Below are 288,358 nucleotides of genomic sequence, written 5' to 3'. Positions count from 1 at the left end.
GTATCATCGCACGGGATAAACTCTTAAGTACTTAACTATACGAAGCTAAAAGCACAATGTTCGTCATTTTCATCATGGCCAATGACTAAATGTGCATCTACTGTTGTATGCTGTCAAAGTCAGCGAGGAATAGTGAAATTGGAAAACTAAACAACTGGTGAAGTTTCTGACCACTGCGAGCAGATATAATGAAAACTAAAACCGTTTGAGTAGGAAAACTATAAGAATGAAAACGAAAACCGTTTGAGTAGGAAAACTATAAGAATGAAAACGAAAACCGTTTGAGTAGGAACATTATAAGAATGAAAACGAAAACCGTTTGAGTAGGAAAACTATAAGAATGAAAACGAAAACCGTTTTAGTAGGAAAACTATAAGAATGAAAACGAAAACCGTTTGAGTAGGATAACTATAAGAATGAAAACGAAAACCGTTTGAGTAGGAAAACTATAAGAACTACAGATTTAATGCTCGTGAGTTTTACGATAGGTAATAGATACAGGTGTCTTGGTTTTCAATACCAAGCACAGCTGATCAGATCTGCACGAGCTGGGGCCCCGAGTGGCCGAGTGGTCTAAAGCGCTCTTCGTTACGGATCACTGCCATCTCACCTCTGTCTGCGGCGGTTCGAGTCTAAGATTCAGCCAATGTGGGCATGTGAGAAAGCTTGCCATTAGCTTCTCGTGGGTCGGTGGTCCTTTCCGGGGTTTTCCGGGTTCTTCCTCCACCATTAATACTGGCCGCCATGTATAGCCCATCGTGCTGAAAAATGGCGTTAAACCCCACAACAACAACAACAACAACATCTGCACGAGCTTCATGTTTTCAGACTTTTTTGATTTTAAAACTGGAACTTAAGATTAAACCAAGAAACTCGTTTGTAATTCTTTCAACACGTCTTTCTCGTGCAGTAATTCGAGATAATCATGCGAGGTTTCCAATATAACTTTCTAACTTTATTCTGAGTACACGAATATAATGTTGACAGTTTCGGACTTAGAGTCTCATTTATAGTCTTTCACTCTAGAAGAATTTAGAGATCATAGAACGATGTTTGGCAGTGACAGGACGAGGATTGACAGTGACAGGACGAGGATTGACAGTGACACAAGAATGTGTTGTTAATCGATTAATAATACTACTCAAAGATTTCAACCTGGCCAAAAATTATGTTGCAATCTGAGGCCTATATTCAACGTGAATGAGTATTAGACTAGATGTCAGATGCGTACGGGATAACCCGTACACGTTGACCCCATTACCTTTAGAAGGACATCTGTCAACTGCTAGGCCACAAAGGGTAGCTCTCTTTTAGTTGGGCAAAATTAACTCATTGGCGATTTATTCACTCCTCCCCTCGCTTCAGATTTCACTCCTATAAATTATAGCCTCTGTTTAGGCCCAACACAGAGTGTCTTTTATCCGCTCTCTTTTCAAATCAAACATAAATGTTACCTTTGTGGGATAGAAAAACACTAAGGAATCTGAATCATCCAGGACTCAAAGAACATCGTTAAATCTAATTTGAATCTACAGTACAGAAGTCGTGTTATGGGGAAAATTTAACTTTAGGAAAGCGGATGAGAAATTATTTGAGAAAGTGGATGTAGGCACATTTCTTATGCCAGGCAGTATCAGCTTATTTAAAATGAGTCCAAAAACACCGAGCGTGGGTCGCCATTGCATGAAAAATGTGCTTATGGCTTCAATAATGTATACTTTCTATTAGGGAATGTATACTTTATATTGCTAAAGATAAGCTTTCATTGGAACTGTATTGCAGACAACAAGCAAGAATTATATTTGCAAGAATCAAAGAGAGAGAGAAGGGATGAAAAATAAAACTATTTTCCGGTTACGCTTATGAAATATCGAGAATAAAGAAAATCCACTCGAGTGAGATGGAGACTTTATATTGCTAAAGATAAGCTTTCATTGGAACTTTATTGCAGACAACTAACAAGAATTATATTTGCAAGAATCAAAGAGAGAGAGAAGGGATGAAAAATAAAACTATTTTCCGGTTACGCTTATGAAATATCGAGAATAAAGAAAATCCACTCGAGTGAGATGGAGAAATTTATATATGTATCTTCTTATGGACCATCCCCACCCCCATCCCATGGCTTTAAACATTGGACGGAAAAAATAACATAAATTCTTCGGTCTAAGCAAATAAGAAATAGTGTAACATAGGTCGAGGGTCACTACAATAGCCTTCACTATAATGCAGGACTCGTGTGTCCTGTCTTCTTAAAATTTTATTTCTGTCTTGAGGGCAAATATATCAGACATTATTTCAGTACTTTTATGTTTTAAAACATGAATGAATATACTCACACTGATCTATCTGTTATACGATATATTCCTAGATGTTTTGGGTTCTTTGTAAATGTTTATGTTACTAGATAGACAAAAATATGCATTTCAGTTTAATACAAACGATGTTATCTATCAGGCACGAACAAAAACTAAAACAGAATCCATACTTTTACCACAACAAGGGCGTTTTACAATCACCTACAAAAAGTTGCCATATGCGACTCAACTTTTGAGTTTCTTTCTCTCAAAATTATCACATGAAGAAAAGAGAGACAGGTTCACGAAAAGTTGGTTTAATGCACTCAGGTAGTGCAAAGCAATTATATTGTATCATCATAATGGAATTCCTGTGGAATGGCACCAATGGTGTTTTGTTTCACTGCTTATTCATCATTTTGGGCAGAGGCATCTATCTACGAAAACATCCATCTTAACGGCGTGCAATGACCTGGCTCTAAGAGCATAATTACTTGGTATCTGGCATATATGTATTTATCTATCTAATTTGCAAAATAGATCCTTTCAATCAGGCTCGAGATTCTTTGGAACTGAATATTTGTCGTTTATTCATATTCCCAGCAAAGCATCTAGCCAACAATTGCCCATATCACCATATTTATATTTAAAAATAAAAACACATTTGCTTTGATAGACTCAAGAATGGTCACTGTCCGACGCACTCCTCACCCACCCACCTACAAATAATGGTACATTTCTCTTCTAGTTTGTTACATGCAAGTTCAAACACGACAAAATACTTTATTCAAGCTTCATACAATATTATTTTTAAACTTGATCAAATGCTGTATTCGAACTTGATAGGTTACTGCATTTGTATGGGAAAATATAAACGAGGTTTATTAAGAAATACTGGACGACCTTGGGAGTGAAGTATTTGTCCGAAATATTGTGTACCTCATATATTAGGTTGAGTCAGAGAATATAAGAATGATCCATTCTCTTGTTAGAAAACGCTATCGGAATTTCACGTACAAAATGTATTCTTTTTATACATGTATGAATATGTAATTTTTATGTGTATTTGTATGATTATATGTATGAGTGTCTGATTTGTATATGTAATTTTACATCTTGTTCTTTTCATTCTCGTGTTTGTACTAATTCTCTATGTTAGTAATCTCCGAATGGAGGAAATAAAGATAGAATGAAGGCTTAAGAATAGAAGAATACATTCCAAGAAACAAAGTAATTGAATTTATGCTGTATTCCAAAATAAAAACATAAATATAGATTCATCAATACACAGTAATAATATTAATGTGCACATAGCACCGCACAGGGAGTTTTGAACTTCGTCGCACGCTCGACATTAGTTTTAAAAATTCTCAGTTTGGTCTACTTAAAATTCACATCTTGAGTCATACTGTGAATGAATGCGCAATTGAAAAAATATTTTCCGGTTTGTCTGGAACGGATGGGTTTTCATTTTTCCGTCCATCCAACTCAATTCTGCTTATTTGCTTGTGATGGACTGGATTTATTAAATTCCATACGATGTACATGTGATCTGTGCGCTGGAGGAATAGCCTTGAATTAACTACACTCATGTCATTGATTGATTGGAATCATAATGTGTAGAAAATATTAATTCTTTTAATTTAAATTATCAAAAAGGCGTTGTCGAATATTACATTCATTTAGCTTTGAATACGGTATGGAGAATGTGATTTTCCTTGAAAATGTAGTCGAAATTACAGTACAATTCTGCAGTGTGTATCAAGTTTTGCAATCCATGACATGTAATTCGAATTTTGAGAACTGAGAAAGTACATTCTGAGGAAATTCAAGGTGTAAAAATGTAAGTGCATACATTGCCATTCTTATTACCAGCTAGAGAAGACGAATGTTTATGCCCTGTCACTTGCATGCTCTCTGTTGGAGGGAACTATGTACTTGACTTATATCTATCTTACTTCAAAAACATGCAACCAACAAAACTTTAACGGTGAAATTTGCAATGCAGTTGACAATCCGTTTAACAAGCAGAAAAAAACTTCTTCGTCGTCTTGGCTCTTAGGCTCTGAGTTTTCTTCAAAAACCTTCAGTTGCATTTCCCCCCCTCCCCGAATTTAGTGTTTTGACTGACTTGTAAAATGGTATATATCGATAGATATGCGATAACCTTAATATCCTATATGCGTATCAATGTTATTTTTATTGACCATAGAGAACACTGGTCATAGTCTGAATCATTCTATTTGAGAAAGTTTACGAGCATTTCTCCTATATAACTGCTTAAATGATCAGAATTATATTTTTCATAATGCGTCTTTCGCGTTTGTTTTGAACATTGCGAATATCACGTTCATTCGTTTGCTTGTTGGAAACTTTCACTTATGACAGTAAATCCGTCTACACCGTTAACTTTATCATCTCTGCTTTCAAATGGATGAAACGGCTTGGTTAGTTCACTCACCAGCAACTATACTAAACCAAAAGCTAAAGCCCCTGAGTACATTGTTTGTTTACAATGAAAGTAGTTCCTAACACACGTTATTGCTTTCAGACACACGTGTCGTGCATTATGGAAAAATACTGCACGATTCTGACAATGTAACGTTAACAGGAAAAATGAGCATATGATAAAATAGTATAGTCAGTCTTGATAAAATGCTATATTCAAACTTGATAAAAGACTATATTCAAACTTAATAAAATACTATAATCAAATTTGATAAAAGACTGTATTCAAACTTGATAAAGTGCTATATCCAAACTTGATAAAATACTGTATTCAAACTTGATAAAATACTGCATTCAAACATGATAAAATATTATATTCAATAACGATAAAATACTGTATTCAAATTTAAAATACTATATTCAAACATTATAAAAATAATATATTAAAACATGATACAATATTGTATTCAGACTTTATAGATAAAGCAGACAGGCTTTTATGATTTCATTTTTGTCAAATTATATTTTGTTTGCCCCGCTTCTGACTGTATTTCCATGTAAGAGTTCATGGGAGATATACGTAATGTAAAAATGAGCAAAAATCAAAGATAAAATGTGCTGTGAACTGCTTACAAATATATAAAGACTAAAAATATATATATTATCCTTTTTACCATTCACGCATAATAAAAAGACAAAATTTGATATATATTCGTTTCACCGTTCACGCATATTAAAAGACAAAATTTATTATATTTTAAAATGATTAAATTTGTTATGTTTCCACGTTCATCATTCACTCATATTAAAAGTAATACATTTTTTAAAATTAACTTTGTACTATTAATTGTCTAGTTCATCGGTCGCGTGTATTAAACAATTCATTTTGTTATCTTGTCCGTGCTATTGTAAACAAACGCATTCTTCAGTTATCATAAATATACAAAATTGTAAGCCAGACAGTATCTTAAAATCCGAAAAAGTAAAGATCATAACAATGTCCATTTTAATGTGAACGTGTTAACATCACTGGATATTCAGGTAACCTTCGATATATTATAAAACTCTTGGCAAAATGGCGGCGCAAAATTCGAACGAAGTTTTGGCCCCTACTTTTCCTTTAAGCGATGTTTCGTCAAAGCTATACACATATCGTACAAAAAGCAATGAAGTATAAGCTTTATATCTTAGCTGAGTTTCTTGAAACATTTCGAAAACTTATTGCGATTGGCTAGCACATACAGCATCTGACAAGAAGCCTAAGGAAACGTTTAAACTCGCTTATAGGGAGAGTCAAACTGAAAGAGCAAAGCTCCAGATCTGTCATAGCATAACGCACCTGTAGAATAGGGTCTAATGAGTTTGCTCTACTGACTAATTCAAACAAAATGCACAGATCAAGATCGGCCGACGCATTGTGCGACGGCAGATTTGGGTCTGTGCACTTTACAGTTGGACTTACTTATGAGCAAGTAAATACGATAAATCTGCATGTTTGTGACGTGGGCAGTGTTTATATCTGTAGAGCACCAGAACTTAAGAATTTTATACATCGCCTTTAAGCTATCTCACAATCCAAAATTCCCATCCCCACCACCAGATTATTTAGCTACTTCATTTGATATACTCACTTAGAGACTGTATAATCAGTGACTTTACGCGTTGTTAACATTACTTTTTTTAAAAAATCTTTCCGCATTAAAATAGAACATCCTATTTATGTGCAAAAATATGGCCGCTCCACTTATCTACATGGAAGTTTATGTCTAACTTGTTTCCATCTATATTTCTTATTCCTTCTCTCTTGCTTAGTTTTCTACTTTCTTTCTTCCCAAAACAGTCTGGGCAGTGGCAGATGTTTTATCTGCTCGGGAAATGGACGCACCCACCCATCCACGATTCTCCTGCTGCCTTGCAGGTCGGCTTTGGTTAGCCAAAGGCTAAGGGAGTAAACCCTAAAAGAAAATCCCGGAGTGGAGACCCTAAGGCAGCTGGACGATGTACTACATCCCCTTCTGGCAACTCCTTGGTCTGGAGAGGGATGGGCTCCGCCAGACGGCTTTTGCCCAAGACACACTGATAATGCTGGACAAATCTGAGCTTACAATACCGGATCGGTCGTCGCCCGGGTCAACAAGGACCGCGCCTGCCGTTGTCCATCAGGACGGAGGTGACAAGTGTGCTACTGGTACTATACATACAATCAGAGCGAGAGACAACATTGCCATCGCCACCTGGAACATTAGAACTCTGGCGCAAATAGGAAGACTCCAGGAGTTGACACATGAGCTGGAACACTACACATGGCACATTCTGGGACTCTGTGAAGTTAGATGGAAATCCCTAGGAGAACACCAAACCGAAGATGGGCATATATTATACTATAGTGGAGAGTGTGACAAGTCCATAAATGGAGTAGGCTTCCTTGTAAACAAGGCCATCAAGGGATCTGTGCTTGAATGCTGCCCCATATCTAGCAGAATCATTTCCATTCGATTGAAAGCATCTCCCTTTAACATCACAATTATCCAAGTCTATGCTCCAACTACCGATGATGATGATATAGAAATAGAGGAGTTTTACAACAAACTACAGGGTATTCTAAACATGGTCAGTAAGAAAGATATCCTTATTGTCCAAGGAGACTGGAATGCCAAAGTTGGCAAAGATGCTCTAAAAGACCAGGGAGTACATTGTGGACCTTCTTGCAATGAGCTTACCAATGAAAGAGGGAGACGGCTGCTCGAGTTCGCAAGCTACAACAACTTGGTACTAGCCAACACCCTGGGACAACATAAAGCTTCACGATGCTGGACATGGCACTCACCAAATGGAACCCATCACAACCAGATCGACTACATACTGGTTCAAAATCGTTACCGATCTGGCATCAGTAGAGCAAAAACAAGGACATTCCCAGGTGCTGATGTTGGGAGTGATCACGACCTCGCGATTATGAACTTCCGAGTGAGGATGAAGAAAATTAACAAGCCAAAGTACATCAGGCTCAAATTCAACCTTGAACAACTTAAGGACCCTAACATCTGCAAGTCATTCCAAGCCACAATTGGAGGAAAATTTGCTCCACTCCTTGTGATGGATGGTGATGTCAATGAGATGACAGACACCTTCAACACAGTCATAACAGCAACTGCCAAGGACATCATTGGCCTCCATCGACCGACGAAAAAACCCTGGGTTACAGAAGAGATTCTGAAGTTGTGTGATGCCCGAAGAGAACTAAAATGCACCAGACACACAACAGGGGCATTGAAGTACGGAGAAATAAACAAGAATATCAGAAAAAAACTTGAGCAAAGCAAAAGAAAATTGGATTGGACAAAAGTGCACAGAAATGGAGAACAGTCTGATAAAGAATAACAGCAAAAAGGCATTCCAAATTGTGAAAGACCTCACCAGACAGAAACAACCAAGAGTCAGTACCATTCAAGACAAAAATGGAAAATGCCTCACAGAAGCGAGTGACATTGCAGAAAGATGGACTGAGTATTGCAAAGAACTCTACAACCATCAGTCCACAGGAAACCCAGAGGTGCTTGAAGTTCCAAACTCCACAAATGATGATGACTTCCCCATTCTCAAAGAAGAGGTGGAGTCAGCAATAAGAGCACTGAAGAATGGGAAGGCAGCTGGAGTAGACAACATCCCAGCTGATCTTATCAAGAATGGGGGAGAATCAGTGAAAGAGCTACTAACAAATATCTGCAACAAGATCTGGCAGACAGGTGAATGGCCAACACAATGGACCCAGTCACTGATTATAACACTTCCCAAAAAAGGCAATCTCCAGCTATGCCAAAATTACAGAACTATCAGTTTGATCAGCCATGCTAGTAAGGTAATGCTGAAGATCATCTTGAATCGACTGAAACCACAAGCAGAAGAAATAATCGCTGAAGAACAGGCCGGGTTCCGGAGTGGAAGAAGCACAACAGAACAAATATTCAATCTCAGGGTTCTGTGCGAAAAGTACTCGCAACACCAACAAGACATCTATCATGTGTTCGTCGATTTCAAAAAGGCCTTTGACAGAGTGTGGCATGAGGCATTGTGGGCAACAATGAAGAAGTATAACATGGGTCAAAAGTTAATCAATACCATCAAGCAGCTGTACGCCAAGGCTACCAGGGTGCTGTGGGGGACTGGTTCCAGACAACAGTGGGAGTGCGTCAAGGCTGTCTCCTGTCACCCACGCTTTTCAACATCTACTTAGAGCGTATCATGAGCGAAGCCCTGGAAAACTACTGTGGGACAGTCAGCATTGGAGGGCGTAACATCACCAACCTCCGCTTTGCAGATGACATTGATGGACTGGCAGGCAGTGAAGACGAGCTAGCCACCTTAGTGTGGAACCTGGATGAAACATCTTCCAGATTTGACATGGAGATAAGCGCTGAGAAGACAAAACTGATGACAAATAGTGGCAAACAAATCGCAGCCAAGATCGAAGTCAGAGGACATGAATTGGAAACAGTGAGCCAGTTCAAATATCTTGGTTCCATAATCACTGAAGAGGGATCAAGAGCAGAAATTTTGTCAAGAGCAGCACAAACAATGGCAGCTATGTCAAAGCTAAGACCCATCTGGAGAGACAAGAATATCTGTCTTAAAACTAAAATCAGACTATTGCGATCTCTAGTCATCTCAGTCTTTTTTTACTCATGTGAGGCATGGACCCTGACAGCAGAATTACAACGAAGAATCCAGTCACTTTAAATGAGATGCTACAGAACCATCCTTGGCATCTCTTACATGGACCACGTCACAAATGAAGGAGTGCGTAACACCATCCGGTGCGAAGTGGGCCAATATGAGGACCTCCTCACCACCGTCAAAAAGAGAAAGCTGAAATGGTATGGCCATGTCACTAGAGCCAACAGTCTATGCACAACAGTCCTGCAGGGCAGCGTCCAGGGTGGCAGAAGGAGAGGTAGACAGAGAAAAAAGTGGACTGACAACATCACAGAATGGACCAGGAAAAGTTTTGCGGAGACACAGGTATTGGCACATGATCGAGACAAGTGGAGGGAACTGGTCAGATGTTCAGCAGCACAGTGCCTCAACGACCACACTAGGTCATGAGATTGATGATGATGATGATGATGATGATGATGATGATGATGATGAAAACAGTCAATTTACAGGACACACGGTACTAAATGTATGGAACAATGGGAACCAGTCTGGAACTGGGTGAACATAAAGTAGAGTATATATGGGTTTGGCTGGCCAGGATTGGTTAATAACGTAAGTTATTTTTTTAGGAAAAGGAATCTTTTGAGAGCTTATCCTTGTTGTAACTGGAGGAAAAAAAAGAGACATTGTTTTATTTGTGGAATTTCAGTCCTTTAACAGTATTGAGTTTGGAATACTCATTTCTGAAATTAGCACCTGACTCTTTGGTGCGGAATTGAAAACATGTGTTTCAAATACATTTAGGTCAAGAAAATGCCGCGGCTCATATCCTTTTCTCTACACAGAAGCTGTCATCCAGGTTTCATTTATACTGATAAATATAGGTTTGATCATGAGCACGCAGAAATTTAAAGTTATTGAATTTTTAAAATCAAGATTTACTATGGGAACTGAATTGGTACAGTGAGTCCTACAACGTACCGAATGAAGGTTGATGGAAGTTGATACAAATTATAACCCCATCCCCACCCAGAAAAACCACAACAAACATATTTGAAGATGCCCCAATGCAACACGACATGCTGAGAAATCAAATGGGGAGAAGAGAGATGTCTATGAACATTATTGTTTGGTACAAGACAGCTTCCGTTTTAATATAGCTCCCTACAGAATAGCATAAACAGCTGTGTGAACAGCGTTTACATGTCTTTAAAACAAATTCTTAACTGAGCAAGGCACCAGTCTCAATGTGTGTGTGTGTGTGTGTGTGTGCTTGCTGAAGGAAGGTACATTGGAAATCGTACCTTATGCGTCGAGATCAGGTCACTTGCTGCAGTATCAGAGGTGTTTCCCTTTGTTAACTTTGGAAGACTTTTATCTGTTCTATTAACTGTTACACAAATTATATATGTGTACCAACACTCTTTTTTTCGGCAAACCAAGTTGATATTGTACCTATTGCGTTCGAAACTTTTGATCAAGGTAGCTTTTACCAGTATTCAGTATCTCGAAAAACATGATGCGAAGCATCCTTTTCTGACTTCAGAAAGTTTGTGTTACCTTCAGTCAAGAAGTGCGTAGTTTATGTACTGGACATAGTATAAAACTATAATATTAACGCCGATTTTAGCAGTCTTCATTATAAATAATGTTATGTGACAGGTATACGTGTCTGTGCAATGTGTTAAAGGTCAAGACAATATTTTCTTTGATGTGATTATCGCTCTCTTTGTGTGTGTGTGTGTGTGTGTGAGCGCGCTCAAAATGCAGCAATTAAGGAACTAAGGACATTTGAAGTGTTAAACCCTTCTTCCCTGGCTGCTGTAATCAATTACCAAAGTAACGAATTAGGGGCAACATTGACTGGATGGATACCGGGGCCATTCATATAGTTTATTCCCAAATTTTATATAGAGACATCTTAATACTCTCTCTCTCTCTCTCTCTCTCTCTCTCTCATGTTATTTCAAGGCTCCCTGTCCTTCTTCATAGCTGAAGATCATAAAGTAAACAAAGTTAACTATCTCTGAATACTTTGCGTCGTGTGATCTTATTCGATATCCATTCAGTGATTTACACGGTTTATTTAATGTATACATAAACATCTAAAGTGATCTAATTGATTTACGCCGATAGCCTGTGGCGAATACCCTCGATTCACTGACCTCGTAAACGTTGTAGACTGCTTCTTTATAAACATTATAATCATTTGTCGAAAGAGAACTTGTGAAAAAGATAAGCTGTTTGACGTTAGCACTTCGGTGACAATTCCAATTCGCACTTCGGTGACAATTTGAATATTATCTCAGCAGGGGTTCTTTACGTGTTCAACACAAGGTGGCTTACCGGTACCATCATTCCTATCTTGATGCAAAAAATACAAGTGTTAGGTGGGAGAGTTTTGGAGAAAAATAGTCTCTAAGTTGAAATATTTTTCTATCAAGTGACACACGTATAACTATCCCAGATATGTTTGTGGAAAGGTAGAAACAAATGTGGGAGTATTCTTTCTTAAGCTTTCCTTTAAGTAGGCAAGGTATTAAGAAACATTCCAAACTAAAACCAATGAATATAAAATAAATTTAATATGAAAATAATTATTTGCAAGAGGGGAAACCTGTCTGTTTAAAATGGCTCACCCTGATTTCTATTTTGATTATGAATGATTAGATGAAATAATGCTTGACTTATTATATTCTTCCAGATCTGCGGGAATGCATGTTAAAATATTCAAGCCACGTTCAGACAGTTGGTTACGTGTGCATTTCAAAACAGATTATATTAGTGGTAAAGCTGTTGAAATGACTATAAGTCGTCTGCCAGTGTTGTGATATCGTAAGTGAGTCACACATTCCTTCTTCGCAGCAAATCACCGTTCGCTGTAGTAATGACTGCTACAGCTGTTATGTTTTAATTATGACCTAAAATCTACGTATTACTTTGGATCCTGAAAATTGTAAAATATCTTTATCGGATGATAATTATATAATGTATCCAATACAATATTAAAAATGCTTTCTTACACGATTCACAAATAAATACCCTCTTTTTAAATGGTAGTTAAAACTTGAGGTTTTTGTCAATGAAATTTCTCAGATTGAATAAACTTTCTGACTGCTTAATATCCGATTTCTGTTTACATTTAGGGGAAGAAGAGAAGTCTCCATATAAATCAGTAAGTATTAGTATTCTTATGTTAACTATATCTTTCTGTATTAGTATGCCATGTCCATGCAGTCTAGCTATGAATGGTCATATATCTTGTCACAGATCTACTATAGATAGGTAAAGATGATAAGTTATGTTTCTTATTATGGGGCATCATCAAATCATTTTAGATTATATGGGTGTTAATTATTTATTGTATGCTAAACGTGTTATCCTTGTGAAATAAAATCATTATTATTATTAGTAGTAGTAGTAGTAGTAGTAGTAGTAGTAGTAGCAGTAATCGCAGTAGTGGTAGTATTAGTAGTAGTAGCAGCAGCAGTAGTAATAGTATTAGTGGTGGTGTCAGCAACGTATTTAGGTTTTTGCCACCCCTATGCCCATTCAGACCCGCGCACAATAGCAAAACTGGTGGGCCAGCAAGAAAAGAATGGTCACTTGTCTAAGTTTCGACAACTGTTTATTAGTATTGTGTTCGAAACATAGTTTTATTCACTTCAGCGTTATTGTGTTGTTGTTTTTTTCTCCCCTAAATGTTGCCGGAATTTCGCTGCACCGTCAAATTTGCCGCCCTATGCCTTGGTTTAGTAGTTTTGTATGGATATATGCCACAGGTTGTTGTTATGGAAAAGCAGAAGACATTTTCATCTGACTGCTGGAAGACATACTGTTAAACATTAGTTAAGTTAATTACGGTTCAGTTTTCATTGCTCCAGGTTCAATTGTATTCGTATATTGTTAGCGACAAAGACTACACACATTTTTATACGTTGCAGGATTTTGTATGACTGGGACGTTATAAACTAGCCAGGTCAGCATATGTAAACAACTACTGATGCAAGGACTCTTATAATTCAACGAGAAAGCAAAATGAGGATTTTAAAATATTCTGAAATATTTGATTTAAATGAGTAAGATAACTACAATTACAATGTGTTAAACTCGCAGGAAGAAATATATAAATAAATAAATATACTGAAGACACACATCTAGGATTAGATGGTTTCAATTTGTCTTGTAAATCCAAAATGACCTGCAATATTTAACCATGCACCAAGTTAGCTGAGATTTAGAAGGTGAACAACGAGAGAAAGAAAGATTCGTCTCCTTTCTTTTCATGTACATTTATTTGACGGCCTTAAGTAAGAAGATTGTCAACTTACAGAACTTTCTGGATTAAATGATTCTGAACATTTTTGCAATGTATTGCAGTCACTTATGAAATGTGTGTACCGTATATACTTGCTTACATGTAGAGTCAAACTGCAGAGAACAAAGATATTGAACTGCCGTAATATAGTGCGACTGCAGTTCAGGATCTATGATGTTTGTTCTGCTGATTACTCCTAATAAACGAAACAGACCCCAGAGCTACCGGTGCATTATGCGACGGGAGATCTGGGTATGTGCAGTTTGCATTTGGTCTCGTCTTATAAGCGAGTTTTGACAGTGCCTTCCAAGAAGCCATAGTTTTTACTTTACGATTAAATTATCGTGGTTAGGTACTTATTTAAATGTAAATTTCCGATGCACTTCGATAACTACCAAACCATGATAATGGTATCCTTATAAATAAAATATATCATTTCTGTCATCAAAGCAGCGGATTCCATCAACAAATTTGATTTTAAACAGCACGCAGTTTTCTTTCGTTGGCCTCTTCACCTGACGCCAAACATTCTAGCTCCATCTTTGTTAGACAAGATCATCCATCTGCTTCGTTCATCAACTCACTTCGTCTATCGTTGATGAGGAACAGTGTATCAATGAGTTTTTGCTAGCTAAGACGAACCAGCCTGTTCAGGATCTTAATACATGTTTCGATGATGAAGACAGTGTGTGTGTGTGTGTGTGTGTGTGTGTGTGTGTGTGTGTGTGTGTGTTGGATTTTTAATGAAACTTCAAGAATTTTATTCATATCGCTACGATGTCTGCAGTTGACAGTTTATAGTGATGTCTATTACTGGAGCACCAAGCTGCAGAGTTTCAATTCAACAAATATACTTTACATGTTTAGCATCAGCTGTATTGGTCTTTTTATATATAAAAAAGTTTAAAAACGCATTTTGATCTTTCAAAAACAAAACAGTTGTCCATTTTTAATGAGCCTCTGCTCTTTAGGTCACATGACCATGCCATTTGGAACACAGTTGCTGAAGCCAAAATGCACTAATTTATGAACGGACAATTGCTGTTTGACCTCCTAATTTGAGATTTCATCTGGGGTTGCAAATTATTATCTTATTTCACCGGGGGATGGTGTTTGTTGTTGTTGTTGCTATTATTATTATTATTATTATTATTATTATTATGCTTTGGCGTTTATTGAGTTGGAAATGGTTGACCACGGTGTTATTGTCCAGATCGTGTAATCAATAAAATAAAATATGAAATTAATGGATGAATTAACATAGATCTGATCAGAGATATAGAATAATAGAACAACACGAGCCCCCGTATGTAAAATATACAAATTTAATCAATTACATGAACAAATGACATTTATGCGAAATTCAATTAGCAGTTCTGATAAACAACAATGCAAGAAATTGCATCATGTAATCGAATGACTGATCGAACTCCGGTCATTTCCAAATCACTTTTGGTGATAAGTCGGCTTTGCCGTATTTCTCTCTCTCTCTCTCTCTCTCTCTCTCTCTCTCTCTCTTCAGGTCATCAACCGCCTTGATTGTAGACTGCGTTCTTTTCCACTGTCAGTACCTGTATGGAGCTATTTTTTTCCTTTGTGCCTTCTCGAGCATTCGCTCGTTTTTCATCAAAGAATTCCTTACTTCTCTTCTCTGATTTTGGATCTCTCAGATTTCCAGACCCCTTTTCCCTTTGGACAATTAATTATACGAGAAAAGTATGTTTTACTGATCTCATCGCCAGCTTCCCCTTTGGGCAGAAAAACTCATTGATTGACTAATATCACTGGGGAGATTACTTTAGAATCACGAATTTTGTCTGGGAAGCACATCCCTTCGTTTAGCTTAGTCATTCAAGATTACTGTTTCTAACCGCCAAAAGTTTAACACTACCATCGAAGTCAGAACAATCCTCTCTAGTCTGCCTTTATTGACAATTATCCTGAAAAATATAATTTTATGAAACCTGTTTCAACTGTCCCAAAGTTCCCAACATTCTTTCTCTGGCTTGTCTCAACCTTGTTAATTTCTACACTTAACCCTACATTGACATATCTGTCGGACCGTAATCGAACATACTCTAATTAAAATTCAATTCACGTCCCAAGCCTATCTGATCCTGTCCTTCGCACTCAGTAATCGATTGCGAGTCTAGCCGTTACCTCAAAAATAATGGTTACACGTCACGCTTATCACGACAGAATGTACAGCAAAATTTTGCACTATTACTTTATTATTATTATTATTATTATTATTATTATAGATATCGATAATACAAAGCTTGACTTTAAATACACTGGAAGCCGAATGCAACCTCAAAACTAGACCCTAGAATTTAACGATGAGTAATAAATTCTAGAGCAGCGTCACGTGAGAGGGTACAGCTAGTCACATGGCTAAAAATCCAGAGAATTAAAAAATAATCGGAATTATGTGTCGTTGGATCAAAATTCGTATATGTTATTTCATTTCTTTCTTACAATGCTATTGGTGGAGGCGCTAGTCCGATAAATCAGCCCTAAACAAATCTGTCTATCAGTATCAACAAGGTGTGGCGGAAGATTTATCTTACCATAGTTCTAATAGTAGCAGTAATCCGGCTGCTGCTGATGATGATAATGTTGTTTTGTGTTCTGGTGGCGGTGATAAAGAAATAGAGGAAGGCTGAGGAAGAAGAATAGACATTAAATGCTAGCACACATGGATTTTGCTTGGTCAGAAGGACGACGGTGATATTAATAGTTTTATGCTTGGCTAAGGATCCTTTACTTAAAGACCTCATTGCACCTTTACAGGTGTAATATGAACTGAACGATTTAAAAGTGACATTCTCGAGACATCTGTATGAGGTTCTGGGCGTCAGTGCAAGTAGAGCCTGGAAAAAGGAGAAGAAAATGTACGAAATATTTATGAATGTCTTGAATGTAAAGGCCAGTGTAATACACACCTGAGAAATATTTAATAACGAGTTGATTGTATCTTTTAATGAGGGAGTAGTCTTACTTATGTTGCCCCGTCGGGTGAGGCCATCAAATCGAGCGAAATCATAATTGACACACGCTATAAATGGTGATGACCCAAACAAGCTGCACTCTCTTCTAAAGGTCGCAACGGACGACAAAACGATCGAGTATGTGTTTACCAGAAATCACTCTCAACAAAGTATTTAACAATACAAAGGGTTTTATTTTCATTTTAATAGCATTTGTAACAACAATCTGCGAAATTATATATGAAAAATGCAGACATTCGTAATCACGCCGACCTCAAAATTAAGCCTACCTTGAATACAAACTGTTTAATCACTACGGCGTTTTGACCTCAAAAACAAGTCTGGCTTGAAAATTGACCGCCAAATGTGTTGAAAACAAATCTTGGATGCAAAACATTTAACTCCTTTCTCTCTCTTGGATGCTGATCGTACATTACAGCCATTGTATGTATTACTTGTCTTACTGTGTTTACTAGCTTATAAGCCGTGTCTAACTGCAAATTGCACAGAGCCAGATCTGCCTTCAATAGAACAAACAACATAGACCTGTATCTGCAGCCGCATTACGCTATGGCAGATCAGGCTCTGTGTTGTTTGACAGTTGACTCGACTTATAAGTGAGTACCGACAGTAACTCTATGTTTAGTCTTTAAATTTGTAAGAAAGAACTTTGATTTTTAAATGGATCAATGACTTGTAATAATAAAGGCAACGTTATTGCTGTGGACACTTTACCAAGATGTATGCATGAGCTTTTCATCTAACACTTTTCGCTGATTGATAATCTTATTAACGCACCGAAATCATGCACCCCGAACCCTCATTACTGGATATTGTCTCGTCTAGTTTTCCATGTTAATTTCAGAATTACTACCATTGGATCAGCAATGTTATCGGACAGGTTACAACTAGTGTTTTCCATTAGATGATAGTGTGCAAGAAAAGCCGTGACACTACAGAGAAATAATCACAATACTAAACGATATTAGAGCCCAGTGTTACAAATGTCGACAGCTTTCAGATGCTGGAAAACCATATCTTTTTTTTTCTGATAATGTCGTGTTCTGTCAAGTTACCCACTTGTCAAATGGAGTTTGGTTTGGTTATCTTTATCACAGAGATATTCAACCTCGGTGTTATTGCCCAGATCGAATAAATAATAAATATGAAATTAATCACTTTCTCATCGAAATAAAATGACCAAATATATGAAATCCAGTCAACGTTCTGTTATAAAGATAAAACAAATTTCATCATGAAATCGAGCGAATGACCGAACTCGTTTGCTCAGCATGCCTGCACAAACTGATTGCTTCCGGTCTTCTCAAAATCAACGTTAGTGACAGGTCAGATTCGCCGTATTCATTTTCATCTTCTCTATTTCTCCAGCTCCTTCGAGGCATCAACTGTAACTTGGTTGTCTGCTCTTTTTTCCACTGTGTTGTGTACATATGCAGCTATTTATCCTTTAAATAAATACATAAATCGCAACCTAAATATTTGTCAGGCTTTCTTACTTCTGGTATCGAACAATAATCCCCATTCTTGTTCCTATCGTAATTCAACAGAGACAAAGGTTAATATGAGTCAGTTCGCAACTGACAGCTGATACACCCAATCCTATTATCATCAGATTAATGCATTTCGCTAGCTATTAGCCGCATTCCTAATTGGAACCATGACATAACTAGACATCTTAGTACATAGTACTACGTCCAGCGAACTATAAATCACTAACAGGACGTTGTGTCGGTCGGTAGGAATTCTAAGGCCAAATACCATTGACACTTAGGTTAAAATAACTGACATTTTCCTTTCACAGATGAATTAATGAACTTCACGTCTTGTCTTAACTACATTACTTGCTAACTAGCAATTCAAAGTTATAAAATTTCCGGACATTGTAAAATCAATTCCTAGCCAACATAATTCCTTATAATTCAAGACCGATAAATTCACACATCCTCGGCATGATATTCCTGTTAGATGCAAACGAGTAAGTTCGGACAAATTCATATCATGGAAATATTGTATGACTTCCTTAGAATACATGAGCCATATAATATTCAAGAAAAATAAATGCAAGCAATTACTTTCCGAACTCAGGACAATTGATGTATGAATATAAAACGAATAAATGCAGCAAATAGATGCAGAGTTATATAAAGGAACATATTGCATCGACAGAGACAAACCTTGTGCTTTCTTAGACTCGGTTTTCCTATCCAGCCGAATTTTTTTGTATCTTTAAGGTTCCGTTTCCCTCAGCATCCAGACACCCATCCCTTGGTCAATTTTTAACGAGAAATAATTGTTATATCAACTTCTTGCCTTCCGGCAGAAACTTAGCCTAACTAGTTTCGCGAGGGAAATTACTTAAAACCTCGTATTTCGCCTGGGAAAAACATACCCCTCATTTAGCTTATCCAATCAGGATTTACTTTTCTAACCGACAAATTTTGAACATGCATATCGAATTTAAAATAATTATTTCTATTTCGCCTTTATTAATAACTATTTCTGTAGAAAAGCTCATTTTATGACCCTTATTTCTAATGACCCAAAATTTTCACTGGATAGTCACACGTTGATATTTCCACGCTACTTAATCCCAAGTTAACATTGCACATCTATCTGGCTGACCGTTATCCCGGTGGTTTCTAATTAAAACTAAATCTTGCCCCAAACCAAGAAGGCCAAACCATCGCAGGCTAGCGACTTATTGCGGGCCTAGCTCAGACGTCAAAGTTAATTATTACGTGTCACGCTGACCGCAATAAGATTGACTCATGTATGTGTTGCAGTCACATTCTCCATTAAAATTCACTCTGTTACAGCACTGTTTACTATATTTTGAACAATGCCTTCAGATTTCCATGGTTTTACAAAATCGTTCGCGCCATTACTTGTGTTATATCGAAACCATTGTCATCGATAATTGCCAAGGCCGGCCAGACCATATCGCGAACCAGCGGGTCGCCTATGCTGCCAGGCTTTACGGGGCGCCACATTAGACGGAAGTTAATTATTTTATTGTCTGGGGTGGGGGAGCCGAAGTCATAATAGGCCTAGGGCGCCATAAACACTTGGGCTGGCACTGATAATTGCAATTATGAAGCCTGTTTAAATTAAAATTGCGGCCATGGTGACCGCTAAGTAAAGGTGACATTAGGGCAGATTTGACTGTATATACCTACAAGCGCATGTTAAAAGCTTGTAAAAGTGATTCGCCTCGGCCCACCACTTAGACATTTTCTGTCAGTCCGAATATGTGGGACATCAGTAGAAGCACTCGAGTTTCTACATACATACATACATACATACATACATACATACATACATGTATGCATGTGTATGGAATTGATGCATGCATGCATACATAGATACATATATACATAGATACATACATACATTCATACATACATACATACATACATACATACATACATACATACATACATACATGCATATGACCGAGAGACAACACTCGCTAGTGTCCATTAAATCAATTCCATACACATTTTCCATGACGGTCATAGTGGCATAAGTAACAATTGTTAGCGAAAAGTGAGAAAGTCCTTTTGTCTATGTCAAAGATAAAGGTGCTTGAATTTAATTTATTACTCGGTTTAAATACACACAGACTAAATCATACGCCGTCGATTGAAACAGTTTAAACACACACTGACTAATCATAGGCCGTCCATCGAAACAGTTTAAATATAATACACATTTTGTGAACTACTCTGAGTCTGTGCTTCGGGTGGTAAAATTTTTAAACAAAGGAGATGTTTTTAACTGAGATTCAAGTATGGAAAATATATAATTCATATTTCCAAACAGGCACAACATCGACAACAAAATGGATTTTTTGTTTTTGTTGTTGTTGTTCGATGGTAATAATTACAGGCTTTTAATTCTTTTTGACCGAAAATGTTCATTAATATTAGCGGTCCTAGCTATTGGAAACCTTGTCTGTAAGACCTTCACTTGTAATAGTTTGCCTTTCAAACTTATACATTTAATTCCTCCTCAAAAATGCTCGTGATCAGTCAGCAGTTTGATGTTTCCGCTACTTGCAATCAAATATTTGTCGCGATATCGATTTAGTAGCTATTTTTGCGACGATTTAGAAAATCAAATTCATTTAATTAGCAGACCAAGATTTGTTTAACTACCAATGTCCATTTCTGTAAAAAGACAATATGTAATTCAAAGATCTATCAAGGTAGTTGAAAGTAGGGATTAAGGATCGACACAATACACACCATCTCGGTATAATATAACTTAGAAAATACATTGAACATAAAAAGACAAGTTCATGAAAGTAATTGTGCCAATCGCTAAATGTGACACAGTGAATTTTAAATTTATTTATCTCAAGCAACTTTTTGGTCACAAATTGCTCTGAGTTTGCAAACGTTATGTATTATCAGCTAGTATACGTAATTCAGTTTGTTTGTTGTTTTACATGCGGCTCGATGAAGACCTGGCAACATTTTAATACCTTGAGGCTCAGATTTAGGGCAGGGTTGTTGTTCGTCCTTCGAGTTCGAAGATGACCATTACATCACTGAGTGGTTTGGTTGCTGTTTGCATGTTTGTGTCTAATCAGGCCAATTTGTGATCTGAACTGTCTGTGGCACGCTGGACAAAAGATGCCTTACAGGTCAATTTGTGATCTGAACTGTCTGTGGCACACTGGACAGAATATGCCTTACGGGTCAATTTGTGATATGAACTGTCTGTGGCACACTGGACAGAAGATGTCTTACAGGTCAATTTGTGATCTGAACTGTCTGTGGCAAGCTTGACAGAAGATGCCTTACAGGTCAATTTGTGATCTGAACTGTCTGTGGCACACTTGACAGAAGATGCCTTATGGGTCAATTTGTGATATGAACTGTCTGTGGCACACTGGACAGAAGATGTCTTACAGGTCAATTTGTGATCTGAACTGTCTGTGGCAAGCTTGACAGAAGATGCCTTACAGGTCAATTTGTGATCTGAACTGTCTATGGCAAGCTTGACAGAAGATGCCTTGCAGGTCAATTTGTGATCTGAACTGTGTGTGGCAAGCTTGACAGAAGATGCCTTACAGGTCAATTTGTGATCTGAACTGTCTCTGGCATGCTTGACAGAAGATGCCTCATCTCCTCATCAGTTTCCTCAGGAAGCAAGTGCGAAAATAGTTCAGCTGATTCGCATGGCATCTGTACATCGTCCAAGTTTCGCAAGCACGCAGCAGGGTCGGTTACACAGTGGCTTTGTACATCTTAAGCTCGATTTGAGGACAGATGCATATAAGCTCCCACACATTTGCATGTTGTTTGCCTGAGGCCACACTTGCTATCGCAATTCTTGCATTGGTTTCATCATAGATGAGGACTGAACGTGACAGTGTGCTACTGAGATAGGTGAACTTGTCCACTGCCACTAGGGTTTGGCCATTTATTGTGATGACAGGCTGTACATAAGGCTTTCCTGGTGCAGGCTGGTGGGTCACCTCTGTCTCCTTGATACCGATTGTGGACCGTATTGTCACAAGCTGATGAGAAATGGTCCATACTGCATGTATGTCAGACTCAGATTTTGCAATCAGAGTACAACTGTGAGCAGATCAGAAGACCAGGGTCACGCTGATACGAGTATGGTGGTTGATCATCGCTAAGAAATCATAGAATTTCAATTGAAGACCTCTTGTAGGCATACAAAAGAATCAACAGGTATGAACATATTAGGTACTTGATCAAACCCTATTTATTATTAGGTAATACCCAAGGATTAAAGATTAATATTTTTGAAGAATCTGTATACATGTTTGTTTGATGCGGGGTTTCCGCCATAAACGAACGATAGATGACTCAACCATATCTAGAAGTAGAGCAGTAAAGCACTGAATAAATTCAATTTCTTCATGAACTAATCACAGAAAATGCATGCATCAATAATTACAAATGTATCCCATATTACAGCAAGACTCTGAAATACACCCTAATCCAATATATATCGCTACGTAGACCTATTTCACCTTTCAAAAAGTCTACTTACTGCCATACGGTGACATTTGATAGGTTAGTCACTAGCAGTATACAAGAGAAGCAGATTTCCATTGCACAATCCACTGTATTTTATCATGTATCAGTAAATCGATTGAAATACAAGACACGCTTACGCTCGTTTGGACCGTTCTGGTGGCCTAATGGTTAGAACGTCCGCCTCAGTCGCAGGAGGTCGTGGGTTCGATCCACGGTCGAGTCATACCAAAGACTTACAAAAATGATACTAACAGCTGCCTCGCTTGGCGCTCAGCATTAAGAGGATAGTGTTAGCACTGGTCGGCCTGGGGTCAGGATAATGAATGGGTGGGACATCATGCTACTTGTCTGTGGCATGATGCCCCAGTGCTAGACATCACTATAAACTACCACACTGCAGACATCGTAGCGATATGACTGAAAAATTGTTAAAGCTACGTTAAAAATCCAAATCACTCACACACACACACACACACACACACACACACACTCGTTTGGTAAACTGAAGCTATAAGATGCAAAGATAAAACTTGAATTTATGCACGTGTTTTCATGATGGCAGCACAATGTATTGATGAAAAGACTGTTTATTGGACAGCGGCGATACAAAACCTTACAGCATGTAAATTTCAAATGGTCATGTAACATTTTGAAGAACGTTCAAAACAAAGTATAAGCGAAATAACAAAAACTATATGAATAAGAATGCAGGAGCAGACTGTAAGAGGTATTGACACCGGTAAAATTCGCAATGAGAGATACTCCGCCATTGTGTCCGGCGGAAACACGGAAAACCCCTGAACGTTTCGAATGAAATGTGACGTGATCTTTATCACATATAGAAATGTCATGTATCAAACAATCTGTGCCTATACTATCATTAAACGTGCAATTTTATTCAATCTAAGGACGGTGAGAACGTCATGTATCACTACACAGTTTTGCCTACAGCGGCTGTCTAAGCTGTACCCTCTCATGATTGAAGCCATCCAGTATCAAAATGAAGCTCCATTGTCATTATCACCGCTGAATTTTCAAGCTCAGAAACAGACGAAGTAAAAAGATTCGTGCAACAAATATTATCCTTCTTTGATTACCATCTTTATAGTCACAATAATCCCCCTTCCCTCAAAGCACGAAAATCCTTAAAACCAGCAATTTTCACCTAGTGAAAGAAAATATACTAAGCAAAGTCGGTCATATTTCTGATATAAGGCGGTGACAGTTGAGGTTCATATATCACCTTAGTGAAGCGGGAAGTGGATAATCAGCGGATCGATTCAAGCACTCGTTGAAAAGTTCGGTAAACACACAAAACAGAGCTATCTGAAAATTGGAAGCCCTTTTAAGCATAGAATATGGCAGCATGCATTCTTGACACCATTGTAAATAACTAAGGATAAACATTGAAATAAATTATGGCTTTCTATTCAATCAAACATCAACCCCATGACCGATTGTACGAAACTATTAATGCAACCTAAAATGTCGGCCCTGCGAAAGCCGTCTTCGTGGAAACATGGCAATAGCATGAAAGTGTCTTCCTCACAATATGTCATATGCCTGAAACATCTTGGTGTTTATAGTTACGAAAAGGATACCGTTGAGGACAGTTTTATCTTTAAATCTGAAGAACCTGCCTTCAGTTAGTGGTCTTATCAGTTATCTATTTCTATAGCTGAAATTATAGTTTTCACACACACACACACACACACACACACACACACACACGCACGCACGTACACATACACACATGCCTAAAAATAGCAGTCTTTCCATAAACGCAGGTTCAGAAAGATAGTGCTGATCAGGAAAATGGTTGCCATTTAAATGATAGATATGAAAGAGAAATTGACAGACAACATTGTCATTTCGGCCTTACGAGAATTTTATCAGTCTGAGTCTTACAAAGTAGCAACGTTTGATCAAGTTCAGCTTGCTCGTTTATTTATTATTTCATTGCATCATTTATGTATTCTTTATTATTTAACTGTATCCTTTATGAATTATTTATATATCATTGTATCATTTATGTATTATTTCTTATTTCATTGTATCATTTCTGTATTATTTATGTTTATTTACTATTTCATTGTGTCATTTATGTATTCTTTATTATTTCATTGTATCATTTATGTACATAGCTGCAGCAATTATCATGCAGTTTCTGAATTTCTTTTGGTATTGTGTTTTTGTTGCGTCTTCTGTGCCCATGAAAAAGGAATAGGTAGGATCCGAAACGAAGCCGCTTGGGCTAGTTTGTCATATTAATATAAAAATTCATGAAACTTTGATGCCTTTTAAAGGTCAAAAGACAGTAGTCGCAGTAGGAAACTATCGATCGACTTTTCTCATGACTCTTTATCCTCTTTCAACAAACACGTGTTTAGGAACGATATGTACTTGGTTAGTTATCCAAAGCATATCTTTACATTCTGACATTGCTTGCAAGCTAATGTGTTATTAAAGTGCTATCGACTCTGATGAAAGCTTAAAAGGTCCAACAAATAGGTGATGATATATTCAATACCATGTCGGTCACTAACACCACCGTAGTAACCCTGCTGTACGAAATTAGGGACGCACAATCAGACACAGTTTGATCATTAAATTAACACCACAGTAATAATCGTGCTGTTCAAAAGGATATGGGGATAATCAAATTAACAATCAGAAACAGCTTGATCATTAAATTAACACCACAGTAATAATCATGCCGTACAAAATGGGGAGGGGGATAAACGAAAAAACACTCGGAAATAGTTTAATCATTACATTAACACCACTGTAATTTACAAACCAGTGTGTGTGTGTGTGTGTGTTCAATCAGAAACAACTTGACCATCACGTTCATTGCACCTTAATAACCAAGCTTTGCACAGCTGGTGTGTGTGTGTGTGTGTGTGTGTGTGTGTGTGTGTGTTTGCCTTCGATTAGAACAGTTTGACCAATACATTATCACTACCTTAATAACACTGCTGTAAAATAATGCGTGTCTATATGTGTGTCTGTGTGTCTGGTGATTCTGTGTCTGTCTATGTGTTGGGGTGAGGTCTTCAACCGGGATAAGTTCGTTCATTAGCCTATGGCAGTCGACATCAATAAAAAAAATCTTCCACCTTTATCTTCTGACATCGGATGTTCTGGCAAATCTTAATTCTGACTTCGTACACTTCTTGAAAAGTCGTCTTGTGCAGGTGACCTGTCCGAAATCTTGCAAGTACTGCATTTATTTGCTTCAATTTATTACACTGTTCTACCGTGTCTCTTTGGTAATGATATTTTATTTTTGCATAATGATATTACCTGAGATATTATTCCTAACCTGTATTTGGTTTAAAATGTATTTCCATTTTCTGGCAGAGATACCTTTTATGTCGTTTATTTTTTTATTTTAGTCTGTTTGTCAGTTTAGGCAGCGGTTGTCCAATGTTCAGATAAGTTTTCGTTGATTCTTTCCATCTCGACCACATTTGCAAGTGATTTTACACATATATATGTGAAACTTATATTTTCAAAGAACTTTCCTAAGTTGTTACTAACACTATATTGAGATTTTTTACAGGATATCGTATCGCGCTGGTAGGGGAGCATAATTATACTGTGTTGCTTAGAAGCAGGCAGGTTGGTAACTGAGATTCGTGCACCGTCAAATTGGACAGTTTTTCGCAGTCAAAAACAGATTAGTGTTAACTATGCAATTTGTCTTTACCATTATGCATAATGCGTTCCTACTTAATGCAGAATGGCTCGTGGTCAAATCGGATGCAGTGAAAAATATTCGCAAAAATAAATGTAGTTTTAGACATTTTCTGGCGTATATTAATGTGTTACAGACTTGCTTTCCTTTCTAAGACTGCAAATCACCCATAGATTTTCAGGAAAGCAGGTGTTTTCTGTTTGATATTTACGTAATTCACTATTTTCTCATCGGCTGAGTGATTGTGTTTAATTTTTACTGCCAGGCTCTGATAAACATATTGCCCGGGTTTTGGCATCCCACCCAAAGTTTCCCTGCCAAACAAATAGTAGACTTCGATATCAACACTTCTTATTTTAATTAGAAACGTCTCTAATGTCAGCCTATCTTTTACAGGGTGTCAGCTATAGTGTAAGCTTAATCGACTCACTTTAGTTGCATTTTTTTTTATTACTGCTTACATAACAATTAACATAGACATAGAAACTTCATCTTCTATAATGTACAGATCATTTAAATGGGGGGGGGGGGGTACGATTTTGTTGAGCTGATATATTTTATTTTATTTTATTTTATCTCAAGATGATTATTTTACTTTCAATTAATGTAATGGATATGATATGGTGTTATTTTACTATCAATTAGAGCAAGATATATTTTCCGGCCAGAATGGAATATTTCTTTAAAAAAAGAGTCAGTCCCCTGCTTTAGAATATTAAATTGTAGTACGTATAGGGGTAAGTTGTTCTTGGTACCTATCTCTCTCTCTCTCTCTCTCTCTCTTTATATATATATATATATATATATATATATATATATATATATATATATATATATATATATATATATATATATATAATGCGAACTACTATATACATGCAGATGTATCTATTTACAAAAGGTATACAAATGGCTCATGTCCACAATTGTTTAACAGTTCATTCATATGACCTTGACATTGGACCTTCTGGTTCGTCGATAAAAATGGATATTTATTATTAACATTAAGTTTGTGTGACGTGCATTATGGCATTGCAGTGTAAAATGTATGAAGTCATTTTAACTTCATCTAAAATTTGAAAAAGTATATATCGGACACCGGACGGCAGACGGCAGACAAATGACAAGATTAGGCCTATTACACCGTGCCTTCTAGTTCATTAGTGTGATTGTTTGGAATCTGTTATTGGAATTAGGTGATGTTAATACGTTCATAAAAATATGGACACTGTCTAGATGTATACGTATTGATAAAAATGGATTGTGCCGAGCCTGATGGCATTGGACTGATGCAAAGTGTATAAAGTCACTTTAACTTCAGACAACTTCGAAAAACTTAGTCTACACTGACAGCAGATGATGGAAAAGGGACAACATTGCTCCTATTACGTCATGCCTTCAATATAATTCCTGCAAAGCTGGGCAAATATGTTGACAAACTGTTGAAATATATGACAAGATACGGCATGATTGTAGAAAACAATAATCCAATACGGCGGATCGTTTGTACTAATTGCACAAGTTGCCTTTCTTGGGTATAAAATGTTCCCCTTGCTTGCATTACACCCGATCCTTTTTGACTTACAGATAAACTGCAGTAGTTCAATTAAGTTTAACTTGGACAGTGTTTTTTCTCTGTAAACACTTACTCTTTGTTTGTAAGCATGGCGCGTAGCGTTGTTTGACAACGACAATTGTCAGAACCCTGTCGAAAGGTTTACAACATTAAATTATGACTCGCGAGCAAGTCTGAACGATTAACTAGTGCTAAATTAATAATGGCGAGCTGTCGAATCAACACAGTTTAGGCGGTTGTTGAAAGGATGGAATGCCATTACAATACGTTGGAAATGATAGCGATGAAACGTGAAAAGCAAACGAACTGTGATTCAACAGATAACACGTTTTGAACGGAAAACATAGTGTCCTGTAATTAAAGACGGAAAGAACGTTTATTTCTTAGCAATTACAAGGGAGAACCTTTGAAGGAAACGGTTCGATAGAATATCTCTCTCATTATTTGCTTCAAAACTACACGATGAATATGTGTCAAAAGGTCTATAATCATTTTGAAATTAGATCCTCCAAAAATTACGAATATTAGTGTGAAAGCTGGTCAAAAGCCATACTATTCTAAACAAATACATCTTGCATTTTAAACTTTCAATTGTGAAATCACATATTTTATAAATGACCTGTGTGTCCTAGCCTTGGTCAGTAATACAGTCAATGAAAACCGTTATCAGCTTGACTAACAACATGGCGACGGGAAATACAGTTATAGAAATCCTTTTGCTTTTGTACGCACTTAAACAAATGCATTAATATATGCAAGGAAAGAATGCACATTAATAAAAAATATACACACATGTCAGCTTAGAAATTAAAAGTGCATTTCCGGAGAACATCACAGGTAAATGTACATGTAGGCTTTCCCTATGCTTGTAGTATAAAAGATATAAATAATTTATTTAACAATTTGAGCCCACAAAAGTACAAAATGAAACAACAGAATTAGCTATAACAAAACAACAATAAAACAACGTATAATCAATGGTTATCTGCTACAGCATTAACCAACTACGTAAAAAGATATGGTTACATTAGTACAAACTACGTAAAAAGATATGGTTACATTATTACAAACTACGTAAAAAGATATGGTTATATTAGTACAACAGCATTTAATGGACAATTATACATGTGTATAAAAAATATTAGGGTAAATTATGTACATGTCATTCATTAATATTGCTGGATATCAATTTACCTAATAGGTAATGTTTTGATCTTAGGATTAAATAACAGCAAATTTTGGAATGTCATCCATGTTAAGTATTTTTTGGCTGACATATTTACAACATTTAATAACTGCTGTCTTCATGTAGAATATGTATCACTAACCAAGAAAAAATGATATTTTTTTTTTCTACAGCATTGCCTGAGCATCTTTTTTAAATAGATTTTTGTTCCTTTCTTGGTGTTTTGGCAAAACACCCAGTTTCAGTACGCAACTTTGTGATGGAATACGTTATTTTGTAATGGCAATACGGAATTCAGGATTATTTCGTAGTCTAAAATATGTTTCTATGCCAAATCTTTTCTTGTATGCATATACTGTTCTTCCGTTTTTCATTTACTTAAACTTTTCATATTTGATTCACAGCCATTCAGATACTTGATGCAAAATCTGATCCTCAATCACTCAGATACTTGATAAAATCTGCTTGCGAGTGCTATACTGAATCATTGTATGACTAGACTCTTGTTTGACATAAAACATAGTTGATAGATTTTGTATTTATGAGTACAAATACATTATTATTATTATTAGTATTAGTATTAGTAGTAGTAGTAGTAGTGGTGGTGCAAATTTTTAAAGAATAATTTCTATACACAGAGTAGCCTGTATGTAGTAAAAAAAATTACAGTAGATTCTTTAGTAGTGTATTTTGTTGGGGTCAGACACGTAAACATTAAGATTGATGGCGAATCTCGCAATAAATTGTTGACTGCAAGGGACAGAATCGGCTCTGCCTGGGGAATGAAATAAATTTTAATTAGGACCCACTAGTTAAAAGTTAGGAACAAACAGAGGGCGAAAAGAGAAAGAGAGGGAGGGGGAGGGAGGGCACTTCGTCGACCAATCACCAGCAGTGATTTAGGAAGGAGGACCGGAAGCACCATGTGATGCTGTCATGCCAGGCAATCTAAGTTCGATCTGTCACTTGATCATATGACGAAATTTGTTTAATTAATAACAGAAGGGCTACGTGAATTTCGCAAAATTTTGTAACTAATTCTGAGAGAAATCGAATCAGTCACATGCCATTTTTGTTTATTTAATTGATTAAATTGTTGTATTTTACATACGGGGGCTCGTGTTAGTATGTTCTATATCTCTGCTCAGTTCCCTGTTATTCCATCCCCTTATTTCATATTTTATGTTAAATTGTGACCGTTCTTTTGAGTCTAAAGTTATTTCTCAGCGCGCAAAATAGCGGCCAATGTAACTGGTGGAGAAAGAACCCGGGAAAACCACTGTAAGAACCACCGACTTACGCAAAGCTACTGGCAGCTTTCTCGCATGCCACATTGTCCGAACCTGATATTCGAACCAGGCGGACATAGGAGAGATGGCAGAGATCGGTAAAGACGGGCGCTTTAGACCACTCTTCCATCCGGTACCCCTGATAATTGTAGTTGTTGTTCTTGTTGTTGTCGAGTTTAACGCCATTTTTCAGCACACGATAGGGAAACTGATAACTGTAAACAGAGCTGGAAGTGATTGTTTCATGTCTTGTACCTATTTTGATTTGAAATGTGTTAGTCAGGACATCGCCAAGTTCGACAGATGATCAGCTTTTCTGGTACACTGCCTTAACAGTGTTGTAGAATATTTACCATTATTTAGATTTAAATGTTTTAGTTTTAATCCATTGTGATAATTCTGGTGAAAACGACCAAAGTGGATATGTGAGGAAACGTGCCAGTAGTTTCCCGTAGGTCCGTGGTCGTGATCGGAATTACTGGTGCTAAGAAGAAAGTGTGATCTAGCAATCATGATCGAATTACTGTGATACTTATATGCTTTTTAATTTTTAGACAATTTCATAAAATTCCAATACGTAACTGAAAACTCAAAGAAATTGCTTAACATTTCAACCATCTTAATACAAACTTCATCTAGATCATAAACATTCTGATCAGCTGATATGCGCATTAAATCGGTTTTATGATTGAAGCTTATCTTTTTCCTACTTCTAGAAAATGATGCTCACGTTCTGGCTCTTTCTTGAGTGACCGCTCCAGTGGCCTAGTGGTTAGAGCGTCCGCCTCGAATGTGGGAGGTCATGGGTTCGAACCCCGTCCGAGTTATACCAAAGACTTATAAAAATAGTACTTACAGCTGCGTCGCTAGGAGCTCAGCATTAAGAGATTAGTGTTAGAACTGGTCGGCGGGGTGTCAGGATAATGTGACTGGGTGAGACATCATGCTACATGTCTGCGGCATGATGCCCCAGTGCTAGACATCACTATAAATTGACACACTGCAGACATCGTAGCGATATGACTGAAAATATTTTAAAGCTACGTTAAAACTCCAAATCACACACACACACACACACACACACAGACACACACACACACACACACACACACACACACGCACACACACGCGCGCGCACACACACATACACATACACACACACACACACACACACATTTGTTAGTAAAACAAAGTATGATGAATTTATCAAGTTATTATCTGTTTATCACAGGCCCTAAAACCCCTTGTAGTTCCCTGTGCTGTTTTGCCGCTGATTATTTTTACACACGTGTGCATCTGTGATAGTAACCCACACGATGATGGTTTCCCCCGTGCGTGACGCGATCGTGTCCAGCTTGCAGACAAATACAAAGTTTACTTGATGGAGCTGGTTGTGTTTTTTCAAACTCGGTTCACCCGCTGCTTCCGGACGGATTATGGACATTCCAACTGTTGCTGAATTTGATAATGCGGTTGTTGAAGGTAAATCAATTAGAGAGATGCTATGTGTATACTATATGGATACGACCAGCGGCACTTTTACGTATGCATGCAGATAAATTTATTTGCAGTGATAAACACTATTCGGCCTAAGAAATTGTAGTTTTTCGGGGGAAAATATTCTAGTGTAGAGCACTTTTACGTATGCATGCAGATAAATTTATTTGCAGTGATAAACACTATTCGGACTAAGAAACTGTAGTTTTTCGGGGGAAAATATTCTAGTGTAGAGACACGGAGCCCATAAAGTCAGTACTCAGGAACGGCACTGTTTGTAGAGAATTTTAAGTTCAAAGAAAACTTTTGCAACATGTTTGAAAATCTTGGATGTAAAGTTACTTTGGATGGTCATTTACGAGTTGGTGTAATGTAATATCGTAATGATAAGTATACAGTGATTTCACCAAATAACTGCTTAAATTATATTTAATTAATCGTACATAAAAATGGCACTGATTTGATCTCCGCCATTGCCACCACCTTGAAACTTCTGCTTCTGTTAGTCCTCCCGAACAATTGGTCATATTAATATAGAATTTGACCGTAAAATACTCCTTTGATGATGCTGATGGTCCTATGTGAAGATGTAGCAGACCTGACATCAACTGTAGCTGCCATGGCAACCATCTTAAAGATCCTTTCTATATAGTTTCTTTTGATGTGCTCTTCTGTATAGATGGTGTTTCCACTGAAAGTGGGCTCTATTTTCAGAAGCACACCGCTCCGGTGGCCTAGTGGTTAGAGCATCCGCCTCGGATGCGGGAGGTCGTGGGTTTGATCCCCGACCGAGTCATACCAAAGACTTATAAAAATTGTACTAACAGCTACCTCGCTTGGCGCTCAGCAATAAGCGGTTAGTGCTAGGTCTGGTCGGCCTGGTGTCAGGATAATGTGACTGTGGGGGACATCATGCTACATGTCTGCGGCATGATGCTCTAGTGCTAGACATCACTATAAACTGCCACACTATAGACAACGTAGCGATATGACTGAAAAATTGTTAAAGCTAATGTCCTGTTTAAGCGATAAACATATAAATTCCAACACTGACAATTACGAGAAGCTACGAATACTGCCTTCTTTTATATTATTTTTATTCGTCCTAAATACATAGAGACTGACCGATGGACATGTCTATTTTACCTGGCTAGTTTTAAATCAGTATACATAGAATTTTATCAATTCACCTTTGGTCAAGATTACATCAAATATAAAAGGAATCATGTCTGTAGGATTTATAGATACAAATTTTCCGTCAAATAAAGATTGAAAATTTTTAAAAAATCAACCTCTTTTAAAATCGTTTTGACCTTGATAAAGCAAATGTATTATTAAATAACTCTGTACTAAGATTCGTGAGTCAACAGTGTGCAGGATAGTTTACGATTGTAATGATAATACTTTATCTGTCTGTACTTTAGAAGACCGGAAAGGTAATTAATTTTTCTAATGTGCCTTACATGTTGTATCTGTTCATGTACCTATTAAAACATGTGTGAATACCGGATCACAAGTGACATAGAGGCAAGGTAAAGCCAGTTTTTAACGTTTATGTAAAACGTATTGTGGTTACTAATTTCACGGATGCGTGTTCTTTTATACTGTCACCGCAAATGCATAATTGAAACGTATATCATGGCAAAGTATGAGTTGTACTGCAGTTCTCCAAATCAGATATCAGTAACAAGCAACACCACGAGTCATCATCCCATGGTGACCACGTGCAATTTAAGTACCAAGATCTTGTAAACACTATTCACCTTATGGATATACCATTAAGACGTCCAATTATTGATTGTTTCGTACAACTATAGAGTTCAAATACGGAAATTTTATTTTTTTGCTCTGTTGAATTTACATGTATGACGTAGTTGGTCACCAGAGTAATAAATCCTGTAATCAATTGACTGGTTTAGTAAATACATCGACTGAAGACATCCTACTGTACTCGCTTATAAGTCAAGTCCAAGGACGAACAACATACACCGTGATCTGCTGTGCATTTTGCAGTTGGACTCGACTTGTAAAATAGTGTTAGAGTATCCGCCTCGGATGCGGGAGGTCGTGTGTGTGTGTGTGTGTGTGTGTGTGTGTGTGTGTGTGATTTAGATTTTTAACGTAGCTTTAACAATTTTTCAGTCATATCGCTACGATGTCCGCAGTGTGACAGTTTATAGTGATGTCTAGCACTGGGGCATCATGCGGCAGACCTGTAGCATGATGTCCCCCCCCCACATTATCCTGACACCAGGCCGACCAGTCCTAACACTAACCTCTTAATGCTGAGCGTCAAGCGATGCAGGTGTTAGTACCATTTTTGTAAGTCTTTGGTATGACTCGACCGGGGTTCAAACCCGCGACCTCCCGCATCCAAGGCGGACGCTCGAACGAATAGGCCACCGGCGCGGTTGTAAGATAGTAAAGACGATAGATATGTGATAGATACATTCATTTAATGATTAAAAATGATCTGCATCTAAAGGATAAAGTGCCAATCAAAGCGAAAAAAAACCCACTGACACTGAAGGAACAAAAGAAATATATGGTTTTTATTTTTTTACAAATCTATATGGAAAAAGAAGTTTGGACCGGCGTTGCTCTTGCATTCAAAACATACTAGAATGAAGGTAACGATTGGTGGGACTTATTTAAAATAGTTGAGAAAACTAATCATACATAGATCTTAAAGCGGTAGAGGAAGCAAACCTTTTTCATTTCATTTGGAATGAAGGTGTTGGTTGTTGGGCGGTTCGTAACGCAGTAGAGAAAGGAAACCTTATTCAAGCCATATGGTATGAAGGTATTTGTTCGTGTGTTTGTCTTTCAGCAGGAGAGGAAGGAAACCTTATTCAAGCCATTTGGAATGAAGGTATTTTTTCGTGAGTTTGTCTTTCAGCCGTAAAGGAATGAAACCTTATTCCAGCCATTTGCAATGGAGGTATTTATTCTTGCGTTTGTCTTTAAGCTGTAGATGATGTAAACCTTTTATGCCATTTGGAACCGGGGTATTGGTTGATGGGCTTTCTTAAAGCATCAGAACTGGAAAATGCACAACCCATCCAAAAAATAAAATATGTGTTAACACCTTCCCATTTAATCAAACTTTCGGTTCCAAGTGTTAGTGGCTCATCATCGCCATTGCGGCTATTGACGTCCAGGTGACTGACGTTGTCATTATTACCATAAACTTAGTATTATCATCATCATCAACAGAAGCATTAATGATTGCACATTCTTTCTCAAAGGGAACGTCTGGACATTTCTATGAACAACTTTCCCGCAAAATGTTTGCCTTAGGTGTACAAGTTGTGATTGAATAAGATTTTCTTCCCAAAATAAATTAATTTTTATCGGTGTAGACCTCATGGAGAGTTCCGATGTAAATATGGGGCTTATAACATTACGATTTATCATACCTTAATTACGTGACATATCTAAAATATATTCAGCGCAAACACAAAAAAAAAATCCGAAATCAACGTGTGAATCACGACACGGTGACTGGAGACAATGATATTCAATAACTGAACTGACCAAAAATTATAAAAGGTATTTTTGTATTTGAGTCCAAAGTCGACTGATACCTTCATCCCTCGTACGTGATGTTATGTCAGATTAATACTCATCAGAATGTTTTTCAGATTTTGTTTGACTAAGATATTTAATATTCTTGCACTCGAGTCTTAAGTCGAATCCAACTGCAAACTTATACGACGGTACATCCGGGTCTATGCAGTTTTGTTAGGTATAATCAGTAGAGCCACAAAAAACTGCTGCAAAACCAAGATCATAACATCACTCCGAGTTTTTTTCTGAAACAGATTCGATTTTATTTTAATTTTAAAGACAAACCGGACGGGAAAGTTTGAAAGAGAAAGATAACTTACCGTTGCAGGAGATATGTGGAAAAAATGAAGACGGTATGTGCTGATTCATATGTTATAAGGGGATTGTAAGTGTGGTTACTTACGGTATGTGCTCGTTTATATGTTATCAGGGGATTGTAAGTGTGGTTACTTACGGCATGTGCTCGATTATATGTTATCAGGGGATTGTAAGTGTGGTTACTTTACAAGTATATAAAACATGAACATATCTGACTTGGAGATATATGGCAAAATATAAGATCCCATTTTCTTCCAATCTGCGTTAATTTGTAACACGTGTGTCGAATATATATATATATAATTCATATATATATATATATATATATATATATATATATATATATATATATATATATATATATATATATATATATATATATATATATATATGAATTAAGAACTCAAGAATTAAGAATCAGGGAATATTGACAAAATAATGCACAAAACATGAAAGAAAGAAACGCTCATAGCGCACGAGATTATGAGGAAAAAATTAAAGATGTAGGACCAGTTCACCGAATCATTCAGGCCATATGCTGGTAGGAATTTTCCCTGTTCTTGCTAATGAAGACATATTTAGAAGGTAAACTACTTTGGCAGCACATAATTTCAACACCTGGTCTTGAAGCTACCTTTACAGTGCATTCCCTACTAGTATGATCAAAGTTACTTTATATCTGGCATGTTTATAGGACATCTCATCTTTCGTATTTCACCCTCCGGTGTACCAGATACACCGTAATTGGTCTTCGTACATAATCAATTATTAAATTAATTAAAGCAAAGAGATGTGTATGCACTGAGAGTCAATTTTATCTGCTTCGAAAACCATGCTAATTTTTTGCATTTTTGCTAATCCTCAAAAGTGCAAACTGTGAGCCTTTTCTGCAATGAAATGCGGTTGAAAACCGAAATTTAGGAATGCAGGTAGGAATGCATTTAGTTTAATACAGGGCCCGAGTGGCCGAGTGGTCCAAAGCGCTCTCCGTTGCCATCTCACCTCTGTCTGCGCCGGTTCGAGTCTCACATTCAGCCAATGTGGGTATGTGAGAAAGCTTGCCAGTAGCTTCTGGTGGGTCGGTGGTTCCTTCAGGGGTTTTCCCGGGTTCTTCCTCCACCATTGATATTTGCCGCCAGTTTAATACAATACCCGTTACTCATTTAAAAACCGAACACGATGTTTGGAGGATGATCCTAAGAAATTAAAGTACTTGTTGCAAGCGACAAACAAGAAGCGCATTGCTGTAAGATCTTCATTATATCAAATCAGAAACCCTATGTAGCGGCCATTTTGGTCACACAACCAACAATGGAGTGTATATTTTATTATAAAATAAAACTAATACATAAGAATGTGTTCATATTTGTCTTCTCTTTGTTTCATAATTAAAATACACCAGAAGAAAAACTATCAACAGTATTCATTCAGTAATCTGTATCTCTTTCTCTGTTTCTGTCTCTGTCTGTCTGTCTGTCTCTCATATCTTCAAGTTTGTGAACTATATTTTGGAAGTAAAATGCATATAGAACAAAGTGACTTTGGGACAGCTGGTATTTAGGTTTGTCATTGTGATAATTGAATTTGGCTACCGAACGTACAACATAGAAGATCTTACTGATTGACCATCTGGCTGAAAGACGACTGATTGGAAATGAATGAAATTGTCATTCAAAGGCAACAATTTTACAGTTTGTTGGTATTGAGAAAAAGATGTAAGAGTTGTGTTCGGTAGCTTTATAGCTCTACATTGTGCGCGGAATAAAGTTTCATATTAAGCGTACATGTCACTGTCGATCAGTAACAATTCGTGATAGTAACCGGAACGATGCGTTTTACCTGAAACTGTTACAATGAATGAATTATCTGCTTAAAATTCGAGATTACACAGCGGCCATTTGATACCTGTATGACAAAATAGAAGTAGATCCTTTTCATTCAGCTCTGTAACCCTGTACAACAAGATCGCCTTCTGATTTCTCTTGCTTAAGGAATCAACGAAGTCTAACGGTCATCATGGGCTTTGTCTGGTCGTGATAGTTTTGTCATCTTGACATATTTTTAGCTAAAAGAAGTGTACAAAAATAAAAGCCGTATATATACACGTATATAACGCTCATACAACTGCCACAAACTCAAACCCACACCTACAATTGCATAAATCGCAGAGTAATCATGATCTACATTGCTCGATTTGAATGCTATAACAACACAACTAGTATAGACCCTGATCTGCCGGTGTATTATGAGACGCCAGACCTGAGTCGACATTGTTCGCATTTGGGTGTGTTGTGCACGATTTTAGATGGTATCTTAAAAACTAATGTATAAAAACAGGTAGCAACTGCAAATAACATAAACTCGAATAATTTCAGCATATCAGTCAGTAGTTGTGTGTGTGTGTGTGTGTGTGTGTTTCTACTTATAAGTCCTAACAACCTTCATAGTGTTTGCACGTCGTTTTATGCGTCGGCTCATCAGAAGTTTCCGTTTGCGCTTCGAACAGACAACAGACATACATGCGAGCATTCTCGGTAATCTTAACGCTGATCATTTGTGAAATGTTGAAATATTTACTTTTTGAAAACTATATATTATTTCACAGTTAAGGATTTAAGGAATGCAAAATCACTTAAAATGTAAAGGTTTGTTTGAATTCTATTGCGTTAATCTTATTGTAATATACATTGCCATGTAATTATGACATAGAAAAGAAAGGGGAAAAGGAGCAGTATGGAGCACTTGGGTGACCAACGAGAATTAGCATCATGCAGAGACTGAAAACAAATCAGGAAATTTTTTTAAAATGTCGGCCTAGACTAAAAGTAATAAAAGATTCCGAAACTCATACGGACTTTAGCGGAGACTAAAAATAAAATATCCGGAAATAATTTTTAAATATGACCGAGACTGAAAGTGATAGTGAAATTTGCAAACTAATACGAAGTTTGATTATGATTATAAATAAAATTCCTTTCAAAGATTTTGTAAAATTTTAAAAGAAGGTTTAACCAAAATTATACCGACTTTCGCAAAGACTGAAAAATGTCTAGACATATTAAATTAGTTTTTATATAATTTTTTTAGAGATATGTAAAAAATAAATTTACGCCGTTTCGAGTCACTAGCACCTCACACACACTAACCAACTTAAAGAGTAAAGAGACTAATACCAGTCATCTACTATCCAACACCTACATTTACCATCTAACAGCATGCACTTACTATCCAATAAGTTATTTTTTTCTGTAAAAGTTTCTTTGATTGTCTTATCCATACTAAAAGAACAAATAAAGATAAAGATTTACTTAAGTTTTTGTGTACTATTGTGGATAAGAAGCACAGTGAAATTTCATAACACATCACATCTCATTTTTTTAAATAATTTTTTTGTTACCGCTCCAGTGGCTTAAGTGGTTAGAACTTCCGCCTCAGATACGGGATGTCGCGGGTTCGAGAACCGGCCAAGTCATACCAAAGACGTAACAATGGTACTAGCAGTGCCTGTCTTGGTGCTTGGCATTAAGAGGTTAGTGTTAGGACTGGACGGCCTCGTGTCAGGATAATGTGACTTGGTGGGACATGATGTGACATCACTATAAACCGCCACACTGCAGACAGCGTAGCGATATGACTGAAAACTTGTTAAAGCTTTGTTAAACATTCAAAATCACACATACGTATCTGACATTGGTCAAACAAATCTTGTTATCCTCGATGAAAAGTTTCCAGAAGTAAAACGAAAGTAGCTGTAATTGGTCATTAAGGGCAAGACGATTCAGCGGATGTCTCTCAAAACTGGTATTTAAACAGAGAGGTCGGTATCCTGTACAATCTGAACCATGCTTTTTATGAAGAATTAAAAAAAAAACATATTCATTAACAAAAAACTAACATTGTAGAACATTTTCAAAGAATGTTGATAGCACGTAAGTGGAAATATTATACTCTGAAATACATTAACTTGTGACAGCGTCTAGACAAAACCTACAATTTCTCGTACCGTCGTAGCATCGGATGTGCTTCAGAAGAAGTGACACATCAAAATGATGTGATTGTGTTTGTCTGATTGTGAGGAGCGTCAAATGACCAGAATAAAGAAAGAAGCGTTCAACACCGGAGATTGTGTTCAATTTGGAAAAGCAAAGTGAACTTTTGACAAAATTATTTACCTATCTGGACGACATAATTGTTTCATGTCACAAGACAAGTGCATGAACGTTATCATCCTGGATTAGACGACATGAGCGGTGAAGTATAAAAGAACTTTTACTGGACGAATTACGACATGTGATTAAGAATGTAGACGACATGTAAGATATCAAAAACTTATCGATCGAAGAACACGTAAAGTTGAAAACATCTATTCCAAGAAGTAAAAGTTCGTTGGAAATGAGTTTCAGTTCATGGATCGCGGCTTCGTAAGTAATTTACTATGTAAAGAAGCAGAAGTTGCAAGCATTGCCTTAAAAAAACCTGCATATCTATCTCAGAGTACATCTTTCCAAAACTGCAAAAACAACCTATGTATGTGTCTTGTGGAGAACGTGTTCCTACATTTTAAATCGTCTTTTTCTTCCAGATCTTTATAGCGTATTGTGTCATTCAGATCAGCCATTGGAAAGTTTACTTTTACTACAAGGAGATAAACAGTTGTAAACGATTTTACTTAGCGGTTGTATTGGTTATATCCTCCCCAATCCCTCGTTGAAATATACGGACACTAATAACAACCGTAGCTGCGTCGAGAGCGACATCTTCTAGAACACTCCTTGAAAAATAATCCTTTGAGTTCGAGTGCCTCCTCGGAATGAAGAACTATCGAACTATGAATAATCAATTTTACTGAACGTAATTTAATGACAGTTCATGGAATGAATTTCCCAACAATACGTTATGCTGTTACACGGTCAAATTACCTCCGTCCATGCAATTAGATCTACTACACAGTCAAATTACCTCAGTCCATGCAATTAGATCTATTACACAAATTATCTCAGTCCATGCAATTAGATCTTATTACACAGTCAAATTACTTCACTCCATGCAGTTAGATCTACTAAACAGTCAAATTATCTCAGTCCATGCAATTAGATCTATTACACAGTCAAATTATCTCAGTCCATGTAATTAGATATATTACACAGTCAAGTTGCCTTATCCCATGCAATTAGATCTATTACACAGTCAAATTACCTCAATCCAGGCAATTAGATCTATTAAACAAATTATCTCAGTCCATGTAATTAGATCTATTACACAGTCAAGTTTCCTCATTCCATGTAATTAGATCTATTACACAATCAAATTACCTTAGTCCATGCAGTTAGATCTATTACACAGTCAAGTTACCTCAGTCCATGCAATTAGATCAAGAAACTCATTGCGATGTGGCTTTGGTAGAAATCATTTATCCCACACAAGCCAAGAATGTGGTTGGAGATCAAATCACTATAATCGTCAAAACATTCAAAGAACAAGTTTAAGAACATTTGGAGCCACCAAAACGATATTTTCATTTACGAATCCAAAACACCATCGTTACCGAATCCTCAGGTGAATATCGATACCATAATGATTCCTATGGAATATTATTTCAATGCTCAACATCTCGTCGATACGATTTCATCTATCTTTGACTATACGCATGGTAAAGCACTGTAGAAAACTTGCCGAAGTACACTGATCAAGTGCCTAAAAATTTCTCATCATCTAAAAATGGATTTTTCTGACGGTAAGAAACTTTCCCTCGTATTTTTTCCGATGTTGTCTTGTATTCTGGATGAAAACACGAACACAGAACCGCAGTCTAAAGACATTCACATCAATGATCGATTCTGCAAGTATTTTCGCAAACCTATGGAATTAAACGAAGGACTGAATTTGATGTTTGGGTACTCTGATGTCGTCGAGTACACAGCAGTTCCATTTGCTGAGTCATTCCTTTCAAAGTGGATTCTGACGTGGCTGCTGGCGATGAAAGAGGAAACACGTACGACTTTTAGTTAGAATCTGTATATTCCTGTCAGTAAATGTTATCTTTAAAGTATCAACATTATTATAAAAGGAGAACTTGGACAAAATATTGTATTTTCGAAAGGGGTAGTCACAGCAAAACTACAATTTCGAAGATGATTCTTCAGTGAACTGTAACAAATGTATCCATTTTACCTAGTAGGGTGGTTTAAGAGGCATGTTAAAATCAACTTTTCGTATGTTAGCATCCATCTTAAAGCCGATAGTGACACGCTTTAGACAATAAAGTCCTGAAGAAACCCTGATGAAACTAGAAAAATGGCGTTGTTTCAAACTGGAGGATACATCATATTCACACTTCTGCAGAAAGCATTAATTCCTCCTACACGCTACAGCGAGGACTATGCAGAAAGGGGTGTCGAAATCATTATTTTCTCACAGACGCAATCAGAATGAAAATAGGAAAAGAAGATGAAAAGCTGTCAGAGAATTGGACTTTTTTTTTAGAAATTAGAGAAACCAAAAATATTGAAAGAAGATTTTTGCTAATGTTTAAAATCAGAAATCAATCTGCCATGTCACCGACGAATAGGACGATGCAAGAATCCCAGTGTGCAAAATTTCGTCCCGTGTCGTCTTTGACCACTTCACCTCCAATAGAATTTGAAGCCAATGGAAAACAAGATTACGTCAGTCTAAATAACAGTTACTTGTACGTGATAGTCAAGTTCTCAAAACGGACAACAATCCCTGGGTCACGATGTCACAGTATCTCCTGTCAACAATGCCAAAGTAACTCCCGTAAAACAATTTCATGCATTCGTTATTCAGCGAAGTAGATTTACACTTGAACAATAAACTGATCAGCAGCAGCATGGAAGTTTACCGTACTGAGACGATCTAGAAAATCTTCTGACACGCCTAAAAGAAGTCAAGAAACATACACTGGACACGTTCAACGTGACAAAGTTGACCACGGATGATGCTCATCACATTGATGGATTAAAGAATATAAAACAAGTGCCAAATTTACAAATGACAGCTCATTTATATTTTTACATGTGGTTGCAAGACAAGTATTTGTTGAATGGTGTGGATGTACGTCATATACTAAATCGAATTAGTGCCGTGTTCCATTCCATGGCTAATGCTAACGAGTAGAAAACTTGCACCGAATAAGCCAGATTACCTAAGGTGGGAAACGACATCTGTGCAACTCTAAGCAGAATGACAGTCAAGTATCCTATACGATGAGTGGAAGTTCAAGCCATCATCACTGCATCTGACCTCCGAAGATCATGTTTACCAAGATCAACTGCCAAAATGTTTGCTCACTGTTATCGTCAGCATGCTGCCCTCAACTCTTTTCTACTTGCAGCACCCAAGACCTTTTGAACATAAACTTTTGACCCAAAAATTATTTGTGAATTGATGACTTATCATTGCATTTGAAAACACAAAAGAAAAAGAAAGGAAACCTAGGAGATTCGTTACCTTCTGATCCACAGCTATTTTCTTTAGCGCAAAAACGTAGTGTGTAACAATCGCAAAATGACAATATATTGGATCATTGATGTCTAGCCTGACTTTTCAACATTATTAGTCTTGCAATAAACGTTTACGTTTAATGTTTTTGGTATTTGTAAACGAAGAGGAAGGGACGTGTCATAATCCTGTCTCATCGAAGTTGATGGTCCAGGGACTATCTATCGTCGTTAAAATCTTAATAATCCAGGACGACATCCCAACGGCTCTTTTCGGAACATCCACGTTTCTTAGGAAAGAGATATGATTCAATCATTGCCAAGCTTTATGTTTTTGTATGTTTGTGTGTGTCTCTGCCTCACACAAACAAAAACTAAAACTTAAACCCATAAGGTTAAAGTGTAATTCTATGTGAAAAATATGACGAATAATTTCTTTTAGGTCCTCGCAATTTCTCTTAAATTGTAATGTGTACTACATTTCTTCATGCACATAAAGCGGTGCGTTACCAGTCCTGTTATTCATCGTCGATCATGCATGGACATAATAAGAAAAAAAGAAAAAAAAACTCAGCACTGCATATTAAGAGATGCCATCAGTTTCATGGAAAGAGTAGAACACATCCTGCGTCGGTTAATGGAGATGGAGTGTTACCAAATAAGCGCCATCTAAAGAGGGCGAAGACCTCATTGAAAATAGCAAAGGAGTTTGTCAGTGGAGTGATGATCAAAGACGTTGAGAAGTTCAAGGCAGCATTTGCAGAGAAGAGGGAAACTGATAACCAGAGGAGAAACACGGAATTCCCGATTCTCGGCTACCACTGAATGATGATCCAAGAAAATATGCTGAAAATGGATAAAAGATTGGATCGCTGACGAAGACAAGAAAGAGGATTTTGAAAAGGAAGTCACTCTCGTGTGTTATACTTCGTGAATACAGTGTCTATAAACACTACCTACCCTTCCGTCTTACCCTCTCTTGTATGATAGTATGTTTATTTGTTCGTAAGTATAATGTTTGTAAATCACCCCTACCCCTTTCGTTGGATAATCAAGGCAGCGTTTTGTTTCTAATAATAACAAACGTCAAAACGTCAGGTGTTGGATAATGTGAAGGGGCAAATTTAAGGCGATCTATGAAAAACACATTAACTGAGACCAGAGAACAATTAATTAGATTTATGGGGACAGGCGCGTATCAAATCGCCATACTGCCATGATCGGTAATGTCTTTTCGAGAGGAGAATTTCATTTTTAATTAAGCATTTGTTTATACAGCAGCCAGACGGACTATTGGGGACACGGTAAACTTTGATTTCATGGTAAAACTGTCACAAATTGAGAATTTCCAGTGACCAGTAGTCGCAAAGTAGAAGGTCAAATTGACCACAGATTTAGCGCCTCTGAAAAAAAGGCGGCAAATATACTTAATCCTGATTGGTTACGCTAAATAAGGGGCGTGTTTCCTCACGCTAAATTTCCTAGTTTTAATATATCACCACATCGAAAATGTTAATCAGTCTAAGCGTTTCTGCAAGAGAAAACAATCTTAATAAGACCCCGAGAAAATTTGGGAGAAATTCTCTCGTAAACTGTTGTCCAAGAAAATGTCGAGAAAAAAACCGACGAACAAATTTGGCGGTAGAAGCGAGGAACGCTGAAAGCTGAAAGGTATTTGTAACAATTCCATGTAATTTGTTGATGCCATATATAATGCTTTGCTGAATTTATTTGCTTATATTTGCATGAATTTAATTTCGACATTCGTATATCAGTTTCCTTTATGAAGTATAACTGTGTTGAGTTTATGCATAGTAAGTTGTACATTAATCTTCTTTAGATTAGTTTTGCCCGTCACCCCTGCCGGGATATAGGCCGCCCACAAAAGATTGCCAGAGGCTTCTGTCCTATGCCATCCCTTCAAGCTGACTCCAGGTGTGACCCATCTTCTTTAGATACGTTTGACCAATTGTTTGAATTTTCGTCTAGTTTGCATAAGAATTAGGTTCTAAGAATTTCATATATTACATTAGTTAATATGAGTTACGAGAATCCGTGTGAATTCACCAAATTTAGAAGATTTCATGTATGATTAAGGCTGAATGTGTATTCGCCGAACATGACGTAGAAGTTATGTAATGTATTTCATTTATTCACTTGTGTAAATTGAGGCTGGCTCGGAACCGTTATGCCTCGTGTGGTGTTAATGTGTGATGTTAATGTGTGATGAATTAGCCATTAAAGTAACTAGGGTCATTATATGACATGTGGAGCCGACTGATAGCCTTAGCGTCTGTTTAGCACCGATAGTAAGATCTGATAACGAGGGGGAATAATGCAAAAGCCCTTGTTATCATAAACAACAGAAAATTTAGGCTGTCTCTATATTTTTTTAAAAGGGAGAAAATAGCTGCTCCTACGTGTGGTGCGACGTATTAATTCTGCGACGTATGGTACGAGGTATTAATTCTGAGATGAATTCTGAGACGTATTTTGAGACGTATCCTGTGACGTATCTGTGAATCTACGTGCTACGCACAGAGTGAGTACCGAAAGAGGCAAGACCGACAAAAGTCGAAGGAACAGCTACAGTGGAAGTGGAGTGAACCGAAGGAACAGGTTATGCAATCGTACAAGGCATTGACTTCGATTGTTTACTCGATCCTATGATGAACTAAATCTATCAGTAAAACAGATCGGCTACTTTATTTAAATATATTTTGGTTTTTTTTTTCTTCTTCTGTAATTCGGTGAAAGTTTTCTATCTAAAAGCAGAGTATATTACTGATGTAATGAATTTGCACAGTTGTTTTTTGTAATTGATTAAATTGTTTGTTTACATGTACGGTGGCTCGTGTTGGTTTGTTCTATATATCTGCTCAGATCTCTATCTATTCCACCTATAAGTTTCACCACTTATATTTATACTTACTCGATCCGGGCAATAATATCGAGGGCGATCAACCTCTAGATAACGAAAACCGAATTAAGCGGACACCTTGAAAGAAGGTAGAATCCGCCAACCCACACCTCTTGCAAGAAGAGGGGACTTTGTGTAAGGTTTCTGCAAAGTGGACAAAGTGGGTAGCGTGACCCAAACAAGTGGAGCGTTGGAGAGTATCTAAATATTTTATTATTACATTTCCCACTTGACCGTAAATGTTTTTCATCATGAAAATGGTCTAAACGTCCCCCGCATGTTAAACTTATAAATAGTTTTAACACAGGATCTCCCGTACCTCTCCCAATTGTCTCCACATATAAAAGCTACGGCGTAATGTTAATTCCCGTTCGTCCCCTAAGTGCCCAATATTACTACTCGAATGTACCCTATCAACAAATGTACATGAAATAGTAGATGAACATATTTTCTAAAATTTGTAAAATATGCACAAATCAAAGATCATACACTCATTTGTCAAATTCGCAAAGACAGTGTATGCTGGTGAGTGATTTGTTTTCAGTAAAAACTAGCTTACTTCTCAAATGTATAATAGACAGATATTTTCATAATGACAGAAGAAAACTGTCTACTTGCTGGGCAGAGTTTAGCAAAAGTTATGATACCGAATCAAACTTAAATTACTAAAAGTCGAATTAATGCTCAGTTTTATAAAATTATATGAGATGTATTCCAATAATACTTTAATATACACAATTGGTAATACACTACGTGCCCAATTTCCGTCTAAAATTGGACTACGTCAAGGTGATATACGTAGCCCACATTAATGCAAGTTGTTTTCTAAACAATTATTCTGACTATTTTAACTGCTATAACAAAGTTAACCTGCTTAATATGACGTTGAAATCTTCTCCAATATAATAAATGACTTACAAGACTTAATTACCTTGATTCAAAGTGTCAAAGAGGGTGTTTGAACATATACATCGACAAAACAAATGTTATAATATTTTAACAATAATGGCAAACTTTTGCAAAGTCATATTTTATATGGCCAAATGGAAAAATGAGTTCAAAATTAAATATATATTGAGAAGTAATGTTCTCAAAGTCTGGGAGATTTCAAGAGGAGAAAACATCAATGAAAGCATAATTCAATATATAAGGACACCTGCAAATCCTCGAGTTCACACTTTCCTTCACTTATTCAACTATCACGCGATATGGCTGTGACATATGGGGAACACCTTATATTAAGTTTTAAAAAGTATCATCTGACAATACGGGCATTTTTAATAATTATGAAGATTGGGTAGCTCACAAATTAAACTTCAAATTCTGCTAATCTATCCAAGGTGTAAATAAGTACGGTTGTAATATTCCTTGACTATCTGATCATGGACGCTTCCCACTGTATTTTAGTCTTATCTTTTATAGCTTCATATGGTTGCAAAGACTTGAATATTGATAATTTACTTAGAGCCAACTAACCTCAGCAGCATGCAACTTTATACACAAGATAACAATTATTCATTATATTCATTTATAAAAGTGAACAAGTAAAAGTAAATGCAGATAAACTAAAGTTTAGTCCACAAATGTCATTCAATAATTCTTTTAAAAAAATCTGTTTTGAAATTCTACAACCTTTTCTGATAATGATATATATCTAAATACTGGAAAATTAAGTACTTACTTCAAACTTATAGATACTTTTAAATGAGAAATATTATTTTTTCTGCCATATCGCACTAGAAAATCATTACTAAAAGCACACCATCTATGAATATAAAATGGAATATATAATTTAAAAAAGTAATATAAAAAATGAGGAAGGCTATCTTATGGGGCAAAAAGAATTTGAACATTGTTAAAGTTTCCCAGACTTTAAGATAAAAGCCATTTTATTATTGAATACCCTCTTTACTCCAAAGAACGATCCAACTTTTTCAATATTTTTGATCTAGTTCTTTTCTTCAATGTATATATTTGAACTCATCTCCAAACATTGATAATAGGTAGGCAAGTCTTTATGTTTAATTTGTGTTGTTCTCACATTATATTTCTACTGAATGAATGTGTATTTTATTCTTACAGTACATTTCTTTTGAATGAATGTGTATTTTAGTACCAGTGGCCATAGATTATTGGAAAATTCTCATCTTTTATGATCATGATACCCGAAAGTGCCCTTACGTGGACATTAAACACATGTTCTCTTATGTCAGAGAGAGAAAGAAAAAAAAACGATTCGTTATAAGCTATCGTGTGAGCAGATGTCATAATACATCAATAACGTCACAATGCAAAACGTCTTAGCAACCATATGGCTCATTTACTCTTGTTCTTGATTGGATTTCAATGCATGTGTAGAAAACAATAATAAAAACCAGACAAATGTTTGTGTATTAATCCACTGGCAGGACCAGCTGCAAACAACATAGACTCCGAACTGCTTCGCATAATGTTCCGGCAAACCTGGGTCTATGCAGTTTTCTTGTTAGGACTAATCAGTAAAACAAATAACATAGACTCTAATCTGCCAGTGTATTTTGCTATGGCAAATCAGTCTATATGCTCTTTGTGTTTTGGCGAGTCTTTTACATGCATTTTAATGGGATACAAGTATGCTTCGAAATGTATACATGACTGACCCCGAAGTCTGCAATTTGGGTTTTGAATATAGATAAAATATAAAAGTTTAATATCTTCGTGAACGACAGCTAATCTTGATCAAAATTATCTTCGCGCGTAACAATACTGTCGTAAATATCAGAATGACTCCGTATCATCTGCACTTTTAAAATAATGCAAAATCAGTTAAGCCTTGATATAGCTATTGGATCCAAATTCAATGACATAAGGATTCAAACAAACTGGTAATGACAAGGAATATTTGATATTTTAACAAATGTCGCGTGTCCGTATCAGACACATGCGATAGAAGAAAAATTTATACAGATAAGACATAGAGGTATTAATTTACAGGTAACAAACCATGTTGTTCATACGGATGAGTCACTATTCCCAAAAATATTTGCATAAAACTAGCTTCCATGTTTATCATGTACTAATTATGTTTCTTTGTTTCGCCAATGTTTAATTAGGTATGGTGTTATTGTGTTTAAGGCTTTGCTGTAAAATAGTAAATATATTAGGCACTCGATCCTGTCAATGAGGACGAAGAAATATATATATTTTAAAATCATGAAGAGAAGATGGTGGGATGTTCCTTGTATTTTTGTCATTGACAAAATAACAAAAACAATTATCTATGCTAAAGAAACTGAAGAGAATTAATAATGTACTTGATACCGGATGACATTCCAGAAACCCTATAAATCAATCGTAATATCACATACCCTATACTATACCTTACCTTTAAAAGAAAAATTATCCCAACGTTATTGCTTGATCTGCCTTTTGGAAATTCTATTCCGGAGCTCATTTTGGCTTGGTTCTCTGGCAAGCTTGACTTAACTATTATCCATAAGGAAACATATGCAACAGAGTGAAGAGAAATTTGCAAGCAAAGCGATTTTTGTTTTTAACGAAACAAGAATATAGTTTTTGAAGAAGTAGTAATATGTCAGATAACCAAATTCCTCTATTATTTCATCAATTTTCGTATGTGTAACGATAGCGGTAACGATAGCATGTATTCCACACAATAGTGTTTCGCCTATTTGTGACATTTACTATGTTTTATATTTCAGTGGCAAAGTTGGTTAAGCTTCATTTTATTCAACATAAAAGGTTAATTTCCTCTACGTTCAAAAATAGAAAAAATGGTGTACATGCTGGATATTCATGTCATGATTATTTGTATGTGACAAGTTCACCATAATTGTCATACAATATAAGACTGGTGCTTGTTTCATTGCTAATATTGGCATATCACTTATTGTAATCAAGAATTCCTGTAAGTCCAAAATACCCGGGTCATATTGATCTCTTTGAGGATTACAGTATTGTACTGGCAAAGATTCGCTTCAAATAAGTTAAATCACTGTTATAATGAAGAAAAACTGGGTCACGGTGATCTATTTCGGAGATAATGGTATTATGCTTGCTTTAGACCTCATTTCTTACCAAGGGTATAACGATACAGTTGAGCCATGATAAAGTACGCGTCGCAATGCACAAGTCCCGATATAGTGTATATCACAATAGTCTGCTGCACTAAAAGTTACGGTTCAAGGATGAGAAGAAAATATATTTCGTAAACAAATCAACTTGCCAATAATATGAACAATTTTATATATATATATATAAATGAATGTTTAAATAGCGTTTAGTCTACTATTGTTTCGATACCCTGCAAGCCTTGTTGTATTTCACCAGCAGAACAAGGTAGTGTGGCAAACGTATTAGAGTAGTGTAAACAAATATCCCATTCCAGTTTGTTGGGAAAATCTACAAAATGATATGCATATATTAAAAGCTTTCAAATTCGATATATAACGTTCCTTTTTAAAGAATAACTTTTAAACAACAACATTATAGCCTACTTAGGCATTAAGGGAGGAGTCCCCAGGTCAATTTGCTGGAAATAGATTCCACACCGTACTGGGCTTTAAACTTGATAATTAATGTCATTACTGTGTAGGGTATTTCGGATTGTTATCAATATATATATATATATATATATATATATATATATATATATATATATATATATATATATATATATATATATATATATATATATATCCTCAGAAACTATCGATGGTCTGCTTTACGTGGGTGTACCTACAAAGATAAATCAGCTATTTACATTGCGGGTGAATTTCTGATGTTCGCATATCTCAGATTGGCTATTTAGGATTCATCAAATAAACTGGCAGTGCCATGACGTTATGGAAACTTTTTAAAATAAAAATACCAAGAAAACGTTTTACTTGACAGGATATTCCCATCAGGTGGCAATATGAATTGACCATGTGTTTACGGTTATACTTCAGTAGCATTCGAATGCGCTTTCATACAGTAGAGACATGAGACACCAAAAACAAGCTTGGAAACAGCGGCACCCAGCTGTGCTTGTATGAATGAGAAAAGGTTAACGGTGCTTGCCATTCTTTAAATTTAACCGTGAACGCTGAGACATGAAATCTAATTTTAGCACAAGCCTTCATCAGCGTACTACAGTTCTTTTCTTATGAATTATGGTTCAACGCAAATAATCCGCTGACAGATGGTACTGGAAATATGAATAGCGTAGTGTGACTATAAAGAAATAAAAAATTGGAAAATGAACTTTAAAATGTTTGCTTTATTGTTAGAAGTGTGTTGTACCGTGGCTAAAATGTCGTGATCATTGACAAATCGATGAATCTAAACGCCCTGAACCTTACGATATTTTCATAACTTGCGAGGGACGGTATAACATCAAATTAGACAAAAAAATATTAAATGTATTGTTTGCAGCATGATAAATACATATATAACTTCTCGAAGCACCAATGGTTTTACTATATGTGTAAAAACGAACTGATAAAATTGCAACAACACAAATTCTTTTGAGCAACTCCCAACCCAAAATAAAACAATTGACCCAAATTATTGGCAAGATATCATCGAGCATGCAAACCGATGCCGTTTTCTGCCAAACACAGATATTCAATTTGAAACCTTCGAGAGGATCTCTCGCTGAGGACGGCTTCTTTTCATCCCATAGAAGGTTGAATACTCAAGAAGCGTATGTTGTAATGAATCTTGAAACATTAGCTAATTTGAATACATTCAATATTCTGAGGAGGTCACTTCCTTGATTGAAAATATTAAATGCAAATGGAACAAAAAAAAAGTATTGTCTTTCTTCTAGACTATGGCCTTGTTCAAAACTGGCAGTTGTTCAAACATAATATAGAGCCGAGAATTCATTACATCGCTTTGTCTTTAGGAATAATTTTTAGATGTATCGTCTTTCTTCTTGATACTTTGCCACTTCTGTGCTAAAAGAAATAGCGACAGTTCCCGTGCTTTTGTAACCATGCTATTCAAACAATTTTTGGAACGATTACTAGCCAAATATGTTAAAAGCATATACGCTGGGGCATAAGATATAATAAAGTACGTTGGACAAGATTGGGTTAGTGTGTCTGATTGATAAGCACTTGCGCCATAGCCGCTAAATAAGCGACTCTGCTATCTTGCGCATTATTATCCGATTTTGGATATTATCCCTACGCCGACCAACTCGGAGGACACGTACGTATGTTAAGAGAAAGATTAGTTCCAAACACGTGGTACCATTTTTTTTTCTTAACTTTTGGTGTGGTGATTTTCATGACTTGCTAAGGTCATTCTAATATATATCTTGATTGCAATTTAAAGTAAGCACTATTCTTCGTAGAAAAAATAAAATGGCAAATCGTGTTTGTAAAGCGTGAAATTCTCCATGCTTATCTGAGCGCTTCTGTTGTCGAATATTTAGATTCGGAGGAGCGTCGTTAGGTTGAATCTTAAGCTCCTCACTTTCTTAAATAGGTAAATCTTGCATGTAGCCAGCAATCCCTTAATGCATAAACAGAATCATTGGTTCTAAAACACTGGAACTTATGAAGCTGGACATCGAAAATCATATTTTGTCACCGACACAGCAGAGGTGGTCCCAATGACCTGCATGGAACACCACCAGGTTATCTCAAACTCACGCTGATGTACGTTTTGCGCTTGTGCCAATTAATATGGTTAGACCCAAAATAAGATTTACATGTTTGTCTGATCTTTCTTCAGATCACTGTTGCTAGTCAAGGCTCGTCGATCCATTTCCTTCCACATTGACTATTGTTATGTAGCGAGCCCTGGCGGAGGAAAGAGTTACTGTCCCTAACATACCAAATCAATTGACGACTGCAAGAGATTGTTACACCCATTGCTTATGTAATATAACGATCTCCATGATGTCCACATTCATGCATTGGCTCAAAAGAACTTGTGTGAACGTTTTAGATAAGAAAAGAGCGGACATGCCACGTGTTCTTGTCCACGGAAGCAGTTAAGATTTTTTGCCAGCTGTCTTCCTGTGTAATCAGACGAACAATCTGACTGATCAGTTTCTTAGATATGCATTATTTAGATGGTGAAGCAGTAGATAATGTTTCAGTTAAGTACGTATGCAAGGATCGATGTGGAACGAAGCGGATGCACGACCCATAATTAGCGAAGATGGATTCCGTAGGATTCAAACATAAATTCCTTTTTTTTCCATCGCAACCTTGGTTACTAGCACATCCCAAAACAGTTTAATGCTTAATAAATTTTCTTCCTACGAGCAACTTATAATTATGCAGAAAAATGCCTCTAAAATAGAGGAAAATCCATCAAAAAGTGTTTGCAAATAGCATTAGCCAATATTCAGTATATTTAAAAGCTATGTAAAACCTATAGGCAATGCACAAGATTAGAAGTAAAACATTAAACATGCATCTGATTAAGGTAGCAGCAGAAACCGATTTAATATGGTGTATATATGAAGAATTGTACACAATATGCCCCAAGACCAGGTCTTTAATAGAGATTTTAAATTTTTCAAATCTGAGTTTGTTCGAGCATTATTAGGTTGAGTTTCGAGTTAGTAAACTGCATAACAAAGCATAGTTCATGCCTAGAAATTCCTTCATATGGAGTACCCGATGTGTTTGCATACCAAAACGAGTGTTGTCCTTACCTGGATGTTCTTACGTTTGGAATTTCCAAGGTGTTTACATACCAAACAGAAGGTAGTCCATACATGGATGTTCTTATCTCAAAGCTCTTTCATGGAGATTTCGAGTTTTTTTCACATTAGTGACTTGTGTGAAATACCAGGTTTGGGGACAGTAGTTAACTTTTGCCACTATGAAATAGTGGTACGACCCCAGTCTTCATTCAGTTGTGAGGTATTTTCTAATTCGTTTGAGCACATTTAATTGCTTAGACGCTGTTTGACAAATTTCATTGAGTTGCTGATAAACGTCCAAAGTCACTCCCAGTAATCTTCACAAGCTACGTTACTCCTGCATTAGGTGAACGTCCCAAGACCTTCATTAGTTTCCAAGTGCCATAGCTTGAAACAAATTATTGTTTTCTTTCATTTAATTGTCTGAAAACCACGTCATGAAAAGTGTGCACTCCGTTTCCCAAAGTAGATTTCATAATATTAAAGTTGTGCTTAGCGTGGGCAAACGGTTTGCCATCCTCATTGTTAATGAGATCAGAATAAAACAAATATTAAACAGTGTGGCTATTATATTTATCCCAGACGTACCACTTTACAGATTATATTCCATGAATTAGCTGAGTTTCCTGTTTTGACACATTGTCTTCTTTTTTAGGCTTTTACTGCTTAATCTTAAATGTTCTGTCAGTTCTGGAGGCGTATTTTGTGGGGAAACCGTCATATGCCTTTAATAAATCCATTATAATAGATGCAGAAAACTTTTGTTTTTCTAGAGCTAAGGGCAAGTCTTCTAGTAGTCAAAGTAAGGTTGTTTGACAGCTGAAATTCTTTCTGAAAAGAGAAAGGTATGGTTGTAAGATATTGTCAAAGTAATTTGTGATCTGGTCGCAGATATTTTGATCAACGAGTTTATATATCTTTGGCAAGAAACTAACATGACAGTCTATATATAGACAACCTGTGCGTTCTTTAATCTGGCTGGGAAATGGTCTGATCAAGGCTTTACTTCTTTAGTCTGTTTGGGGAAATGTTCTGGTCAACGCTGTAGTTTTTTTAGTTTGGTTGGGGAAATGTTCTGGTCAACGCTGTAGCTTTGGAGTTTGATTGGGGAAATATTCTGGTCAACGCTGCTGCTTTTGAGTTTGGATGGGGAAATGTTCTGGTCAACTCTTTAGCTTTTGAGCTTGTTTGGGGGAAATGTTCTGGTCAACATTTTAGCTTTTGAGTTTGGTCGGGGAAATGTTCTGGTCAGCGCTGTTGCATTTGAGTTTGGTTGGGGAAATATTCTAATCAAGGCTGTATCTTTGGAGTTTGGTTGGGGAAATGTTCTAGTCAACTCTGTAGCTTTTGAGTTTGGTTGGGGAAATCTTCTGGTCAGCTCTGTAGCTTTTGAGTTTGGTTTGGGAAATATTCTGGTCATGGCTGTAGCTTTTGAGTTTGGTTGGGGAAATGTTCTGGTCATGGCTGTAGCTTTTGAGTTTGGTTTGGGAAATGTTCTTGACAACGCTATAGCTGTTGAGCTTTGTTGGGGAAATATTTTTTCAATATTCTGGTCGACGATGTAGCTTTTGAGTCTGTTTTGGGGAAATGTTCTGGTCAACGCTGTAGCTTTTGAGTTCGGTTGGGGAAATATTCTGATCAAGGCTGCAGTTCATTTTGGTTTATATGAACAATCGATGATTTACTTGTCAGTTTTAATTGTTCGAGAGAAATGAGATGGATCCCAGTGTCAGTTTTAATGCTTTTATGGCTTTATTGGCATATGAACGTTCTCTTTCACAGATTTTGTTCTAGCGTGATCATCGTAATATATGCGGTTATTGCTTATGTCTAAACAACATTAATGAAACAAATCACCGAAGACCTATGCTTCACAAACCTCACATTAGGTGTAGGATGTGAATACCACCCTTGTTTATCAGCAAGGGTCTAATTGTCTTTAATGACTTCACGTCTAAATTTTGTCTTGTTCTTTGATTGTTTTGTTGTTATTTTTTGTTTGCTTGTTTGTTTGTTTGTATATGTATTATTTTTTTTAGGTTTTCTTTTTCGACTTATGGACTTTCTAGATCTGTGGTATGTATGAAGTACTACAAAAAGGACACGAACTTGTACTTACTTTTTCAAAAAAGATGCTTCACTTGCACTCACGAATGATGACGCAATTACACAACTTTTTTGTTCATTTATTCAAAATAGTTACTACCCCCATATTTCTCCAAACATGTCGAGAGACATGACATGCATGAGCAGCGAAAGTGTAGAATAAGCCAAAAATGTTTTGCAATGCCAGATTATAGAATAAGCCAATAGGTTTACACAGTCAAAGTGTAGAATAAGCCAAACATGATTTGCAATGCCAGATTATAGAATAAGCCAACACGTTTACACAGCCAAAGTGCAGATTGAGCCAAACATGTTTTGCAATGCCAGATTATAGAATAAGCCAATAGGTTTACACAGCCAAAGTGTAGAATAAGACAAATATGTTTTGCAATGCCAGATTATAGAATAAGCCAATACGTTTACACAGCCAAAGTGTAGAATAAGCCAAACATGTTTTGCAGTGCCAGATTATAGAATAAGCCAATAGGTTTACACAGCCAAAGTGTAGAATAAGCCAAACATGTTTTGCAATGCCAGATTATAGAATAAGCCAATAGATTTGCACAGCCAAAGTGCAGAATAAGCCAAACATGTTTTGCAGTGCCAGATTATAGAATAAGCCAACACGTTTACACAGCCAAAGTGCAGATTGAGCCAAACATGTTTTGCAATGCCAGATTATAGAATAAGCCAATAGGTTTACACAGCCAAAGTGTAGAATAAGACAAACATGTTTTGCAGTGCCAGATTATAGAATAAGCCAATAGGTTTACACAGCCAAAGTGTAGAATAAGACAAATATGTTTTGCAATGCCAGATTATAGAATAAGCCAATAGATTTGCACAGCCAAAGTGCAGAATAAGCCAAACATGTATTGTATATAGAATAAGCCAATACGTTTACACAGCCAAAGTGCATATTAAGCCAAACATGTTTTGCAATGCCAGATTATAGAATAAGCCAATACGTTTACACAGTCAACGTGTTGAATAAGCCAAACATGATTTGCAATGCCAGATTATAGAATAAGCCAATAAGTTTACATAGCCAATTGCCAGATTATAGAATAAGCCAATACGTTTACACAGCCAAAATGCAGAATAAGCCAAACATATTTTGTATGTAGAATATGCCAATACGTTTACACAGCCAAAGTGCAGAATAAGCCAAACATGTTTTGTATATAGAATAAGCCAATACGTTTACACAGCCAAAGTGCAGAATAAACCAAACATGTTTTGCAATGCCAGATTATAGAATAAGCCAATAGGTTTACATAGCCAAAGTGTAGAATAAGCCAAACATGTTTTGTATATAGAATAAGCCAATACGTTTACACAGCCAAAGTGCAGAATAAGCCAAACATGTTTTGCAATGCCAGATTATAGAATAAGCCAATAGGTTTACATAGCCAAAATGCAGAATAAGCCAAACATGTTTTGCAATGCCAGATTACAGAATACGCCAAAGGGTTGATTAAGCCAATCACGTTCAACAAAGTGTAGAAGAGTCAATCATTTTTCATCTTCAGAAGTATAATAAGCCAATTAAGCTATGCATGCCAGGTTGTATAAGAAGCCAATCAAGTTCAACAGCCAAAGTATGGACTAAGCCAATTAAGGTCCATATTCATAGTGCAGAAAAAAGCCAATAAAGTTAAAGAGCCAAAGTTTAGAATATGCTAAATCAAGTTCCACAGCCAGCTAGTAGAATAAGCTAATTAAGTTCAGCTGCGTCTACATTTAAATTCCTCCTCCATTACATCAATAATGTTACCATTGAAACTGTATAATATTTTATACATCTACCTTAGTTGAAAGGGTTTTGACAACTCTTCTACAATCACTCTTGTGTACTGCAGAATGTTATGATGAAAAAGCGGTGACAGGGACGGTTATGTTGGGCTTTAAGTGAAATATATTTATATCGTTGGGTTGGGCTTGGGATGGCCAAATAAATCGGAGAGGTATGTGGGACGGAACTTACCGGTTTAAGTCTACATGAGCTTCTGCATTTTAAACGTTTTGAGTGCATTATTTTAACCATATAGCAGTAAAGAAAACTTCCTCCCACCTTGCCCGATGTGTGAGAAGAATAAGGAATAGAGCTGGAACATATGGTTGTCAACTTAAAACGGGCATCTCTCATTGTATGTATCACGTGTGCAAAATCTTAAGAATGTAAACCGACCTCTATTTTTATCCGTCATTCGCTTTTATTTTGCTACCTTTGGAAGTTAAGACTGAAGTTTATGTGGTACTATTTCTTATAGAGTAATCGTATATTATAGAATATGCGTGATTGTAATTGCTCATGAATACATTCAGCTGGACTGTTTGTGGGGGACATCCTTAATTGTGGCAACTTAATAACATCGATGTATATATTACCTGGAAAATATACAAGTTTGATCCTTTAAAAAAAATGAACTTGTATAAATTGAAATATGATTCAACCTTTCAACCGTTACTTGATAATTTTACAATACAACGGGTAGCTGCTTGGATCAAGTAGCGCTCAAACGTTAAAGGTCAATTTAAAACAAATTTTAGCTAACGATGTCCTCCATGCACACAGCTGGGGGTAGCATTAATTAATCCCTTGTATATTGTCCGGAAAATATGCCACACATGTGGTTGGCAGCATGGTGTTCCAGAATGTCCAGATCCTTGGCAAATCTTCAAGCCTCGACATTACAGCACGCGTTGGATTGTGCCAATTCTTTTTAGTCCACTTCTAAATGGGGTTTTAACATGCTGCCCCGCCATCGATGTCATTCTGGGACAACTTGTACACACATTCCGGACAAATTTATTAATACGCTTGTCTCGCTTTCAAATGTTATACGATGTGTACGGAAGCTTATTAGTGATATGACTTTATGGTCTTAAACTAAGTAACAGAAAAAAAGACACGTTTAGTAAAATTCAAGAAATAATATATTTCCCTTAAACACAAAGTGAAAATTTAAAAGGAACTGACTGTATTACGAATTAAATCCCAAATGATCCTAAATAGTGAAATTAAATATGTTAAGTCAATTCACTTGCAGTATATTTTGTTACAAGATATATTCACTGTCAGTCTGCTGCCATCTAGCTTTCAATGTTTGATAATGAATTAAATCCCAAATGATCCTAAATAGTGAAATTAAATATGTTAAGTCAATTCACTTGCAGTATATTTTGTTACAAGAAATATGCACTGTCAGTCTGTTGCCATCTAGCTTTTCATGTTTGATAATGTTATAAGTATGATTGCCTGTATCAGATTCGAATTGTTAGTAGTGACAGTTGGCCAGAACATTAATCCCAGCATTATGGATATTTGATACCAGAGACTGTCAACAGGTTCTGTTCTGTTGTTTATCTTTCCATGACTAACTGAGCCTGAACTTCTTCATGTCCTTGGATAAGGCATACATTTTAAATTAATTAAGATCCCTTATCTCTAACCCTTATTAAAACAAGGGCAGAGTGGTACAGACAGTTTTGTAGCTGTGTCTTGGTACTGTAAGCAACACTGGTTTTTAGTTTTTGTAAAGATTTTAGCTTTATTTTACACAAAGTTGGAGGACCCTTACTTGGTGTTTGTGTGTCCTTTTGAGCCTGGATGTAACATATAAATATATTGACATAAATGTACATTGAAATGTTGGATCTTAATATGGTTGAGTGTCTGAGAGAGAGAGAGAGAGAGAGAGAGAGAGAGAGAGAGAGAGATGGGGGTAAATGCATAGATAGATTAGACATCCATGAAATAGGAGACATTTTTTTCTTCAACAGCTGGAATCGGTCTCTGACGTACTCTCGCTATAGTGTGTGCTCAGCCTTTAACGTAAAAATAGAGGCTTTGCACCTCCTTGCTCACATTCCACTGGTGCAAATTCTAGTAGCCGATTGCGTGTTTGTGCCTAAATGCGTTGTTTATTTTGTATTTGACATCATTAGTGTGTGTTCATACTTCATTATTTTATTTTATTCAAATTGGAATTTAAAAAATGCCGATCATAACTCAGTGACCAATACTTAACTGATCTCGGCAACGGCAATGAAGTATTAGATAATCGAAAGCATAGATGCGTAAATCATTCCGAAATTGATAACGGTGAAAGAGCTTGAGAGATTTAAAATATGATAAAATATCTCCAAACAGTCACAAAATATTGACTCCAGTGTAAAATAAAGATATTGAACAATGTGCGTGCTAGCACTATTTGTTACGTTATAGTTTTGTAAAGCATACCAATACGAATGTTCCAATATGTTTCTATTGAAGCTAGATGACTGCAAATTCAAAAACTGAATCTGATTATATTACCCGAATAATTGCTTTTGATCCCGGTGTCATTATCTTGTTCCACAAAAAAGAAATTGTCTCTGAAGAAAAGGACTGATATGAATCACCGTCAAATGAATAAGATAATTTGTAGGGTCTTAGATAACAGTATCGTAAGAAACTATACAACAGATAAACAGACATAACATACACCAATTTCATACTGGAAACAAAATTGCTCTGATTATTTTCCTTTATCATATTTATGTATTCCATATAAACAAAGCACACTTACAAGGCTAAATGACATTAAATCCTGCATAGGGCAAACTCATTTTCTGGTATTTATCTCATAATAACTTATCACATTGTCGTCTAAAGGTTTTGATTTTGTCTGCTCCCCAGAAATATGGTTCATTGGACCACCAGGTCAGGTCTTGGATCCTAAAATATTATACAGGCCATCCGAAGTACCACGGATATAACAAACAAACTCATACAGGGCATCCAATATCTCATCCATATAGCCAATCATACTGGAAGTATGCGAAGCTTAAAGTGTAAACGTTTTAGAGACTTCACCAGAAACTAATGTTATAAACTATTTCAAGAAATAAAAACAGCACACAAAAAAAAACAAAGAAGAAATAATTTAAGAAACTTGCACATTCATAGTGCGCATTATTAGAACATTCACCATACAAGATAAATAAATAAATATGAGGAAAAGAGCACTGTTTCCTATAAACGAAATTCTGTGGATTGTTTTCCAGATAGTTTGGACCTTCCAAAACAAAGCTATGTGTGTGTGTATGATTTTACTATCGGTTATTACATGTTCATTTTAATCGAGAGGGTGCACGCGCGGCATAAACACTAATTTGAAATGAATTGTTAATTGGGGATTTTATCTTAATTATTGCATAAATTTGAAACAAGCAGCGCTCAACAAAGAAGACAGACCTCAAAATAAATCACTCCAAAAACAACTTGACTTTTCGCACTTTCCGATGACAAGTGGACATACAGAAATGCAAATCAGCTAATCTTTTTACTGCAATTAGGAACTTAAGTGTAATTAAATGGCTTCCCATTTCTGTAATTACCACAGTTATATTGCTCATAGGGGTAACATGCTTACAAAACTAAATAGGCAGGAGCTATCTGAGGACGAAAACTGACAAAAACCAAAAAGCCTGAGGACAATGGTACTGCAACTAATGCAATTTATTTTACAAAAAGCATGTCATACGTTGTTTTGACAAGAAATAAGAAGGGCTACAATAGTGGTCCTTCTGCCCAGAGAATTTGACAAAATCAGCGGATACTCGGTATGCGCTGTAACATAGGTGTGGCAGTCATGGAGGGATATGCAGGGTCCATATAAATAAATTTAAAAAAATAAGAGGGCGACTTTAGAAAATCTTGACTAAAGGGGCAGTCGTGTATTTGTTTGTTTTGTTGAATGCAGTTTTTGACATAGACAAATTTGGCGTAGGTTGACTGTAGTTTTTATTTAATCTGTTAGTGTCTATATCTCTGAGGGCAATATCACACAAAAGGAGAGAGAGAGAGAATCTTTATTCACTAATACATCATTACGACAAGTTTCAACATTACCGATTTCAAAATGAGACTAATCCAGCTTTAATAGCATTCATGTGTAAACTTCGAAAACAAAGTTGTTTGCCAGGCTATATTTAATGTCAGCCAGGCTATATTTAAAGTTTGCTTGGTTGTATTTGACACTAGACGGTGAAGTTTTCATTATATATTACTATAACAGGTGAGAAAGCTCTAATTTTGGCTTAATCCAAAGGGTGGAGGAGAGTCGGAGTAAATATTTATAAAAAGGCAACTGTTACCTGGACTTGGTTGCTACAGCTGGTGTACATTCACTACTATTTACAGCTTTATTATGAATAGGCTGTCTTAGAAACCATAATGTTAATGTCTTTTCATAGTATGGTTCGTGATGGACATCGGTATGTTTGGTCTGACGAATGCACTGAGGTCGTCAAATATGTGAAAGATGACGCAATTTCTATTAATGGTAAAGTCCAGCATGCTACGCACATAAAAGTGGAGGAGATGGTAAGAGGAGGTTGGATTATTAGTTGTACTTTGGCAAATTTATTGGTGGTGATACTTTACCCATATCTAGGAGATGTCAAATTCATATGTTCTCTTCGCTGAGTTACAGAAAGTTGTTTTCGTACTTATTATCTTTATTCGTGATGACTTGAATAACATTTCACACACAGTCATCAAACCATATTTAAAAAATACTACAGAACATATATAATGTGTATAAAGTGCTTTATCCTAGAGAAATTCGGGCGTTATTTGCTGTTTGAGTCGATAACTGACAGTTTATACCATGATAAACTCAGAAAAAAAAAACAACGTTAAACTCTTAAATAATTGCAGTTGCATCAGTTGAGAAATGAATGGAAGATTTCCATTGGTCAGAACATAATCATGTGATTATACCCAGTTGCGTTTATTTCTGTATATGCTGTACGGAGAACTACTTTATATTAACTCCTATAAATAGAATCACGCGCAAAGTAACTAACGCGAACACTGAACCGGAAGGTGCACACACTGCAAGCCTTTAAAACCAAATAAAAACGGTGGGTTTATATTTTATTTAGAAAATTGAATAAATTGATTTGACAGAATCAAGTAACGCATCTTTGCTGTTTTTCTGAATATAAACACTTCTTTATTTGACAAGATTTGAAAAAGTAAAGCTGGGAAACTCAAAATCCATTTTCGTGTTGACTAACTGTTTAGGTTACCAACAGGGGCTACAGCACTTTCACTGCAGCTCGTTGCAGATGAATTTAAAACTATAGGTAAATGGATATAGGGATTGGGAAGATGGGGCCCAAAGACATTATTACAGTTGGATCACAGTCCTACAATGTAAGATGCCGACTTTGATAGCGAGGTGGGTGGAAGATCCGCTACACCCCCACTCCCACCCCATCGTAACTGTTATTGTCGATGTCTTGGCACTGTTTGACTATTGGACCCCATCACTATAACCATTTACCGATTGTCTTAATTTCATTTGTAAGTAGCCCCTGTTGGTAACCTAAACTGTTAGCTAACACGAAAATGGGTTGGTTACTCACGTGTCTGGACAAAACCGATAGCATCAAATCCAAGAGTCATTCGTGTGTCAAACAAAACAACACATACTTTGCTTTGAATATTGGACTTCTACTCAGATCACATATGCCAATTTAGCTACAAGATTAAGACAATGCTGTGGAATGTTCAAAACCTTATATCACCTACCATTGGTAGAATTTATTTTTGATACTGACGTAGCTATTACGTTGCAGATGGAGTATTCCTTGTTCAATAGATAGCTACGTAGCAGTCGCCTCAACAAGATTTCATACGCTTAAACAGATCTAAAACTGACAGGAAATATCTTTTTTTTTTAAACAAGATAACAATAATAAATAAATAAATTTATAAAGAATTGCAATGATAAGAGTTTAACGTTGTGTTTCTGAGTTTATCTTGGTATAAACTGTCAGTTGCCGACTCACACAGCTAACATAACGCCCTTCGCGCGTTATTTGCTGTGTGATTCGGCAACTGACAACTGACGGCAATATGAAATCTGATGTTGAAAAATGTTCACGTTCTTGAAGTCGAGTAAGATTACGTATTCTCTGGCTACAGCATGTGTTCAGTATTTTAGATGCTACGTTGCAACCGAGAAATTTTGCACCCATATTACTTTTGTGCAAATTCTAGTGGTCGATTGTATGCTGATACCGAAATGCATTATTTACTTTACGTTGGGAGTAATTTGCTAAAGGTTTCACAGTTTTTAAGAATAACAAGACTTGAAAATACTAACGACAGCAAATGCACGTAACGAAAAGGCTATGTTTTCTCTATTTAACTCGATTAATAAATGTATGAAAATATTTCATTATTTTATTTTATTATAAACGAAATTTAAAAATGTCGATCATAATTCATTGACCAATACATAACTGATGTCGGCAACGGCAATAAAGTATAAGATCGTCAGCACTGGTAGATAAATACACGTGTATCCTTTCTAGATTCATAACGGTAGAAGAGCCTGAGACATTTAAAATATTATAAAATATTTCGACCTGACACAAAATATTTACTCCAGTGTAAAATTAAGGTATTGAATAATGCGCTCGAAGCATCTGTTACGTTATAATTTTGTAAAGCACACCAACGCGATTTTGACAATATTTTTCTATCGGAGCAAGAAGACCGTAAAATCACAAATTTAACCTAATTATATTCCCTGAAAAAATTTATTTTGATCCTGGTGCTATTATCTTGATAAACACATTTAAAAACGTTGCCACCTAAGATAACATCTGATACGAATCACCGTCGAATGAATAACATAATTTGTAGGGTCTTGGATAAGAATCTTTTGAACAGGTAAACAGACACAATATATACACCGCAAAAGTCAAGTTCATACTGGGAACAAAATTGCTCTGATATATTTTCCTTTATCATATTTATGTATTCCATCTAAACCAAAGCACACTTACAAGGCTAACTGACATTAAATCCTGCATAGGGCTAACTCATTTTCTGGTATTTATCTCTAAAGAACTTCTGACACTAATATCGTGTCATCTTCTGACTTTGTCTGCACCCACAAAATATGGCTCACTAGACCAACATTTTTTAAATCCATAATAGTAGGGCATCCGAAGTACTATGGATATAACCAACGCAATCATACAGGGTATCCTATGGATATAACCAACGCAATCACACAGGGCATCCGAAGTATTATGGATTATACCACAAAAATCATACAGGGCATCCGATGTACTATGGATATGACCAATGAAATCATACAGGGCATCCGACGAAGAACCGAGAATAATGAAGGCTGCAAAGCTTCAAGTGCTAAACGTATTCGATAATTCACCAGAAATTCATGTTATAACTACAGTTACGAGACTATGTTCTTAAAATAAGTAACAGAAAAGAGTGAAGACAACAAGCTTTGTAAAATTTAACAAATAATATATTTCCCTAGAATACAAAGTGAAAAATGAAAAAAAAGAACTTAAGGTATTGCGAATTAAATCCAAAACTAATCCAAGAATTAAAGACACAAGTCCTAGTAATAAAAAGTCCTGAATGAAACTTAGTTCACGTCCAAAGGATCCAAAATTGAAGAAGATGACGTGTCTGTTCTAGCCTACAAAGTACTGATGTGTCAGCAGTTTCTTTCTGAATTATACAAATATTATTCCAGGTTTTAATTCACTATAAATTCCAGTGAATGTCTTTATCCAAGAATTTTATCAGAGCACGTTTGTATTTCCAGAGAAAATAATCACTTGAGTTCAATAATATGAAGAAAATAAACTTCAGCCTAAACTAGTCACAACATAATACAACTTAAAATGCTAAATGTTAAAGCACGGCTGGTAAAATCATCTCAGTCACAAGATAATACAGTTATCTGCTTGATCTTAGGTCACAATTAGCATTTTCTAAAAATAATCTTCTAGAATGATCTAATGAACCTTGTTTTTTTTTTTTACAACACAATAACCCACAACATTCACTTAGGAATCTCTAAAATCCTGACCCTGATCAACATATTTACTCCTTCTTTCTTTACCTGAATAATAATCCTGATAATAAGCTCATACACATAGAGAATAGTGAAGCTATTATTAGTTGTTTACATAAATGATGTGATGTGATGTGATTTTGATTTTTAACATAGCTTTAACAATTGTTTCAGTCATATCGCTACGTTGTCTGCAGTGTGGCAGTTTATAGTGATGTCTAGCACTGGGACATCATGCCGCAGACATGTAGCATGATGTCCCACCCAGTCACATTATCCTGACACCAGGCCGACCAGTCCTAACACTAACCTCTTAATGCTGAACGCTCTAACCACTAGGCTACCGGAGCGGTTTTACATAAATGAAATAAATAAAATAAATAAAAAAGACAAATCAGGTCAAGAAGAAATTAACTCAGTTATGGACAAGGTCAAGTCCAGCATACAATGTTACATTACAACAAAATGTAATGGAATTTTTATTTAAGAAATGTAAAACTAACAAACAAACAAACAATTAAATTAAATATACATAAAACTACTTACTGCTTAATTAAATTAAATATACATAACACTACTTAGATTTGTGTAGTCATGTGACTCGGAATGCAAATGGCGAGATCCAGGTCGAATTTCAGCAACGATGTACTTTCGTCTCTGCAGATTAAAGACATGACGAATGCTATGCTCGCGATTTTTGAGGGGGGAAAATCATATTCCGATCGATTTCATACAGGTATATTTTGATGAAAGGTCGTTCAAATTTGCTAAGCCGGCTAGTAAATGGCTACCCTATGCCGACACCAAATGGTGTCGGCAAATTCCAACTTTTCGACACGGAGTGGACTCTGACCCTACACCCCAACATCAATGTCCAAATATTAAAAATGGGGTGGCAGGGGTCAGAGGAAACTCGGACTACAAAGAAGACACGCCACAAAATGAATCACTCCAACAACAATTTGTCTTTTAACACTCTCCGATGACAAGTCGACATAAAGAACTTAAATCTGCTTATCGTTTTTTTTTCTTCTGCAATTAGGAATTTACACGTAATTAAATGGTTTCCCGTTCTGTAATTTACCAGTTATATTGCTAATAGTGATAATATGATTACAAAACTAAACAGATAAGAGCTATTTAGGACGGAAACTGACACAAACCTAGGTTATTGACGAAGATAATGGTACTGCAACTAATGCGATTTATTCTTACAGAAGCATGCCCTAAGTCGTTTTGATAGGAAATAAGAAGGGCCGCGTCAATGGCCGTTCCATCGAAAGAATTTAACAAATCAGGCAGATAGTCGGCAGTCGCTGTGGGATCCCACGATCATTCTATTGTTTCAGCCTGACAGCCTCAAATTTTTTAAATTGTTATGACCTTCAACATCATAAATTGTAAATGTGACAGGCATCTTGGATAGTCGGCAAGCGCCGTAATATAGATGTAACAGTTATGTTTGGATGTTTTGTAAGGACATCTTTAACACATTTTTGGCCATATCGTGCTAACAAAATGGGTGTTAAGTGCCTTCCCAAAGGACACGCCGAGGCTGATTTGGTGCTTTTGTGTTAATTTGTATGTTTTGGTTTTTGCTGTATATCGTTTGCAAAATTTTAATTCTACTGTTGTGATAACAACGACAGATAACAATGATATGACAGCAATGGTGAAATGATTATTATGTCAATGATGATAGCGATAGCTGATTATGTACATGGTGGTGGCGACAGATGACTATGTACATGATAATAGCGATGGTGAGGAGATGAGAAATTGGTTGTGATTATAGCAATCACAACGAAGACGATCAAAATTGTAATGTAGAAATGTCATAAATGTTGATTAGAATCGCATTAGTACTGATTTAGTGCGATTATTACGATGACAATGACGGCGAAGACTGTGACACTTGTAACGTGGAGAAGATAAATAGTGTTGCTTTAAATTGCAATGCCACAAAAATGTTATATAAAAATGAAACAATGAAGCTTGGCTTGGTTGCAAAAATTGAAATGCTATAACAATGAGTTTTGTGCAACTTACTTGAAATTAGTATGGCTCCAATTAAAGTCACATGAGTGGTCTCTCTTAACATTAACCGATTTTGTTTCAGAAAGATCTTGACCTCCGACTTCTGATGTGTATCATAAAAATCATAGCAAATCAGCGAGCTATTCACACAAATTACTGAAAAAGTACAGTAATTGATCACACATTAAAATGACATAACTCAAACAGACCCGAGATCAAGTTACTGGCACTGTAATGGCGAATTTATGAGGAACGAGATTTCTGTGAATTCACATCACTTAGCTAAAGTATTCTTGTAAATATCTGAACCATTTACAAGCGTAACAAGTATATCCATTGACTCTCTCTCTCTCTCTCTCTCTCTCTCTTAACGAAGGTTATAACAAGTTCACCCCTCCTTGCTATAGCTGGCCGTGAGAATGCATTGCCAGAAGGGGGTATGGGATTCTAAGTTACAGGGTCTATTGGTCTGCTACAGCTATTTAGAAAAATGTCTAGATTATTTTAACAGGTTAGTGATTTTCTTCGTGTCAGTTTAAGCAAATACTATCTACACACTAGGTCAAATTTCAATATTATTTTCAACACAATATCCAGTTTAAGAAGAAATGAAATGAATGTTTTGTTAACATCAGTTGAATTTTATAACATTGAATTGGTTTGATTTCGTAATGGGTACAAACTGAATGACTCTCTCAAAACAGAGAAAACAACGAAAGATAATAGCAAAACGATAATAAAGTTTTAACAGGACGGAAAAAAAACAATGCAAACTTTGAAAATATATTTGAGTGAACTCACAGGTGTCCGTAACTAGTTATTTTAGGTAGATATATCAGCATTATTTCAGAAAATCCATTTAGAGAAAAAGAAAAATAATACGCAAAAAGTATATGAATACTTTAAGATCCAAGTTTTATTATTTAAAATTATATTGTCTGGTGATTTTGTTAAAAATTCTTGTTTGCAAAACATGCCATACAAATTCTGATCTTCTTTTCGTCTGTATTTATCTCTTTCACATGTGTACTAGAATATAAAGTCATACAGATACGTCCTAAAATTTATATTTATTTTGATCAACGCCAGCTTCATCCTAAATTACTGTTTATTCGGCGATTATATACCGTCTACACCTGTGTACAAGAAAAATCAGACAATCAAACTCTGCAGGCCATGTTTAGAACTCTTCAGTTTCGCATGCACAGCGTTGCGTTCATGTTTAGTTGTGTAATTAATAGATTTCATTTACTTAAAGCTCAGTTTCAACGGTCTATAATACCTGATCTAACTATTAATTTGGACTGATTTCCTAATATTTAATCACGAAAGCACGTGTGTCAACAAGCAAATTTATATTCATGCAAATAGAGGAAGCAAAGTTAATTTCATTATTGAATATTTTATTTGATGTTATACAGAAACAGGCCATGTGCCATTTGAATTGAAACTGACCGACCGACCTAAATATGAAATGTCAAATATAATAGTGGGACATACTTGTTGTCCGTATTCAAATCCGAGACGATGGAGATGAAAGACGTCACCTTTAAAGACAATGTAGATGAAAGTAGGTCATTGTTACCAAATTGTATGGGTCAAATATTTGAAGAACGTTGACATAACAGCATCGACAATTTACAAATGAAGGAAAATGATCTCGAAAAGCAATGTTCATTGTTGGAATTCAGGAAAATTATCTCGAAAAGCAACGTTCTGTATTTGAATACACTAAGTTAGAATACAAGCTCCCTGTCTTTGTTAGTTCAAAGGGACACAATAACTTTGACTGATGAAATATCGAACTTAATTTTTCAGAAATCAGATTGTCATTGCCTTAACAGTTACCGATCTTACTCGCTTATAAGTAAAGGCAGACTGCGCCTGCATATTAGAGTCTCTGTTGTTTGTTCTACTGACTACTCCTAACAAACTGCAGAGACCCAGATCTGCCGGCGCATTATGCGACGGCAGATCTGGGTCTGCGCAATTTGAAGTTGGTCTCGACTTATAGGCGAGTGCAGGCGACATCTTAATATTATTCAAATGGTATCTTGCAAAATGAAATCGAGCTTGAAAAAAAACCGATACGAACAATGATGATGATGAACCTTTTAAATTCCATTTTTATTCCTGTGACTCAGATAAGTAAATGATACATTCTGTTGGAACAAGAATTATGTAATAAGATCGGCATGCTGGCCATATTAATAAACATTTACCATACATATCAAATACGAACTTCCTGTCTGTCTAAATAACAAATAAATATATTCACTTTTTCTTTTGCTTTGAGGCTGAAATCAGCACAGGCTTGGGATTACGGGTAGTGTTCTTTAGTCTGTTGAATCGCTAGACATCGGTAATCTTCATGTTCTTTTAACATGTATTGTTACGATCATGAAATGTCTATCAGAATTTCAAGATGGTTGCCGTTTCGGCCATGTTGAAATTATTATAAATATAACATCTGTGACTTAAATGAGACCAGAAACCAATGGAAATATAGAATAATAATAAAAGTACTATAGAAGAAAACCTTATTCTGAAGTATCATCTGCGACCGTAATGCCAATATTTATATATGGCATATCTTCTAGGAGCTGAATTTCCGTGACCTCGTATGCAAAATTTCCGCGCCTATTCGGTTACTTTCGGGATGTGACGTCATAGTAGCGACTCCAGCATCCCAAATGGGAGTTGCCAGAGTAAAAGACCATGCCCATTTTGCGTTGCTTACAGGTGTAATAGCACATTTAAAAAAGCCTGTGGACAACATTTTTTTCATTCCCAAAAGATAAAGACATAAAGAAAGTATGGACACATTATTGCAAGCGAGTCGATTTCAAAGCAACACCATACAGCACTCTGTGCTCATTACATTTCTCAAAAGAATGTTCCGAAAGGGATCCTGAAAAATATGGCAGCTCTTAGATATGCAAATGCTAGACCTAGACTAAAAGTTGGCGCTGTTCCAGACATACCATTGGATATTTTAAATCCTGGGAAAGGTGTTATACGTGTGAGTTACAAAAATAGGCAGAAGGCCGAGTAAGTGACCACAAAATGCAACAATCAATTCACAGATTTTTTTTTTTTTTTATCTACACCAGCAGTGCTAAATAAATATCTGATAACCCGAAACCCGGGACCCCTCTGATTTTAGTTCAGCCAATCATGCATCCAAAGTGAGGTGCCTATCGGGCTTGTCGAAACAAACATTGTTTGCTTGAGGAAGCTTTGATCGCGCTGGTGAAATGAGTAAATGTATTTTCAGTATGTTAACATACATGCCTTAACATGGCACAATCTAAATTAAGTCACCACTGTCCTAGGTGAAATTGAGATCTGATTTTAATCAAATAGAAGCTTTGCTTAAAAAAGAAAATAAGATTCTAAACCTGTCGTGTTTCGAGAAAACACAATTTTTAGTAATCTTATCTGTGATGACTGGAACTGATATTAAACTACCCTTGGGCAGATCAAATAGCAGTGATTAAAAGAAAAGAGATCATGTATAAAATCAAAGTTTCACATTAACTGGCTGATAATGGAAAATGGGGTGGGGGTGGGGAGGCGACTATTGACCCCACCCCCTTGTCCCAATCTGCGAGCGCCCACGGAACGCACCTTTTCTCCCTGTGATACGCCTTATTATCCCCCAGGACATGCCCCTTTTTCATATTCTAGTCAGATGTAGCTAAACTGCAAAATAGCTAAAGTTTTGATTTAAGTACACAATCAATAAAGCCAGTGTGACTAATTAACAGTTAATCCTTATCCTTGCATTTATCGTGTGAAAAGAACTGCCCTTCGGACATACTTCAAAGAAACCATGTTTGACAGAGTGTAGGTAAGTACCAGCAATTGATTGACAAATACACGATGCCATGAGGCGCCGTAGCAGACAAAAGCTGGTCCAATGAAAAAGTTGCAGTTGAAATTTCGATATCGTATATCGAGAAATCCAATATCACCTGTTGGATCAAATTGCATGTCCTTAAAGTTCCATTTTCAAGATCGAGATTTAATATTTTATATGTTGAATTATACAGTGGTGGTTCAAAGTTCTATTTCATATGTCGACGTTTTACAGTGTATATTTTGAATTACACAGCGGTGGTTGAAATTTCAATATCATGTGTAGAGAATCCTTATTTCACACGTTGTATGTAACTGATTGTGATGAAAGTTCTATTGCATATGGCGAGCATTTAGATTTCATCTGTTGAATTTCACAGCAACGATACGCAGCCTCCTTGTTTAAAAATAACGCGGTCCGTTCACGAGAGCGACCTCTAGCGATGAAATTCATAGTAATTCTCGACACGTAAATGGTAACTTTCAAATTGTAAATGCATGAAATTAATGGCGCTTCACAACTGAATACACGAATGATGTATCTTAATACTCGATATTATTTTGAATTGTTAAAGTGGGCATTGTGTAATGTTACTTTTAACACTAACACATCATTTCACCACATAAAGATAACAATTCTGACAAGAACAACAAAATGCCCAATCACCGCTGTGTAATTCAACAGATGTAATATGAAAAAACATACGAAACGGAAGTTTAAGCACAATCAATATGATTCAACGTGTTTTACTGAAACTCTCGACTTATGACATTAAAAGTTCAGCAACCGCCGTGTAATTCAGAAGATACAATCTAAAAACTCTACATTGGACATCGAATTTTCAACCAGCGCTGTGTAATTCAACGGATGAAATCTAAATACTCAACATATGACATGGAACTTTCAACGTAAACTCGTTGAACCAACACGTTAATTGGGAATTTCTCGACGTATGACGTTGGAAATTTTCAACCACCGCCGTGTAATTCAAACGACACAATCTAAAATCTTCACATAGAAAATATAACTTTCAACCACTACTGTTTAATTCAACAGATACAATCTAAAATCTCGACCTAGAAAATGGAACTTTAAGGACAATCGTTTCTGATAAAACAAGTGAAATTGGAATTCTGGACATATGACGTAAAATTTTAAAGGCAGCATTCTGATTGGACCAGCTTTTGTCCGCTACGGCGCCTCATACTATGCCCTATTTTGTTGTAATTTACGATGCCTAGGACTTCATTTTGACAGTTCAAATCTGCAGTCACAAGTTACCATACATGTTATAACTGTTTTTCCCACATTTTATATCCCACCCTATTTCCTTAGGTTTAACTCTTAAGGCATGTAACAATGTTTACTGAAAAAAATATTTATTCTGAATTAGTTCTTTGGGGGCACATATACTGCGTTGTATATTTTGTTTTATTCCTTCTTTTAATTTAATCATGGTAATTAAACTTTACATATACGGTAGAGAAATGTCAGGTGTTAACTGGCCGAGTTTCTTTGGCGGAAATGGAGATGCCATTTTGTTTGCCCAGAAAATTACACAGCATTCACAGTGATCATTCATGGATTTAAGCTAATTGCTGATAATTTTATTTCTTCTTTTTTCTTTTTTTTTTTACTACCGTATTGTTGTAGTGGTTTTAAAAAATGTGAAATTTACGTGAATAATGTTTAATCTTATCGTTATAATTACTGAAGAAGAAAAACTGTAGTATGATATTATTTGTCAGTTCAATATTCACATGTGATAAAATAGAATATGACATCTGTGGATTACATACGTTATATCTATTTACATATGCTTTGTTTGTTTACTGAGAAATGAAAATTGACAGACATAATGTAATAATCGGGAGTTCTCAGCGGAAAATCGGGAGATATCACGAGATCGGTAGGTAGGTAGGTGTGGAAATACCCCCCAAATCGGGAGGTTTTTCTCCCGGCTTGAGAGTTGACAGGTATGAACTGTCCAGGCTTGTGGAATTTCAGTCAGGGCTAGTGAGTTTATGTAAGTCACCAGCCCGGGGCCTGTGCCTAAAAAGAAATTTTCTTTGAGCACTGACCAATACAGTACATAAACTATTTATACCAGACATGTATATACTATCAGATTTGTCAATACGCTATCTGTAGCCTGCATGTAAAATACACTGTAATCGAATCATAAGAAGGAAGCTTCTTAATGTTTAAATCAATTACTGATGAGTTCTGCTTTGCAGATTTATTTGTGGGGAGGCGGGGTGTGTGGTGTGAAAAACTAATGCATAAGTTACGACCAATGAAAACCGTCCTCAGTGTCTTTTACACCTCTCCGGTAATAGATATTGTTTCACACACAAGTCGGTCCCCGTTCTAATTTCTTCGTCCAGAATTCAGTATTATCTCTCAGTGTTTCAGTTTTGGATGCATATTTTCAAAATGTTAGTCTTCACTGTGTGTGTGTGTGTGTGTGTGTGTGTGTGTGTGTGTGTGTGTTGGGGTAGGTAATGAATATATAATTTACATATAATACGATCGGACCTCATCCTTCTTAAATGAATTTATTGCATTGTGGTAAAAATTTTAATTTCTACATTGGGCACCATCACTTAATCCATATAACATTTTTGCACAGCACACAGTGTATAAGTATTTATTTTAAAATTACATTGGGTTTTTTAAATTCCAAAATATGAAATATGAGCACCTTCTAACTGTTGTACTTTTCCGCTTTCAGGTCTTAAACACATTGTTATCACACAGATATAGTTATGAGCATATGTCGAAAGCAGATTCAACTTTTGAATGTGCAACCTAAATTTGGTCTCCTCCTGTCTCTCTCGTTCGCCACGTTTCTGTTTGTATTTGAGGACTGGCTCGTATTGCGTCACGGGACCACGTGATATGTCGTCTCATCAAAACTCGGAAAAGGTCGGCAATTTACGGAATCGTGGTTAGTTATGCGCAATGTAATTACTACCCGCCTACAATATTTAATTTATAAACATTACAGTCTAATTAAAATTTGCACAGAATTACATAAATAAAAGGAAAAGTTTTATATCTAGTCTCCTTTAAATCTATATGTAGAAAAGTCAATTTGTAAAAAAAATGTTTATGTAAACTGCACACTTTTAAGAAGTCCAGGAATCTCTCAGACGGAACATCATCATGGGTCTCATCCTAGGGCAAAAAAAAGGAGGTTACTCCATTAGTAGCGGTGACATGATGGAGGGTGCATGTTTATTCTAAATCCCAGAGCCTGGTGGTGGTCATATATGGGGAAAGAATATAATTATAAAGGTCATATAATAATAGTTCCTTCCCAAGGAGTCTGTGAATGATTGTACCATCGCCATGTCTTCACGCACCAGCCCCCATGCCTTCTTTACTAATTACATATCCACAAAACAGGGTGGAACTTAACCCTGAAAATAGGCATTGGTACTTAGAGCAAACATGCTAGATTGTCCCCACCCCAACACACACGCACGCACGCGCACACACACACACACACACACACACACACACACACTTCTCCTCTTCTTCCACGGAGCCACGGTAGCTCAGCTGTTAACGTGCCAGACTCATGACGGAGAGGATGCTGGTTCGAGTCATACCATCGGACCAAACTTGTCCAAGCTCCTATGGTGTGTCCTTGGGCAAGGCACTTTATTCCAAATATCATTTTTAGCATAAGTTAGCTTTTGAAACACTTTCAATTTTCGTCTTTCTTGTCCGGTGTGTCTGAAATCACACGCAATTTGGACGACAATTCTCTTTGATGGGAACGCATTGAGAGATAATCACACCAAGTATAAATACAATTTGCGAGTTTTATTTATATTCTTAAGATACAGTTAGTTTTCTGTTACAACAAAACTCCCCTGACTTTGTGGGAAATGTAGTAGACTGGTATTCTGTCTATCCTCAAGGGTGTTTTTCGTCTGGTTGGCAAGGTACTGTAAAATAGGCAGACATTCACAGGCGAGTCCAGCAATTAAATACCCCCCCCCCCCGATCCAAGCCAGGACCCAAACCATTTCAATTTTACTAGAGCGATTGCGTGAACTTTTCCGCAACAGATTATGGATCATTTTATCAGAAAATTACTAGAAGTAGCATGTCATACGAAAAATGCATAAGCTTTCCTGAATCGAGCGGAAGCTAAACAAAAACTGATACATTGCCGCCATTTTGAGTGTCATTGGTTACTTGTGATTATGAGAAGATATGAAATGTGCTAAAAGCTTTTTAATACATGCTCATATCTTAAAGTGGCACTACATTATTCAATTATTTCACCCAGTGAAACGTGAAAATACGTCAACAACTCAACGTCCATAATAGCGAAGCGTACATGCAATTTTATGACTTTATTTTAAACGCGATCAAGTTTTTCTTTTTATTAATGCGATACTCTGTTAATAATTTGGTGCGACACTGTTACTTTTTACATGCGAAACTGATTTTTGCATCGCATGTTGTACTAGCTTTATATATAACATGCGATACATTGCCTTGGCATTACAAGCGATACTAAATGATTGTGTCATATGTGATTCAAAACCAGTAAATTGTCCTCGGCTTTTTTTCTTCTTCTTTTTCTGACAAGGCACCACCAGTAATGTCAGGAAAACAAAGGCGGAAAACAACTTGTTGGACTAACCTTTTTTTTTTTAATTACCGCCAAATACTTGCTTATTAGTCGAGTCCAACTGCAAACTGTACAAACCCAGATCTAGCGTCGCATAATGCGCCTGCAGATCTTGATCTGTTCAATGTGTTAAAAGTAATCAGCAGAACAAACAGTATAGACCCTGATCTTAAACGCATTATGTTACGGCAGATGAGGATCTTTGTTTTTGGCAGTTTTACTCGTCTTGTAAGTGGGTAGGACGGTACTTCATTTCTTCTGGGCAGCATAGAGGAGCACCACACACAGCAAAACCAGGCTATTTGAAAGGATCTTAACTTTTTATTTCTAGTTGTTGGTGAATGTTATTCCAGCATCAACTACCGAGTATACTCCGTTATCAGTCGAATCAAACAGCAAACAAAGATCATGATCCACATAATGCGCATGCAGATCAGGGTCTATGTTGTTTATTCTACTGATTACTCCTAACAAACTGCATAGACCCAGGTTTGCCGGCGCAGATCTTGGCGTTTGCCGTTAGCAACTGGACTCGTCTTATAAGCGAGTACACACGGTTGCTTGACCTGTATTGCAAAGGGAAAATGATAAATGAAAGTAACGGTGCCTGCAATGTACCCTCCTGCAGAGACTGGAATTAGGGCCCTGGTGCCCGTATCTCTGTAATGATGATAGATCACAGGCCTAATAAACATGGTGCTGTAATTTAGGATGATTGCTGCCATCATATCTCGGGAAAATCTGGGATTTTAGAGATAATTGTTTCACCTGTTAGAAACAATGGCCAGCAAAGGCATGAACTTTGATGACTTCATTTAGGAAATATTTTCATCCTTCTTAACAGTTGATAAGTGGAACACCTCTTCCTCTTAGTGCACATAGATACAGACACTATAAAAGAGTTGTTAAATAGAGCCTATTTTTAAATTAAAGAAATATAAAAATGAAGAAGTCAGTGAGCTTCTCTGATTGTCATTGCTTAGTCTGGTTATAATCTATCTTTCTCACATATAGATACCTAGGTAAATCAGACTTTCAGTTCCAACTAAAACCAAAGTAGACACTTTTCTATGGTTACAGCTAGACTAAGAATTCCATTATTCTCTTTTATGTGTCGACTATTTTGAGGTGTGATGCGTACTGCTTATGATACATTAGACATCAGTGCTATTTGAAATTATCTTGCTAATGATACATTAGATATCATTGCTTTTCGACATCATTTTGCCTACGATACATTATATATCATTGCTATTTGACATTATATTGCTTATGATACGTTATACATCATTGCTATTCGACATAATTTTGCTTATGATACATTATACATTGCTATTTGACATTATCTTGCTTATGGTACATTTTACATCATTGCTATTTGACATTATCTTGCTTATGACACATTATACATCATTGCTATTCGACAACATTTTGCTTATAATACATTTGACATCATTGCTATTTTATATTTTCCTGTTTATGAGATATCATTGCTATTTGACATTTTCCTGCTTATAATACATTTGACGTCATTGCTATTTTACATTATCTTACTAATGATACATTTGACATCATTGCTATTTATACAGATCCAAAGTTAATAGAAAAGACAAAACGTAAAGTTTAGTTTTAAAATTGTAAACGTGCGAAACTTGTTCTCGAAAACATTAAACTTGAGCAATTGTTAATGCTGAAGGAAATCCTCAACTTTTCCACAAAAGAATGTTCTTTTAGGTGATATTCGGAATAATTACTGTTTTGTAATCATCGACACGTGCTGAATGTTTACTCCTTGGCACGTAATGAATGCTGCTTAATCCTTGGCACGTGCTGAATACTTAATCCTTGATCTGCTGAAAGTTCAGTGGAAAATAAATTCATTATTTATTAGTTGCAAAGTATAAAGCAAAGAAAATGTTTCCAAATCTCACTTAGAGGAAGAAATATTGAGATATCTGGTAAAACTGGGAGCGGGTCCTGTTCACGAAACTCTTCAACTTCAAGCATTGTACACACAAATTCAAGCACTGCTTCTTTTCATTAAATGAATAACTGTATCTAGCAGTATGCAAAACTAGTTAAGATTCAGGTTTAAAATCTTGTTTATGTCAATAAGTACATGAATTTTTGAATATTTGATGTTGTAGGGTTTAACGCCATTTATACATGGCGGCCAGTATTAATGGTGGAGGAAGAACCCGGGTAAACCCCGGAGAGAACCACCGACCCACGAGAAGCTACTGGCAAGCTTTCTCACATACCCACATTGGCTGAATCCGAGACTCGAACCCACGCAGACAGAGGTGAAATGGCAGTGATCCATAACGGAGAGTGGTTGAATATTTGAAACAAAATAATTCAATTTGAGTGTATACATAATAGGAGGAGTTTCCTAAATTCGGGACCAAAGTATATTTCATGAAAAGATATATGTCAAAAATTGACATCGAGGTCAGTACATTCTCACAATTAAGACGAAGTATAGAATAGAGGGATTCAAACAAAGGATCGAGTGCATCCGAGAGCACAACTGCTGATCCACTCTACTCCACCCCCTTGGCCATGACAACCGATTGGCATTTGGAATATATTTCTCCCAAAATGTAAAGGTTAAAATGGAAAATATTGTTTTTACTCTGGCAGTGTATACACTCTGTTGACTGCCCTAGTTCAAAACGTACATCCACGCACGTTTTATATGACCAGTGTACAAATCTAGTATTTAAAGGGAGACAACATTAAAAGACAATGTGGAATGTGATTCAGTTACTTCCCGTTAACTCTTTAAATTGTCTATCAAGGTTGGCAGTGTGACAGTTATCTTGCAATTTTCATTTGGGATTCTTGAGTGTCCTTTCTAGATATTGTCATTGGTATGGAATCTGTTGGTGTCCTTTTTATGTGGCGTTCAGAAAGGAACGCGGAAAATTAATTCGTTTTGACCATATCACAAGAACGACATGGTGGCGAACATGAAAATTTCTTTAATAATAATAATAATAATAATAATAATAATAATAATTCAGACCACAGTCCATAGATATTTACAGCACATAAAAAGCAAACAAATCATATAAGAAATCAGCAAATTTTTCCAAATGTCAATAAGAGTTGAGCTATGACTAAATGAATACAAATATACAGCTTTCATGAGCATCTTCTCGATTTCGAAAAGAACAATCCCTTTTCTAACAATACATTTAGGTTATCAGCATTGTTACAGAGAAACATACGTTTGGAGCCTTTCACGCCATATATAAAAAACGGAACCCGTTGTTGTATTACTTCAAATATGTGTCAACAGAGAAAAAACCCATCTAAATTTACACAATATGATTTTTAAAAAACCAAACAAATGTATGAATATCTAGCCAGCATGATCTGACTGACCTTAAGAACATGTTGACCTTAACCATAGATAACGATAGTATCAATCCATATCAGATTAAACAGTATAACCTAGACACAAATGGTCGTTTATAAATAAAAGTTTCTCAGTGCAAAGTCCTTCTTGTGATATAGACATGCTCTTCAGATTGTATGGCTCAATACACATACTTTACCTACATTCTTTTAATAATTGTTCTCAAGATCGTTCTCAAATGGATTTTATGAAATATTTTAACCGTTTCTTCGGACCACCCTGAATCGGTTTCCCTCCTTCAGCTCGTCGTAGATACTCTTTGGCAGTCACTCTTCTAAAATCCTAGTGACGTAGCCTGTTAATCCCAGGTCTAATTTCATAAGCAGAGTGTGGATGTTTGGAATGTCTGTCCGTGTGATAATCTCAGTGTCTGGGACCATGTCTTGTCATTTATATACTCGTCAGTTTAATCTGGTCGCCCATGTGAAAATGGTTCAGTTTCTTGGCAAGGCGTGTGTACACTGTCCAGGTTTCGTAAGCATACAGCAGGGAATGAGGGCAACACAATGGGTTTGCAGACCTTCAGTTTCCTTTGTAGACTGATGTCTGTGCACTACCACACATTAGCACGTAATCTGCCAAAGGCCACACTTCCTTTAGCATTTCTGGCATTGGTTTCGTCCTCGATATAGACTGCACATGACAGTGTGCTGTCTAGATAGATGACATTTCTACTGTCAATAGAGTTTGGTCATTACCGTCATGGCAGGCTCTACCCAAGGTTTTACTGGTGCAAGTTGGTGAGTAGTTAAGTGGGCCACTTTACCGTCAATGGGAATTAGCATTACAAGACCCCTTGGGCAACTCTAGCGTCAAGGGAAATTTAACATGGAGAAAAATCGTGGGCAACTCTAGGGACAATGGGAATTTAACATAGAGTTTGGGTCTGTCTAGGGACAAGGGAAATTAACATGGGGAATAGAGTTTGGGCTATTGGGATTTTTTTTTTTTTTTTAAAAGTTTTTTTAAATTTAAATTTAAATTTAAATTTAAAAAAAGGGGTAGGCAATGGAAAGGCTATCTCTTTTCGAGAAATATGGCTGACCCTGAAAAGGGCCTTTGGGTTTATGTTAATGTATTCATTAACATAAATGGTACCGCATTGGTCTTCTTCTTGTCCTTAGGCTACGTCTCACTGTTGGTCCGTAAATCAGCACTCTTTTCAGGCATCCTTGTCTTTCTACGTAGATCCTACGTATCCACAGGCTGGTGTTTGTCCTGTGGACAACGGCCCACTTGGACCGGACATACATGGGTATGTCCGTCCGGAACATCATGGAAGACACAAGCGTAGAAGATTGCACATCGGTCCACATCTTGAAGCGACGAGAACAGGTGAATCAATGCACTGAACTGCGCTTATTTATAGGTAGAGGCAGGATTGAAACGGATTGAGTTCATTCACCAATCCAAACACGCGTTACAAAATTCAGTCAGCCCGCATCCAATCCGAAGAGAGTAGTCTGTGACGTCAGTTGGTCTATATAGATTCGCTAGCGCTTGTGTGCAGTCAATCTATGCGACAGTGATTCAACATGACGGAAACTCAGATTACGATCCTTTGGGGTGCACCAGCAGGGGAGACTGCCCAAGGGAACCAGGACTTACTTTCAGAAGAGGTACATTGGGATTTTGTGGATTTTCTTACCTCGCAAGAATTTGTTCCGGAACCTTCGTTACCTTCTTCATTACCGCAAGTGGAGAATTTTAGACAGAGACAGAAAGAAGAATTGGAGAAATTTATGCAACGACAAAAGGAAGCGGAACAAGCTTTTCTCCTACAGCAACAGCAACAGCAACAAGAAGAGGTAAGAAAAAAACAACAGCAACAACAGCAAGAAGAAGTAGCAGCAAAGAAACAAGAGGGTGAAAATCAAACGGCTACGGTACTGTTGGACATTTTAGCGGAGTTAAGAAGTCTGAAACAAATGTATCAGACTTCTTTATCACGACCGAAGAGAATACGACCTTCCCGAGCTAAACACGCCAACCCTATGACTAAGCCTGTCGTACCACCCTTAGTGATTTCAACCCAATCATCAGAAGTAGGCCTTGGCCGTGGCAAAGGCTTAAGGCAGTTAAAGTTGATTGGTTAAACTCACTCCTACACCATAAAGAAAAAGGCCCTTTTCAGGGCCAGCCATATTTCTCGAAAAGAAATACAATTTCAATTTGCCAATAACTCAAAAATAAACCCACCCATTTTACCCTTATAGTACGTGTCTGTGTATGAGTGCGTGAGTGTAGCTTCTTATTTTAAAATCAAAACTCAAAGACACTTACCTTATATCATTCATGTATTCTTTTATCCATTTTTTTACAATCCAATTCACAATTCACCACAGAACACTTTAAAAAGTTCGTACACTTCTTCTTTTTCATTATTTAGTCTCTCTGTTTTTTGAATTTCTTCACCGTTTTTTCCTCATTTTCTTCCCTTCTTCTTTTCTTCTCCTGTTTCTTTGCCTCTTTTAAATAGAATTGTCTTCTTTCTTCCTCTTCTTCCTCTGAAGAATCCCTCTTTTCTTCCGAAGAATCCCTCTCTTCTTTTGAAGAATCCTTCTTTTCTTCTGACTCCTCTTGTTTCTTTTTTGGGCAATCTGGAGACCAATGTCCTTTTTCTTTACAATAATAACAGGTATCTTGACTTTTGTCTTTTTTAGCCCCTATTTTTGTTCTTTTTTGACGGTCTGGACACTCTGAAGACCAATGCCCTTTCTTCTGACAGATATAGCAAGTATCTTGACTTTTATCTCGAAAGGAAGGAGAGTAGTCTGTCGGCTGGTCTGAAGAGAATTTTCTAATGACCCCTCGCAAAGCTCTGACGAAACGTTCCATCTGGGTAGTCTCTTCCATCGTTGTGCTCAGCTTGAGAGTGAAATGAATAGTGAAAGGACAAGACACACACCCTTTTTATATACGTTGGTTTGCCAAGACTATAAATTAGTCTACGGTGTTTAAACTTGAGTCATTTGACGTTTTGCACTCAAGATGAAACGATCTCATTCATTTGAGAAGAAAGAAGAAGAAGAAAGTAAGAGGCAGAAACGTGATCTATCGCCTCGTACCAGGGCTGAAATCTTGGCACAAATTCATGCCAGTGATTTTGAAGAGGACATGAGTGAACCAGAATCCGAACCCTCTAAACTAAGTTCACCACCCTTAGTCAACCCTGAAAAGTACTATTCCATTCGAGAGACGGAAAAGCGCTCCTCTAGAAAATTTAGAACCACGGCTTACACCTACACGGTGAAGTTTAAAGATTTCAAGGCCGACGTACCCTTGGAGAAAGCAGAAGGGTTTATCACCGAGATGTGGGATTCTTTGCTCACCGCACTCAAGCGACAATGTCAACCCAAAGAAGACGATCGCTTGACACTATCCATAGATCACGACGGTTTGAAATCCCCTGTTTGGATCGAGTTTAGCAGACCCGCAGAACTGACCCCTTCCAAAGTCATGGACAAGATACAACACGTACAACAATCTAATGACCAGTTTGACATCACCGATGGTAAAGCCACACTGAAAATGGCCCACGTCTCTCCTCCTCAAGGGACAGGACGCAAAAAGATGTTATTGGTGGACGACCTTCGCAACACCAAAAAGAGTCTCGTCCGAATTAACAACCCTCAAGACCAGATGTGTTTAGCCAGGGCCATCGTGGTGGGACGAACCTATGCCAACAAGAACGACACGGTAGAATGGAAAAGAACCTGGAACACTATTCAACAATCCGACCGAGCCAAACAACGAAATGAAGCAGAACTCCTGTTGCAACAAGCTGGCCTGTCCAAAGACACACCCTGTGGCATTCCTGAGATGCAAAAATTGCAAGATGCCCTAGCTCCACGCTACACCTTGAAAGTGCACCCTCAAGAAATGCGCGGGTCTCTGTTGTTTCGAGGCCAAGACTTTCAGGACGGAAAATACATTCATGTTTATCATCACGATGACCATTTCGATACCATTACCAGTATCACCGGATTCCTGGGATACAGATATTACTGTGAGAAATGTGACTATGGTTATAATAGTCGAGAGCAACACAAGCATTGTGGATGGAAATGCCCAGGATGTTTGGCCTCTCCACCCTGTCTGAGCGAAGAACCAGTGCCTTGTTCGACTTGTCTGCGCACGTTTGTCAGCCCTACCTGTTACCAACAACATTTGAAAACACAAGGTTCACAGAAGAAATGTGCTTGTCAACTCCTGAGATTGTGCCCTACGTGTAGACAAGGCATACGTACCAACAGTGCCAAGGCACACGTATGTCGAGGAAAGAAAAAATGTCACATTTGTCACCACATCGTGGACTTGGAACACCAATGCTACGTGCAAAAATACCAACCCCCACCAGAGAAAGAGGACGGTCACAAGAAGAAAGGCAATTTCATCTTTTTCGATTTCGAATGCATGCAAGAGACTGGCATTCACATTCCTAATTTCTGCGTGGCTCATCGAGCGTGCGAGAAGTGCATTCAAGAACCTATCTTCAGACATTGCCCTCACTGCAGCAAGATTCCTGGAGGACGTGAAAAAATCTTTCGGGGACCAAACACGTTAACCGATTTTGCCCAATGGGTCTTAGACCCCATCGACAAGACGTGGAGCCAAGAGGACATCGAACGTTACGGAGATTGTCATCGTCATGCCACGGTGATGGCTCACAATTTCTCCGGATACGATGGACAGTTTCTTTTGAGGTACTATACGGAACATGGCACCGAACGTCCTAAAGTGATTTTGAACGGAGCCAAAATCATTTTCATGCAAGTGGGACAAGTACAGTTTAAAGATTCGATGAGTTACTTGGCCATGCCTTTGAGCCGAATGCCTAAAACGTTTGGAATGACAGAAATGGCTAAAGGGTACTTTCCACACTTTTTCAATACGGAAGCTAATCAACATGCTGTTCTACCCCATTTGCCTGAGGCTCACTATTACGACCCCGACAACATGCGTACCGAACAACGAGAAGCTTTCTACGCTTCGCACCAAGCTCACGCCTCGGACCCTTTCGACTTTCAGGAAGAAATGTTAAAGTATTGTCGTTCCGACGTGGACATTTTACGGCGTTGCTGTGGAAAATTTCGAGAACTGTTCATGGAACACGGAGGAGTCGATCCTTTGAAAGAAGCTTGTACCATTGCCAAAGCGTGTTCCTTAGTGTACCGCCAACGATTCATGCCTGAAAACACCGTGGCTGTCATCAGTCCTCAAACGACCCACTATGTCAAGCGTCAATACTCGGTCAAAGCCCTACGTTGGTTACATTACTTGTGCGACAAGGAAGACAAATGGATTCAGCATGCCCGCAACGGAGGAGGCGAAAAGACCATCGGAACGTATTCGGTAGATGGCTGGGACTTAGAAAACCCCAAGATCGTGTACGAGTTTAACGGTTGCTTATTTCACGGATGTCCCGTCTGTTACCCTGACCGTGACACTAAAAATCAGTTTTTGCAACGAACCATGGAAGACTTGTACCAGGACACTTGTCAGCGACGCCTAAAGTTAGAACAGCAAGGATACCAAGTGGTGGAAATGTGGGAACACGAGTACGATCACCGTTTGAAAACCGATCCCGAGTTTAAACGCCTCGTGGAAAGTTACCAGTTCATGGACCCGCTGAACCCGAGGGATAGTTTGTACGGAGGAAGGACCAATGCCACCTGTTTGCTGTACCAAGCCGACGAAGAGAAAGGAGAAGAAATCAAATACTTGGACGTGTGTTCGCTGTATCCCTACGTGTGCAAATATTGTCGCTTTCCTGTAGGGCACCCGCAATTGTTCACGGAACACATCGACCTGAAAAACATTCGACAATACGAAGGCTTGATCAAGTGTAAAGTTTTGCCTCCCACGAACCTATACCATCCCGTCTTACCTCACCATTGTCAAGGCAAACTGATGTTTCCATTGTGCCGTACTTGTGCCGAAACGTGCAACCAGGACCAACCTTGCCATCACAGCCAGGAAGAACGTGCCTTGACGGGAACCTGGGTCAACGTGGAATTGTTCAAAGCTCTGGACATGGGATACCAACTGTTAGAAGTGTACGAAATTTGCCACTTTCCCAAGACACAACAGTACCACAAGGGTGACCCTACTCAGAAAGGCATTTTCGCCGACTACGTGGATGCCTTTTTGAAACTGAAACAAGAAGCCAGCGGCTATCCTTCCTGGTGTCACACTCCCGAAGACCAAATACAATTCAAAGAGAAATACTACGCACAAGAAGGCATCTCTTTAGACCACATCGAAAAAAACGAAGGCAGGCGATCGTTTGCCAAAGTGATGTTAAATTGCTTGTGGGGTAAAATGGCACAACGACCGTGTTTACCCAAGACGGAATATTTGACAGAACCTTCCCGCTACTTCCAGATGATTCACGACAAAACCAAATACATGAAACACGTGGACGTCGTTCGAGAGGATTTGATCTTGGTCAATTACGAAGAAGATCTGGACTTTGTACAAGACGACCCTTTTGGAAATGTCATCATTGCGGCTTACGTGACAGCTCATGCTCGCTTAAAATTGTACGAAGCTTTAGAACTGTTAGAAGAACGCGTCCTGTACTTTGACACGGACAGTTGCATTTACATCCATCACCCGATTCAACAGCACCCTGACATCGAAGGAGACCGTTTAGGAGCCTGGACAGACGAGCATCCCGACGACAAGATTCTAAGTTTCGTCAGTGGTGGTCCCAAAAATTACGGCTACGAATACCGGGACAAACAAGGAGAAGTGCACACGACGTGCAAAGTGAAAGGACTGACTCTGAATCATCGTACCAGTCGAGTGGTCAACTTTGGGGTATTGAAAGAAGCCTTGCAATCGGGAGAGGATGGAAACTTTAAAGTGACCACCTATCAACCGAACAAGATTGTACGTTTACCCACTGACCACATCGTCAGTCGACCCTTGGAAAAAGTCTATCAAATTGTATACCAGAAGCGAGTGCGACTTCCCAATCACTTCACCTTACCGTACGGTCACGTCGGTATTGGTCTGTATATGAAAAGGAACCCTAGGCAAGATCGATAGTTCATTGTTCATTGAAGTAACTTTACCATGTCGTTGACGAAGAAGAAACCAGATTGGTTAGGAGTCAAATGTTGGACATCACCGAGACCAGGGTTTTGAGGCTTGGACACAAGAGGTGGCCCAGTATGCACGAGAGTTATTCAAGGAAAAAAGTTACTTTTCAACCTGTGTTAGTGACGGTGCCAGAAGAACCCGTCACCCAGGACAGGACTGTCGTGGACAGGCCTGAAAGACCCTTTCGGGAGGACACTTGTGTGACCTTACCCCTACTATAGAACTGCTTAGAACTTTACCCAAAACATGTTGTACAGACACTTGTGTTTATTCCACGTTCATGGTTATCATGTGCCTTTTATTCTTGTACTTAAGCCTTTGGCTTTTATGCATTTTTGTCTTTCGTATTCATGTTTGAAACATTCAATAAACGTGTTCTGAAAAAGTATATAAACTCTTGTCTTGTTTGTTTTTTCGTGTCACAAGTGACATTTCTCACACCATGGCTACCTCTGCTGTCTCTGCTCCCTCTTCCTCTATTGTCAAAGTCATCGACGAACACTTAGATCGTGCCAGTTGGGAGGCTTTGTATCTTCGCCATCCCTTTAACATGCTCATTGCTGGACCTAGCGGTTCAGGCAAAACCGAATTCGTCAAACGTTTGATCGAACATAAACATCATTTGATCGATCGACCCCCTCAACGAATCGTGTGGTGTTACAAAGAGTGGCAATCGGCGTACAGCCTCTTGCGAGAAAGTCAAGGCGATTCCATCGTGTTTGTGGAAGGCATTCCTAAAGAAGACGACGGCATCGTCTCTGACTCCCGTCTAACCCATTTGGTCATTTTCGACGACATGTTAGGAGAAGACGAAGAAGAAATTAAACTGTGGTTCACGCGCAAAGGGCATCACCGTAATGCCAGTGTCGTTTACATCACCCAAAATTTGTTTCAACAAAGTAAAGCCCATCGCACCATCAGTCTCAATGCGCATTACGTGGTCTTGTTTAAAAGCCCTCGAGATAAATCGCAAGTGCAAGTCTTAGCCAAACAGTTAGGAGCGCCTTGGCTGACTCAGGCGTACGACGATGCCACTCAAACTCCACACGCCTATTTACTCGTCGATTTGAAACCTACGACTCCCGAGGATTTGCGATTTCGTACCCACTTGTTTCACCACTGGTGCCAAGACGGAGGGCCTGTCCTGTACACGTCTCCATCCTCGACTTCATTTCACTCCACATAAAAAAATCTATAAAAACCTCAGACCCTTTTTCGTCTGTCTCACTCTCAGTGCGAACATGACGTCCCTTCAGTCGCATCTTCCCGTCAAATTGATTCGTGCCTTGTATGGTATCAGTCGTGAAAAAGATCCACAAACACGAGCTCGTGTCTTAGAAGCTAGTCTCAAAGAAGTCTTACGATGGTTCACGGTGACGGCACGTCAATTACTCCAAGGAATCATTCAGATTCCTCATCAAACTAAACGCTTTTTCGATCGAAACAAAGTCGCTTTGGTCCAACTGGCCGATCCCCGCATCGACACTCAAACCAAAAAACAAATCATTTTGAAACCTGGAGGGAGCGGTACTCTAGGAGGGGTCATCATTCGCTCACTCTTAAGATGGGATCCTAATGCCCCCAAAGTTATACCCAAGACAAAAGTCCAACGAAGCCCCAAGAAGAGAAAGACCAGGTCCCCAAGGAGAACTTCTCCAGAGGCAGGACCCTCCTCTGACCAGACACCACCCCGGAAAAAGAAAAGAAGCCCCCAGAAAAAGAAAAGTCCACAGAAAACTAGTCGCAAGAGAGGCACTTCGGCCAGGACGCAACCTTACACTCGCAAACCACGACCTGCCACAGCGGTGACTGCGTCTCCGGCAGCTTCACGTTTGTCCACTTCTCCGTTAATGACACCCAGAACTGAAGAGTACTTGGAGACGTTGATCACACCAAGAACTTCTCCGTTGATGACCCCCAAAAGAACTTCCCCAGTGGCAGGACCTTCCAATTTAGTGGCAGTGGCTGCTGCTCACAAAGTACCTTCTCCCAAAATCAAAGTTCAAGAAAGATCGGGCATGTTACAAAGTTTACTGGATTTGTCCAAGCAAGAACTGGCTCGATTTAGTCCGTTGCGTACCCCTGCACGACGTGTCATGCCTGTCCTCAAACTGATACGACGTAAAGACAATCAGTGGCGACGCGTTCCAGATTAAAAAAGGCCTGTGACCAAGTCGGGTATCAGTGTTTTTTCGGTGCTCCTGAAGACTCAAAGATGTCACCCTCCAGAAAACCCCAAGGAAAGAAAAGGAAAGGACTGCCACCACGTTTAGCCAAACATGGGGACCTGTTATCTGTCCTGTCCAAAGCTTCTCCATCCCTACGAAAAAAACTCATTCAAACGGCCTCCAAAGAGGTCATCGATACCGTGTGCGAATGTTGTTTGAACGTTTTGAAAGGCACGATCCCTTTGTCCAAACACCAGAAACAATGCTTGAGCAAACATCGTCACGATCTTCGCCAAATGGTTCGAAAGAAAATTCCCATTCGTCAAAAAAAGAAGATGTTAGTGCAACGTGGAGGTATTTTACCTCTCTTGTTAGGCCCCATACTGAAAGGAGTCTTGGGAACCATGTTGGGAGGACTGGTGGGAGCAAGATAAAAAGGCCTTCGGAAGTCCCAAGATCTCAGAATCGACCCCTGACAACCCCATGGAAGGACGAAAACTAGCTTTAGTGCCTTACAAACGATGGATGGAATACCATCGGTGGCAAGAACAACGCACCCCGCATTTACCTCCCAATCCCCATATGAGCGAGATGTCCCAGTTACAACACGAATTGCAGTCCTTGATGGATCGCCAAGATTTGTCCGAAACAGAAAAATCGCAAAAGTACGGTCAACTCTTGCAACGACTGCAACTCTTTCACCAGAAAGCTTTAGACGAAACAGCTCTACCCACTCTGAAAGATTTTAAGACCTTGATGAAAAGTCCAGCACCATCACCAGTACCAGTACCAGTACCACCAGTACCCGTGACCGAGACAGAAAAAGGAGAAGAAGAGGAAGGGTTTCAAAACTCCACCAGAAAAAGTACGCAAGTTAACAACACCACCTACCTCCAGAATTGGATGGATTAAAAAGATGATGGCCACCCCTTCTTCCTCACAAGAGAAAAAGAAAGTGAAGACAGAAGTGAAGACAGAAGTGAAACAAGAACCGATATCCCCCGCTCAGACATCCTTCTCCTCTTCGACGCCTATTGCTGGCCGCACACGCAAAGCATTGCAATCCAAGAAAATACCCCAAGAGAAAAAGAGTAGCATCCTCCAAGAGTGGGTGTCTTATTAACACACCAACCAACACAAAAAAATGGAAAAAGTCTTAGCCAGCATTTACTACGATCCCTCGCATCCTGCAGGTTACGCAGGAGTTCAAAAATTGTATCGTGCTGCCAAAACTCGACTGAAAAGTCTCCGTTTACCTCAAGTGCAACGATGGTTACAAGAACAAGCTACCTACACTTTACACAAACCCATTCGACGCAAGTTTGCCAGAAGTCGCACCCGAGTGGAAGGCATCGATCATCAATGGCAAGCCGATTTAGCCGATGTCTCTCATTTGGCCAGCTACAATCGTGGCTACAAATATTTGTTTTGTGTCATCGACGTCTTTTCCAAATTTGCCTGGGTCGTGCCCTTGACTTCCAAATCGAGCAGCGAGTTAGTGCGAGCCCTGCAACGAGTGTTGAAACAAAGCGGTCGTCACCCTCTTCGATGGCAAACGGACAAAGGTACCGAATTTCTGAACCAAGCTTTCCAAAAAGAATTAAAGAAACGTGACATTCATTTTTTTACCACCGAGAATCCCGAAACCAAAGCCAGCATCGTGGAACGTTTTCAACGCACTTTGAAAGAACGCAAGTGGAAATATTTTACGCATCACCACACTCTGAAGTACATCGACATCTTACCGCACCTGGTGCAAGCGTACAACCAATCTTACCATCGACGCATCGGACGTGCCCCGCAAGACGTGAATCCCGAGAACGAAGTGTTGGTGTTTGAGCGCCTGTTTGGTACGTCCCCGACGAGGGCTGTCCCCAAGAAAAGTGGAGAGTTGGCCGTAGGAGATTGGGTGCGCATTGGCAAAACCAAGCGCACTTTCGACAAAGGTTACTTACCTAAATGGACGACCGAATTGTTTCGCGTCACTGGACGAGTGCATGGCCGTCATCCTGCCGTCTATAAATTGGAAGACATGAACGAAGAAGTGCTCAAAGGAACGTTTTATTTGCCCGAGTTACAACGTGTACGACATCGAAAGCATTCTCGAACGCAGAACCCGTAAAGTGGGCAAACGACGTGTCAAAGAAGTCAAAGTACGTTGGAAAGGATATCCGCCCAGTTTTGATTCTTGGATCGACGCTTCGCAAGTCATCGACTATAAAAAGAAGTGACCATCATGCCTTTTCACACAGCAGACGCAGCTACGTCGACCACTCCTCCTTCCCCTAGTTCTTCTGTGCAAGATTTACAAAAACAACCCTTGTGGGTGTGGTGTGGAGAACGTGTGCCTAAAACGCAAATCGTCTTTTTCTGCCAAATCTTCGTGGTGTATTGTGTCATCGGGGCAGCCATCGCCAATTTGAGTTTGCAACAAGGAGACAAACAATTGTGGACCATTTTATTGAGCAGTTGCATCGGTTACCTGCTTCCTAATCCCTCCCTGAAATTCACCTCGAACGGGAACCCCGGGAACCTTGTGTCCAGTGCCAGTGCCAGTCACCACTTCAATCACAACCAGAACCCCATTTTAGACGGAGACACGCCTCTGACGTCCAGTAACCCCTCGGACAGCCACAGAACTCTGGAATTATGAGTCACCAAAACCAATTTTACTTAACTTTACCAGTGACAGTTCCATGGAGGTGTTTCCCAAGAACACGTTGTGCTGTTACACGGCCAAATTACCTCAGGCCATCCAGTTAGATCACGAAGCCCATTGGGAAGTGGCTTTAGTAGAAATGATTCACCCGACCCAAGTCCTCAATGTCCTTCCCAATCAAAATTTTTTTGATGTGGAAGTTCATGACGAGCAAATGCAACAGTGGATGGATAGCAATGTCAAATATGACAAGAAAACCCGTACACAAAAGTACACCACCTATCACTTGTTCATTCCCCCAGGCTATTATTTTAGTGGTCAACATTTGGTCAGCACCATAACCTCCAGGTTTAATGTCGTGTTTCTGAAAGCTTTGGAGCATGTCAACAAAAGTGTCACCATGGAGTACCACAAAGCAGCTCGTCGCTTCTTGATGAAATTTGAACGGAGTAAAATCCTGTCCATTTTATTTTGTCCTGAATTGTTTGACATGTTGGGCGGAGACATGGACATGAGAAAGACCATGCTCAAGAAAAACGAATTACCCATCGTTTACGACAACGAGTCTTTTAGCAAGTTATTTCGTGCCCCGGTAGAACTGAACCAAGGACTGAATTTGATGTTCGTGTATTCCGATGTGGTGGAGTACAACGTGGTGAGACACACCTCCGTACCGTTACTGCGTGTCATTCCTTTCAAAGTAGATTCTGTCACGAACGCTGACGAGGAAGGTGGAAACACTTACCACGTCCACCGCGAATTTGTCTATCCTCACTATTTGCCTGTCAGCAAGTCGTATTTGGACACGGTCAACATTGCTATAAAAGGAGATCTGGGACAAAATATTCCATTCACCAAAGGAAAAGTCACGGTGAAACTCCATTTTCGAAAACGGTTCTCTCACGACTCGTAAGTAAGTCATGTATCCAGTGTACCGAGGGGTTGCTCGACAGCGAGGACACGGTTTAGGAGACATGTTAAAATCGGCCTTTCGTTCGGTGGCCCCAGTGTTGAAACCGATGGTGACACGCGGATTGCACGCCTTGAAAGATGCGGCACTGACGCAAGGCAAAGAATTTCTCCAAAATGTCATCATCGACAAACAAAACCCTAAAGAAGCCTTCATGAGGGCAGGCAAAAATGTCTTGCTGCAAACGGGCAAAGACATTTTAGGCCAACGAGAAACACCTATAAATGCCCTGCACGCTACCGAGTCAGGCATTCAGCAAGGACAAGGCAGAAAGAGACGACGAAGAAAACACCCTTTCACCAGACTTCAAGCGAGAAAGGCCAAGAAAAGAAGAACCGTTCGAGACTTAGACGTTTTCGATTATTGAGAAAAAAGAGACAAAAAAATGATGCACCGAGAATCTTGCGCTTGTTCCAAGACGGAACTGGATCTGTTTGCCATGCCCCCCACGATGATGACGATGCAAGAATCCCAGTGGGTGGAATTTCACCCCGTCTCCTCACTGACCGATTCCGCTCCCATCGAGTTTGAAATCAAAGGACAGCCCGAAGATTAAATCGATCTGAATAGCAGTTACTTGTACCTGAAAGTCAAAATTCTAGATAAGACTGGAGGTGCTATAGACGATGAAGCAGTAGCTCCCGTCAACAATTTCATGCATTCCTTGTTCAGTGGAGTGGACTTGTACTTGAATAACAAACTGGTCAGTAGCAGCATGGATACTTACCCTTATCGTGCCTACCTGGAAAATCTCTTGACGTACGGAATAGATGCCAAGAACACTCATCTCAATGCCTGTGTGGTATGGGAAGCTGACGAACCTACCAAGTTTGAAATATTGGAAACTGATGAAAAGAAAGACAACAATGATGGATTTGTAGAACGAAGAAAGAGAATCACGGGAGCCGACACAAGTTTAGAACTGATGAATCGTTTGCATTTGGACATGTGGTTGCAAGAAAAGTATTTGCTGAACGGGGTGGATGTCCGCCTGAGACTGAATCGTAGCAGTGTCGCTTTCCATTTGATGGCTGATAGTGACGGTTACAAAACCAAAATCCTAGAAGCCAGACTCTACGTACGCCGTGTGGAAGTGTTACCTAAAGTGGGAAACGACATCAGTCAGACGTTGAGTAGAACGACTGCCAAGTATCCCATACGACGCGTGGAAGTGAAAACCTTCACCATTCCCAAGGGACAGCGATCCATGATCGAAGATCATCTGTTCCAAGGACAGTTACCCAAACGTTTGATCGTTGGTATCGTCGAGAATACAGCCTTCAGCCGAAAAAAATCCTTTCTACTTTCAACACTTTGGCGTGTCCAAAATCGAAGTCAGTCGCGATGGCAAGACCTTGTGTACCCGACCTTTCGAACCTGACTTTACCAAGAAGAATTACTTGAGATCGTACTTGTCCCTGTACGAAGCCACCGGACAGTTAGGAACCAATACCAGTCACGGTATTACGTACGAGGATTATGCAGGAGGCTACGCTTTGTGGGCTTTCGATTTCACTCCAGACCAAGGCAGCGACGAGGGACATTTCCACCCTATAAAATCCGGCCAGATTCGTGTGGAAATTCAGTTTAAAGACCGAGACCCTGATGAAACGGTGAACGTCATCCTGTATGCAGAATTCGATAATACCATAGAAATCAACAGTTTGAGAGAAGTCATCCTAGATTACTAGAAACCATGGAAGACTGTTATCCCTCTTTACCTAGTGGAGAAACTTTTAGTGTTGGATTATTGTTAAAAAATGTTAGAGTTCTTGTTGTTTAGTGTTAAGTGATTTTTGAATAAAAAATGTTGTGTTTTGAAAAAAATTGTTTGATGTTATATTGTTGGATTATTGTTAAAAATGTTAGAGTTGTTGTTTAGTGTTAAGTGATTTTTGAATAAAAAATGTTGTGTTTTGAAAAAAATGCCTTTGTCTTTTGTTTAGCTATCAGAATGTTGGATTGATGCTCTTTCATTTCTTACTATCCCTCTCATGACACTCACTAAACGTTGCGACTCAAAAACCGTGTGGGGGATGTTTTCCTTCACGTCCGCGCTTTGACTTTAAGAACCGGGTTGTTTCCAGTCTAACCATCCATTGTCGACTCATCCTCCTAAGAAGATGTGCTCCAAACTAGCTAAACTCAACGAAGCCTACGTGAATTTGCATAGGGTCAGACACAGTCTGATACCGAAGCCAGAAGAAATAGAGAATGTGAGAATGTTAAAATTCACTGAAGACCTGATAGAAGAGCTCTTCAGAGAAGAAATGAACAGGGAAAAAGAAGAATGGACAGAGAAGTACAGACTTCAGAGACAGCAGCAACAACAACAACAACAAGAGCAGCAGCAGCAGCAACCTGAACCTGACAGAGGCTTTGTCGATTGCCGTATCGACACCAAAGAGTTCTTCTTTTCTTTTCGAAGAAGCAGACCTATCGCCAGAAAGTCTATCCTCAGAGGACATCGCATTCTTAGAAACTAAAAAAAGAATGCCATAGCAAACAAAAAAAACAGCCCTTTTCAGGGCTACCCCAATACTCTAGAAAAGAAATAACGATCGATTTGCCAATGTGTGTAGGTAGGGTAGTGTGAAAATAAACACTAACTCTTTTTTAAAAAATGTGAGGGTATGTGTTTGTGTGTTAGTAAGTGCTTAAGTAAGTTGGTATGAATAGTAGATTAAAATCATGGGGTTTTTTTTGGTGTTTGAGGTGTATATTTGGAGTTAGATTGGATTGCTTTGCGTATGTGGATAGTCTAATGAAGTGATTTATAAAAAATTTTAAAATAGTGATGGGTAGCATAAAAAAGTGAGTGAGTGTTTCTTTTAGGTCCACGCGTTGTTGTTTTTGGTCATGATGTAGGTAACATCAATTTTATGTTTTTTAGGGGGATGTTTTCCTTCACGTCCGCGCTTTCACTATAAATTGAAACTCGCTGGGCAGTCTAGCTACCCTTGTTGATTGATCAACACCAAAAATGAACACGAGACTGTCTAAACTGTTGAAACTTCATGTGCATCTGGAATATGTCAGGCGCCTGTTGAATGAACTGGCCGCGGAAGCCATTGTGGAGGAGGGAAGGATAAGAGAGGAGGAGGAAAGAAGAAAAAAAGAAGAGGAGGAGAGAAGATATAAAGAAGAAGAAGAAGAGGAAAGAAGATACAAAGAGGAGGAGAGAAGAAACAAAGAAGAGGAGGAGGAGAAGGAAAAGAAGAGAAGAATAAATTTCAGAATCCCAGAGAGCGAAAATTGGGATTCTGAAGCGACATATCCTGCCTCTGCTCTCTCCCCCAAAAAAGTAAAAAGTAACTGGGGGATAAGATGTGTATGTGGCGCCAGGCCTGGAAGGTGCCACCATTAACCAGGTGTCCATGAAGTTCCAAAAAAACAGCCCTTTTCAGGGCTACCCAATACTCTAGAAAAGAAATAACCATCAATTTGCCAATGTGTAGGTAGAGTAGTGTGAATATAAACACTAACTCTTTTCTAAGATAGTGTGAGGGTATGTGTTTGTGTGTTGGTGCTTGTAAGAGCTAAGGTATGTTTGTGTGAATAGTAGATTATGGGTTTCTTTATTGTTTCTTAGTGTATGTGGAGAGTATAGTTTGGGTTTTGTAACCGCTCACGTACGATTGTGTGGATAGTAGATTATGGATTTGTTTATTGTTTCTTAGCGTATGTGAAGAGTATAGTTTGGGTTTTGTAAGCGCTCACGTACGATTGTGTGGATAGTAGATTATGGATTTTGTTTATTGTTTCTTAGCGTATGTGTTTGTGTGTTTGTGTTTGTGTGTTTGTGTTTGTACCCGCTCACGTACGATTGTGTGGATAGTAGATTATGGATTTGTTTATTGTTTCTTAGCGTATGTGTTTATGTGTTTGTGTGTTTGTGTTTGTACCCGCTCACGTACGATTGTGTGGATAGTAGATTATGGATTTGTTTATTGTTTCTTAGCGTATGTGGAGAGTATAGTTTGGGTTTTGTAAGCGCTCACGTACGATTGTGAGGATAGTAGATTATGGATTTTGTTTATTGTTTCTTAGCGTATGTGTTTGTGTGTTTGTGTTTGTGTGTTTGTGTTTGTACCCGCTCACGTACGATTGTGTGGATAGTAGATTATGGATTTGTTTATTGTTTCTTAGCGTATGTGGAGAGTATAGTTTGGGTTTTACTATATGAAATGAAAAAGTAGGGGATGTTTTCCTTCACGTCCGCGCGTTGTTTGGTCATGATCTAGGTAAGATCAATTTTACGTTTTAGGGGGATGTTTTCCTTCACGTACGCGCTTTAAGTAGAAGAACCCACAGTATTCGTCGTTCAAACCATTCTGCAAAGAATAAAAAAAGAAGATGGCTTCTAACCAAATGGACAAAATACAAACATTACAAGACGTTTTAGACAACTTAGGAATGATGGAGCAGATGTTGATAAGACTGGTTGAAGACCATTATTCCTATAGTCCCCATCGTGTAAAGATGGAAATTAATAACTTAAAAAAGGTAAAGGACAAGATTAGTGGTGTCATGAAAGAGATAAAGGAGGAGAAGGAGGATGAAGAGGAAAGAATAAGAATAAGCAAATGGAACGAAAAGATTGAAAAAGAAGAAGAAAATGAGAAGAGGAAGAAAGAAGAGGAGGAAGAGAAGAAGAAAGAAGAGCAGGAGAAAAAAAAGAAAGAAAAGAAGAGAAAGAGTGTTGGAGATAAAATAAGAACTTGGTGGAGAAAAAGAAGAAACTAGAAGCAGAAGAAAACCCAAAGGCCCTTTTCAGGGCCAGCCATATTTCTCGAAAAGAGATAGCCTTTCCATTGCCTACCCCTTTTTTAAATTTAAATTTAAATTTAAATTTAAAAAACTTTTAAAAAAAAAAAAAAAATCCCAAAAGCCCAAACTCTATTCCCCATGTTAATTTCCCTTGTCCCTAGACAGACCCAAACTCTATGTTAAATTCCCATTGTCACTAGAGTTGCCCACGATTTTTCTCCATGTTAAATTTCCCTTGACGCTAGAGTTGCCCAAGGGGTCTTGTAATGCTAATTCCCATTGACGGTAAAGTGGCCCACTTAACTACTTTGGTTCATCACCTCTGTCTCCTTGATACTGATCGTGAGACAGACTCTGTCGCAAGCTGGAGAGAAACGGTTCATAACGCATTCCATGTCAAACAGATTTGGCATTCGGGAAACAGTCGTTAACAAACAGAAGATCACGAATAGTCACTTCCTGTAACTTCGTCTTCGTCTGTAGTTTCCTTAAATTGAAGAGATTACCTTCAGACCGGTATGGGATGTCGATCACAGTGTCATAGCAGTGGAGTGCACCAGTAAGCATGGCAAAGAACATAATAGTGAAGCGAGTTGAGGCCAACGCATGGTCTTGCTTTAATTCATTGCCGATTGGGAATGATTCAGATGGTTTCGCCGTCGTCCATGACACGAGCGGACATGCCATTATCGAATTGCCGAACCATCACGATGAATTAATCTGGGCATCCAAAGTGTTGGCCATGATCATCCAAAGGCCTCCACGGTTGACTGTGTCAAAGGCGGCTTTTGTCACTTCAAAGAACGTTGGAATACTGTTACTGGCATTCTTCCTTGAGTTAATGAGCTGCAGACACAATATATGTGGTCTCTCGTTCTTTCCTTAAACCACACTGACTCAAGCAGGCAAGAGACCTTGGTCAATGTGATGCACACGGCGATTTATGGCAATGATTTGACCACTATTGACAGCAAACAGATGCCCTGCTGGTTGTCACCTGATTGTCTGTTGCCTTTCCGCTTGTGCAACTGGACGATAGATGCATCCTTATACTCTTGGGCATAATTTCACATGGATTGTAAGAGTTCAGTCAGCTTCTGTACCACGTGCAAGCCCCAGGCTTTGTATAATTCTGCTGGTATTGCATATGCACCATGTGATTTCCCATTTCACAGCACGTCACTTATTTTCAGTTTCGTTCAGCGTTGGTGGATCAGCATGAACTATATTAATTTCCACGTGAAATAGTCGATCATTTGCCTCCTCGCTGATAGATGTCTTTTGATTGAGGATGCTGCTGAAGAGTTCTGCCATCTTTGACGTATCTTTTCTTTATCAGTGAGCAGTGTGTTGCTATTAGCAGTCGGTATTGGAGATGTTCCTGATGACTGTGGTCCGTAGACCGTCTTCAAAGCAACATGGAAGTTCTTCACATCATTCCTGTTAGCTTAGAACTGAATCTCGTCTGGCATATTCCTTAGTCATAAGTCTTGCACTTGTTTGAGTTTGCATTTAATAGTAACCTTGATGTTGTTGAATTTTGCCTTCTTCGATGACGAGGTGTTGTCTTCTAAACCTATAGCCCATGTGTCTCATTCAGAAGTCCCGTTATGGCAGTATCAATCTCATCAACACACTCTTGATATTTACTTGCAGCGGGACCGAGGGTCTTGGATGCAGTTGAGTGCACAGCGTCTCTGAAGGATGCCTCGTTTTCTTCGATATGCTCTGAGTTTATGTTGATTGTATCTAGTTAGCGCGCGCACGCGCGTGTGTGAGAGAGAGAGAGAGAGAGAGCGTACATAGATTTTGTACTTGTACGATCATGTTTTTCACTTTTAAATTATTCAGATGAAGTTTAATTACCTCACCACCCGTAAAATTTTGTTTTAACCGTTTTAAACCGATCTACTATAAGATGTTTGTTTATTTTATTTTATTTACAAAAGTACGGTGAATGCATGCAACTCCGTTGTCGGAGAGAGGGGACGGAACGTGATTACTTTCCTAATTTAGGTAAAACCCAGCGATGTTTACTTCCGGAATCTTTTAATACTGAACACGTGAACTTGATTTAGCTTCAAATCCGCTGATTATGGTTGATAATGTCCATATATCACGATGAGGTTGAGATCGAAGATATGGAATATGACGAAGAGACCGAGACATATTATTACCCTTGTCCATGTGGCGACCGATTTGAGATAACAAAGGTTAAGCATAAGACTATTTTGCCATCTTTCCTCTTCATGTTGAACATGATGTTTGGTATTTTACAGATAATAACGACAAAGTTCGCAAGTCTTAACGGGTATTACGCAGTACGTGTCGGTGGCGGTATGTTATAGTACAGTGAGTTAGTCCTACATGTAAGACCTCGACGCTGATATTTATGTTTTGGGCTGCTGGGTCTTGCTGGCTAGCTATCGGCGCTGTGTAGCGTGTTTTGATGTCGACTAACACGTAACAAAAGTAAAATTTTCAGGAATATCTCACACAACTGGCGACCAATAACTAATAATAATTGCTAGTGTCAGATTTTGATTCCACTGGATAAAAACAGCACAGTAGGTATATTAATTACGTATATCAATTTGTGGAAGAGTGTCGATATCGGCTGCAAAGTGTGCGAGATATTCCTGAAACTTTGACAGCTCGTTCCGATGTCAGCCAATATCGGAACACGCTATACAAGACTGTTTTTTGGGTAGTAAGACGTAGCACAAAAACATAAATAACATGTGATACGTCTTACATTGTAGGACTATACAAATAATACAGTGCGTGTGACCATCACGATAACGGATCATTTTTACATTTATCATTTCCTTTCTTGCCAGTTACTATAGTACAAGTCACGCAGGTCATGTAGGCATTCAACACCGACTATTTCAGTAATGGGTGTCATTTTTTAGAATTTCATGCTACATACTTTTAAGTGGCAAGTATTCACTTCATTTGGATTCATATACATCCATAGTCCTTTGGAAGGTCTTTATTTAGACGTCCTGAGAGGTACTTATGTCAAAATTAATGTTAAGTACATAATACATTTTTGGACGAAATGAACCTAAAGGTGTGATTCACTACAATCCTGAAATGAATGTGCACTGTGATGTCATAATGAGAGCAATCCATATTGATAAGCAAATTCGTACTACCCTTGATTCTGACGATTCCACTCAATGTACTCTTATATTGAACCAAGTTAAGTACATGGCCACCATTGCAAAAGTCCATAGTTGTAAATAATTTTCATCTGGAAGTTTCTTTGTGGCAATTAAGGTGCAGAGCATTCGATAATTGGGATTGAATAGACTTTGGAAGTTTGGTTAAAGAAAATTAGTGTTAAATTTGAATAGAGCAATTTATATTTAATTTAAAATTAGTAAATGCACATGCATGACCCATGTGACTTGCACTGTAATTTGTCTAAAATAATTATGTTGCAGTCATACAGTCAGTGTTGTACTGGTATACCATAAATATCAGCACACTCACTATCTTTAGTGAAAATTAGCTGTTTTGAGACAGCCTCCATGCTAGTCGTACAGTGGAAGATATCTGCCATGATACTTGGGTTTGCATCTTACTGCATAAATAACAGTGTTGTGTAGCGTGTTCCCATGTCAACCGACAGTGGAGTGAGAGGCCAAATTTTCAGGAATAACTTACACACTTGGCAGCCCATATTGACACTTTTTGGAATAAGGGTTCAAATTCAGAGACATGCAAATGTGTTTTCAAATTCTGGTGGTCTAAAGTGCTCACCGTTACGGATCACTGCCATCTCACCTCTGTCTGGGTGAGTTTGAGTCTCAGGCTCGGCTAATGTGGGTACGTGACAAAGCCTGCCAGTAGCTTCTCGTGGGTCGGTGGTTCTTCCTGGGGTTTTCCGGGGTTCTTCCTCCACCAATTATACTGGCCACCATGTATAGCCTATCTTGTGCTGAAAAATGGCGTTAAGCCCTACAACAACAACAACATTTCAGTTGGCTGGAATGCGATGCCAAAATCAGTTGAAGGAATGATAAGTATCTTAAATGAAACAAAGCCAGCTTTCCTCAGTATTTGTATATTTTTATTCCATTTGTTAAAGAAACATTTTTTAACTTAATCCAGTTTTGGCATTCCCAGCTTTCATCGCATTCCAGCCAAATGAAATGTAGGTCAACAGAACTCGAATACATGTCCATTTGTTTGTGTCATAATTTGAATCCATTAGGAAATGGCATTGGAGTAAGTAAAGTCCGACTAAAGGGATCAAATCATATGGCCTTTAACATATTTATTCTGAATTAGTTCTTTTTTTTGCACATATACGCTTGGTATATTTTTGTCATTTCTTTTGATTAATTATTTTAATTCACATTATATATGCAGTACATTGTAATGCATTGTGTTTACTTGTGTAAGATGTTTTTGGTGGGAATAGAGATGCTATTTTACTTTAGATCATTTGTGGCATTGAAACTAACAATTGATGATTTTATTCTTGTTTTTTTGTTTTTTTTTAAATATTGTATGGGTAAATATTTTTTTAATATATTGCATGTATAATTTTTATGCTTAACATTCTGTTTACTGAAAATGGTTTCTATGTAGTGTGATGTTATCAGTAGCTAAGAATTCAATCCTGATATTATTAAACTAACAAGTATGTTTTTTTATTTTACTTTCTAGCCCTTTGAAAGGGAGGGACTCTTCACTGTAGAATGAGTACTCCTGAGTTCATTGAGTGAAAACTCCATGACTCCTCCTTCAGAAATTATTTTCAGAGCCCTGGAAAGTATAGCTGTGATTGGTGCTGTTAATTGTGAAGAAAATGTTTAATCTTGTGTGAAATATACCGAATCAGCTGAGTTAATCGCTTGCTTATGCTCAGTCCATTCACTGCATATAAAGTAGTGCTGTGCTATAGGTGCTTGATAGTTCCATTATCATTAGTACCTTAATACCCATCCAGACATATATTGAATTTGTTTATAACAATGAGAACTGTTGTAGTTGTAGGATTTGTTCATGCTGGTGTGTGAGAAGGCACTTTCTGCATGGCAAGATGCTTGGTTCAAGTGCAAAAATTGTGATCTGATTAAAAATGTATGACAAATTTCATGCTTAAGAAAAAGTTTGTTCATCAGAAATGTTGGACATTATTAACATTACTAATTGTGAATTGTTTACTAAGTGTAGCATAACAATAGTTAGAACATTGAATTTGACATGTATACATGTGTATGTCTTCATGTTCTTATACGGTGGAATCTACTGTCAGATTGGCGATGTGTGGGGAAAGAGTCTAAACTTTATATTTCGATTTATTTTTTTATGCATCTTGTCTTCTAGTGACATTTCTTGCATTTGTGTTACATGTGCCTGCCTAGCTTTATTCAACTGTGTATGGAAACTTTGATATCCATTAGGTCAGTGTTAAAGGTATAATATGACAGTGTTATTGTTATAATATGACAGTGTTATGACAGTGTTATTGGTATAATATGACAGTGTTATAAGTATAATATGACAGTGTTATTGGTATAATATGACAGTGTTATAGGTATAATATGACAGTGTTATTGGTATAATATGACAGTGTTATAGGTATAATATGACAGTGTTATTGGTATAATATGACTGTTATAGGTATAATATGACATTGTTATAGGTATAATATGACCCTGAGTCCTAGGACTATATTGACTAGAAGAAGACTGATATGGCCGCCTCAGTTACAATGCATTAGAATGTTTTCCATAAGGCCCCATGTGCATGCAAAATGTAATGCTTACTGATAATTACAATACAGTCTCAATGCCATTATCTGCTTTGCATAATATGCATTATAAAATTGCCTAGATTAGTTCTTATACATACCTTTTCTGCAAAACAGATTGTACTTGCACATTCCATTGACTTCTTCAGTAAATGATGTAAAATATTTCCCTTTCGGATATGCCCCATTATATCGTACCTCCTTATAATGTGACTCCAGATGGTGCTTCTACATATCCAAAATTACACCAGTGAAGACTAAAATGGGTTACAAGAAAACAAGATTAAACTTGGTCTCAGGGGCTTCAATTTTCGTAAAAAGTGACTTCTCCTTTTGGACAGAACATGGAGAAGTGAGAGCTGAACAGGGTGAAGTGGGAGCAAGCAAGATATGCTACATATATATATCTATATATATATATATATAGAGAGAGAGAGAGAGAGAGATAGATATAGTGTGGGTGTTGTTTTCATTCACTTATTTGAATTATGCCCTCTATTTCCTAGTATGCATATTTGCATTTAACATTGGTTTTAAGCAATGATTTATTTTCAAGTAGAGTTCTATCCATAGTATAAACACATTTGGTAAATGTTTAAAATCTGTCATATTCATTTGCAGTGTATTTTGGCAATATGACTTGAAAAGAGAACAATAGATGTTATACATTGTAATTAATTCTAACTGATTAACTAGATTACAGTGTTGTAATTGCAAGTTAGTATAAATGCTTAATCAATTACTCTTAATGGGTGCATTTTGATGACATCACCAAATTTAAATATTCCTTCTTTATCAATCACTTGTGCATGGACGTTGAACATAAATTCAAAATTTAGCAATTCCTTGACAATTTGTAAAAAAAAAATTCCAAAATCCTTGTTAACTCATTAATACCTGGCACTGCGTATACGGGGCATGAGGTATTAGCCTACTGCTGAGCTCTGTAGCATCAAGGTCATGTATGATACACTAAAGTGGGTGTTATTATTGAAAGGTAGACATGTAGCTTTACATTGATACCAGATAATCTGGATGTTTTTAGTTGCACTACAAAATACAGAGGGAAAAACCTAATTTATTTACCTAGGTTTTTTTTCACCCAAAATTTGCCTGTTTCTGGATTCTAAACTGGTTGGCTTCAGCTCTAAGGCAGGCTTGTCTGAACTGCACACAGACAGGTGAACCTGTGCAAAAAGTAGGATAAGGTGGGCATTTGGAATAAAGAGTGGTCTCGATACAAAAATGATGCAACAAAAAAAAAGGAACTCCAACTTTTACCCTTCTACTCATGCACGAGTAAAGTAACCAATGGAAAACGATATTTCTAACACAACTAGGCATTAGACTAATGGAAAATCTCTTTGAAGTTGATGTATTAGGATTTATTCAGAAATAGCCCCCAAAATGTGTTTCCTACTCGCATTTCAGAAAACAACCATGACCTAATAGTCTCTTGAATTCCACAACATAGCATTTTCCTGTATGTTTCTGACATTCATAATAGCATTTAAAGCTAAATCTTCAATATTGTAATTTTAGACTCTGTTTTCTTTGAATTGTGTAATTTCCCGAATATATGTTCCTAATGGTTTATGCAAAAAAACAGTCTAATACAGCTGTACTTCCCAGTTTCAGCAATGTCCACCATTATTTACACATGACAGATTCTCTAATGGTTCCAAGCTGTTTTTTATGAAGAAAATAAAGTACATGCGGAAGTTAAAATATTCGTGTTACCTATTCTTTTCTTAAAATGCAAATTGTTATTTACATAAGTTTAAGTTTCAAACACAAGTTTGTATGTTTTTATCATCAAAGGATAACTTGTGGAAATCAGGCAGTAATGGCAGCTAACTTACTTGGGAAAGGTTTAATGGTCAGTCAGCTATCAAATCATGCCTGTGAATGCGCAAGAGTTTGTTTGCGGCACATTTGATATCAACGCCAACTATTTATGGCTTGAAGTCTCCATTTCAAATTGAGCTAAAACATAACACTGGAACTAGCCTGGCTAAGGCAAGGGAGTGACTCATAAAGGATGGTTATTCAGTGTTCCTCTAAAATCACAATGTTCCTAACAGAAGAAGGCAACGTTTACATATTGTAGGCAACTTGGTCATCCACTTTGCCTGGTAGAGTGACCCCTGGGTTTTATATCTTAATTTCCTTTTCAAAATACCATAATTTAGCAGAATTTGATAGTACTATACAACTGTTTGGTATATTAGGCAATACCAACAGCCTTTAATGGACATCTCAACTGCATACATCTTTCTCTTGATGTCATTAATTTGAGTTATATATTTTACCTTTATCTGCATGGCATGGGGACTTGAACCTCGTGCAAATTTTAGATTGGTCCTTGAGTTATATCAACAGTATATATTTAGAATCTGATATTTACTTTTACTATTTATAATGTTTCCCCTGATAATGAAAATGAACATTTCAGCATAAAAATGTAAATATTGAAAATTTGCAATATGAAGTCAATGGGGACTGAGTAAGATATGTTTCCCATGGCTGGTTGTACAGTAAGATGAATCGGGTCACCAGGCTTAGAGACCCAACTTTGCTTACTTAGGGTACAGGTTGAAATTAGTTGTAACGTAGACCAACATGTTATTGTCTGCCTCTTGTTTTTTTTTTTTCTTCTTTTTTTTTCTTCTTTCTATGACATGACTGTTGCTTAGGAAAGAATCCATGATGGATGGTCTTCTTGTTGGAAAACAGAATCTTTAGGACACTTGCCACTAATTGATGCATTTATTTTGAATGATCTTTGTATTCAGATGGCAAGTATAATCCCTCTTCTATTGATCCATTGCATTCAGTCCTTTTAAACGCTCACTTCTGAGTATTAAGCCCAGTTAGAACGGAACATCTGTGTATTCAGTGGCTGTTGATCTCTGAAAATCTGTTGCATTCTTGGATAGTGCCAACACCCCAATACCAGAGCAATACACCATAACTGTTTTAGTCTGACCTTCACAAGCAGTAGCATGGTACAGATTATAATTGATGACAGTGTGAGCTGTGTAACTGAGCACCTGTTATTGATTGAACCCCATGCCTGATCAGTGGGAACTGAAAAGTCCATCGTCTGGAGCTGAACACATAATCTTTGAAAAAATATACATGTAATGAAAATTTGTGGATTGTTTTTAAGAAAATTTTGATGCACTAGATGTATCCAGGTCCATTACTAAAAAATGCATAACTTTGTCCAACATTTCAGCCAATAAGCATATGAAAAGATTACTTCTACTGTTGAAACAGTTGCCAGTTATCCTCTGTAACTTAGTTTTCATGTTGTCTTTTCTATGTTGTGTGGTGAAACAGATCAGTATAGAAAAATCTGTTTCATAAAGTTTTAGTTGTATTTCATATATATTGTAATCTATACTCACTTCACCCAAGTTTCTATAATTTTGTCTGATCCTGGTGCATAGAGGTCATTTCACTCAGAATTTTAGTATAGCATGAACTCTGTCAGATATCAGATTATATAAAGATCAAGTTACATCCTAGCATTTTTTAAAATTTAAATGGAAAATTTGCAGCAACTTGTACCATATAAGACAGACAAAATTTACCCTGCTAATTTGTATTCATGCATAGATAACTTGATTAAATTTTCAGGGCATTACAGCAGTGGTTCAAATATTTACACACTGACATTTTGGATTCAACATTTTTCTTGGATGAAATACATGTTAGCACATTTATGGAAATACACTTTTTTGAACATCTTTTTAGCAGGATTTAGCAGAAATATGCTTGAAGTTGACAAATGAAATTTTTGTCAGCAGTAGAGGGTTTTACAGATATATGCATGCATATTAATCAGTATTTCTAGTGCAGCAATGAATTAAATTAATCCTATTTTAAAGTGTTTTCTGCAATGCATTTTGTTTCTACAATTTCAGGAGGACCTTCAGAATGGTGAAGATGTTGCAAAGTGTCCAAGTTGCTCTCTGATGCTCAAAGTTATTTATGATATTGTAAGCTTTCCTTTTTATCTTTTGATTCAAGTTGTAAAGGCTTGAAAAAATAATATAGAGGATATTGTAATATAGAGGATTTTGTAATATAGAGGATTTTGTAATATGCACTGGATATATATGCTTCTATCTGTCGATCCATTTAACTACCCATGTCATGGACACAATTATCGATGCCATTGTGTAGACTAAATTTACTTCTTTATTTGACCATTTAATAATGGGATATGAGGAGAATATTTTAATATTTGCTTATCTCTTAGGATTGCAGGGTGTCCTTAATTCAAGTGATTTTCAAAGTATTTTCAGACAGAAATTACTTGTTTGACTTTTGTTTATTTGAAATCAAATATTGTTCATGATTTTGTCATTTGTATATGCTCACCTTTTGGTGGAGTACATTATGCTATGACGTTGTCTGTTAGCTTTTTAGAAAAAATTTCCATGTGGTAATTTCAGTTCTACAGTATTTACAAATCATCAAACTTTGTGGGTAGCTTGAAATTTTGATGAGAAATCCTGTTGATTTGGGGGTCAGAAGGTAAAAATGTTACGGTCAGAGTGACCATTCAATAACATTAGTTCTACATCACAGACAAGGATTAAACTACATGGATAGCTTGCACTTGTGTAAGGAAGAACCTGTTAGTTTTGGAATCAACAGTCTTTGTGACTGCAAGAAGAAAATTGGAATATGCACAGACATCTCAGATCTCAACCATGTATTTTGCTATAGTTCATGCACATTAGGTTTAAAGCAGCTCAAAAGGTCAAGGTCACTGTCACTGAAAGAAGAAAAGTATATTTTGGCTTGTATTTATGGTATGCAAGTAACCTTTCCACATTAAGTTTTGGGGTCAAACAGTAAAAGGTCAAGGACATTCTGGCTCAATGAAAATAGGCTTTGCAGTATAACTTTATTTTAGTGCATGCACCTAGAGTGATAAAGAAACCTATTGTTTCTTGGGGTCAGAGGTCATGGTAAGTATAATAAAACATAGGTTTTCACATAGTAACTTACTTTAAGACTGCATACCTTAACCATAAGTCCAGGTCATTGATAGGGTAGGTATATAATGTGCCATTCATAGTACTCTTGTTAATATTTATCACATGTTCTTTTTAAAAAAACTTACCATCATACAGTTCTCTGAGTATTTCCAGTGAATCATAGTCCTTCAGATTGTTGTCTTGGATGCTCAATTATTCAGAATGTGAATCATTGATGTACATGTCTCCTTCAAATATGTTTCCCAATATTAATGTTATGAATATTTTTTTCCTGCTACCTCACGAATCCAGCCCTACTAATAGAGGAAAATTGTCTTTTCCTGTCTGACAAAGGGCATGGAAACAATGATGCAATTATTGACATCACATCAGATACAGTATTACCATTTTTTTCTTCTCTTGCTTCCTCACCTTTTTTCATCTCATTGTAGGTGGTCCTGCCAATTTTAGGCTACCCACTGGGCATATGTCCTCGCACATGTCTGAGTAATTGCCTTTGTGTCCATACACATAATGTTTGTATGGGATCCATTTCATAATACAGCCTCACCTTCACTGGCCATCCAGCCATCCCAGCATGGGGATCTCTTGGATCAAATGGTCCAGCCAACTAGGATTATGAGTATCTTAGTGACAGATCCGTCCATGAAACGTCTGTCCAAGCCAGGCCCTTGGAGCAGCCTACACTGGTGATAGTAGGATGTCGTCTATACTGCCAGCATCCAGGCCCACCATGTGCCAGGCAAACCAGCTGGCCAATCTAGCATTGTCGAGCTTCCATATATTCACCGCTTATCCATATTGGAGAGTGACATTTTCAAAAAGGACAAAATACCTCTTACTTTCAGTGAAAGCCAGGAAGCGGAATATCACCCTACAAGCCATTGCTTCGTGGCTGAAATGCTTTCTTCTTGCTAATCAGTACTAATAAACACTTGCAAGGGGGTGAACTGACTTGTCTCAGTTTGCAGTTACTTATGGCTGTTGTCAAAAGGGTCACAAAATAAGTTCCAGGAAGCAGCCTGTCACATGATCAAATTTAGATTGTCAGCATCATCAGCTGTTATATGTTTTTTTTGCATACTTAGTTGAGTAAGAGAATATTCACTGCAGAGACCCTCAGTTTCTGGAGAATTATGACCCAGGACACCTAGTGTATAATGCCAGCAGAGATTTGTATGTGATGGGCAAACATTGTACACCACTTCCTCAATAACTCACGCCCTAATAACTCACAAACCTGTTTATAATGCAGCGTCAGGAATGGATCCCATTTTTTAAACCAGAAAATACTCCAAAAATTCATCCCTATTTCTTGAACTTGAAGAAAATCATGATCAAAATTGGTAACTGAAACGCTGATATGTCACTTGTTTTATGGTCAAAAATGGTAGATAAGACCTGGAAATTTTAATCAACATTTTGAAATTATCAACTTTTAATTAGAAGTCATATAATTGGTTACATTTTCTTTCCAAACAACATTCTTAGTATCCCATAATTTAAGATATTCAATGAAATTTTGATCAATGAAAATGTCACTTATGCCTAGTGTATGCAGTACATTAATATTTAAATGCCAATTAAATAATTTTTATTAAGTGAAATATTGATTTAATTCTATCTTTTAGTTCCTCTTAAGTGTAATCATCATAAATGCAGCGTGTATTTAAACATAAAATGTGACAATCTTCCATAAACAACAATGTCCGCAAGTGTTTCTCTGAGAATCTAATTAAATGCCGACCATGTTTTGATAATTGACTTGTGGAAGTATTTGTCGTATTGTTGCACTGAATTAAAAGCTGGCCTCCTCTGTATTATCACATTAATTGTGACTTTTGAATCAGATAAAGGAGGTGGAATAAAAGAAAAGCTAAAACTAAAAGGCATGCAAATCCTACATACTTAAAATCTAGTGCCCATGGTCATATGTTGGGTGATCATTTGATCAGTTGAACACTGTTACAAATGTTATTGTGTATGTAACATAATTGAACTACCTTAAATTATCCAACTCATTTATAACTGTGATCAAAGATAGCAAGGCAACTAAGTGAAATGAATACTTAGTAAAATAAAGAGCTTGGTTTCACTGATACGGACCATTGTGGGCAAGTGAGTTTCAGACTATTCCTGAATTGGCAATTAGAGATATCCTCAAGGATGATAAGAAGTATCACTGTTCCAATGAAATCGTGATGTCACTATTGTACGAATTGAACAGTACAAAAATTGAGTTTTACGAAGACAATTGTCTCGCAACATAAATGTCACAAGTTTTTGAGGAAATAAAAGAATCTTGTTTGGCAGTATATCAACAGTTAGTCTAGTTTCTGCTGCTTTGACTCCCAACTTGGTACTGTGCGATTAAATACCACTCCAGGAATCAGACTAATCAACAAAACAAAAAGCAGTGATGTAATACACATGTTTTCTTGTACACATGATGGTTGTTGAAACCAGTAGAAATGATCTTTCACATGTTGGATATTTTGAAAATAAATGTTATTTATACAGAATAACAAACAACTTCTTTTATTAAAAAAGCACATTAACAATTATTATTGATAGGATTGTAAAATGAGGATTTAGTCATTAAATAGCCCAGGCCCGTCCCTAGTGTAAGGAAAATGAGGCAACCACCTTAGGCCCCACACTTTCAAGAAATCAACTCTGCAATGCAATTTTTTTGCTTGGGGCCTTGCGCTTATCACTTGCTGCTCTGAGCCATGCACATCCTAGGGCTGGGTCCAAAATAGCCCATTTCGCTACACACACACCTGCAGGTTCTCAATGTGAAGTGTTTTTTTCTTCAATTTTTAGAGGTCCCTTGGTAACTCGCTCTCATGCTTATAGTGTGGTCTATGTTGGTGAACCCTGTTGTGCGTGAGTTATTGAGGGAGAGGTGTATAAAGAAAAGTTACTTATTTTTGTACATATTAGTTGTCTAAGCGACTTAGGAAACACTCATTTTAACTGACTTTGTATGAAACACTAATTTTGAGCCACTCTTTTAACTGACATTATATAAAACACTGATTTTGGGCCAACCTTGTAATTGGCTTAATAGGAAACACTGATTTTGGGCTACTCTTTTAAATGAATTCATAGGAAACATTTGGGTCTACTCTTTAAATGAATTCATAGGAAACACTGATTTGGGGTTACTCTTTTAAACGACTTCATAAGAAACACTGATTTTGGGCTACTTTTTTAATCGACTTCATGGGAAACAAACACTGATTTGGGCCACTCTTTTAATTGACTTCATGGGAAACAAACACTGATTTTGGGCTACTCTTTCCGTTGCATTCATAGGAAACACTGATTTTGGGCTACTCTTTTAAATGACTTTATAGGAAACACTGATTTTGGGCTACTCTTTTAATTGACTTCATAGCAAACACTGATTTTGGGCTACTCTTTAAATGACTTCATAGGAAACAAACACTACTCTTTCAATTGCATTCATAGGAAATACTAACTTTGGGCCACTCTTTTAAGGGTTGATTGTTGTGGGTTTAATGCCATTTGTCAGCACCCAATAGGCTATACATGGCAGCCAGTATAACTGGTGGAGGAAGAGCCCAGGAAAACACCAGCTCACTGGCTCAAGGGAAGCTACTAGCAAATTCTCTAACATACCCAAGACTTGAACCCATACAGACAGGTGAGATGACAGTAATTGGTAAAGGTGAGCACTTTAGACCACTCTGCCACCTGGGGCTGAGGGACTTCCAAGGAAACACTTACTTGGGCCACTCTGACAGATGGGGGAGTGATATTAGATTCTTAGGAAAGATCTTTTCAAGTGAATCTTGTAATTAAAACTTTATATTTCTTATTTTCTTATTTTATTTTAGTTGTAAAATAATTCTTAATTAAATATACTTAACAGTTCATATGCTTGTATTGGATTTTCTCAGATGTAAAGGTTACCTAAAAATGCAGGGGCCCCGAGTGGCTGAGTGGTCTAAAGCGCTCATTGTTCCAGATCAATGCCATCTCACTTCTGTCTGTGTGGGTTCAAGTCCAAGGCTCAGCTACGTACATGGGAAAGCCTGCCAGTAGCTTCTCGTGGATCGATGGTTCTTCCCTGGGTTTTCCAGGGTTCTTCCTCCACCAGTTATATTGGCCGCCATGTATAGCCTATCTTGTGCTGAAAAATGTCATTAAACCCTAGAACAACAACAACCTAAAAATGCATGCTCTCAGATGTAAAGATAACCTAAAACTGCATTCTGTCTGATGCAAAGGTAACCTGAACTGCAGAGAAAACCTCGGACCATGCATGGCAGCCAGTTTTCTATTATGGCATTAGTGGTCACTAAAATCACCAGTGGCGATCAGAGTCCTCAGATAGTGATTCATGGTAATAAAAACGATGTTTTACTGTTGAAAATTTAGGAGCCTGTGCTGTTGTCTGCAGATATCTGCCGTAAAGTAACTGATGTAGTGTAACATATTTTTGGAAGTTGTGCAAATAGTATAATCAACAACCTTTCTTAGCAAAGGAATGATGTTGGAAAACAATTATTCAGCATTAAATTACAGGTTTTATTAGTATGAAAAAATTCAGAGAAAAAAATTGGAATTATGGAAAGTTTATATGGGAAAATGACTAAAGTTAAATAGGAATTCGATTCATAACTGAAATTTCATAGTACTATCCTTTTTCTGGTAGAGTAAACAATCATACTTGTCAGTATTTTTCATTGCAAAATTGGGCAGCTACATGGAAAATTCTAACGCCAAGCTAGATTTTGACTTGCCCTCACACTTGTTGGAGTCAGAGATTAAATCTAAAACTGCAGAGGTGTAAAATGTATTTTTTTATATTAAAAGAAAGCCTACCAACAATCTAATCAACAAATTGTCTGTGGCTTCTACCACATATATAAATACACATGTTCTGGCAGATACCTTATCTGTCAACACATGGTCTGGGTTCTGCCACTTCTGTCAATACACATGCTCTGGGTTCTGCCACTTCTGTCAATACACATGCTCTGGGTTCTGCCACTTCTGTCTTTACACATGGTCAGGGTTCTGCCACTTCTGTCAATACACATGGTCTGGGTTCTGCCACTTCTGTCAATACACATGGTCTGGGTTCTGCCACTTCTGTCAATACACATGGTCTGGGTTCTGCCACTTCTGTCAATACACATGGTCTGGGTTCTGCCACTTCTGTCAATACACATGCTCTGACTTTGACATCATCTATCAAAACTTACATGGTGGACATTAAACATGCAGTAAACTCATCTTAAGGGAAGAAAACTTCTTTCTACCAACAAAAAGTGGTCTCTCAAAAAAGTTGGTCTGTCATTAAAGGTCATTACATTATACAAAATGAAAACTCTGGTCTTTAATGACAGTTGATCTCCCAAAACTGATGTTCATGACAGGTTTTACTGCACCATATTTATCCAATATTAAGCCCACCCCATTTGATTAAACTTGTTTGGCTAAATAGTTTGTTTGTTAATAACGGTCTTTACATTACACAAAACTGTGGTCTGTGCTTGAAAACTCTGGTCTCTAATGACAGTTGGTCTTCCAAAACAGTGATCTTCATGTCCAGTTTTAATGCACCATATTTACCCAATGTTAAGCCCACCTCTATTGATCAAATTTGTTTGGCTAAATAGTTGCTACAGATATCTTTGATAGTAGGTCCACTTTTTACTTTTTATGAGAAATATGATATGTAAGAGTATCCCAGTGGACTCATTGCTGAAATCATCTCTCTTTGTCTCTTTCAGGAAGATTTCATGAAAGGAGAAGAAGTACCTGCAACTAAAAAAATTGAGCTTGAAAAAGCCTAGCTGTTTGTATGTGTCTTCTTATCCCATATACTGAAATGCATTTTTCTAACAGGTTTATAATACGTTCATAATAAGTTAACAGTGCTCCTTGTGTACATAGTCAGCTAAAACTCCGGTGACCTAAGTTATTAGAGCATCTACCTCTGATGCAACAGGTTGCTGAGTCATACCAAAGACTTATAAAAATGTTACTAACAACTCGGCATGAAGTTAGTGTTAAGACCAGCCAGCCTGGTTTCAGGATAATGTGACTTGGTGGGACATGATGCAGCATGTCTGCAGTATGATTCCCCAGTGCCAGACATCACTATAAACTGCCTCACTGCAGGCCATTGTAGAGATAAGACTGAATAATTGTTAAAGCTGCACTTAAAATCCAAATCACACACACACATAATCAGATTGCCTCATGTTTGTTGGAATTGTCTTTTATGCCACATCACCAGTGTACTGTATAGACCCTGATCTGCTGTTGAATAATCAGCTGGCATATCAGGGTTTGTGTTGTTTGTTTTACTGATACAACCAAATGCTATACATGTACTGTGATCTGTTACTCTAAGATTTGATACAACCAAATGCTATACATGTACTGTGATCTGTTACTCTAAGATATGATACAACCAGATGCTATACATTTACTGTGATCAGTTACTCTAAGATATCATACCACCAAATGATGTGCTGTGATCTGTTACTATAGGATATGATACAACCAAATGATGTACAAGTACTGTGATCTGTTACTTTAAGATATGATACAACCAAATGCTGTACATGTACTGTGATCTGTTGCTCTAAGATATGATACAACCAAATGCTATACATGTACTTTGATCTGTTAGTCTAAGATACGATACAGAATGTTAATAATAATAATAATAATACCATCTTCACTCTTTATGCATTATGTACACACATATTTACCTTTACCCTTGTTTGTGTATCAGATACCTCCAAATTTTTCATTTAACCCCAGTTATGACCCCAAGGTTTGTTTTTTATCCAATCTGATCCCCCAGTTCTGACACAAAGGGAATTTTTACTCTCAATCTTGAACCCCTAGCGGATACACTGTATAATACATATGTTAACAATCTTGAACCCCTAGCGGATAAACTGTATAATACATACATTCACAATCTTGAACCCCTAGCGAATACACTGTATAATACCTACATTCATAATCTTGAACCCCTAGCGGATACACTGTATAATACATACATTCACAATCTTGAACCCCTAGCGGATACACAGTATAATACATTCACAATCTTGAACCACTAGAGGATACACTGTATAATACCTACATTCACAATCTTGAACCCCTAGCGGATACACAGTATAATACATACATTCACAATCTTGAACCCCTAGCGGATACACAGTATAATACATTCACAATCTTGAACCACTAGAGGATACACTGTATAATACCTACATTCACAATCTTGAACTCCTAGCGGATACACAGTATAATACATACATTCACAATCTTGAACCCCTAGCGGATACACTGTATAATACATGCATGCACAATCTTGAACCCCTAGCGGATACACAGTATAATACATACATTCACAATCTTGAACCCCTAGCGGATACACGGTATAATACATTCACAATCTTGAACCACTAGAGGATACACTGTATAATACATACATTCACAATCTTGAACTCCTAGCAGATACACTGTATAATACATACATTCACAGTCTTGAACCCCTAGCAGATACACTGTATAATACATACGTTAACAATTTTGAACCCCTAGTGGATACACTGTGTAATACATACAATCATGCAAACTCTGTTTTCTTCCTCAGATATCTTATGGTTTTGCATCGGAGTCATTGTAAACTTCCAATACACAAGTTTTACACTTTATGTTTGAGTGATCCTGACAAATGGCCTAATTAGTACCAATTACTGCATAAGGTGGCGCTATACAGTTTCGCATTTTCCATAGGATTAAGATTTTAAAGAAAAAGAATTTCCCCGCCTTTCCTCAGTGGTTATACTGGCTATTTAAAAAAGACCTTGTATATCTTAGGTATAATTAAAAGAACCTTTAATTCCCTTTATTTTGATGTATGATTGATGAGTGTACTATGGGTTATAGAGTATACAGCTTGGCCTTACTTCAAATGTGAACCTTTCAAAAAAGTGCGAGCTCTACTTGGTCATTTTCACTTCCTGAACTTCAGAGGTAAATTGTATAAAAAAAAGAGCCGATAACTTTCTTTACATTTTACATATTTGGTAATTCATTCATTGCACTTTCAGAAGCTGGTATTGTCTAGTCTGGCAAAATTCATTTTCCCTATTTTAATAGCTGCTATGTATAGTGTACTTTAGACTAATTCAGGCTGATTTTTTAACACAAGGGAGCAGTCATTTTAGTTGGCAATGTGCTTAAATCATGTAAAATTTCCAAAAGTACAGTATCCAAAGAAATATAATCCACATTACATTACTGTAGCATATAGGTATGCCAACATTCTCTCCACTGTGCATGTTTGAAATGCAAACAGCTTCACCTTACATATATCACTCTCTCAAAAGTACATAATAACTGGTGAGCGCCCCCATAAGGGAATATAGGTATTATTATTGTATGATTTAATTAAGTTTATATGGCTGAAACATTTAAGTTGCAAGCATCAAAACAATCCTTTTGAATAATTCTCCTGCCTTTCCCCCCACAGAACAGTATTTATGAGTGTCAGAGTCTCTAACAAGTCCAGCCTCCCCCCATGATAAAAAGTGAGCTATTTTAAGAATGCACATTACATTTTGTAAACATAGCAACCAATGTTCTGCTGAATGACAGGAACATGAAACTAGCCAGAATTATTTCTGAGATATCAACAATGAATTTTACAATTTGAAAAGGGAGGTAACTCATCAGGTTCATAAAGGTCAAAGGTCAAAGTGTAAAATATTTGCCTATTGTTTAATATGGAAGAAGCGAATTCACTTTCTCATCATTTATTTTTTCATTTCATTACAAATAAATGAAAAGAAACATTTTCACCATATATTTCTGTCACTTATTGCAACAGTTTTAAATTTAAGTTGACTCTATTCCTATATTCCAAGTCTTCAAATTTCCCCATAATTAAGGTCACTACTCACACAAACATACCTCATGGCAAATTATGTAAGCAAGAGACAAATGATCATAATTAGCTTATTTTCATGCTTAACATCAATATGAATGTACCATTTTATTCAGAACATCATACATAATTATATGAAAATTAAAAAAAATAATTGCAAACATTTTTTTATTTTCTTTAAGGTGACGCTATACAGTTTCGCATTTTGCATAGGGTTAGGATTTTAAAGAAAAAGAATGTCCCTGGCTTTCCTCACTGGTTATACTGGCTATTTAAAAAAGACCTTGTATATCTTAGGTATAATGCAAAGAGCCTTTAATTCCCTTTATTTTGGTGTATGATTGATGAGTATAATATGGGTATAGAGTATATGACTTGGTCTTACTCCAGATGTGCACCGTTCAAAAAAGTGCTAGCTCCACTTGATCATTTTCACTTCCTGAACTAAAGAGGTAAATTGTATAAAAAAAGAGCCGATAACTTTCTTTACATTTTACATATTTGGTAATTCATTCATTGCACTTTCAGAAGCTGGTATTGTCTAGTCTGGCAAAATTCATTTTCCCTATTTTAATAGCTGCTATGTATAGTGTACTTTAGACTAATTCAGGCTGATTTTTTAACACAAGGGAGCAGTCATTTTAGTTAGCAGTGTGCTTAAATCATGTAAAATTTCCAAAAGTACAATATCCAAAGAAATATCATCCACATTACATTACTGTAGCATATAGGTATGCCAACATTCTCTCCATTGTGCATGTTTTAAATACAAACTACTTCACCTTACATATGTCACTCTCTTTAAAGTACATATTAATTGGTGAGCACCCCCTAAGGTTGTGGAGAATATGATAATTAAAGGTGGAATATATATATATATATATATATATATATATATATATATATATATATATACACCAAGAGTCTTGTTAATGGAGTATGGGAGCAGTGCTAAAAAAATCAGAGGGTCTGAAGCCTGGGGCCCTTCTGATTTTAGTTTGGGCCTGTCCTTTATTCTAAGTGAGGTGCTTGTCGGGCTTCTTTTTAAAAAATGAATTTTCCTGAGGAAACTTTGATTGCACTGATGAAATTTGTAAATATTTTTCAAGACATTGACATACCTTCCATGACATGGCGCAATCTAAATCGGATCACAACTGTCCTACATGTAATTGAGATCTCATTTGGTTGTAAAATTTCTTCTTAATTAAATGAATGGTGTGTCATGCTAAAAATATTATTTTGTACTCACAATCCCCCTGACACTGTTGTGATTCAAGAAAACACAATTTGCAATAATCTTTCAAAATATGCCACACAAAGAAACACTTTCAGTATATCCCCATTACATGTAGTATGCATAAATGGTAAACAATCATGGGTAGTTTAAATAGTGGCATTCAAAGACAAAGAGGTCAGGTATAAACCACCATATCACATATTCCTTAATTGGCTGACAATAGCTAGTGAGATGTGTTTGAAGGCTGCAGTAGCTGAGCCCATTGTGCTAATTTGCATAGGTAGGATTAGGAAGTGGAACAACCCATTATAAGTAAAGCAAAGAGATGCTAGATGCATGTACAATAAACAAAAGTTAGTACGTATCATTGCCTTGAAAGATTATGTTAAACCCATAGCAGTCATTTTTATTTGAAGCTGAAATTTGCTGCATGTTTAGAATGGAAAGCATGATCAGTTAACTTGCCAGAATAGTGTTCAGTGTATTTCATTTTTTAAGCCGATTTAGGAAGCAATCAGCAAAGCCAACAAAAATAAATTTGAGAACTTGTTTGACAGAGTTCTACCTTGTGAAGCTCGCCAGCAAAAAAAACAGAAATATAATGGGGGGTGGGGGGCTATTCTTTGCTCATATTGCAAGCAGCACATAAACTTACATCAACTCGGTTATGACCAGGATTCACTCAGAGAATCCATCAGATGAGTTTGAACAAAAGGACCATTGGGTCCCTAGTGAGTGTAATGATTAACACTAATGACAGTTGCATTTGTTTCAAATCCCTTTGAGCTCTGTAGAATTTATATTCAAATTGTAGCTATTGCAATGTTGTGTGACATATTGGAATAAGGGGAAATTTTGATCATGGGGAAATTGTAGTCCGGGCTCGTGGAATTTCAGTCAGGGCTTGTGAGATTATTCAAGTCACCAGCCCGGGGCCTGTGTCCCAAAAAAAAATTTCTTCAAGCACAGGGGAGATAATATATAACTCCATATAGTACCTATGCACAGATATATTTCTGTGTATTGAAGCTGTATGCTTTATATCTATTGGGTTTATTGTCATCATGATCTCGGATGACTTCATTTATGAGCAAGAGATTGTGCCTATTAACTACGCCTCCATGCTTAGAAATAATTTTTATCATGAAATAGTAAAATCAGTAAAAATTAACATGTTATAAAGTTTTCGAGAAAGTTTACATAGGCTGTTTTCCCTGACTGCTACATAAGGGCTGTTCCATTAAAACATATTTGGGACCCAGGCAAGGCACTTTTAAAGTGGGGTACTCACCCATAGATGCAATTTATAATTTTCTTATCATTTTAATATAAACTCTGTGAAATCAAAATACCCTGGCATATATTTTGTTTTTATAACTATCTTCTATGGATACCATGTATGTTTAAATGGAACAGCCCTAAACCCACTTTTTTGATGCAGTCAACTGTTAAGCAAGCTAGATGAATGGCATCAAGCCTACTTGGGCATCTTGTTTTTATTAATCATCTAATCCTTTGCTTTAATGAACTATACCAATACAATTGTAGAATGTTATGAATACACACATTTCAGATTGTATGTGTAATGTGAATATTTGTAGAATGCCTTATTGTAATGTTAGTGAGGAATTAGAATGGACCAGAAATCATTTAAGGGGGAAAAGTCCTGTCTTTGATGATATAAGTAAAGGCTTTGTTGTCACAGTTTTACCAGCGATGTGTTACCATATCTGGTAAAACATTTTTTACAGTAAAACCACCTTAAACATAACTCTAATAATTTGGTAAAAATCTTTGGAAAATAGTATGTGGCATTAGGACATAGAGAGAGTTGAGAATTGTATATTGTTCACAAAATTTCAACAGAATATCATTGCTATTCAGTTAGTGCATTATTTTTGCAGATTTGTTAGAAATTAGTCTTGTCTGCATTAGTAGATGGCAGGACAGATTTCCAGCAGCAGTAGATTCATAGTTGTTACTGGAAATAGTAGATTTTGTCAACAGATTTTGTTTTGGGTTAACATTTTTTGAATTAACATAAATACTTTGCTGTTTACTGGCAAGGTGTAGTAAACTTCTTGAATCTTGTTGATTGAAACCCGTTTATTTCATGTAGTTTGTCGAGTAGCAACTTTTCAGTACCTTTTGTACTTTGAGCATACTTTGCATGTTGTATTGAAATGGAACTAACCATGGCTCTTTTTTTCCAGGTTTTTTGTAAACTAACTTACATGATTCTGGATTTGCACTTCAGTAGAACAGGAACTGTCTGTCTTCATCAAGCATGATCATATATCCCTTTTCCAGACAGTAAATTAACATAATTTGACATCACTGATGACAGTATTAATGTTTTTAATGTCTTAAAAGAAGAATGTGCAGTTATGATTTTATTGTATGAAGTGTGATATTTTTTCTTTCGTGGAATATTTTCAAACAAAATGGCATCCAATCAGGATATCTCTTTTGATGAGACAGATGATTATACAAATCCAGACATTTATCTTGACAGTTCAGGATTTATTCTAGAACCAATTCCACATACTGACAGCATGGAATATTTTGTTCAGAATAGTTACATGGATAGTAGTGAGTCAACGAGTGTATCGGATTCTCATCCATCTCAAGAAGAGATGGTTGACTCCTCAGGACATTCTATAAATAGCATCTTAGAGGAAACAGATGACAGTTGGAAAAATGAAACTCTTAGTATTCAGCCAGGTGATGAATCAGTTACACAGAAAGTGTCACCTAAACCCAGACACCGTAAACAGAGGACTTCTTCAAGGGGAGATGACTCTTACAGCACAAACTCTGTAATTATCCTTGAATCATTTGGAAAATGAATTAATATTCTCAAGTTTGATTAGTGCAGCATTTGTTCATATGACCATTTTTTTCCCAAAAGAATTGCTTATGGATGATTAGTGTTAATTTAACAAAATGTAAGTTTCTTAATCCAACTGAACAACTGTTGTGCTAATGCAGTGTGTGTGTGTGTGTGTGTGTGTGTGCATTTCTGAGGGAACCAGCACTTTTACGTAATTTCTGCTTCTTACTCAGCCATACTCTTTTTCTCTATTGCCCTTTAAATGAAAAGAAAGTATGCATACAATATAGACTTTTTATGTTGAAAGATATTTTTTTAAGTAGATCTTTTTGATAGGCTTGTGAAAGGACAGTTTTTACATCTTGGATGCATTGTATAGACATTGAATACTTTGTCATCATAAGTTGAATGCAGGTTGAAAAAAATTCTCTCATGTTGTTTTAATCCAGCTCTTGCACAACAGGCAAACACTTTGAAAATTTCTCAGTTAAAGTTTTAAAATCACAACCAGTATGCTTGAAATCTGACACCAACCCTTTTCCATATTTTCTTAAAATATACTCAGTAATTCATTATATTCTCATGTACATGGGCCTGTTGACTTGGTTACCAAAGTACTGAGCATTATAGTTAGACACAGAACATAACCATTTGTTTTATAATCAAACTTGGCTACTATATTTTTTTTGCTGTGTCATCAGTTCAAAGCCATACTTGTCAACATTAATCCTGATTTTCTGTCATGTTTACTTTTCTCTGCCTTTTTGAAAATGACAAATGACTGACATATTTGTTTAAAATGACTAATTATCCATGAAATTGTCTACTCTCAGATCAGATTGAACAATAATGTAGAGACATTTCCCTGGTAGAGGTTACATTATTATGTTACTGAAGCCCATCAGCAATGTACATAATGCATTTAAGATTAGGCAAATTACCAGTATCAGAAAAAAAAAATTATTATATCAGGCATGAGTACGAGTTTCTCAGCAGACACTTACAGTGTCCAGTTTGAGCATTTTAATGTTGGTCAAAACGTGTCCTGTCAAACTTGTCTGGCATATATGACAAATTCCAGAGGTCTGGTATGTTTAGGGCTTTACAGTACTTCATCGCAATTCTGCTTGTATAGTGCCAGTTGAATGTTATTCAGATTTGATTATAAAAAGTTGCAGAATAACTTTAGGATGGTAAAACCCTCCAAATAAATGTAAAAATGTAATCCTATAATACCCCACCCACCCCAAAAAAATATGTTACAATTCCTTGAAAGGCATTAAGACAAGGATTATGTTATGATTCTAGGTCTTAAAATATGTAAGAAGAAAGAAGTGAAACCAGCAGTTTAAGTAAAATTCAACGAAGAGTTTTTTTTCCCCTGAATTCAGAGTGAAAATTCAGGCGACACTTAATAGTATTTTGAATTAAATTCCAAATACATGTAATCCTAAATGTCCTATCGCAAGTCCAAAAGTATAAAATGTTCCAATTGAATTACAATAGCTTTGACTGCCCTAATATATCACAATGATATAATTCAGAATGTCTTTGGATGTGTCCTCAGCAGTCCCAAAATAATGTCTTAATCCAGTCAATGAACTCCTAGTAATTCAAATGAATTATTTAAATGATTCTTCAAGACTGTTATATCTGAACACAGCTCTAAACTCTGATCATAGATTCCCAAAGACTGATGTGAAACAGAAATGAATAATTGTTTACCAAATCTTATATATATATTATATATATATATATATATATATATATATATATATATATATATATATATATATATATATATATATATATATATATATATATATAATTCTCATTGACCTAAGACACAAATGAATGTTATTGAATAACCTAGATATGAGTAATTTCTAATGGATATTTTTGACTCATAAACAAGCTCAGGTCTTAAACCTAAATTCAAATAAACATCTTGTTTACTTATTAGGATCATGAGACAATTTGGGAAGGAACAACCCTCAGTCATGACAAAAGCAGTGTACACAATATAGATAACAATAAAGGTGTACAAAATACAAGTATCAGTGATGCTAAGGTGAAGAAAAAGAATTTCCCTGGCTTTCCTCACTGGTTATACTGGCTATTTAAAAAAGACTTTGTATATCTTAGGTATAATTCAAAGAACCTTTAATTCCCTTTATTTTGGTGTATGATTGATGAGTGTAATATGGGTTATAGAGTATACGGCTTGGTCTTACTCCAGATGTGCACCGTTCAAAAAAGTGCTAGCTCCACTTGATCATTTTCACTTCCTGAACTAAAGAGGTAAATTGTATAAAAAAAAGAGCCGATAACTTTTTTTACATTTTATATATTCGGTAATTCATTCATTACGCTTTCAGAAGCTGGTATTGTCTAGTCTGGCAAAATTCATTTTCCCTATTTTAATAGCTGCTATGGATAGTGTACCTTAGTCTAATTCAGGCTGATTATTTTAGCACAAGGGAGCAGTCATTTTAGTTGGCAATGTCCTTAGATCATTAACAATTTCCAAAAGTACAGTATCCAAAGAAATATCATCCACATTACTTTAATGTAGCATAGAGGTATGCCAACATTCTCTCCATTGTGCATGTTTTAAATGCAAACAACTTCACCTTACATACGTCACTCTCTCAAAAGTACATAATAACTGGTGAGCACCCCCCTAATGATGGTCATGTGTTTCAGGGTACACAGGACATCTCAGGAACAAGTCCATCCCAAAACAGAGGAGAGCATGGTTACCATGGTGATGGCATCTCTGATAGCCTGGGTTTCAAACCATCCTTATTAGAGGAGGTTCTCACAGAAAAGAAATTGGTAACTTTCTCATCTTTAATTTGTTTTTTCTTTCTTGCTTTTAAGTGACCTTTTAAATTGGATAATATTCCTATTCTTGGAAAGACTAATTTCGACTTGAGAAAAATAGACTACCAAGGAGAAGATGTAAGAGTAAATGGTTTTCATCATTTCTTAATCAGCATCAAAAACATTCATAAGTGAAAACTTAAACTTTATTATTCTACTCTAAGTTGGCTTGTGTTGGGAAGTCTGAAGTCTGAACTAAAATGATATTGTTGCATAATGGAAATATGTGTGTGCGTGTCTCTGCATGCAACATAAAAATGTGTTTTCATCCTTGAATATGTGGATACCATTACTTGTGTGATAAATTTATCAAAAATGTCATGGGTTATATCCATTACTTGTGTGATAGATTTATCTAAAATGACTTGGGTTATATCCATTACTTGTGTGATAGATTTATCTAAAATGTCTTGGGTTATATCCATTACTTGTGTGATAGATTTATCTAAAATGTCTTGGGTTATATCCATTACTTGTGTGATAGATTTATCTAAAATGTCTTGGGTTATATCCATTACTTGTGTGATAGATTTATCTAAATTGTTTTTGGGTTATATCCATTACTTGTGTGATAGATTTATCTAAAATGTCTTGGGTTATATCCATTACTTGTGTGATAGATTTATCTAAAATGTTTTTGGGTTATATCCATTACTTGTGTGATAGATTTATCTAAATTGTTTTTGGGTTATATCCATTACTTGTGTGATAGATTTATCTAAAATGTCTTGGGTTATATCCATTACTTGTGTGATAGATTTATCTAAAATGTCTTGGGTTATATCCATTACTTGTGTGATAGATTTATCTAAAATGTCTTGGGTTATATCCATTACTTGTGTGGTAGATTTATTTAAAATGTCTTGGGTTATAACCATTACTTGTGTGGTAGATTTATCTAAAATGTCTTGGGTTATATCCATTACTTGTGTGATAGATTTATCTAAAATGTCTTGGGTTATATCCATTGCTTGTGTGATAGATTTATCTAAAATGTCTTGGGTTATAACCATTACTTGTGTGGTAGATTTATCTAAAATGTCTTGGGTTATATCCATTACTTTTGTGATAGATTTATCTAAAATGATTTTGGGTTATATCCATTACTTTTGTGATAGATTTATCTAAATTGTTTTTGGGTTATACCCGTTACTCATGTGATAGATTTATCTAAAATGTCTTGGGTTATATCCATTACTTGTGTGATAGATTTATCTAAAATGTCTTGGGTTATATCCATTACTTGTGTGATAGATTTATCTAAAATGTCTTGGGTTATAACCATTACTTGTGTGATAGATTTATCTAAAATGTTTTTGGGTTATATCCATTACTTGTGTGATAGATTTATTTAAAATGTCTTGGGTTATAACCATTACTTGTGTGATAGATTTATCTAAAATGTTTTTGGGTTATATCCATTACTTGTGTGATAGATTTATCTAAAATGTCTTGGGTTATATCCGTTACTTGTGTGATAGATTTATCTAAAATGACTTGGGTTATATCCATTACTTGTGTGATAGATTTATCTAAAATGACTTGGGTTATATCCATTACTTGTGTGATAGATTTATCTAAAATGACTTGGGTTATATCCATTACTTGTGTGATAGATTTATCTAAAATGTCTTGGGTTATATCCATTACTTGTGTGATAGATTTATCTAAAATGTCTTGGGTTATATCCATTACTTGTGTGATAGATTTATCTAAATTGTTTTTGGGTTATATCCATTACTTGTGTGATAGATTTATCTAAAATGTCTTGGGTTATATCCATTACTTGTGTGATAGATTTATCTAAAATGTTTTTGGGTTATATCCATTACTTGTGTGATAGATTTATCTAAATTGTTTTTGGGTTATATCCATTACTTGTGTGATAGATTTATCTAAAATGTCTTGGGTTATATCCATTACTTGTGTGATAGATTTATCTAAAATGTCTTGGGTTATATCCATTACTTGTGTGATAGATTTATCTAAAATGTCATGGGTTATATCCATTACTTGTGTGATAGATTTATTTAAAATGTCTTGGGTTATATCCATTACTTGTGTGGTAGATTTATCTAAAATGTTTTTGGGTTATATCCATTACTTGTGTGATAAATTTGTCTAAAATGTCATGGGTTATATCCATTACTTGTGTGATAGATTTATCTAAAATGTCTTGGGTTATATCCATTACTTGTGTGGTAGATTTATCTAAATTGTTTTTGGGTTATATCCATTACTTACGTGGTGCTCTTGGCAAGATGGAATTTCCAACCAGTTTTGTTCAATTTTGTGTTGAGCTAAAGGCATGATAAAACATGTACAGCTTACAGAAAAGGTTTTGTTGGCCCTATCAGGCCATTTTCAGAAAGATCTTCTTGTATTTATGTTAGACATAACATTATGACACTAATATGTTTTGTCTTTCACTTGTCACCATACTATTTGGCAGGTTATTTTAGTGGCAGAAGAATTTTAACAGTTTGGTGTCTCAGATTAAGATCCAGAAATTAGATGCTTTATCCACTGAAAATAACACCACCAGCTGTGTGGAACAAAAAACAATCATGTATTTAATCAGCTGATATTTTGGCATGCTTTGAAGACACTTGGTAATAATTACTTGATGACAGATAGCATCCAGGTCAATTATTCTTCCTTCCACTGGTGGGTGAGGGAAAAACAACTGCAGTGGATTAGTGGGACACCCTATCTTTCTATGTGGTATATACATTTTTAAAACTGGCTTTATGATCATAATGAATTCATGAATTGCCATCATTCGTACTATGAATAACTGTGCTCTCAATGCTGGCTTTATGATCATAACGAATTCATGAATTGCCATCTTTCGTACTATGAATAACTGTGCCCTCAATGCTGGCTTTATGATCATAACGAATTCATGAATTGCCATCTTTCGTACTATGAATAACTGTGCCCTCAATGCTGGCTTTATGATCATAACGAATTCATGAATTGCCATCATTCATACTATGAATAACTGTGCCCTCAATGCTGGCTTTATGATCATAAGGAATTCATGAATTGCCATCATTCGTACTGTGAATAACTGCCCTCAATGCTGGCTTTATGATCATAATGAATTCATGAATTGCCATCATTCGTACTATGAATAACTGTGCCCTCAATGCTGGCTTTATGATCATAATGAATTCATGAATTGCCATCATTCGTACTATGAATAACTGTGCCCTCAATGCTGGCTTTATGATCATAATGAATTCATGAATTGCCATCATTCGTACTGTGGATAACTGTGCCCTCAATGCTGGCTTTATGGTCATAACGAATTCATGAATTGCCATCTTTCGTACTATGAATAACTGTGCCCTCAATGCTGGCTTTATGATCATAAGGAATTCATGAATTGCCATCATTCGTACTGTGAATAACTGTGCCCTCAATGCTGGCTTTATGATCATAATGAATTCATGAATTGCCATCATTCGTACTATGAATAACTGTGCCCTCAATGCTGGCTTTATGATCATAATGAATTCATGAATTGCCATCATTCGTACTGTGAATAACTGTGCCCTCAATGCTGGCTTTATGATCATAACGAATTCATGAATTGCCATCATTCATACTGTGAATAACTGTGCCCTCAATGCTGGCTTTATGATCATAACGAATTCATGAATTGCCATCATTCGTACTATGAATAACTGTGCCCTCCATGCTGGCTTTATGATCATAGCGAATTCATGAATTGCCATCATTCCTACTGTGAATAACTGCCCTCAATGCTGGCTTTATGATCATAATGAATTCATGAATTGCCATCATTCGTACTATGAATAACTGTGCCCTCAATGCTGGCTTTATGATCATAATGAATTCATGAATTGCCATCATTCGTACTATGAATAACTGTGCCCTCAATGCTGGCTTTATGATCATAACGAATTCATGAATTGCCATCATTCGTACTATGAATAACTGTGCCCTCAATGCTGGCTTTATGATCATAACGAATTCATGAATTGCCATCATTCGTACTATGAATAACTGTGCCCTCAATGCTGGCTTTATGATCATAACGAATTCATGAATTGCCATAATTCGTACTGTGGATAACTGTGCCCTCAATGCTGGCTTTATGATCATAACGAATTCATGAATTGCCATCTTTCGTACTGTGAATAACTGTGCCCTCAATGCTGGCTTTATCATCATAACGAATTCATGAATTGCCATCATTCGTACTGTGAATAACTGTGCCCTCAATGCTGGCTTTATGATCATAACAAATTCATGAATTGCCATCATTCGTACTGTGAATAACTGTGCCATCATTCATACTGTGAATAACTGTGCCATCATTCATACTATGAATAACTGTGCCCTCAATGCTGGCTTTATGATCATAATGAATTCATGAATTGCCATCATTCGTACTATGAATAACTGTGCCCTCAATGCTGGCTTTATGATCATAATGAATTCATGAATTGCCATCATTCATACTGTGAATAACTGTGCCCTCAATGCTGGCTTTGACATGCAGCATCAACAAGTTCTCTGATGCTTACACAAATTTCAGCCTTACAATCAACACAAAGAAGACTGAAGTATCGGCCAGCCGCAGGAAAACTATGATGAGCCAAACATCACAGTCAACAGCCAAAGACTGAGCACAGTGAACAGGTTCACCCATTTCATCAATGGAGAGACAATACAATTAGTTAATTCAATTGTATGATTAGTTTTTTCTTTGTTTTCCCATAACTGAATTATAGATAAGTTGGCTGGCATATCGTTAGAGGTAATGGAAGCAAAATTTTCATCATATCTGCAATTGCTAAAATAAATGTCGCCAAAATTTTGAACCTTTCCTTAATACCAAACGACTACATTTTACTTCCCCTCAAAATAATCCACAATCTGTTATTTCTCCCAGACTGAATTTCAGTTACTGAATTCTCTTTTGCAGATACTTATGAGGTCCCCAGAGGTGATAAGATTTCTTCAAGAACAACAGATGAAGGTTTCTCAGGAAAAGAAAATGACCCACAGATACACATTAAATCAGGAGCAGAAATAATGGTGAAGATCACGTCATGGTGATTCCAAGATCTGATATTATTTTTGACATAACTAAGTATTTGGTTAGATAGCCGAATGTTGCATAGTTTGTGAATTCCATTCTTTTAATTATGAGTGTAATGTAATAATATTAGCCTTGGAAGTCATTACTGTAGCTAATTTAGACACGCTGAATTTTTCTTGACTATATTTTTGAAGATCATATGGTAATTCGGGTGAAAAAATAATATCCACAGACTTTATTTAAGAATGAGCAAAAGACATGAATTTGTGTCCCTTACAGAGCATTCTTGCCTTATAAGGTGTCGCTTGACTAGCCTATAATACTTTCCTCACAGTCTTTGTTTTTAATGGGAATTAAAAAAATATTATATAATAACTATATTGGTCATGGAGTTCTTTATTTTCAGGACACAGTGACAAGTGAATTGTTTTTAAATACAGTATTTATTGATGTATAGGTTTAAGTCCAGTTGCAAACTTCACAGACCTAGATCTACCTTCACTTGATGCTGTGGCAGATCTGGGTCTATGCAGTTTGTTAGGAGTAATCAGTAGAATTAAGAGCATCAACCCTGATCTGCTGGTGCATTATGTGATGGCAGATCAGGATCTGTGTTGTTTGCAGTTACTGATTCCTGTTGAGTTTTTCATGGTTGCTACAGCCTACAGATTTAAGGACCCAGTGAACAAAGTGGTCCTTTCTTGAAAACAACAGGACCCCTTCCCCATTGCATACACTTAAGTAATGATTCAAATTTAAATAATGTGGATACCATCTTTTGATAATAAAGTATGGGGAATCTTTAATAAGAAAAAATCTCGGGAAACCTTTGCCCTGTCCATGTGCTTATTTTTACAACTTATATACACAGTTTGAAACAATAGCTGCTTGATCCATATCAAGTTGTGCCTGCTTCACAAAGTTCCAAGTGTGATAAAATATCAGACTCTTTATATGTATGAATAAATTGCTTGTGTTCAAATGTAAGATGAATAAATTGCCTGTGTTCAAATGTAAGATGAATAAATTGCCTGTGTTTAAATGTAAGATGCATGAAGTGTTGCGCAGAGTTATGAAGCTCATTTGACTTGTGGTTTTTTCCCACTTACTGTCACAATTTACTTGCATAGCATTGGCAGTTACAAGTCCTAAATGCAGTGTTAGGCAGATTATAGCAGTTCTTGGTGATTTTTGATGTATTGTCTGTGTGAATGCATGTTATCTCTCCCTGTTCATCAGAATGATTCCTTAAATAAGACTTGGATTTTAACCAAAAGAGTGAGGAAATAATTGGATATAAACCTGAGGCTAATTGTCTGTTGCAGAATTATATATACACGTGGTGTTTCAAGTAAGTATGCTACAGTGCGGGAGACTATTGTGCAATTTATAATGCCAGTAGAGACAAGCATAATGTATCGTATTTTACAATGTACAATGTGCACATAAGCATAGAACATGCCTGATTTTTCTGATAAAGGGTACAAATAAATGTTCTGCCTTATAATGTGCATCTTATATTCTGAATTTCAGAATTTTTATGGAGTTTCAATTTCATGTTGCTGCTAGAAATGAGTCTACCATTTTGATTAATGAGCAGATTAGTTCAAAGCACTCTGTGTCTGTGTTGTTACCTATGCTTTTGGTGATTGTGTTTGCAAGTGCAATAAATTAAATTAAAAATTTGACTTTAAAATATGGTATATGAAAGTTGTTTTTCTTAAGTTTTAGCTCATTTGGCTGAGGTCCAGTGAACTTATGGCCTTTTGTCTTGCATCCTCTGTCGTGTCATCCATCAGCCATTCACATTTGCAATGTACATCATCTTTTCATAAACCGAATGACAGAATGTTACAAAATTTTACAGAAAGCATTGTAATAGGAAGTTCATATGATGCTGATCCGACATCAGCTATTGCCACAACTACTATAATAGAAAACTTTAAACATCTCTTCTCTAGAACTGCCGAACATAATTGTACCAAATTTTACCTTAAGCATTGAGTCACAAAAGATCTTTCAGAGTTTCTCTTCAATGATGCCAGTCTGCCATCAAATTTAATCACAATTATGAAAAATAGAAAAACCTCTAAACAAATTCTCTAAAACTGCTCAAAAGGATTTGACCAATATTTGGTGGAAAGCATCCTGGTATAAAAATTATTGTCATTTTCATTATTAAAAATAGAAAGCCTTCAAATGATTTCTCATTAACCTCAACAGAATTTGACCACATTTGACAGAAACCATCATAGAGTTGACATTAAAATCTTACAAATGATGCTGATTTATAATCAGATATGACTGGTTGCACATGTTATTGGCCATTGATTGGAAATGGATCACTTGAATGGGATATAGTTTGAGAAGATACACTGTTTCTGGGTCAGCTACTGTCACAAGTGTATAAAGTAGTCCAGGCTGATTTCCCCAATCACTTAAATCAAGTGTTTCTCAGCAGCTGAAATATTATGATTTTTTTCTGTCAAGGGAAGATGCCATATTCCGAAAAATGTTCCACCATACACACTGTCTCATAGGATGCACAACATTGCTATGTTTGCCTTCAGTCCCTCATGCTATATTCATTAGGGCTTAAGACATAATCAGCACCCAGGACTCGATAATGTTGAATATACAGTCAACATTCAAATGAGCATCAACTGCCTTTAGAGGCCTTGGTTGCAGTCCTATATCCAGTGTGATGATGATGTAGATATCAGGAGGACCATTCACATCCACTACCATGTGGCTTTCATCTTCTGGCATTTCTTTTTGTCAAGCAGAGGGGTTCTCTTCTCTAAACAAGAAACAAGATTTAGGAAGTTTCACACCACTCTCACTTGGATATGCATGGCTGCTGAGCGTAGCAGCTTTTGATTGTAATGTTTGGGTGAAGGGAAAGAATAAGAGGCTTCTCTAAACCCAGCATCATTGGTCTTCTCCCAGATGGCTTACTCTTTTTCCATCAGCTTCCCTGCATCCAAGTAATTCAGTATCTTGTCTGGTCCCATTCATTTCCTGTAAAGGTAATTCAGTATCTTGTCTGGTCCCATTCATTTCCTGTAAAGGTAATTCAGTATCTTGTCTGGTCTCATTCATTTCCTGTAAAGGTAATTCAGTATCTTGTCTGGTCCCATTACTTTCCTGTAAAGGTAATTCAGTATCTTGTCTGGTCCCATTACTTTCTTGTAAAGGTGATTCGGAGCTGGGAGAATTTGCATGACTGACTTTTGCCCAGTATGGCTGTCATGGAAGCAGTTTAGAAGGTACATGCACACGTGTTGATGTAGCTTGTGTGTCCTCATCCTGAATCCAACACCATACACAAGGGGCCTTGGTGGAATGTCCAAGTGTGACTCCTTCTTGAGTCTGCCATATCTTGTCTCCAGCACCTCAATTTGTGTTTGACCAGTCTCTCCAGGTTTTAACAAAAAAGGCTTAAAAAAACACCCACTCCAGCCATATAAAATCATAAACACAACAACAAAAATCAATCAGTTTGTACCAGTATCAATCTACTTGTTTGGAGATGCCTGCTCATCATCATTATTTAGTTGTTGCCACAACAAGCTGGGTAGATATATTCATCAATATCTCCTGCTTAATCTTCACTCCCCCCCCCCAGTAAATCAGACATCACATGCATTAATTTACCACCAATAGGTGTTCTGGTGATTGAAGGGAATATGTGCTTGAGATTTATTTGGTGATTTAAACTGGTATATCTCCATATTGGCATGGTTTGGTGATTGAGACTGGTATATCTCCATATTGGCATGGTTTTGTGATTTAGACTGGTATATCTCCATATTGGCATGGTTTAGTGATTTAGACTGGTATATCTCCATATTGGCATGGTTTGGTGTTTGAGACTGGTATATCTCCATATTGGCATGGGTTTTTTTTTTGAGACTGGTATATCTCCATATTGGCATGGTTTAGTGATTGAGACTGGTATATCTCCATATTGGCATGGTTTAGTGATTTAGACTGGTATATCTCCATATTGGCATTGTTTAGTGATTTAGACTGGTATATCTCCATATTGGCATGGTTTAAGCTGACTATGGTGTGATGATTTCATATCCCTTCCATAGGTTGTTTCAAGTTTCTGGCACTTTCCCACTACTGTCAGTGTATTACGACTATAAACATAAATGCCAGCCCTGTATAATGTGGGGTTTAATCCATGGGTCATAATCTCATCTCATTATCTTTGAGAGGATTGTTTCTGGCCATTTCATGGGTCTATTACATGGCATGTCATTACTTGAAGGTATATTTTGCTTCTTCCTGGCTAAAATCTGTGGACTGGGACACAAGATAAAAGATCTAATGAGGTGTTAACCTCATTTCCTTGTATCAGTTTATTAGTTATGAAGCATTTGCTGGTTGATGTAGTACCTTATGGCACCTGTCAACTACTGCTGGTGCTTATACCAAGTAGACAGGTGATCTGTTGCCAGGGTGTCATGATTCATTCTAATAAGTTATGTGGCAGTGTATCATTTGGAAGAGATCCTGGTTATACCACTCATCCTGGCAATTTGAGAATGTCATGGAATAATACATGATTAATTTAGTATTTGTATTATATTTTCGTATCTATACAGATTGATTTCTGTTCGATGTGGTTTAATAGTTGTACTCTATCAGGTGTACACATTGAGGGTGTTAATCTGTCTACCATCTGTTATTTGAAAATGCAATCTCCAGAACCCATTATCTGAATAGGAAATATTTGTTTCAGTGATTGTCCAATCTGAATAGGAAAGCATGTGTAAAATAAGCAGTTGTATCATGACAATGGAGGTGTTTCCTTTTACTCAGTCATACATTTAGTTGTATCATGACAATGGAAGTGTTTCCTTTTACTCAGTCATACATTTAGTTGCATGATGAAGACTTTGGCATATTCGTTGATAGTATAATATGTTTATATTCATTTAGTGCAGTTTATCCTAAGATTGTAGCAGGGAACAGTGACAATGTTGTGGATCAGGCATTGTCTCATCACCATTTGATTGGGCAATGCAGACACTCTGGCTGACATCTGTGCACATTTAAAGATAGCAATGGACTTTTCCTGCTCACCCCCCAACTTGAAAGTATATATGCACCTTAATTGCTGTGCCAATAGTCTCAACTTTCTGAAGACTCATGTCACAGTCTGTCATATTCGCCACGCAGATTTTTTTTGGCTGGATTTCCATCGGCACCTCAATGCGGGGCTTCAGACTTTATTAAAGATCAGGAAGAGTTAACAATATACTTACATAGGCTTTACGTTAACTTGCAGGGAGCCTGATCAACTTTGCTGGTACCACTATTCTCTTAGCTGCTGTTCATCTACACACGCTTGTTTGGACTGTAAAGATACCAGGCGAAGAACTCGACCTTTTAGCGGACCATTATATGTTCCAGGAGAGTGAAATAGAATGACATCTTGAATATACACCAAAGCAAATCACGATACTTCGACAAAGATGGTTTGGTTTCATTGGATTTAAACCATTTTCAACACCATTATTAATGGTGGCTACTATATTTGGTGGAGGAGAACCATCGACCCATGGGAAGCTAGTGGCAATCTTTTAAACATACCCACTTGGTCCAGCCGAGACTCGAACCCACGACTGCAGAGGTAAGATATGAGAGATATATAGAGAAGTGCCCTATACTACTCGGCCACCCACAAATGGAGACAAAGTCGGATTGTGATCATGACAAATCAATGCTATGGTCATTCTTGGTGTACCTGTATAATAATACCTCGGCAGATGAACTATGAGCCAATACATTCCGGTGGATAAACAAAAACAAAAAATCCAGTAGTCCTTCAAAGGAGTTGATGATCAACTCGCCAAAAAGAATTTCCAGGAATTCAATAAAAGACAATTTCTTCGTCGAAACTGATGTGTTGAAACTATTTGATATTCTTCAGCGATAACATGATTTCAAATTGGCTAATGTGGCGGACATATTATATATATGATTGGTATGACTTTTTCGGATCTTATGTCACGTGTTTAGGCTCGAATAAATAGTAACACAAGAAAAAGTGAAAACAACAAGCTTTGAAAAAATACAGTAATTTATTTCCCTTGAAAAATTCGTAAAAATAAAAAATATGAACTTACGGTTTTATAAAATCAAATCCAAAATAATTTGAGAATTATCGAAGAATAAATTTTTAAAAGTCCTAATAACAAAATGTTTTACTGATTTGAAGTTCGAATCCCAAAGAAGAATCAAGATGGAAGACGACGTATGCTGCAATCTGTAGTGTTGAAGTCTACAGTTCCATGTAGAAACAAGAATTATCACTCTAGTTTTGGAAATTTAAATAGATTTCTTATAAGAACTGCCTTTGATTAATAATCTCACATGAGCACATGTATTTTCCATAAAAATAACAGAATTAATCCTTTTGAATCCAAGTAATTTGAAATAACTTCAAACAGCACAACATACACCTTCCACTTTAACAGCCCAGCTTCAACTAAGAATAATTTTCCAAAATAGAGGTTTTATTTTATCCTAAAACGTAAACAGGGGGTCACGTGATCATCTTCTGGAAGCTTATAGAAAGTAAGTACTTGTTAAAGGTCACGTACACCCAGTGTGACCCTGACGAAAACCAATCATTTTACTCTAAGAAATAAAAAATAAATATCTCTACTGAATAAATTTACAATACAATATCATGTAATGGAAAAAAATAAAAATAAAACTGACAATTAAATTGAAATAAATATATATTAAATCAGATATAATTAAATAAAATATACATAACATGGATTTAAAACTGAAAAGACACACAAAGCTGTATTATTCTAACAACCGTTATTACAATTTTATATTGTTCTGAATACAGATTTGCACAAAATAAAATAGCAAAATATTTTGGAGAAAAAAATTAAACTAGTTTAAAACTGTTGCATTGGGTAAAATGATTGAAAATGTTAGATGGAGAATATGTGCCATTTAAAAAAAATTCAAGTGTCAGAAAATCTAATCGTTGCAAGCAGACGATGTTAGTGTGAATTGAAAATAATTAAACAAACCAATGTATGGTATATTCGTAGTTAACTGAATGATTAATGTATGAATTCTACTACAAGATGATAAATAAAACTATAGCATGACAACTCTAGACTGACACACATTTGATGTGTTTATTTTTTACAACAATATGAAGTATAACATTAAATTTTATTACGCTAGTCACAATTCAAAAGACATCATGTTTGGTAACCCACAAATGAATAAGAAAGTTCTTCGAATTTTAAAAGACCAGTTAAATCGTGATCCAGTGAGATAGTTTTGTCATTGAAATGGTGTTCAATGAACGAATTTTGTCATTTAAATGGTCTTCCAAGGAGGGTTTTGTAACATGAAGAGTGTTCCAATGACTAAGTTTTGTAATTTAAATGGTGTTCCAATGAGCGAATTTTGTGAGCTACAGTCCAAAACTTTAGTCATATTGCTATGATGTGGCAGTTTATAGTGATGTCTAGCACTTGGTTATCATACTGCAGACATGTAGGATGATGTCCCACCCAGTCACATTATCCTGACACAAGGCAGACAGACCAGTCCTAACACTAACCTCTTAATGCTGAGCGCCAGGCGAGGCAGCTGTTAGTACCATTTTTGTAAGTCTTTGGTATGACTCGGCCAGGGTTCGAACCCACGACCTCCCGCTTCCTAGGCGGACACTCTAACCACTAGGCCACCGGAGCATAACAAAGACAAAGAGAAAATCACAGGAATCAAAATGACTACCGTTTACTCGCTTATAAGATTATTCTGAAAACTGCACAGATCCAGATCTGCCGTCGCATAATATGAGTGTAGTTTGTTAGGACTAATCAGTAAAACGAACAACATGGACTCTGATCTACAAGCGCATTATGCTACGGCAAATCAGTATCTTTGTTGTTTCTAGTTTGACTGGACTTATAAGCGAGTAGAGAGGGTAATGATTTACTCTGGTTTTATAATCACGAAATGTATAGCATTGGAATTAACAATATGTCATTGTATATATATGACATGAAACGCTTTTTGGTTGACAACGCAAACATTACTTTACGTACACGTAGACGTACGCGTAAGCACTCTGTTGTAAAAGGGACATTCTATGCACACTGAATCCTTTGTTTTGTGTTCAAGTATCAACCAATTCTCCTTTCATTTCAAGTGAAATAACATAGTTTTCTTCAAAATACTTTGCCTATTCCTTTCTATTAAATACACCAAAATAACATCCGTTTTATATGTGTTGTACTCAGTGTATACAGCGGGGGGGGGGGGGGGGGCGAGCACCAGAGGTCTTGGGGCGCCAAAACCCCTTTGAGCTTTCATAGTCGCCCTGGGTGACATTTACCCTAAGTACGCCTCTGAGTGTACGATAATCCGCATAAACATTTGAAAATGGTCTGCACATAAACCCGATATGGTTAGTTTATTGCGTCTTAATTTTTTAATATTTTTTTTTATATATTTATTTTACATCGGCGACATCGCCACATACATCAGTCAAACAGAACTCGTCCCTTGGCAAACATAAACCATTGACCCGTACGTTATCTAAGCTTTACATTAAGATAATTTTTAACAAATAAAACTGATGTAATAGTTTTTCCTTGAATCTGAGGAAGAATATTTCATCGAGATATCTGAGGGCTGGAAAATGTTCTCTTTGTTCAGTATGTGATATTCGTTTTAAGTTGTAATGAATACTATGTCAGTAATTTTCTTCAAGTGATGATATTGTATCGAGCACTCGAGCATCACAGTATTCATTCCATCCCATCTCGTTAGTCACATTCCAAGTTTATGGTGTCAAAACCTTTATCAGGGTTATGTACATTAGAACGTTTCTTTCCCACAAACGTCATTCCATTAAGATATGTTCGAGTCATTTTAATTTAATCAGCAACTGCTCAAGTAATGTTCTGCTATTGGAATGATGTACTCCGAATGTACAGGCTGCCCAGTGCTATTTGGTTGCACTCCTAATATACAGGCTACCCAATGCTATTTGGTTGTACTCCTAATATACAGGCTGCCCAGTGCAATTTGGTTGTACTCCGAATATACAGGCTGCCCAATGCTATTTTATTGTACTCCTAATATACAGGCTGCCCAGTGCTATTTGGTTGTACTCCGAATATACAGGCTGCCCAGTGCTATTTGGTTGTACTCATAATATACAGGCTGTCCAGTGCTATTTGGTTCTACTCCTAATATACAGGCTGCCCAGTGCTATTTGGTTGTGCTACTAAAATACGGACTGCCCAATGTTATTTTGTTGTACTCCTAATATACAGGCTGCCCAGTGCTATTTGGTTGGTATAAAACGTGAGTAAACGAGAGAACAAACTATAGTCTGTTTCCAAATATTGTTCTCTCTTTCACTTGATTTTTAGGCATTGGTGAAAACTGTATATTGACATGTATATGTGCGATATGTTATCGTCTCCATGACATGTCCCTTAGTACTTCATGACCATTTCAAATATGAAATGTTTTGGATATTCCAATATGACATGTTTTGGAAATTCAAATGTGACATAATTATTAGTGCAAGCTTAACTATGTTCTTGTGTTTGTCTGAAATAGTAGGCAGTGCGCTAAGATACTGTGTGTAAATGACATTTATATTTATGGCAATGTTTGCCAAATTTGAAGGCATATTCGCATCATTTTTTGAAATCTGAATGGCCTCGATTCCATAACGTTTTTTAAAAATTAATGTTGGTTCAAATTCTGTTCAGCAGTTGCTAATAAGTTCGTTTTTTCTACCTTAGTAGCAACTGATATATTTGATGATGGTTGACATCAATTGTATAAACATGAAAGTCTGTCACGCCAGGATGATCTCTGACTAGTTAGGTTGAAATTGGTCAAGAAGTTTTAAAGGAGTTAAAAGTGGCAGTTGCTGACAGACAATTGTACAAAACGCGTTGTCTCCCCTCCGAATATCCTTAAGATGATACAGCTTTCTATCTGAGCAGACAAGACAGCAACACGTAGCATACCAGGGTACACCTTCAATGCATATAGTTACATTACACTAAAGTTTCAGTTGAATACAGTAGCCAGTCTAATTCAAATCAGATCTCTACAGCCATACGTGGAGATCGAACAAATACCGATACAAGTTCATGTTTCGGGTACCTTTGGAATTTCGTCCATTTATTTGAATATCCTGTCAGATAAAGCTTTGCAAATTCGTGTTAGGGAGATTTACCGTTAGTAGCGATATTATGTTTCTGAATGACATGTGTCACTTTCAGAAATTAGAAAGCTGTGATTTTATTCGTAAACCACAAGGTCTACAGAACATGACCTGTTATTGGTGTCCATCATATCTCCACATCGGACTGTGGAGATCTGAATTTAATCAGATTGATACAGCAACTGAACTAAGATATACATAACTTTCCAACACCTTAACACAGAATGTTAATATTAACACTACAAAAGCCACTTGCATATGCTAATATACAGGCCCGACCCTAGGGCAAGGCGAACGAGGCAACCGTTTTGGGCCCCGCACTTCCATGAAATCAACACTGCAATGCAATTTTTTGTTGCTTGGGAGCCCCGTTCATCGCTTGCTGCTTTGGACCCCGTTTGCAGCCTTGAGCCACGCACATCCTAGGGCCTGGCCTGCTAATATAGACTGAGGTATTAAATCACGTGGTTCCAAAATTTACAGGACGAATTTAATTTCCACTCAAGTACCCGAACATCTTATGAATTTCTCAACAGGTGATATATTATCCTACCTATCCAGTTGTATGGGTCACTTAGGAATAGATCTTTATTAATGCGCAAATAGGTTAACATACAGGGCCTATTTGGGGACAAAGGGAAATCCTACTTTACATAGATCCACAAGATTAACTTGTGAATTGTATTGTTTATGGGGATAAATGTGTTTATAGGGACAAACAGAAATGATAATGTTAAAATGGTGGAGGAAAAAAAGTGCTGACAGTTTAAGGAGACATGGGAAAATGTGATGTTGAAATTTTTATTTTCTAAAATCCAAACACACCACATATAGCATCCATCACCCAATTTGTAATTACTATCCAACACATCTATACGCTAACATATAAATATAGAAACGCAAGAAAAAGAGAGTTTAAGTTTGGTTGTCAACAGCATAGACATTACAAACAAATACATGCACACAACTTAAAGCACAAAATTGTATGTCCAAAAAAATTAGTACCTCTCTTTTCTCTCTCGTTGGAGTTGTTATGCAAAGAAGATAGTTAAAACATACAACACCGCTTCACTGTTCTTCTCCTCAGAATTCTTTGCACTGCCAGTCAATACACCAGGACCATTTTCAGACAAAGTTGCCTTTTAACCGACTCTCATTTTTCCAGATAGCCGTGTTCCTAATCTTGATGATGGCCAATGGTGCCTTCAAATATACTAGGTTAAACAGCATGTTCGAAACAAGCGTAAAATATTCCACAGTGATAATCATTGTATACATGTTGACTTTGTCTTGAGAATAGGTGAAACAATGGGACAGTGAAATTGCATATATAGCCAAAACCTGAACGAAATAGGTTGGAATATTCTACAGTAGTGAATAGGGATAGTATAGCGTCAATGGGACTTACCATTAAAAACACCCCTGGGACGATATAGCGTCTATGTAAATTTAACATTAACCACCCTGGGACGATATAGCGTCTATGTAAATTTAACATGGACGAAAACCCCTGGGACGATATAGCGTCAAGGGGAATTTAACATGGGAATATGGGACTGTTGAGCGTCAAGGGGAATTTAACATATGGAAATTGAACATGGTGGGTCTGTACAGCGTCAGGGGGAATTGAACATGGTGGGACTGTCTAGTGACAATGATGGTAGAGGGTCAAACACAATAGAGACAGAGACATACATACACTAGTACAAGCGTGAGATTTATATATAAAGCATTACCAAGACCTGAAATCTTGCTGGGGTGTTCAAAAATTTGCATAATTGTAATGATGCTATAAATAGCTATGATCAAGGAAATGCTCAACGACAAAATGGATGTGACTAAAAGTAACGCTAAAATGACGAAATTGTCCCAGAATTTAAAGGAAATAAACATATCCCTGAAAATTAAGTTACAATGGTTTAGACTAAAATGGATAAAATTAGTAACTACTTACAATATCAACTTGTGTGACCATCGTGGATAAACACCCATGTATCTATTTATAGCTATAATCAGCTAAAATTCCTATGAAATCTCACTATCTATTTATAGCTACAACTTGTGGGTTATTCCTTTGGAAAACCCCACTATCCTTTTATAGCCTCAGCTTGCGTGACGTTCCTGTTTATGAACTCTAGTACATATGTATAGCTACAACCTGTGGAAAACCCCAAGTCCATATTTATAGTCTCAAAATTTCCAGCGTCAGTGACGTCACTGTACTGGAAACTAGGGGATAAATGGCAACAGTGTTGCAAGTGGCTGACCTGAATACGCGTTACTGTAGGTAGGTAGGTAGAATGTATTTGATAGGGATAAAGGGAGTTTTATAGGGAAAAACAGAGACCAACACACACACACACACACACACACACACACACACACACACACACCACAGAGGGAAGAAGAAAAAACAAACCCAAAATATACTATTCACACAGGGAAGAGGAAAAAACCAACAAATATACTATCCAGACGTTCTTACACTAACACACACACACACACACAGATCGAAGAATAAAACCAAAATTAAAATATACTATGCATACAAACGTACGCTAACGCATACAAACCCCAAATATACTATCCATACAAACGTACGCTAACGCATGCAAACCCCAAATATACTATCCATACAAACGTACGCGAACGCATACAAACCCCAAATATACTATCCATACAAACGTACGCGAACGCATACAAACCCCAAATATACTATCCACACAACGTCGCTAACGCGTACAAACCCCAAATATACTATCCATACAAACATACGTCAACGCATACAAACCCCAAACATACTATCCATACAAACGTACGCTAACGCGTACAAACCCCAAATATACTATCCATACAAACGTACGCCAACACATACAAACCCCAAATATACTATCCATACAAACATACGCTAACGCATACAAACCCCAAATATACTATCCATACAAACGTACGCGAACGCATACAAACCCCAAATATACTATCCACACAATGTCGCTAACGCGTACAAACCCCAAATATACTATCCATACAAACGTCCGCTAACGCATGCAAACCCCAAATATACTATCGATACAAACGTACGCGAACGCATACAAACCCCAAATATACTATCCATACAAACGTACGCGAACGCATACAAACCCCAAATATACTATCCATACAAACATACGTCAACGCATACAAACCCCAAATATACTACCCATACAAACGTACGCTAACGCGTACAAACCCCAAATATACTATCCATACAAACGTACGCCAACACATACAAACCCCAAATATACTATCCATACAAACGTACGCTAACGCATACAAACCCCAAATATACTATCCATACAAACGTACGCGAACGCATACAAACCCCAAATATACTATCCACACAACGTCGCTAACGCGTACAAACCCCAAATATACTATCCATACAAACGTCCGCTAACGCATGCAAACCCCAAATATACTATCGATACAAACGTACGCGAACGCATACAAACCCAAAATATACTATCCACACAACGTCGCTAACGCGTACAAACTCCAAATATACTATCCACACAAAGTCGCTAACACATACAAACCCAAAATATACTATCCACACGGAAGGGAGGGAAAACGAAACCAAATATACTATCCATACAAGCGTACGCGAACGCATACAAACCCCAAATATACTATCCACACAACGTCGCTAACGCGTACAAACCCCAAATATACTATCCACACAACGTCGCTAACACATACAAACCCAAAATATACTATCCACACGGAAGGGAGGAAAAACAAAACCAAATATACTATCCATACAAGCGTACGCGAACGCATACAAACCCCAAATATACTATCCACACAACGTCGCTAACGCATAAAAACCCCAAATATACTATCCACACAACGTCGCTAACGCATACAAACCCCAAATATACTATGCACACTCGGGAGGAAGAAGAAATAAAACAACCAAATATACGATCTACACAACGTACGCGAACACACACACACACACGCACACCACAGAGGGAAGAAGAAAACCATTATACACTATCCACACGGAGTGAAGAAATAACCCTTTATATATACTATCAACACAGAGTGAAGAAGAAAAAGTTTTTGAAAGCACCTAAGCCCTCACCTGCAATGACCAACTCTGCCAAACACCTACACTCCACACCCCACCCCCAACACTACAAAACCCATTTAACCCGTTATTTTATGGCATCAGTGTGTGATTTAGGAAACATCAAGACACAAAATGATGGATGAATAGACTGACTATTGTTTACCGACTTGCATGCCTAAAGAGCGTGCGTGAAGGAAAACATCCTTCCATTTCAATTCTAACTAATACATGATCCAGAGGGATAGAGAGAGGTGAAAGAGCACAATTTCATAAAGTGTGAGTAAAAGCAAAACACGCCATCCTTATTATACAATGTCAAGACCAAGAGATACTTACGTTTTCTTTCTGGTCTATTCTCTTTTAGAAGGTAGTATGAAATTTCACATCAGGGCCAACGCATCGGCTCACATTGTCAATTTTTCCATTTCCATGTCTTCACTGGCACAAGTTCTTCCTCGTCTTCAATTTCTTCTTCTTCTGAATCCCTCTTCTCTTTTTCGTCTTGTTTCTGTTTCTTCTCTTTTCTCTTAGGGCACTCTGAATCCCAGTGTCCTTTCTCCTGACAACGATATTAGGTATCTTGACTTTTGTCTCTCTTTCTTAGACGAAGCAGGTATTCTGGAGACAAATACCCATTTACCTTTGCAGATATAGCAAGCTTCATCAGCACTGACACACTTTCGTATGACTCTCATCAAATCAACGACCAAAAGAGTAAGTTTTGTTGCCACTTTCGCCTGTGAATTATGCTTTCGTATGACTTTTAGCATATATTTGACCAGCAGGTCGATCTGTGCTGACTCTTCCATCTTCTTGATCGTTTGAGAGTGGAATGAATACTCTGACGCTAAGACACTCTCCCTATATACATGGACCTGCTGCGTATGAAACCTAGTCAAATGTAATTTTGCAATAAGATGAAACGATTTCATTGAGAAAGTAAAAGGCAATGAAGTGCCGTGTCGCCTCACACAAGACCTGAAGTGTTAGCTCAAATCCGTGTCAGCGATTTCGATGCTCTCCATTTATGCCACAAAACCGCGAGTCCTTATTCACGCCAAAAGAAATTTCGTTCGGTCCATAAAAAATAGTATCACATCTGAGAAACGCAAAAACGAACTTCCAGAAAACTGAGAACGAAGGCTTACACCTACAGCGTGAAATGTATGAGTTCAAGTAGTGCGTAAAACTTAGTCAAATTAAATTTTTATAGTCAAGACGAAACGATCTCTTTTCGAAGAAGAAAGCAGACACCAAGCGACAATGGCGATCCGTGTCACACAACACTTTTCAAAATGTGTATTATTAGAGGCTTGTTCTAGCGATCTGCACGGTTAAATTAAATGTTGATGTATTTTGCAATAAGACGGACACACTTTTGATGGGATCGCCCATGGTATCATTGTCCGTGCATTAGTTTAATTTTTTAAAATATTTTTTATATAAATCGCCTATAGGATAGACCCAGTAAAACATGGCCATTCTCGTCACTGTGTGAATAGCTACTCAAGTCAATTCGAAGTGAACGCGGTAAGAAAATAAGTATAGCCAATGAAATGGCTTACAACGGGTGATGCATTGTTTTGTTCTAGGACTGTGTGGCATAATAATCCCTACGCTCTTGCGTTGTTACCATTACAGTGCAGACAGACTGGAATGTGAACTTACAAGCCCTCTTTGTGTATTGTACCATTTCTTCTTACCACATCAAAATACTGAGCGTCACAGTATTGGTTCGCGTTTTCAAGCTGACCATTTTTTTATATCTTACTTAAGCATTTTAACATAAACACTCACACTCACATCGGTAGAGTCAGAACAGACGCGTTACAGTATTGAGGGGCATGTTATCTTTTTTTTTCTTCAAACTAATAAATTTGGGGTTTGTATGAAGTAAAGAACCGAAAGTACAGTGAACCTCAAGGATGATAACCCAATCTGTCTGTCTATTGATGCGTGTATTTACTTAAGAAGAAATATGACCTCTAAAACACAAAGAGATACGGCAAGTATGATTAGAATGAACACAACGATGTTTTCCTTCACGCCCGTGTAATTTAGAGTTTCAATCCTCTTTCAAGACAAACTTGGTCTCCTTTTGTAGGGCTTGAAATAAAAAAACTGAAAAATCTTAAGCACTTTGCTATAGATAATTTCATCAACAGACTAAACAACATAAATACCGTTACAACACCAGAAAGCCTTAAATCTTCTATCAAAAAGAAATGCATCAAAAAATTAAAGATTAACGATAACTAACCAATGAAACCGAATTTAACAAAGGCAATGACATGTGAAGAAATGTCTCTCACTTTGGAAAGGTAGGCGAATGTAATCTGTCATGTACCATCAACTTGAACAAATTATAAACAAAGAGAAATCTGAATTCAAAATTCATTTTTTTTAAAAAAAATTGTTTCGTTTCTTTTTTCTTTTCTGGAACAAATCTAAGCACTAATATAGAGTGGAAAAGGGAAAATGCACATAAAAGCTTTGATATTTCTGAAAAAATGAGGGGATATTCCTAACGTTCATAATTTTATTAAGCAGTTGCATCGGTTACCTGCTTCCCAATCCCTTCCTGAAATTCTCCTCGAACGGGAAGAACGGGAATCTTGCGTCCAGTGTCAGTCACCACTCTAACAACAACAACAACAACAACCCCATTTTGGGCGGAGACACTCCTCTGACTTCCAGTAACCCCTCGGACAGTCACATAACTCTGGAATTATGAACAATAACAACACATTTTACTTAACCTTACCCAGTGACAGTTCCATGGAGGTGTTTCCCAACAACACTTTGTGCTGTTACACGGTCAAACCATCCAATTAGATCACGAAGCCCATTGAAAAGTGCCTTTGGTGGAAATCATTCACCCAACACAAATCAAAAACATCACCGAAAAGCAAAACACTTTCCAGGTGGAAATCCTGAATGCCCAATTGGAAGAAGAAATCAATAAAATCGGGTTTTTAGGGGACACAAGACCAGCCAGCAATCCAGCCTTCATTATCTACACCTTGAAAATTCCTTCAGGTTATTATTTTAGTGGTGAACATTTGGTGGACACTATTGCGGACAGGTTCAACTTAGCCTTTGGCAAAGCACTGAACAGAGCCAAAAAAAAGTGTGAAGATTGAGTACCATAAAGTGGCTCGTCGTCTCATGATCAAATTTCAAGATACGGACACATTGTCTCTCAGGTTCAATGGTAGTTTGTTTGAAATTTTGGGTGGACATGCAGAAATGGTCGCAAACAATTTGAGCCCCAACATCAACAGAAATATGGATTTTTACAGAGCTTTTGGAAACCCGGTAGAACTGAACCAGGGACTGAATTTGATCTTTGTGTATTCCGATGTGGTGGAGTGCAACGTGGTGGGACACACCTCCGTACCGTTACTGCGTGTTATTCCTTTCAAAGTGGATAGTGCCACGACCAGTGACCAGGAAGGTGGAAACACCTATCACGTACACCGCGAATTTGTACATCCTCATTATTTGCCCGTCAGTAAGTCGTATTTGGACACTGTCAACATTGCTATAAAAGGAGATCTGGGACAAAATATTCCATTCACCAAAGGGAAATTTACAGTGAAACTCCATTTTCGAAAACGGTTCTCTAACGAATTGTAAGTCAAAACAGCGACGAGGGACATTTCCACCCTATAAAATCCGGCCAGATTCGTGTGGAAATTCACTTTGCAGAAAATCTAAGCGCACATAATATGGTGAACGTCATCCTGTATGCTGGATTTGACAATACGATAGAAATCAACAGTTTGAGAGAAGTCATTCTAGACTATTAGAAGTCATGGAAAACTTTTATCAATGTTTATATAGTAGGGATTCTTTGGACATGGAATGTGAAGATCCTGAGGAAGGAAAACCCCAAGACAAAGACGAAGAAGTCACCATGATGAAGTCAAGATGGCCAGAACAAGAAGCCCATTTAGTTTCCTGTTATGCTATAGTCTTGGCAGAAAAAAAATGAAGGAATTGATCAAGAAAGATTGCTATGGATGTCATAACGATCATCCCAGTCAAATTCAACACGATAAATGCCTGATGTTGAGTCAAGAAGAAAAATTGGACGAATATCTGGACGAAGCTTGGAGTCTCATCTCGGAAGAAGACGTGTTGCAACAGTGGTATAAAGGTTTGCGTGAATATTCTTTTCCTCCATTAACAACTCAAGAGATCCATCGCATCGAAGCTCTCTTGGATCAGAATTGGGAGACGAGGCGAAGAAACGGTTACTTGTCAGATATTTTCAAGCAAAAAGTTAGGATCGAATTGATCACTTATCATTACCTGTGAAGAAGAAAAAAACATGGATACCTGGGAACTTTATTACCTTTTGAACCACAGCTCGTACACGGCTTCTTGGAATCATGTCGTCTGTGCTAAAGATGAACTCCCTCATCGCAAACCTCAAGACCATCTAGCTTATGTGATCAACACGGACGACAGTCATCTCCCAGGAACCCACTTTGTAGCCGTCTACTTTCCTCAAGAAGGATGTGTGGAATATTTCGAATCGTATGGATTGCCTCCTTTGGAAGACGATATTATTAACTTTATGAGAAGAAATGCTCAGACCACCCGATTCAATAATGTGAAATTACAAGGCACAGATTCCTTGGTGTGTGGACAATATTGTGTGTATTTTCTGCATCATCGCAGCCTGGGCTATTCCTTAGAACATTTAGTGACTCATTTTGATCCTCGATCTTCTTCTAGAAACGATGTGAAAGTAGATAAATGGTTTTGTGACCATTATACTGGTCTTTTGTCTCAAGCTAGGAAACGTAGTGTCCATCAATGGCCTAATGACTTCCAACAGTGGAAATCACAATTTCATTCACAACGTTGTCAGCCTTGTCAAAAATAATGTGTTAGTTGAGAAAAAATGTTTGTGATTTGAAACAAAATGTTTGATGTTACATTGTTTAATTATTGTTAGTGTTAAGTGATTTTGAATAAAAAATGTTGTGTTTTGAAGAAAGAAAAAATGCCTTTGTGATGTGTTTGGCTATAGGTATCCTGATTCATGCTCTTTGACTTCTTACTATCCCTCTCATGACACTCATTGAACGTTCCGACTCGAAAATCGTGTAGGGATGTTTTCCTTCGCGTCCGCGCTTTGACCATAAAAACGGGGTAATCTCCAGTCTGCCCATCCCATAGAGTATCTAGTCATAAATATTAAACTTAAAAATAAAACAATAAACATATATAACATATATGATCCAGGTAGCTCTAGCCTAAATCCCATACAAAACTATATAGATATATTTAAAGAAAGGGGTCAACACACAATTATCTGCGGAGACTTTAATGCACACAATCCAGAGTGGGGAGGCGACCATACTGATACCAGGGGGAAAAACCTAGAAAAGTACACAATGGAACATCAATTAGTAATACTAAACACAGGAACACCCACCAGATTAGACCCAGGAACAGGAAAGCTAACCCATATAGACATAACTATTGCCACACCCAGCATAGCACTAATCAGCGAATGGGAAGTACTACATCAAAGCACCCTGGGCAGCGACCACTTCCCCATATGCACAACGATATACACACAAAAAACTAAGCAACAAACTAAAATCATACCAAAATGGAAAACTGAAAAAGCTGATTGGAATACATTCTACAAATCATTAGAAAAAATTACACTAGGGGAACTACATAACCACGACAGCAGCCAATTTTATGAAGCCATAACTCAAGCTATCAACAAAGCAGCTACAATCAGTATACCGAAAACACAGAATAAAATAAAACAAACACCTATACCATGGTGGACAGAGGAATGCCGAATAGCAATTCAGGCCAAAAAGAAAGCACTAAATCGGTTCAAACATACTAAAGTAACAGCAGACTTCCTCGAATACAAACGTAAAGAAGCCATAACTCGGACTACAATTAAGGACTCCAAAATCAACTCATGGCGAAAATACTGCTCCACACTTAACCATCATAGCAACTCAAAACAAGTGTGGGGAAAGATTAGAATCATGAAAGGAAACACACCAAAATCAACACCAAAAATTCCTGGTGCGGACACTAACGAAGAAAAAGCCAAACAACTGGCCCAACATTTTGCAAACTCTAGCAGCAACAGCAATCACACCAAGGACTTCATGAAACAAACCACCATTCTCGAAACGGAATTCCCGCATCTATTTAACGATCAAACAAACAACGAAAATACACCACTAAATGATTTATTTAATATAAATGAATGGAGAAAGGCGTTACGTAACAAAAAATCAACATCTCCAGGTGAAGACCTGTTAGGCTACGAATTTTACAAAAAAATACCTCCAAACATGGAAAATATAATTCTCCAACTAATTAACCAAATATGGCAAACAGGGAGCATACCAACGACATGGAAACAAGCAATAGTCATTGCCATACCCAAACCCGGGAAAGACCCTACAAATATTAATTCCTACCGCCCAATCTCCCTGACCAACACCCTGTGTAAACTTATGGAGACTATGATAAATAACCGATTAAAACACCACCTAGAACAAAACAAATTATTATCAGAGAATCAAAGCGGATTTAGACCTAGACGATCTACTATAGATCAACTCATCCGGCTAGAAGCCAACATCAAACTTGCTTTCAATGCAAAAAGGAAGAAAGACCGACATCTTATTGCGATCTTCTTAGATCTAGAAAAAGCCTTTGACATGGTGTGGACCAAAGGACTCGTATCCAAACTCAACCAGTATGGTATTACAGGACGCATGCACTGCTGGATCTCTAACTTTCTAACTGGAAGACAGATTAAAACAAGAGTAGGGGATGCACACTCAGAAAAACACACATTGGAAAATGGAACACCACAAGGGAGTGTGATTAGCCCCACTCTATTCAACATCATGATCAATGAACTCAGCAAATACGTCAACACCAACCAAGTGGAACTTTCACAATTTGCTGATGATAGTGGTATCTGGAAAGCAGGCAACCCAAACAGCCAAGAAATTATCAAACAAATTCAACTCAACCTAGATAAGATAGGAACCTGGGCTGACAATTGGGGCTTCAAAATATCCAAAACCAAAACTGTAGGAATGCTTTTTTCCCCAACGAATAAGTGTAAAATAACATACCCTAAATTATATCTACAAAAAACACCAATAAACTTTGTCAAAAATACATACTTTCTAGGAATGTTGCTGGATGAACAATTAAACTGGCAATCTCATATTACCAACATCATACAGAGATGCAATAAAGATCTAAATCTACTTAAAAACATAAAGGGAACAACATGGGGAGCAGATCAACAAAGTATGTTAATGATATATAGGTCACTGATTAGATCCAAATTAGACTATGGCTGCCAGGTATATGCATCGGCAAGCACAAAACTACTTCACAAACTAAACAACATACAGTATAAAGCACTAAGGCTCTGCACAGGAACACTTCCAAACATTGCCCTAGAAGAACTACAAATCCTTACAGGGGATTTACCCCTATACCTAAGAAGGGAGGAACAAACCCTTAGGTATGCCACCAGGAACTCCATACACTCGGATAATAACCCCACCAAAAGTACAATCACCAAATGCCGACTAACATTTAGGCCAAAACTTGTCCCAAATCCACCGGCAGCCAATAAGGTACATACGCTCTGTACCGAAATAGGACAATGGGGACTACAAGCTGAACAACACCAATTAATAGACATAACACCATGGAAAAATAGGACTCCAGACATCAACCTGACAGCACAAAAAATTGGATCCAAAAACGAAAACCCAATAGGACTCTTAGCAGAAATACAAAAGATCATAACGGAAGAGTACCCGACTCATGTTAAAATCTACACAGATGGCTCCAAATCGCAAGAGTTAAAAAGAACGGGAGCAGCTGTGGTTATCCCAGAATATAACATCGAAATAACTGAAAGACTCCCAGACGACTGCTCAATCTACACAGCTGAATTTTGGGCCATAAATGAGGCTCTAAACTGGATTACACTTTCAACCACAAAACAACACGTAATCATCACCGACTCCCTCAGTGTACTTAAATCACTAGAATCTGGTGTTTCCAAAAGTAGAGCAAATCTCATGGAAAAAGCGCTACAAACAATAAGGGAAATAGATACCAAACAACAGAAACTAACATTCCTGTGGGTACCCTCACACATTAACCTACCAGGAAATGATAAAGCAGACCTAAGTGCAAAATCCAGCCTCACAAAAAATACCTATCTGACCATGCAATATAGCGTTACAGAAATATATAGTCAAATAACTCAGAAAATCAACCATAAATGGCAACAAACATGGGACAACAGCATCAAGGGCAGACACCTATACCAATGGCAAAAAAAGGTGGAGAGACATATTACAATACCTAGAACACTGCAAAGCCCAGATATCAGAATCATAAATCGAATAAGGACCGCTAAAACCTTACTCAAGGGAAGCTTTGGAAGACATCTCAACAAAGGAATGGACAACCACACCCACTGTCCCCATTGCACCAGCACAGAGACCCTGGAACACGTTTTTAATCAGTGTACCTACTACCACTCGCACAGAATGGAATTTCAAAAACAACAAAAGAAAATCGGATCGCCCTACAAATATCCAGACTTCATAAATCCCAAAACAAACAGCAACAAAGACCTAACATACAAAAACATAATAACATACTTAAAACAAATAAACAAATATGACAAGATATAACCCAATGAGTTGAAAGCATTAATTGCTAGCTGAAAAGCACACTCAAGGTTAAAAATACAAACAGGATAACACAAAATACAGGCTACCAAACACACATCAATAACGAGAACAGGTACCTTTGAGAAGTCCCCAGGACCTGATTACTCAGCAAAGGTGCCTCCATACTCGATATATAAAAAAGAAGAATAACTAACTTTACAAACAATACAAATCTTAACAAAAAAAATAAAAAATTATTAAATAAAATAAAATAACAATTTTAAAAATAAAAACTAAAAATAAAATAAAATAAACTAACGAAAAGGGAATGGGAAAAAAAAAAAAAAAAAAAAAAACAACAAAAAAACTATCTTTAAGAAAATGGGGAGACAGGCACCTTTCATAAGTCCACCCGGACCTGAGTATTCAGCAAAGGTGCCTGCACCCATAAAATTATTAAAATACATGCATGTACCAATCTTCCCTTCTCTACCTTCCAACTTTGCATGTATATATTCTGACTATAACATCTAAGGTCTGACAACAAGAACAGAATACATTAACTCCCTAAATTTAGATATATAAGGTGACATAAGCCCAGTCATCAGGACCCTCCGCACAAGGCGGAACTAAACTAAAGTCACAACAAAACTTATCATTAATAACACACTACACAGGGAGCACAGGACTTTTTCAGACCACGTGCTGACAATTTTAACTATTAAAAAAAAAAAAAAAATAATAAAAAAAAAAAAAAAAAATAAAAAAAAAAAAAAAAAAATTATTATTATATTAGAGTTTGAGGCACAATGATAATTAAGATAATGGTGTGTGGCAGTTGAGCAGAAGGGGACTCCAACAAGAAAAGACCAGCAACTCACAACAACGATGACAGAAAGAAGACACAGACATCGGTCAATTGCCTCAAAAGAAGCTCTCACATTGGCTATTAGAGGGCTCTTCAGACATACCAAATTTTTGTGGCCCTAATTCAATATGATCATTTTTGGACACCGCCATCAAAATTCAAAACTTAAAAATTACAATACAAGAACTGAAAGTAACGGGTGACAAACACCTAATTGATTGGCATAATTTATGTTTTTTTTTTTGTTTTTTTTTTTTATATACATACACAAAAGTACACTCTGTACATAAACAAAAGAAAAGAAAACTGCTATAGGTTAACATAAACAAATCTAACAACTATCAAGATCAGGATAATTACAGTGGCTAACACGACATTGATATATTTAACGTCCATTAGTACAACTGGACTCGATTTGAACAATAGGCTTTGGCGTTTCTAACAACATGGACCTGTGACGTCGGGCTCCTCCTGGACTCATGCCTTCCCTCCTTTGCCACGGACAGACATTTTAATTAAGTAATGCGGTCATCGCATATAAACACGGGGATGTAGTGGCACCATTCCTACAAACCCGATCAAATAAATAGCCTGGTCATCAGGCATTAACAAGACGCAAAAGTACTAGTACGTAAGCGTCTATAATTCAATATTCATTCATTCATTCGTCTGCCCATCCATTGTCGACTCATCTTCCTACGAAGATGTGCTCCAGACTAGCTAAGTTGAACGAAGCCTATGTGAATTTGCATAGGGTCATAACAAGTCTGATATCGCGACCTGAAGAGATAGACAATGTGAGAATGTTGAAAGTCACTGAAGACCTGAAAGAAGAGCTCTTCAAGGAGGAAATCAAGAAGGAGAAAGAAGAATGGACGCAGAAGTACAGACTTCAGAAACAGCAGAGAGAGCAGCAACAGCAGCAGCATGAACCTGACAGAGGCTTTGTCGACTGTCGTATCGATACCAAAGAGTTCTTCTTCTTCTCTTTCCGAAGAAGCAGACCTTATCCTGTGAGAAAGCCTGTCGTCAGAGGAGGCCGCCATCTTATAACCTAAAAGATCACCATAGTTTCAAGTTTATCAAAAAAAAATAAAATAAAATAAAATAAAAACAACAATTTTTTTTTCAGGGCTACCCCATACTCTCGAAAAGAAATAACATTCCATTGCCTAGGATATGTTAGTCAGTTAGAAAAAAAAACAGAAGTGAGTCTATAAGCACATGATTTCTTTATCTTGGTTAGAAAGTGTGACTCTAAGCCCTTCGTTTCCGTCGCCTATCACCATTTTTAAAATAGTGATCGTCAGTAAAAAGTGAGTGAGTGTTTCTTTTGGGTCTGTGCGTTTTTTTTTTTTGTTTTTTTTTTGGTGATAATATGGATAATGTAACTTCGGGTACAACAAAATTAAAAGAATTAGACCCAGAACTCTGCGTGGAGGGAAGAAATATACGCAACAGCAGCGGGAGCAAGAAATGCAGACCCAGCCAGTTAGCACTCACCCACCTCGAGACCACAAATACCATCTAGTCAACAGCCGACTGTACCTAACAAACAACCTACCCCGGAAAGAGTGGTGGCAGAACAAAGAGCCAATTATGTTAGACAAACGGTATGGCAAACTCAGACTCAATTATCGTTCTTCTCTCACTCCGATACTACAGGCAATCCCAGCTGGAAGAACAACCACAACAACAATAACAGCGACAGACACCATAACAGCGGATTTGAAACTATCTACCTCAACTGAAGAATTAGTATTAGAACCAGAAGAGGAAATAGAGGCGGTTGAGGAGAAGGAGGGGGACGCTGACCCTCGTTGAAAAGTACACCGAAATGGGGCTAGATCAAGCATTGTATGACGTCAACAAAGCAAGACAGTGTATAAGAGCCATACAATACGTTGCCTACAAATCTCTAGACACCTTTAAACCAAGACCTTCTCAATGGGGATTTGGGGTCAGAGTTCTCCCCCCAGTTCTACAGACAAGCCTACACTGGATACCCCCTCAGTCAACTTGTAAAAGCCGCTGCTTACATTGTCGCCTATCATGGCTACGCATTTCCTGATATCAAGAATCATGAGACTAGGAGTGCGGGAAAGATCGTGAGGGCGAAAGAGAGACGTGGTACCTTCTAACAGAAAAAAACAGCCCTTTTTAGGGCTCCAAAAGATTGTCTTTTATTAAATAGGGAACCATATTTGGCTTGGTATCCCTCCTTGGCTAAACTATTCTCGAAACAAACTTGACCCACTGGAACACCACAACAAACTTAACTTGTTAAACCTAACAGTGACAAAACTTGTATATGTCGCTTAGACATATTAATTTAAATAAGACCAGTATGGTTATTTTTATGTATACTAAGTACTAATATTAGATAGATACGCTAGGAAGTAGGAAATTTAACAGACTCGTTAGATTTGAACTAATTGCACAGGTGGAAAACACATTATTGGTACTTTTTATTGTCCATTAGCAAAAACGGGACTTGATTTGAAATAAGTACGGGCTGGCGTTTTGGGGAGTACTTAACATCCATCGCTGGCTTGCTGAGCACCTTTTTCCTCCTTTACCACGCTCGGACATCGTACACGTGGAAGAATGTGGAACGATTTCCACCTGCCACACACCCATGTGTTCTAATGTGACGTCATCGCTACCGACCAATCGTAGCGGGCTTTACATACGGCTTGGGTTGACACCTGAGGCATTTCAAACCAACTAAGAAAAATGAGTGTGTGGTGAGACTATTCCCACTCATGTTTAAAGCCTTTCCGTCAGGTTGTTAACGACTAGTAGTCCTACACCTGAGTGGCTAAATTTAAAAGTAGTCTGTGAGTACATAAAAGCCTGGGGGATGAGGCTCTCTTTCCTTCCCCAGGAGTAATTAAAAATCACGCGGTGCGTGATTAAACCAGTGATACATGCTCCATTGGAGCGAAAATCACTTTAATTCAAGTAAGCCAGCAAGCAAGTTCGGGTAGCACTCTTGATGACACCAACTGTCTGGGTTATTTTCTTTCTTGCAAGCCCCTATGCTCCACTTCTGTTTGTGATAATAACTTGTGATACTTCACATTTTCTAAAGTGGAAATCTTTACAAGCCGTACAAAATACAAAACTTATATGACTTTGGCTTTTGACACTTGCACAGACTCTTCACTTTATAAGTGTCACGAGAAAATTGTATATCCAATTTTTACCATTTTCCAAAACACGCACACACTTGTAGCTTGACCAGAAATATGTACATCTTGTTTTGTGGATAAGTCACAGACAAGTCCAAGCATATATAGGTGATTATGAACGTTAGGAATATCCCCTCATTTTTTCAGAAATATCAAAGCTTTTATGTGCATTTTCCCTTTTCCACTCTATATTAGTGCTTAGATTTGTTCCAGAAAAGAAAAAAGAAACGAAACAATTTTTAAAAAAAAAAAATGAATTTTGAATTCAGATTTCTCTCTGTTTATAATTTGTTCAAGTTGATGGTACATGACAGATTACATTCGCCTACCTTTCCAAAGTGAGAGACATTTCTTCACATGTCATTGCCTTTGTTAAATTCGGTTTCATTGGTTAGTTATCGTTAATCTTTAATTTTTTGATGCATTTCTTTTTGATAGAAGATTTAAGGCTTTCTGGTGTTGTAACGGTATTTATGTTGTTTAGTCTGTTGATGAAATTATCTATAGCAAAGTGCTTAAGATTTTTCAGTTTTTTATTTCAAGCCCTACAAAAGGAGACCAAGTTTGTCTTGAAAGAGGATTGAAACTCTAAATTACACGGGCGTGAAGGAAAACATCGTTGTGTTCATTCTAATCATACTTGCCGTATCTCTTTGTGTTTTAGAGGTCATATTTCTTCTTAAGTAAATACACGCATCAATAGACAGACAGATTGGGTTATCATCCTTGAGGTTCACTGTACTTTCGGTTCTTTACTTCATACAAACCCCAAATTTATTAGTTTGAAGAGAAAAAAAGATAACATGCCCCTCAGTACTGTAACACGTCTGTTCTGACTCTACCGATGTGAGTGTGAGTGTTTATGTTAAAATGTTTAAGTGAGATATAAAAAAATGGTCAGCTTGAAAACGCGAACCAATACTGTGACGCTCAGTATTTTGATGTGGTAAGAAGAAATGGTACAATACACAAAGAGGGCTTGTAAGTTCACATTCCAGTCTGTCTGCACTGTAATGGTAACAACGCAAGAGCGTAGGGATTATTATGCCACACAGTCCTAGAACAAAACAATGCATCACCGTTGTAAGCCATTTCATTGGCTATACTTATTTTCTTACCGCGTTCACTTCGAATATCTGCAAAGGTAAATGGGTATTTGTCTCCAGAATACCTGCTTCGTCTAAGAAAGAGAGACAAAAGTCAAGATACCTAATATCGTTGTCAGGAGAAAGGACACTGGGATTCAGAGTGCCCTAAGAGAAAAGAGAAGAAACAGAAACAAGACGAAAAAGAGAGGAGGGATTCAGAAGAAGAAGAAATTGAAGATGAGTAAGAACTTGTGCCAGTGAAGACATGGAAATGGAAAAATTGACAATGTGAGCCGATGCGTTGGCCCTGATGTGAAATTTCATACTACCTTCTAAAAGAGAATAGACCAGAAAGAAAACGTAAGTGTCTCTTGGTCTTGACATTGTATAATAAGGATGGCGTGTTTTGCTTTTACTTACACTTTATGAAATTGTGCTCTTTCACCTCTCTCTATCCCTCTGGATCATGTATTAGTTAGAATTGAAATGGAAGGATGTTTTCCTTCACGCACGCTCTTTAGGCATGCAAGTCGGTAAACAATAGTCAGCCTATTCATCCATCATTTTGTGTCTTGATGTTTCCTAAATCACACACTGATGCCATAAAATAACGGGTTAAATGGGTTTTGTAGTGTTGGGGGTGGGGTGTGGGGTGTAGGTGTTTGGCAGAGTTGGTCATTGCAGGTGAGGGCTTAGGTGCTTTCAAAAAACTTTTTCTTCTTCGCTCTGTGTTGATAGTATATATAAAGGGTTATTTCTTCACTCCGTGTGGATAGTGTATAATGGTTTTCTTCTTCCCTCTGTGGTGTGTGTGTGTGTGTGTGTGTGTGTGTTCGCGTACGTTGTGTAGATCGTATATTTGGTTGTTTAATTTCTTCTTCCTCCCGAGTGTGCATAGTATATTTGGCGTTTGTATGCGTTAGCGACGTTGTGTGGATAGTATATTTGGGGTTTTTATGCGTTAGCGACGTTGTGTGGATAGTATATTTGGGGTTTGTATGCGTTCGCGTACGCTTGTATGGATAGTATATTTGGTTTTGTTTTCCCTCCCTTTCGTGTGGATAGTATATTTTGGGTTTGTATGTGTTAGCGACGTTGTGTGGATAGTATATTTGGGGTTTGTATGCGTTCGCGTACGCTTGTATGGATAGTATATTTGGTTTCGTTTTCCCTCCCTTCCGTGTGGATAGTATATTTTGGGTTTATTTTTCCTCCCTTCCGTGTGGATAGTATATTTTGGGTTTGTATGTGTTAGCGACGTTGTGTGGATAGTATATTTGGGGTTTGTACGCGTTAGCGACGTTGTGTGGATAGTATATTTGGGGTTTGTATGCGTTCGCATACGTTTGTATCGATAGTATATTTGGGGTTTGCATGCGTTAGCGGACGTTTGTATGGATAGTATATTTGGGGTTTGTACGCGTTAGCGACGTTGTGTGGGTAGTATATTGGGGGTTTGTATGCGTTCGGGTACGTTTGTATGGATAGCATATTTGGGGTTTGTATGCGTTCGCGTACGTTTGTATGGATAGTATATTTGGGGTTTGTATGCGTTAGCGGACGTTTGTATGGATAGTATATTTGGGGTTTGTATGCGTTGGCGTACGTTTATATGGATAGTATATTTGGGGTTTGTACGCGTTAGCGTACGTTTGTATGGATAGTATATTTCGGGTTTGTATGCGTTCGCGTACGTTTGTGTGGATAGTATATTTGGGGTTTGTACGCGTTAGCGACGTTGTGTGGATAGTATATTTGGGGTTTGTATGCGTTCGCGTACGTTTGTATGGATAGTATATTTGGAGTTTGCATGCGTTAGCGTACGTTTGTATGGATAGTATATTTGGGGTTTGTATGCGTTAGCGTACGTTTGTATGCATAGTATATTTTAATTTTGGTTTTATTCTTCGATCTGTGTGTGTGTGTGTGTGTGTGTGTGTGTGTTAGTGTAAGAACGTCTGGATAGTATATTTGTTGGTTTTTTTCCTCTTCCCTGTGTGAATAGTATATTTTGGGTTTGTTTTTTCTTCTTCCCTCTGTGGTGTGTGTGTGTGTGTGTGTGTGTGTGTGTGTATTGGTCTCTGTTTGTCCCTATAAAACTCCCTTTATCCCTATCAAATACATTCTACCTACCTACCTACAGTAACGCGTATTCAGGTCAGCCACTTGCAACACTGTTGGCATTTATCCCCTAGTTTCCAGTACAGTGACGTCACTGACGCTGGAAATTTTGAGACTATAAATATGGACTTGGGGTTTTCCACAGGTTGTAGCTATACATATGTACTAGAGTTCATAAACAGGAACGTCACTCAAGCTGAGGCTATAAAAAGATAGTGGGTTTTTCCAAAGGAATAACCCACAAGTTGTAGCTATAAATAGATAGTGAGATTTCATAGGAATTTTAGCTGATTATAGCTATAAATAGATACATGGGTGTTTATCCACGATGGTCACACAAGTTGATATTGTAAGTAGTTACTAATTTTATCCATTTTAGTCTAAACCATTGTAACTTAATTTTCAGGGATATGTTTATTTCCTTTAAATTCTGGGACAATTTCGTCATTTTAGCGTTACTTTTAGTCACATCCATTTTGTCGTTGAGCATTTCCTTGATTATAGCTATTTATAGCATCATTACAATTATGCAAATTTTTGAACACCCCAGCAAGATTTCAGGTCTTGGTAATGCTTTATATATAAATCTCACGCTTGTACTAGTGTATGTATGTCTCTGTCTCTATTGTGTTTGACCCTCTACCATCATTGTCACTAGACAGTCCCACCATGTTCAATTCCCCTTGACGCTGTACAGACCCACCATGTTCAATTTCCATATGTTAAATTCCCCTTGACGCTCAACAGTCCCATATTCCCATGTTAAATTCCCCTTGAAGCTATATCGTCCCAGGGGTTTTTGTCCATGTTAAATTTACATAGACGCTATATCGTCCCAGGGTGGTTAATGTTAAATTTACATAGACGCTATATCGTCCCAGGGGTGTTTTTAATGGTAAGTCCCATTGACGCTATACTATCCCTATTCACTACTTTCTACCATCAAAAGACGTGCTACATAATTCAGTCAGCGCGTGCTCTCTCTCTATCTTCCAATCAGAAGAGAACAGATGCGTCAGGTCATTTTCATCATATAGGCACATCAGAGTTCTTACGGTTTACTCGGAGTGACTGTAATGACAACAATTAGTATCGTCGTTGTAACCAGTTTTCTTCCTTCAGAAGAGGATGACTTCCATTTAGCTTTGGCTGACTTTCTGTCGTCTCCGCAAGAATGTTTGTAATGTTTATCTGTAATCGAAGTCACCTCGTCAGTCGTTACCATCGCTGGATTATTTCAGAAAGACACAGAAGGAAAGACTGGATAATTGTTTGCAACGACAGAAAGAAACAAAGAGGTATTTATTTGGCAACAGCAAGAAAAGGAAACAACAAAAAAAGAGAGAAGAAGAGACGATGAACATGTTCTATTTGTGAAGAATAGAAGGAACGGAGTAAAAACAAAACGTTGTGTGTGTTACAAGACATTTTGACAGAGTTAAATTATCAGACGTCGTTAGCAAAACACAGCTGTCCTTTTAAGGACCACTTGTATCTCTTAGAAAAGATATACTACTCAATGACTGCCAAATCAAGTAACACTGAAATCACTTTTAACATAATTTAATTGTATGCGTATATAAGTAGGGTTATGTATCTTATCCATAATACAAAACATTCAAGACAGAGCAAAACGTGCGTTTTCTTTGTTATTCTCTTTTGAATCAAAGTCACAATGAAAATTTGATAATAAACTACAAGGTCCCTTTTCTTCTTCTCCCCTTCTTTCACTGTCCATTCCCCTTCTCGTTGAATTTCTTCACTGGCATGCGATATTAATCTTCACTGTCTTCTAGCTGTTTTATCTTCTTGAAATTCTTGATGGGTATGGTTTCTTTTGTTTCAGAGAAACTATCATCCTCCACTATGAAGACCGTTTTCCTGTCAATGATAAGCGGTATTTTTACCTTTGTCTATCATTCCTCCTGTCTTTCTTTTGATTTGACATTCTGGACTCCAGTGTCCTTACTCTTGATAGATACAGCAGATATCTTGATTTTTATCTCGAAAGGAGTAGTCCACAGTCTTATCTTAAATAACCTTTCGAATGACGCTCTGTAATCTCTGATGAGAAGGGCGATCTGTTTTGATTCTTCCATCTCATTCTACACATTCTGGATGCCAATGAATTACATTTCCGTAGGGTGCGAATCTCTTTTTATATATAGGAGCGAATGTCTGTGTAAAACTAGGTGAAATAAAATTTTGGAAACAAGATGAAACGAGCACGCCAATCCAGTCAGAAACCAGAAGAAGTCAAAAGACGACGTCTTTCAGTGTCGCTCCATACGCTAACTATCGTGCTAGCATAAGTGCATGCCAGTGATCTTGAAGACATGGGTGAGTCTGAGCAAACACCCTCAACTTCTGCCAAAAAACCAAGAGCGTCCAGATCACTATAAAAAATAGTTTAGTAACTAGAAAGGTATTATTCCAGTCGACAGATGCAACAACTGACTTCCAGAAAATTTTGAATCAAGGCTTATACCTACACGGCGAAACTTAGAGTACAAGTCTGAAGTTCCACCCGAGAACGCAGCAGGTTTCATCATAGATTTGCGGGATTCCTCGTTGGAGACATCGAAACGATATTGCGAAGATAAAGAGGACGTTCGTTTGAGATTATTCATCCATCAAGACAACTTGACATATCCTATCTAGAATTTAATTTAATAAACCAACAGAATTAATACATTCAAAGTTTGTCACATTATTCAACACATTCAACAATCCAATAACAATATTAAACATGACTGATGGAAAAGTAACTCTGTACATGACCAAAGTTTCATTTGCTAGTAGCGGACACAAAAAAGTGCTATAGGCGGATGGCTTTCGCAGCACAATACTTCATATCGTCCAAATTGACAACTCATGAGACCAGATTTGTTTAGATCGTGCTATCGTGGTTGGTCGAACGTTTCTCGAATAGAACGATGCCGCAAGTAGTGAAGGGGGACACTTTACGTACAATGGGAATTAGCATTAAAAACACCCTTGGGACACTTTACGTACAATGGAAATTTAACATGGAGAAAAATCGTGGGACACTTTACGTACAAGGGGAATTAACATGGGAATAAATCGTGGGACACTCTACGTACAAGGGGAATTAACATGGGAATAAATCGTGGGATACTATACGTACAAGGGGAATTTAACATGGGATTTTTTTTTTAAAATAAAGTTTTTTTAAAATTTAAATTTAAATTTAAATTTAAAAAAAGGGGTAGGCAATTTAAAGACTATCTCTTTTCGAGAAATATGGCTGGCCCTGAAAAGGGCCTTTGGGTTTATGTTAATATGCCCTTAACATAGAGGGCATTTGCGACATCTTCTTTTCCTCAAGCTTCGTCTTACAGCAGGGCCATACATCAGAGTCCTCTTGAGGCAACCTTGTCTCTCTATATAGACTCTTCTTATCCACAGGCTGATGTTGGTCCTGTGGACAACGGTCCACTTGGATCGGACATACATGAGCATGTCCGTCCTGAACATCATTGTTGACACAAGGGTTGAAGATTCAACGTCTGTCCACATGTTGAGGCTCCGAGAATAGGTGAATCAATGCAGTGAACGGCGCTTATTTATAGGGACAGAAAGGATTGAAACGGATTGAGTTCATTCACCAATCCGAACACGCGTTACAGAATTCAGTCAGCCCGCATCCAATCCGAAGAGAGCAGTCTGTGACGTCACGTAGTCAATATAGATTCGCTAGCGCTTGTGTGCAGTCAATCTATGCGATAGTGATTCAACATGACGGAAACTCAGAAAACGATCCAGTGGGGTGCACCAGCAGGGGAGACCGCCCAAGGGAACCCGGACTTACTTTCAGAAGAGGTGAATTGGGATTTTGTGGATTTTCTCTCCTCGCAAGAATTTGTTCCGGAACCTTCGTTACCTTCTTTATTACCGCAAGTGGAGAATTTTAGACAGAGACAAAAAGAAGAATTGGAGAAATTTATACAACGACAAAAGGAAGCGGAACAGGCTTTTCTCCTACAGCAACAGCAGCAAGAAGAAGAGGTAAGAAAAAAACAACAGCAAGAAGAAGTAGCAGCAAAGAAACAAGAGGGTGAAAATCAAACGGTCACGGTACTGTTGGACATTTTAGCGGAGTTAAGAAGTCTGAAACAAATGTATCAGACTTCTTTATCACGACCGAAGAGAATACGACCTTCCCGAGCCAAACATGTCAACCCTGTGACTAAGCCTACCGTACCACCCTTAGTGATTTCAACCCAATCATTATCATCATTACGCAGTCCAGAAGTAGGCCTTGGCCGTGGCAAAGGCTTAAGGCAGTTAAAATTGATTGCTTAAACTCACCCCTGCACCATGAAGAAAAAAGGCCCTTTTCAGGGCCACCCACATTTCTCGAAAAGAAATACAATTTCAATTTGCCAATAACTCAAAAAAACTCACCCATGTTACCCTTATAGTACGTGTCTGTGTATGAGTGCGTGAGTGTAGCTTCTTATTTTAAAATCAAAACTCAAAGACTCTTACCTTATATCATTCATTTATTCTTTTCTCCATTTTTACAATCCAATTCACAATTCACAACACAACACTTTAATAATAAGTTCATTGATTTCTTCTTTTCTCCTTGTTTAGTCTCTCTGTTTTTTGAATTTCTTCACCGTCACACTCTTTTCCTCTTCTTCCTCCTCCTCGCTTTCTTCCCTTCTTCTTTTTTTCTCCTGTTTCTTTTTCTTCACCTGTCTTCTTTCTTCCTCAGAAGAATCCCTCTCTTCCTCTGAAGAATCCCTCTCTTCTTCTGAAGAATTCCTCTTTTCTTCTGACTCCTCTTGTTTCTTTTTTGGGCAATCTGGAGACCAATGTCCTTTTTCTTTACAATAATAACAGGTATCTTGACTCTTGTCTTTTTTATCCCCTGTTTTTTTTCTTTTTTGACGGTCTGGACACTCTGAAGACCAATGCCCTTTCTTCTGACAGATATAGCAAGTATCTTGACTTTTATCTCTAAAGGAAGGAGAGTAGTCCGTAGGCTGGTCTGAAGAGAATTTTCTAATGACCCCTCGCAAAGCTCTGACGAAACGTTCCATCTGGTCAGTCTCTTCCATCGTTGTGTTCGGCTTGAGAGTGAAATGAATAGTGAAAGGACAAGACACACACCCTTTTATATACGCTGGTCTGCTATGACTATAAAGTAGTTTATGGTGTTTGAACTTGAGTCATTTGACTTTTTGCTTTCAAGATGAAACGATCCCATTCATTCGAGAAGAAAGAAGAAGAAAGTAAGAGGCAGAAACGTGATCTATCGCCTCGTACCAGGGCTGAAATCTTGGCACAAATTCATGCCAGTGATTTTGAAGAGGACATGAGTGAACCAGAATCCGAACCCTCTAAAACAAGTTCACCACCCTTAGTCAACCCTGAAAAGTACTATTCCATTCGAGAGACGGAAAAGCGCTCCTCTAGAAAATTTAGAACCACGGCTTACAAATACACGGTGAAGTTTAAAGATTTCAAGGCTGAAGTGCCGTTAGAGAAAGCAGAAGTCTTCATCACTGAGGTGTGGGATTCTTTGCTCACTGCACTCAAGCGACAATGTCAACCCAAAGAAGACGATCGTTTGAGACTTTCCATACAACACGACGGTTTGAAATCCCCTGTTTGGATCGAGTTTAGCACCCCTGCAGAATTGACTGCTTCCAAAGTCATGGACAAGATTCAACACGTACAACAATCTAATGATCAGTTTGACATCACCGATGGTAAAGCCACACTGGACATGACCCACGTCTCTCCTCCTCAAGGGACAGGACGCAAAAAGATGTTATTGGTGGACGACCTTCGCAACACCAAAAAGAGTCTCGTACGAATTAACAACTCTCATGACCAGATGTGTTTAGCCCGTGCCATCGTGGTGGGACGAACCTATGCCGACAAGAACGACACGGTAGAATGGAAAAGAACCTGGAACACTATTCAACGTTCCCATCGAGCCAAGCAACGAAACGAAGCAGAACTCCTGTTGCAACAAGCTGGCCTGTCCAAAGACACACCCTGTGGCATTCCTGAGATGCAAAAATTGCAAGATGCCCTAGCTCCACGCTACACCTTGAAAGTGCACCCTCAAGAAGTGCGCGGACCTCTGTTGTTTCGAGGCCAAGACTTTAAGGACGGAAAATACATTCATGTCTATTATCACGATGAACATTTCGATACCATTACCAGTATCACCGGATTCCTGAAATACGGTTATTACTGTGAGAAATGTGACCATGGTTATAACAATCGAGAGCAACACAAGCATTGTGGATCGAAATGCACAGGATGTTTGGCCTCTTCACCCTGTCTGAGCGAAGAACCAGTGCCTTGTTCCACTTGTCTGCGCACGTTTGTCAGCCCTACCTGTTACCAACAACATCTGAAAACGCAAGGTTCACAGAAGAAATGCGCTTGTCAACTGCTGAGATTGTGCTCTACGTGTGAACAAGTCATACGTACCAATAATACCAAGGCACACGTATGTTCAGGAAAGAAAAAATGTCACATTTGTCACCACATCGTGGACTTGGAACACCAATGTTACGTGCAAAAATACCAACCCCCACCAGAGAAAGAGGACGGTCACAAGAAGAAAGGCAATTTCATCTTTTTCGATTTCGAATGCATGCAAGAAACCGGCATTCACATTCCTAATTTCTGCGTGGCTCATCGAGCGTGCGAGAAGTGCATTCAAGAACCTATCTTCAGTCATTGCCCTCACTGCAGCAAGATACCCGGAGGGCGTGAAAAAATCTTTCGGGGACCCAACACGTTAGCCGATTTTGCCCAATGGGTCTTAGACCCCGTCGACAAGACGTGGAGCCAAGAGGACATCGAACGTTACCGAGATTGTCATCGCTATGCCACAGTGATGGCTCACAATTTCTCCGGATACGATGGACAGTTTCTTTTGAGGTACTATACGGAACAAGGCACCGAGCGTCCTAAAGTGACTTTGAACGGAGCCAAAATCATTTTCATGCAAGTGGGACAAGTACAGTTTAAAGATTCGATGAGCTATTTGGCCATGCCTTTGAGTCGAATGCCTAAAACGTTTGGAATGACAGAAATGGCTAAAGGGTACTTTCCACACTTTTTCAATACGGAAGCCAACCAACATGTCGTTCTACCCCATTTACCAGAGGCTCACTATTACGACCCCGACAACATGCGTACCGAACAACGAGAAGCTTTCTACGCTTGGTACCAGGCTCACGCCTCGGACCCTTTCGACTTTCAGGAAGAAATGCTAAAGTATTGTCGTTCCGACGTGGACATTTTACGACGTTGCTGTGGAAAATTTCGAGAACTGTTCATGGAACACGGAGGGGTCGATCCTTTGAAAGAAGCTTGCACCATTGCCAAAGCGTGTTCCTTAGTGTATCGACAACGATTCATGCCTGAAAACACCGTGGCTGTCATCAGTCCTCAAACGACCCACTTTGTCAAACGTCAATACTCGGTCAAAGCCCTACGCTGGTTACATTACTTGTGCGACAAGGAAGACAAGTGGATTCAGCATGCCCGCAACGGAGGAGGCGAAAAGACCATCGGAACGTATTCGGTCGATGGCTGGGACTTAGAAAACCCCAAGATCGTGTACGAGTTTAACGGTTGCTTATTTCACGGATGTCCCGTCTGTTACCCTGACCGTGGCACTAAAAATCAGTTTTTGCAACGAACCATGGAAGACTTGTACCAGGACACTTGTCAGCGACGCCTAAAGTTAGAACAGCAAGGATACCAAGTGGTGGAAATGTGGGAACACGAGTACGATCACCGTATGAAAACCGATCCCGAGTTTAAACGCCTCGTGGAAAGTTACCAGTTCATGGACCCGCTGAACCCGAGGGATAGTTTGTACGGAGGAAGGACCAATGCCACCTGTTTGCTGTACCAAGCCGACGAAGAGAAAGGAGAAGAAATCAAATACTTGGACGTGTGTTCGCTGTATCCCTACGTGTGCAAATATTGTCGCTTTCCTGTAGGGCACCCGCAATTGCTGACGGAACACATCGACCTGAAAAACATTCGACAATACGAAGGCTTGATCAAGTGTAAAGTTTTGCCTCCCACGAACCTATACCATCCCGTCTTACCTCACCATTGTCAAGGCAAACTGATGTTTCCCTTGTGCCGTACTTGTGCCGAAACGTGCAACCAAGACCAACCTTGCCATCACAGCCAGGAAGAACGGGCCTTGACGGGAACCTGGGTCAGCGTAGAATTGTTCAAAGCTCTGGACATGGGATACCAACTGTTAGAAGTGTACGAAATTTGCCACTTTCCCAAGACACAACAATACCGCAAGGGTGACCCCACGCAGAAAGGCATTTTCGCCGACTACGTGGATGCCTTTTTGAAACTGAAGCAAGAAGCCAGCGGCTATCCTTCCTGGTGTCACACTCCCGAAGACCAAATACAATTCAAAGAGAAATACTACGAACAAGAAGGCATCACTTTAGACCACATCGAGAAAAACGAAGGCAGGCGATCGTTTGCCAAAGTGATGTTAAATTGCTTGTGGGGTAAAATGGCACAACGACCGTGTTTACCCAAGACGGAATATTTGACAGAACCTTCCCGCTACTTCCAGATGATTCACGACAAAACCAAATACATGAAACACGTGGACGTCGTTCGAGAGAATTTGATCTTGGTCAATTACGAAGAAGATCTGGACTTTGTACAAGACGACCCTTTTGGAAATGTCATCATTGCGGCTTACGTGACAGCCCATGCTCGCTTAAAATTGTACGAAGCTTTAGAACTGTTAGAAGAACGCGTCCTGTACTTTGACACGGACAGTTGCATTTACATCCATCACCCGATTCAACATCACCCTAACATCGAAGGAGACCGTTTAGGAGCCTGGACAGACGAGCATCCCGACGACAAGATTCTAAGTTTTGTCAGTGGCGGTCCCAAAAATTACGGCTACGAATACCGGGACAAACAAGGAGAAGTGCACACGACGTGCAAAGTGAAAGGACTGACTCTGAATTATCGTACCAGTCGTGTGGTCAACTTTGGGGTATTGAAAGAAGCCTTGCAATCGGGAGAGGATGGAAACTTTAAAGTGACCACTTACCAACCGAACAAGATTGTACGTTTACCCACTCACCACATCGTCAGTCGACCCCTGGAAAAAGTCTATCAAATCGTGTACCAGAAGCGAGTGCGACTTCCCAATCATTTCACCTTACCGTATGGTCACGTCGGTATTTGTCTGTATATAAAAAAGGAACCCTAGGCAAGATCGATAGTTCATTGTGACTACCAAGACCGAGCGAACAAGATGAATACTTTGAAAGAGACATCGTTCCAGTTTGGGGATTGTAAAAAAGCTGTATCTTTCTCTAGTGTGACTAATACTGGATGGATAAGACCCAGACATTGCGACGGAAAATGTCCGGAAGGAAACTGCGATTGTCCATGTGGTTACCATTGTAATTGCGTAACGGAGTTTGCAGACGAGTGCGATTGTGAGCCTTGCGATGGGACCGATGCTGTACCTTGTGACCTGAGCGATGCCGTAAAGCATCATGGGAACTTTAGTGCCCCTACCCCTGTCATGGAAAGTGATGCTGTGCGTGTCAAACCTGTGGGATGCGAAAGCGATGCTGCTCGTCCTCTTGGACATTTTACTGGGTTTCGTTTTAAAGGGGAATGTCGACCTTCACGTTTACCTCCCTACGGATGTCATCCAGCCCTGAGCAAACTCCTGCCCATTTCACTCAACCCTCATCGAAACGAACCTGTGAAAAACGAATATTCGTTTCCCGTGCGTTCGTCGGAATACTGCGACTTTGAAAATCGTCTTCAATCGTTCAAAGGAAAATGGCCAAAGTATCTGGGAGGACCGACCCCCGAAGAATTAGCCAGAGCCGGATTTTTCTACTTGGGCGAAGGAGATAAAGTCAAGTGCTTCAGTTGTGGTGTGTCACTTCACCACTGGGAACCGCAAGATTCGGCCTACGTTGAACATGCTCGATGGTCACCGAATTGTCATTACTTACCTTTAGTGGGACCGAGACATTGAAGTAACTTTTTTACCATAATAATCTGTTCATGGATACTTTACAAGAGAACATTCGTGCTTTGCCTGTGGAATTGAGAGAACGCATTTATCGAGAACTGGTCAAAATACAAGTGAAACGTAAAGAACAATTGCATCCGATACGTCACCGGTGTTTGAACCACTGGTACCTGAAGGCTATACAAGGACTGATTCAATTGAAAGTGTTCCATCGGACAGACATTGATCAACGATCCTCTAGTTTTAAAAAGGATTGGTTTGGTATGGACGATTGTAGTTACATCATTGTAAACGTACTGCATCGAACTCCAGAGGAAGAGTTAACGAATTACCAACATCTTGAACACAATGTCAACTTGGTGAAAGTGGAAACTTCTGAACGAATTGTAATGTGTAGATTAGTGACTCAACGATTTAAATTCGACACTGAAGTGAAACCATGTTTGTGCAAAGAGTACATTTCTTGTGTCAGACCGAAGAGGATTTAGTATGACCTATTCATGGATACTTTGCTAGAGAACATTCGTGCTTTGCCTGTGGAGTTGAGAGAACGCATTTACCGAGAACTGATCAAAATACAAGTGAAACGCAAACTCAAAGTGATTCATCCGTTTTTAAATTATGCTCTGTTCCAAAGTACAAGAAGACTGATTATGAGTGGATATTACATTAGGCACAAAGTTAAACGAGGCTATTGGCTACCACCCAGCGATTCCAAAAACAGTGTATATACTTATGGATACTTTACAAGAGTACATTTTGGGCTTGCCTGAGGAGTTGAGAGAAAGGATTTATCGAGAGTTGGTGAAAATACAAGTGAAACGTAAAGAACAATTGCATCCGTTACGTCACCAGATCTTTAACCACTGGTACCTGAATGGTATAAGAGGACTGATTCGTCAGAAATTTTTTCACTGGTCAGACCTTGTTGAATACTTTCAGTATATGAATGATGATGATGGGCTAGACGTTCGTAATTTTGGTTACTTGGAGATTCACTTACTGCAACGTATTGAGGAAGACGAGTTAAAGGATTACCAACATTTGTTACATGGAATCTGCTTAGAAAAAGACGAAACATCTAGACAAACTCTGACGTTTCAGTTACAGTATGTAACATTTAAATTCCCTACTGGAGAACGAACGTGTTTGGTTAGAAATTACCTTTATTGCTTCCGAAACAAAGACACTATAAAATCAAGTTGCCATGCCACGGATTATGTCACATATCATTCAACAGATTCCGTGGAAGGAACTCAATGACCATATTCAAACCGTGGATCATTACCATCAATTATTACAAGAACTATATCCATTCAATTTGGGACGACAAGTGGTGTGTGTCTTAGTGACTTGTTTTCTGGGATTTCGTTTACCAGCCGATTCCTTGTGGACTCTTTACGATCAGTACTTACTACCTCCATGGCCTTAAATGGTCACGAAAAACTCCTTTTGCTCAAAGCCTTGCGTTTTCATCTGGATACTTCTCGACCTCAACAGGAAAAAAAGATTCGTCAACTTTTAGCTACCCAAGACGTGTATGACGATGTGTGTGTAGCTTGTGACTTACATCCCCATTGGACAGATGTTCGTGATTGGAAAAAGGGGGGTTTTGAGGCTTGGACCCAAGAAGTGGCCCAGTATGCACGAGAGTTGTTCAAGGAAAAAAGTTACTTTTCAACCTGTGTTAGTGACGGTGCCAGAAGAACCCGTCACCGAGAACAACCACTCGCTTCAGGACAGGACTGTCATGGACATGCCTGAAAGGTCATTCCGGGAGGACACTTGTGTGACAATACCTCATGTAGAGACTGTAAGAACATTACACACTGTCCCTAGGACATCTTCGTTACCCAAAACATGTTGTACAGACACTTGTTTATATTCCACTTTGATTGTTTTGATGTGTTTTTTATTCCTGTACATCACTATTTGGGTTGTATGTATTTTTGTCTTTCGTGTTCATATTTGAAACATTCAATAAACGTGTTCTGAAAAAAGTATATAAACTCTTGTCTTGTTTGTTTTTCGTGCAACAAGTGACATTTCTCACACCATGGCTACCTCTGCTGTCTCTGCTCCCTCTTCCTCTACTGTCAAAGTCATCGACGAACACTTAGATCGTGCCAGTTGGGAGGCTTTGTATCTTCGCCATCCCTTTAACATGCTCATTGCTGGACCTAGCGGTTCAGGCAAAACCGAATTCGTCAAACGTTTGATCGAACATAAACATCATTTGATCGATCGGCCCCCTCAACGGATCGTGTGGTGTTACAAAGAGTGGCAATCGGCATACAGTCTCTTGCGAGAAAGTCAAGGCGATTCCATCGTGTTTGTGGAAGGCATTCCTAAAGAAGACGACGGCATCGTCTCTGACTCCCGTCTAACCCATTTGGTCATTTTCGACGACATGTTAGGAGAAGACGAAGAAGAAATTAAACTGTGGTTCACGCGCAAAGGGCATCACCGTAATGCCAGTGTCGTTTACATCACCCAAAATTTGTTTCAACAAAGTAAAGCCCATCGCACCATCAGTCTCAATGCGCATTACGTGGTCTTGTTTAAAAGCCCTCGAGATAAATCGCAAGTGCAAGTCTTAGCCAAACAGTTAGGAACGCCTTGGCTGACTCAGGCGTACGACGATGCCACTCAAACGCCACACGCCTATTTCCTCGTCGATTTGAAACCTACGACCCCCCGAGGATTTGCGATTTCGTACCCACTTGTTTCACCACTGGTGCCAAGACGGAGGGCCTGTCCTGTACACGTCTCCGTCCTCGACTTCATTTCACTCCCCATGAAAAAAAAATCTATAAAAACCTCAGACCCTTTTTCGTCTGTCTCACACAGTGTGAACATGACGTCCCTTCAGTCGCATCTTCCCGTCAAATTGATTCGTGCCTTGTATGGCATCAGTCGAGAAAAAGATCCACAAACACGAGCCCGTGTCTTAGAAGCTAGTCTCAAAGAAGTCTTACGATGGTTCACGGTGACGGCACGTCAATTACTCCAAGGAATCATTCAGATTCCTCATCAAACCCAACGCTTTTTCGATCGAAACAAAGTCGCTTTGGTCCAACTGGCCGATCCCCGCATCGACACTCAAACCAAAAAACAAATCATTTTGAAACCTGGAGGGAGCGGTACTCTAGGAGGGGTCATCATTCGCTCACTCTTAAGATGGGATCCTAATGCCCCCAAAGTTATCCCCAAGACAAAAGTCCAACGAAGCCCCAAGAAGAAAAAGAAAAAGACCAGGTCCCCAAGAAGAACTTCTCCAGTGGCGGGACCCTCCTCTTACCAGACACCACCACCATCACCCCGGAAAAAGAAAAGAAGCCCCCAGAAAAAAAAACAGAGAAAAAGTCCCCAGAAAAAGAAAAGTCCACAGAAGAAGAAAACTAGTCGCAAGAGAGGCACTTCGGCCAGGACGCAACCTTACACTCGCAAGCCACGACCTGCCACAGCGTCTCCGGCAGCCTCACGTTTGTCCACTTCTCCGTTGATGTCACCAGGAACTGAAGAGTACTTGGAGACGTTGATCACACCAAGAACTTCTCCGTTGATGACCCCCAAAAGAACTTCCCCAGTGGCAGGACCTTCCAATTTAGCGGCAGTGGCTGCTGCTCACAAAGTACCTTCTCCCAAAATCAAAGTTCAAGAAAGATCGGGCATGTTACAAAGTTTACTGGATTTATCCAAGCAAGAACTGGCTCGATTTAGTCCGTTACGTACCCCTGCACGACGTGTCATGCCTGTCCTCAAACTGATAAAACGTAAAGACAATCAGTGGCGACGCGTTCCAGTATAAAAAAGGCCTGTGACCGAGTAGGGTATCAGTGTTTTTAGGTGCTCCTAAAGACTCAAAGATGTCACCCTCCAGAAAACCCCAAGGAAAGAAAAGAAAAGGACTACCACCACGTTTAGCCAAACATGGGGACATGTTATCTGTCCTGTCCAAAGCTTCTCCACCCCTACGAAAAAAACTCATTCAAACGGCCTCCAAAGAGGTCATCGATACCGTGTGCGAATGTTGTTTGAACGTTTTGAAAGGCACGATCCCTTTGTCCAAACACCAGAAACAATGCTTAGGCAAACATCGTCACGTTCTTCGGAAAATGGTTCAAAAGAAAATTCCCATTCGTCAAAAAAAGAAGATGTTGGTCCAACGTGGAGGCATTTTACCTCTCTTGTTAGGCCCCATACTAAAAGGAGTCTTGGGAACCATGTTGGGAGGACTGATGGGAGCAAGATAAAAAGGCCTTCGGAAGTCCCAAGATCTCAGAATTCACCCCTGACAACCCCATGGAAGGACGAAAACTAGCTTTAGTGCCTTACAAACGATGGATGGAATACCATCGGTGGCAAGAACAACGCACCCCGCATTTACCTCCCAATCCCAATTTGAGCGAGATGTCCCAGTTACAACACGAATTGCAGTCCTTGATGGATCGTCAAGATTTGTCCGAAACAGAAAAATCGCAAAAGTATGGTCAACTCTTGCAAAGACTGCAACTCTTTCACCAGAAAGCTTTAGACGAAACAGCTTTACCCACTCTAAAAGATTTTAAGACCTTGATGAAAAGTCCAGCACCATCATTACCACCACCACCACCACCACTACTGTCATCCCCAACCGTCACCAGAGATGCTACCCCACAAAGACCTGAGGAAGAAGAGACGCGCGAAGTGTTTCAAACACCGTCAGCAGCTCCCATTTCGAGTAAGATTGCAGCATCCTTATTGACCCCGTCCCCCACACCCCAACGAGAAGAAATGAAAGCTTGGGTTAAAAAGATGATGTCCACACCTCCTTCGACAGAAGTGAAAAAGAAAGAAGGGAAACCAGAAGCGAAAAAAGAAAAGAAAACCAAAGCCATTCCATTGCCACCTCCACCACCACCACCACCACTACCTTCGACTTCTACTCCCATAGCCCATCGGACACGTAAATCCGTTTCCAAACCACCCTTTCGACCCACCCAAAGTAGCATCACCGAAGAGTGGGTGACTTATTAACACACCAACACAAAAATGGAAAAAGTCTTAGCCAGCATTTACTACGATCCCTCGCATCCTGCAGGTTACGCAGGAGTTCAAAAATTGTATCGTGCTGCCAAAAGGCGACTGAAAAGTCTCCGTTTACCTCAAGTGCAACGATGGTTACAAGAACAAGCTACCTACACTTTACACAAACCCATTCGACGCAAGTTTGCCAGAAGTCGCACCCGAGTGGAAGGCATCGATCATCAATGGCAAGCCGATTTAGCCGATGTCTCTCATTTGGCCAGCTACAATCGTGGCTACAAATATTTGTTTTGTGTCATCGACGTCTTTTCCAAATTTGCCTGGGTCGTGCCCTTGACTTCCAAATCGAGCAGCGAGTTAGTGCGAGCCCTGCAACGGGTGTTGAAACAAAGCGGTCGTCACCCTCTTCGATGGCAAACGGACAAAGGCACCGAATTTCTGAACCAAGCTTTCCAAAAAGAATTAAAGAAACGTGACATTCATTTTTTTACCACCGAGAATCCCGAAACCAAAGCCAGCATCGTGGAACGTTTTCAACGCACTTTGAAAGAACGCATGTGGAAATATTTTACGCATCACCACACTCTGAAGTACATCGACATCTTACCACACCTGGTGCAAGCGTACAACCAATCTTACCATCGAAGCATCGGACGTGCCCCGCAGGACGTGACTCCCGACAACGAAGTGCTGGTGTTTGAACGTCTGTTCGGTACGTCCCCGACGAGGGCTGTCCCCAAGAAAAGTGGAGAGTTGGCCGTAGGAGATTGGGTGCGCATTGGCAAAACCAAACGCACTTTCGACAAAGGTTACTTACCTAACTGGACTACCGAATTGTTTCGCGTCACTGGACGAGTGCATGGCCGTCATCCTGCCGTCTATAAATTGGAAGACATGAACGGAGAAGTGCTCAAAGGAACGTTTTATTTGCCCGAGTTACAACGTGTGACCAAAAAAGAAGACGACGTGTACGACATCGAAAGCATTCTCGAACGCAGAACCCGTAAAGTGGGCAAACGACGTGTCAAAGAAGTCAAAGTACGTTGGAAAGGATATCCACCCAGTTTCGATTCTTGGATCGACGCTTCGCAAGTCATCGACTATAAAAAGAAGAAGTGACCATCATGCCCTTTCACACAGCAGACGCAGCTACGTCGACCAGTCCTTCTTCACCTAGTTCTTCTGTGCAAGATTTACAAAAACAACCCTTGTGGGTGTGGTGTGGAGAACGTGTGCCTAAAACGCAAATCGTCTTTTTCTGCCAAATCTTCGTGGTGTATTGTGTCATCGGGGCAGCCATCGCCAATTTGAGTTTGCAACAAGGAGACAAACAATTGTGGACCATTTTATTGAGCAGTTGCATCGGTTACCTGCTTCCTAATCCCTCCCTGAAATTCTCCTCGAACGGGAACGTTGTGTCCAGCGCCAGTGTCAGTCACCACTCCAACAACCACAATCAGAACCCCATTTTAGACGGAGACACGCCTCTGACGTCCACTAACCCCTCGGACAGCCACAGAACTCTGGAATTATGAGTCACCAAAACCAATTTTACTTAACTTTACCCAGTGACAGTTCCATGGAGGTGTTTCCCCACAACACGTTGTGCTGTTACACGGCCAAAATACCTCAGGCCATCCCCTTAGATCACGAAGCCCATTGGGAAGTGGCTTTAGTGGAAATGATTCACCCAACACAAATCCAAAACATCACTGAAACTCAGAACACTTTTTACGTCGAAATTTTGGACCCAGCACTGCAGCAAAAGATGACGGGCAGTCCTCAACATAACTCACATTCTGCAAAGGAGCTATTATCCCGCAGCAGTGACTCTTCTTCTTCTCCTCCTCCTCCTCCTCTTTTCGTTTATCACTTTAAAATTAACCCAGGCCATTATTTTAGTGGTCAACATCTGGTGGAAGCCATCGCTGACAAATTCTATGCAACCTTTGACAAAGTTCTGACCAATGCAAAAAAACGTGTCACCATCGAGTACCACAAACAGTCTCACCGTCTACTCATCAGATTTGAAAGTGATGAAAAAAGTATACGTATTAAATTTTGCCCTGGATTGTATGACATTTTGGGTGGAGACCTCAAAATGGTCACGGATAAGGACACCAAAAAGATTAAAATGGCAGAGATTGACAACGACGGGCATTTTGCAAGGTATTTTCGTTACCCGGTAGAACTGAACCAAGGACTGAATTTGATCTTCGTGTACTCCGATGTGGTGGAGTACAACGTGGTGGGACACACCTCCGTACCGTTACTACGTGTCATTCCTTTCAAAGTAAATTCTGCCACGGTCACTGACGAGGAAGGTGGAAACACTTACCACATCCACCGCGAATTTGTCCATCCTCACTATTTGCCCGTCAGCAAGTCTTATTTGGACACGGTCAACATTGCTATAAAAGGAGATCTGGGACAAAATATTCCATTCACCAAAGGAAAAGTCACGGTGAAACTCCATTTTCGAAAACGGTTCTCTCACGACTCGTAAGTAAGTCATGTATCCAGTGTACCGAGGGGTGGCTCGACAGCGAGGACACGGTTTAGGAGACATGTTAAAATCGGCCTTTCGTTCGGTGGCCCCAGTGTTGAAACCGATGGTGACACGCGGATTGCACGCCTTGAAAGATGCGGCACTGACACAAGGCAAAGAATTTCTCCAAAATGTCATCGTCGACAAACAAAACCCTAAAGAAGCCTTCATGAGGGCAGGCAAAAATGTCTTGCTGCAAACGGGCAAAGACATTTTAGGCCGACGAGACACACCTATAAATGCCCTGCACGCTACCGAGTCAGGCATTCAGCAAGGACAAGGCAGAAAGAGACGACGCAGAAAACACCCTTTCACCAGACTTCAAGCTAGAAAGGCCAAGAAAAGAAGAACCGTTCGAGACTTAGACGTTTTCGATTATTGAGACACAGCAACAAAAAAAATGATGCACCGAGAGTCATGCGCCTGTTCCAAGACGGAACTGGATCTGTTTGCCATGCCTCCCACCATGATGACGATGCAAGAATCCCAGTGGGTGGAATTTCACCCCGTCTCCTCATTGACCGATTCCGCTCCCATCGAGTTTGAAATCAAGGGACAGCCCGAAGATTACATCGATCTGAATAGCAGTTACTTGTACCTGAAAGTCAAAATTCTAGATAAGACTGGAGGTCCTATAGACGATGAAGCAGTAGCTCCCGTCAACAATTTCATGCATTCCTTGTTCAGTGGAGTGGACTTGTACTTGAACAACAAACTGGTCAGTAGCAGCATGGATACTTACCCTTATCGTGCCTACCTGGAAAATCTCTTGACGTACGGAATAGACGCCAAGAACACTCATCTCAATGCCTGTGTGGTATGGGAAGCTGACGAAGCAGGCCAGTTTGAAACATTAGAAACTGATGCAACCAAAACACCAAACAATGACGGATTTGTAGAACGAAGAGACAGAATCAAAGATGGAAAGAGTTTAGAACTGATGGATCGTTTACATTTGGACATGTGGTTGCAAGAGAAATATTTGCTGAACGTGGTAAATGTTCGCCTGAGACTGAATCGGAGCAGTACCGCTTTCCATTTATTGGCTAATGCTGACGAGTACAAAACCAAAATCCAAGAAGCCAGACTCTACGTGCGACGTGTGGAAGTGCTACCTAAAGTGGGAAACGACATCAGTCAGACGTTGAGCAGAACAACCGCCTAGTATCCCATACGACGCGTCGAAGTGAAAACCTTCACCATTCCTAGGGGACAGCGATCCATGATTGAAGATCATCTGTTCCAAGGACAGCTACCCAAACGTTTAATCATTGGTATCGTCGAGAATGAAGCCTTCAACGGAGCTATCAAAAAAAATCCTTTCTACTTTAAACACTTTGACGTGTCCAAGATCGAAGTCAGTCGCGATGGCAAAACCTTGTGTACCAGACCTTTCGAACCTGACTTTAAAAAGAAGAATTACTTGAGGTCGTACTTGTCCCTGTACGAAGCCACCGGACAGTTAGGAACCAACACCAGTCACGGCATTACGTACGAAGATTATGCAGGAGGCTACGCTTTGTGGGCTTTCGATTTCACTCCAGACCAAGGCAGCGACGAGGGACATTTCCACCCTATAAAATCCGGCCAGATTCGTGTGGAAATTCAGTTTGCAATCAAAGACCTCGGTGTTGATGATAATCCAACGTTGAACGTCATCCTGTATGCAGAATTCGATAATACCATAGAAATCAACAGTTTGAGAGAAGTCATTCTAGATTACTAGAAGCCATGGAAGACTGTTATCCCTCTTTACCTAGTGAAGAAACTTTGGACATGGAATGTGAGGAGACCGTGGAAGGAGAATCCCAAGACAAAGACGAAGAAATTGTCATGATGAAGTCGAGATGGCCAGAACAAGAAGCCCATTTAGTCTCCTGTTTTGCCAAACACTTGGTCGACAAAATGACGGAATTGATCAAGAAAAATTGCTATGGATGTCAAAACGATCATCCCAGTCAAATTCAACACGATAAATGCCTGATGTTGAGTCAAGAAGAAAAATTGGACGAGTATCTGGACGAAGCTTGGAGTCTCATCTCAAACAAAGACGTGTTGCACCAGTGGTATAAAGACTTGCGTGAACATTCTTGTCCACCATTAACCACTCAAGAGATCCATCGTATCGAAGCTCTCCTAAATCAGAGTGAGGAAACAGAACGAATAACCGTTTATTCGTCAGACATTTTCAAGCAAAAGGTCAGGATCGAATTGACGACTTATTATTACCTGTGAAGAAGAAGAAAAACCACACAAAACAATGGATACCTGGGAACTTTATTACCTTTTGAACCACAGTTCGTATACGTCTTCTTGGAATCCCGTCGTCTGTGCTAAAGATGAACTCCCTCATCGCAAACCTAAAGACCATCAAGCTTACGTGATCAACACGGACGACAGTCATCTCCCAGGAACCCACTGGGTAGCCGTCTACTTTCCTCAAGAAGGATGTGTGGAATATTTCGATTCGTACGGATTGCCCCCTTTGGAAGACGATATCATCGACTTTATGAGAAGAAATGCTCAAACCACCCGATTCAATAACGTGAAATTACAAGGCACAGATTCCTTGGTGTGTGGACAGTACTGTGTGTATTTTCTGCATCATCGCAGCCTGGGCTATTCCTTAGAACATTTAGTGACTCATTTTGATCCTCGTTCTTCTGCTAGAAACGATGTGAAAGTAGATCGATGGTTTTGTGACCATTATGTTTATCTTTTGTCTCAAGCTAGGAAACGTAGTGTCCATCAATGGCCTAATGATTTCCAACAGTGGAAATCACAATTTCATTCACAACGTTGTCAGCCCTGTTCAAAGTAGATTGTATATTGAGAAAAATGTTTGTGATTTGAAAAAAATTGTTTGATGTTATAGTGTTGGATTATTGTTAAAAAATGTTAGAGTTCTTGTTTAATGTTAAGTGATTTTTGAATAAAAATGTTGTGTTTTGAAAAAAATGCCTTTGTGGTTTGTTTAGCTATAAGAATATTGGATTGATGCTCTTTCATTTCTTACTATCCCTCTCATGACACTCACTAAACGTTGCGACTCAAAAACCGTGTGGGGATGTTTTCCTTCACGTCCGCGCTTTGACTTTAAGAACCGGTTTGTTCCCAGTCTAACCATCCATTGTCGACTCATCCTCCTACGAAGATGTGCTCCAAACTAGCTAAACTCAACGAAGCCTACGTGAATTTGCATAGGGTCAGACACAGTCTGATACCGAAGCCAGAAGAAATAGAGAATGTGAGAATGTTAAAAATCACTGAAGACCTGATAGAAGAGCTCTTCAGAGAAGAAATGAACAGGGAAAAAGAAGAATGGACAGAGAAGTACAGACTTCAGAGACAGCAGCAACAGCAGCAACAGCAGCAACAACAGCAACAGCAGCAGCAGCAACCTGAAGCTGACAGAGGCTTTGTCGATTGTCGTATCGACACCAAAGAATTCTTCTTCTCTTTCCGAAGAAGCAGACCTATTGCCAGAAAGTCTATCCTCAGAGGACATCGCATTCTTAGAAACTAAAAAAGAATGCCATAGCAAAACAAAAAAACAGCCCTTTTCAGGGCTACCCAATACTCTAGAAAAGAAATAACTATTAATTTGCCAATGTGTATAGGTAGAGTAGTGTGAAAATAAACACTAACTCTTTCTTAAAAATGTGAGGGTATGTGTTTGTGTGATTGTGTTTGTAAGTGATAAAGTAGGTTGGTGTGGATAGTAGATTAAAATGATGTTTGTTTTTTTTGGGCTGCTTGAGGTGTATATTTGGGGTTAGATTGAATTGCTTTGCGTATGTGGATAGTCTATTGAAGGGATTTATAAAAATTTTACAATAGTAATGGGTAGCATAAAAAGTGAGTGAGTGTTTCTTTTAGGTCCGCGCGTTGTTGTTTTTTTGGTCATGATCTAGGTAAGATGAATTTTATGTTATTAGGGGGATGTTTTCCATCACGTCCGCGCTTTCAGTATAAATTGAAACTCGTTCGGCAGTCCAGCTACCCTTGTTGATTGATCAACACAGCCAGAAGAATGACTAGCAGAATAGTGAAACTGTTAGAACTCCAGATGCACCTGGAATATGCCAGGCGCATAGTAAACGAACTATCAGCGGAGGCTATAGTAGAAGAAGCAAGAGTAAAGAAGGAAGAGGAGGAGAGAAGAGAGAGGGAAGAAGAGGAAAAGAAAAGAGAAGAGAGGATGTCGTTCAATATTCCCGAGACAGAGGATTGGGGTGTTGAAGCGAATCATCCTCCCTCTGCGCTCCCCAGAAGAAAGGTGAAAGAAGACTGGGGAAGAAGATGCGTGTGTGGCGCAAGGCCAGGACGGTGCAACCATTAGATAGGTGCATCAGGAGTTCAAAAAACAGCCCTTTTCAGGGCTACCCAATACTCTAGAAAAGAAATAACGATCAATTTGCCAATGTGTGTAGGTAGAGTAGTGTGTATATAAACACTAACTCTTTTTAAGAAATGTGAGGGTATGAGTTTGTGTGTTTGTGTTTGTAAGAGCTAAGGTATGTTTGTGTGAATAGTAGATTATGGGTTTCTTAGCGTGTCTGAAGAGTATAGTTAGGGTTATATTATATGAAATGAGAAAAGTAGGGGATGTTTTCCTTCACGTACGCGCGTTGATGGGTCATGATCTAGGTAAGATGAATTTTATGTTTTTTAGGGGATGTTTTCCATCACGTCCGCGCTTTCACTATAATAACCCACAGTATTCGTCGTTCAAACCATTCTGCAAAGAATAAAAAGAAGATGGCGTCAAACCAAATGGACAAAATACAAACCTTGCAAGACGTTTTAGACAACTTAGGAATAATGGAACAGATGCTATTAAGACTGGTTGAAGACCATTATTCCTATAGTCCCCATCGTGTGAAGATGGAAATTAATAACTTAAGGAAAGCAAAGGACAAGATTAGTGGTGTCATGAAAGAGATCAAGGAGGAGAAGGAGGATGAAGAGGAAAGAATAAGAATACGCAATTGGAACGAAAAAATTGAAAAAGAAGAAGAAAATGAAAAGAGGAAGAAAGAAGAGGAGGAAGAGAAGAAGAATGAAGAGGAGAAGAAAAAAAAGAAAGAGAAGAAGAGTGTAGGAGATAAAATAAGAACTTGGTGGAGGAAAAGAAGAAATTAGAAGAAGAAGAAGAAAACCCAAAGGCCCTTTTCAGGGCCAGTCATATTTCTCGAAAAGAGATAGCCTTTCTATTGCCTACCCCTTTTTTAAATTTAAATTTAAATTTAAATTTTAAAAAAACTTTTTTTTTTAAAAAAAATCCCATGTTAAATTCCCCTTGTACGTATAGTATCCCACGATTTATTCCCATGTTAATTCCCCTTGTACGTAGAGTGTCCCACGATTTATTCCCATGTTAATTCCCCTTGTACGTAAAGTGTCCCACGATTTTTCTCCATGTTAAATTTCCATTGTACGTAAAGTGTCCCAAGGGTGTTTTTAATGCTAATTCCCATTGTACGTAAAGTGTCCCCCTTCACTACTGCCGCAGAATGGGAAAAAGCATGGGAGAGAATCGAAAGTTGGACAACGAAACAAGAGAAGCAGAACTCCTGTTGCAACAAGCAAGTACATCTAAAGCGATCGCGTGTTATTTCTGAAATGTAAAAAATGTCAAAGACGCGTTGGTCCTCGGTATACGTTGAAATTATACCCTCAAGTGGTTCATGGAACTCTCGTTTTTAGAGAACAAATTTCCGAACGGAAAATACATTCACGTTTATCAATGTTAAAAGCATTTCGATAGCATTACTAGTATCACAGGATTTCTAGAATACATTTATTATAGTGAGAAATATGACCAAGGACTTGCCAGTCAAGAACAACACATTTACTGCGGACAGAGATGTCGGGGTTATTTATTGTTCAGACCATGCAATCCTGAAGGAAAGAAACGAATTCATTACTCGACATGTAAACGAATCTTTGTCAGCACCACTTGTTACAAACAACAACGTACAAAACAAATTCAACAACAGAAACTTGCTTGTGAATTACTGAGATTGTGCTAATTTTGTGGATGTCTTATTCGAACCAATAATCCAAAGGTACACATATGCCCAGGATGAAAAACAACGATGCTGAATTTGGTGACCAAATCTTGGACTTCGAACATCAATGTTCCATTAAAAAATATGTCAATGAACTAGAGCAAGACTTCAACGAAGACCTGCACAAGAAGAAAAAAAGAAACAAGTAGAATATTATCTTTTGTGACTTTAAATGTTAAAGACCGACATTCACGTACCTAGATTTTGCCTAGTTCATCGTAATTGTAAGAAGTGCATACAAGAACCTATAATTTTCACTTTCCCAGCTGTAGTAAGATTTCAGGAGGAGTCTTTTGTCAGTACGAAGGATTGAACAAATGCAAAGTCTTACCTCTAATCCATTTGTACAATCATGTCTTACCACATCATTGCCAAATAAAAATGATGTTTCCTTTATGACGCATGTGTGCTGAAACATGTAATCAAGATAACCCTGTTACGACAAGTATGAAGAACGCACTTTGACATGAATGTGGGTGAGTGTTGAATTGTTTTGTGATCTCGACCATCAGTTGCTAAAAATATATGAAATTTGTCACTTTCCAAGATCAAGACAAAACCTTCATTATGAATACAAACGTTGACCAAGAAAAAAGATGAATAATTCAACATAGCAACCGACTAAGCATTTCAATGTGAAATCCAAGTTCAATTTTTAGACCAGTACCTTTTCACCGATACTGACGAACTTGACACAGGAACCGAGTAATGGGCCCACAGGAGACTCCAAGTTCGATAATGAACTCTATTGAGATGTTATGCCGTGCGACCAGAGCGATAACGTAATATGTGACATCAGCAATGCAGCAAGACCTGCTGCACTTCTAAAGCAATGCCGTTTGTGTGCTTTACTGATCTGGTAGCGAAAGCAATGCAGCACGGCGTCTTTGCTTTACTGGTAAAAGTTATGCCTGAGTCTACCTACCTCGGGATCTCATCGACGCACTACACACCACTTGTGATTCTACTAACTCGTCGAGGTATCAAAATCAAAGAATAATACAATTTCCTGGCTTTTGTGACTTTGAAAGCCCACTACGGTCGTTCAAGCGACGGCAAAAATATCTGGATAGAATACCCAGTATCAAATTAGTAGCCAGAGCCGGATTCGTATCCTCAGGACGAAAAGACCAAGTACTATTTTTCAGCTGTGGTGTGGAGATACATGAATGGAAGAATAAAGACTTTCATGGAACATGCCAGATGATCTCTGCGATTTCGTTACCTTCTTTTGGTAGGTCATGATTATTATCCCCATGGATGTTTAAAAAGAGAAGATTCGCAGTTTGACTCCTGAGCTGCGAGAACACATTTATAAAGAGCTCGTATAGGTTCAATTAAAACGCATAAAAAATTGCATCCGTTGGGACATAGACTTTGAAATCAATGGTACCTAAGTTATATTAGAGGGCTGACTATATTGAAGGTCTTTAAATTGTCCGACATTGATCAGCCACCCGTGACCATGAAGATTTAGATGCCACGACTTTGGAATGCTTTAGAGGATTTGTTTCAGGATGAAGACTTACAGGATTCCAAAAATCGTGTACACGAAGTGTGACCTCAAGAGGAAACATCTTTAAGACGAGTGATGTGCGTGTTAATAACGAAATAATGTATGCTCCACTCTTTACCAGTAGATACCCTGTTAAAAAAATATTACTAATACCTATAATAAGCAAGTAATTACAGGGAATAATATAAAAGTTTGCCATGGAATGATGTTAATTGTCAGTGTTGCAACAAATTCCGTGGAATAAAGTCAATCACAGTGTTCAGGACTTTGATGATTACTAAACCCTTTTACAACAACTGTTTCCACTTACTTCGATTCAATAGCATCTTGAGGTTTGCAACTTTTCTCTGATTTCGTTTATCAGCAGAATCGCTGTGGACTAATTATGAACCGTACATAAAGCAAAGACGCCATGACTAACAAAACTTTATTTGTACACGAAACACAAATTATTTTAGAAGTATTGAGAACAATGATGAATACATGTTGTGTACCTCGGTGTGAAGAATACATTTGTAGAACATTATCTACGGTTCATATTTAACAAGAGGTATGATTTAAAAGATACACGTAACTGGAAAAGTCTTGCCCTTTGATGCCTGGGTACAACAAGTGGCAGACTATGCCGAAGACGGTGTGTGCAAGAAATGAACATGAAATTAAAGACAAGTACAAAACAATTTGTTTCAAGAAAGTAAAGCACGTCGCACCATCAGTCTCAATGCCCATTGTGTTGTATTGATTCACAATCTCAAGTGTGAGTGCTAGCCAAACAGTCAGGAAACACCATGGTTGAATTAAGCTTGTGACGATGCCACTGAAGCACCTCATTCGTATGTTCACATCTAGTTCGTAACTATAATTCCCGATTTATTTATATTTTGTACCAATTTCTTTCACAGTTGGTGTCAAGAAGAAGATCCAGTCATTTTCACTTCAGTGTTTTCCTCTACTTGAAGGGGAAAAGGCTATGAAACGTACGACACCTCTTTTCATTAAAACAGTATTCAACACGACATTCTTTCAACCTCATCCTGCTGTCAAATTGATTCTAGCTCTGCATGGCATCAGTCGTGAAAAAAATTCCCAAGTCCGCACCCATTTTTTTTTATAAGTCAGTCTCTAACACGTGGTTTAAATTGATAGCACATCAGTTACTTTAAGGAATCATTCACATACCACAGCCAGCAAACCACTCTTTTTTGAAAGCATAAAGTAGAATTGTCACAACGGATAGATCTAATAATCGATACTCGGAAAGGGGTTATGGGCCCGAATCATGTTGAAACCTGATTAAGTGGCTCTTTTAGGACGTGCCATTATTCATTCCCGTTTAAAATGGAATTCTAACACCAAATTTAACACAAAGAAAGAGCCAAATCCCCCAAACGACGACAGCAGTCCCAATGGAAGAGTGGTTGTGCCACAGGTTCACACAAGAAAATGAAAAGTCCCAAGAGAAAAACATCTTCGCTAGCCAAGGTTCCGATGTGATAACCATATGTACACCTTGGCGCATTGAGCAGATATTTATGTACTTCGGGTCCGTGAATTTCATTGGATGCGGTGGCATCGCGTCCTATCAAAATTAAGTTGTCCAATTTTGAACGCTGTTCCTACATGATCGAAACAAGATGAGCACACAGCTTGAATTAACTGATACATAAGCAATTTTCCACAGTCTGTCCGAGTTGTCACAAATATCTTGCACTCAAACACACTTTCAGGGCATCCCTCTGAAATTTAGTTATAACTATTGATGTTAAACTACAAACGTATCCTTTTAGATCAGTTGCCTTCATCATTTTCGGCCGATGTAAGTACTTCAGAAAACCACGGTGCTCGGTTACGGCTTATCCTTTCACCACGTCTACTGACGATTTTGCTTCGCCACTTACGACTATGCGTGCCAAGCATGATTTAACACCTATGTTTCTTAGTTTGATGAAAATCAAAACCCAATTTTAAAGGAAGTTCTCCTTTTCCGGTGGCAGCAACGACGTTCTCTTTTACAAATGCTGCTGTAGCTAGAAATGTGGCCTCACCTAAATGAAAAGTACAAGACATCGTTGTTACAAAGTTTACTGGATGTATCTATACAAGAACATTCACTACTGAAACCTTTGAAAATACCTCATCGTCGAGTGTTGCCCATAGTAAAGTTAACAGGACGTGTCAACAATCAGTGAAGACGAATACCAGTATAAAAAAGAAGCATGACATACGATTCATTTAAGTGTTTTTGCTCCTGAAGCAAAATATGTTACCAAGAATAAGTGATAGCACCACAGACGTCCCAAGAAAAACTTGTTCAAAAAAAGAAGGAAAAGATAGGAACTCTCTCTCTCTCTCTCTCTCTCTCCTCATTTACCTAATCACTGGGATGTTTTGTTGGTAATGACTAAATCCAATCCTCCCATGCGAAAACAAATCAAAGCACACACACACACACACACACCCAAAAAAATTTAAAAAAACAAAACATCATCGATATCGTGTGTGAATGTTATTTTAATGCTTTTAAAGGAACAGCACCTCTGTCGACGGACGGAATGCACGGTTATAAAAACATATAAACATTATTCGCCAAATGGTGAGAAAAAAAATACCCATCAGTGAAAAGAAATAATGTTGGTTCAACGAGGATGATTTCTAACCATGCTGGTAGTACCTTTGTTAATAGTGGCTGCTTCTTTGTTAGGATCAAGTGCTTGACCACCATAAAGAGGTATCATGAGATAAGGAGGAAGAAAAAGAGGATAAAGGATAGATGCTCAATTCTGGAATGATACCATATTTGTACATTTAGATCTTATGGAAGGACTAACGCTCGTTTTAGTTTCATACAATCGATGGATGGAACTCCATTGTTGTTACGAACAACTGATACTTTTATAAAATCGGAATCCTAATCTCACCGAGATGTCACAGTTACAACAAGAATTACACTCGTCGATGGATCGAATCGATTTGTCAGAAATAGAAAAATAGCAATGGTACGGGGTACGAATTATTATTGCAACGTCTTTAACTCTTTCACCAGAAGCTGTAGACGAGACAGCTAAACCTACAGTGAGGGATTTCAAGACGATAATGAAAGGAGAAACAAAAGTCACAAAGACAGACGCAGCCACAACGGTGGAAGAAGAATACACACGAGAAGATTTTTAAACATCATCTGCTCTAATACCAAGTACGTTTGCAGCTTCCGTGTTGACGCCCTGTCCTACTTCCAGACGAGAAGAAATAAAAGCTGAGGTCAAAAAGCTGATGTGGGCACCTTCTTCAGCAGAAGAGAAAAGGAAAGGAGGAAAGACAGAAGTGGCAAAAAGACATCAAGAAAATTGTCATTACACCATAACCGGCTCCTACTCCTATTGCTCGTTGGACATGCCAAACCTTGTCCAAACCAATACAATGCGAATCTAAGAGAATTATCGTAGTGGGTGACTTATAGAGGAAGAACAACAAGAATAGTTAAACCCATCATGTAGACACTTTTAGCTAGCGTTTACTACAACCCTGCACATGCTGCTGGTTACAGGAGTTCAAAACTTGTATGGTTTTGCTAAATCCTAACTTAAAAGTGCACGTTTTCCGAATGTGCCACAGTGATTACAAAAACAAGCAACGTATCCATTAGACACATCTGATGATGTATCTCATTTCGCAAAGTACAATTGTGGTTAAAAAATATTTCGCTTATATAATAGGTGTATTTTCAAACTCATCTTGGGTATTTCCTTTAACTTCTTACACAAGTTAGAGTTAGTACGAGATATAAATCTGGTTTTGAAACATAATGGTTGTAACCTTATACAATAGACAAAGAAAGATTTCTAAACTATACTGTTAATTTTTTTTCAATAATTAAAGTACGTAAAAAAAAATGTTCACCTCCGAAAATCCTGAAACGAAAGCCAGTGTCGTGGAACGTTTTCAAAGAATATTGAAAGAACGTATGTAGAAACATTTTACACATCCTCAAAAAATTGACGTGTTACCACGTCCGGTCAAAGCTTACAATCAATCATACCATCGTAGCATTGGACGTGCGCCGTAAGAAGTGCCTAATGAAAACGAAGTGATAGCGTTTGATCGATTGTTTGGAACGTCGCCTACCACCCCAAAGAAGAAGTGGTGTTCAAGACTGGAGACTGGGCTCTCACTGGAAGAACCAAAGACATATCTGACAAAGGTTATTTACTTAACTGTACAACCAAAGTACTTCGTGGCATTGGATATGTACGTGGGCGTTTTCCTTCTGTCTACAAATTGGAAGACATGAATGGAAAGGTGTTAATAAAAAAACACTTTAATACCCAGAATTGCTAGGAGTGACCAAAAAAGAAGATAGTGTACAATATCAAAATCATTCTTGACCGAAGGACATGTAACGTGGACAAAACGCTGACTTGAAGTGAATGTGCGTTGGAAACGATATACACCTAGTTTTGGTTTTTAGATTATTGCTTATTGACTATAAAAAGAAGTAATCAACATGTCTTTAAACACATCGCTACCTTTACATCTCGGAGTTCCACTGTTCACGAATTATGAAAGCAATCTCTATGTGGTGTGGAGCGTGTTCCTAAAACTCATATTTACTTTTTTGCCAAATCTTTGTGGTGTATTGAGACATCTTAGCAGACATTGCAAATCTGAGTTAGCAAGTAGACAAATAATTGTAAACAATTTAACCCAACAGTTGCATGGGTTATCTTTTTCCCAGTCTCTCCTTGCATTATACTAATGGCAGTAACAACAACAACAATGGTTGTCAAACCGCCACCTAGTTAGATCTGAGAGAACATTGTTGCATGAACTGCTCGTCGCCCGATATAACGTACTTAGAAAATGTTGACCCTCCCCCGAGGCGGTGGGTGGGTCCTCTTTGGTTCATGATTCAGGGGCGTAGTCAATCCGCTAAGATGTTACCTCCTTACCTTTAATAATTACGGACTAAAGAATATATTTTCACTTTAAGGAAAGATGAAAATCAAGTGCCGATATAGCATAACTACCACGGTACATTTCTTCTTGAAGGGAGAATTTTCCAGGTCTGAAAAAAAAAAACATTGCCGAGGGCGTGCTCCTGTGCATGGACTAATGACTTAGGTCAGACGGGGTAGTTGTAAGTGTTCTAATAATTTCTAGAACAGTTTGATTATGCCTGCATGTGGCACGGATGAGGTTTTAATATTACGAAAAGAAACTTAAGAGTAGTGACCGGTTATTATTAAATGATTTTAAAAGCAAGGCTTTCAAGATGGTCACTATTGTCGTCATACTGGACATCAGATCAGCACCATTTTAATTTAATACATACGTTACAAGGTTCTGGTGAAAATCCCATTATTGATTGGACTGTTTTGTAGAATTCACAAGATGTGCATGGTCACCATAGTGAATAACAGATTTGTACCATTTCTTTTAGGACCAACTATACATCGTAAGAAGTCTTCTGAAGAAGCAAATTGCTCATATGATGAGCCATCTGAAAGAAATAGCCACATCAAGATGACCATCATTACCAATTAGGTATCATGAGAACTTTATCGGTTAAACTCCCCATGCTGAAATGACCATCCATTTGCGTGTGCAAGATTGAGGGTCAGTTTGCATCATTTTCACTTAAGACCAACTAGATGCTGTACTTTTGATGAAAACCTGTCATTTCCATGTACGTGTAGTAGCCTATAAAAGACTTTCAAGATGGCAACAATGGTGTCCATATATTGGCATCAGATCAGCACCATTTTAATTTAGGACCAACAAGGGATCTCGCGTTTTCTGTGAAAATCACAAACTCATACAAGTTCCCTTTTTGACTAGCAACAGTAAAAAGACTTTAAAGATTAGCAGCAGGGAAGCCGAACAGACCACTTGGTTGAAATATAATTTGCTTAAAACAAAATATCATATGAAAAAAAGTATGTACTTTGTTTACATATATGAGGTCGCGCCTTCCCTGCTGCTATTAATTTAAAAAATTATTGTTATAATAAATAATGGTACGTCCGGAATCTCATACTGCAAGGATAGCTCGGGAACGATTAGAAGCAATTAAGAAATTTCTTCCCGTTAGAGATTCATTTAGAAACAATTACAAGCGCAGCAGGAAGCACAAGTTGAGTACGAAGAAGACACTAAAAAACTATTTAAACCCGTCACTACAGCCACTGAAAAAACTATATGGGGAGATATTAAGGAGGAGGATGAGGAGAGGAAAAAGGGTATTTTTCCAGTATTAAAACAAACGGCTGAGCGGGCTAAAAAAACAAAAAAGATTTTACGAGATCTTCCAACTAATATAGCTGCAGCTCAACCTCCACCCGTCGGTGAAGAAATACTTGAAGGTATTGGAAAACTTCGTACTGAAATAGGTGATATGAAAGATCGTGCATCAGAAACAGAAGCACAGCAAGCAAGGGCTAAAGTGGATATAAACGATAAATTTACCAAAGTAGGTATTGACTACATAAAAAACAATTTAAAAAACGTAGATAATTTAGCTGAGTTTGCCGTGAGGAGTTATAATCGACGAGATAAAGTTTTAAAATCCGAGTATGCTGATGATTCTATTGGTCGTGAAAATTGGTATAAATGGATATATCGCATTTATTATGATGAAGATCAGGCTAGAAACATGGATGCTAGATATATCGAATTTTCTAATGCAATAGACAGATATCTTGCACTAATACAACAACCACAACCTCCTCCACAGCAACAGAAGAAACAACAACCACAACTTCCTCCACAGCAACAACCTCCTCGACCAAAATCTCCAGGAGATGATGTACCAGGTGCTACTGGTAGCCGGAAATAACTCACCAGAAATAATTAATGAAGCAGCTGATATTTGTCGGCGATTATTTCAAGGTGGTATCATGGATATTGGTGTTTACCGAGAACTTATCGATGAACTCGTTGATGATTAGTTGTCACCATGATTAGATAAATGGTAAATAAAATAAAAATGATCATGTATAATAGACATTATAGACCCGTACAGGTCAGAGCGGTAAACTCACGATTACCAATCTACAGAGCAACTTACGGAGATGGACTTGGTGATGTTGTTCAAGGGTTATTTAGAAGATTAGCTCCAAAAGTAGCACCTGTTGCAAAACAATTATCTATGAAAGCTATTGATGTTGTTCGTGAAAAAGCTCCTGGTGCAATTGTCAATGTTGCTGGTAAGGCGTTCTTGGCGATCAAAGATAGACTAGCACGATTAATGCGACGAAAATCACAACCAGTAAAATTACCAAGCACTACAGATATGCCCGCAGACGTCAGTAAAATAATAAATCAAGCCGCAAATAAAAAAACTAGCAGCCTTGATGGATCAAAAATCTGATGAAGTACAAAGAAATATTACTGCAAATTTGATAGCAGGAAGTGGACTTCGTGTTCGTCGATAATTGATTTAAATCGAAGATATATAATAAAATGTTTAAATGTATATCCGACTCAGCATTTAAAGTGGATGAACCGGTCCTCAAAGATGAATCGGTACGTGATTATCAGTTTTATTCCTATGATGCAAGACAACCAAATCAACGGGGGCGTATCGAACTTCAAGTTCAGGATACAAGTAGATATTTCTTACCCGCTGAGGCATTTATTGAAGTAGAAGGTGAACCTGTAAAGATGGATGGTACTGCATACGATGCCATATGCACGAGTTGTTTTTGTCAACAATGGGATCATGGCATTATTTGATAGCGCCACATACATGATTGATGGAAGAAATATCGAATCGATTCAGAAGGATGTCGATGTTGCTACAACAATAATTGGTCTAGCAATATATTCTGATGATTATACAAAATCAGCTGGTCCATAAATGATGTTTGCTACAGATATTACCAACCACGCTGATCATGTTCAGTATATTAAAGTACAAACACCACGAGGTACTGCATCTGATCCACAACCAGTTGATTTTGAACATGAAGATAGACCAGGTGCTGCTTTTGATATTATTAAAAATATTAATGAAGATTTCAACCAACTTGGGATTTGCAACACGCCGAGCAATGTTGTTAGGAAATAAAAAATTTTCGTGTGCGATTCCGCTGTCTCACGTCTTCGGATTTTGCAGAGATGTTAGAAAAGTCATCTTTGGAGTTAGAAACACAGTTGTACTTGTAAGAAAAGGTGATGATAATGATGCGATCTGGAGAGGGGATGGTGTTGCTGATGTTGGTATGGTAAAAATAACGAAACTCTCATTGTGGATGCCTGTATTAACTCCATCCGTCACAGAAGAACAGAAATTGTGTTTTATGCATCAAGGCGGTAAATCATTACTCTCATGGTTAACAGTAACCACAGATGCTGTTCAAAGTACCGTTAGAGGTATATTTACATGGCATATAGCATCACAAGCAAGGTGTTTCTGCGCCACGACATATTTTTTATTGCGCTGCAAAATAATAATCGGTTAAATAGTCAGGAACGTTCACATATGATATTTGACAATTTCGATGTTAAAGAGATTTCGTTGAGGATAAACGGACAACAAGAACCATCCGAAGATATATCGTTAGATTATACCATAAATCATGTGGCACGCGCATATCATCGTTTGATGACATTTATGGGACGTGATCTAAACATAGACACAGGGCAGCAAATATCACAGTCAGATTTTACAAGACTGTATCCGATTTATTATTTTTCGCTGGATCATCTTGATTTATCCAAACAATCTGATATACACTTCCGAGCTCATGTTAATACCCCGCCAGTACTCGCGGCTGGTCTTCCAGTTGTTTATGGTCCTTACAGAGCAATCACGGTTATACTTAGTGACAAAACCATGTTACTTGAAGGTGGTAGCGGTCGAATGAGAATCATTGATGCACCAGTGGAAAATCTATAATCATTATTTGGAGCGTGGCAAGTATTTATCATAAAAATGTCATGCAGTCATGTTAATGTCACTCTGACTCCCGGTCAGGTGAAAAAACTTCAATCAAATTCAACAAAAAACTGCGGAACAAAAATAACGTTAAAACAAGATCAGATTTCTAGTGGTGATCCAAATAAACTATCGTTAACCAAGAATCAAATTAAACACTTCAATAAAGCACTGAAATCAAAAACTGGAGTTCAACTTGTTTTTTCTCCGAGTGCCATCAAGGACATGGTTAAAACAGGTGGTATTTTTCCACTTCTTGCAGCAATACCAGCATTAATAGCTGTTGCCGCTCCAGCCGTAGCAAAAGCAGCCGCGTTAGGTGCTGTTGGAATAGCTGCTGGAATGGCTGTAAAGAAAGCAACAGGAAAAGGATATAAAAAAGGGAAGGGGTCTAAGATTGCCAGGATCTCGTTGGGGAAGAGGTCTGAGGCTTCCAGGATCACTTCGTTAGACGCTCCAGCATCAAATTTTGATTTACTCGATGCTGCTAAACGATTAAAAATAAAAAACTTCAGAGGTGTTTTTATGCGAGATCAATTACCGAAACAACCAAATGAATTCGAAACAGGTATTATTAATCTCGACTCGAATTCAGGACCCGGTACTCATTGGGTATCGTACGCGGTTGATCCAAGTGGAATCCTTTATTTTGATTCATACGGGTTAGCTCCACCGCGTGAGTTTATCAAGTATGTTGCACCACTTCACGCGCAAGTTTGGTATTCAACGCTACCCACACAAACAATGACAGATCCGCCAATGTGCGGCCGTGAAGTAATTAATGTACTTTATTCTATATCAAAATCATCCAAACCGCCACATAAAGTCGTGCATGATTATACAAGCAACCGATTCGTTTTAAACAGATCTTAGATCTTATATAATGGTTGATATTTACGGAAGAAGATCTTCTTCCGGTGTTAAAAAAAAGAAAGATGACATTGATCTGTCGAAGTACGCGACTAAAGATGAACTCGCTGATATTATGAATCTTGCTGAAGTTGACCCAGATGAGGTTGTTATTTTTCAGGATCGATATGGTAAACTAAAAACCAGCAATATCAAATGGAATGATATAGTTCGACGAGTACTCGGTGCGGTCACGGAAAATATCCCCGTGTTTGCTGACAGCGGAAAAATCAGGGATTCAAGTGTATCGTTTACAACTATCAGAGACGAAATTACAAAAAGCGTTGCTAATCGCGTGAAAAATACCGGTGACACAATGACGGGAGAACTCAGTATGAATGGGAATAAGATAGTTGGTTTTAAGAGATCCAACATCCGACGAAGATGCCGCAACGAAAAATATGTTGACGTCAACTACAACACCGTAGATGGTAAATTATCCACGTTGCGGGCCGAGTATGATGTTCACGTTAACGCGTTTACAAATCTCCGTAGAAATTTTAGAAAACTTAACGAAACCGCAGATGAATTTTTGGTAATCCGTTGACCGTTGACGCAAAACTATCTGATATCAAAAAAACATTAGATACGATCAAACAAACACAGCAAGATATCGTAGCGGGGATTCCTGAGATCGTTAATAAAACTACTTTGATTAAAATTCCACCTGGAGTAACTCCCGGCCTATTACCAACATCGTATACACAGTATCATCTGGATTCGCAACATGGTCGCAGCAAAATAAAACTGCTAAATATACCGCAACAGTCACTGGTGTGTACAGGCTGTCTGTGTTCAGTGCTGCAAAATTTGAAATATTCACAACGTATCCCTGGCGTCATTCAACTGATAAGTTTTCCGGGGTTGTGTGTATCATATTAAATAAAGGAAACGAAGAAATATTTATTCTGGAAACAGCTGATAAGAAATTAACCGCAGCATCTTACTGGTGTTGGTTGGAATTTGTAGCTGAAACACCTCAATTATTTACTGCATAAAATAATAATGAAAACCCCAATCGACGTTCAAACTTTTAGATATAGTCAAGCGCGTGAATGGCAATCAGCGTTGAAAGATATCGTCGAACAATATACAGTAAAAATAAAAAATATCGACGACGACTAGTTATCGTCGACGTGATTGTTTATTCAGTATCCGCTGATGTTGCTGGAACCGGTGTGATATTATCAACAATGACGATAACGGCACCAGTAGCTGTGACAATCTGTATTTCAGCTACAACAACGATTGCAGGTGTTCTTAATATTATTGCCAAAAAAATATGTACTTGCAGGAATGAAAAATTATCTGATTACATGATAAAATTACATACGGCGACGGTCGCATACTCGAAGTTATCTTCGTTGTTATCAGCGAGTCTCAGTGATGGAATTATATCTGATTTCGAGTTTTCAGAGATGATTAAAATATACAACTGCGCTGGTATTGAAAGTACGAGTATTTATAATGACATCAGTAGAGCTACTCCAGCAGATCGTGACAAACACAACCCCGCACAAGACCACGATGATCTCAGTAAGCTCGACTAATCCTGAATTTAACATCAATTTTCCAACTGCAATTCCAGTAAAAGAAATTGCACTAGCGTAATTACGAGTATATTATAGTTGGCCAAACATCAGATCGAAATCATTTAATGGTACACCAGCAAATAATTCGCTTGTATTTGCTAATAAAAACAAACCGGATGGAACACCTAACTGGAACGTTGTTGGGATACCCACTGGCAGTTATGAGATTGAAGATACCAACGAAGAATTTCATCGCAGAATAAAAAATATCACCGGAAAAGAATAAAAAATATCAATTAACGTTCATGAACCAACGCTGTCTTCTGCGATCGAAATAAACTCTCCTGATTATGTCGTCGATATTTATCAGTCCACGATAAGAACGGTGTTAGGATGGCCTAAAATCCCACCACCGATACCACCACCGTTACCAGAACCAAAACAGTCTGATTATGTTACGGACAAACAGTCATACCATGAAATTACCCCATCATACAAACAACATTTACTTGATATAAAAAATGCAACGGTGGATATCGAATTTTTATTTTTCTGCAAGGATATTATTCAGTGGAATTTTGCTATTGAGTTAATTCCGAAGAGGAAAAAATTAAAGAGGAAAAAGAAAAATAGATGTTTACTTAAGTCAAATTATTGAATATTTTAAAAAATTAATAAAGAACATAAAATACATCTACAGCTGCTACGGCAAAGTTTCCAAGAACGTATTTTTGGTATAGCAAGTTCACGCATCGAAATCATCAAATATGATGAAATATTAAATCAGCTCGCGTCCGACATGGAATATATTAACCAGCGATTAATTCAGGCAATAATTAATCATACTGGCGACGATCAATTTAGGTCTAAACAACAGTTTTTAAACGCATATTCGTTGACAGAAGCTACACTGGTAAATTTTAAATTTGCCGGGTATAACGTAGACGACCTAAAAAATCCACCACCAAAATCATCGAGGAAAACTTCAATGATATACTAGCTGCGTGGAGAAAAACACTACCACCTCAGGTTGTTCTCAGATACAATAATGATCCATACGGCGGCGGTAGACATGTACCCCTCGGAATCGTTAATATAACATCGACAATCTCGGTTAATCTAGTTTGTGATGTGATCGATAGTAGTTATCAAATAGATCTTGGAAAATCAAATCAGGCTCAACAAGGATATATCTTATACACGTTCACACCACAAGTTTCCCCTGGGGATTTGATTGTGCAAGTACCAAACAATCCTATTTATCTGCAGTGTCATACTAATATGTTAACACGAATAAATTTTAAACTCACTGACCACCTTGGACGATTAATTGACCTACGGGGAGAGGAATTAATTGTGAATCTGTATGTAAAGTCGTAGATTTTTATCGTAATGATCTTTGATCAGAAATATTTTATTTTTATCAGAAAGATTTTATTTTATTAGAAATATTTTATTTTATCAGAAATATTTTATTTTTATCAGAAATATTTTATTTTTATCAGAAATATTTTATTATTATTCTGAAATATTTTATCAGAAATATTTTATTTTATCAGAAATATTTTATTATTATTCTGAAATATTTTATTATTACTCTGAAATATTTTATTTTATCAAAAATATTTTATTATTATTCTGAAATATTTTACTTTATCAGAAATATTTCATTATATCAGAAATATTTTTTTATTCTGAAATAATTTGCTTTATCAGAAATATTTCATTTTATCAGAAATATTTTATTTTATTCTGAAATATTTTATTTTATCAGAAATATTTTTTTGATTCTGAAATTGATGGGTAGTTAGGTAGTCAAAATTAACAAAATCAATCAATTTTGTGATTCTGATGGAGTGTTGGTACTCAAAATTACACAAATCCATCAGTTTGTTAATTTTGATGGTTAGTTAGGTAGTCAAAATTATACAAATCGATCAGTTTGTTAATTCCGATGGGGTGGTCGATACTCAAAATTATACAAATCAATCAGTTTTACAAAAAATACAACAAAAATATCTTATTATTATTCTGAAATATTTTTTTATTTTATCAGAAATATTTTATTTTATTAGAAATATCTTATTATTATTCTGAAATTGATGGGGTGGTTGGTACTCAAAATTATACAAATCGATCAGTTTTGTAATTCTGATGGGGTGGATGGTACTCAAAATTAACAAAATCAATCAATTTTGTAATTCTGATGGGGTGGTTGGTACTCAAAATTAACAAAAATCAATCAATTTTGTAATTCTGATGGGGTGGTTGGTACTCAAAATTAACAAAATCAATCAATTTTGTAATTCTGATGGGGTGGCTGGTACTCAAAATTAACAAAATCAATCAATTTTGTAATTCTGATGGGGTGTTTGTTACTCAAAATTATACAGATCGATCAGATTTTATGGAGAAAAAAAATTTCAGAATAATAAAATATAAAATATTTCAGAATAAATAAAATATTTCAGAATAAATAAAATATTTCAGAATAAAAAAAATAAAATATTTCAGGATAATAAAAAAATAAAATATTTCAGAATAATAAAATATAAAATATGTCAGAATAATAAAATATAAAATATTTCAGAATAAATAAAAAATATTTCAGAATAATAAAAATATAAAATATTTCAGAATAATAAAAAATATTTCAGAATAAATAAAATATTACACGTACTCATGTTCGGTAACGAAGTTACTTTGGATCGTTTCACGATCTAACATAATTTTTCTTAATTGTCTTACACGAGGATTGTTTTCTTTTGCCTCGTATTCATGAGATAAACCTAATCTAATTTTTTCTACTGCGGCAGAGAGAGGGACGAACTCCTTGACCTGTTCATCTTTGACTGCATCTAGTGACTGGAACATCGCCGCCTGAATTCGTTTTATAAACTTGTATTCAGACGACAGTGTAAAACCACCATCAATTTTACGTTGTTCTAAAATATCAAAATCACAAATAATATTTTCAGGATTCAGTTCATCAGATATATTAATACCGTCTTTGTCTAATTTTTTAATAGCAACAATTACATCATCAATATTTTCATTATTTAGTATATATATATATATATATATATATATATATATATATATATATATATATACATCTTTAAAATAAAAAATATATCCCCTTATGAACCCCTAGTCGAGTGTTCTAGCGAGTTCAGAAGGATGTTTCTAGGACAGCACAACATATATAATGAATGAATGACGACACAACATATAATCCCTTATTAACCCCTAATCGAGTGTTCTATCGAGTTCAGATGATACACAACACAAACCCCTTATGAATCCCTAGTCGAGTGTTCTAGCGAGCTCAAGAGGTCGTGTTTCAAGGACAACACAACATGTATAATGAATGAATGAAGGAAGGAAGGACAGTACAAACATAAATCTTAATTAAGGACGGCACAAACATAAAGGACAATACAACACCAAGGACAGTACAAACATATACGGGGCCTTCTCTACACTACACAGATTTTGAAAACACCCCCCAGTAATCAGCCCGTGGGTCATACAAAACATGTATCCACCACTGGTGACGTGGTGGGAGGGTGTTTTTTTCTGTTAAGTTTCGAGGGCTGATGGGGCCCCAATTAATTATAAAAATCGCTAATAAGCGTAACCAACGACAGTTGTCAGTCATGGGACTCGATCGCCAGACCTCGAGTTTCATAGTTCGACGCGTTCGCAATGAGCTACGAAAGCATCTGATGTTTATACGTTTCAGAAATTATTATATAGCTATGGTTTCTGAATAGATTGTAAGTTATATGTATTTCTGCATTAAAACAGCGGTTTCTGAATAGATGGTAAAATATCTGCATTAACACAGAGGTTTCTGAATATATTGTAAGTTATGCGTATTTCTGTATTAAAACAGCGGTTTCTGAATAGATTGTAAAATATTCCTGCATTAAAACAGCGGTTTCTGAATAAATAGTAAAATATCTGCACTAAAACAACGGTTTCTGAATAGATTGTAGAATATTTCTGCATTAAAACAGCGGTTTCTGAATAGATCTAAAAATAACTTGCTATATTGCACGATGTAACCACGTTTATTTGTCTGTTTTGTAAGTTAGAAACCATAAAAATCCTTCTACGAGTATAATTATTGATATTAATTACGACGTAGATAATTAATTAACTAATTACGACCATAAAAATCACAATCTACGGAGAAATATGTTTACAGAATTATCTCCCTTCGCTCAAGTCGAAAAAATAAGTAGCATGTGAGTGGGAATTTCTGACCAAAAAAATGAATAATTAAAAAAATAGTTAATAAATATAATTTGAGGTAATTACTTGCTAAAGATGATAGTTTATCTCATTAACAATAATAGAAAATAATTTTTTGTTTATATTTTTTGGAAAGAGGGGATTTGGTTATATTTTCTGCGACGTATTTTACCACACGCGAGTTAATATCAAAGTATTTTGCAACAGAATACATTGATTGAAATGTTTTCTCTTCACCGGTCTCTGCATTGAGGGATTTAACTACCCTCCTTGCAACTGTTTTTCATATTTGCCAGTACTTCCCCGTGCAGAGTTCTCGTTTTGTGTAATGGTCTGAAGATTGGATAAATTATTGTCGGTTTCCACACCGTTGATGTGATCGATACAAGACCATCTTTGATCACTCCGAAGAAACACTCGTATGTGAAACGATGACAGAAAAACCTTTTCTTCCCAGCACCAAACATTAAAAAACCGGTATTAATAACAGTACCAACTGGTCTCTTCAACCTGCAATTTCTAATCAAACCATCACGATTTGATTCGTAGTTTGTTATTATAGGATGCTTCACAAACTCGTGGTTCATTATAATAATATCATTTGTTTAAATTATAATTTGTCTTAAAACTTGGTTAGATAATCCTCCACGGATTTTATAGCGTTGTTACTGTCATTATTTTTTTTGTCATAATATCTTTTAAGCTGGCGATATTTTTTTCCACCACAACTTGCACACAACTGTGTTTTTTCTCGTACTCCAACACCATATCGCAGACATGGTATTGGTCCTCAGCTTCCAGTGAGCGTTTTGCATGTGTTGTCCGCAGAATTCCTTTTTACAGGATTTATTACAAGGAATCAATGAACCGATCATCAACCATTTGCATCGAGACATTGTATATATAATATTTTAATTTCAATATTTGTTTGAAATATAATATGAACGAATTCGATAGATTATCCCGAATAAAGCCTTGGAAAGCAGATAAATTTAATCTCGACAGAATATCTCCTGACCTACCGATGCAAGATCTGGTTGATCCGAAAAATAAAAGTTTGATTAATAAAATTCACGACGCCAAGAAAGAATTTCGCACAGATGGTGCATCTCATGTCTGGTCAACGTTCAAGATTATACGCAACAAAGATATCATCGACGCTATGATGAACGACAAACGAGCAGCAATTATCGTTAAATACCTCGATAATCGCAAATATCTTTTCAGAATAAAATTTGTCGTGCGAACAGAAACCGATGATTGGATTATCCGTGACAAATATGATCCTGTCCATGCTAATAAAAAAAACTGTCGTACTAAGTAAAGATTCCAAACCAGGTCTATTGACCGGTATTGGCAAACCGTATTATGAACCAGCATACCCTGGAACAGCAGTTATTTATGGAATCTATCCGATGAATGAAAAACCTAGCGTTGATAATCTGAAGCCGATGAAATTTTCAAAAATAAACTGTGTAGCTGAACGAGTAACAAAACATTTTACCGTTTCGACTCGTGGAAACGGTTTAACAGATAAAAGACGTAAAATAATAAACGAGTGGGGAGAAATGGTTAAAGATACCGGAGCGTCTATTAAAGATGTCGCTGAGTTAGGAAAAAAATTAAAATTCCCAATAACCGTAGCGACGATAAAAGGAGAAATATTATATGAATCAAAATATAAATCAAAAGGAGCTTCGATTAAAATTATTGATCATAACGCACACGCGTGGACTAACGCAGTAACAATATTTCCACGAGATCGAACTGTTAAATTTTACCCCCCAAATAATTCTGGGGGAGGCATGTTTGATTTTATTAACGAAATAAGTAAAAACGATCCCGTGTCAGTATGGTTGTTTCAAAGTTCTGAAAACGACGAATCAGATATGGAAGAAAAAAGTAAATTTGATCAGTTTGTAAGACCGAATGGTGTTATTTATCGAACAGATCTTCTTCACGAGAAAATGAAAAATCTTACGCTGCAATATACTGATGATTCTGACGAACTGTTGAGCAACTGTTTTACTGTTCCGTCAGTTGCGGCTCATTTTGCTAGAAAGAAAAGTTCGTGGAAGCCAACTAGATTTGATTTTCTCAATGATATAACATCGAGTTGTGTCGAATACGGACACGGCGGATTATGGAATACTAAATACGATCATAAAGATGTTATTTCAGTTGATATGGTTGCATGTTATCCAGGATGTTTTCTCGGATACGGAGATTGTTATGTATATTTTAAGAAATTCGGTCATCCGACACATGAAAGGACGAGAGTATCAATAAATGGACCATTACCGGATTTTGACCTGACTGGATTTGCTTGTGTCGAATCATTCGAGTTTGCTAAAGATCTTCATACGATTTGTTGTTTGGTTCGGTAGGCATTTTTCAGAAAAAATGTGGGCACCAATAGTATTGTTGCGATATATGCTTGATTGTGCGATATTAATATCGCTGACGATCAGCGAAGCAATTATATCATACCGGAAAGAAACTGAAGTTTGGTTACCACAACAAAAACAGTATTCTGATGACGAAAACCCCGATAAAACTGATTATGAGAATAAAATTACGAAGGATCTTGACAGAAAAATAATTGGCAAGTTCACCCAAGGAGGATCATATGATCATAAACGATATTGTACAAGATTGCTCATGGACGATGCTGAGTTAGATTTCATAATCGATGATACAACGAATAAAAACACGTTTATAAGTCGAGAAATAGCTTTCTTGCCAAATGGAAATAAACTAGGTACAATTGTAAGTTATGTGGACGGTGAGTCAACTCAATATACTCATACAAGATCATCAATCTTAGCGTACGTTTCAATAAATTTATTATCGATGATAAATAAGGTTTCTGAGTTTGCTGTCAGAGTTGCCACGGATTCGTTTTATATCAATAAAAGATATTCAAGACTGTTAGAAAAATTAAATATAGACACTTGTGCATCGTGGGGTTCGTGGAGAATAAAAAAGGAAACTATACTTAATTATTCCGAATCCGCTGATGTTGCGGTTGAAGATATTTATTGTAAAAAAAACATCAAATATTAAAGCTATCGTCTGCACCATCGGTATACGATCCAATAACTAGACACAAGACAGTTTATCTAAACGGATGTGGAGGTTCTGGTAAAACCACTCGAGCGATCGAACTATTTCAGAATTCAGATATGATTGTGCTAACACCTACACACGGACTCGCTTGAGAAATGAAACAACGAGGAGTACAGTCATGTACTTGTCACAGCTTTTTTCGATACAAGGGTGACGCATGGACTCCTGATCAAATGGGAGAAAAATATATTCCGAGGATTATCGTTTGGGATGAAATATGTACAGTATCCTCAGAAACATTAAAAACATTTCTCGATTGGTTATTAACAAGAAATACTGCTGTGATTATGTGAGGCGATCACGGTCAACCACCACCCGTAGTTGGACCATCTCCACATGATTGGCTGAAAAATTTCGTTGATTACTATGAAGAAATAACTGATGATCATAGAGCACTTGATGCAGAATTACAGGAATTTTAAAAATTAATCAGACTACAACCGAATAAAATTCAGTGTGAAGTAATGCGTGAAGTGATCTCAGAAACACCCATGAACGACTTTCTACAAATGTGGAGACCAAACGATTTGATAGTTGCAAGTAGAAAGATAGTTCGTGATACACTTCAACAGGAGTTGTTTCAGTTACAACGAGAAAAATTTCCAACGTTACCAATTCCGTTATGTTATCGACCAGCAGATACGCGACGGCAAAATATTGACTTTGATATACCAGGACAGGGGAAACAGAATCTTCTGTTGAATGATATTGTTGCAGTTGATGTCAATGTTGTTGAAGATGCTCTACGTGCTGATAAATCCCCGTGGACGCTTGGACACGCGATGACGATTCATTCATCTCAAGGATTAATTATTACTGACACAGTTGTTTGGATCGTTGATGATCGTATCGAATGGTCGAACATAGTTTATCTTGCAGTGTCTCGAGTTAGAAAAATATCTCAACTGCGGAGAATCGTTATGGACTCGTCAGTGATCAATGATGACCTCGACGGTGATATAAAAAGAAAAAAAATTGACTGGTTATAAACAAAGTTACAAAAAAAATAAACGCGATTTTGATCTTGGTATTTAATTTATTAACACGCTGAAACAACAACAGAATAATCATTGTGCAAGTTGTAATTGTATAATGTCATGGCGGTATCTGAAAAATGATCCAAGACAATTTACCGTAGACAGAAAAAATAACAATCTTGGTCATACACGAGAAAATACTATGTTGACCTGTCTTGAGTGTAATCGACGTCAGGGTGTTGGCACCAGTGCTAGTTAAGTGATTTGGGTGGTAATTGTGTGTCCTCGGGAATTATTTGTAATTGTCCACGTACTAATCCACGTTGAGGAGCAGTTGAATCCAGTCTGTAGATTGCGGGTCTACCAGTGGATCTTGTTACGCTAGATATCTTGTCCGTCGTAATACTCCAAATAGGATCAGTCGCTCTTTTTTTTACCACCTTCAGGTTCACCGGGTTCATATAAATACCTGACAGCAGTATTACCTAATACTGGTTGTGTTAAAAAATCACGTTGTTGTGTAGGTATATTTTTTTGGTGATCGCGTTAATTGGTTTCATGTTGGTTGTTCGAGTAATCTCATTATTTAATGCAGTTATCACATTTGGTAATCTTGCCACCTATTCGCGAGATCTCGTATCCTGAATAAATTCCTTCGCGTATTGATATCCAAATAACCGCTCAGCGAGTGTTCAATTAAATCGTTCAACAATTGCCTGATCACGATGAATTGCAGCATGTCCTCGTCGTATTTTGACAGTAGGTTGTTTCATCAACGATGATACTGGACCAAGAAATTCTTTGCCAGGATCAACCTGTAATAATTGTGGCCATCGCAGACCACCTCGTTGATAAATTCGTTCAAACGCATCGGCTACTTCAGATGCTGTTTTAGTTGATAGCGGTTCTGCATCTTTGTATCTACTTCCAACATCAACAACAGTTAGCGTGTATTAATGTTATTTGACGTCGACCAATTTTAACTGTATCATGTGGTAGAAATAATATATCAGCCTGATGAACTTCATTAGGAACACTAACATCAAAATGTGCAAATTGAACTTGCTTAGGTGGCGGTAGATAAATTTGCCATATTGCTTGTTTGGATAACCACGCTTTAGCAGTAGAATGTTTAACCACTGCTGCATTAGCGAGTTTACTAATTGCTGCTTTACCCCTCCAGTATCCAATTGGAGAATAATAAATCGATTCCATTTTATATATTACCTGCACCTAACGCTAATTTACCTTTCATCGCGGATCTTACTAACCAATTAGCAAATGATTCTCTTATATTTTTATTTTTTATAGAATTTAATGAGTGAATCAATTTCACATCTGCAATATGTCTGTCTTGTAGGTTTTTGCTTTTATAAGCTACATCATGAACATGACACGCTTTATCAACAGCATTTACTGGTTCCTCGCCTGGTTTTGGTTGATCTTGATTATCAAGTCTGATATCAAGTCGAGTACCAGGACCACAATAATTATATCCTGGTAGATGTTTTTCTCCAGAGTATTTAGCCCAGGGAGTGCCTGGAAACTTTGACATTAATTTAGCAGTATCACCACCATCTTTCTTAGGTAAAAAGAAAACTTTTTTCTGTTACATACTGCACATTTTCCACCATATGCTATTTTCGCATTTTTTGTTGTAATCGTAGATAGATCATTAGTTGGGGTTTTAGTTCTACAGCGTAAACAATATAGATTCATATGTTTATATAATATGGATATAATTGATTTCTCAGCGACTCGAAAACGAGAACCTGTCAAACATCATCCTGCGTTACCAAACTCGATTAGGATGATAATAATAGGACCATCTGGAAGTGGAAAGACACAGTTGTTACTTAATCTTATAAAGAGATGGCTAAAATGGGATAAGTTGTATTTGGTAGCCCCGTCTGTAGATGATCAACGATGTTATGATGTGCTTAAAGATTTTAATGAAAATGCAAGATTATTGGATAAAGATAACAATGTTATCGAGTTTATAACTGATATTGAGGAAGCACCGTCTGTTGATTCTATTGATGGATTTATTAATAATTTGGTTGTATACGATGATGTGATGCTGGATAAACAATCAAATCCAGTTAGGATTATTTCCCCCGTGGTAGACATAAAAACACTGATGTGATTTATGTTACTCAGCGATACACACAAATACCAAAAGTGATTAGAGACAATTTTAATATTTTAGTTGCGCTTAATGGAGTTGATACACATACATTGCAAAATATTTATCCAACTTGGTGTGGCGGTGACATGGATATAAATAAATTTAGAAACTTTTTTCACGAGCGCAAGCTACTCCACATGGATTTATAACAATAAATTTACATGACCCCAGAACATGATATCGAATCGGACTTGATAAAATATTTGGATAAATTAATAGCAGCAGGAAAGGCGCGACCTCATATATGTAAACAAAGTACATACTTTTTTTTCATATGATGTTTTGTTTTATGCAAATTATATTTCAACTAAGTGGTCTGTTCGCCTTTCCTGCTGCTAGATTGCTGCCATAGTGGCTATGTTGGATTTCAGATCAGCACCATTTTCATTTGGGACCAAATAGACAGAATTCCGACAGAAGCCGTCAAAACGACTACGTTGAGGAGGAATAGTAATGACTTTCAAGATGGCTGAAATACTGGACATCAGCTATGTACCATATTTATTTAGGACCAACGCGATGTCAAGTCTTTTAGTGAAAACTGTTTTCATGTTCACCCGTTTTGGAGCAGCAACAAGATTTTCAAGATGGCTGCCATCATTGCAATGCTTTATGTCCGAGTCATGCAATTTTTATTGAGAAACAACTAGTAATTAAACCATAGTTTCATAGCAATCCATGTAGATGCTTAGGAGTGGTAGCAATAACAAATTTGTGCAAATGGATGGATGGACAACGGATAAACCCATAAGCCCTTCTGGTCTATGACCAGTCCTCATTTATTTATAACAAAGGCAACATGTCAAAGAAAACACCTTTATTCCACTTGCATACAATTTTTCGACATAAACATATAAGAAACCGTTAGTGATCTCTCAAAAATAGTTGAATATATGAATACTTGTATATAACTCCACAAAATTCCCTTCTGGTTGGTTATAAAAAATAAACAGTATAATGCTGAGTATAGACAGCAATCGGCACTAGGCTGTTGACTCTTGTCAAGTGCTGGAACTAAACACTATTGTAAAACAATATGTAAAGAAATCACAAAATATGACTGAAATACAAACAAATGGTATGCATCTTGAAAATACCTTAATTTACCTGACCTCCCCCCCCCATTCGGAACTTGAGAAGAAAATATTGGGTCAATGAAGTACAGTTGAAAACATCCACTTCTAAACAGTGATTCAAACTAAACACTAAAGGATTTCAGTTAAATACCCGAGAGCAGAATAGTTGGAAGGACTTGGCCCACTGTAAGCCAGTTGTTGTCAGTTATGTATGCAGTGTATTGTATGAACATGCAAAACAGACACTTCCGTGACAGCATTGCTGCAAGTACCCCCACCCCCTATATTCACGTCAGCTGTAGACAGCATGGGGTGGCATGGCATGGCAACATAAACAAACAGACAAGGATCTGGGAAAGAGAATCTGTTTGGGACTCTGGTGGCAACCCACCCAAGCTGCTACATTTGGCATTTCGAGGGCACCATTTCAAGAATTTCTTGTGAAACATGATTAGTTTATGTTAATCCATTGTGGAAAGGGGAAAGAATATCCAGTCCATAGGTTATTTACACAATAAAGCCCTGCATCCATCAGAGATATTTTTCAGCTTCTAGCAGTTTCCATCGTTTTAAACTGTAGTAGATAATAAAAAACAAAACAAACTTCTTTCAAAAAGGTCTTTAAGACTGATATGAATGTTGCTAATCTGCCACAAAATATTGCAATGGGTATGCTGTTCTTTGTTTTCCTTCACATTCATGAACAGGGAACACTCTTAGCAAAATAATATCAACAGTACTGGATCAATTCTCCAGAACAAATGGATCCAGTCTGTGGACCAATTTTTTTCGTCTCTGCAAATGTTAAATTTTGTTCTGGTTTGTTGCTTTACAGCACAGCAACACAGGACAGTTGTTTAGTGCTGAGACAATTAGAGTCAACTGACTTGCCCATGGACACATTAGCAGACCCAAGCTAGTCCGATGGCACAATTCAAATCTGCACACCCTCAGCTAGGAGTCCAGCAAGCTAATCACTTAGGCACCTTGACCACTTTTATCCCTCTTTATTATTTTAGGGATAATATTAAACTAATGAATCCTGGAGATAAAGCAATATATTATTCAAGTTTCAATGTTTTTCATTCCCACACAATAAATGTACAATACAAGTTTGGGGATCAAATTCTAGGAATATTATGGGAAACCACTCAAATTTAAGATTTGTTAAGGTTGGACAAACCACATTCCAAAGTTGTAGTGAACTGGATAAAGTTTATTTATACACACTATGGAATAAAAGCTATTGCCAAAAGGTTTCATACATCCTACTCAAGGGATATTACTTTGGAGTATCGGTAATAAAATCCTAAGGTCAGTGTGTGGTAACACTATATTCCCAAGATGTAAGTGAAACTGTTACAGAAATACATGAACACATATTCAGCCAAATGGTTCTCCATGACCCACCCAGTTGCAATAGTGTTTACTGAAGAGTTGTCCATGTCATATGCCAAACAAAATGCGAGTGATGGGAGAGACCACTAAATGGGAACTGTTGTTCATTTCATGTTTGCAGCACAGCAAAAAAGTGTAGTTTGTGGCCAAGGCAATTGGCACATAATGCATTGCAGACATACCATCGTAGTCATCCCAGCCTGAACTTGTAGGATTCGAACCTGCACCCTTTTGGTCACTAATCTGGCATGCAAAATAATAACCCACCACACTTCCCAAGAACAGAAATATGTGGCAATATTTTGTTCCAAAATGGGGACTTGCATAAATGTGATTTTAAAACTTTAACCAAAATGTGTTACTAATCTAATTATTCTGCAAGAAGTGGGATCATAAATCTGTCTTACTTTTCTATATACTGGAGTAATGTAACCCACTGAGGGTTATCTTGTGTTAATAACCATGGGACAAGATGCTGTTAATAATGGTTATGACAAAGAAAACAAATGAATGCCTTCCATCTTTTGGAAGATATTCCCAAGCCATTTGCTGCGCTGGATGATTTTAGTTTCCATTAAGACTAGAGTGTCATTCATATCTGTCCATATACTGTAGAGGCTTTTATAATCTCTAATTGTTCATTGTTCTCAAAATTAAAACATTTTGCAGGTGAATAATCTGCCCATCCTTTTCACGATGGTTTCTTTTGAACGATGCTACGAATTGTCAAAATGCTGAATTCTGTGTCCATTTTCTTGTTGTTTCACTAATAAAGCTATATTACGATGTCCAATTAGAGTAATAGTCACGAAGTTTCCCAATAAGAAGCTAAACAATTTACAGTCACCTTTTAACTTGTGTATTAGCTTTCACGCATCATGTAGGCAATAGTGAGCACCATGTCACCTGAAAATCAAACATCTTTCAGGTGTACAATCAGTACAATTATCTGAAAGATTCATGTGCCAAAGAAGAAAGTTGTGGAATGGAAGGACTATTCTGAATATTGGACACAATCCAAAGACTAGAAAAAATTGGGGGTGGGGAAGAGCAAGTATTATGCACAGTTGTAAATCATATAAAGCAAAATTTAATGACCATCCACACACAATAATAATAAATATTAGATTGAATTGTCAAGAGGAAATCAAGGAATTGTTTAGAAAAATGTTCAAAACTGCCTTTAGATGGAAAGAGTTGAACAATAATGGAATTTTGAAACCTTATAGTCAAATTAATATCCACCCCACAAAGGATTTATTGAGTAACATGACAAGAAAAGATGAAGAATAAAAAAAAAAAGGAATGAAAATGGAAAAATAAATGGTGTTCCTGATAAGCAAATAAAAAATAAAAAAGGCGAGTACAGTATTTCATCAAGGTGCATGGTGTAATTTACTCAACTATTTATGTGCCTTGAACACTTTCACCTACAATCAACCCAGCTGAAACAATGCACATAATATACTCCTGTTATGTAATTTCAACAGCCAGGTCTCAGCTAGGAAATCTACTTGTGACAAAATGATGCACAGTATTGTACAACTACTTTTGGCTGAACTTGAATGGCAAGCTTCAAGTACTATAAACGAATATCAAGTTGTAGATTTAAAAATTAAAAAATTTATATATATATATATATATATATATATATATATATATATATATATATATATATAAAGGGACACAGATTTGACAGAGTTTCACGATTCTTTGTAATTTAAAAATAAATTAGATTTAGTATTTCATAAAGAACTACGCCTCAATTTAAATTTGTTTTGGCAATTTAGTAAATTTATATTTGAAATTCCATCATCACTACATGCTCAGAAACCTAGAAGACTGTCACTCAATTTTAAGGGAGGAAAAAAAAACAGCAAGCCAACTAACATGTACAGTTAACCAAAGTCTGACTGTTATAAGAAGCCAACAAGATTTAACAAAATTGATAAAGATAAATTAGTTTTGATATGGATATACCGAGACAAATCTATACAAAACTGAAATGTAATCAGCAGTGAATGATGAAGACAAAAATACATTTTACTTTGGTTTCAAAAGAAATCTAAAGGTTCTACGAGAAAATAAGGTAATTTGGTGCCTACATTCCAAAAGAATACACATGAATAGGGTTGAAGTAGCAATCTTGTAGGATTTCTAGAAAACAAAGCTTCTTTGCTAAAAGGTTGCTCACAAAAAATCAACTTTTTCCATTTTACAGCACAAATGTATCAACATCTTCAAGATACATGAACTGCCAAAGTCTATATATTGAGAATTTATATATTCAACAATATACAAAATCCAAAAACTTATCACAATCTTGTTGCATTGAGAAATAGAGAAAATTATCTTAAAATTCTGATTTTTTTGTGTGAAGTTATCAAGTATTTTTAACAAAATTATCTCACATGCAGGGCATCACCTGAGAACACAACATGGACAAATTACTTCTGAAGGTTTTAAGAAAAAAATGTTTATATTCTTTATAATAAAAAAAACCAATGCATCTAACTATATTCAATATCACAAATACCGAGTAGATTGCAACATAGCAAGAACCTGATATGTATTAGTATTTTTGAACATCAACAATAAAAAGGGTATACAACAACGTCCCTTGTTCTGAAGAAAAAAAAGTTTTGTGAACATCATTCTACTCTACGGAAAATAGAATGTATATAAATGTATAAAAATATTGATTTAAAAATCACTGAGACACAAATCAGGAGAACATTTGTGTGATTTCTTATTCACCTTGCTATACATCCAGATTATACAACCCCTTCCTACAAACAGATGAATATCTAAATTAAAACAAACAAAAAAAGAAGTTTAACCAACCAACCATCCAGGAATTTTGCACAGTGCTAATAAAATTTATTTTGTATAATAAACAAAATCTGTGAATTAATATGTATATCATTGCAAAGTAATTTGTCATTATAAATGGAAACCTGTTGCAAATGGGAATGACAAAATAAAGTATACATGCCAAAACAGACAACACCAAATTGTAAAAATGAATGCTATCTCTTGAATTTGAGAGAAAGATGGGAACTTCCTATAACTCCAGTGAGATGCAGCTCAAGGCATCATAAACACAAGCATCAGAATTTTTGTAAGTTTTGAAATGACAGAATTTCCATTTCCATGACATGCAAGTCCAAAAACCAGTGCAATTTACCCTGGAAATATACCAAAACCCTTCTTCTATCAACACTTGAAAAATGGCATGTCCCTAATTTATTACTTCTTACTGAAGTGAAGATGCATAAAGGGCTAGAACTTTTCTTATTGAAAATGAGAAAATGAAATTCATTGTAAATATTTCAAATGGTACATTCAGTACAATTCACAAAAGATTTTGTCCAATGCCAAGGTGTCAAATAGCAAATTTGTTAAGCATTTTATTATTGCACCAATTCAACGATTCACAGACCAGCCAAACTCTAGCAGTACCTTCTCAGCAATTCATTTGAAATTGTTCCACAATGCCAATTTTCAATAAAATGCATAAAACATAATTAAGTATCAGCCAATGAATGATATTGTTAACAAGGAAATGTGCATAAAGTACTTTAGAAGTGTGATCCAAGACTAAAACATTGAAGGCAAACATTATGTTCAACTTTTGACTAAAACAAGTTTGTAAAAGTACACTTGGATCTTAATTACCTCTGACAGTTTCCGAAACTGCTGTTCCAAATCCAGGCTTCTTGCTCAATCTGTGAACTTGATGTAATGGGTTAGTTTTCTTCCATGTTTTCCTTTGCTTTGTGAAAAGCAAGTGGCACAAAGACACACTCAAATTAACACCTGTCCATTAAACTGCACCCCACCTCCCATATTCCCGCTTATACTTCTATGCCAACTGTTTAAATGTTTTAAGAGGCTTATTGTCCCATGCCATTTCCAGAAAATGAAACGAGTATGAGATTGATCATGCAGGCATTCTGAATGAAAAACATGGGCAAACTGGTTCCCTGACCAAAACCACTGAATCCAGGACCTAGATCAAACATGGACAAACCAGTTTTCAGATTTGTCTGCAGCAATCATGATCAAGAAATTTTTGGTATTATTCCAAAAGTCTATAATTTAAATCATTTCAGAAAGACTTGCAGTCAAAATGTAAGAATTGGCAGGTCTGGACTTGTACCTGGAAAATACATTAAAAGGAGCTTACAATATAAATCCAGAATCCGATGCCAAATTTAAAAAAAAAAAAAGAATCATCTAGAGAGGACATCTTGTTCCCTGGCTAAAACAAAGATTCCAACTGAATGTACCTTATGGTCAAGGACACAAAAAATATTATTTAAGCTAGTACCATACGGTTCAGCGCTGTTTTATATATATTATTTACATGATTTGTTGTCATGGTAGTACAATATTTAATGATGAATTTTTAAGTATGAAAAAATACCCCAATGCAACTTGTTGGACGTCTGCAAAGCAAGTTAAAATACCGTAAATGTTTGAGTTATGCTCAAGGAATAAAATTTTCATGGACAAACAGGTGATAGTGACAGGCTACCTATTGACAGAGACAATAATATTACCCAAACTTTCATTTAAAATGGAACAACAAAGCAAACAATAAAAAACAAACAAATAGAATTACTAAATTTTAACCAATTACTTCCATTACCAGTAGGTACACCACAACTGAAAGCAAATCATACATCCTACTATTTGATGCAGACACAATCAGTTCAACTGTAACCAATAGCAACTGGCAAAGGCTTCATAGAAAGGGAAATTCTATCTACACATTTCTGTAAATGGATGTCATCATGTACTTTGACAATACAATGACAATTTTTTTTATATAAATTTAAAATGAAATCCTGTCACATCTAAATGTTTTCAAACTTGAAACAATCAGAAGAGCCATAACTGGCAATTAATTTTATTATGGTTAATCTGATCTTAATGTTAAATGCAGTGACCGGTTTGGATCAGGTGAATTTGGTTTCTACATAAATAACCCAAGGTTAATTCTTAATGTATACTACAATGCGAAAAGCAATATGCATTCATATATATTTTTAATCAACCAAAAGACAAGTTTTGTTATTCAATACTGTACACAAGAATCTGCATGTTCTTAAAATTTTAAAAAGGTTTTTAAAAATATCTTTTTTAAACGTATGCATTTTTCTTGCATGATGTATCTCTCCTGTTGTTCCTATAGGAAGACTGTTCTCTTCAAATCTTTTTGTCCAGTTTAAACAAACAATCAATCAGTACACACAAATAAGAATAAAAATAAAAAAGGAAATTTTATTTCAAGATTGATGATTTAAAAATACAGAACATTTTCTTTTCTTTCCCCACTAATTTAAGTTGCTCAAGGCGTGATCTGCATATTGTTTTACTATGACACTGCCTGCCCCATTACATTATACACAAGTACCATAACTCCACAATGTGCTTTAGGATGAGAACTGGGATGCAAGGCTGTGATAAAACCCTTAAGACCATGTAGTAACGAGAGATGTACTGTAAGGGCTGAAAATGGCCAGCCTCAGAATTACCAACATTGTATGATGTACTTAAGTTTCAACACAGCTTTAGTCATGAAAATAAAAACAAACCCTTTTCACTGAAAATGTACAGGTCAAAAGACCATTTTCTTAACACAAGTTTTCATTTTAAAATAGTTGCAAACTTATTGTTGAATTTTAAACGGGTTTTAATACAACCATCAAGATATTTCTGTCCATATTTCATCTGGATGCCATTTTTGCCATCAGTGATACTGAAGGAAACATTTGAAGTCAGTCGTGTTTGCCCTACTCTTTCTGCGCATACCAGTCTGCCTCGTCTCATTCCAATATAATCCAACTAGACATCAGGACCCTAAATGACCTTGAAACTACAGAAAATTGTTTAAATTTCAGTTGAACTGGACATAAATTTATTTCACTTTTTACATCATGAAAATTAGTTTTAAAAAATCTTTAAAACTGCAGTACAGTGTGGCATACAACCAAAACGCATTTTTTTTGCTAACCTTGACCTAACTTGAAACCTAGTTTTAGCTCTGTAAAATAAAAGTATCCATTCAAAAGTTAATGGGGAGTGGGGGTGTAAACGTTCAAACCTTAAAGTACTCTCTCTTTTTGCATGTCAGCAAGATTATTTTCATTAGCAGACAAAATACCTTACTACCAGCTTGTGCTAAAATAACAGTGTCTATCATTTTTCCAGCACAACTTGACCTGTTAGACACCAAATGGGAATATGAATAACTCAAAACTTGCTCTTTAGTTGAAATAATTATTTTTTTTAAAAAAACTATGGCAAGGAAAAATTGTTGCAAAACAGCTGAATATAATTGTATATGAAAGAGTTAACAAATAGTACAGAATTCTCTTCCAAAATAAACATTAACATATACAAAAACTTAAGCAAAGATACCCTTGCTAAGCATCGAGTCAACAATGATGTATTAAATACTGAATGATAAAACAAAACTAGATAACCCTATTATACTACTTTGCTTCTGCTAGAAACTGAGAAAATCAGTAAGACTAAAGTCAAATAGACTACATAAAATTTAATAAACTAAAGGAAGTACAGGAAAAAAAAGTATAACTAAATCAAAGGGCTAAAATAAATCTGTGTAAGGGAAAACATGGCAAAATATACATTAATATACACATATGCTAGAGCACCACAATACAGTTAATCAGCTACATCATCCCTGGGTATAATATCAAGAGTCTGCTCATTATTAATCGCAAAAGTATTTCTCTCACACAGGCCCGAATTCCCAAATGTATACAAAAGTAAAATTGTTAACTTTGTGAATACTTTTTCAAAAAAAGAGATATAGTTGTGCAATATATAAATTTTCAAATTATAAATGGAAAGAAAAAAAAAGTGCCAGCATGTGCTGTGAAAATGTCTGCTTTGTGCAGAAATGACAACAGATGGACGTTAGGTTTTATCTTTTCTTCAAAAACATCAACTATAAATGTGCATGTGGCCAAGATTTTTATACTGTCCAAAACTGGTCTTTAGCTGTTCTCTCATGTCCTACCCAACATAGTTTACAGAACATGTTAATAAAAATAAAAAAGGGAGAAAATTATTAATAGTCTAATACATAAAACTTGGGGAAACTAAATCTATTCTTCATGTATGTACATGCGCTAATGTTCTCCTGCAACCTTGGAAGGAAACAAAAAAAAACCACCCAACTATCAGCATACTCAAACATGAATTTATTCTTTGACCACAAAATTGCCTTTTCTTTTCACTGACAAAAATGTTAATTTGAATGGGATTGTGTACCATGAAAAAAGGAAGAAAGTAAAGTGCTTTTGCAGGAAAACTGCATTTACCATATGCTTCATCAAAAGGCCCTGAAGATGTCATGCTCATTAATAGAAACCATAGCTTTCCAAATTTCTGCCTTTAGTTTCTCAAACTCTATTGTGACACCAGAAAATGATATGCTGTAAAAACAAAATAAACACAAGTTTCCTGCACTCATCCTACACAATCAACAACAGAGGATCAAACACAAAAGTAAACTAATATACAGGGTAGACTGACACTAGCCAACAAGTTGCTTTTTATTCTTTAAAAAAAAAACATTCATGCCAAAACTGGTTTTAGATAAATTAATTCAACTTTTTTCAACGAGATCCAGTCACCTACAAACACAATCTTTTCATCTTTCTCCTACTGCAGTTCAACTTGGCTTACATACAAAACCCAAAATGACTCCTTACCCAGATCACTTCACAACATACAGCCTGATGATCTCAAATGAATCTAAAAATTATTAAAAGAATCTTTGGTTCAACATCAAAATTAGCTCAAATGGTCATTCCACTCTAAACTCAAAAGTAAACGTAGGTGGGTTTTTTTAAAAAAGTAAATATAACAGCTTTCATCAAATGTAATTCCTATATTGCCTTTATTAAAAAAAATGCATTAAAAATTTCTTTGCACAGATACAGCTCAGAAGAATTTGGCACCTATCAAGAGCATCCTATCCAAAGCAAGGACCATCAGGTTTAGTTCTCATTTCTGTTCAAAGGCACAAAAGTTACTGAATCTTAAAAAACAGAGAAAAAATTTACATGAAAGGTTTATGCATAAGTATGATTCTGGGAAGAAAACCATGCACAGTATGCGAAGAGATGTATCTTCTCTTGTTATGGTGTGATGTTGTATCACAAGTCAACCCAGTGCTGCAGGTATGCCAGATAACCATGACAAGAAAGAATGAAGGTATCTTGAGGTCAAATGTTCCATTTCCATACATTGCGGGTTTGCAATATCCTGTAGCCATGCAATATGCCATCCATGTTTATATCATATTTCTTGATACTTGTCCATCCACACTGTCAGATCTTAAAACAATAGTTTGTAGTCACTGTCCCACCGTTTCTACCGAGGTGTATTTTCAAATCATTAATATCATTTTCCCAATAGTGGCAGTATTATATTGCTGTAAGTGCTTAGTTTGGCACCAAGTATATTCTAAACTTAGGGATGCAAAAAAAAAAAAAAAAAAAAAAAAAAAAAAAAAAAAAAAAAAGAAGATAAGTGTATACTATATAAATGTTTCAATAAGAACAAAAAAAGGTAACAAAATACTCCAGAAAAATACTTTTTGTATGTCACATTTTTTTCTCTCAATTATTTACATCTTACAGGGTTATGCTTTTTCTTTTTCCATGTTGCTAACAGGGGAGATAGATTCAGTGACTGACAACTTTGGGTATGATCTTTAGTCAGCTGGTTATTAGCCGTAACTTTAAACAATAATGTTCAAAGATCATATGACCCATGAAGATATCCGAAGGTCATTTCTACTCCAAAAACAAAAAGTGAACCATCAAATGAAAATCAAATCCGATACTAACACCTTAAACAGGCATACACACATTATCCAGACTCTGGTACTATTTAGATCTGCACAAGTGTTTCTATATAACATTACTAGTTACCTGCTGAAGTGTTTTAAAACAGACACTGGTTTGCCCATCACTCCAATTATATTGAAGTTTACATGAGGATCTTGAGATGCATCTATTCCTGAAAAGCAAATATTCTTGAACTTTCAAGTTATAATTCAAGCATTTTCCTGAAAAGGAAAAAAAGCACTAAGCATGTGAATTCTCTACTTTTCATTTTTACCTTTCTTTCATCCATCCAAACACATAAAACTTCACCATCAAAGTCCCATTTCAAATATAAAGGGAATAAGTAGATCTATTCTTCTTTTCCTTGTGCAGTATCACACTACATCCTAATAATTATATTTCATTCTGTTTAAAAGTGCTTTTGATAGTTTGCACAACAGGTTCTCTAAGCCAGTTGTTCTCAGTCACATCTTCTCAAACTCCCAAGTCAACAACTGAATAGTTTATCACAAAAGATAATGCGGATTCAACAGATTTCATCTGCTTTTTGCCCTGTGTGAAGATCCTGCAAACAGAATCAAGAATACTTTACACCTTGCACCACAAACTATCCCATTATGTCCCTGTATTTTCCATTCACAAGTAAATATCCCTTTAAATGTCTATAACTGTAATTCAATAAACATGAAAGAATCATGGTAAAATTTAACATATTAACATTTCAAACATTTGAAGAATCAAAATCAAAAAAAAATTTGTTAAATGCAACATTTCAAAAATCTATAAAGGCATTCAAATAAAACATTTGTACAAAACTCTTAATACATATACATACTATATAATTTTTTTTTCTTTTTCTATTTTAATTGTATGAAACATTAAACTGGAATTGACAGAATCATGAACACTAAATATATGAATGAAAAAGCTCGTTGTAACAGCTATAACTAGATTGTCTAAGTAATCTGAAGAAATATTATGAGACTAAGTATGCATACAGCTCTTAATGTGCTCAAAAGGGAGCCACATCTACTGTTGCATATCAAACTGCAATTCAAAAAGTGGTTAGATAAAATACACATCTGGAATACCTTTGGAGGAAGAAAAAAAAACTCGTCTTTCTGCTCACCATGTTACAATATGGCCCTACATGTAAGAAAGAATATTAACCAATATGAAAAAAGAAAAAAGTAAATAATTTTGATTAAGATACAATTATGTATAAATATATATGTATATATGCATGGTAGGTACATCTTCAGATGTATCACTTGTATATATATATAATGAATGTGAGCAATCCATCGCAGTGATTTATTTCAATCAAGGGGGAATTAACATAATATTGGTCAACATCACGCAAAATATCTTATGTAAAGCCTCTTTATATTATGAACACGAAAATAAAACAAAATATAATAATAATAATAATAATAATAATCCCTTAAGGCACAGCAAAAAAAGGGTCATGTTAATGAAACTGAGTATATGACTAGACATGTAAGCAAGTGGTGCATATAAACCTCAAACATGCCTACTGCCTTTCATTTATTTTCTTGCATTTTCAATTTGCTAAGATGTGTCCATCTGCACTTAATGAGAATTGAGGAATGCATGCTTTCAGTTACAAATGGCTAAAATTGTCCCAGTCTTTTTTTCTTCCCATTTCAACTATTAGTCTACCTGTACACCATTTTGGTTTTCATGGAGATGCATCTGTCCATTTGTATGCTTCAAAATCATCTAGTATTAAGGAACCAAGTGAAGACAGAAAATCACTTATGGGTTTTAATATGTTATGAACATAAATCTAAAAGACAATTTCAAAACAAAATCAACTAAATGTCAGTAAGCAAGCACTTATTTAATACCATCTGCAAGATATTAAGAGCAAACAGTTTTTAAACAAATTGGGAGAAAACTCATGAACTACTTTCAAAATCAAATCTTGTATTGGCCATCAACTTGTTGCAAATGCATACAAAGCTTCACGAAAGTAACTCAACTGTTCTGAGGATATTAAATAGACAAATACCTGATAAAATGGAAACGAATTTTGAAATGCCGACAAAACAGACCATTTTTTTTAAAAGTAGACATCATGCCACAAAAAGCATACCAAATTTTCATAAAGATATCTCTGAAGGTTCATAAGATACAGAGTAAACAAAATGGTGACAAACTGATGTTAGAATACCCTTCCTCTCATTTACATGGGAGTAAAAACAAATTGTCAAGGAAGCCAAACATAAACCTGGAGTTACAATGATCACATACACTTTAGATACAAAAAAGAAACTGAAGATGCAAGAAGATATTTTCAGGCTTTAAAAAAACACAAAAAACAAAGAGTGAAGAAATTAAATGTTGTTAATTGTAAAAACTACCCCTTCCTGCTCTTTAATACACATCAGCAGTTAAAATATACCTAGAAAATAATTAGAAAAATTTGTTACTGCCTGAAAATGTGTAAATGTGCAATTAGACTAATAAATTGCATGGGGAAAAAAAAATCTTCTATGAGATTACTTCAACACGCGTCTTCTACAACAGTCTGTTCAAGACAGGCATGGAAGTTCCATTTGTATATAATAATAATGATTAATATTTAATACACATAAGTCTGTATGTATAAATTGTATAATAAAATAAAACATGTATGTGTATAGTGACTAACACTTTGGATACAGAACCGGATATAAAGATTGCTTCATGCCTTAGCTGGAGAATATCCCATTTAAAACTTCAGTGTACAAATATTACCAACCTGTTGCATGCAAAAACACACAATGAACTTTAGGAAAAAAATAATAAGAAAAAGGACTTGTTCCTGAATTTCTCAAAGTCACTGAGCAGGTGTTTCAGAAAGAAAATAAATTCTCATTATAATCTTTATAGAGGCAAACATTGGGATCAATATAACATTTAAACGTCAAGGGCTATTCCATTCATATTTACCAGGAAAGGCTGAATTGGCATTTTTTAAATTAAATTTTCCTAATAGGGAAGTAACCATGAACCAAGTAAAAAAAGAAAGAAAAGAAACAAATGTGTAAAATTTACCCCTAGCCCACCCCTGCCCCATTTTTTTAAAAACCAAATCATAATTATACCTCTCCTGGAAAAAAGTTAATTGGAGCCACCCAAGAAATATGTAGCAAAATCATTAGTTTTGAAATTCTGCCTATGTAACATAGGATACATGTATAAGATAGGTATATAAAAAATACAAGTTTAAAAAAGAGCACTGGCAAGACTTGTCTTTGCACAAAAAACATTATGCATTGAATACTTAACATATTGACCTAGACATTTTTAACACTGTCCCTCTGATCCATTTTTATTGAAAATGAATACTGAACTACAGGAATGGGAATACCCACACACACATGCACACTTTTGCAGCTTTCTTCTACAATGCCATGCCAAGTCAAAAGAAGCAAACAATGCCTTAGAAAAAAGATTGAGTATAGCGACTGGTCACCATGCACAATTTCTAATGATGACCAAAATAGGTGCCAAATTTCATAGCAATCCACTAAAAACTCGTAAGTTGCATCTAGCTGTCAAGAAGGGCAATAATTCTTGAAATAAAAACAACGGAATACAAAGATTTGTGAATGTGTGCATTGGCTGCTTTGGTACACATACTGAATGCTGGCTTGGCACCATTTTCATGAAAGACAAAGACATCATTGGAAGTATTTTTGTGAAGAACAACCATGTTATAATGCTCATCCATTCAGGGGGAGTAGGGAAAAGATTTTAAAGACATTCATCATGGCAACCATAATGGATATACAACTAGCAACATTTTCATTCAGGACCAACTAGGTATCTCAAGAATACTGGTGAAAAGCAAACCTTGATATAGCATCTTTTTAAAGAGAAGCTGAGGCAATGTACTTTCAATATGTGCTTTTCGATTCTGTAGGAGTAGTAATAAAAAGTTTTTAAAGATGGCTGAAATCAGGCCCATATTGGACATCACACCACCACCATTTTCATTCAAGACTAAATGAGACATAGCAAGAATTCTCGTTAAAACCCCAGTACAATATGACTCTCTGTTCAAGTTGATCTGTGACAGGATTAAAAAGATGGCTGGATTATTGGATTAGACTCGTGTATAGCATTCAGGTCAAGGTCGGCAACTCTTGTAAAAGAAAACTATCAGAGCAAAGTTATTCATCTATATGCACATCTTCAGTTGATATTTACCAAATTGCATGGCAATCCATAAAAGCACGACTAGTTGTGCTGGATGGACAGACAAAAATATTTAACGACTCCTATATATCCCTTCCTCCTGGTACAAAAATTGCTTTACAAACACGTTGGGCATCATTTAAATATTAACAAACACACTGAAGCCTACTATATATGGGTATTTTTAAATTCTTGCAATGAATCTGGTAAAAGATGCATCAAACTGAGGTAACATTATAAATTTCATATGATCAAGATGACCCTGTATCAATAGTACACATTCATGGAACCAAGCTTTCCCAAATATATAATGGCTTTTAAGGTGTCCTGGCTACAATCAAATAAGTACAAAGCCAGAGTAAATTAGTGATTTGAATGCAAATACAATTTACAAGAATTCAGCAAAATTCAAGGTTGTGCCTATTCTGCAGAGCCCCCTCCCCTTTCCAACTCAAAAAGCAAGAAACGTCAGTCACTGATGTGATTAATATTGCCAATATAACTACAATTTACACCTGCATACAACAGTTAGATAAAATGAGGCAAAAGCTTAACATACATGGATGAGCATTAAATGTATGTCGCTGTAATCTACTTTTGCAATGGTGAGCAATTTCTTCCAAACTGAATCAAGTATCATGACTAAATATAACAATGTTGGAAAAAAATGCACTACATGCAAAACTATTTTGACAACAATGATGCTTGGGTGCAATAATAAGTTAATCCGATTGGGAATTTTAGACAAATGTTTCTCTAAATGAATGCACCAATAAAATATCAAACATATAGAAGAAATGTTCTGGCAGGGAGAACCTCCTTTCACATGTGCATTTGGTACTAGAAGTTGGCTAATTAATTTTATTGAATCAAAGTAATGAATATATCTAGCCAGTCTAGTTATATCTAATTATTACTTTTGTAAATTAGAAACTGTTGAAGAAAAGTGCAGGTCCCAGTTCTATTCCTTTCTGCCTATCCTAATGTTGGCAACATGATAAGTATCGATGCTAGCTACATTCTAAGGGACAGTGTGTATCATACATCTATATCAAGTCACTTTACACACAAAAATAAAAATTCTTTCAGAAAAGAAAAATCAGAAAATATGATTACTTCTTGTTTTCACATTTTCAGTAAGTTAAAACTTACAGAATATTCATCTCTAGATTATCAATGATTACCCCAAAAGTAACAGGAAGTAAGGTGCTAAGCTTTTTGTATCAAGTGACACATTTCAATATCATAAAAAAACACAATCATTTCTTGAATAAAGATTACATCAACGTGTTTTAATCACAGAAAATAAACAGGACTGTATTTCGAAACAGTAACAAAATAAAGTTTCAAGCAAGGGAACAATACATTTTTTAAGCCATTTTGGAACCTTTATCAAAGGGCAAGTGCTATGTTTAATACAAGCCTATCAACGTTTCAACTGGACGCTTAAAGTATTTCTTGTCAAACCTCGAAGTAAAAAGTAAAAATGTTGATATTATGAAAGACAAAAACATTAAACTGCACTTTATTCTAAATGTATGTAAATCTTCTTTAAAATACGACTTTCATTGGGAAAAAAGTAAGAATTTACTGTATATGTAAAATACTAAAACTGAGATCAAAACTTGCATAGAAGCTTATTTTCAGAGATATTACACAGCAAATCTCACTTATATTAAACTGAAAGTAGTTTCTGAAGTTTTAAATGGGTTATGCATTTATCTTAAGTAATATACAAGGTGTTGAGGACAAGAACATGATGATTGTTCTTGGCCAAAGTTACTACATAGCCTTCTGATGTGATCTTCAATCCACAACAGCGACTGACTTTAACGTAAGGGCATTCAAATTCTCCTATCAGTGAGCCATCTCTCTGAAACACTGCCACATGGAAGCGGTTTCCATGGCTATCTCCAACCAAGACATCTCCAGCATCACTGATATCAATGCCATTTGGGTAGTTGGTGATGTTTTCACAGCCTATGCGGCGCAGGAAATGCCCTTCTTCACTGAACACCACAACACAATGTCCCTGAATTTAAAAACAAAACTGCATTGGGATCTCAAGTTAACACAACAATGAAACTGAAAATACTTCAGTCCTGAACAAGGTACTCAGTTCAAGACAAGCCGTGTGTTGAGGTGGGGGTGGTCATATGCCATCTAAATATTTTGGGGAAGTTTGAATTTGAGAGTTCTTGAATTACAAGTATAAAAATACAATCAGCAATGTTTTAGATAACTCCCAAAGTCAAGCAGGTCTAGTTTTCAAACTTGTTCACAACAGTCATGATATGCTGGCCATCATGCAGTGGTCCTTGAAGATCAATTACATATTGTGAGAGATGTTTCAGTCAAAATCCCATGCTAATGTTGTTTTTCTTTCCAGAGTAGAAGTAATAAAAAGATTTCTTACATGACCATTAGCACAAGACTACTAGAAGACAGCTGTTTTAACGTCATCCAAACAGGAGTGATGTAAGCATGCTTAAGGCTTAAAAATAGCTCTAAATTTATGGGCTTAAATTTACACGAAAGAAAGGTCTCCCCATTTATGTACGACACGCCCTATTGATAGTGAAGTCAATCCACCTGAAAATGGAAGCCACCAAAATTATCACAGGCCCCCTTTAGTGGTGTAAAGATATTCTAATCCATATTTCTCCCTCTTGAGGAAGCAAGTAAAACCATTAAGTCCTAAATGTGCAAAGGATTCTATCTTGACCATCCCCACTGTAGATACAACCAAGTCTGGAGATCTCATATAGGAAGTGGATCTTCTGAAGGCAGCAGATTCTTGGCCAGAAAACCAGAATAGTAAAGTATGCACATGTATGAAGTAGTATTTTACCACACAAAAGTACAATATAAACTCTATATATATATATATATATATATATATATATATATATATATATATATATATATATATATATATATATATGTATATATATATGGTGCCAACTAAACATGAAGTTTGAAAAATCTAACAGCAAACTGCACAAAGATAAACCCTTCCAAAAAAATATATATATGAAAATATGATGTACAAGCTAAGACAGAACACAACTGTTAAAATTTTGTTGTTGTGGGGTTTAACGCCATTTTTCAGTACACGATAGGCTATACATGGTGGCCAGTATTAATGGTGGAGGAAGAACCCGGGAAAACACTGGAAAGAACCACCGACCCACAAGAAGCTACTGGCAAGCTTTCTCACATACCCACATTGACTGAATGTGAGACTCGAACCAGCGCAGACAGAGGTGAGATGGCAGTGATCCATAACGGAGAGCACTTTAGACCACTTGGCCACTCGGGGCCCCTAAAATTTTGTAAAAATGTATGCAAAATAAAAGATAATGATAAAAGATATAGAATCTTTAAAATCTATGATGTCAATTTGTTATCAAAATAATAACAAAAATTCTTGGATGGTATATTTTTCAGCGTCTTCATGCAGTCGACATCAAAATACTACGGTCTTGTTAGGTGCAAGTCTACAGATTTCTAGTGCCCATTTCATCAGATTTCCTCAAATCAATAATACAGCTGCAGTTATTTTGGACATAATCTATACTGACATACTAGAGATCAACCTAGTGACTCTCCAAGTTTTCCCTTGCTCTAACAGTACCAAAAACTTCGCCTTAGTAAATAGTTTTTGTTCAGATTTTCATTTGTTGGCTTGGCATCAGAATGTTTAAAGACCTTGACCTGTTCCTTGATATCTTTGCATGCACCATCAAACTATGGCTTGTTAACATGTATCTGATATGTATTGGCATCAACTTTCTCGAATATCTCTGTAAATAGGGGTACTGGGTCCACCATGCTGTTAAAATGATCAGCCAGTGCAGACCTGCCAACCCTGAGGAGTCCGTCTCAGTAGGCAGTTGATTTTTTTTTGTAAGACTGACCAATTTTCAGTAAGGGTGTAACAAAAGATCATTAACTGCTATTGTAAAGCTGGAAAACGTAATTAAAAGTTTGACAAATCGACAATAAACATTATGTTCAACTGAAAAGTTTGTAATGTATGCGTAGACTTTTTTTAGCACTAGTAAAGTTGCACAAATTCTAGTTCCAAACCCTGTGCAGCTCAATGACTTGTTGCTATCTCTCAACTTGACATAATTCTTGGAAATTCTTTTCCATTTCACATGACGACGGCAATCATATCTCCCGCCACAAGACATACTCAAATTGGCACATGATGTCCAATAAACGTAATTGTGTCCTTTCCAGCTTTTATTCACAAGAATCTGAATACTCCTTTTTATTCTTCTGTGTTGATTTTTAACACTTTTCAAGAAGCTTATTTTCCCTTTAGTCTTAAACATGGAGGTATAATATTAAACAAATTCCAATAGAAGCACCAGATAAAGCACCGCTTTCTGGACGGCATTTTAATAAATTCTATAATCAATAGTTTGATCATGCAGACGCTTGGCATGAATAAATATGTGCAGTTTAAGCCATCTGGGGTACTGCTGTTTAGTTAGTCTGGTTCCCTCACCAATTTTACTAATTTTAAGATGAAACCCAGATCCAAATAAAACACGGATAAACCAAATATCTGGATTTTTCTGTGGTTTTTGCTAGTATGCCACAAGTCCATATTTTAAGGGTAATTTTTGCAAGACTTACGGCAAAATTGTAAGAGTTGGCAGGTCTGCCATTGGATTTGACGTTTAGTGGGTCTGAAATGATTCCCAATCTGCATTCCTAAAGTTGTGGTGGCTGCTGAAGTCACCAAGCAATGTGCGTTTTGGATTTTTAAAAAAGCTTTAACAATTTTTTTTTGTCATATCGCTACGATGGTTGCAGTGTGGCAGTTTATAGTGATGTCTAGCACAGAGGAATCATGCCGACATAATGCATTTTGTCTCACCCAGTCACATTATCCTGACACAAGGTTCACCAGTCCTAACACTTTCTCTTAATGCTGAACACCAAGCGAGGCAGCTGCTAGTACCATTTTTATTAAGTCTTACAGGGATCGTCCTGGGCTTTGCCAATGTCGCAAATTGCGATTTTTTTTCTTTCTTGGCGACAAAAATATCCCATCTGGCGATTTTTTTGGCGACATACGTTTTGGTTATTTAATTTGTACATACAATCATGGATTTGGACTGGATAAATTAAAAGGCAGAACGAAAGGAAGCCACAAACTTGACTAAGCAATGCATTGGTATCAATCTGTTACACAAACAATCCTTTGTTCTTATTGACAACCCCATCTTTACAGTACATTGTTACATCATAATCTGCTTATGCTGACATCTGGGCTGAATACTGTATGCTGCGATACAGTCAATCATGCTACCGCATTATACCTACAACTGACCGACTTCTGAAGACGCGAATAGAACAGATACAATTAATTGTATGGCTAATCCTTCTGTTTTTTTTATACATATACCAATACAATAGTTTTGCTGAACCTTCATAGAAAACTGATAAGCTTTGAAGTACCGACAACTGTGTATAAATACAAAGCAAATGGAAACAATCTAAATCACAATTACATCTGTCGCCAGTGCAGCATTTTACTCATTGATCTTTTCCTTTTGCCATCAGTCCTGTGTTACGGCTGCAGAGACTTAAACTCCGCAACAAGAAATAGCAAAAAAAAAAAAAAAAAAAAAGCAGTTTTGCGTAATTAATAATAATTATTTATTTCTCAAAATACAGGAGTGAAAGAATCCCGAAGTTGGGTGTGAATTTATGCTTATATATATACGGTCCAATATTGCCAGGTGTTGACTCGTGTAAGTTTCATTCGTGGGAATGGAGATCCTATTTTTCTTCTCGAGAAAATTTATACAGCATTCAGTGATCATTCTTGGGATGTAGGAAGCAATTCGCTACAAGCTTTGTGAAGCTAGCCATAAAAGGGGGGGGGGGGGGGCTGCTGAGAGACTACTGGTGTCACCTGTCAGCACTGTACACTGTGAACGTGGATTCAGTAAGATGAACTTCATAAAAACTGACATCAGATATAAGCTCTGCATCTCATCTCTCGAGAATTTAATGAGAATCAGCATGTACAGATGTGAAAAATTAGACTTTGAAATTGCATTCAACAAGTGGGCAGCCCTAAAATCGCGACGGATCTTCATGTAACACTTTGTAACATTTTGTTAATGCTTCTTGTAATTAAAGTATTAACTAATCCATCTTTTGTAATTTTCATTGCCTGTTACATTAATAGACTATATTAACACTTGGAAAAATGTACACTACTTTTTTTGGCGACACTTTTTGAAAATTGGCGACAAAATATTGAGGTTGGCGATTTTTTTGGCGACAGCTTTTTAAAAGCCAGGACCATCCCTGGTCTTAGGTATGACTTGACTGGGGTTCTAACCCATGAACTATTGCACCTGAGGTGGACGCTCTAACCCGAATGTCACCGGAATGGTTTTAAGTCATCAAGTAAAACAAAAGTCCTTAACTGTTCCATAAGATGGCTAAGATCAGATCTGATTGATTCAAGTGCTTGGATATGTATTAAAGTTTTATGTAGGAACACATGAACAGCTACAGCCTGAAAAGCAGTATTCAGATTAATTTGGTTTAGTTTTTTTTTAGTTACTTAGGACGAAGGATACTCTTCCAGTAGCCTAACTTGAAAAGCTGCATTTGAAGTTTTGTAACAATTTATTTATAGTAACAACAGTTTAAGAAAACTTAATATTTACCTAAGTATTTTTCAACTGTTTCATGTAATAACTATGTATGCAACAAATGCTAAGCACCACTTGAAGGTGCTAGTTTTTGTTCACTCATTCTTTTCAACATATCCTGGAGGCTAAACATAAGTGTGTGTGTGATTTGGATTATTAACATAGCTTTAACAATTTTTCATTCATATTGCTACGATGTCTGCAGTGTGCTGGTTTATAGCGATGTCTAGCACTGGGACATTATGCCACAGACATGTATCATGAGTCCCACCCAGTCACATTATCCTGACACCAGGCAGACCAGTCCTAACACTAACCTCTTAATGCTAAGCGCCAGGCGAGGCAGCTGTTTGTACCATTTTTGTAAGTCTTTTGTATGACTCGGCCGGGGATTGAACCCATGACTTCCCACATCAGAGGCAGATGCTCTAACCACTAGGCCACCGGAGCGGTCCAGCTAATAACAAGAGGCAAGTATTTCTGCAAGCAATGGTAAAAGAAAACTCGCAAGCTGTATTAACAATTGTGACCTAGTCACCTTGACATTTCCAACCTGCATCAGAACAATCTCTGATAAGCCAACTTCTTTTGAGTCAACAAGGTAACCACAATTCCGAATCTACTTTGAAATTGCTAGGTTTGGGGATGAAAGTTGTTGAACCCTTTATATTTATAAATATTATGATTAGAATGTACTTGACAAGTTAAACGGAAATGAGAGACTTACATGGTGTAGCATGCAAAATAAAGGATCAAGGGATGAAAGAAAAAGTATTTATGCAATAGAAGAATGCATTATATATAAATGCTAAACAAAGGGGCAAAGGATAAAAACAGCAAATCAAAAAAGTACATGACGTTTCCCCCTCAACTTTTTTAAAAACCTCCCCGAAAGCAAGCGTCTTGCAAACTTGAGCTTGCTCAAACTATATTAAGCTTCTTTTGTAATAAAAAGCATTTTCAGATTTAGGAATGTCCATCATGAAGCTAGTATATGCCAAATATGCCAGATATGAAATTTTGTCAAACGTGTTCAACAATCATTTCAATTATATAATACTGAACCGCTACTACTGCATTGCTTTCCTTCTCCAGGTTCTTTATCCCAAGTCCAAGCTAATTATTCTCTCCAGAATGGAGTAGAATACAATTAGTGCCAGAACTGAAAAGACCCTGATCCCAGATGGACTCTCACAGTCACAACCAACATATGGAATATCTTGTTTTTACATGGATCTTAACCACATGACTCAAGTAAATAAAGAGTAAATCGTAATAGTAGCAAGTAAGTATTACATAATTAAAATTCATTTACCCACCACCCACATTTTAATGGCAGCAGTACCTGCTACTATAGCATTGCTGAATTAACCAGTTTAGAAGGCAACCGACGTCCACAACAAAACTGATATAGGAAATAAGTCTGAGGCAACTACAATACAACAATAGTTTGACACACACCAATGTAAGGCTAGAAGCACTGTCTGCATTTTCAAATTGTTTATATGAAGGGTTTCTTCTACCCATGCCCAAAATCCAGAATAGTCTCCGGTTCCACTCGAGCACCCAATACTAACCCGATGCTTCAGTTTACAGAAATACGTGAGGTTTGGAAGTGTGAATAGGGATGCCAGTCAGAAACTGGCCACAATTCAACCACCACCCAAGTTGGTGATGGTGGTGAAAGTCACATTAAAGGGGCATCCCAACTAATAACAGGCTCAAGTAAAGTCTCCTAAAGGAACTAACTCTGCACCGGAGTTCAGGAGAGGGAGGGAAGAGGAGAAGAGTTCAATCTTCGTTGAATGCTCAAGTGTCCATCTTTTTTACTGCTCCATTCTGTTGGAATTCTACTGAAATCAAAATCTTCTGCTGTTTGAAAGGTTTGTATGCATAGCTTGATTAGCCAGCATAAACAAGTTGGGAAACTGACTGCATAATTAGGTTTGGTATTCTGCTGTCAACAGTTCAAAAAACACTGAATAGTAGGGGTAAAATGATTCACTGATATATCGATACTTTGCTGTAATGATAGATATATGGATACAAGTGGTGGAAAATCAATACAAAATGTACTTGCCTTATGCAAATTATTGTAACCTTCAGCAGTCATCAAAAATTGTATTATCCTTTACAGATGTTGCTGGTACATGAACTAATTTTTTTTTTGTTAACATATTAACACCTGGAGCTTTTTGTCATTTTCGCCTAAAAATCGAGTAGGAAACGCAGTTTGAAAGCCATTTCTGAATAGACTCAAAAACACCAAATCCCTGGTCATCTTTCAATAACATACTGCCTAGTTGTGTTAGAAACATCATTTTTCACTGGCTATTTGACTCACGCATGAGCAGAAGGGTAAAGTTGGAGTTCTTTTTTTTTGGTGCCAAACGGAGCCATTATTTTTGTATGGAGACCACTCTTTATTCCAAATGCCCATCTTATCCTACTTTTTGCAAAGGCTCATCTGTCTGTTTGCAGTTCATACCGGTTTGCCTTAGATCTGAGACCAAAAAGTCTAAAACCCAGATATAAAATCGGATTGTGACCATGGGTGAATTTTGGGTTAAAAAAAGTCGGGTCCAAAAAAGGAGTTTTTTAATCTGTATTTTGTAGTGCAACTAGATATTCCAGATTATTTGGTATCATTGTAGAGCTACATCTGTCTACATTTCTATAATACCACCCACTTCAGTGTATCATGCATGACCATGATGTTACAGAGCTCAGCAGTAGGCTACTACCTCCTGCCCCCTTAAATCGTCACTAGGGGTTAAAGTGTTAAAATAAAAAAGACATAACACTCACTCATAATGAACAAATTAACACTAGGTGATGTGGTATGTATTACACCCTCTCCCCCCACACCAATTACATGGTAATTATTTTATTGCAACAGCTTGTTCTACAAAAAGTATTTAGTCATTGTTTCTCTGACCATTGCCAACCCAGTTTAGGAAGTTGGACATTTACATAGGGGTGTAGGGTCAGACCCAATTGCCCACCGGTAAGTTGAAATTCACCGACACCATGCAGTGTTGGCATAGGGTAGCCACTTACTAGATTAATTAGCAAATGTGTGTCAAGTGCATGTTCCGTCTATAATCTGCACGCTGGAAATACATTAAGTAAATCATACATAAGGGCCTTCCAGCTTCCAGTAGAGGACGAGATCAAGAGAAGGTGGGGTTGGATAGGACAAACCCTATGTAAGCCGCCAACCAACATTACCAGACGGGCATTGAAATGGAACCCTCAAGGCAAGCGAAGAAGGGGACGACCAAGAAACACCTGGTGACGCGACCTTGAGGCGGACATCACTAAGATGGGTCACACCTGGAGTCAGCTTGAAGGGATGGCACAGGACAGAAGCCTCTGGCGATCTTTTGTGGGCGGCCTATGCCCCGGCAGGGGTGACGGGCAAAACTAACTACACATAAGGGCACCACCTACCACTGACAGACCTTCTAAAGATGGAAAGATCATCAAGTTAATGTGCATAAATAATGTATCATGTCACAGGCTATGTATCATGAAATGAATCATAGCAGCACAGGTTTATCATTTTCACCCCTACTGAATAGGAATTTTGACTGGCATGCAGTCTTTTTTTGTCCATTCTGCATGTACATTGGATTCAAAAACACTCGCTGGTATTACCAGGAAGACTTTTCCAGCTCCAGTAATCCAATATGCTCTGAACCTTTAATAATCATTGGCATCATCACTATCAGCAGTTAATATTTGTAGCATGATGTCCCACCCAGCCAAATTATCCTGACACCAGGCCGACCAGTCCTAACACTAACCTCTTAAAGCTGAGCACCTAGCGAGGCAGCTGTTAGTACCATTTTTCTAAGTCTTTGGTATGACTCAGCCAGGGTTTGAACCCACAACCTCCCACTTCTGAGGCAGACTCTCTAACCACTAGGCAACTGGAGTGGTGGGGCTGTGATAGAGGAGAAGGTTACAAGAACTGAATCTGGCTTCCATCCCTTAATGTGAATTCAACCATACATTGTGACGCCTGACCAAACCACTGAAGAGAGACCTTAAAGACCAAAAACTGGAATACTGGGAAGAGGAAGATGGTGCAACTCTCTATAGCATACCCCCTCTCTCTTGGGGCAGGGGATGGATCTGAAGACCTCTTTTGGACTCTCAGTCTGCCTAGTCAAGCAAAAAATGAGTGGGAGGGAGCTTTGAACTGAAGCTGATTGTGTACCTGTTTTGGCTGAATCTGCTTGAAGAAACGGAGTCAAACCTGCCACTTGCAGACACTCATGGAAAAAAAAACGTTCCAGCAACGAGTGTGCACAGGTTCATCTTTCCACTTAGCTTTTGAACAAATACCATGCCGTAATTATAGTCAACACTATCATCATCAGGATATTATGGGTTCAGGTTCTCTCCCGAAGTAATGTTCCACAAAAGATTACTATATCCTGATCACTTTAATGAATCCAATAAATGAAATCATCACACTTACAAATATATACATAATCTTATTCACACTATAAAAACAGTATCTGAGTTAGCCCACATTGCCAAGATCAAGACGATCTCACAAAATAAAATATGAACCCAAACTGGGTAGACAATACTTACCCAAGCACCATAACTAAGGGAAATAAAATTTAAGGAAGCAGCATCCCATCTAGTTTCATTTGTCAGCAATTCATTAGAATATCCAACTCCTGGGGAGTGTTTGACATACTGAACTCAATAAATAAATGCTTTAAGCAATTGCTGGATAATACATTCTTGTGTGCTTCAGTGTAGATGAAGAGCTGATTAAATAAAAAATGCTTATATGCAGGATTATGGCGAAATCTGCCCTTAAAATTAACACCTTTGAATCATAGCTCATATTTTTGTGATACATTTTAAAAATTAAGGTAAAATTGTGACGGTAAACAGCAGATACAGTATCACTGGTTAAAGAGGAGAAAATGTCTCCTATAACATGGCATCTCACCCAAGTTCATGCATTGATGTGGCATCCAACATGCAAAACCTTTGACACAACCTCAACATCAGTGCAAAGGTAATACCTATACCTACACAGGCAAAATTTCTTAAGAAAATACAGTAATTCATTGTGCATGAAGATAGAATAGTCTTACCTTGAAGTCGCACACAAAATATTCTTTTCCATTGATGGCAATATCTGAAGGTTCTCTCATGTAGTCACTGCAGTCAAACCACTTGACAAGCTCTCCAGTCTCCGCAATGACAAATACAGTTGGTGAAACACTGTCAACAGCCACAATATGCCCTGAATTAAAATTAAAAGATCTGATCAAGAACTTCTATCGTATTTTTTATTAAATTCTTAAAATCAACAATATCTACAAATATTTTTAGTCTTGGTGCATTGTGTCTTGACAGCAGCCAAAAAGGCATACACCACTTGTATGATTAAGGTTAATGTGGTGAAATGGCCACATCTGATTTTCCAAACGTGAAGATGTTCCTATTTTGTTGAAAGTTAACAGACTAGTTGTACACAAAATTTTGTGCCTATGGATGGAATGATGAACCAAATGTCCACATCATCTTTAAATGTCAGAGGAAGCCAAAGAGAGCAAAGTTTGTGTTTTGAAAACTCTTATGCCCCAACAGATGAGCAAAGAAGTTGGTCAAAAGGTTGAAGTCCAAAATGTTTGTAAAATGTTATTTAGGCTAAACATTTTCTACAATGGAATGAAGATCTAATCAGGTCAATTATACTGAACGACCATACTTTACTAGGACTAATACTGCCTAATTCTGTAAAGATTTTAAAAAGTTCATATTTTATGTCCACCCTGTGTTGCAATAGTCATCTATGTAGACACCAGTAGGGTAAACAGAGCTGCAGACATTCCAAATTGAGAAATTAGATCTCCCACAAACATAAAAGCTAGTGATTTTTTCCCTACATCTCACTGCCTTGGAATTAAATGCATTTTTACAACAATAGCTGCAGTTTTCTTCTAGCACAGCCCTACTTTTTGCTACTTAACTATTAGGAAACATTTTTTGAAATAATGCACCAGTCTGATCAACACATCTTAAGGACAAACTGTTCAGTTTACAATCAAGTCAATAAACATTCTGCATTAATAAGGCTGTCATCGTGTACTCTAAAACTGAAAACGTTTATTTTTTTTAAAAAAATTTTCTACAAAAGGTATGTCATCCATGTTTTTAAATGTGTCGCTGTTCCTGCTATGAGCAAACAAGACATCACCCTAGCATATGCTACCAAATGAGCAATACCATAGCTGCCAACCTTCCAGGCTCGCAATTAGCGATAATAGGGATAAAATTTAGTGAATCTGGACATGAATTAATGAAAAATACCATGACAATAACTCCATCCACTCTGACCGTCAATACTTCACTATATCAAGATCTCAATATAAAACTAAAACACTACATATATGCAGAAATATATATATGCATTTCTACTTATTATGGTATTCATAAACTTAACTTGTTCTTGTGGTTATTTATCAAGACAAGATACTGTGGCAGACTTGAACTTCCTCAACCGCTTGATCGTAAATTTGTTTTCAAAACAGTTCAGACTTCTTGCCTGCTGGTTGATCTTGGTGACTAAAATTGCTAACAAATTTTCTGCATCTAAGGAGGTCCTAAAGTCTGTCTTATTTTTCCTCACTAGAGAAAATCCTCTTTCACTGTCTCTGTTGCTGTGAGGAATGCACAGGAGCTACAGCACTTTTGGTTCTTCCACAAGAAAATTTGGAAGCAATTTTCAAACTGGGAACATTTGTCGGAACAAACGTTTAGCACAGTCTCCAGCTGATAAAGGTAGATTGTGTTCAACAAGAAAACTCACAAATAATACTTCAGTGATGGTAGCTTGCAGGTCTTCCATTGATGGTTTAAAATTTTCCAGAGCTGAAATCTGCGAATTCTTAATTTTCCTAGCTTCTAGTCTACGTGTTTTTTGCAACCAATGTGCTTCCTCACATCGTCTCTGCCACCATGCCCAATACTAAAATTTTTGTCACACTGCAAAAAGCATGATGTATATCAATGTTTAATGGCAGAATGCATGGCCAAATTTTGGTATATTCCAAATTAAACTTCACATTTTGAGCAATACATTTCTTTTTCCTTGGTGGTAAAGCCATTTTCAAGATCTTGCATGTGATGCCGAACAGTAATTCAAATCAGTGTGGTGATGTATGCGTGGAATAAAATTCCGGTTAGGCCCCAGTTTCTCTCAAGAGCATTTGTAAAACCACTCTTATGCATATAGATTAAAATAGGCTAAAATGCTTGCTACCAGGCCAAGTGTACCTATCGGCTGTAGTTCTACTAATATCGCAACCAGAAGTAACGGACCATTTCGGCAACTGCCAAAATCATGACTAGCGCTTAACAGGAAATTGGTTATTTTATTAAAGATTTAAAATAAAGGAGAATTTGTGAATTTGTGAATTTTTTGCTTGTGGTGTGAATCGCTGAAAAAGTCGTGAACTTCATGCCAAAATCGTGAGGGTTGGCAGCTATGTAATACCTTTCCTTGATTCCATTAAACACAGGAATTCTTGTATACCCTTTTTGAAAACTGTCTCGCGTCTTTCTGCCATTTTGCTGGAATTATTTTTATAAAATTTAACACAATAGATGTTGAAAAAAAACCCACCCAACTAGTACATTTAATTAAACCAGGTAACTATTGTCATGCAGCTTATAAACTGACAGACGCTACACTGAGAAATGGACGTGGAATATGAACTTAAAACATGCATCACTTTATTTATGCCATTTTAAAAAATTCTATAATCAGTTTGATCATGCAGATGCATGTATCAAGTTCAAGAATAGTCCAAATATTCTGTACACCCAGTGAACATGTAACGTAAGTGTAAATCAGTGCCAGGAGTGAAAACTGTCGATGCACCTTGTGCATACCATTCTAATAACATCAGCTTATATCAGTGACAATAACATTGAGATTCTAAAGCAAGATCAGTTCCACAACATACAGGGTGATAATCAGTCATCGTACTACTACATACATGACTGATAAAGTTGTTTTACCTTGTTGAGTAATGGCAAGACCAGCAACAATATCAATGTAGCGAATAGCAATCTTTTTAATGAAATGTCCATTTCGGGTAAAAATCTGCATCCTCGAACGCTCATTTCCACGATCACAGACCACATATTTCCCAGAATTCCTCATGACTGCCACCTTTCTTGGATACCATAATTGACCCTCTTCTCGACCTGACAATAAAAAATCATAACTGATTTGTGATGCTTCCACTACATGCACATGGATTATACTCACCTTTCATGGATAAAATGGAAACGTGACCAGTTTAGGCCAAGATTTTATTTTCTTCAAAATATTGGATTTTAAGTGAGTACTTTCCCTGGAAAAAGTGCTTTAATTCTTGGACAAGTAATTTCTCAAAATTTATATAGAATTCAAAAATTGGAATAATATTTTCTGTGATTAAACAAGAAAATGTTGACCTCCGCTTCGCAGGTTACAACAGACATTACCCTCTTCCTTTTTGGATTTCATCATGATTCGAACTCAATTTCATTCAGAACTTTTTATTGTTACAGATATGATTTTGGTCTTCAATTTAAAAAAGCTGAAAAAGTATAAATAGGGTTTGGGAGTCCTCACCCAGCGGGGTTTCGAGGGGCAGTGCTCCTGATTGGGGGACCAGTGGGTCAAAAGAGCATTTTACACTCATAAAAAACTGCTCCTGGTGCAAGTCATGATCATAAAATAAACAAAAATAATCATTTGAAAAACTAATAAACACCCAAGTAAATCAAATATATACAAATAATCCCATACATTCACTTATCTTTTTCTCCAACGGACACAACCTGTTGATATGCCAGTTGAGCTATTTTTGCAGCTTTGGCAAAGATTTCTTTAGCCTTCCTTTTATCACCACTGACATTTTTGGCTCAATGTGCAATAGTTTCTTTTCCTTCTCAATGAGAGCTTGTATTGACATGCAGTGCACATATTTGGACAGGGGGCTACATCTGTTTTATGCAAGAGATCTTTCTTCTTATAGCAATTAACTGGACTTTTTCCAGATGCCTTCTGAGCTTCAATTTTTCCACATGCAGCTTCTTTTGTAGGTGCTGTTCCAAACTCTAACAACCGAAATTACCATAATTCAGATCTTTATTGCAGAAGTCACAAAGTGCCAGTGCTCTAGTGTTCTGTTTTCTTAAAAACTGACCAACTAAATTTCCGTTAACTTTTCATTCCAGCCATTCCCATGTTTTTTTAAAAAAACCTTTATCTAAACTTTTCATGCCATGGTCTCTCTCAACAACTCGGGATGCCATGTTTTGCAAACATGCTTCTTTCCACTGCCATCAGTTTCCATTACACAAAGATTCATTGGATGAATTTAAGCCTTTGAACAATCAGAATAGTCTTTATGAGTCATGTGCTAATATATGGAACAAATAATTTACAAAGGTCGTTGTGGAATGGGAGCGGACAGACTGTTTTTAAAATAAACAGATCAGAGATCATATTTTAAAAAATGGACTATTATAAAAAAATCTGATTCAAGTCAGAAGAAAAGTGGAATTCCCCTTTAAAACAGAGAAAAATCATGTCTGTTACTAGGACTTCTATTTTGTAATTCTTGGATTATTATTTGGATTTTTTGGGGTCTCATTTTTCACTTGATATTCTAGGGAAATAAATTATTTGTTAAATTTTACAAAGCTTGTTGTCTTCAATTTTTCTTGTTACATTTTGTAAGAGTCTAGACTCACAACAGAGTCTAAAAATACCTGATCAATTCTTTAATGGGTGGGGGGAAAACCTAAAGGTCTAAGGTGCTCAACTTTCCAGATCACAACACATTGCATCTGTCCAGACAAGTTTAAGTTGTGGCTCAACAAATGTGAGTGTGAGAAAGCTTGTCAATAGCTTTCTATGGGTCGGTGGTTTTTCCAGAGTTCGTCTTCCTCTAAATATAGTGGCTGTCATGTATAGCCTATCATGTGCTAAAAAAATAATTAAAACCCCAGAAAAACAAAAATCTTCAAGATGACGGTACAACCCAATGGTGGAGTTCATAGTGAACTTGTTTGTATTGGCAAGAGTTGCTCTAAAACCCTTAATAGATAAAATTTAACAATCGTTCCCTTCAAAAAAGAAGAGGAAAATTTCCAACTGCATTGCCAACTGTACTGATTACAGAATACTCTCCACAAGGGATTGTAAACTTCAGCGGTCAGTGTCTTTTAGCTTAAACACTGCAGTCTGCAAACCTACTTGAAAATTTGTCTGACATACTAATGGTTCGATAGAAGCTGGGCATGAAGGTGGAGACGGAATTGATATGCAAGAAAAGCCCTCTTAGATACGAATGAATATCCTCAGCACTATAGGCATACCCCAACAAGTTCAGGAAATCAAGGAAAGTAACTCAACAGAAGTCCAGGCTCTGTGAAGAACTTCAGGGATTATTATGAAAGGTCAGAAGGTGTAGGTATTGTTCTGAAAGGTGGAAAGGTGAAGGCAAACAGGTCATCCCACTTTAGACTTGAGGCATTCATGACCCATGCAGTATTGCCTGGAATGGAGAGGGAAGGGTGTAGCTTGTTACTTAACCTTAATGCAAAACTAGAACAGATGGGGGTGGGGGGAAGGGGAGGGGGCGGCAAGGGCAAAAAGTTCCCAATTGTGTTTAAACACCTCAATATATATATATAGGATTAGTCTATATAATGTACTAAGCACCTCGAGTACTGTGCAAAATTAAATGCACAAATCAATTTTAGGAGCATTTTTTAAATCCCTGTGGTGAAAAGAGTGTTAGGGTTAACAAAAAAGACGAATGGTCAGCTGACCGGAAGGACTCGGCTTGTGTGGCTTAATATAAATGAACGCAAGAAAAACAACAAAGAATGGATACAACTGAAGGAAATTGTGCCAAATGACACCCTAATTAATGAGATTCAAGTTCCAAGTGACCTATTACATCACACCATGTAAACAAGGACAATATTCTGAACAAGTAATAAAGGCCATTAGACTGAGATGTTTTGTTTTTAGGCCTCAAATTACCAAATCTTGGAGGAAAGTCGCCCTGGACTGGAGACTGCAACTAGGAAACGTAGAGCAACATAATAATAATACATAATATATTACTGCTATTAAACATTCATTATATATCTAGGCGAGGTCATCTTTTGAAATGGAACCAAAACAGGCACACAAAGAGTCACACAGTGAAGACACTTTCTTTTAACATTGTACATTTTAGACAGTATTCTTTTCAATGAAAATCTTTTGATAAAAGAAAAAAGAAATGATAATCAAAGGTTGGCAGAAGGCCAAGACTAATATCCGTAAGTAAACAAGTTGTTAATAAAATTTATATGGCATACCTGGTATCCCAAACTGGTACTTGAATTCACCAGTTTTCTCAAACACCTGTATTCTATGGTTGTTTGTGTCAGCAACAGTGATGTCTTCTTCAATTCCGAGACAGAACCCATGGGGAGAATTGAACTGCCCTTTACCTGGTCCCAATTGTCCAAACTTGCATCTGGAATCAACGGTTAAAATAGAGCACAACTTCTTTAACCCACATATTAACCAAATCAAACTGCAGATACCAACCCATGAGCATGATGTATTTAAATTTTTGGCATCTATTGCATCTTTCCTACAAGTCTATACATTTACAATGTCTGTAATAACTAAGATCCTGTAAGAACTGGGAATCCACTCCTCATATTTCAGAACCTTAACTTTTTTGGCCAAAATATTATATGTTAGCTGTCAACATTATACATATTTACAATCTACTAAACTGGTTTCTTATTACATACATTTAAATTGTTGCTTTCATTACATCTAGAACATCTAGCGACTATCTTCTAAGCATCATTCTAGGCACTGCTATATATTTTACACACCTGTGTCCAAAATGGCTATTCCTGTTCAAACTTCACTACATAAAAAAATACATTTTCTATTACTTTCTTAATTCAGAATGTTGTATTCTCAAAATAATGAATACAATTTTATAAAAATACAGATTGGTTTTATTACAGTAAAATTATCACTTTTCCCACCTCCAATGCTACTTCACTCAAGAACTTGGAAAGTCTATAACCGTTTGCCCAATTTTTCTTTCGCGTTTCTAACAAAGCTGTAGCAAATTGCTAGAACTGATCATTTTACAAGACTGACCAAACCTGAATACGCAAAAGGTAAAACATTCTCACAATGAATAAATGCCTAATATTGTGGTATGTCTTTTCTTACACAGTGGAACAAGCCTTCCCAGAAAAGAGAATAATGTCAATATTTTTCATCTCACAAATGAACCACTATAAACCACGAGAGAAAACAAATATAGTGAATACATATCTACCCCACATTTAATAAGGGCTATTCTAATTAAACATTCATGGTACCCAGGGAAGGCACATTTAAAAAAAGATATGCTTGGGTACTCTGATTACCCAAGAGTTTCTATGGGTGACTATGTAATATTAAAAGTGCCTTCCCTGGGTGCCACGTACAGTTTACTGGAACAACCTTAACACAACCAGCACAGCACAAAAAAGGTTGATCACTGGGTCTCTGCAACATTAGCCAAGACCTTTACTCTACAAGCAATAGTTCACTTCACTGCCAATAAGGCAAACCATTTGTGAATGTTGTTGAAAGACAATAGTTGAGAACCATCTCTGGGTCTTTATGACCATAATCATTCAGCTGTCAAACTCCAAATCTCTAGCATATTTTTCTTTCTTTATCAGCAACATTTATTGCAAAAGTTTGGATGCCATTATATAGTGTGCAATGGAAGTTGTTTAAAAGATGTTGCCTGGATTTTATGGGGGGGGGGGAGAGAGAGCTCCCAAGTTATCACAAAATTAAGAATAAAAAAATAATAAAAAAATGGGGAGGTGGAAATGGACACGTGTCAATATTTACCCAACATTTCTATATAAATCTCTTCCTTCTTATACTATTCTACTGGAGTTCTAGTGAAACCAGTATCTTTAAAAGATGTCACCTCTAAGTGCATAAGCATCAATAAAAAGGGGCATATAAATTGCTGGTTTAGCCAGCTGGAACAACTTAGGAAACTGTTCTGTATGACTTGTGTACAATTTTACACAGCTCACAGGTATCATCTTTTGATGCTTCATCCAGATTTTACATGCCCTGGCAGCATCTCGGCAGTATAGATTTCTTGTCCTCTTGTGTCACCTTGACCTTTGACAAAAAAAGTCTGTAGGCTTCTTTAATAACTCAAGTGAAAGCTATCCAAAGTCTTTCCAAGGTACATGACTCGAGACTAAAGCCATCGCATAAAGATTATTTTCTTTTCAGATAAAGAGACCTGAATGTATTCACCTCCAAACTGAAAGATTTCTTTCTATAAAATGCAAGACAACCACAAAAGTTTTTGTTGCATATGTCAATCCCAGACTATGCTTGGTATCAGACTTGCATTCAAAGGAGCAAAGACTGGCTACTGTGGTGTGTCCTTGGACACGACACTTGACTCAAACTGCCTGAACAAAAAAAAAAACTGTCTTGCAGTGTCATTAAATACCAAACCTTAACAATCGTTAAAAGTAATAAACCCATGTAATCATACTGCATCTTCCTACAAGCTTATATATTTACCTGTTGACACTCTGATACAACTATGGTTCAAAAGAAAGAACCAGTTTATCATATCAATACTGTACTGAGCTACTTCAGAGATGCCAATCCATACACCAACAGACAAACAATGAATATATATATATATATATATATATATATATATATATATATATATATATATATATATATATATATATATATATTCATTGTTTGTTAGTTTTAAAATATTCTGTATTGTTATTGAAATATAATACTGTTTACTGGACTTGATTTAAGTTCAGTTCTGTTTGACTTTATTTTTAAAAAATAATTTCATTGATGTAAATACCTAATAACAGAAATAATGTACCTAGTTGCTGACCTTGAAATCAGCATCAGTTTTGGTAAACAACCTTTTCTTATTTTTTGAAAATTCTTCCTCATAGTAAGAGTCATTAAGTTGAATCAAGGTCATACCTGGACTTCATGCTATGTGAGGCACGTGTTAATTCGTAAACTTCTTTTTTTTTTCCAGAAGGATGATCCCTTGACCACCATCTGGAATCTGTTTTGCGTTTTAGTTAGTCTTGTAACTGATGTTATGATAAGAATTATATCAGTCGTTTCTTAACACTTGAGACATCAAGTTGTTTTATGTTGTGTCCAGTTTGGGGCTGAAATGTGATTTTCTTCAAATTATTGAACTCAAGTGATCGTTTACCCTGGAAATACAAAAGTGTTCTAAATCAATTCTTGGACAAAGACATTTACCGGAATTTATATGGAATTAAAAAACTGGAATAATATTTTCTGTGAGTCAACAAAAGACCGTTGACACATCAGTACAATGCTGACTATTGTATGTCATCGCCTTCCATCTTGAATTTTCATTGGGATTTGAACTGTGATTATCTTGGAATTTTTCAGTGATCTGACTTTGTCTTGCTTAGTTATTGGATTATAATTTGGATTTAATTTGCAATACCGTAAATTCTTTTTTTCTCATTTTGTTTTACTTTGTAGTCTAGGTAAATAAATTATTAAAATTTACAAAGCTTGTTGTCTCTTTTCTGTTACTTATTTTAAGAGCATAGACTCGTAACAATGTTTTCTTTCTCTTATTTGAATTATGTCCTCTACTTCTCAGTATCCATTCAACATTAGGTTTCAGGCAATACTTTTAAGTTGAAAATTCAGAATTATGTTGTTTGTCTATTATAAACATATTTTTTGTGCATATAAAAATTGTTTTATTCATTGGATGGAGATACATGCAGTTTAGCCATATGACTTTAAAGAGCATGTTAAACAATAGGAGTAAGAAGATTATAGTCTTGTAAGTTAGTAAAATGCTTGATAAACAAACAATAATAATTTCATTCTTTTACTTTCAGAAAATTCTTCAAATTATTTTGAAACGACCCCTATAACATGTACACTGAGTAAAAGCCAAGTAACCCCATTTCATACTGGTCATGGCTCCAGGAATCACATGCAAGTGCATCTATTTTTAGAAAGAGGGATTTTCTTAATATGACCATTCACTTTCTAGCCTTCTTACAACAATCCACTGACAGATTACAAATGTATGGCTTTATTATTACCTACATACTTGTAGTTACATCATGCATTGGATAAAAAGTATTTGCTTCACTGCTTTGTATTTTTACAAAAATAAATGCCAGAATACAATTTGACCATACAAAGTTGCATCACATATTGAATTTCACAACAGAGCATTGTCCCAGGTTTCTGACTTGCATGATTACATTATTAACCTAAATCTTCTATCACCTAATATTCATACATTGCTTTCTATAAATTGTACATTTTCCTTAATCTACTGGCTGAGTTATTTATGAAAATAGTCTTATTATGTAGCATTTCCTAGACACAGCAATGTCTGCTATTTTAGGTTCACTTATGGTTTCAAACTAATTTTATAAGGAAAATAATACAAACAGCAAAAATCTTCATTTACAAAAGATTAAATTAGAAAAAGTTGTTCACCAATTATATTCTCAAAAAAAAAAAAACCCAACTATTTACATACTGTTAAAAGTATTATGATTACATAAACATAAATAATGTTCTCATCAAATGGTAGGCCTAACTTGCAAAAATCAAGCAGTAATAACTTGCTCAGTAAAGGGTCAACAGTCTGCCAGCTCTTAAACAAAATGCATGCGAATGTGGAAGAGTTTGAGTGCACAACTGATATGAAAACACACCACACACAATACATTTCGCCTTGGGCTACAACACTACAGTCTGAACTGCCTTGCTACAGGGAGGGGGCATCTCAAAAAATATTAAAAATCCCAAGGCAAAAACGTTTTCGCTTTCCTAAAAGAAAAAGGCCAAGTTTACATTTTGTAAGCAACTTGGTCACATATTTTGCCTGATGTATGAAATATTTTATCATTCTGTTCTCTTCGTCTCTGCTGCAATGTTCAAGATATGCATTCAAACCTACCATCCCCCCCCCCATTCTGTATTTTACATCAAGAAACTATATATTCTTACCAGTCTACAATGCTGGTATTTAAGTATGATTTTCCTAACCTGCAACAATCTAGGATCTATGATGTTGCTGTGTGGAAAGCAAAATTGTTGGATGGAGGATACCTGCATAACATGCACTTGATTGTAAAGATTAACTTCATTGTAAGCAAATTATTAGTACATATACTTCATAGGTGGGCAATGAAAGTTTTCCACGTTTTGAAACCTTTGTCACCTGGAGCTGTTAGAGCTCCAGTAGACACTTGGCTCCCTGTGTTCTCCGACCTGCTAACCCTAATAAGACCGTCTCAGTAAGGCAGTAGATATTCTTCTGTAAGCCATACCAGTTATCAGTAAGGTGTAACAAGTTGTCATGTACTGCAATTGTAAAGTTGAAACTTGATTTTAAAAAGCTTAGTATTCGAAACTAATGCAGCTGGTAAACATTAGGTTCAATTGGAAAGTGTGTAAGGTACACATTAACCTATTTACCTCCACAACAGCAGCACAAACTTAGTTACAAACTCTATGCAGTTCCATGTTTTGTTGCTATGCACTTCTTTGAATTTTGTAGATTTCACCCGATACCAGCAATCCTATCTCCTGTCACAAGACGTACTCAAATTGACACTATGCCCATTAAACAAAATTGTCTTTTCCTCTTTTTATTCGCAAAACTGAAAATTCTGTCATATTCTCTTTTTTTTTAGATGCATATTTTTCGCTTTTGTCTTCAACATGTATCGCTTGCTTGATTTCATTTTAAGAAAAATCTATTATCAACAATTTCATCATGCAGACACTTCGCATGAAAAGATATGTCCAGTTTCAAGCATTTAAGATGCCACTGTAAAGTTAGTATAGTTCCATACCAAACTATATTACTCTAATACAAAACCCAAACTCACATCAAACATGAATGAGCCAATTATCTGGATTTTACTACAACAATCATTTTTAGTTTTTGCTTTTATTTGTTTCTGTATTTTAAGCATCTTTTATAAGATTTGAGGCAAAATCTTGAGGTTTGGCAGGTCTGTGTTCTGAATAAAACACAAGGACCTAAGTAATTAATTAAGGCATCAAAAATAATCTTAGTGGAAACCCCAATTACACCTGACTTTCCATTCAGGAGAAGTATTATCAAATTGAAAGGCGAAATTTTTGAGGAAAACTATTCCTCTTTGTAAGAATGTATATTATTAATTTACTATCATCCTTTTAAAATTAATATGGTTATCCCATATAACAAACCTGATCTGCATTGCACTCATTTTGCTTCTTCGTACTGGCGGTATGCTTGATGTACTGCTGCCAGGAGTGTTGAATCCACTTCCAGTGGATCCAAGTCCACTGCCCAATATACCTACAACAGGAAAACCCAGAATAGAATAGTTTCCATACTGTGAGTCCTGACAGGCACTTGCATGCCCAGTACATATACCACCTGCATTTGGCATGCTAAAAGGACTGAACTAAGCAAATTGGTGCAAACATTTTGTACAATTTATATGACAACATTAGTCTTGAAAGAAAATCTTTCACGTAGTTTGTTTTGAAAGGCAACAAATAGTTCTGAATATGTAATGAGATGTTTTCGGCAAGCAAGACCATCTCGAGATTATGCAACTGAACATTATTATTCAAACAAAGACCAAATGGCTCTCACCTGGATTATGAAAGAACACCAATCTGATTAAAATCAAATCTTCACAGTCCTATCTGGAGATCTGAGGTCATGTTCTGGTGAACATACGGTTCACCAATCAAATCACAGCTTTCACATTTTTGGAAGTGATGCGCATCATTTGGAACATATACTTACTAGTGAAAACATTCCCCAACATGAATTTGCGGTGTTTTATCTGATAACATACTAAAAATTAAGTTGTCTGAAAATTCTAAAGGTTAACAAAACATGTCAGATCTACACATATGACTGTTGAGATCAGATTTTTTCAAACTGGAAAGAACACCTCAACAATTAGTGTCAGCTATGAAACTGCAACTTGGCTCACTAATCTTGGTGGATAGATCATTTAATGAGTTAGGTATCATGGTGGAGAATCTGCTAATTCAATGCAGGAGGGACACTTTGCTATCCTACATTTGTCCAAAGGGTTGCATATAGCCACAAAAGCACTTGTATATTATTTTGCAAAAATGCATGTTATTTAGGCAGGTAACTTTTATTAAATGTCAATGTGATCTTCATTTAAACATACTGCACTAACTTTTCATAGCTGCCAAACCCCGAATACAAACGTACTGACTTCTTGCGACAAAAATACTGATTTTCAGGAACAAATACTGATTTTTAAATTTTAATGCATATGTAACTATTTACATAATATACAACCATCAGTAAAGTAGGACAGTGCTATACATAATTATTTAATGTCAAAGATGCATGTGTTGTACCATGTTCCATTCGGGTGCCCATTCAGAAGGTGCAAGAGTGCAACACTCAGACACTGTCTGTTTATAGTAGCCTTTTCCACACCTTATTTTTTTTCCACCAATCATTATTGATTTGAATGCATCAACTTTCATTGATGATCTGAATTCTCTGTGCGATTTTCTTATAGAACTATTTTTGTTCTAGCATAAGAGTAATCCTTTGCGATTTTACTGTCTGGAAAACATGTGCAAAATAAAGTAACTGAAAGAGGAAGGTTAATTTCCAAAAGAAATTTAATAAACTGAATTTCGATCGAATTACATCAAGGTTCTCTCTGGTATTTATATACATCGTAAGTTCAGGCTGAGTTGTGTATGATGAAGCAGCAAGCTGAGGTTTATTAGCTTTTTCATGCTCTTTATTTCATGGGTGCCTCCATGCCCAAAAGTGAAATCACATTACACAATTTGCAAAATGTAGAGTTTTCTCCTTTACTTCACAAATCTAAACAAGACAGCACAACTGTCCTTCTAGTTCCGTTTTCTTGTCTTTCCTGGAGAAAATTCTGAATATTCTGCTTTCCTATTGAACATCATTTAAAGTTGAATATTATGAAAATGATACAGTGACAGCGATAACTGTTTGCGAAATCCAATATGGCGGATAAAGACAGGCATTGTAGCCTTGATTTTGAATGAACCAATCATACTGTAGAACTGTATTCCCATATACATGCGATACATTTCTATCAGAATGGAACCAAGTGCCTGTTCTAAACTGAAAATTGCAAGGAAATGTTTTTAAAATAAAAAAAGGTGTATTTTTGCCCCCAAAACGTACACTAGTATTCAGGGATAAATACGGGGAAAAAACGGGACACCTGGCAGCTATGACTTTTATATTAAATTTTAGCATGATCCTTCACTAACTTTACACAACATTTAAAAATGTCCCATGATTTACCCATGGGGTAAAACACCAACTTAATTATGCTGAATAAGCCTATTCAACTACCTGACGAGCTGAAGGTGGGAGTCATATTCCCGCTTCCCATTCCATTCATATTGCTTATGTTGGTATTAAGGCTCATACTGGGCAAGCTGCCAATACTCCCCATACTGAAATTAAGCCCCCCTGTAGTGTTCTGGTTCAAAAGTCCAGCCAAAGTCTCCAGATTTGGGGTTTGTGAACGAGGTGTTGGGGTGTTCATCATGCCCGACTCGGATATGGGAGTTGGTCCACGGCTAGAAGATGAATTGGACTGAAGGCCTGAAATGTTGTTCATATTCAGACCTGGCATCACCCTCCCATCCAGTGTAACTTGACCTGCAACATAAGAGCCAACATTGCGAAAGAGGAAGAATAACAAAAAAAGTATGTAATTTAATGTCTGTACAATACTATGTATATATTGTCAATTAAAAGTTCTAAAAGAAAAAAACCCAAACATTGCACAAATCTTTAGGAAGATAAAACATTCCAAATAAATGTACCTTGGAACCCCACTATAACGCAGGGTTTTACAGTATTTTACTTTTGTCACAGAACATCTCATTGGCACATGTACGTATATTCATGTCTAATGTATATGATGAATAAGAGTATCAACACCGTTTACTATAGTGCCATTGTGGCATGCAGTTCATCCATAATGCCTGTGATTCCATTAAAAAATTGCAAAGATTTACAACATTCAATAATATTGTCCCATATCATGGTGTCTGAATTCAACGTCTAATATATAGCATGAACAGAGTATTAACAATGTTTACTTGCTGTCTGATACCGTACCATCAGGGCTTGCAATTCATCCATTGCAAAACTTGCATACATATTTAAACTTTTCAATAATTCTGTCACAGATCATTGTGTCCAAATTCAATGGGAAAAAATAACAGCAAAATTAGCTTAAGAAAGACGGAGCACATGTATGGTTCATTACGTTCCAGGGTCTATGAATGGTATCTGTACAAATTTCATACTGCTAAAATTTTCTCAAACACATTTTTGTGTACATTTATCCATTGTAAATTTCCAATAATTAACACTTGCATGCCTATTTGTTTGAACAACTACAGCAAGAATAATTAACAATCAACACATGCTTTCAGCATGCATAGAACTTTTACTTCAGATTTTGTGAATATCGAAAGAAAACTAATATACTAATCATTGCGAAGAGTTCAGAGAACGAATCGTTTTTGTGAAGTTGCGTTTCCATAATGGTAAAATATTTTTAAACACAAACAACATACACATGTAAAACCTGAGAACTAAGTGCAGGAGGCCTGAAATGGTCAAGAGTCACTTTTAAAATTTATTTTAAGCTGAATGCATGTACAATTTCATTCTAGTTCAATTTCCAGCTAATAAAGACGACATTATCAACTGATTGGGTCTATTAACACCGTAAAGCCCAGCAAACATGTTGGCGAATTTTGTGTTTTGATTTTTATTAAATTGTGACTCTTATCAACCACTGCATTGACTGCTGCTTGGTTGTGTATGCAGTTAAAGAAATAATTGTTGCCTACTGTTTGAACAATGATTGTATACAGAATTAATTGAAGACAATCACAAAGATGACTTACTGGCTTTACTCATGGACCCAGTAATAAGTAACATTTCCAGTAATGTTTATTTTGGCAAACCACTTAAAGAAACCTGGAGAAACTGTTAAATTTTATAAGCTACACCGCAATCGTATTGTATTAAAATTCATATGAGAACTCTTCCCCAAAATGATAAATGTTTTACACACTATTTCTCGCACATACAAAAATACATGTATTTTAAATTTCAGTAACCAGGCCACAATTGTATTATATTCCAATTCATATGTTATCTCTTCCCCAAAATAATAATACATTTGTTTATACACTATTTCATGTACTTGGAACAAAAATTATTTTTTCACGTGTGAATGAATATGTGAAATGTTGGGAGCCAGGCCACAGCCGTATTATATCCAAATTCGCATCATCTTGAGGCACGTTACGGCAGGGGTCACACTATACATATACAGCCCTACAAGATCAAAGTTAAAGATGTTAAAGTTTTAAAGATTTATAAAATAAGAAAATAATTGTATACAGAGATCCCTTAAAGGGACAGATGCTCTACCATCCAAAGTGAATTTCCTATAATTCAACATTAAAACCATTTCTTCATTTCTACTGCTTAGTGTTGAAACTATGATAATCTTGAGCAAAAAAAATCTGTGGCAGCCATATAGAATCAATACCATTTAAATTTTAAACAACCGAGGATCATTAGAAAACATTTGGAGAAAATTTCATGTTGATATATCCATTCAGAAGAATTAGTGACACGATTTTCAATGTTTATTGTGGCAGCCATAATTGCTCAATACCATTTTTATTCTGCACCAATTAGACCAGGCAAAAACCCAATGACTTTCCATTTATTAGAAGGAATAGCAAAATGGCTGCCATAGGGGCAACTAGATATCCTAGTTCTGCCACTAGGGTTACTCAGTATTCTATTAAGAACTCGGTACGTAACGCCTCTGCATTTACAAAATTTGTGTCTGGAATTTAGTTCTTCTGGAAAAAAGAAGTTACCTTAGTCTTAGAGTTAAGAAAACAAGCTAATTTAAAGTTTCTTTGTTTTATCACCATGACCAATGTTAAAATCCTTTCCACACAGCCTGCAAGGGGTGTGAAGCTGCCCTTGAATGGAACGCTGTATTGTGCAATTCATGTATTCATCTCTGAATCGGTTTTTAATCTTTTCCTAATCCAAATGTGAAAACTATTTTTGCTCCAACAAGTGCATCGGACAACTTTTAGCGCCAAATACCTGGTTCTGTACCAGATATGAATTAGAACAAAGAATCTGAGTCAAGACTAAAAGTTAGAAAAGCAGTCTGTTCTCTCCTAAACCATACAGCTGCTATAAATAGAAACCGAGGTCTTTTAGTTTGAAAGAGAAACCAGCATGTTTCTTGGAAATAGAGCAGCTGCTATAAATAGAACATAATACTGTTAGGAAAGTGCATGCAAGTCGACGGACAAGCGAACTCTTATGTCGCAGTTACATAGAAGCCGTCTTTTCTAGAATACAGTCTGTGGGATTAATGGGATGTTAAAAAAACGAGAAAAGAATTTATTTTTTTTGGAGGGGGATATACTGAAAACGTGTAATCATTACGCCAAAAGCGAAATGGTTGGCATGCATGTGTATAGCCTATCATGTACTGAAAAAGTGGTGTTACACCCAACAATAACTGATATTATGAACCATCTTCGTGGTATCATGCAGCTTAAATGGAATTGTCACAGTTCTAAAAGATGATAAAGTTTATGCCCTATTTTACGTAATGCGAGTCCCTATAGTAGGACCAACAATATAATGATTTTAAAAAGAATTCCCAGTAATCCAAGAAAACAATTGTTTCTTCATTTATCTGCTAAAATGAGCAAGAATATTTTTTAAATGACCAGGGCAGCAACTAGATTGGATGTAATCAGCGCCATTTTCAACTGGACGAACTACTAATGACCCTTTAAAGTCCTTTGGTGAAAATCCCACAAAAATGTGACTATCCACTCAGAAGGCATAACACCAAGATTGGCACATTTCGAACCAATTAGCAGGGATTGCCCAGGACTTTGCAAATGTTGCAAATTGCGATTTTTTCCCCGTATTGGTGACAAAATATATCTTCTGGCAATTTTTTGGGCGACAACATTTTGGGCTGTTTAATTTGTACAGACAATCATGGATTTGGAGTGGAGACATTCAAAGGGACCACGAAAGGAAGCCATTTGAAGTACTGACTGCTGTGTATAAATACAAAGCAAATGGGAAAAAAAATCTCAATCAGAATTATATTCTGTCAACAGTGCAACTTTATCATGGGTAACCGTCATTAATGCAAACATGGGTAACCGTTAAGTTAGATGTTGTGTGTACATCATTTCATCCGAAGAGTAAATTAACAGCATTTGGATTTAGTGCAAATTCATTAAACACAGTCATTGAACCTGATGTAATACCTGACAATTCAACTTCATCTACATGTAGTGATGGTAATAATGCCTCAAGTGCACCCCCACATCATGATGAACAGATCAAAAGTTGCAGAAAATTTCTCAACAGCTGGAAACTTGAAATCTGATATGATACATTGTTAATGCATATGTTCTGTGATATATGTATCAAGGCACATTTTGTCAATTCATTTACACCCGGTTCTAATATTTTGAAGGAGGAGTTTGTCAAAAAACAAATCCTGGGGAGATAATTAATATATATTAATTTTGCCCATTGATCTTTTTCTTTTGCCATCAATCCCATGTTACAACTCCAGGGACTTAAACTAAACAACAAGAAATAGCAAAACAAACAAGTTTTGCATAGTTGAAAATAATTTATTTCTCAAAATAAAGGAGAGAAAGAATAAAATTAACTTGCACCATGGTGAATGAATTCCTGTTTCTAAAAGTCCTTTCAATTCCAATAGATCCAAGAAATATGCCCCTTCTGTGTTGAAATTTCAAATGTAAAGTCAGATTTCCAAAGAATCCATATACAAGTTGAACAAATTTAGTTAATACCGTACAGTTTCTCCAGCGTGTTGTGCAAAAAATAAATCTTTTCAAAACCCAAGTTGGGAGATTGAATATGAAAACATGCAGATTGGGACCTACCATTGGAAAGTCTTTTGCAGCATATTTAAGCACAATTTTCACTAAATATTCACCATTTTTTGGGTCGTATACACATGAAATTCTCAAAGGACACACCATTTCTCCCAGTGAAGTGCATTATCCCCCCCCACCCATTTCATATTCTGGTCAGCATTATCCCCAGCCCCATTTCATATTCTGGTCAGCTGTGCCCAAATTGCACAATAGCATACATGCCAACCCCTGAAAAACTGCATTCCAAGTGGACAAAAAGAGTCATTCATATATAACATGATAAAATTCAATATGCATATGTAAAAACGATTTATTTACCCCTCTGGTCTTTTAACATCAATTACTGCTTCAAGTTTCCATATGTAGCACTTTTAGCTTTAAAAAGCAACAGACTCTCATACTGCATTTCAAAACACTTTGTACCAGCCGAGACTATGAATGTTTTGCACACCCGCAGAGCACTTAGTTCCGGGTTACTGAGCCTGGAGCTGGATTCAGTTTTATTTTTGCTAACAATACTCAACAATCTCTCTCAAAGCATTAGAATGGTAATGAACCAATATTCCTTTTATAACCTGACAAAGAAGAGGAAATTTATATATTTCAGTTATTGGGACTTTTAACTTGGAAATAAGGTGCCATTGCACATCAACTCTGTGCATGAAGTACAGTCACGTAGAATACCAACTTGATACTTCAGGAGTTCTTCTAATTTATCGGCAGCCTTTCTTGCAGCAAGTTGCATCAAATGACAGGGACAACATGATTTGTACACTGATGGAGACATTTTTCAAAGTACAGAATGCAAATCCTTTATGACTTCCAGTCATCACTTATGCATTATTAGCTGAAAACACCATACAGTTCTGCCAACTTATTTTTATTCAAAAATTATCAATCAAATCAAAAATGTTTTCTCCAGTGGAATCTACTGTTAATTCTTGTAATGAAAGAAGAGCATGCTGACTTTGTTCTTTTCGCTGTCAACGTCTCTTACACAGAATGAGTACAACTTCTGTCATCATAATCACTACTTCTGTCCGTGGCAATACTAAATAGGCCAATTTTCATGCCTTCTGCAATTTTAAGTTACGTATTTTCTGCTGAACACCAAACATTATTAGATGGTTTAGTTCTTGCACATGCATATATTCTCCAATTATGGAATCAGAAAACAGTCTTTTGAACAATGGACCAACGTAGTCTTCTGCTAGGGGTAGTCTGTGTTCTATTAAGAACTCGGTAAATAACGCCTCTGCATTTATAAAATTTGTGTCCACAACTAAGTTCTGCTGTAGATAGAAGTTACCTTTAGTACTGGAGTTAGTAAAACGAGCTAATTCATGGTTTCTTTGTTTTACCACCATGACCAATATTAAAATCCTTTCTACACAGCCTGTGTAGTATTAAATTTTGACCCTTGTTGAATTCTGATCCAGTCAAGTCATTTTTCAATGACCGTTATCAAATTTCACCTTAAAATCTGATCCATTTTTAAATGTCCTGTTAACTCATTCAGCCCTAATCCCGCCTGTAGGCATGATGAGGCTGTACCCTATTTCCGAGCTCTGCAGTATCAAGGTCATTTAAAATACACCTAAATAGGTGGTATTACAAAAAAGCAGTGAGATACAGCTTTACAATGATACCAAAAAAATTGGAAGTTCTGGTTGCACTACAAAATACAGAGGGAAAAACCTAATTTTTTTTATACCAGTTTTTTTTTTCCATGCAAAATTTGCTCGTGGTCGGGATGCAATTTAGTGTCCAGATTTTAGACCTTTCGGCCTTAGCTCTAAGGCAGACCGGTCTGAACTGCACACAGACATAGAAACCTTTGCAAAAACTAGGGTAAGGTGGTAATTTGGAATAAAGAGTGGTCTCCATATAAAAATGATGGGTCCATTAAGCACAACAAGAAAAAGACTCCAATTTTTACCCTTCTGCTCATGCACAAGCAAAATAGCCAATGAAAAACGATGTTTGTAATACAAGTAGGCATTAGCCTCATGGAAAATCTGTTGAAAACTGATGTTTTCAGAAATAGCCCCCAAAATGTCTTTCCTAGGTGCATTTCAGGCGAAAATGACAAAAACATTTGGGGCCGAACGAGTTAAATAACGACCCATGTGTACTATTAAATTTGACCCTTGTTGAATTCCGACCTGGTCTAGTCATTTTTCAAAGGCTGTGATCACATCAAAATCATTATTGAGGAAGAAAGTGACTACTAAATTCAGTCCTTCAAAAACACCACTGAAGCTACATCGCTCTCATTCTCAAGTCGTTGTTGTACAGTCAAATTAATACACCTACAATGGTTGTGTTGCTGCCCTACAAAGGAATGCTGTATTATGTAATTCATGTATTCATCTTTGAATCGTTTTTTTTCTAATTCATCTGTGAAATTATATGAAATTGTTTTGCTCTAACACACGCATAGACTAGAATAAATCTGACTTTTAGTGCCAAATACCTACAGACTGGTTCTGTACCAGATATGAAAACAGTATGCGCTCAAAGATTAAAAATGAGAAAACCAGTCTGTTCTCTCCTAAGCCAAAAAGCTGCTATAAATAGAAAAAAATAGGGAAGTTCATGCAAGTCTGTAGACAAGTGTACTCTTATGTCGTAGTTACGTAGATGCTGTCTTGTCTAGAATACAGTCTTTGGGATTAATGGGATGTTAATAAAAAATGAGAAAACAAATTAACTTTTTTGGAGGGGGATATACCAAAAACGCATAATCCGAATACATTTACCTGTAAGGCGTAATTTAATTTTAAAAAAGCATGATTATGACAAAAGCGCAATGGCTGGCATGTATGCAATAGCTAAAGGTTAGTTTCAAGCCTCTTTGACATACTTCAAAGAAACCGCCCGTTCTACAGTGAGTGAAAATGCTAGCAATTGTCAAATCTGCATGATTTTCATTTAGGGCCAAATGGACATCACAAGTCACAATGCTGATATGACTGTCCATTTTGGAGTAGGAATAAGATTTTCATGATGGCTTCTGCTGCAGCCACTTTGGAAATCAGATCAGCACAATTTTTTTAAAAGACTAACTAAACATCATAGACTTTCCATTGAAACCATTGCCAATATATCCTTCTGTTCATGAGGTGTAGTAATTTTTGAAATGTCTCGTGTGGTGGTCACACTGGAAATCAGATTGGCAATTTTATCAAGAACCAAAAATACCATGGGATGATTGTGTCAATTGTTTCATCACAATCCTATACATAGTTTTGGAGTAGTCTTCCAATGAAAACTTTGTGTGTCGATTCAAATGTAACTACAAAAAAATTGAAAAAAAGTCAATGATTCTCAACATACCGATGTCAAAGAGAGCCAGAAACCCAATGAAATCTTTGCAACCTGGAGAAAGCCTGATTGAGCAAGCAAAGTGCATGTCATCATATCCGTCATTTCATGCCAACAGAAAATGACACTATTCTCTATATGATGAATCATACTTCCTGATCGATTTGATACAAGTATGGCAAGATACAAGTTTTCTACGCCTGCTGATAAGCAGCTGACCAATGATGACACTGCACGGCATTGGTGAATTCCAGCTTTTTGTTAAAGGCAATACTTTCTGACCCCAAAACCAACAATAATGTCCAAATATCTAAAATCTGTGGGAATGGTCAAGTTTATCTTCCACAAAAAAATTTCATGCATGGTAGTGTTTTAATATGTATTTCATCCAAGATGGGGTGGGTGATAATTATATTTTATGCCTTGTGGGTGAAAGTAAGAAGTGCTTTCTGCTCACCTTCCCAGCCTCACCCTTTTATTTCTGGAATAATCCTCATAATAAAAAACTTTAAAAATTCAAATTAAATGTTTTGCAATGTGGAAGCCATCAATGCCAGCTGTCAGGCACCTCAAAACAGACCATTTCACCTAAAGAATTTAATGTCCAAAGATGAATTTCTGTCCCAAACTGTTGCATTAAGCAACAGTGTAGCTAGATGAAATTTACTTCACATACCTTGACTGTTGAAGCCCACTGTTCCTAGCTTAGCTAATGCAGCAATGTTCACAAGCGGAACACTAGAAGAGCTGTTTGTACTGCCTGCATCCACAGAGATGCCACTGTCAGACATGGCAGGGCTATGGGAATTTCTCGACAAGCTGACTGTCTCGTGCATGGCTTGTGTTCCCCCTGTGATGGCCATAGGTAAAGATGTTGGAATTCCTCCAAGTATCTGAGGGAAAACAATTAAGGTTCAATTTGGTCAAGTCATTAAAACCCACTGCAGATAAGCGATTTCACAAGAACACAATATGCATCTCGAGACCATGATCAAATATTGCTGTAAAATTTGTGACCTTAACAAATGTCAAAACCGTGAGAAACAAAAACCTTCCCTAGCTTCACTTCAATACATCAGTAAATATGAACAAATTCTATCAAGGGGCTTGGAAAATATTAGGAAATGAACAATGTTTTGAACACCAAGTTTGGACCCCAATATCATTAGGCCATTTCCATATCCAAAGAGCAAAATCCTACAAACTTTTTCGAAGGTGGATGGTTTACAAGTAAATGAAATTGTCTTTTATCAGTCTTGCAGACCAGGACTTTCTTCCATTGATTATAACATGAAGACTCCTGTTTTACTTGACATTCAACTCAAAGACATTTTGAGGACTTTTCTTTGATCCACAATGACCTTGACAATTTGGACCCCAAAATCAATAGGCCTTTTCCATATCCATGCTCAAAGTCTCAAGCAACTTTGGTATAGGTAGATAGGTTATAAGTAAATGGTATTATGTGATCAAGACTTTTCTTCCATCAGTCTCATTGTCAGTTTCACAATATGTCCTTTATTTGTACCCAACAAGCAGGTCATCACAAAATTTAGTGAATTTATTTTTCATTCATTTTCAATAAACTTGGCCTATGGACTCCCAAATCAATCTGACTCCATATCCTAATGAAAAGTTCCAACACACTGGTCATGGTACATGGTCTACACTAAGTAACATAATGCAAAGACAATTTTTCTGCAGAATGTCTTAGTGACCTTTAACTTTTGCCCATATCAACATACAGTAACAAAACTTTGGTTAAGGTGTATTGTCATTAGGCCAAAAAGAAAGCATTTCCATTTGTAGCTAGGTGGGTTTCCAAATAATCATCAGTGCCAAACAACCTGTAATTGCAATTGTAGTTATTCACCTGTAATCTACCCCATGACTGTGAACAAGATGCCTTTCAGTGACAACCTCATGCCACTATTACCAAGAGATATGGTGATAAAAAGGTTTACGATGACACCATGGTGGCCATAATGTATGCCAGAGTGTCACCATTTTAAAGTTATACAGGGTTTTCTATAGACACGTACCCTCTGGTTTTGACAAATCGAATTTAAACAATGTGCAGAAATTCAGACATGTGCATCTTTTTGTTGAATGTAGATTTGGGCTTGAACATCAATTTGAATTACCCTGATTCACCTACAGCTTAGTTTCTTACTAAGAATTTGCTGTTCACAACAAATTTACTGTAGGAGGCACTGACTGACATTTGCTTAACAACAGTTGACACCTTACTGGCCAACAATATAGCCAGTAATATAGTACCAGTGAAAGACATACATAAACCAGGTGGAGCTAACAGTTCACGCTTAGGTTGTATAGTTTTGAGATTACATATGAAGTTTATGATAGAAGAAGAGGAAACAAATATAAAATAATGGACTACCTTTCGATCAAATATCATACATTGGTTGTCTGGACATCAAATTATAAAATCAGGTGGTCAGAACTGAAGCAGCGACTTGCAATGCCAGTTGTGTTAAGGTAAGTGGACCAACTTGAATTGTTTTATTGGCAACTAACTGCTTCATTTGGCAACTTTCTGAATCATTTATTCAATCACTGGATTCATTTCTGATAAAATATTGGCATTTGATTGCACTTCAAATTATAATCAGCAAGACTAAATTGGAATCTATGGCTTCTTGTCAAGCTAGTTTTCATCTTGGGATTATGTATTATTGGCATTTAATTTGTTTCAATCTGCAAAATGTTTAAAACCTTAAGCATTTTAATTAAATGGGTCATTCAGAAAACTTTAACAGACAACATTCAGTGCATACATATGAACTTTAAAATCACAATGGCAAATAGAAGCATTATTTTCTTTTCTGTTTCAGTCTCAGAACAACATGCAGGTAATGAATTTTCTCACCCACCAACTACAAAAACAAACCCAGAAAGATAGTGTCAGTTCCATGGAGAATGAGAGTCAATCTCTGAAATTTCTTTAGAAAATTTAATGACAAGTGGAAAAGTGAACTGACAATTCTTTGAGGAATATCCTTGATATCTGAATAAAATAGGACCTTTATAGCTGTATGGGTATATATTTGCATATAAAATGATTTGAGCAGTAGAAAAGAGAATATGCTGAGAAGTTAAAAATACGATAAAGAAAAAAATAATCTCAGTTTCATATACAAAATATATACACAGCAAGAAAGAGAAACACCTTTTACAAAAATCAGATATGTTTCTTACAAAATAGTGTACAGTATTTCTCATTATTCAGCAGAAACAAGAAATGTCAAATATCATTTGCTTCCATCAATAAGAAAGAAATACAGCTATGGGCTCATGACTGTCCAAAAGAACTGACTCGAGATTTTGGGGTCACGTCATCCAACTCTTCAGTTCTGAAACTTTTTGAGAACCCGGTAATATATCACAAAATTAAAATGTGTTGGGCCTTATAATGACTTACAGAAAGATTGAAGTTTTTAATTATATTATACATACATGCATGCAATGACAACACTAGCATCCTTATGTGCCCCTTTTTAAATTCAGAAACCTAAACTTTTTTCCTTGCTTTTCCCACATTGCTTTCCATGTACAAGACATTGGAATCTACTTACTCCTCTGTATGAGGGAACATCCGGATGGTTGGCCTGCAAGTTCACTGGTGGCAGGCTTGACAGATCTGGAAGGAAATCTGTACCAGTGCATTGTGGTAGGATTCTGTTGTCAGGACTCAGCACACCTGATGGTAGACTAAAGCCTTCATTCTCAAAAGAGGAATGAAGGGAAGACAGGGGACGTTCATGCTGCAAAGCAAACACCAAAACTTGCATCAGTAATATTTTTTAAAGGCTGACAGGTCATCACCATGGATATTCTGCACAAGTATGCAGAATTTAAAGCTATCATACACGTTTTTATAGCCTGAAAAATACTGCCTAAAACATGATCAAATATTTAGACTTTTGTTCATCCCAGTGATCAATCTACAATTTCATCCCAAAGAGTCCCAGGACTCGCATATATTCAAATAATGAGTCCCACTCAAATGTAATGAGGACGTTTTTAACCACTTTGGTTGAAACTGTCGAACTTTTGGTAATTTATGCATTACGTTGGAGGCTAAGCATACGTTTACATCCTGAACATCAGACGAAGAAACCAATCAGTGGAATTTGAATCATGAAACAAAATATCCAATGTCCTTTGCTTAGGGTCAATTTTCATCATCTTTGGCGACATTTTAACCGGAAAAATGAGGGGAACTGATGACATCCCATAATAGTATACCATTAAGGAGTGAGTACCACATGACCAGTGCAAAGATAATATTTGCCTAGTGAAAAGAAAGTCGTGTTAAACAAAAATCACACTAAGCACGTTGTTGTTCCTTTAAAATTTCTTGCGTCTAAAGGAATGCACATACGAACTAATGAGTCCCAGCCATTTTTTGTGCGTGCTGGACGCGGGACTCAGAGGTAAATCAATCACTGCATCCCATATAGAGGTTTATCCTCTATCTGAATGAAAGGCAACTTCCTATGTAGTGAACAAGAGAGAATGGTAATAAAAGCACTTATCCTAATGTAATAATTTACACCTGTGATAAAATACGAGAATTTATTTTCCTTCATATTCTTCTTAAACTGGTGTTTTATTCTTGCCAGTAGAAACTGTAACCAGGCTGCATTTCCCCCCATAATCAATAATGTAAAATTCTGAAACAGTTCTGAATGTTGGAACTTTGCTGTCCAAAGAGTGCAACTGAAAGCAAGTACATACTTGTTCTTTGAAATTATAGCAAGGGATATCTAGTCAATCTACTAATCATGCAGTATACTCACAAGTTTTAACTGAAAATCTGATTTGTGCAGTGTACCTGTCATCTTGAAAGGGCAACATATAAAAAATCTATAATCTGTGGGTAGTGTTGGAAACACCAGATGTGTGCAGTGCACAAACATGCTGATAATTCAAATATTTTTACATTTCTAAGCCACTATTCCCTTTCAGACATGCCATTATGGTATGCAATGTGTTTATCTGTTTCATGGTGGTATTCATTACAAAATATCAGATAGATATTTTGGATCTTAAAATATTGAGTTAAATTAAATACTGTCCACTGCAAAATGAGTGCACCATGGGTATTTGCTAGCAAATATACTACTTCCATTTTCATGGATGTCTAACGACCTGTTTTCTGTATTAACATTTGTCTTGCTGTATAAACACTGATGCAATAAACAATTAGATTTATACTATTTTCAAGTGTTCAAGAGAAACTGGCTTTTTGAAGCCTAAAACAGTGTGGGGTGGGGTGTGCTGATCATTTTCATTACTCAAAAGAACACAACATGGGCCAAGATCTACCAATGCATTATACGATTTAAGTCCTATAATGTAAGATGTCAACCCCGATAATATATGGCTAGACATCGTCGTAGTGCTACAACAGTAAATGATCTGCAGCTCTGTTCAAAAGCTATATTTCCAATAATATCTCATAGCTGGCAGACCATAATGATAGTTAAATAGCTTAGAGGATGCAAGTGCAACTACCCCCAGGGCACAGACTGGCTGAGCAATTTTTAAAGCACAACCTATGGTTTAAGTTAGGATATAAAACCAGGTTGTGGACAAGCTCTAGTAAACATATCTGGTTCAGTCCAATTTACTAATAATGAGACCTCATAATGGGGTGGGAGGGAATCAGGCAATACAGACTAGCATTAGAGCTTTGCAACTTAGTTACCCCCTCCCTCCACATAAACATTTTTTTTATCAGTAATGTTACCTTTCAGCTGAATTTACTGGTGTAGCGAATCATATGCCTAAACAACTGGAATAAACAAGGAATCCCACCCATACTATAGGGATTTCCACTACTGTCAAATTTAGTTATTGTAATCTAAGTTTTGTGCCCCAACTAAAAGCCAAAAGGAAACATCTTTGCATCCCTTGACAGTAGGAATTGAGCATTCATGCTCTTCAAATAGAAACAGGAAGAAAAAAAACCAACATGGCCATTGAATTAAAAAGGGACTGCTTGGATTAATGTGCACCAATAGCAAATGATTCTACACTTGGCAATGTGGGCCTTTTGCATGGAGCAACGCCTGGCCTGAATGATGCATTCATCTTTGTTCGAACACTTGTCCTCACAGATGAATCACTCGAGATGAGCAAAGTATGAAGTTATCTGTGGACTGTTGTAGGAAGGAGCCACTTCCTCTGAGGTAATTACTGGGCTGCAAACGTCAAAGAACCATGATCATTTTGGCCACAAAAGGGCTATCAAGATGAGCTGAGAAATGGGGGGTTCCAACTTTTTGAAGCACTTGCAGAATCATCTCAAAGAGTGCAAAAGCATAAGCATACTGGCGATCCCCAATTTAAACTGAAGGTATTCACTGCCCAAGCTCTCCGATCTGGAACTGGGTATACAAAAAATGGGGAGGTTGTTTAGTTTTGTCACATGCAAGCCCTGGACAGGTTACCTGCCAGAAGGCACTTGTTGCATGGGGATTTGAAAAAATGTATTAGTTATCCAAACTGTACCCTAAGAAGATGCCCAGTGAACAAGGTTCCAAACTACCACACAAAGGAAAGAAACATATGTGCTGCTTTGACACACGAGTTTCACTACCATCACACAGCAACTTCATAGTGCATAAAGAAACTAATGTTGGGCTAGGAATACCACTCTCATATTGAGAGAGTTTATACGGGCCCGATTCTTCTTGGAACTGTGAACCCTGAAGAACTAATTCTTCACAACCCCAGCAGAAACCAGTTCAAGTGAACTCTTTCTTGGGGAACCAGTAACTGCCAAGTTCCCAGGAGAGACATATAGGAGAGCCAACAACTGGTCCATGGCTCTCTGCACTGCCAAATGAACTAGCAGACCTGTCAACCCTGATGAGACCTCCTCAGCAAAGCAGTTTAGTTCTTCTCAAGTTTGACCTGTTTTCAATAAGGTGTAACAAATATCATAAACTGCTATATTTTTTAAAGCCAGGAAAAAAATAAAAGTTCATCATTTGAAACATGCAGTGAAGGTGAACCTCATCTTCAAATGAAAAGTTTGTAAAGTATACGTAGACCTTATTTACCACTAGTATAGTTGCATAAACTTTAGTTCCAAACCCCATGCAGCTCAATGGCTTGTTGCTTTCTCTTAACTTTACACAATTCTTTCATTTTTTTCTCTCCATTTCACATGATGACAGCAATCACATCTCCTGCCAAGTTACACACTAACACATGATGTCCAATAAACGTAATTGTGTCCCTTCAAGAGTTTATTTCTAAGAATCTTAAAAAAATGTATCCTTCTGTGCAAATTATTACACTATCAAGAGGCATAGTTTTCCTTTTGTCTTCAACATGCATCACTTACTGCAGAGCTCAAAATTAGCGGTAGTCCACTAGTCCGAGGCTAGCAGATTTCCTGTCAGACTAGTAACTTTCATGATGTTATTAGTCCGACCGATGGGCTAGTAAGTTTCAGTTATCAATAGTCAGAGTTTGTTTACGCCATCCCCTAATAAAGACTTGACTCAGCAGATGTTCTGTAGAATCAAAGCAGTGGCCATTGTAAATACAGTCACAAAATAATAGCATGAGAAGATGAAGTCAATTTCTGCCTCGGAAAGGTGAATTTCTATAACAAGGTTCTATTTTTTTGCTCGCTACCCAAACGCTCCAAAAGTCACAAACAAAAAACTACATATTTTACATTTCCATCGAAATAATTCCAAGAATTAGATCCATTTATTATGATTATGTTATAGACACATCTTTTCCATACAACTACTTTTTCTATGATAAGAATAATTTTTATATTTTCCCCTTACAAGAATGAAAAAATAATTGAATACACGTGGAGATAACCTAGCAGAATGCTGTACATTTGTTGGGAATGAAAATCTCTGAGCATGGGCATCTAAGATTTGAAAATTTTCGGCCTTATTATTAATTTCAACAATACATTGAGGTTTGATTAATTAGGAACAATTACCAAACTTATGACACCGTAATCGGAGCTGTTAAATACAACGCGCTGAGTGTCAGATAGCTTCGTTTGATGGGAACACACCTTTTCCAAGCTGAAACTAACACCATCTCCTGATGCTAATATTTTATAACAGTGTTTACAATAGCCACTGCTTTGATCATGCAGAACATCCGCTGAAGTGAAGTCTTTGTTAGGGAGAGGACATTTCATGGTGGGAGGGGGCAAAGACACGTTTTGAATCGTGTTACTTGCTCTGACTTTATATAAAGTACACTGCTGTTCGTTTTCTTGCTTTAAATAATTTGCGTCAGCTATACTATAACATCACATATTTCAAAACAAGGCACAATTTCCTCCTTATAAGACAGGCAAAATGTGGCATTTGATAGGTGTTCAGCCACCGAAAAAAGCAAAAGTTGAATGAGAATGATGAATAATTCTTATGATTGGGAAAAGCTAATGGAAAATTTCAGAAGAAATGGACAAAAGACAGGGAATGGCTGAATTATGATTTGGAAAGGAACGTTATGTGGTGTAACTGGTGTATGCAATTCGCAAAAACAAACACAGAAAACATCCAGTTTTGTTGCAGGTAAAACTGAATCGGTAAACATACAGGAAAGTGTGTGACATTGTTTTGTGAACAGGACTAGTAAAGATTTGGCAGTACTAGTAAATTTCTCAATATATTAATTCTTTTGGCTACAAAGAACTTTGTGTTAAATTCGAGCCCTGTAATGGATGCCATTTTTTTTAAAGAATTCTATAATCAACAGTTTGATCAATGAAGACACTTCGCATGAAAAATATGTTCAGTTTAAACTAAGCAAGGTACTGCTCTAAAGCTAGTCTGATGCCCTGTCTAACTCCACCATTTCTAATATGAAATCTAGATCCACAAACACAGAAGAACCAATTTTACATTCATAAAGAAATGCTTCTGGAGCAACTTGTGATCATAAATTAAACCAAAACAATCATTTGAAAAGCTAATCAACTTACCAAAAATGTTCAACTTCACTTTAATAATTGCACAATATTGATGCCAAAGATATTTCATGTGTATGTCATCGTTCACATTGTAATTGAGTCACAATAATTTGCCAATTTTTGCAGCAAATGTTATACTTCTCTCTTTTTATAACAAATCTGTAAAATAAACATCCAAGTACAGCAACTATATACAAATAATCGCATACATTCGTCTTTTTCTCCGATGGCCACAACCTGTTGATATGCCAGCCGAGCTCCCTTTTGTGGCTTCGACAGATTTCTTTGGCTTTTTTCTTACTACTAACCTTTTTGCTCAATGTGCAATCATTTCTTTTCCTTCTCAACGAGAGCCATTTTCATTTCAAGCTGGTGCTTTTATTGGCAACAAGCAGTGCACATTCTAACAAAGGGCTACATCTGTTCTCTCATGCAAGAAATCTTTCTTCTTATAGTAATTAATTACAAATTTTCCAGATGCTCTTCTGAGCTTCAATTTTTCCACATGCAGCTTGTTTTCCAACCACAATTACCATAATTCAGATCTTTCTTGCAAAGCTAAATTTCTGTAAACTTTTCGCTCCAGCCATTCCCATCTCCATATGGTTTTTAAACCTTTATTTAACCTTTTCATGTCATGGTCTCTCTCAGCATACATGCCAACCCCTGATGAGGAAAAAGTGTAATCCAAGTGGACAAAAAGAGGAATCCAAGCAGAAAAAGAGGAATCCACATATAACAAATAAATTATACTTTTTAGCGCCAAATACATATAGACTGGTTTTGTACTAAATATAAATTAAAAAGAATCTGCGAGTAAAGATAAAAGAACCAGTCTGTTCTCTCCTCACTAAGCCATACAGCTGCTATAAATAGAATACGAGGTCGAAAGTTTGAAAGCAAAACAAGCATGTTTCTGGGTAATAGGATAGTTGCTATAAATAGAACATACTGTTAGGAAAGTGCACGGACAAGCGCACTCTCATAATGTAGTTACGCAGAAGCAGTCTTTTCTAAAATATGGTCTGAGGGATTAATGGGATGTTAATAAAAACGAGAAAACAATTTTTTTGTTGGAAAGGTGGAAACCTAAAAAGCGTAATCCATGTATGTTTACACGTAAGGAATAATTAAGTGGGAAAAAAGCATAATGATTACGCCAAAAGCATAATGGTTGGCATATATGACTCAGGATGTGATATTCTGCACACATGCTTCTTATCATTACCATCAGTTTCCATTACATGAATATTCACTGGGCGAATTTAAATATTTGACCAATCAAAATACTCTTTACGAGTCGTGTGCTAACTAATAAATGGAATGACAAGAGTCATTGCAGAATGGGACGGGACAGACTGTTTGGAAAACATCAGATGATATAAAAAAAAAAAGGACTACATCAAGAAAATCTGAAGTCAGGAAAAAAGTGGAATTTTGCTTTAAAACGAAAAATCATGTTTGTTTATGGAAATCACACAGGATCTACTGTTAGGGGAACTTACTCTTGTTATCTGAAATGAAACCATTTATGGATTATGTCGTGACCAAACAAGTTTTTTTTTTTTAAATTGTTGCTTGGTGCTTTATGAAATAAGCAGTTGTCAATTTTTGGCACTCCCTAGTCAGAAAATCCATACTAATCCGCAACTTTTCAAAAACTTTGCAAGATTTTGAGAAATCTCAGGACATGTCAAGGCCATTGAAATTTACGTTTTAAATTCCAAAACTTTTCCAAGATTCTATGACCCATGGCAGCCCTACAGAACTTAAAACCACATCAGCCACAAACACCTGCCCCCATATATATATGGGCTCCAACAAAAACACCCATGCATTTTCCGTCAATTTATCTAATTATCTTTCATAAACTAGGTCATGACATAATTTCACCTTTGGCTCCTCCTTGGAAATGGATCCAAAACATGTTTCAATGGCTGCCTCAAACATTTCAGCATCAGTGTGGAACTCTATGTTTATACAGATATCTGGCTTGGGTGTATTGTTGATCAGAGACATAAGCTGAGTGGCTACAAGCTTTTTCAGCAGAAGTACTTGTAAGCCACTACCATTCTTAAGGATATGCTCAGTGAACTTGGAACCATCTTCAATCTTATCCACAGTTTTCTCCACATTGTGGCAAAGGTCCATTATCAGAAGTTCCTGGGAGGATTGGTAATTTTCCAGTTCTTGTAACAATTCGTCCTGAAGAAAAAGTAAAGGCAATGCGTCAAAAATAAAAAAAAACACTTGACAGATTTGCTATGAGTGTGTGTGATTTGGATTTTTAATGTAGCTTTAAAAAAAATTCAGTCATAACACTGCTATCTGCAGCATGGCAGTTTATAGTAATGTCTAGCACTGGGGCATCATGCCACAGACACACAGCATGATGTCCCCCCCAGTCACATTATTCTGACACCGTGCCGACCAATACTAACATTAATCTCTTAATGCTGAGTGCCTAGCGAGGCAGCTGTTAGTACCATTTTTATAAGTCTTTGGTATGACTCAGCATGGGTTTGAACCTGCGACCTCCCATCTCTGAGCCGGATGCTCTAACCACTAGGATTTGCTATGAATGAACTAGGTTCTGTGTAAATGGTACTAATAAAACTGATGTCCGGCAAAGTTCTCTCCATAATTTTAGTCATCTGTCCATTTTTATTTCTATCGACACAGTCTCTCACTAACAGCACAGAAATGCTTTACAAAGCTATCTCTAGTTAATGAACTTGAATTCACTGGACACACTCCCAAGATAAAAGTCAAAATTTGTATGCAATGGTCGCGTTATCTTCATTTATGTGAACATCTCATTTAATGATCAGAATAATCACAAACAATAGCTTTATTTAACTTGCCAACAGTTCACCTCGATTCCAAAGTCGGAGAATTGATAAATTATCGTCTCATTCACAACCACATGGCTGCTTCAATATACAAGACTGAAGTGAAATCAAGAGCTTTAGCGAGAGAAATGGGTTTGCTGAATCTCTGAGAAAAATAACTTTGCATATAAAACATATCGAAAAAATAGTCTGCAGTAAATTAAACTCAATGCCAACCACTAGTTCTTCTCATCTAGGCATTTAGTCATTTCACGTATACCCAATGTTTCTGGGAAAGGACTGCAACTTTTCCTGGTGCGACTCAATAACATTTTAAAATCCTAGCAAGGTCTCTGCAAGAACTGCAGTAAAAAAGAGGTTATGGTGAACAAAGAGCAGACTAAGTCGCATGATTCAGCAGAATAGCAAACATCATACAAACGCATCAATAAATCACATCGGAGTTTGAACATGTTATCAGGCAGGCTACTAGTAAAATACCTTTCTTTTCTCAAGAATGGCCTTGTAGCTTTGGAATGTTTCCTGGATCATCCCCTTGGCATTGTCCCTTTGCATCTGCAGCTCCATCAGGCAATTTTGCAAGCTGGATGTAATCTGGTCACAGTACTCTATCTTTGCTTTGCTCTCTTTTATCAATGCTTTCAGCTCCTCTTTTTGCTGTCCCTCCACATCAACAATCCGCTCATGTTGATGCTCTGGAGGCTTGTGTTCCCCTACCATGCAGTCATTACAGATGGGAACCTTTAAGACATTGAAAAAATGTGCATGATCCAAGTACATGTGAATGGAAATGAGCTATATTCTGCAGATGGCAAAATCTTACAATCACCTTCACATTAAAGCTGAAACAAAGATCAATGCTAGGTCTAAAACAATGCTATAAGGGTTATCAAGAACAAATTTCTGACAGACTGCTTACAAAATGTGTACAAAGTAAAAATCGTAATTTTCTTAATGCTCAAGGACAAAAACTGCATTACTGTATTTTTTTGCAAGTAGAGAATTCAACTTTAAAAATCACATTTCAGCTGGCATTTGTGTGCACCAGATAGTTATTGATTATGCTATAATGAAGGAAATGTCAAGTGCCAAGAAACTATTTACCAGTTTCAAATGCAATTTATTTTAAAAAAAATAATTACTTCTAATGACTACACTTCAATCAAGGAATTATGGAATAAAAAAGATATTTTTTTCAATCAGTCTGAATTGTAATTTTTACAATCAATTTAAAGAAGAAAAAAATCTACTTGTACAGCTGAATTGCTAGTGGATGAAATGGATTAAATGAACATTTCTCATTTCTCAAAACATACAATGCACAATTTCAAATCATTCTGTAAATGAATAGCCAACACTGGGTAACAGTAATCTAAAATGTATGTGGAGTATCCAGAGTATATTGCTTCCATAATAAATCAATACGATCAGGAGTGCTGCTTTATGTGATGATTTTAGGGACTGTGCTCAGCATAAATTTATAGTACTAGAATAACAGGATTGTAATTTCAATAATTATTTTGCTCTTCACCTGCTTCTGCTACCAAGTCATCTACACCAGAAAATTTTCCTCTTTCACTTTGTGGAAGAAAAGGACTTGCAATCTTTCCCAATATTAGTGACTTGGATTACATTCCATGCTGGTATCAAGAGAATTAAAATTAACTGACTCAATTATATAAGTCAATGATTACGAACAATTTTTATGATAATCAAGCTTTTCACTAACATGCATATACAGCAACATTTCTAGAATGACCTATGCAGAATACTGAAGTACAAGATGAGCCAACATCGGTGTTTTTCTGTTTAAAATGAGTCCCAGTACTTTCCAATATACTTACCGATACAAAAGATTCTACTCATAACAAGTCCTTTTCTGACAAATGATTAGAGCGTATAAAGATTTTTGGCACATTTTCTTCACTAAAATGCCAGCCACTTTCGGAAGTAATTTCCAATCGCAGATGTTGTCTCAGTAGTTGACAAAAATTAGAACAAACCCCAGTACAGATCAGTAAAACTGGTGCATGGACACCATCAGACATCAGTTTTTTCTCAAAGACTAAATTCACAGGGTCTGAACTTGGCAAGTACCCCTGCTCTTTTTCTAAGATGAGTTAATTCCTGATTTTGTTCAGATATGCTGTATCTGTTATACAAAAGTGTCATGGGAATATGTCAGTATTAGGCTAAATAACACCAACAAAGAAATTATCAGAAAACATAGTAACTTATTTTTATCTAAGAAATGGTAATATTTCTTAAAAGTTTCCATAATTTTAAGAAGGTAGGTTTATATTAATACAAAATATAGCACTTTAAAAAAGTAAGATCTTTAAATCTCATCTTGCACTTTCAACAATAAGTCACTTTTTTCTCTTCAAATTTGTGTTACATTTGTAGTCAAATTTATATGCATGCATGCTTTAACAAGTGGCAGACTAGGTAACACTAGTTTTACAGGACAAGTAAAACTAGGTTTTGTCACTTGTACTGCATGACTGTAAATCTAGGAAATGCAAAAGCTTTTGATTCATCTATGAGTTTCTTACACACATAGCATTATTCACTTGAGGTACTTAGAAGAAAACATCAATTTCATTATGGTCTCTTGATTAAAAATGGGGTGGGGTGGGGGGGCAAATGACTGGTAGAAATTGTCAGAACATGCATATTGGGAGATACTTCAGATTTTAATGTTGCTTCAAATGATTCTAGATCAAGCGCTGCAGAAACATACCTCGCAGGTCTTGCAGAAATACTTCAAATTTTCTGATGGATGTGTTGAACAAAATATGGGCTTATGAATGGCCACCCCTTCTCCATTTTTCATGTCCTCAAAAGAAACCACCTGAAACATCAGAAGAAAAAAAAGGGTAAAATTTCCCTACTGGGATGAGTACACTACAAGTGTAACTAATGGCACCTATTTTTGGGAGTACGGTGAATGCAGTAAGCAGCAACCTTAATGGAATACCAAAAACCAAGATTAGAACACCAATCAAAGAAGGAGGAAACCCTCCCAGCATGGAAATCATTTACTTTTAAGAATATTAAACAACAAATGTTTGCAATGCCACAGCACAATACATGGATGTGCCATGTTACTGTGTAGAGTTTTGTTATGTGTGTGTGTGTATATATATATATATATATATATATATATATATATATATATATATATATGCTTAATTTTTATCTGCAACTTAGTAGTTGAATTAAAGCCATGCTTGATTTTTGTCATGATTCTAAGAAGTAAACAATATGTTTACTCTGAAAGTTCAAGACATGACCTTGTTTACAAGTTAAAATATATTTTTTTAAAAGGAAATCTGTAATGTCGCAGGTCAAGTGAAATATTTTTGTATACAAAGAATTTTAGGAAAACTTTCGCATTTCATATCAATCTTTTGGAATCTATTACCAGAGTTTCTAGCTGAGCTCTTACAATTCAAGAAGATTTATTGAAGTTATTCATTAGAATTACAAAGTGTTCAACTAAAACACTATTCTGTCATTAAGGACTCTCGGTACATCAGGACATTTAAGACTTGGAATTCATTTAGAACATTCTATACTTACCAACAAGATCATGCAATGAACATGTACCATTTCATGACTCTCATCCATGTGCTTAAGGTGGATTGGCAAAATAAACTCAATGGTCAAATGAATGAAAGAGGCCATCACAATTAAAATAAAGTGGTTTATGACCAGGAGATAAAAAGGATATTTTTTTTAACAATAATAATCAACCTATCTGAATGCATGCAATGAATATTTCAGAAGCAAGATTTTTTTATTTACTTCTGCTCTATTGATAGCTTTTGCTAACAAACTGATGACACAACAGCACATACTGCAAACTCTTGGATATATAAAAGGAATTTGGATGAAAAATATAAAAATATCTGCATAGCTGTCAATCTCACCACAGTGTCACAAAAACAGAATCTACAAACTAAAGCAGGTAGTTACAAAGGATGTAGAATGCTGGAAAACAATTACTTCAAGGTCACACCAACTAGAACAACAACTTGTGCTGATAAGCAATTTCCCAAGTTATGCTGCAGAAAGCAAAGTTATTAAGATGGGCAATCAAGTGCGACAACTCTTTTAAGTGTAGAGTACTTGATGTTAAAAAAGTTAAATCAATTCAAGGTCTCATCAATATAAATCTGTATGCATGACGGAAAGAACTACGATATACATGTATCTACATCTGCCATGTAGCAGAATGTATAAGGTTTTTGAAAAATGAAATTCTTTTATGGAATAAATGTCGAATAGAACTGTTTTATCAGTGGATTTAAGTGCATACATCTCAACCTATGACGAAACAGATTTCTCAATAGATTCTCACTTTCATGTTCAAGTTGAATTAATATTTTACCCATTTCTACCAGACCATTAATCTTAATTACCCTTGATTTTTTGCCTCTGGCATGATTTCCTACAAAAAGCACACTGTCCATAACAACCTGACTATGCGCCAGTGATCTAGATTTGCAAGACTAGTATTTCACCTCTTAACATGCCCGTATATAATTATCATTATGAACGGGAAGAGCCAACAGGTCAACGATGTCACTCTCAGGTGGACATAACTGAAAGGTCAGGTTGAGATTATCTTTGAAGTTTATAAGGAAAATGGAACCATTTATGACTCAACTGGATTAACTTTAAAATATTTCAGTCTGCTTGATTGCTCATCAACATCCATGCGACTACCTGTTGTAGGACAAAATTTTAATTGTAAAGGTCATCTACTGCACATAAAATTTCATACTTGGATATGTAATACATGTAAAACATGTTGCAATCAGGTTACAAATGCTGACAGTATGCAACAAGCTGTCAATTTTACTGTTGCAATTTGGAGTGTCAAGGCCAAATGCAGGATGTTTTATGAGGTATTCTAAGTATAAACCGATCTAATATGGTTGTTATGGCTGTCATGTCTTGTAATAAAAACTGATGACCTTTGTATTGCTGAATTATTCTTCCATTGCTCAAGACATTTATAAATATTTCAGAGAAGATGATTAAAGTTTTAATGCAGTTCATGACAAAATTCAGAAAAATGAGCTTTCTCCCACTACCTTAAGAAAACATGAACTCCAATCTCCTAAGGATGAAGGTGGCTTGGAGGTGTATTGGAGAGCAGTCAGCAACTTTTAAAACCCTGTCAGAAATACAGATAAGTTATACATTTCTTGCAATAAGGGAAATGTTGCTTTTTATTGCCATATTCTAATGCTGATACAAAGACGACATTCCCCATTTTTCTGAAAAATACATTTTTTCCAGGAAAATATGGACCAGAAAACCATAGAGGGCCTCTCAAGTGTTTCATAATGCCAACAGTGACAATATTAAAAAAATCTAGGCAGTGGACCACAAGATATAGACGATATTCCTTTATTCATTTAATTGTCATAAGCTGATTTATATTATTCACAATGGCTCAAGAAGTATATTTTCCTTCATGCTCAAGTCTCAAACAACAGGCCAATGATGGTAATTCTGACCTCCGAAACCAAAGAAACAGAAAATAAATAATTTTGAGAAGATGAATAAACACGGTTCCCATGCATAAAAATAAATTCATTTCCAGGTTTTTTTTCAGGATGAAATTACTTTTTCAAGGTTCACAAATGACCATTACTGAATGGAATTAAAGAACAGTTCTGATTATAAAGCATTCATTTTCTAAATCTAAATAAGTTTCTCTATCAAGGCTCTCCATAAACATCAAAGTCAGAAAAGACAATCATGTACAAAACCACAAAATGTATAACAAGAAACAAGTTTGAAAATATTCCTATAAACTGGCATGTAAAGTCATTTCAATGTACAGAATAAAAATTCCAACTTTATTTTGCTGCATTGTGTTTTGTTTTGTACCTTTAAATCTAAAGAATTTTAAAGCAATATAAGCATCTCATAGAAAGTAGCATTTCCTATTACAGCATTTTTAAAAAACCCACAATAAATGCAAATAATTAGAATCTTGTCTTGCAACGAAAAGAGTTTGACCCTGAATTTATCTGCGCCAATAAAATCCCAAACAAGATTTTTCAAACAACCTAATCTCCTTAAGACAATCTGGCTAAAAATCCATTATTTCAAAAAGATTAATTTAAATTTGACAAAAGACCGTCAAAATTATATACTGTTGCATAAACAAGGACTGAATTTTCTGTAAAATCAACTTGTCTTTCTGTAATTTGTTAAACCAGTACCCAAACATGTATTGATACGGGGGGTTCTTATAGTGTTTTTATATGTAATACAAGGGACAACAGTTTCTCATTTCAGCTCTGAGATTCAACAACTTGGACTACAACGAACAGCAGTCGGTTTTCTAGTCCCAGTTTCCATCCGAATATTCCCACCCACGTTTTCACATTTGGACATTTATGTTGGGGCACTGGGTCATTGCAACTGCATATTGAAAATCTGCAGACACAGTGCAGTAGCGACATATGGTTGTCTCATCGACGGGGCTAAAAAAAATTAAACTTATTGCAACTCTAACCAGCATGAAATCGATAGGAAAATAATTTGTCTCAGAAATGGCAAGTATTATAATCGTTATGTCATTAATCCACTGACAGACAAGACGAAACTATGGTGCAGATGAAACCTGACCCAGTACTCCCCATTTGCATTACTAGTCACACAACTTCACAAATCTCAAATGACGACTTAGGAAGTACAATTGTCACGTGATATCAACAAACTCATTTATAATGTTGTTGTACAGAAATTCAATTATATTAAATTAAAGTCAGATACTTGTAGTAAAAACCAGCAATCTGGCCAGTCTTATTTATCAAGCAGAGAGCACATTTCATCAACAATGCAGTATTATCTCGTCTTTCAGCAGATTAAAGACGATTTTAATGCTCACAATTTCTGAGAAAATAAGTAATTTTTCTGGATGAAATCAAATTATTCGAGGTTCATTTAGGACCATTACTTTTGTTTTAGGAAGTCTACCTTTTCAAAATCAAAACTTCAAATTTTAATACTCAAACAGCTGAATTAGACATGATCATGTACTAAACCACAATATACAAAACATGTGGTACTATTAAAAAATCATCAATTTGCATGCAACGAATTTTATTTTACAAAATAAACATGGAAATATTACTCTGCTTAACATCACAGTTCACTAAAGTTTTTTTTTTAAAGAAAAGGATTGTTTTAAACTCAGTTGAGAAGTCCTTGAAATTTAAGCACTTTTCTATAAAAGGAACAGAACTTTTCTTTTAAAAAATCCAGTCAACACCTGATACTTGTCACAACACTACTCATATTCCAACCAAAATGCAATGAGCACAGGACATCTAGTTACTAAGATGGCTGTCAACCTGACATCTTCAATCTTAACATACTCATATTTTAGTATCAAGTCAAGTGCTGTGTAAAAAGCAAAATTTCATTTCCAAGATGTTCTGGATTGACAAGTAGTCAAAATAGGTAGAAGTAATTAATAACATAGCTGTCGAGCCATTCTGACCTTCAAAACTTGTAGGAAAAAGACACATTCTCAAGGTGCAAATCTGCATCAACTCAGTCCAGGGATCAGTAAGTAGTCAAATTTTCCTTTGCACAGCCAAGAGAATGAGTTGTTTTTCATAGCCCTGTTCACATCTAGTCAGTGTAAACTTTCAATGTAATCCAAGCACTGTGTATTTTATGCAATAAATGTCAAGGTCACCTAGACTGTTATTCTGCACTGAAAACTACCCAAACTGTTGAAAGATTTCTACATATTCAGCACTTTTTGATAGTAGAGTTCATAAAGGTAAAATGAGGTGGCCAAAGGTTTATTGCTGATGATAATGGTTAATGTGTACTCATTGCCAACTACCAAATAATAAGTAATAAAATAATGTCAAATTTACAGATCCAATGAGAAATGGCGGAATATAAGCATTAGTATTTTGCTCCAAAAACATTCACAAAGCTCACAATTATATGAACAATTTAAGGACTTCCCAAGATCACAAACTATTATACCTCATTACTTTTCTTCTGATTTCCTGGTGGTGTTAAAACCCTGTTAAGTAACGCTACAATGTTTTGCTTGTTGAAATAAATGTCCAAGACATAAGCATAAATGAAAACAAAAAATTTACTATATTTAACAAACCTTGTGATTTTCAAAGCATCTCATGAACTGATGAGCAGTGACGCAGTTTGGACAAAGGAAATTGGCACAGTCACTGCAACGAGCAACTGCCTTTTCTTTAGCCTTGCAGCTGGTACAAATGATTTGCATGTCCTCAATTGCTGACATTTCCACAAGGTCAACCACCACATACTCAGTCGTGAGTGCCTCAACCCCTTCAGAGGGCACTTTTGTCTCCTGTTTACAGATCGGACATTCAATAACTGAGACCTTTTCTCTGCCTAGATCTTTCTGTACCACCATTTTTTCCACACACGTTTGACAGAAGACATGAAGGCAAGTCATAACCTTTGCATTCTTGAGCTTTTCTTCACACTGACTGCATGTGTGCTCTTCCTTGTGAGAGGGAGATGAACCGTCAGATTCAAATCCTTCCTGCAATTCCTCACTTGACATTGCTGCTTGTAATTTCTATCAATTATTTTTATCTGCTTTTGAAGAATAAATTATTCTGCAAAAAAGAAAATAGACAAAAACCTTGCTTTAAAAAAGATTTTGTGGATCTTCACCTAATTATAGCATCTTAATTGCACAATGGGGACAGCCATTTCTATTCCCCTAAAGCCAGAAAACTAACTGAAGCATGAGAACATGGATGACTTGCAAAGAGCAAACAGCTCGACAATATATAGGCTCAAAGGAATACACTCGACTTGCAAGATACCAAGGATGTGTGTGTGCATGTCAGACCTGCCAACAATGATGAGTCCGTCTCAGTAAAGCAGCCGATATTCTTCAGTAAGACTGACCAGTTTTCAGTAAGGTATAACAAAATATCAGTAACTGCTATTGTAAAGCTGGAAAACTTGAAAAGTTTGATGCATCAACTATAAACATTATGTTCAACTGAGAAGTTTGTAAAGTATGTGTAGACATCACTAACCACTAGTACAGTTGCACAAACTTAAGTTCCCAACCCTATGCAACTCAATCACTTGCTGATATCTCTCATCTTAACATAATTCTTGGATATTCTTTACCAATGCACATAACGAAAGCAATCCTATCTCACACCACGAGACATACTCAAATTGGCACATGATGACCAATAAACGTAATTGTGTCCTTTCCAGCTTTTATTCACAAGAATATGAATACTTTTTTATTCTTCTGTGTTGATTATGAACACTTTTCTATATGCTTATTTCCCCTTCTGTCTTATGCATCGCATTCTGGATGCCATTTTTAAAAATTATATAATCAACAGTTTCATCATGCAGATGCTTCTCATGAACAGGTGCAATCTAAAGCATAAGGGGGTACTGCTGTAAAGTTTGTCTGGTTCCCTGACTAATTTCACTATTTCTAAGATGAAGCCAGGATCCAAATAAAACATGGATGAGCCAATTATCCGATTTTTCGACAACATGCATTTTCCCGTTTTTTTTTCCCTGTATGCAGTAAGATCATATTTCAAAGATAATTTTCATAAGACTTATGGCAAAATCATGAGTTGGCAGTTCTGGTGTGTGTGTGTCAGGATGAGAACTGACCATAACCGTAGCTTTCTAAATGACAAGTTTCCAGGCTATTTCCAGGAAGAAACTTACTTTTTTCAAGATTCACATATAACCAATATGGAATGGAACAGAAGAACATTTTAGCTTATAAAACATGAATTTTTTAAAATCAAATCATCAGCCTGATATATAACCATGCATTAAACCACAAAATGTTATCATAAAATAGGAAAAAAGTTTGATTTCTGTACGTTCATATAAATTGGCATGTAAGGTCACCTACAATTAACGGAACAAAAATCGCAACTTTGCTGGGAAGCTTATGTTGTAAAGTGTTAAGAGTAAACAATAACATGAACATATTAGTTTTGTTTCATTTCAAACCTTAAATTTTATAGAAATCAGAACAGTCAACTGCAGATCAAGACCAATATGCATGTTAAACAAAGTAAACATTTCTGATCACAGTATAAAGAAAGCAATGCAACGCATTTAAAACCTTATCTTATAAAGAAAAAAGTTTAAACATTGGATAAATATGTGCCAAAAAAAACCCCCAAAATAACAAGATTTTTCAAACGTAAATACAGGTAAACAAAGATGCTTTAGTTAATGACCTAACTACAAACAGGCCGATTTCACTTTTGACAAAAAGATCTTCAAAATTATATACTACCATACAATTAATGATTGAATTTTCTGAAAAATCTGCATTCAGTGTTTTCCCTTTATGCACATTTGTGCGCAAGGGACGTACACAAAAGAAAATTGATGCACATGTTTTGTTGCAGTGTTTTTTTATATGCAAAGGATTCGCATAATGTGATCAAGATTTATTTAATAACCAATGCTTTGGATGAGGAATGGCATCTTGTTTACTTGGAGCATCGGCATAGACTAGCATAGGCAATGTTATTATGGAGTAACTTCCCTATCTCTCGTGAGCTCTCACACGATTTCCATCGAAATTTAATGAAAAGTGGAGGAAATAATTCCCTTGACTGGAATATGGCACATCCATTAGGATTACTGGTGCGACTTCTGATCAAGTGATTGCAAAAGTGAATAATCCTTTCACGACAGGGTTTAAGAATATTAAAAAAATCTGTCCTCGTTTTCCACAAGATATGTGGATAACAAATTATAACGCAAGAAATTCTTTCACAACAAAGATATCAGTAAACTTGCCAAGACAAATGCATTATTTGGATTGCAAAGTCAGGGGGTCATTGCAGATTTTGTTGGTTGTTAACTTTGCTGCAATAAAATAAAGATCTTAAAGTTCAAGTGTAACTTATTAGAAAGAAGATGACTCATTAGCCTCCTTGATTTTTGGATAAACGTGTTCTAGGATGAAGTACAATGAAACCGAAGATAGTACATATTTTATGACAGGCAGTAAATTAACTGCCATTTGGTTAAAAAGATTTATTTGACTTTTTGTATTGACTTATATATAATGTGTTGGTCTATAATATTGCTTCAGAAAGAATATAAGGAGACTTAAAAGTACGACTTTAAAAGAAAAATGGACTAATAAAATTCTTTGAATGGACAATGCATTTGTTTGTTACTTGTGCATGTTGGTTTATTTGTATGTTTAGAGAGAATGAGAGAGAATGTTGTGCAAGTCACAATATCCCATTTCAAGCTGAAAAAGTATGGGTCAGATATAAATTTGTCAGTACATTTTTGAAGCCCCCATTTTTTATTTGACCCCCAATTCTGACACCAATATTTTTTTTAACTCCTAATTTTATACCCTTAGGGGATACGCTGTACATGTCTGCTTGTAATGAGTTAAACTAGTCCCCAAACTTGAATTTATAATCACTGGGGATAAAACCATTTCTTGATATATACACACTTGACAACCATGACAAGACAGTCTCAGTAAAGTAGTAAATTTTTAAGTGACCAGTATCCATACGGTTTAATAAAGTATCATAAACTGCTATTGTAAAGATGAAAAACATTTAAAAGTTTGGTATTCAAAACATGCAGTGAAGGTGAACATCATAGTACACAAAGACCTTATTTATCACTAGTACATTTGCAAAAACTTCAGTTCCAAACCTCATGCAGCTGAATGGCTTGTTTCTATCTCTAAACTGCACGTAATTCTTGGAATTTTTTTCCCCCATTTCACATGACCGCATTCGTATCTTCCCTGGGTTCATACTGAACTCTGAATGATAAATTCAAAGACTTTTCCCAAACTTTCGAAGGCTACAAACAGAGATTTCCAAGACTTATTTTCGCTAACATTTTGTATACAGGTTATATGAGAAAACAACGAATGCAAAATACTACACTACAATATTGTTTAATGACGAAATTCAAACCTTAATTAACTTCCTTAAATTGCTTTATAATGATCTTGAAGATAGGTTAACATTCACTGTTATTTCAGAAATATGCAACTTATACATCAGGTTTAATACAAAATAGTTCTCTTAACCCTTCAGTTATGACTACCGCATGTAAGCGTCGCCCATATATGCAGTGAAGATAAGCCTCGTTTACTACCCAAAGCTGCGAACCTTCTGGGCTCACAATTAGTGAAAATTGGGATAAAAAGTCGTGAATTTGGACATGAATTAGTGAAAAATACCATGATGATAACTCCATCCACTCTGACCGTCAATACTACACTATATCAAGATCGCAATATAAAACTAAAACACTACATATATGCAGAAATATTTATTTATCAAGACATGATACTGTAGCTTGCAGGTCTTCCGCCAAGATGAAATCTTTAAATTCTTAATTTTCCCAACTTCTGCGCGTTTTTTTTTGCAACCAATGTGCTTCCTCACATCGTCTCTGCGATGGCACATTGAGTGCAAAAAGCATGTTTAATGGCAGAATGCATGTCCAATTTTTGATATATTCCAAATTAAACTTCACTTTTTGAGCAATACAATTCTTTTTCCTTGGTGGTGAAGACATTTTCAAGATCTTACATGCGATGCTGAACGGTAACTCAAATCAGTGTTGGTGACGCATGCGAGAAGCAAAATTTCTGTTAGGCCCCAGTTTCTCTCGATAGCATTTGTAAATCTACTCTTATACATATAGATTAAAATAGGCTAAAATGTTAGCTACTGGGCCAACTGTACTAATCAGCTGTAGATCTACTAATATTGTGACCAGCAGTACCAGACCATTTTGGCAACTGCGAATATCATGAATAGCGCTTAACGGGAAATCGGTCATTTTATTAAAGATGTAAAACAATTGAGAATTCGTGAATTTTTGGCTTGCTTCGTGAATCAGAATTAATGAAAAAGTTGTGAAATTCACGCCAAATTCGTGACTATGCCAGTGTTGCTTATGTGCGTAAAATTCAGTAGTATTCAAAACCCGTGTCGCATCTATGCAGACGTGACTGCTATGTTAAATAAACGATTTGTTGAAAGTATAGAAGTTTACATATTTTTGATTATCATAACCAATGTGGACTGTTACTCAACATTTTGATACATGTGTGAGAGCTGAGAGGTCAAATTTAGACACATTGTAAGAGGTTTTCTGCACTTTATGAAACACATGTAGTTGAGATAAACAAAGATGGATTCAGATGAACCACTTTAAAGGGTTCAGTGCAAGCAATATTAACCCTTTACCTCATACAGCATAGTGACAAAGTGCAGCACGCTATAAATAGAACACCTGTTACCTAGCAGACCGCATCCGCATAGGCATGCCTGTGAATTGTTAAGCAATGTAGTGGTGTTACGTTTAACAGCAGTTTTAACCATTTTACGTTTTAGGTAGACATCTATTACATATGGAAAAATTGAAGAGTAAAGTCCGATTGTTATAGCTGTGTACTTATTTTTCACGGAAGAATATTCTATGTGCTTCAAAATCTTGAGAGAACTCGTTCACCGTCATGTCCGTGAGGCCGCGTGACCGACCGTAGCTGCCATTTCCCATACTCGAAATTTACATGTGTTTCATCTGCGTCTACATCACTAAGTCATCTGAATTTGATAATCAATAAAAACTAATTGCTGCTTACATAAATATCAGAGCCTTTACCTTAGTTACTGAATCTTTCGTGGTTGTGATTCTACTCGTGAAAACTTCGTACGTACTGAATGAAATCCGCGGCTGCCATTTTGGAGAGTGGAGATTACGACCCAGTTACTTTAAATAGCAGATATCGACCAGTGCATGAATAGCAACCACGTAATCTGATGTAATTGTCATTCGCAGAAATGAATGTAGTATGTAATAAGGGGGTTTTCCCCGAAGGTGGCGCTACGAAAACTAGCTCAAAAAATGGCTGTTGTTTACAGCAGGCGTCAAAAGGCGCTTCTATGCGAATCTTGCAGAGGCGTCAAAAGGCGCTTCCATGCGAATGGAGTAGAGGCGTCCAAAGACGCCTGTATGAGGTAAAGGGTTAAAGAGTTTAATGGATCATTCTTAGAAAATGGATCAGATACTGAAGGTTTAAGGCAATGGCCATGACGGTTCCCAAAACATGGGAGATGCAAGATGTGTGTTAGGGAAGGTAGGAGACGTGAAGTTATCATAGGGTCCAAACAATGCAAAGTACATTTGTGTGTGGATAATGACTGCTTTGAGAGGTACCACTCACCTTTTTAATTAGAGTGGATTTAATTCCAGCTAATGCATGTCACAATTTTGCCAATGTAGTACAAAAGTTAAGGTAGTGGTCACAGATATTGTTTGCCTTAACCCTTTACCTCATGCAACCATCTTTGGACGCCTCTACAAAAGTCGCATCGAAGCGCCTTTTGATGACTCTACAAAGTCACATGGAAGCGCCTTTTGACATCGGCTGTAAACATCAGCCATTTTAAGCAGGTTTTCGTAGCGACGCCTTCGGGGAAAACCCCTTATTAGATACTACATTCATTTCTGCGAATGACAATTACGTCAGATCACGTGGTCACTGTTTATGTACTGGTCGAGATCTGCTATTTAAAGTAACTGGGTCGTAATCTCCACTCTCCAAAATGGCAGTCGCAGATTTCATTCAATACTTACGAAGTTTTCACGATTAGAATCACAACTATGAAAGATTCAATAACCTAGGTACAGGCTCTGATATTAATGTAGGCAGCAATTAGTTTTTATAAATTATCAAATTCAGATGAGTTAGTGATGTAGACAGAGATGAAAAACCTGTAAATTTCAAGTACAGTAAAACCTGTCACAAGCGACCTCTGCTATGAGCGACCACCTGTCATTTCCGACCGCAATCGTAATGTACGGATCGATTTTACTATATAAAAGTTCTGTTATGAACGACCACCTGCTGAACGCGACCAGCGACCACGATTTCTTGGCAAAATATGCATTTTGACACTGCTATGAACGACCGCATCCCAAAAAAAAACAGATTGTCACCAATGACCTTAACTTAATCCTTTGTAAACACTACAGCTCGGGATAAATGTAGTATGCAAACAAAGTGCACATTAAATAACACTATAGTTGAACAACGATATATCGAGATAAACACCTCTAACCATCATTTAATCCTTTGTAACAGAGACTGCATAAATAGTAAAGATTGCTCTATAAAGTATTTAAAAAGAATTTGTCTTGCTACAGTACCAGTTTTGTGAAATTTACAACTCTAGCATACGGTGTCCTTTGTAAACTGCAGTAAACCAGACTAAAGTACATGTCACTAACCGCCATTGTAGTGCCGAAGTCATGTGAATAGCCAGTAAGAGTAACATCAAAGGGAGTAATGATGGATATACGCAATTTAGAGGTTCACATTTTTTCTTTATCTTTATGAAAACTCACAAAACGCCGGTAGTCATTATGTCCCAGTGAGAAATCGTTTGAAAGGGCTTCAGTGTAGGTTTGAGTACATCATTTGTCTTTCCAGTTAATCCATAATGCCTGGAGGGTAAATGAGCTCATTGTCTTTAATACTAGTAAGTGAGAATCATTTCCGGATTTTTTTAAAATTATTTTTTATTTCTTTTGTTAGTGTTTCACCAAGCCACCATCTGTTTACCTGGGTGCAGGGTGCTTTGTTTATCGAGCTATTAACGCTGTTGATTTAAACTTCGTCTCAGAATAAATATATTGTTTCTTGAGTTAATTATGTCTTTTGGTTTCATTCATTGGTACATAATATATATTTATTCCACATTTCCCCAAAACCTGATCAAAATCGATAGTCTTTATAACGTCAACCCTAATAACAATGGCAGAACCTCCGCTGAAAAAAAGAAAAATTTTAACACTGGAAGGATTAATGTCATTGAAAGAAATGAAAAAGGGGAGACTGCTCGCAAAATAGCAGTCAGCCTAAGCGCCGGTAAAAGGCAAGTTCAAAATGTAATCAAAGACAAGGAGTCCATTAGAAACAAATGGCAGAAAGGTGCACAAGCACATAGGAAATATGCCACGGCACAACGGACAGTTTACAGAGATCTGAACGAAAAGGCAATAATTGTCTCAGCAGATCTGAATTATGATGACTCTGCTGCATCAAACAGATGGCTGGAGAGCTTCAAAAATAGATACAATATCACAGCAAGTGTGCTCAGTGGAGAATCAGCTGATGTGAATTTATAGACAGTTGATGACTGGAAAAAAAAAAGACTACTGACCATCACAGAAGGGTATAACCTATGTGATATTTTTAATGCTGATGAAACAGGACTCTTTTACAGAGGACCCTGACAGGTCCCTAGTGGTGAAAGATGATGTTCGTTTGATAGATGTATATCTTTATTATATAAAGATATTTTGAGAGGAATGCATGCAATATTTAACAAGATTTATGAATAAAGGATATGATACATGTACAGTGAGTATGGGTATTATTTATTTTTCAACAATGCTAACTATTGACCCTGAAAACCAGTCCATTTTCACACACCTCTTATAAGAGACCACCTGTCCTGAGAGACTGCTTTTGGTTGGCAGAAGGGGCGGTCTCTCGTAACAGGTTTTACTGTACGAGAAATGGCAGCTACGGTTGGTCACACGGCCTCACAGACTTGACATTTAATGAGTCCTCTCCAGATTTTAAAGCACATAAATGCTTCCGTGATGAATAATTACACAGCTACAACAATCGGACTTTACTCTTAAATTGTTCCACCTATAATAGATGTGTACCAATAATGTAAAATGGTTGAAATTGCTGTTAAACATAACACACTACATTGCTTAACAGTTCGCAGGCAGGCTATGCGTATGCGGTCGACTAGGTAACGTGTTCTATTTATAGCGTGCTGCACTTTGTCACTATGCTCTGAGGTAAAGGGTTAATGTTAATCCTTATTTCCTGGTGGTGAATAAGGTCTTTGTCTATTAACATGAGACTGAAAATCATTTCAGGGATTCTATTGATAGTGTTAAGTTTGTGATGTTTGTTGGGGGTGTGTTTGTGTTCCCGATGTAACAGTGATTACATCCCAGCCACTAAGACGTTGTCTAGTCAAGTTGGTATGATAGTGTTGCACACTTTATTGTTTTAATCCCTGCGCGTCTTCTTTGAATTAAGCAGGTGATTTTTGTCTCCAAGTAAATGATTCTACTTCTAGAGGAGATAATCTGTTGTTAGTCTTAGAACTGAGCATAGGATTCGGCTAACGTGGGTATGTGAGAAAGCTTGCCAGTAGCTTCTCATGGGTCGGCGGTTCTTCCTCCACCATTAATACTGGCCGCCATGCATAGCCTATCGTGTGCTGGAAAATGGCATTAAACCCAACAACAACTGAGCTCTGGTGATGTTAACACCTAGTACCCTAACTAGATAAATTTCAATGCATGGGGGAAAATAATTATTGTAACTGAAAGAAGTGAAAACTGGCAGACCACAAAATAGTGGTTTAACAGTTGTAATGGAAAATGAGTAACTCGGAAACATTCATAGGATAATACATGTACTTGTGATCCTCAATAAATGCCATTTCAACTTTAATGATACTGGGGTCATGCTAAACTTTAATTTTAGAGAAGTGACTTCTTTTGTGGACAGAACAGGGAGAAGTGAGAGCTTAACCAAGAGAAGTGGACATGAAGCAAGAAACGTGTTCTCTTATTTCAATTATGCCCTCCATTTCCCAGTATCTATATCTGCATTTAATAAAAGACCAGTGAGCGTGCCTGTATGTGCATGTGTAAAGTCTGACCAAAAATGGTTAATTTACATCGAGTTAAGTAGCTTTATGTTCAAATCTGATGATATGGACATGTCAAGCTAAATTATGAACAGGGGAAACAAACACTACCATTTTGCAATTTATATATCAATACAAATAAACTTGTGCTTCAAGCATATGTTAATTTTTTTTACAATAGATGCACATCTTTATTGCAGTAGAAAATTAACCACAGAAAATACAATATTTTAAGAATTATGCATAAATAAAAAAGTGCATGTAAAATAGTGTTGGTGCTTTTCCTCAAGCTCTGCTGAATACCTGTCATCTTACACAAATCAATTATGCAAGACCGCCCCAACTACATTTTTTTTGGGTGTCTGCAACAGGGTTCATCTCTCATGAAAAGTTCTATTGAAATTTGACTGGCTTAAAAAGTCTTGCAATTGTACATTTTAAACATTTCTTTTGCAATCTTCTTAAAATAACTTTTATTCCCTTGTTGTAATTACTGATAAGAATGAATATGGCAATATACTGTAGATAGTTCTATTAAAGTCAGCAAATCCACAAATGAATTAACTTCCTCGTTACCTGCAAATTCATTACAATTGTCTTTACCCACATCATCATATAAACTAGTACAAGTAAACCTTAACATGACAGAAAGAAAAACAGCTGACAATTTGCCATGCCGGTTGCTACTTTTCTGAGAAGCTAAATTAAATTAAATTGGTTATCAGATCATGCTTATCTCCCTTTCTAATCTGCTAATGTCCTTGAACTTTGCAAATATAAACTGCTAAAACAAAATGAAACCAACTCAATTTGCTGCTAGACAAAATACAACGAAAAATGAAATTATCATGTAATATTTATCAATGTATGACTTGCAATGTTTTGTGGTTCATTCATCGTCCAGACGCAAAACCAACTGTAAACGTGTATATTTTCCATATGCACGATAAGGAAGAAAAAAATTTCCAATGGCGACGACTAGGTTGGTGGACTGCTTCCTTCAAATGTTCAAAACAGATTTATTGATCGCCAGACTACTAGAAAATAGCTTTCAAGTTTTCTCTGCCGTCGACATAGTTTCAAATGTTCACGTGCGCAGCACTGCATATGCACGAGAGATAATTCCTGCAAGACAAGATCCACCCCTTTCCCGTCTCCAGGGTAAAATTCTCGATTTTACTTGCATGCATAGTCTCGCCTGCTATATCATACAGAAAAACACAAAGTTTGGAAAAGGCAAGAATACTGATCATGTAAAACAAAAAAACAAAAAATAAATAAACACTTGCGTCTAACATTTGCTGCATGCAACGCATCTGGAAACGTACAACGTAGTAAGCCTGGCCAAAGAACGCAGAACGAGACTCGTGGATACGCGAAATTAAGGTCATAACATGTCCTGCAAAAAACACACTAGTGCAGAACAAATATCCTCCTTTTAGCATAAACATTACGTCAAAACTAACCTGGAATGCTTTAAGTATTCTCAATGCTATGATATCACCAAAGTATACTCTTATTTTCAAGTCAACCGGACTATAAATGCCACGCATCCAGACGACTTCGCGCCATGTTAATGTGCTGCTACTAATATCTTTCCCACACGAGGTTTTGACCGCACATGCGCGCTCAATATATGGCGGGAAAATAGAATTAAGGGCAAACTCGGCTCCTGCAGTTTTGACAGTATTTTCACCATGCATGTGATGTGATGTGATGTGATTTGGATTTTTAACGTAGCTTTAATAATTTTCCAGTCATATCGCTACGATGTCTGCAATGTGGCAGTTTATAGTGATGTCTAGCACTGCGGCATCATGCCGCAGACATGTAGCATGATGTCCCACCCAGTCACATTATCCTGACACCGGGCCGACCAGTCCTAACACTAACCTCTTAATGCTGAGCGCGAAGCGAAGCAGCTGTTAGTACCATTTTTGTAAGTCTTTGGTATGACTCGGCCGAGGATCGAACCCACGACCTCCCGCATCCTTCACCATGCATAGTTTTCAAGTATGGGAATATCTTATAATAATA

At 37.0% G+C, this 288,358-nt stretch overlaps 3 protein-coding genes across 5 annotated transcripts; 2 read left to right on the top strand and 1 right to left on the bottom strand.

Annotated features, from left to right (window-relative positions):
* Positions 1 to 99,604: 99,604 nt before the first annotated feature.
* On the top strand, positions 99,605 to 136,521 carry LOC149797048 (uncharacterized). Of its 3 annotated transcripts, none has more exons than XM_089961719.1 (4): positions 99,605 to 99,786; positions 107,279 to 107,353; positions 124,100 to 124,231; positions 129,240 to 130,425. In XM_089961719.1, exons 1-4 carry the CDS (start codon positions 99,679 to 99,681, stop codon positions 129,348 to 129,350), a joined length of 426 nt encoding a protein of 141 aa, XP_089817845.1. In that variant the 5' UTR covers positions 99,605 to 99,678; the 3' UTR covers positions 129,351 to 130,425. The 3 variants fall into 3 exon arrangements, with proteins under 3 accessions (XP_089817845.1, XP_089817844.1, XP_089817843.1); XM_089961718.1 differs by lacking the exons at positions 99,605 to 99,786; positions 107,279 to 107,353 and adding exons at positions 120,849 to 121,379; positions 134,659 to 136,521 and having other exon boundaries at positions 129,240 to 129,352; XM_089961717.1 differs by lacking the exons at positions 99,605 to 99,786; positions 107,279 to 107,353 and adding an exon at positions 120,849 to 121,379.
* A 13,548-nt stretch (positions 136,522 to 150,069) lies between these two features.
* LOC149797047 (uncharacterized) lies at positions 150,070 to 191,768 on the top strand. The gene is made up of 3 exons (XM_089960700.1): positions 150,070 to 150,718; positions 150,926 to 151,948; positions 191,572 to 191,768. The coding sequence occupies exons 1-3, from the start codon at positions 150,070 to 150,072 to the stop codon at positions 191,766 to 191,768; spliced, it is 1,869 nt and encodes a 622-aa protein (XP_089816826.1).
* Positions 191,769 to 207,668: 15,900 nt separating this feature from the next.
* On the bottom strand, positions 207,669 to 287,897 carry LOC149797046 (protein meiotic P26-like). Its single transcript, XM_089961716.1, has 13 exons — positions 287,788 to 287,897; positions 276,688 to 277,177; positions 271,261 to 271,371; positions 268,998 to 269,258; positions 267,559 to 267,870; positions 260,273 to 260,461; positions 257,353 to 257,569; positions 248,695 to 249,006; positions 246,534 to 246,645; positions 240,548 to 240,708; positions 237,197 to 237,385; positions 234,262 to 234,413; positions 207,669 to 224,475 (listed from the first exon to the last, which is right to left on the bottom strand). Exons 2-13 carry the CDS (start codon positions 277,120 to 277,122, stop codon positions 224,167 to 224,169), a joined length of 2,760 nt encoding a protein of 919 aa, XP_089817842.1. The 5' UTR covers positions 277,123 to 277,177; positions 287,788 to 287,897; the 3' UTR covers positions 207,669 to 224,166.
* Between the last annotated feature and the right edge of the window lie 461 nt (positions 287,898 to 288,358).

This window comes from Sinohyriopsis cumingii, chromosome 6, assembly GCF_028554795.1.
Source record: "Sinohyriopsis cumingii isolate HCF-2022 chromosome 6, ASM2855479v2, whole genome shotgun sequence".
Classification (NCBI taxonomy): domain Eukaryota; kingdom Metazoa; phylum Mollusca; class Bivalvia; order Unionida; family Unionidae; genus Sinohyriopsis; species Sinohyriopsis cumingii.
Note: the sequence above shows the minus strand (reverse complement) of the source record. Positions and strands in the feature narration are given on the sequence as shown.

What these genes read in the sequence shown, in the direction of transcription:
- LOC149797046 (XM_089961716.1), bottom strand. Translation starts at nt 277,122, where the DNA reads ATGTCAAGTGAGGAATTGCAGGAAGGATTTGAATCTGACGGTTCATCT. An exon ending in ATGAGTGCAATGCAGATCAG is followed by an intron (nt 240,709 to 246,533) that starts GTTTGTTATATG and finishes CGTTGATTCCAG; the next exon opens with ATGCAAGTTTGGACAATTGG. An exon ending in GTACCAGTTTGGGATACCAG is followed by an intron (nt 237,386 to 240,547) that starts GTATGCCATATA and finishes TTTTATTGTCAG; the next exon opens with GTCGAGAAGAGGGTCAATTA.
- LOC149797047 (XM_089960700.1), top strand. Translation starts at nt 150,070, where the DNA reads ATGGAAAATATAATTCTCCAACTAATTAACCAAATATGGCAAACAGGG. An exon ending in TAGTGGTATCTGGAAAGCAG is followed by an intron (nt 150,719 to 150,925) that starts GCAACCCAAACA and finishes CATACTTTCTAG; the next exon opens with GAATGTTGCTGGATGAACAA. An exon ending in AAATGATAAAGCAGACCTAA is followed by an intron (nt 151,949 to 191,571) that starts GTGCAAAATCCA and finishes ATTATGATGAAG; the next exon opens with ATCAGGCTAGAAACATGGAT.
- LOC149797048 (XM_089961718.1), top strand. Translation starts at nt 121,005, where the DNA reads ATGGCATCCAATCAGGATATCTCTTTTGATGAGACAGATGATTATACA. An exon ending in ACTCTTACAGCACAAACTCT is followed by an intron (nt 121,380 to 124,099) that starts GTAATTATCCTT and finishes CATGTGTTTCAG; the next exon opens with GGTACACAGGACATCTCAGG. An exon ending in TTCTCACAGAAAAGAAATTG is followed by an intron (nt 124,232 to 129,239) that starts GTAACTTTCTCA and finishes TCTCTTTTGCAG; the next exon opens with ATACTTATGAGGTCCCCAGA.